General features: G+C 56.2%; 5 protein-coding genes and 1 long non-coding RNA gene across 10 annotated transcripts; 3 read left to right on the forward strand and 3 right to left on the reverse strand.

Moving 5' to 3' along the window:
- Positions 1-1,215: 1,215 nt before the first annotated feature.
- On the forward strand, positions 1,216-9,190 carry LOC144930638 (uncharacterized). The gene is made up of 3 exons (XR_013635894.1): positions 1,216-1,534; positions 8,302-8,471; positions 9,113-9,190. It is a non-coding gene; the product is annotated as an uncharacterized LOC144930638 (long non-coding RNA).
- Positions 9,191-19,128: 9,938 nt separating this feature from the next.
- On the forward strand, positions 19,129-44,755 carry PLEKHG3 (pleckstrin homology and RhoGEF domain containing G3). Its single transcript, XM_073346700.2, has 19 exons — positions 19,129-19,222; positions 22,500-22,864; positions 23,529-23,629; positions 25,034-25,103; positions 26,219-26,265; positions 26,832-26,982; positions 27,406-27,537; positions 27,950-28,132; positions 28,678-28,770; positions 29,618-29,704; positions 30,805-30,838; positions 31,238-31,342; positions 36,288-36,377; positions 36,821-36,859; positions 37,560-37,570; positions 39,052-39,357; positions 39,933-40,013; positions 41,326-42,652; positions 43,459-44,755. Exons 1-19 carry the CDS (start codon positions 19,159-19,161, stop codon positions 44,253-44,255), a joined length of 4,083 nt encoding a protein of 1,360 aa, XP_073202801.2. The 5' UTR covers positions 19,129-19,158; the 3' UTR covers positions 44,256-44,755.
- A 5,861-nt stretch (positions 44,756-50,616) lies between these two features.
- Positions 50,617-184,366, reverse strand: SPTB (spectrin beta, erythrocytic). 3 transcript variants are annotated; one of them, XM_073346701.2, is made up of 36 exons: positions 184,111-184,366; positions 135,765-135,962; positions 130,092-130,243; positions 128,569-128,742; positions 127,137-127,228; positions 126,509-126,589; positions 125,989-126,104; positions 124,947-125,059; positions 120,464-120,651; positions 119,467-119,584; positions 118,025-118,183; positions 115,710-116,012; positions 114,946-115,096; positions 113,036-113,906; positions 112,354-112,491; positions 106,403-107,159; positions 104,582-104,784; positions 104,310-104,400; positions 95,976-96,122; positions 94,796-95,059; positions 92,557-92,772; positions 91,862-91,951; positions 90,480-90,758; positions 86,584-86,714; positions 83,606-83,810; positions 82,654-83,028; positions 80,811-81,055; positions 80,052-80,190; positions 79,421-79,505; positions 78,514-78,710; positions 77,913-78,022; positions 75,300-75,378; positions 59,604-59,866; positions 57,092-57,265; positions 55,902-55,944; positions 50,617-54,059 (listed from the first exon to the last, which is right to left on the reverse strand). In XM_073346701.2, exons 2-36 carry the CDS (start codon positions 135,910-135,912, stop codon positions 53,892-53,894), a joined length of 7,065 nt encoding a protein of 2,354 aa, XP_073202802.2. In that variant the 5' UTR covers positions 135,913-135,962; positions 184,111-184,366; the 3' UTR covers positions 50,617-53,891. The 3 variants fall into 3 exon arrangements, 2 of the variants coding, with proteins under 2 accessions (XP_073202802.2, XP_073202803.2); XM_073346702.2 differs by lacking the exons at positions 130,092-130,243; positions 135,765-135,962; positions 184,111-184,366 and adding an exon at positions 129,200-130,053; XR_012159281.2 differs by lacking the exons at positions 50,617-54,059; positions 55,902-55,944; positions 57,092-57,265; ... (2 more) ...; positions 77,913-78,022; positions 80,052-80,190 and having other exon boundaries at positions 78,619-78,710; positions 184,111-184,353.
- Positions 184,367-194,250: 9,884 nt separating this feature from the next.
- On the forward strand, positions 194,251-204,082 carry CHURC1 (churchill domain containing 1). The gene is made up of 4 exons (XM_073346708.1): positions 194,251-194,329; positions 197,467-197,602; positions 200,187-200,257; positions 203,898-204,082. Exons 1-4 carry the CDS (start codon positions 194,255-194,257, stop codon positions 203,988-203,990), a joined length of 375 nt encoding a protein of 124 aa, XP_073202809.1. The 5' UTR covers positions 194,251-194,254; the 3' UTR covers positions 203,991-204,082.
- A 4,141-nt stretch (positions 204,083-208,223) lies between these two features.
- Positions 208,224-210,684, reverse strand: GPX2 (glutathione peroxidase 2). The gene is made up of 2 exons (XM_073346707.2): positions 210,244-210,684; positions 208,224-208,785 (listed from the first exon to the last, which is right to left on the reverse strand). The coding sequence occupies exons 1-2, from the start codon at positions 210,559-210,561 to the stop codon at positions 208,435-208,437; spliced, it is 669 nt and encodes a 222-aa protein (XP_073202808.1). The 5' UTR covers positions 210,562-210,684; the 3' UTR covers positions 208,224-208,434.
- Positions 210,685-216,368: 5,684 nt separating this feature from the next.
- RAB15 (RAB15, member RAS oncogene family) lies at positions 216,369-246,113 on the reverse strand. 3 transcript variants are annotated; one of them, XM_073346703.2, is made up of 7 exons: positions 245,927-246,113; positions 230,686-230,746; positions 229,264-229,324; positions 228,102-228,179; positions 225,696-225,785; positions 225,371-225,436; positions 216,369-219,702 (listed from the first exon to the last, which is right to left on the reverse strand). In XM_073346703.2, exons 1-7 carry the CDS (start codon positions 246,048-246,050, stop codon positions 219,544-219,546), a joined length of 639 nt encoding a protein of 212 aa, XP_073202804.1. In that variant the 5' UTR covers positions 246,051-246,113; the 3' UTR covers positions 216,369-219,543. The 3 variants fall into 3 exon arrangements, with proteins under 3 accessions (XP_073202804.1, XP_073202805.1, XP_073202806.1); XM_073346704.2 differs by lacking the exon at positions 245,927-246,113 and adding an exon at positions 232,861-233,360; XM_073346705.1 differs by lacking the exon at positions 216,369-219,702 and adding an exon at positions 224,947-225,033.
- Between the last annotated feature and the right edge of the window lie 17,963 nt (positions 246,114-264,076).

A 264,076-nucleotide genomic window follows, 5' to 3' on the forward strand; every position in this document is an offset into this window, starting at 1 on the left:
CAGATGCATGGTGGAGAATCCACCACAACCCTTGGTAAATTGTTCCAATGGTTAATTATTCTCATTATTAAAAATGTATGCCTTATTTCCAGTCCAAATTTGTCTAGTTTCAGCTTCTATTCACTGGATCATGTTATGCCTTTCTCTGCTAGATTGAAAAGCCCATTATTAAATATTTGTTCCCCATGTAGCTATTTATCAACTATAATCAAGTCTCCTCTTAAATTTATCTTTGTTAAGCTAAATAGACTGAGTTTTTTGAGTCTATGGCAGGTTGTCTAACCCTTTCATAATTCTCGTGGTCCTTCTCCGAGCTGCCTCCAATTTAACAACACCCTTCCTGAATTGTGTACATGAAAACTGGACACAGGATTCCTCCAGTGGTCACCCCAGTGCCAAATAAAATAACCTCTCTACTCCTACCTGAGATTCCCGTGTACACATTCCAGGATCGGATCAACTCTTTTGGCCGCAGCATCGCACTGAGAGCTCACACTCAGCTGATTATGCACCACGACCCACAAAACTTTTTCACTTCTTAGATTCGTAGTTGTCAAGGCCAGAAGGGGCCCTTCTGATCAGCTCCAGCCTGTGCTATGCTGGGCTCAGGCTAGGCTCTCTCCCAGCCATGCCTGTAGCCAGCCCATATCTTGTAGGTCAGCCAGGACGGGCAGATCTTTTAGAAAAGAGACTGGTTGTGGATGTAGACTCCAGGTGATGGCAAATCCCCCATGCATAGGGAATCTGCCATGGGGGTGGGTGATCTATCTCGCTGTTAAAAATACGCATTTCCAGTTTGATTTCTTCTAAGATGGGTCTCCAGTCTCTGGTGCAAGAGCCTTCTCCACTGCAACCCCTGCCTCCTCATTGGTGTACCTCTCCTCCTCACCTGGGGCACAGACTAGAGGCCCTGATGGTTGTGGTGGTGAGGTGCACGGGGAGATATTCCAGGACAAGCTGGGACAGCGGCTGTGACTCTTGCCCCTCCTGCTATTCTGTTCCACCCTGCTGCATTGGCCAGGCTCTTCCTGGGCTCCCCCCGCCCTTGGCTAGGAACCAACCCTACCCTAGCCCAAGCAGAGGGTGAGAGGCAGCTGGTCTAGTGGGCAGGGACTCAGGATACCTGGGTTCTAGTTACTGTCCTGCTTGGTAACTGTGGCAGATCCCCTCCCCCTTGCCTCAGTTTCCCCGCCTTCCCTGCGTGGATTGTGGCAGGCCAGGGAGGGTCTCCCTCTGGCACAGCGGTACTCTGTTCCCTACTTCCCAGGCCAAAGGGCCCCAGCAGCCCGGCGGAGGAGCGAGTTCCAGGCCTGGCTTTCCGCGGGCGCGGTGGCGCAGCTGCGCGTTAACCACAAGCCTCCGGCGGGCGGGCAGCCGCTCCGGGCTGGGGTGGGGCCGAGGCTGCTCCCCGCCTCCGCCGCCGTCCCTGCCTCCTGCCTGCGAGAGTCCGCGCCGCACTTCCTGCGCTGCTGGGGCTGGCCGCGGCGGGGCGTGGGGACCTCCGAGCGCGGCGCCGGGTTGTAACGGGGTCCTGGTGAGTGGCGGGGCCGGGGCCGGGGCCGCTCCGGAGCGCGGCGGGGGGGATCGGGGCCGCCGGGGCTGTGGGGTCTCAGCTGTGCCCAGCCGGGCTCCGCGCCCTTGGGGAGGTGCCATGGGGCAGGGGCAGGTGGACGCGGTGCGGCGGGACCCCGGCCTCCCGCCTGCTGCCTTTCGAGCCAGGGACTCGAGAGCAGCCGGGCGCCGCCGCTCCCGGGGCCTCCGTGCAGGTGCTGGGGAGCGACAGGGCGGCCACTCCGCTGCCCAGGGCATGTGGGATGCTGCCTGCCCGCTTTCCCCGCCTGCGGGTATAAGAGGCTTTCTCCGCCCACGCAGGATCGGCCTGTGCGCTTATGTATCGCCTTGTGCTCTGCCCGGGTGGCACAGCCGGCTTCCCTCCTGCGCCCGCCGGGGAGCCGGCTGGGGGCCCTTCTCTCGGGCCGGCTGCGCCCGCCGGGGAGCCGGCTGGGGGCCCTTCTCTCGGGCCGGCTGCGCCCGCCGGGGAGCCGGCTGGGGGCCCTTCTCTCGGGCCGGCTGCGCCCGCCGGGGAGCCGGCTGGGGGCCCTTCTCTCGGGCCGGCTGCGCCCGCCGGGGAGCCGGCTGGGGGCCCTTCTCTCGGGCCGGCTGCGCCCGCCGGGGAGCGGGCCCCATCTACAAGCCTCTCTCCTTGCCCCCACTCAGATCTCTGAAATGCTGCAGCCAGCGGTTAGCTCCCCGCTCCCGGTGGGGGTGACCGGGCAATCGGGGACTTTTGTCTTGGGGGAGAAGTCCAGGATCCTCCCAGGAAGGGCTGTGGGTGCTGTGTCCTAGCCCTGTCCCATGGATAATGCAGAGGGTGGGGTTGGGCTGCAGCTCTGGGGACTTCAGGGTTGCAGCGCAGGGGGCTAGGCATGGACAGCGGCCTCCCTGTGGGCATAGGGGTGCAGGGCGTGGGGGGACCGGGGCTGTTGACTGTTCCCGGGTGGATGGGGGGATTTGCAGTGCCTCCATCCCCTGCTGCTCAGGAATGCGATGGTGCCAGGAGAGCAGAGCCTCCCTCCCCCACCCCTTTGTGGCAGGCAGGGGGATTCTGGGAAACCCAGAGGGTGAACTTCAGAAACAGACCAAGCCCAGAAACGTGCCTCCGTCCAGCCCCCTGGCTCACCTGGCGCTGGTCCGGTTCCAGGCTGTGTGTGGCCGGGGGGCTGGCAGCTCCGGCCGGCTACCGAGCTGCTCAGCAGTGAGATCAGAGGTGCTGGCGCTCTGGGCCCTGTCGCTGCCTGGGGGTTCTGGAAGCGTGGAAGGAGGTGGGCTAGGGATGATCCTGGGGACCCCAGGGAGAGAGATGCTCCCCACTTACCTTGCAGGAGGCCTGTGAGAGCCCAAGTCCTGAGGAATAGCCAGCCAGCTCTCTTGGTCTGATGGGGAACCACTGAGATCCCCGCTGTACCCGTGACTGGAGGTCTGCTTCCCTGCCATCCCGCCATGGCTCCACGCCCAGCCTTAGGGCCAGGCCCTTGCTTTGAGGTGGACCCAGGGCAGCCTGGATGCATGGCGCGCTGCTGAGATGGCAGCGGTGTGATTGGCATGCACTGTCGCGGTTGGCTGTGGGTTCTGGGCCCCGCTGGATTGGAGTGGCCAGGGCTTGGCTCTCAGTGCTATGAATCCAGGAGAGGGTGCAGGGCTTGTCCCCGCTGCACCACTCCTGGCACAGGCTGGCTCTGGCCATGGAGTCCTGGTAGGAGCCCACCTGGCAGCACCTGTGTTTGGACTGTGTCTGTAAGGCCAGGAAATCGGGGGTGGGGGGTCTTCTCCTCCGATCAGTTCCAGGTGCGTATTCCGCTTGCCTCCTGACCTCTGACTGAACTAACTGCCCTGACTTTGCCCTGTTGGCCCCACAGAGCGGCTGGGGCTGTGGGAGTGGCGGTCGGACAGGACGGCCCATCCCGGTCTGGCCTGCGGTGATACCTGTCGGCAGAGCTTGGGCGCAGAGCGGTCACCGCAGCTGGTATTTCCAGAAGGGCTCACTGTGCACTGATGGGCCAGATCTGAAGATAGGCTCAAATCTGGCTCAGTCTGGCACAGCCTGTGTTGGTGGGGCTGATGGGCGAGGGGCCAGCAGGACTCTCCAAGCCCTGGTGCATGAGCAGGGCTGGTGGCTAGGAAAAGCTCCGTTGTTTTTCTTGTGAACGGAACCCATTGGACCCGGGGTTGCTGGGAGACGCTAGCCCAGAGCCCCCTCCTGGAGCGGAGCAGAGCTGGCTGGGCGTAGCAGTGGTGTAGACAGGCCCCCTCCCCGGCCCTCCTGGCTCAGGTCTGCCCTTGGCGCAGGGCCCTCTGGCATCTCGGAGCAGTGGAGGATGGAGCGCCTTCCCTTATATGGTTTCCAGCCCTTGCATTTTCTTCCACCGGCGCTGGGTTTGTGGCTGTAATTGCCGGACCCACGCGGGCTCCAGCTTTCATGCCGCTCGCTCACTCGTAGGCCGGCAGGGCTGGAAACCCAGGCGCAGGGGAGTTGCCACTGCAGCTGTGGGGATGGCTCCCCCTTCGGTCCAAGACCCCCTGCTCCCTGGCTGGGCTCCGGGAGACAGCTGCTTTCCCAAGTGCCGGCTTCCCCTCCCCCACGGCAGGCCAGCCATGGGAAAGCACCTGGGGCGGGCAGCGCCTTGCTCAGAGTTTCCTGTGCAGAATGTCTGATGGGCTGGTGAGAGAGGCTCCTTCCTGCAGGCCAGAGAACTGAGGGCTGGGCCTGCTCCCGCTTGGCTCTGCTCCCTGCCTGTCCTGGGCCCCCTTCCCCTCCCAATGTCCCAGCCCGGCTACTCCCAGGTGTTTGTGCCTGCAACCTGGGAATGGATCCCAGGGCAGATCCCACCACTGCTAGCCGACAGGCAGCTGCTGTCCCCGCCAGCACGCCCTCCCCTGGGCAGGTTGCTGTGCTGGAGAAGCACCACTCCTGGTGAAGGCCAGATTGGGCTCTGGCTCTGAAGCCCGTGGGGCTGACAGGGGCTAGGGCTCCCTGGCCCCGTGGTGCTTGGGCACATCGTCTCATTCCCCAGCTGCGGGCCTCTCCTCTGCCTCCGGCCGAGCAGTGACAAATCAGCCCCTGGCCACCTCCGCAGCTGGGAGACGTGCACGCAGGCCCCCAGCTGCCGGAGCCAGCCCCTCGCAGAGACTGCAGGCTCCCCATGAGCTCATCCCGCTGCATGAAAATACCAGCTGTTCCCTCTATGAGAGCAGCCCCCCCACCGCAGCGCCAATCACTGGGAGTTAACTCACTGCAGTCCCCCTACACACTCCCCCTCGGGTCATGCTGAGCCCCAGAGCTGTGGGCTCCCCCCGGCCACCTTGCCCGGCCTTAGCACCCCTCCCCCTTTAGCTGAGCCGGCTTGCTGCCGTGTGCTGAATGGGGCACGCGTGGGCTAGGCTGGCTCAGAGCTGTAGCGTTGATGGGATTCTTTCCAAGTCCAGGACGTCCCTGTGTTCAGGGTGCTTGTGTCTGGGTTGTTCAGGGGTTCTGGTGCCGCCAGCAGCAGCCCCTCCCTGGCCAGCGCCTGGTAGGGTTTATTTATTGGAGAAATGCATTGGAGCCTGCAGGGCTCTGAGCTGGGTCCTATTCCTGGCCCTTCTGCTGGCCTGTGGGGTGACCTTGGCCAGCCATTTCCCCTCCCACCCTCTGTCTGTCTAGCTGTTCAGGGCAGGGACTGTCACCGTGTGTCTCTGCAGCACTCGGCACAACGGGGTCCTGATCTCAGCTGGGGCAGGGCCTGTCTCTTCCTGCGGGCCTGGGTAGCACCTGGCACAGCAGGGTCCTGATCTCAGCTGGGGTCAGAGAATTTCTCACTGCAGTGCCTGGCACAACAGGGCCCTGATCTCAGCTGAGGTTTCTAAGCATTCACACATGTAACTACTACTAATTATGACTGTAAGATTATTGGCTGAAATTTCGCAGGGCCATGGGGAGTCGGGTGCCCGGCTCAATGGGTGATGAAAAGGAGCTGGATCTGGGTGCTTGACTCCCTGACGCTCCTGTGCCCAGCTTGGCTGTGGCTCCCCCAAGGTGGCAGAAGGCAGGGGCCAGGTGCTGTGAAGGGACTAGTGTTGCTGAGCTGATGCCAGGGTGCTGCGTGCTGGGGCTTGGAGCCCGGTATTGTGAGAGGGGCAAGTGCTGCCTTTAACTGGGCTGAGCTCAAAGGGCAGGGAGTTTTGGTGTGTGGCTGTATAATATCAGAGCACGTCCCTTTAAGTCCTTTAGCCGGTGCCAGGTTTCTCCGGTAATGTTTTCCCACGGCGAGCACGGGAAGTGGGAGAGGCAGGGCTGAGGGTTGTGTCTTTGGTGCTGCCAGGCGGAGGGCTGCAGACCCAGGGCTGGCTTCCCTCTTGCACCGCTGGCTCTTGCAGCCTTGCTGTGCCAGGCCTGGCACCATGGCTTTGCTTCCCTGTTGCTTGTTCTCGGCTTCCCACTCCAGCCACGTGCCCAGCGCCAGGGCGAGTGCCGGCAGCTGTGCTCCGCCTCCTGTATCTCAGCCTGGTCTCTGAGGCTACCCCATGTTCTGAGGGTCTGGGCTGCCAGGGCAGGAGCTGGGGGGGAACGCACATCCCGGGGTTATTGTGAGCCCTGCACCGGTCCCGGCTGTGATCGGAAAGCCGAGGTGAGCGGCAGGGTGCTGTCTGGGACGGCTGGGCTCCAGAGGGGCCACAGGGAGCTGGGCGGCACATCCCTCCCCCCTGACTCCAGCCCTAGGATGGGCTCAGGCTGCCCAATTCCAACAGGGCTCTCCTGCCCCTGCAGAGGGACCCAGCAGCGATGGGCCCTCAGGGCTGTTCCCAGGGTGGCTGTGGGTCTTGCAGCGGAGAGCTGGCAGAGTCTCCTTGCTACCTTGGGGTTCCCCTGGCCCTGCAGCATCTGACCACCTCACAGTGGCTTGGCCCTCTGTGGTGAGGGAGGGGCTAGCCTCAGCTTGCAGAGCCAAGGCACCAGGCAGGTGAAGGAACTTGCCCCAAGTTGGTAGCAGAGCTGGGAATTGAACTCAGGCATTCTGCATGCCAGTCTCCCTGCTTGATAGACCCCCTGGGCTGGTGGGGTGGCTTCTGCCCTCTGCCCCACGGTGACAGCCTCAAGGAGACACGTGGGCGTTCAGCTGTGTTCACTGAACACTGGCTGCATCTGCCCACTGCTGGGTTCTACAACACAGAGCCTGCTAGTGGGCTCCCAAAGTATTTAAAGGGGTACTGCCCAATTCCTCTTCACTCCCAGCAGTCTGGGAGCATAACATAGTGAAATCTCATTCCATGGGCGAGTTAGTGCTCAAAAGGTGAGGGAGGGGTCAACTGATTCTTAAAAATCTACAGAACCGTGGTTTCAATGGTGTCACCATCTGTGACATGGGGTGGGGGCTTGCTTCTCCCCCGGCTCCCAGCTCCAGGTTCTCTGGTTGGTGGAAATGTTGATGACCCAGTGTTGTCAGAAATGAGTCGAGCTGGGGATCGTTCGAAAGCCCTTTCTCCCATGGACATATGGTACCAAACCTGACAAACCTAGGACAATGATGTAGATCTACAGTCGAGAGAATGGTTAATGATCAATGTAGATTTTAGTTATACTTGAACTCAGGGGTGTCTTGATGGTACATAAAAAAGACATTGATCTTTGGTCATTCTAGGGGAGTTGGCCTTGACATAAACTCGTAGGACTGGAAGGGACCTAAAGAGGTCATCTAGTCCAGTCCCCTGCACTCAAAGCAGGACTAAGTATAGACACGTAGGACTGCAAACGTTTATTCCCCAAAGTCCTCATCAGTGTTATCTCCTTCCAGCACGCTGCTAGTAGACACTTTGTCACGCTGATCCTTGTCCGTGACGCACTCGCACGGCTCCATACAGGGCAGGCTGCTGGCCAAACATCTGCCGGGCAGTGTGCATCTGGTCTTTGCATCCGAGTATTTGGTTGGCTGAAGGATTGATTTGGCAGCACACGAAAGTGGTGTGATCAATCCATCCATGCCGGATAGGGGAGGGTAGTTTTGAATGTGCTTGGCCATCCTGGAGTCATTCCACTGCTTGATCATTTGCCCTCTTGATAAACAAATACATTGTTGGTGGTGATTTTTCTCTGCTTCTTGATAAACATCCATCTGCAAGCTCCATAACGTTGGTCTTCAAATGATAATCTTGGCATACAAACCGCTCCCGTGCACTTATGGTCTCATCGGTCTTTCTCAGCCATTCTGAACACCTCCAGAGCGAGGAGAGAGTCTTCGGAGGCTGAATCAAATGCCTTCCAGGAAGATAATTTGCTCTTTCCAGGCAGCCTTCCAGGAGCGTCACATCCTGAAAGGGCGTGGAAACCTGGCAGTGGGTGGTATTAATGGTCCGATTGATAAGGGCGCATCTCTGAGAGATATCCAGCGATTCTGTTCCCCAGCAACAGGCACAAAACCGGCATCTTGCAGATATTTTGAGTAACGTCTCTCTGAGAGCACTGGAACATCTGTGTCCTGTGTAAAATCGGGAGTTTAGTAGGGCCTTGCTCCATTGCAGGGATGGCAGGCAAGGTATTTGAGTGTCAGCTGCCTCATGAGACCTACGGAAAAACTCCTCTGAGTAGTGCAAGGCAGCAACTTTATTGCACCATGCAATGGCAAAATTCTTCCAGCAGTTCTTTGGATGCTGAAGCATTTTCCCTGCAAGGTGTGCAGTTAACTCCTCCTTCGTGCTGGTACCACACAGTAGCTTCTGCATTGTGACGCTGGAGATGTTTGTGGAGTCAGTGATTTTTTTATTGGACAGGTGCGCTGCTCTTCTGTCTGGTAATATTTCTAATGGATTCCTCTGCGTATGTGTCGAACATGAGGTGGACTTTGTCATAGATCCAGTATCTTCCTGGTAGCCTCCTAATGAAGTGTACCTTTGCCATGCCATCTGCGATTGCTACCCTGGAAGTCCTCCGCTGCCACAAGGTACAAGATGTGTGTTAGTTTGCTTTTTGCCTGGCACGTATGCATTGTTCTGTCACATTCAAACATTGATCCTGGTACCATGGAGAACTTGTACTTTCCAAAGTCTCATGTAGGATCAGCATCATGCTGAGATCCGGACATGACCAGGAGACGAACAAACAGCAACCTCTCTGCGGTTAGCTCTTTAATAGTTCCTGCCACCTTCACTCTGACTTTTTTCTTTGCATTCAAACGCACCTTTAGGCTTCTTGATTGGAGCCTGTAGATTGACACAGCCTTGGATAATTCTTTGGGTTTTGAAAGCTTCAAAACCCAAAGTATCCGCTCTGGCATCTGTAGCTACCTCATTGCTGAAGACTGCTTTCGTTGTGATATTAATGTACTTCAGTCCATCAGACTCAAATGGGTTGCCAGTGCATGTAAGTTCCTCCTGTAGCTTTAAAATTGCCCCTTTGTGGCATCTAATAATCTAGCTGGCGCTTGGTTACTTGTGGGGAAGCTATCCCAGCAGTTCTTACTGTTTTGTTCCAAATTCGATGGAGTTCTAGGGTTGTCAGGAAAAACCGGGAAAGATCATTTGGCTGCTGTGTTATGCCCACCAACCCCCTAGTGACTTCCATTGCTCTGTTTTCATATTCTAGGGCTTCGTCTGAACCAAGGGCCCAGAGGGGATCTGCTGACCTTTTGACAGCCCAATTTCCCTTGCTGGAATTCCTCTGCTATGTCATAGTCAGGCTTTTCTATACCTCTTGTTTCAGCAAGGAACTACGCAATCTCATCGCAGAATAGTTGGTTACACCTAAAGCAAAAATGTGTTTTGCAAAGTCTTCCAGTGCTTTGAGGTGCAAATTGCAATGAGCAGTCCTGACAGGTTGAATAAAGCGCAGCGAAGACTCAACCATCTTCATGTGTCTCCACGCCATCCTGAAAGTTGGCTTTGTCACTGATTGCTTGATCCGTTCTGTGCTATTGCAGCTTTCCATTGCGTGCAACAGGTCATTGAGAGCTGGATGTGGGGAACTGGTCTTGCAAGTCCTGTCCCCTTTGGGGAGTGACTTCAAACACATCAGATTGCTTTCCAGAGAAGATATCTAGGTAGCATTTTTGAAGGGCAGCGAGTGTTTACGTGCATGCAAGAATTTGGTTCACAGTAACTGTCACTGCGCCGAGTCCCCGAGAGCTCAACAAAGGAGCCGACTGCACGTGTCACTGTGACTGATATGTGCGATTTGCCAGGACATAGAATCCACTGTCAATGAAGATTGTTGGGGGCATTATTAGCTGTTGGACAGGCCTGTAAAGGCCCATGTCTAGTGTGTCACCACATTTTGATTCAGTTCCGCAGATCTATTTGCTCACGCATTCCAGCAGCACAGAAAACCTGCACTTCTTATAAGTAAGGTGCCACGGAGCATTGTGTTTAACCAGGTCCCTCCATGGTGGTATTCTCCATGAGTTCATCAACTAGTCAGTGTTCTTCGTCTCCCCGTTGGTAACTAAAGGTGATCAAGCCCAAAGTAAAACCAAGGATTTTGTAATACATTACCTTGGGATTGTAATTAATTCACAGTCTGGAACTGTGGGCATACCATTTGTGGATGGAGTCCAGTAATTTCTGTCTGGAAGCTGATCTCTTAACCAGCACCTCATTACAACTCTTTTGGCATAATAAACCAAACTGGATAATCAATATCACTGCTTTGCCATCGTTGGCAAAAAAGAAGCCATTCAACTTAAAGCCCCCCGTCCACTTGTAGTTCTCTGTAATGTTAAAAAAATTAACCGGGTCTCCTGTTCTATGCATTAACTGATCACGCAGGACTGTCGGTCGAGGGCCCCCATTTACCTTCGCAAGGGCTGCGGGTTTGACAGGCCAGTGCTAAAGTATAATTTAAAAACACCTTGATTTTTAAACCTTTTCTGGAATACAGAGCTGCCTCATTGTTCTAGGCTTGTCAGGTTTGGTATCATCGGGCTTGGGGGAGAAAGGGATTTTGAATGATCCCAAACGCGACTCATTTCCAATGACATTGTATCAACAAAATTTCCACCAACCAGACGACCTGGAGCTGCAGGAGGGTGCAGTGAGTCTCTCTCTCTCTCTCTCTCACACACACACAGCCATGCCACAGAGGGTGACACCATTGAAATTATGGTTCTGTAGGGTTTTTTTAAAAATTAATCAGGTGATGCCTCCCTTACCTTTCTATCGTGAACTTGCCCGTGGAATTACGCATGCCCCTGACTAAGGGGCATTCCCCTGGGTGTGGTGGGAGGAAGCAGAGATCTGTGGCTGTATTGTCCAGCACCTGTCCTTGGTTCTGTCTGAGGCCTGGGTTGGGGAGAGCTGTCTTGGAGCGGAGCAGGGGAGGCTCTAGGGGGTGTATCCCCTGGCTCTCTGGGTTGGAAGGGGAGGCCAGTCTGAGCGACTGTTTCGGGGGCTGTGAAGCAGCAGAGAGGGGGGAGTGTTGACCTGGGAATGTGGCAGGGGAGTTTCACTGGGGATGGGAGACCTGAGAGCATGTCACCTGAGCCGGGAGGGGGAGGTAACAACTCTGCCTGGGAAACTGGACAAAAGCTACAGGAGAGAGCCTGCTGGGGGGGTTTTGGTTTCAGTTTGGTGCTGGGTGAAGGAACCCAGGGAACCCCAGTTCTGGGGTCTAAGCTCCCTGCCCCCGCAGAAGGATTTGCCTGAGGGGTCCTGGTTGTACCCCCAAGCTCTGTTTTAGACTGTGTTCCTATTGTCCAATAAACCTTCCGTTTTACTGGCTGGCTGAGAGTTGCAGTGAATCCCAGGAAGAGGGGTGCAGGCCCCGGACTCCCCCACACTCCGTGACAGCGGCTCTTTCCAGGCCGGGCTGCATTTCAAAGTGGCGCCTCCTGGGTTTAAAGTTGGGTCTAATCTGGTGGTTGAGGAGGTTGCAGGGAGAAAATCTGCCACGTGCTTCCTGGGGGAGCGTTGGCGGGGGTTAGAGTAAGAGGATAAAGGCTCTCACTGCCCCGCTGACAGGGAGGGACGCTCAGGGATGGGCAGCAGGGAGAGTGCCAGTGGGGCTGTACATAGCCGGGGAGGCACGGCTCCTCCAGCGAGTGGCGACGTTCCCCCCCGGCAGGACCATAATCTCAGGCCATTGTGCTGAGCAGATTAGTGCATCTTGGAAGGACAGCAGGGCTGGGGTGGACCTAGCACTTGGTGGGTGGCATTTAGAGGCAAGCCGCAAAGACTACTGAAGCACAAATCCCCTCCAATGGGAACGGCCCCAGCCCCCCAGGTGTCAGTAATGGTAATCCATCGTGCTTTTCAGCCATTGATCTCAAAACCCTTCACAGAGCAGGTCAGTATCTTTATCCCCATTTTACAGATGTTGGAAACTGAAGGGGGCAGGGACTTGCCCGAGGTTACCCAGCAGGCTGGTGGCGGAGTCAGGAATAGAACCCAAGTCTCCCGAGGTCCAGTCCAGGGCTCTAGCCACTGAGCTGCAGAGAGATGCTTTGAATTCCAGTCCCAGCTCCAGTTTGCCTGTCCCCTTCCCTCTGCCACTTCCGCTCTGCAAACCCTGGGGCTGTTGCCTGAGATTCAGCAGGCAGCGTTAGATGCAGGGCTCTGATTTAAGGCTGGGGGGGACAGGTGCATGGCAAAGGCTGTGGCTTTGTTTGGAGAGATCGACAGTGTCTATTAAGTGCAGGAGGGATCAGGGTCTGAAGCTGGGTTCCGACGTGCTACCTCTCCGAGGAGCGTATCCTGGGACTCCCACCCGGGCCGGGGGTTCAGCCCCGTTCAGGGGCAGAGTCAAGCTGGGAGTGGAGCCGGGGCAGGGCTGGTTTGGGCTCTGCCCCGGGGGAAGTGGAATTAGCCGGAGGCTGCTGGCACAAGCGTGGAGGCTCACACGGTTGGTCGGCAAAGGGTGAGTGGCAGCAGCAGCGTCCACAAAGATTGGTTCCTGAGTCGGCCCCTGCCCTGTGTTTATGGTCTCTCGCTCCAGCCCTGCCGATGGGCAGCGTGCCCTCGCTAGAGCCTCTCGGGAAGCCTCCGGCTGAGGTGCTTTGCCAGGCCCTGCCCTGCTGGGGGGAGCGATGGTGAGAGCGCTGGTGGTGCCGCAGTACCCCATGCCCCCTCCCCGCTCAGAGCAGTGTGACGTCCTGTGCCTTGCACGTGCCAACTCCCCCAGCCCTGCTGCCTCTGCTGGGGCAGGGCAACCGGACCATGGAGGCGAAGGTCCCTTCTGCCCCTGCCTTGGCTGGGAAGAGTGGTACAACCCCGGGCTGCTGCCAGCATGCCTAGCTCCTAATAGAGAGGGACCCTCGTGGCTGTGGCCTGCGGCAGTTTCTCCTCCAATGGCCAGCAGCAAGATCTTGCTGGACCACCAAACGCCAGCTGGCACCCCTGGGCGTCCCCCAACAGGCGGAGACTCTGGCAGATAGATCGTGCTCCACGTGGGCTGGCACGGGGAGAGGAATCTGGGTGCTTGAGGGCCACTGGCTTCAGCTGCTGCTCGAGAGGAGAAACCTCTGTCTGTGACGCCCAAGGGAGAGACTAGAATAGCCTGATGGCCAGCAGCGGACAGGGGTAGTCCAGAGTTCAATAGGGATTTGACTAACTGATCGAGGAAGGGATATTGGACCTCCCGCTTCGGGGCTTTAGCTGATCGCCGGCTGTGAGACCAGACTGAGCGCTGTGTGGGGAGCAGGTTATTCTGCAGTAGCCACTCCACGGATCCTACGCCTCCTACCTGCTGCTGCCGGGATGCTGGGCTGAATGGACCACGGCCCAGTCTGACAATTCCCCTGTTCCCAGCTGTCTCCGCCACCCAAAGACCCTTTAAAAGGACCTGATTTTTTTTGAGAGGTGGGTGCTCAGCAGTCTGAGAATCGGGCCCCCCTGAAATCCCTGGCCTGCGCTCCCTGCCCTGCCAATCAGTGAGCAATGCAGAGAATGTGAGACGCCAGCAGAATGTACTTCTGAATAACACTTTTATCAGCCTCTTCTCCAGGAGGCGAGTGCTCTTTAGCTTCAAAGCCTCTTCCTAGCCACTCACATGCTGACTGTGTTAACCGCTTCCCTGCCAAATGGCACTGGGCATGCTGCTTGGATGGGTGACCTCCCACTGTTCTGCTGGCATTGTCCATAGGGGCCATTCTTCCTGCTGGACCAGTGGCTTAGCATGATGGGAGGCAGTGGGGTGGAATGGATGGGTGGGAAGCCAGAACCTGGCTCTGCCAGTGACCTTGGGCAAGTCCATTGGTCTCCCCGTGCCTCGGTTTCCCCCTTCCACCCTTTGTCTATTTAGCTCTTCACCCAGCTCTGGACTGAGGTGGGTACATGCTGTGATGTCTGGAGGTGCTATGCTGCAGGTGAGATGTAAATAAGGTCATTAAAGATCCCACATCACTTCTCACAAGCACAGGGCGTAGGCTTCAGTGTCCTAAATAATTACGTTCCACCAGCCTGAGTTCTGAGCCCATGGTGGTGGGTTCACACAGTTTGTCTTTTCTCTTTATAAGCAGCACCTACTTGCTATGGCTGGAGGCGCTAAATAATTTTCCAAGCCATTCCCGTTGGAGCATCCTCTGCTCCTTTACTGTAGTGTTGCTCTGTGTTAAGCAGCTACCACGTTCCAGCCCAGAAGTGGTCACATATCAGTGACAGAGACAGTGCTCCCCACGTGCGGCATGTCTGTCAGGTGGCTCCATTTGCAAAGCACTCTGGGCTGGTACAGCTGTGCGTCTGGGGGTGTTTTCATGTTGTGGGCTGCATCTCCGAGGGTACGTCTTCGCCGCAGAGGTAGCGGGAGGCCGCCTAGCTGGAGTGAGAGCAGCCTCACTGCGCAGTAACAGGGGGCTTGCTGTGTCCACACTGACACTCGTGTGGGGCGCTAGGCCCCCTGGGGTTGTATCTGGGGCTCTCTGTGCTGCAGAAAGCTGAGCCGCTCTATGCATTCTTTCCCAGTGAATTGTCCTTTCCGGGCACGTGGGGAGGAATTGTGGGATAGCTTGGGAGGACTAGCCTGGCTTGCAGTGTGGTCATGTTAGCAGCGGATGCGCTGTGTGCTCGAGTGTTCCCTCGTCCCTGGGAGGGGCCAGCTGGTGTGGGGTAACCGCACCAGGCGCTGGAGGGAAGGGGGTTAGCGTGTGGATGGGACTCGAGCTAGGGGCAGTGCTCTTGTGAACTCTGCAGGGACGACAAGCCCCAAGACAGATCTTCTCAGAAACTGCTTCCTTCCCCCAGCGGCTCCTTTGCTTGGCCACGTGAATGAGAAGCGATATTAGGGTGGCACTGAGGTTCGCAGATACACCCGGGATCCCTGCGATGTGCCATTTCGGGGCTGTGCTGCACTTCCAGGGACATGGATTGATGTTTCCTGGTTTCCTTCCCACACCCTCCAATTCTGTAATCCCTCTGGCCCGCGCCACGGTTCGGCTCTCCTCCCGCGTCCGTGCCACGGCTCTGATTTGGGGCCTCGCCGCCAGAGGCAAGTCTGACTGAGTTCTGGCCTTGGGGCAGAGAGGTGATGCGCTGGCATGGGCTGTTGGAGGTCAGTCCACCCAAGCCCCAGGCTGAAGGTTCCGGGGCAGGGCAGCATGCCCATGGCGTGCTCAGGAGTGCCCGGAGGAATCCAGCACTGTGGGAATGGCAGTACCAGCCATCATTCCACCCCGGCACTGTGCGTTCCTAGCTAAGGTGGATGCTCACCCGCTCCCGGCTGTCCTGCCTGGGGCTGGGTGCGGCTCCCCGCCCCTCGTGGCTGTCATTTGCATGGAAGCTGTCATTTGCATGGGAGGCTGTCATTTGCATGGAGGGGGGGGGCTCGGTTGTGTGCTGGGGGCTTCCTGCTGCCATCCAGGGAATGCTTGGAGCCTCAGCATGCTACGGGATGTGCGGGCCAGGCCGTGTCACAGCTGGTCCCTCGCAGGAATCCCTGTGATGGTGCAGTAAGCTTGGCAAAGAAAGCTTGCGCCCTTTCCAGAAGTGGCTGCATCTCAGTGCTGGGGTGAGGATCCCTGTATGGTTGCTGGGGCAGATTTTCCTGTTCTTTTCATGCTATACAAAAGGACCGGAGGTTGACTGCGAACATCTAGCTGGCCCTCCCAACCAGTGGGGGGAATCCCCTCCCCACAGCCCCTCATATGTGGGGCATGCCATGGCGTGGAAGAGCATGGCATGGGTGCACATTGGCAATCCCTGGCTGGCACCCATGTTGCACTAGTTTGTGCCCGGGGCTGGGAAGAGAATCAGTTGGCCTGTGACCAGCTCCTCCCTACCACATACGTCCCTCACCCATCTCGCTGCCTCTGGGCTGCCTGGGATCTGTGGGCACTGGCAGGGCTCCCACGGAAGCTCAATTCTTGGACCAAAGTGAGGGAATGAAATTGAAGCCCAGGAGAGCTCTCACCCAAGCAGAGCTGGGAAAGGGGCCTGAACTTCCCAGGAGCCTGGGGGTGGAGGGTGGGTTTGCAGATGAGCCTGTCCCTTCTGGAGTGGACACTGCTGTTGAAAGGTCTGGGGTGGGCAGGAGGTGCAGCGTGTGGCTCTGAGACGAGAGCTGTGTGGTTTCCATGCTACTCTCCTCAAGGGTTTCTGTAGTGCCCATCGCCACAGCAACCGAGTGCTTCCTGGGGAAACTGAGTCTATGTTGGCAGGTCCCTGCAGGGGCGTGGTCCTCTTCTCCTTTCCTTGGCTATGGGGGCCCTGCTGGACGGAGCTGGGTCCTGACCCACAGCTGCCTTTGCAGAGGACTGAGGCTGTGAACTAGCTGTGGAGGTGTGGGGCAGCTGTTAGATGCCGGAGGGTGGCTGGCTGCTTGCTGTGCTCCAGGAGGTGGGTTATCGAATCCAGAGATACTCTTTCTCTCTCCCCCGCCTTGAACCCCCACTTCCCTGCTTTTTTAGGCAGCTTCCTGACTCCCCAGCTGAGATCAGGGCCCTGTCACTGCGTGGACACCACCTCTGCTCCCAAGAGTTCCCAGTCTGGCTAGGCCAAGGGTGAGAGGGGAAACTGAGGCACAGAGAGGGGAGGGGACTTGTCCAAGGTCACCCAGCAGAATGTCAGGAACAGAACCCAGGTGTCCTGGTGCAGTGACCTAACTGCTGGGCCAGGCTGCCGCCTCTGACCATGCCGAGCACTCGTGCCATGGGCCTTTGCTGCTGTATTTTGCGCCAGGGTCATTGTGGGGCAGCTGCTACTCCTTCAGGCTCTCTGGCGCAGACGGGGTTAAACAGGTTGTTTCCAGTCAGGATCCCTGATGCTGGGAAATCCCCTCCCCTGCCTGGCAAAGCGGCTTAGGTGTCTCTGCTGGGCATTGATTAGTGCCAGGCAGATGCTCTCTGCAGCCGCTGGCCAGCTGGCTCCCTTGGCCAAGGGCCCAGCCGGACTAGGGGCTGCTCCCACTGGAGCCAGGGCCACAACCATGGGCAGGTTCCCACAGTGGCCCCTCTGTGACCACTTGCCCTTAGGGAGCGGGAAGAGCGTTCCCCAGCCGGTCTGACCGGTTCCTTTGCCCCAGGGATCTCCCTCCCCACTGGAGAGCTCTGCATGCTCCAGTGCCCCCGGGGCCCATGCCCCACATCCAGGCTCTGATCTCTCACACATGCCATCCCCTGCCAGGCTCCAGGGGCTCTGCTTATCGCAGGCGCTTGCTGTCCTGCCTGACTGGCATCTGGAGCTCCCTGGCTATGTTCATATTGAGCCCCGCCATGCACATGGAGAGACGAGTCTAGTTAATGGTCTCCAGGTCCCTAAGAGGGGAGATGATTTCTGCTAACCAGGGGCTCTTCCCTCTACCAGCCTGGGGCTGGGAGCTGAAGTGACAAATCCAGGGGGGAGATAAGGGGCCCATGTTTAACAGGGAGGGAAATTAACCATCGGAACAGCGGACCCAAGCACAGGAGAGTTGCGGGCACTTGGCGCCTGTAAATCCAGTCTGGATTGCCTCTCTACAGCTCTGCTCCAGCTCAGCCCTGAGCTCTGTGCTGGCCACAGGGATTGCTAGGGAATGCTGGCTGGTTGTACGGCAGGGCAGGCTGGATGGTCAGAGGTGGCCTGCTGATTTACAAAGGCCCAGATTCTCCCCTCTGCCTTAGAGCTGCTGAAAAATGTAGCCGGTTGTTTTACTGCCGGTTTGAGAGGATTTCCCCTCCCCCAGTATCCCCAGCCTCGGCCATTCAGACATCAGGAGCCTGGCTTGAAAATCAGGAGATCTTTAGAAAGGGGGGGGGGGGTGTTCCTCTTTCTCCTGAGTGGAGCCTTTCGTGTCACGGTTTCAAAGAGAAAGCCAAGGTTCTCGCAGCCTCCCCTGACTCCGGGAGCTGGGGATTGAAGGAAGGCACCACGGAGGTGCCACCACATAGCGCCAGGCTTGGGATACAATCATGGGAGCTGGCAGACTCCCAAATTTTGCTGTTCCACAGGGTGGCTATTTGTGCCAATAAACTGTGGCCGTGACATCCCCTTTCCTGGAGAGGGGGTCCCCTTGGTGCTGGGAAGGGCTTCTGTTTTCCGTGGGAAAGCTTTGCCAAATGTCGCCTCTGCCTCTGTCCCTGGCAGTGCGCCAGGCATCTGGGGCACATGGGGAGCCCCCCAGCTGTGTTCTGCTGTGGGTGGCCCTGTTCTAGCTGTGCCTGCCCCCAGCTCCAAAGGGTCACCAGGGCTCTGGCCTGGCATAGCTCACCTTGAAGAGTTGTCTCTGTGCAGCAGCTCCGAGTCCGTGGTCTGTTTGAGGGTGGCGGGGGTCGCATGCCGGGGACCCCTGCTGCAGCGGGCACTCACTGGGAGCAGGCCGCTGCCTGCGGCGGGCGTGCTGTGCGCTGGGTCCTCGGGGGGGGGTGTGGGCTGCAGGCCACCTTGCTTTGCAGAGGGGGAGCAGAGGCCGGGACCCCCTGGCTGGGCGAGCAGCCTGGCTGGTGCGTGTGGTGGCCCCGAGGGTCGAGGGTCTGGGCTGCGCCTGGTACAACACAGGGGAGCAGGCCCCAGCTCGGCCGGTTCTGCAGGTGTGGCTGTAATACCGTTCTGTGAGCTCGGTTCTTGCAAACCTTGGCCCAAGAGCGCGGCAGCAGGGCTGTGACCCCCTCTCCCCACCCCCCAGGGAAATTAACGTGCTCCCTGTGAGCTGCTCGGACCCTGAGATGGGTCAGAAACAGGCCCCCAACACCCCCCCACCCCTTTCCCTCTATCTTGCAAGGTCAGCGCAGCCCTTCCCGCTCCTGGAGGGTCAATGGGGGTCTGGTGCCGCTCTCCCTGAGGCAGGCCCTCCTGGTCCCCTGGTGCCTTTCCCATGTGCTGTGCCCAGAATGCAGCCAGGTCTGGAATCGCTCCCCACCCCTCTGGGTCCCCTGGCGGCTGCTCTCCGCCCCAGAGCTGGTTACATTTCAGGGCTGTCGGGGGGGAGGAGCTGTAGGGACATGCTTGCTGGGTCCCTTCGTGGCCTGAGCGCAGGTGGGCAAGGCTGGTGGGCTCTGGCTCAGGCCCGGCTCTCGCTGTGCATGGCTGGCGGCCTAGCGGGTGAGTTCCCCGTGGGCGTGGCGCTGACATGCCGCTCCTATGGAGGGGGCGGTGCCCAGAGCGGCTCCAGGTGAGGTCTGACGACAGCAGCCTCCGCGCCCTGCCCCACTCTCTCTCGGGTCGCTCCCCAGGAAGGCAGTGCGAGCTCCCCCCAGCCAGTCCCCTGGCCCATCCCTGCGTGCTGAGACGGGCATGTTCATCTGGGAGGAGAAGATCAGCCTGCCCTTGCTCCCTGTCCTCATCTCCAAGCTCTGGGGTAAGGGGGGGAGGCCGAGGCCACAACTTGGGGCTGAGTCCTGGGGGCGCGGCCCTGGCGGGGGGTTGGGGAGGTGTGGGGGAGGAGGAGATAGCAGGCACAGCGGTGGGGTGTCGCTGGCTGCTAAAGGGAGCCTGAGTGTTGCAGGCCTGCAGCCACACGCCTGCCCTGCCCAGCAGTGGGGGGGGGGGGCGGGGAGGGAAGGGAGGGTGTGATCCTGGTTACACATGCTGCAAAGAATGCAGAGCCCTGCTGGGTGGGGGGAGGGAATGGCTAATTGCTGGGGGGTGGGGGCTGAGCAGAGTCCCGCACCCTGGGCCTGAGAGCAGCAGGTCCCCTTCAGCCAGGCTGCAATTTTAGATCGACCCCATGGGGCTCCCTGACCTTCAGGACTTGGTGCTGGACCCCTGTGACAGTGCTGCAGGCCTGGTGCTTTGGTGATGGGCCGGGAGGCGTTTCCGGTGCTGAGCCCCAGTTCTCAGCCGCGTCTAAGCCTTTGGGCTGGTGTGTCTCAGCCTGCCGGCGGCGCTGTCTTCTTCTGGGGCAGCTGGGTAACTTCCCGTCCAGCTGGCTGCGAGGGGATGAGTCAGACGCACGCACACCTGGCGGTCGCCATCTCTGTGTGTCGGTGAGATGGCCTGTGGGGCTGCGTGTGATTGTGTGTGAGACTCTGCGTGCGCGTGACTGTGTGTGTGGGAGAGACTGCCGCGGCGTGTGCCTGTGAGGGGCTGTGGGAGAGACGGTATCTGTGAGCATGCCGGTGGGGCTGTGAGGGCGCCCGTGGGCTGTGTGGGACTCTGCATGTGTCTCTGGGAGGGAAAGGCCTTTTTGCAGAGTCAGAAATTGCTGGCATTCTTTGCTGCTGTGCACATGGGAAATGGCTTGTTGTTTTCAGGCCGGCAGCGCTGTTGGGATCTCTTGGCCTGGCCTATGCAGCCCAAACTGAGAAATCTGGCCCAGTGAGGATGGACCTGCCCACCCGTGCAGCTGCCCTCTGCGAAAGGGCCCCTGCTTGCTCCCCGGGCGCTTCCTAGGAGGAGGGGTGGGATGTTGGCATGGTTGTCACTCTGTGGCTGGGCGCAGAAGTCGGCTGGCCATGTGGTTAAGTCCTGGGACTTGGAAGGTCTGCGTCCTGCTCTGGCCCTGACCCCGTTCATGACCTTGGTGTCATTTAGACCAGAGGTTTTACACTGATCTGGGGACCCAAGTTTTCTGGGCACCTGAGGAGTGGTACTGGGGACCCCACTTTCGAGGGGCATTGGGTACCCACTGCTCCAGCTGGGAGTCGCGAGGCGCGACAGGGCGGGGCTCTGCATTTCCGACAGTCCAGCCCCAGCTGTGCCCAGATGTCACTAGAACTGCTCAGTGTGAATCTCTGTGCCACATTCCCCATGTGGAAAATGGGGATCACTCCCCCGTGAGCCTATCTGCCTCCCCTGGCAGCCCGGCAGAGCCAGCCCGGCTGAGAGGGATGGTGGATTCCGGTCCTGCTAGTGCACTGTCGGCAGAATTCCCACCCTGTGCACGCCTCTCTGCAGCCGGTGAGGTGCACGGGGGTTGCTCAGGCTGCAGAGGGGTCACTGAGGGCAGATCTGACCTGCAGACCCTTCCTTGGAGGTATTTAAACTACTTGGGCCAGAGGACGTTTTGGTTGCAATTTTCCATGCCCTGAAGCCAGGCAGTGCTGCCCCCTGTGGTCGCAAGCCGGGAGCTGAGCCTTGCTTGGCCAGCCCCATGGCGGGTACTTTTCCAGCTGGAGCTGCCTTCCCCATTGAGAGAGCATTGAGTCCGATGGCCCCGCCATGTGGCATTCAAGCACTGCCTGTCCATGGCAGTGAGATCTCCTATCTCCCCGTGTCCCACAACAGTAAGGAATAAACCGGCCAGGCCAGGAGCTGGGAGCCATGGTGCCAGGACTGTGGTGTCAGCCCTCTCCTCTAGGGCCTGGCCAGTCTCTCAGGCAGGAAGGGGGCAGTGGATGGTAGCAGCGTCCAGGTGTCCTCATAGACTGCTGCTTTCTAACCTAGCAGGCTCCCTGCCCCTCTCCTGCCGCGCTGCCATGTGCAATGAAAGCGTTCACAAAGTGAGTGTCAAGCTTCTGTCACTGCCATCTCCGTCAGTGAACTGAACAGGGCAGGGCACAGCTCAGAGAGACTCAGGCCCGTCGCTTACACCCGGGGCTACTTCCACCCCGCCCAACATGGGCTCAGACGTTCAGGAGACTCAGGCAGTGTCGCTGGCTGGGTTGGTCACACCTGGGATAGCTCCCCTCCCCCACAGCGATGGGCTCAGACTCTGTGTTGGGCACCCTGGGGCACGTTTTGGAGGTTTTCTTGACAACCAGAGTAACTGGAGACTGCTTTGATTCTCTTTCAGTGAAAGCAGGGACCCCTGGGAGTGCTGGCGAGGCCGGTCGCACCCCTCCTGGCCAGGGGAACGCAGAGCCAGGGGCTCACCCAGGCTATGGTAGGGAGGGAGTGGCCTGGTCCCAGCCTTTGGGGAGGCAGGGGCCCTGTCCATGTCTGCCAGCTGGCATGCGTGTGTAGAACAAAGGGCCTGTGTCCCCAGGCAAATGCATCTGGGCAGTTCCAGCCTCTGGGGTGGGGGCAAAACCCTGCCCCTGCTGACCCAGCCCTTCCCCTTCTGTGAGGGGTAGGGGCCTCGTTCCATGCTAGCCACTGGCCGCCTGGAGGGATTGGGTGCCCGGGACCCTGCCTGTGGGGCTCCTGGAGATGGTTACCTGCCCCGGAGTTCAGTTGCCATGGTGGCCCCGGGCCAGCACTGAGCTGTCTGATGCACACGATGCATAGCCTGGCACTGTGAGCCCTGCCCCCATCCCCTCTGTGCCCCGTCCTGGCTGCAGTGCTGCAGCCTGGCAGTGGGGGCCATGAGCGTGACCCACGGGCCGTGTCCAGTGGTCACTAGAGCCGGCCCAGGGCCTGTGGTATTGGGCTGCCTGGCAGCTGTGTCTGACAGCCCAGCTGTGGGGAGCATTGGTCAGACGCTGGGCCTCGAGCAGTGCCCTGAGGTGGCCTGGCCCTGGGCTGCTCTGGCACCGTCCGGCCGTGGGGGGCTGGGACCAGGTGGGCATGGGGTCGAAGCATGGCTCTGAGCGCTTGCTCCTGTCCCGGCCATCTGGGTCCAGCCACTCCCCAGCCAAGCTCCCCCCAGCCACTCCTCAGGCTGAGTCTGCAGGTGTGGCGATGGCATGGGGTCGGGAGCAGGAAGGGCTGTGGGGCCCTGCCCTCTCTAACTACGCTGCCTCTCCCCCCACCAGAATCCCCCCGGCTGCCAGCAGTGCCCTGCCCCGGCAGCAATGACAGGATGCCCGTCTGTGCTGCGGCGGGCGGGCACCCCCCGGAGCGCCCAGTGAGCCGGATGCCCATGGAGGGGCAGGACGAGGCCCCCGGCCATGTGCCAGCCCAGGAGGGGGACGCCCTGCGGGTCAACCAGCTGCACAACAGCAACAACAATGCCTCGCCGGGAGGCTGGCTGGGCCGCAAGGGCTCCCGCTCCCTCTCGCCCTTCGGCCCCCGGGCCCCTGCTGGCGCCAAACGCAAGCTGAGCTACCTGGAGCGCGTCGTGCTGGAGCTCGTGGAGTCGGAGCGCACGTACGTGGAGGACCTGCGCAGCATTGTGATGGTGAGCCAGCCCCCGCCCCCCGACCCCAGCTGGGCAAGAGACACAGGCTGGCCCGCTCTGTGCCTCGCTTCACAGCAGCACCCCCTGCTGCCCCTGTGCGGCGCCGCATGGCTCCCCCCCGACCCCATCGTCCCTGGAGCTAGGGGCGCCTGGGGTCTCTGGCTCCGCTGTGCTGTCAGCCCCACTGGTACCAGCACCTGGGAGGGGCACAGTGCCGTGCCAGGCTGGCTGGGTCCATGCCCCTAAATGCCCCGTGGGGTAGGGTTCAGGGGGCATCTTTCATCCCCATATTGCTGGTCTGGCTTCTCCAGGGAGGGGTCTGCTAGTGGGGTGGGCTCCCAGCATGCACCGGGGCTGGGGGTGAGGGAAATGGGCAGGGGGTGCTGGCAGGGTCGATGGGCTCTGTGGGGATAAAGCTGCCCGCAGGGAAGCTTGTCCCATTGGCTCTGCCCTGGCAGGCTCCAGGGCGGGCTGGGTTGGTGTGGGGAATGGCGCTGCCTGGGGCAGCAGGACGGGGAGGGGGGACCCGAGCCCTGCTCCCACCACCGACTGGAGCCCGCTTGGCCTGGGGGAAGCTCCCCTGGATGGCTCTGACGGGAGGGGAGGGCTGGGGGGCCTCTCTGCTTGCTGGCCCGCGCCGTGGCTCACTGCGGGCGCCTGGCAGGACTACCTGGGGAAGATCATCGACACCGAGGAGCTGCTGCTGCGGCCGGAGCAGGTCAGCGCGCTCTTTGGGAACATCGAGGATCTCTACGAACTCAACAGGTGAGCCAGGCCCAGAACCGCCCACTCCGACCCGACCCCAGTAATCCTGGCCCCCTCCGTCCCTGCCCCCCACCTGCTCCGTCCTGACCCCAGCCCCTCCATCCCGGCCCTGCCCTCCAGCCCAGCCCCCTTCATTCCTGCCCCTGCCTGCTGTGGCCTGAGCCCCTCTGACCTGCTCCAGCCTACTTCCCCTGACCCCCGCCTGCTCCGCCCCTGCCGACTCCATTACCACCCCCACCTCTTCCAGCCCCACCCTACCCCCTCCACTCCCCCTCTCCAAAGGGGATGAGGAGTAAATGCCCCAGGACAGCCTTCCCCTTAGAATTGGAGAAGTCGGGGTTAGTGCTCGGCAGAAAGGAACTGTGGCACCTAGGGAGCCTCCCGGGCTCCGTGCCCCGGCTTCTGCCAGTGCCCCTCAAGCCCCTGTTCTCACAGCCCTGGGCTCTTCCCCCCCCCCCCCCCCAAGCTCTGCCAGTGCCCCTCAATCCCAACCCGCAGCCCCTGTTCTCACAGCCCTGGGCTCTTCCCGCCCCCCCCCAAGCTCTGCCAGTGCCCCTCAATCCCAACCCACAGCCCCTGTTCTCACAGCCCTGGGCTCTTCTCCCTCCCACCCCCCAGCTCTGCCAGTGCCCCTCAATCCCAACCCGCAGCCCCTGTTCTCACAGCCCTGGGCTCTTCTCCCTCCCACCCCCCAGCTCTGCCAGTGCCCCTCAATTGCAACCCACAGCCCTGGGCTCTTCCCCACCCCCCCACCCCCCAGCTCTGCCAGTGCCCCTCAATCCCCCCCCTGCAGATTTCTGACTTGTGAGCCAGGGACCTCGTTGCCAGTCTCCAGAGGTGAGAGGCGCTCCCCGGCCCTAGGACAGCAGTGTCAGAGGGAGCCGCCCTAGGAGGGCAGAGGAGCGGCTCCGGTCTGTATCCCTCCCCATCTCCCTTGGCTTGACACTGAGGCTGTCCCAGCCGAGAGCCCTTGGGCGGGGTGTGGGGGGGTCCTGTCCATTGAGCTCTTTGCGCTCTCTGGTCGGGGCCTGCGTGGTACGACTGTCACACCGGCAGTGTGGCTGAGAGCCAGACAGGCCAGGGCCCCGGGGAGAGGGGGCAGCCAGTGCGTGCGTCTCCTCTCATAACACCTGCTTTGTTTTCAAACCCTGCTGGCACTGGAAGGGGCCCTGCCCTGCAGGTGGGTACCATGCCGGGCGCACTGCATGCTCCGCTGCCTGCCCTCTGCTTGGGGGTTTGTGTGCTGGGAGCGGTGGGGGGCATGCCTTGTATGCATGCAGCACATGCCTGGCCCGTGGGTCCCCCGGAGAACACGTGTGCTTGGCAGGCCCGGCCCGTGGGTCACCCGGAGCATGCGTGCTCTTGGCGGGCCCTGCATGACTGACAGTCTCTCTCTCTGCCCAGCGAGCTGCTGCAGGACCTGGACAGCTGTAACAGCGACCCTGTGGCCGTGGCCAGGTGCTTCGTGGACAGGGTAAGGGGGGCTCTGGAGGTGGCACTCAGTGGTGAGCGGCTGGCGAGATGGCCCATGGCATAGCCCTGCGCCAGGCGAACTGGTGTACTCAGGGCTAGCACCCTAGCATGCGAGCGTCTCCCAGCTCACACGCCTGGTCCAGCACGTGGCCCTGATGGATTTCATGGGATGGCCCCTGCTTGGCCAGGGTGGGGATGGGGGAGCTCACGGTGCCAGCCGGGGGAGGGGGAGGAGGACTGGCTGGGGCACTCTGGGGACGCTTGCAGCACTGAGGCACTTTTGCGGGCTGCTGATGCCCGGGCAGGTGGAGTAGTGGGAGGGCAGTGCCCAGTGCAAGCACTTGCTGGCAGCTGTGGCCGGGCACAGGGAGGAGTGCAGCTGGGGTCGCCAACTGTCTAATCGTACAAACCCAAACACCCTTGCCCCTCTCCCTGCCCCACCCCTTCTCTGAGGCCCTGCCCCCACCCCTCCATCCCCCCTCCCTCCATCACTCACTGTCCCCTACCCTCGCTGATTTTCACCAGGCTGGAACAGGAGGTTGGGGTGGGGGGGGGGGTGAGGGGTGCGGCCTCCGGGAGGGTGTTTGGATGCAGGAGGGGGCTCAGGGCTGGAGCAGGAGGTTGGGGTGCGGGAATGGGTGCAGGCTCCAGCCGACACTTACCTCGGGCAGCTCCCAGGAATCGACTGGCATGTCCCTCCGGCTCCTAGGCTCAAGGGCAGCCAGACGGCTCTGTGTGCTGCCCTTGCTTGCAGGCACCGCCCTGGCAGCTCCCATTGGCTGTGCTTCCCAGCCAATGGGAGCTGCGGAGTCAGCACTTGGGGCAGGGGCAGCTCGTGGAGCCCCTGTGCCAAGGGGCTTCTGGGAGCCGTGTGGAGCCAGGACAGGTAGGGAGCCTGCCTTAGCCCCCCTGCGCCGCCGACCGGACTTTGGCCTATTAAAATCTCCCAGATTGATTTCAGAAGCAACTGGGACATCAATTCCGATTACGCCGGGAGGGTTGGCAACCCTAGGTGCGACTCCTGGGGCTAGCGTGTGGGCAGAGTGCTGTGGGAGGGGGGCTCACCCTGTAGACCTCACTCACGGTCTCTCTCTCCCCCCCCCCGCCCCCTTGCAGAGCCAGGATTTCGATATCTACACCCAGTACTGCAACAACTACCCCAAGTGAGTGTGCCTGGGGCGGGCACCCAGCCGCTAGCTGGGGCTGTGCCCGGGGCGGGGGATCCCTGCCTGTGGGGAGGTTGCAACCCACGCTGGGGTGGCCTGGCTCTGGCAGCAGATAATGGGATCTTGCCAGTTTTTTGAGGGGGACAAGGTGGAAGTTGAGATGGAGGCATGTGGATGGGGCATCTCCCATCACCGTGGTGTCTGGGTGCTGTGCCAGGCCCCTGCCACGTGTGGGTGGGCATCTCCCATCACCGTGGTGTCTGGGTGCTGTGCCAGGCCCCTGCCACGTGTGGGTGGGCATCTCCCATCACCGTGGTGTCTGGGTGCTGTGCCAGGCCCCTGCCACGTGTGGGTGGGCATCTCCTATCACCGTGGTGTCTGGGTGCTGTGCCAGGCCCCTGCCACGTGTGGATGGGGCATCTCCCATCACCATGGTGTCTGGGTGCTGTGCCAGGCCCCTGCCACGTTTGGGTGGGCATCTCCCATCACCGTGGTGTCTGGGTGCTGTGCCAGGCCGCTCCCCCACATGAGTCTCCCCTCACCGCAGTGTCTGGTCCCTGCAGCTCGGTGGCGGCTCTGACCGAGTGCATGAGGAACAATCACCAGGCTAAGTTCTTCCGCGAGCGCCAGGAACAGATTGGCCACATGCTGCCCCTGGGCTCCTACCTGCTCAAGCCAGTCCAGAGGATCCTCAAATACCACCTGCTGCTCCAGGTAAACGGGGGGTGCCTTCCACCCCCCACTGCACGGGCATTATGGTGCCCCCCCCCCACTGCACGGGCATTGTGGCTGCACCCCACCTGTCACACGGCACCCCTGTTCTACTGTGCACATCACAGAGATCACCGCCTCTGCACCTCCTCCCTCACCCGCTGCAGGGCGCCCCCTGTCCCCCTCCATCCCCATCGCTGCAGCATCACAGGCCCGTCCCCTCTCCAGGGGCACTGCAATCCCCTTCCTTCCTTCCTTCCACCCCACACTGCATCCCCTCCAGCCACAGTGCCTAAAGGTGCCCTGTGAGCAGCCCCACGGCTGTGTCCCCCAGCTCAGCCCTGCCCATGCCCTGGGGAGGGCGAAGGGAGCGGGGCCTCTGGTGGGAGTGGGGCAGCAACCCCTCATGCTGGGTGGTGTCCCCAGGAGATCGCGAAGCACTTTGACCTGGAGGAGGCCGGCTACGAGGTGGTGGAGGAGGCCATCGACACCATGACTTGCGTGGCCTGGTACATCAACGACATGAAGCGCAGACACGAGCATGCCGTGCGGCTGCAGGTGAGCGCCGGTGTGGGTGTGTCCCCCGGCCGCGTGAAGGCAGTGCCTAGCACCGCGATCCGGGGAACGGCTCCCTCGTACTGGCTGAGAGCCTCGCGTGCTTCCCAAATGTCCCCGTGGGAGGTGGTAGCCAGCCCCTCCCAGTCGCTGCCTCTGACCCGGCCACGTCTGGGGACCCTTCGCTCTGGGCCCGGGGTGGGGACGTCTTGGTGCACCCAGGTGATCCTGGCCCCATGTCCCTGCCCTCACAGAAATGGCCTCCCGGTGCCCTGGAGCTGGGATGTGGCCTGGCTGGGTGCTGTGGTGCCAGGATTGGGGGCAGCGGGGCTGAGACACCCCCTCGCAGATCTGTGGGGTGTGTGGCTGGTTTAACAGAAGCACCACCTGAGGCCGCCTCCCCCAACCTCCCCAGGAGATCCAGTCCCTGCTGCTGCACTGGAAGGGGCCGGATCTGACGACCTTCGGGGAGCTGGTGCTGGAGGGCACCTTCCGGGTGAGCCGGATGCGCAACGAGCGCACCTTCTTCCTCTTCGACCGCACCCTGCTCATCACCAAGAGACGGGGCGACCACTTCGTCTGCAAGAGCCACATCCCGGTAAGCCCCCCGCACCGTGGCTCCGTGGTTCCCCCCAACCCCCGTGGCTCCGTGGTGCCCTACCCTGTCGGCAGCCGGTCCAGCGAGTTGGATGGCGTGGCCTCCTGCCCGTTCCCTGTACCACCCCTCTGTCCTGGGGCTGGGAGCCTCAGGGGGCTGCTGCTGTGGGGACGGGAGCCTCTGGGGGGATCCCGCTAGTGGTGCCGGCAGCATGGGGAGGAGAGCCCTGAGGGGTGGGCAGGGGCGGCCTGGGGTGGGGAACCCCCAGGGGAAAGGGGAGCTGCTGGCAGCACGGGGAGGGGGAGTCCCGGGAGGGGGCTGGCGGTTGGGGGGCTGGCACAGGGAGGGGAGGGGGAGTCCCGGGGGGGGAACTGGCGGCAGCGGTCCTAGCACGGGGAGGGGACGAGGAGCCCCAGGGGGGCAGGATGGTGGCAGTGGTGTTGGCACGGGGAGGAGAGGGGGAGCCCCAGGGGTACTGGTGTGGCCCAAGCCCAGCCCCTGGGAGCGGAGTCATGCCTGGGTTGCTGATGCCGCTCTCTCCCCAGTGCTCCTCCTTGATGCTGATCGAGAGCACCAGGGACTCGCTGTGCTTCAGCGTCACCCACTACAAGCACAGCAAGCAGCAGTACAGCATCCAGGTGGGCGCCCTGCGGGGCACGGAGGGGCCGGCCGGGAGCCGGCGGGAGGCGGGCTGGGCGCCCTGCAGGGCACGGAGGGGCCGGCTGGGAGCCGGCGGGAGGCGGGCTGGGCGCCCGGAGGGGCTGGCTGGGAGCCGGCGGGAGGCGGGCTGGGCGCCCTGCAGGGCACGGAGGGGCCGGCTGGGAGCCGGCGGGAGGCGGGCTGGGCGCCCTGCAGGGCACGGAGGGGCCAGCTGGGAGCCGGCGGGAGGCGGGCTGGGCGCCCGGAGGGGCCGGCTGGGAGCCGGCGGGAGGCGGGCTGGGCGCCCGGAGGGGCCGGCTGGGAGCCGGCGGGAGGCGGGCTGGGCGCCCTGCAGGGCACGGAGGGGCCAGCTGGGAGCCGGCGGGAGGCGGGCTGGGCGCCCGGAGGGGCCGGCTGGGAGCCGGCGGGAGGCGGGCTGGGCGCCCTGCAGGGCACGGAGGGGCCGGCTGGGAGCCGGCGGGAGGCGGGCTGGGCGCCCGGAGGGGCTGGCTGGGAGCCGGCGGGAGGCGGGCTGGGCGCCCTGCAGGGCACGGAGGGGCCAGCTGGGAGCCGGCGGGAGGCGGGCTGGGCGCCCGGAGGGGCCGGCTGGGAGCCGGCGGGAGGCGGGCTGGGCGCCCTGCAGGGCACGGAGGGGCCGGCTGGGAGCCGGCGGGAGGCGGGCTGGGCGCCCTGCAGGGCACGGAGGGGCCGGCTGGGAGCCGGCGGGAGGCGGGCTGGGCGCCCTGCGGGGCACGGAGGGGCCGGCCAGTGGTGGTGCAGGGGCTGGGTTCTCCAGGTGTGACCTGTGGTGCCCGGCTCCATGTCATCACGTGTCCTTTGCCTCAGGCCAAGAGCGTGGAGGAGAAGCGGGTCTGGACCCACCACATCAAGAGGCTCATCCTGGAGAACCACCACGCCATCATCCCCCAGAAGGTGAAGAGCCCTGGTGCCACCCACCAGCTGCCCCTGGCCCAAGCCCCCATGGTCAGAGCCCCCACCCCACCCATTGAGTCGAGTGCTTAGGCCTGGGGCGCATGCAGACAGGGCCTGAAGCCAAGCCACGGCAGCTGGCTTCTGAGGCCGAGGGCATGTGGTCTGGGCTTCGGGTCAGCCCGACTGTGCCAGAGCACAGGGATCAGCAGCTACCCGGTGTGGGAAGGAGGGGTGGGGAACGCAGCCCCTCGACATGCTGGCAGCCGTACGTCACAGATCCACAGGTCCGGCACTCTCGCCCAGCTCTGGAACAGTCCCTGGGAGGAGCCCTTCTGCTCATCAGCCCCCAGAGGGTTGCTCACTGGGGTGAGCCCCTGGCTTCACCGCCTCTTGGGGCCAAACCTCGGAGCCTTCAGCACCCCGCTTCACGTCATGAGCTCCCTGCAGCGAGTCCATCTGGATTGGATACCTGGGGAAGACTTGTACCTCCCAAGGGAGCGATGCACCCCCAACTTAATCAGGAGGGACTGTCAACCAGCGCTGTAACAGCAGGAGGGTTTATGAGATGTCTGGAACACAGCCTAGAAAGTCCTCAGTTAGCATAGAGAAGGGAAAGTTACAGCAGAGTCTATCTGGGTCAGTCCAGAGCCCTCTGACCCCTCCTCGGTCCCAGTACCCCAGCTTCTCCTTCCAGCAGCCCCCACTTAACAAGCTCAGTCCTTTGTCCGTGTTCCCAGGCAAACGTTGTCCCCTGGCCCTCCTCCCTAGCCCTTTGTTCCTCAGCTGGTCACACCCGGCTGGCTTCCTGCGGAGAGTGGGCCCTCCATGGTCGGTAGGTGCCGAATGTCCAGGCAATTGGAGTGGCCATTGTCTTCTGGGACTCTCCATGGGAATGGGGGGCCCAGGCCCCGGACAGCCAGGTGTCAGTCTCACCTGGAGCTCTGCACAGAGCGAACAACCTCCCCAGCCACCACCTAGTTAATCATCCAGCACATAGGGGAAACCAAGGCACACACAGTACACCTACAAAGCATTATGAAGAATTTCCACCGCTGCGCTGCCCTCCCTGTTCGCTAACCAACTGATCTCTGCACCCCTAGGCTAAGGAAGCCATCCTGGAAATGGACTCCTCCCGTAAGTGCTCCCTCCGGCTCTCTGTCTGTCTGCAGGGCAGGGGGTGGGGTGTCTGTCTCTGTTCCTCTCTCTGGGGCGCGTCCCGTGGCTGTGTGCATCTCTCCTGGACTGCTGGGCCAGGCCGGTGCCCCATTGATGACCCTGGCAGGGGCGCTGCAGGGATCAAACTGGGGGCTTTTGGGTCTAACAGCACCAGTCCCTATGCCTCAGCTGTGGGACCTGGCTCTGTGAGTGCACAGGCTGTGGCAGGCTCGCGTGCCAGGCCCGGGCTAAGCTCCTGGGGCCCATCTCGCCCTGCGCTCACTCTGGCATGCTGCAGGGGCAGGACTGGTTCCCCACCTCCCTGCGCACTCTGGCACACAGCAGACATGCTCACCCGCACTCCTCTGCCCCTTTCAGACCCCGCTCGCTACAGATACAGCCCGGAGCGGCTGAAGAAAGCGAAGTCGTGCCAGCCCCTGGACGAGGTGCCCCCGCAGGCACGGCAGGGGCGCCGACAGTCGGGTAAGAAGGGAGGGTGTGTCGAGGGAGGGTGCAGCCAGACGGGGCCTTGAGTCAGTGATGGTGAAGGGACACCGGATTGGCATGGCACATGGCGCCCCCTGGCACTGGCGAGAGTGATGGCCTGCAAGCCGGGCTGTCTGATGGGACGTACGTCTGGGCTGTGCTCGCACAGTGAGTGGGCAGGTGGCTGACTCGCTCCCTGTTGCTCTGTGGGGGTGAGGGCGGGACTGGATCGTCCGGGTGCAGGGCGAGCGCCAGACAGTTTGGGACTGAGTCCTCTCCAGCTGGCTCAGGCCGGTGCCCCCATGGGGGCACCAGAGATGTGGGGGTCTTTGTGTCCCAGCCTGCAGCCGGCTCCTGCCCGTCCTTCCCCCTGGGGTCGTTTTCGGGCGAGCTGTCAGCGCTGGCTGTGATGGTGGCTGTTGCGTGGCCTTGCCTGGCGGTAGCTGGTCCCTGAGCATCCAGCCCCGGTATCCATCCAGGATCTGCCCCGTATCCACCCGTCCTTCTCCGGGTCAGATCACGGAGTTGACTGTCCTACTCCGGCCTCAGCATCCTCCTAGCACACAGGCTGCAGGGCCGGTCGGGAAACGCGCTCAGATTGGTCAGCTGTCCCTGCTGGTGTGGCTGAACTCCCGGCCACCTTGGCTGCTGTCGGGCCCAGGGCAGCCCTGCCTCCTCTGCTAGGCAGGGCAGAGCAGGCCAGGCTGCCCTTCGGTAGCTTCCTGTGTCTCGGAGGGGCCTGCAGCTCAGCCCTGGACACTTGCCGCTCTCCTGGGGGCAGTGGCCTTCTAGCAGGGCAGGAGAGAGACCTGGGCTGTGAGCGCTGCTGGGCCTATGCCTAGATCTCCTCCCCTTCCTTGTTCCCCACGTGTGGTGGAGGCGCGGGCATGGCTGTCTAGCTCAGGCCAGACAGAAGTGATGCTGGGGGAGGGGAAGCAACCCCCAGGTACGCTCTCTTCCCCACCTGTCCTGTGAGCCCATGTTCAGGGTGACAGGGGTGTATGTCTTTCAGGCCCCTGGCTGAGCTGCAGGGACCAGGGTCACCTTTCCCCATCTGCCTCCAGCCAAGGGTATGTGTCCCTGCATAAGAGAGTAGCTGTCCCCTCTACCGCCATTGGCTGGCTTGAATGGAACCCAGGAGTCCTGAACCCCATCATTCCATGGCTGTCAGCCTGTAGCTGTGAACCCCCCCAGCAAAGCGTCTGTCCTCCCCACCATCTGTGCTGCTCTGGGATTCACACCCATGGGGCTAGGATCACCAGGACCCTTCTCTTCAGGGACCCCTGCCCAGCAGCAGGTGTGACTGGTTCCCCCAGGGTGCCACCTGGAACTGGGGTACTACTGAGCCCACCTGACCCACCAGCCTGGGTGCCCTTTACACTGTGCTGCTGTAACAAGCTACAGAGCCCTCCAGCCTGCACTCTCACCAGCACCCAGGTGCAGTTACATGTAGATGCTGTGATCAGCCCTGCATGGGAAGGCTCCAGCCAAGGAACTTCCCAGCTACTCAGGCACGAACCCTGCTCTGGAGTGTAAACCTAAAATTATACCGTCTTACACTGCATAGGGAACTGTACAGCGTAAGCTCATGAAATTCGCCCCTTCCCTCAATGGGGAGAGGAATATATGACAGCTTTCTGCCCCGAATTATGATTGCCACGCAGTGATTTTAGACAAAGCAAAAACAAGTTTATTAACTAGAAAAGACAGATTTTAAATGATTATAAGGGATAGCAAACAGATCAAAGCAGATTACCTAGCAAATAAACAAAACACACAAACAAACTAAGCTTAATATACTAAAAAGATTGGATATGAATAGCAGATTCTTACCCTAAGAGATGATACAATCAGGCTGCAGATTCTTAAGGCACAAGTTACACTTGCTGACAGTGTGGAATCCGAAGGTCTTTCATACACAGGCTAAAAATCCCTTTAGCCTGAGTCCAGCATTTCTCCCAGTTCAGTCTTTGTTCCTCAGGTGTTTCCAGGAGTTCTCTTGGGTGGGGAGTCAGTGAAGAACCACGATGATGTCACTCCCCTGCCTTAAATAGCTTTTGCATAGGGCGGGAGCCCTTTGTTTCAAAGCTTGGTTCCCACACCAGTCTGTGGAAAAATACTGACATCCCAAGATGGAATCCAGCACCAGGTGACCTGGTTACATGTCCCTGTAGTGTCACAGTAGCCAAAACTCGGAGGCTGTCCGTAGCGTCCTCAGGAAGGCGCCCAGGTAGGAGACCAGCTTCTCCTAAGGCCTGTTGTTTTCCCTAATGGTCCTTCCCCACCCAGCTTTTCAGAATGAAAGTATCTTTGTCTAGTGGGCGTTCCCCAGTTGTAAACTCAGCGCCCAGGGCCCCAGTCACAGTCCCAGTAAATGAGGAAGTGGCACAGATCCACAGGTCCAGTGCTCTGGAACGGTCCCTGGGAGGAGCCCTTCAGTGCGTCAGTCCTCTTAAGGTCTCTCACACTCCCTGGGATGAGCCCCTTGGCTTCACCGCCATCTGGGGCTGAATCTCAGAGCCTTCAGCACCCCGACTTAGCACTGCAAGCACCCTGCAGCAAGTCCACCTGGATTGGACCCTGGAGGGAGACTTGCCCCTCCAAAGTGACTCTCAGCCAGCACTGTGAAAGCAGAAGGGTTTATTAGATCTCTGGTACACAGGCAAGGACTTTCTACACTAGCAAAGAGAATGGAAAGTTACAGCAGAGTCCATCTCGGTCTGTTCAGATCCCAGAGCTCTCTCTGACCCCTTCTTAGTCCCCTTCCAGCCGAGAAGCTTCTCTCTCCAGCAGCTCCACACTTAACCTCTCTGGCTCCTCCTCTGTCCTTTGTCCTTGTTCCCATGAAAACATTGTCCCCTGGCCCTCCTCCTTAGCCCTTTGTTCTCCAGCTGGTCACACCTGGCTGGCTTTCTGCAGAGGGTGGGCCTTCCACAGTCACTAGGTGCCAAAATCCGGCCAATTGTTTCTGGGACTCTCCGTGGCATGGCCCCCAGGCCCAGACAGCCAGGTGTCAGTCACACCTGGATCTCTGCAAAGAGTAACAATCTCCCCCCCCGCCCCACGTAGTCAGTCATGTAGCACATAGGGGAAACTGAGAGAGACACTCTATTCATATGATGAAAAAATGCTCACTTTGTCACAGGAACACACAATGAGGGACCACCTGGGAAAACGCTGTTTTGAAGTGTTTTGCCCAGCATTACCCAGGAACTCTGGACAATTCTCTAGGGCAACATTCAGCTGCCCAAGCCAGGAGACCTCTTGTCTCTTCCTGCCATCCCCTGCCTCATTCACCTCACCCCTTCCAGCTTCTGGAACCAATGAGGCAGGGTCCTACAGCCTCCTGCACTGCACCCTTCCCTAGAGCAGGGCCCATCCGGTGCGCTGATGAGGCAAGAAAAGCATAGTATTCTTTGACTGTTGTAATGCATACTTGCACAAGAGACAGGGTTAAGGTGATACAGGCAGCCTTAGATCTGGCATTTCCTAATGTGAGTGTTTGACAATGCAACTTCAATGTTCCTTTAACATAGCTCTTTGCATGTAATTCCTTAGTCTGCACAAAAGCAAACTGAAAAAACCAGCAGCTCCATCCTGCAGCATCATCAAATTGACCCCCAGTGGTCGTCAGCAGGGTTGGAACCTTTAGATTCACCCACAGAACTCTGCTGCTTGAGCTCACAGAGTAACTTGCAGCAGTAGAAGGTTGTCATCCTCTGTGTGAACCAGCATGAAGGAGAGACCCTTTGCCAGTGGGTTTCACAGCTGTTCGCTGGCAGCAGAGGGTGAGATTCAGGACTTCTGGGTTCTGTTCCTGGTGCTGGAGGGCAGATTGCCCGGCTCCCTGAGCGGTGTCCTCTCTTTGCCCCCTCCGTGGTGGCCTTCATTCCCAGTGATGGAAATTCCCCACTGCGGCGGAGCTAGCCTGGTGGACCCCAGACAAACTGAAGCTTGGCCCCACGCACATCCCCTTTACATGCAATCAGACTGCTGCCCGCCTGCCCGGCCAGGAAGGCAAAGTTCAAGGCCCAGAGCCTTGGGCAAACAACGGCGGGTCCAACGGCAAACCATCCCCCGCTTCCACCCGCCAGCCAATCGGATTGGCTGGCCAAAGGCTGGCGTGGCGCCCTGTCTGTCGTGGGCCAGCAGAGCTCAGAGCTCCCTCATGTCTCCTGTTCTGGGATCGAACCTGGAACCAGCCACCCTCTGATTGCTGCTTCTGTGCAGTCCTGGGCCCAGCTAGGCCCCATAAAGGCACCACCTCCCTGTGGCTGCCAGGAGAGCAGGCAGGGTCCCGCCCCCGTGGGGTTGCTGGCTCTGGAGCGGTTCCCCCCTTCCCTGCAGAGCCGGAGGGTGAGAAATGGCCCTATTCTGCTTGTCCCCGCACCAGAGCTGCCTGGCCAGGTCTCTCTCCCCTGCTGTGCTGTGGCCGAGTCGCTGCCAAACACCCGGGGGGTGGGGTGGGGGGTCGCTGCTGGGCTGGCTCCCAGGCCCTGCCCCTCTCACTGGGTTATCGCAGATCCAGCCGGCTGTGCACAGCCCCAGCCAGGGCCAGGTTGCTGAAGCCTTGGGGCGCTGGGACTGTGGCCTTGGGTGGGCAGGGCAAGCCCCCATCCGTAGGGCTGCTTTGGGGCTAGCTGTGGGGCAGGAATAGTACGTGGCCAGCTATAGAGCATCCTGGAGGGACACGCTCAGTGCCCTGCATCCAGCGCCACGCCAGATACCCAGGTACATAGATACACAGGCTAGCGCAGCCGTAAGTAGGACAGCCGTGTCTCGGGGGGCGGTGGGCAGTGCCAGGCGGCGGGGTGCAGAGTACACAGGTGGCAGGACTAGTGCAGCCATAGGTAGGAGAGCCGTGTCTTGGGGGGGGGTGCAGGATATACAGCCGCTTGGAGAGCTGCATTAGCTCTAACGGCTGCGTCTGTCCTGTCCTCAGAGCCCTTCCACCTCCGACGCCGCAGGGAGAAGCTCCCGGATGGACTGCATGGCAGCGTGGGGTTGGGGCGTGCAGGCCGCAGGAAGTCCGGTGCGAGCTCCGCTCTACAGCCTGGGGCACGGGGCCGGAGCGCGGGCCAGGGGATGGGGGCTGTGGTGCTCTGGGCTTGGTGATTCCTGGCACGTGGTACTCTTGGGACCAATCACAGAGGCGCGGCGAGGGGGCCCGGCGAAGGCATCTCTCCAGCCCCCTGTGGCGGGTGTGAGGGGCCGTCGGGTGGCAGATGGGTGCCCTGGGGCCCCGCTTTCCAGGAGCGGGAGGCGGTGGCAGAGGAGCCGCGGCGTTGGAGAGGCGCGTTCCCGGTGCGCTGGGATTGGGTGGTGCCCGTGCCCCGCAGGGTGCGGGGCTGGGCAGAAAGCAGACGCCTCCCAGCTGCGACCCTGGGGGGTCCAGGCCTGCCCCACAGCTGTCGGTCGCATGGCCGGGGGGCAGGGTACAACTGGCAGGCCTCTCACTTGCTGTTTTCCCCACAGAGCCTGCCAAGCAGATTGTCAAGCAGCTGGGTGAGAAAGGTGAGCGAGTCCCTGGGATGCCCCCCCACCCCGTGCCCGCTTTGGGCTGGGCAGAGCTCAGAGCCCTCGTTGCTTGGCCAGCTGGCTGGGGCCCAGCAAGCCTGAGCAGACAAACTGCCCCATCTGCCTTTATGTGGTAATTATAATGGAGCCCCTGGCCCCCCTCCCCCCAGCCTCTTGTGGCACTGCCAAGCCATTCCTGTGGCACCAGCTAGCTCACCCTGTGCGGTGCCCGGAGGGGACAGGACTCAATGCTCTCACCCCAGCCTGCTGGCCTCCCCCTGGCTGCGGGGGGGTGGGGGTGGGGAATCCCCACCGCTCCCGGGCATTGAGGGGCCTGCAGGTGCCACACTCTCTGCCCTTGGAGGCTGAGTCTCTACTGGCACAAAGGGCCCAGCGCATTTGGGCAGCCCCAGTCCGGCCCCCCCCAGGCAGCTGCTCTAACCTGCCCTGCTGACATGTCAGCTCCCAACACCACAAGCCGGGTGTTCGGCAGCCCGCCCAGCCTCCCACCCTCAGCCCCCTGCAGCTCGTGGGCCTCAAGCCCGTGTCTGCGGGGATGGGGAGTTCTGCCAGGGAGGGGCGGCGTCGGGGTGATGCGCCATTCACCTGCTCTCCTCCCGTTGCTGTGGCCCTGGTGCACGGTGACCCCTTTGCTAATCGCCTGTCTTCTCTCTTCCATGCGCTGGGAATGCGGCAGCAGGACTGAAGGTAAGATCATAGAGCCCCAAGGTGAGACAGGACCGCAAGGGTCATCTAGTCTCGCCCCTGCCAAGAAGCAGGATTTGTTGTGTCTAAGCCACCCAAGACAGATGGCTCCAGCCTCCTTTTGAAAACCTCCAGTGAAGGAGCTTCCTCGGCCGCCCTAGGCAGGTCTGTTCCATTGTCCTCCTGTTCTTACCGTTAGGAAGCTTTTCCTGAGATTTAATCTAATCTGCTGCGTTGTAGTTTGAACCCATTTCCTCTTGTCCTGCCTCCGTGGCAAGAGAGAACAACTTTTCTCCATCTTGTTTATGGCAGCGTTTCAAGTATTTGAAGACCGTTATCACGTCCCCTCTTAATCTCCTCTTTTCCGAACTACCCATACCCAGTCCCTTCAGCCTTTGCTCTTCTGACTTGCATTCCATCCCTTTGGTCCTCTTTGTCGCTCGCTTCTGGGTCCTTTTCAGTTCTCTACATCCTTTCTATACATTGGTGACCATAATTGGACACACTACTCCAGCTGAGGCCTAACCAGCGCCGAGGAGACCAGTACTGTCACCTCCGGAGACTTGCATGCTCTGCCTCTGTTAATGCAACCTACACTTGCATTTGCTTTTTTTGCAACAGCATCGCAGTGCTGGCTCATGCTGTGGTTGTGATCCACCACCACTCCCAGATCCTTCTCAGCAGTGCTGCTGCCAGGACAGTTTCCCCCCATTCTGTATCGGTGCATTTGGTTTTTCTTCCCTAAGTGCAGCACCTCACACTTGTCTATGTTGAATTTCATTGTGTTGGCTGTAGCCCAGTTCTCCAATTTATCAAGATCCCTCTGAATTTTAGCTCTGTATTCCGAAGTGTTGGTAACCCCCCCCGTCCAGCTTTGTGTCATCTGCAGACGTGGTCAGTGTGCTCTCTGTCCCTACATCCAGGTCAAAAACTACACCGGACCCGGACTAGAGCCCCGTGGAACCCCACTGGAGACCTCCCTCCAATCTGACATCATTCCGTTCAGAGTCACTCTTTGTCTGCCGTTGTTTAACCAATTTGTATTCACTTCACGGTAGTTCTGCCGAGCCCACATTTCTCCAGCTTTCCTAGTAGAATGTCATGTCAACTGTGTCAAAGATCTGGACGCCGCCCTAGCCTGGGGGCAGTGGGAGGGCGTGGAGGGGCTGAAGGTGCCAGCTGGGTAGCAGTGGGCGTTGGGTGTCTTGCCGCGAGGTTCCTGTGCAGGCCGGGTCTCCTTGAACGCTGTATGTACATCGCACGCATGCAGCCCCTCTTTGCCGGTCGCACGCCCATTCACACCCATGCGCTTGTGCCCCAGCACGCACGGCCTAGTGGCCCCCAGCTTTTTGCAGACGCATGGAGTTGGGACAGGGGCTGGTGGGGGGACACCCCACGATTGGCCCTGTCGGGGCCTGGCCAGCAGCTCTGGCGCCCAGGAATGAGGTGGCCCTAAAGGGAGCCCTTGTTTGTCCCCTGAACAGCACGCCGACAGCGCCGGGGCCCTCCTGGAGGCTGGGGCGCCCTTGCAGCCAACTGAGGGCAAGGGGGGTGCGGAGGAGGAGGAGGAGGAAGCAGCCATGGGGAAGGAGGAAGAGCAGGCCCTGGGGCAGGGCTCACTGGAGGAGCTGGCTGTGAGTGACAGCAGCGAGAAGGAAGCCGGGCCGGAGGAGGAGGAGGAGGGCCCAGTGGGCGAGGAGCAGGTAGCGGACTTTGCGAGCTTCCTGCTGGCGGCACTGCACGGCTGGCACTGTCGGGCCAACGCTTTGCTTTTCTCCCGGGGCCACACGGTGAGGTGTCTCTCCAACCCCCTCTTGCATGCTGGCCTGGCGCATGGCTCGGGGCTGCCTGCCCCCCGCTCTCCTCTATCTCCACCTGCCGCCCTGCTTGGGGCAGGCTGATCAGCACCCCCGGCTGGATTGGAGTTTGAGCCCGTCTCTGCTATTAACCCTTCACTGACCTGATGGAGTGGCTGCTGTGACTCCCAGCATGCTTTGCACCCACCCCATCTAACCCCACTCATGGCTGGGTCCCGAAGAGGCTGGCTGGCTGGAGTCTCTCCTGGGGGGAAGCCGGTCCAGTTCCCGTGGAGCATGAAGGTGACGTGCAGACGATCTGAACAGGGCCAGGTCTCCGCTGGGAGCTCTGACATCGGAACCCGTCTGGGGCTGGCCGGCAGATGTCACTCCACAGCTCTGGTGCCGGAGCCAAGACCTCTAGGCTGGAGGCTGCTGGCGCTTGACCGGGTCGGAACTGGGCTGCTCTGGGGCTCTGAGGTTCTCGTCCCTCGGTGCAGGCACGGTGCCACCAGGGCTGTCTGAGTCGCGGCCCAGCAGTGTAATGTATCCCCTTTGCTGTGTTTCAGGGCAAGGGGACCAAGGGCAGCCAGGAGCCAGGGAACCCTGAGAACTGCCACAGTGCAGAGACGGCCTCGGCCATCCTGGAGGTGAGTGAGAGATGGCCCCATGGGGATGAATGGGCCACACCTCCCATTATCCTTCACCAAGACCGGGGGGTTGGGCATTCAGACCCGAGGTCAGCGGGACCCCATTGGGCTGAGGGCTGCCCAGAACACCCCATCGGCACAGCTAATGGGGGGGTGGGCTGTTAGGCCGGGCACTGCACAGACACAGTCCTAGCCCCAAAGGGAGACGGGCACCTCCCTGCTCTCCTCTCTGTGCTGCTGAGGTCTCCCAGCAGGGCAGTGATGGAGCCAGGATAGACCGCAGGTGTCCTGAGTCTCGGCTCACTGAGTGCCCTACCCACGCTGCCTTCATACCGGCAACCTCCTGACGGATGAGCATTTGCGCTTCACTATAGCACCTTCCACCTGTGAATTTCACAGCCCTCTGCAAGGGCCTGTTCACCCAGCGCCACCCTGCCAGGTAGTTAAGACTCTTGTAAATTGGGAAACTGAGGCACAATGAGGTGGGATGATGCAGCGAGAGAGAAGCAGCACCAGGACCCAGTCATCTTCTTGTCCTCTACTCTTACCACTGCTCACAGTGGCTCCCTAAACCTGGGGCTAGAACCCAGGAGTCCTGACTCCCAGCTCTGTGTTTTAACCATCAGACCTTATTCCCCTCCCAGAGCCAGGGATAGAACCCAGGAGTCCTGGCTCCCAGCCCCCTGCTCTAACCGCCAGAGATGGAACCCGACTCCTAGTGCATCTCTTGCCACGAGCCAACATCCTTTTCACTGGCTGATGGGTGGGAGTTGCCAAATCTGTCTCCAGCCAGCCTGCCCCTGCACCTCTGAAGGAAAAGACCCCTTTTTGGCTTCCTTCAATGGGGCATTGAAGGAAATCAAAAATGGTAACTTGATAACCAGTGAAAAGCAATTAACCCCCTTTTCACCCAATGGGAGATCAGCCTGTGGAACTCCATGCCACAGGAAGGTTGGGGGAGGCCCAGGAGCTGAGCAAGATGAGAAAAAAACATGGGAGACTTCTATTGCGAGCAATATGCAGCGTGAGACAGCAGCGACTGCTCTGAACATTGAGGCATGAGATCTATGTGAGGGCCAATTATCCCCAGCTGCTGCTGCAGGGCTCCTACATGTGGCACGGGCCGGGGTCAGAGCTGGGGCACCGGACCGGCAACTCCCCTGTGCCTCAGGATCCGCAGGAATCCCGGGCTGCTTCCCGCCCTGGAGGAGAGGAGCCAGTACCCCAGGGACAATGTGTCAGGCACTGGGTCAGGGTGGGCGGGCTGCTGTTTGGGGAAGTACACGCCTTCACTCTCCATGCTGCCCCGCAGGCTGCCCCGGAGCTCAGTGAGCTGAACAAGGAAGAGCGCCCAGAGGAGCCCCCCGAGGTCACGTGCACCCCCAAGCCAGCCCTGCTGGCCCAGCAGAGGGAGATGGAGCAGGAGCGGAGCCTGGCTATGGCGGAGAACACAGAGGACCTCAAACCCCTCAGCAGCGAGGAGGAAGAGGAGGAGGAGGAAGAGGAGACCAGGGCGAGGAGCATTCTGCCCCCATCCGTGCTGGACCACGCCAGCCTCATTGCCGAGATGTTCACCAGCAGCTTCTCTCGGCGCAGCAGCCTGGCGCTGGAGGAGGGCCGGCCCGGGGGCTTCCTGACGCCCCGGCTGGTCAGCCGGAGCAGCAGCGTGCTGAGCCTGGAGGGCAGCGAGAAGGGGCAGGGCCGCAGCACCGCCGCCAACTCCCAGGGCCGCGTCTCGCCGCCGGGCTCCACCCGCAGCGGGGCCGCTTCGCCCGGCCCCGCGGAGCCCGAGCGCACCCCCTGCCACAGGAAGGAGTCCATGCTCTCCCAGCGCGACCGGCTGCTGCTGGACAAGATCAAGAGCTACTACGAGTGCGCGGAGCACCGTGACGCCGGCTTCAGCATCCGGCGCCGGGAGAGCCTCTCCTACATCCCCAAGGGGCTGGTGAGGAACTCGGTCTGCCGCCTCAACAGCCTCCCGCCGCCGGAGCAGCACGCCGACGCCAGGCGGGGAGCGGGCGGCATGGGGAGCGGCGGTCGGACAGCCGCCTGGGTGCTGGCGGGCGTCCCCACCGCTGGGCCCAGGGCCGAGCCCAGCGCCCCCGTCGCCGAGGAGGACTTCCGCCCGCCCGCCGAGATGATCAAGGTGTGGGAGGGCATGGAGCAGCTGAGCGCCGGCCAGCCCTGCCTGGAGGGAGGCAGCGGGGAGGGCACAGCTGGCGGTGCCACCGCGTGGCCCCTGGGCAGGAGCCAGGAGAACGGCTTGGACCTGCATGAGCCACTGCTCATCCCGGAGGACGACGAGCTGAGCGCCATCGCAGAGGAGTCGGCCGGGCCCTCGCCCGAGAGCCGGTCCCCCACGGAGCGGGCGGGGCCCACCAGGCTGGCCGGCCAGCTGCAGAGGCTGGCGCAGGAACTGGGCCACCCCGCCAAGCCGCCCCCCCGGGTCCCACCACTCTCGGAGGCCGAGCTGAGCGAGTACCTGAAGAACAAGGTGTACCAGCTGGCACGCCAGTACAGCCTGCGCATCAGGAACCGCCAGCCAGCCGGGCACAGGCGGTTTGCCAAGCTGGAGGAGCTGAGGAGCTGCGCAGCACCCCCGCCATGTGACGGGCACCAGGAGGTGAAGAGAAACACAGGTGGGTGCTCCCCAAACCAAGGGGCTGGGCAGGAGGGCTGGCACGGGGCAGGGAAGGCTCCCTGGGCGGTGGGGCCAGACAGGAGGGCTGGCACGGGGCAGGGAAGGCTCCCTGCCCCGTGGGGCTGGGCGGGAGGGCTGGCATGGGGCAGGGAAGGCGGGCTGGCACGGGGCAGGGAAGGCTCCCTGGGCCGTGGGGCTGGGCGGGAGGGCTGGCACGGGGCAGGGAAGGCTCCCTGGGCCGTGGGGCTGGGCGGGAGGGCTGGCATGGGGCAGGGAAGGCGGGCTGGCACGGGGCAGGGAAGGCTCCCTGGCCTGTGGGGCTGGGCGGGAGGGCTGGCATGGGGCAGGGAAGGCGGGCTGGCACGGGGCAGGGAAGGCTCCCTGGACCGTGGGGCTGGGCGGGAGGGCTGGCATGAGGCAGGGAAGGCAGGCTGGCACGGGGCAGGGAAGGCTCCCTGGGCCGTGGGGCTGGGCGGGAGGGCTGGCACGGGGCAGGGAAGGCTCCCTGGGCCGTGGGGCTGGGCGGGAGGGCTGGCACGGGGCAGGGAAGGCTCCCTGGGCCGTGGGGCGGGGTAGGAGGGCTGGCACGGGGCAGAGAAGGCTCCCTGGGCCGTGGGGCGGGGTAGGAGGGCTGGCACGGGGCAGGGAAGGCTCCCTGGGCCGTGGGGCGGGGTAGGAGGGCTGGCACGGGGCAGGGAAGGCTCCCTGAGCCGTGGGGCTGGGCGGGAGGGCTGGCACGGGGCAGGGAAGGCAGGTGCCCCCGGCTCTGGCCCCCTGCTCACCAGCGTGTGTGATTTCCCCCAGGCCCGCGGAAGCCGGCGCTGTCTCTTGCGGCCTTCGAGCAGGTGGTGCTGCCGGAGTACAGCCCCCGCACGCCGCTCTCAGCCGCCGCCTCCTCGCAGGACAAGTCGCCCAAGCACTTCTCCTTCAGCTCCTCCTGCCCCACCTCGCCCGGCACTGGCGCCTTGCCCGGCCCCTCGTCCTGCAGCCCGCTCAGCCCCATCGTGGCGGAGACGTTCCCCTGGCCCGACGTGCGGGAGCTGCGCTCCAGGTACTCCATCGGCACGGTCTTCCCCAGCCCGCGCCGGGCCCCCCCAGTCAACAGGAGCCGGTCGGCACCAGAGAAGATGGTGGCAGAGCTGCCGGGAGGTGTCCCAGGGCAGGAGGGCTGGCGCGGGCTGGAGCAGAGCCCCGGGAGGGGCTGGCGCACCGAGGAGAGCCCAGACGCCTGCGCCCGGCAACGCCAGAGGAACCAGAGCGCTGGCTCGCTGCACATCACCGCAGAGGCCATGTTGGGCGACCAGCGGATCATCGTCCTGGAGAAGGTGCCGTGCGGCGGGGAGCCGCCCGCCCCCGAGGAGCCGCCCGATGCCGCCAGCTACGTGCAGATCCGCTCGCCCACCTCGCGGGAGAGGATCTCGCTCAAGGCCGTGGTGGAGCGCTGCAAGGCCTACCAGGAGTCGGACGAGTACCGGCGGCGGGAGGAGGGCCCGGCCCCCGAGCCCAGCCGAGCCGCGGGCTGGGAGCAGGCAGCCACCGGCCAGCATGGCCGCGTGAGGAACCTGCGGGAGAAGTTCCAGACCCTGAACTCTGCCAACTGAACCGGCTCCGCTTGCGGGGGAGCTCGCGGATGCCTGGCCTGCCCGGCTAATGAAGGGGAGGCCGGACTCATGTACATAGCAAGCGCCTTCCTCTCCTCCCCCCGGCAATCCACCCGTCCCGATGGGACTAAACCCCCAGCACCGGCTGGGCCATGGCCAGAGACCCGCTCTCCTTGGGGGCTCTGTGCTGGAGCGTGCACCTGCAGATCCGGGCTGGCAGGAGCAGCGGGCTCCACAGGTCTGCCCGGTGCACACTCCAGCACAGAGGCCTGCCCGACCCTGCCCGCTGTGGGGCTGATCCGTGGCAGCCCTGCAATGCCCTGCAGGCATGAGGGCCGGTGCTGCCGGCCAGTCCTGGAGGAGGAGGGCGAATTGCTCGCTGCCGTGCTGTGTGGAAGGGAGCGTGGTGTCCCCGGGTGCCCCACGCAGGGCGGCTGTATACAGTAGGGTCCTGTTGGCTGGACACACACTTCAGTGCAATAATCACACCTCTCGCCACCTGCCTGCCTCGTCATGTCTCCTGCAGCCTCTGCGCCGCTCTTCGGGTCCTGTCTCGCTGTGTGTGCAGCACCTGGCGTGCGGGGCCCCTGCGCTCGGCCACAGTACAGTCACTGCCCCCATGCGCCATGAGACCTGTCGGGCCACCCAGGCTGTGATCAGTGGGCATGCGGTAGGGTGGGTTCAGTGCCACCTCGGGGTGCTGCCAGACATCACTCCAGAGCCACTCCTGTTTGCTGGGGGCCAGCGGGAGGGAGGGGCAGCTGAGCCCTGTCCTGCGTATGGCAGCAGCTGGCGTAACCCAGGCTAACAGCGGCCTGCCCCGTTCTGCCCTCTCGTGGCTGCCTGGCATGGAGAGGTTGGGCTCCCTTAGCCTGGGCCCTGAGTATACGCAGCCCCCCGTGGGCGTCCCACTCCACACGGAGCACTGAGCCATCTCCAGCAGCGTGGCACCTGCCGGGATTTCGAAGGCGGAGTAGCGGCAGGGACCTCGGCCTGGCCTGTGCCAGCGTGCCAGGTTGCTGGGCTGTCCCCTCCCCCTCCAGCACAGCATGGGGCCTTACGATCCAGGCCCCGAGCTCCTCTCTGGGCAGGTGAATGCCCGGCAGCATCCAGGGCCAGGATGGAAGGGCCTCTCCGGCCCCAGGGAGGCCATGCCAGCGGGTCGGGGGGCCCTCTGGCTGCCCGGAGCCTGGGGTGGGTCTTGCTAGTGGTGCCACTGCCCCAATCCCCGACCTGCCACTGTGGGATGGGGGTTGGCAAAGAACCCGCACCGTGAGCAGCGCGGTTGGGCCCGAGCCTGGGACGGGTGATGGAAGTGGTTCTGTGTTCTTTGGAGGGGGGACACTAGGCACCAGGCCCCGCAGCCCTGTGGTTTGAAGGGTTAATGCATGGAGGGGAGAAGGCAGAAGCAGCTGTAGAGGATGGGGGGGGGCAGAGCCAGCTGGGCTGAGGGCTCCCCACCCAGGGCAGGTGGCTCCCCAGGAGCCCAGAACCTCCCACAGGCTCCAGCACCTCCCCTGGCTCCCACGGCCCCGATTCCCCAGGCCCTTTTCGGAGGGGAACCCCTCCTGGGCTGCCCCCTCCCAGCCTGAGTGTCAGGGCCCCCATCCATCTGTCTGTCCAGCCAGGCAAGGGGCGGTGTCCTGGGGCTGATTCGCCCTCCTCTCCCCCACGCTCCCTGCTGCTCAGCACTGTGTGTTGCACCCCGAGGGCTGGGGGCACAGCAGCCCTGGCACGGGGGCGAGGGGGGGAGGTGTGCTCTCCATGGGGTGATGCCCTGGGAGGCACTCACTCAGGCTCTGAGGTTGGCACAGGCTGTGCAAGGCAGCTCTGGCTTCTTCCCCTGCCAGCGCTCCCCACTGGGAGCTGGGGTGGGAGCCCAGGGCTGGGACACCCAGGCAGCGGGGGGCGCTGGGAGCTCCCCTCCTCTAGGGGGCGTCACTCTTGGATAGGGCCTGGGAAGGGTGCGGGGCCAGGGCTTGTCCTGGGAGACCTGATTCTGCACCCCTGGGGAGGGGCCAGTGCCCCTTTGCTCTGTGGGTGCCCAGCGAGGTTCCCGCCCTGAGAGGGACACCGTACCCCCTCCAGCTCCCATGGCAGGGATGCCGAGCACCCCCCACATGCCCTTAGCCTGATGGCTGGTTGTAGTTGTGCCCCCCTCCACTGGGTGCTTCCTGCGGTGCTCTTGCCCGGGCAGCTCATGTGCTGAGCCCAGCTATGGCAAGGGGGCGTGCCATCCCCCTCTCAGGCTGCTTTGCTAGGCCGCGTCTCCAGCAGAGCCAGGCCCAAGCTGGGTTTGGGGAGTTCAGCTCAGCGGGCTGCAGCACAACGGGGGCTCCTGCCTCCTCCCCACAGTGTGACACGGGCCCCCTCCACAGCCCTGCCATCGCCCACCGAGTGCCCGGTGCTGCACTCTCCTCTGGGGGGTGGAAGTGGGGGTAAAGGGGGCAGGGCGGTGCACAGGGCAGTGTGGGGGGAAGGGGGGGCTGGGTATGGGGTAGGGCGGTGTGGCGTACATAGTGGTCCCCTGGCCACAGCAATGCAGCATTGTCCTCTGTGCATTATTCCTGGGGGTGTGCCCCCCGCAGCCCCCTGCTTGCCAGTGGCTGACCCAAACATGCCAGGGGCCCAGTAAGGAATATCTGCGGCCCACCCTGCAGCTCCAGGTTCTGTGGGCGGTGGGGCACCCGGAGCTGGGATCACACCTCGCTGCCCATTCCCACCCTGCCATGGGTACTGGATGAGCATAAACCAGCCTGGGCCGAAGGCTGGGCGCTGCCTGCCTGGACTCTACCCAACAAGGGCCTGCCACTGCCTGTGAGCCAGGGCAGGGCCAGCCCCTGAGCTGGGCTAAAGCAGCGAGTCCCATGTGATCTTTGGGTGACTCCCCACTTTGCCCCAACTACACTGCCTGCCGGGGGACCCAGCAATGGAAAATTCAGTGATTCAAAACCACCTACTCCTCTCCCTCAAATATATCGCTGACCACCCGCCCCACACCTCCCTGGTACATCGTTGACCACCCACTGATATATCAGTGTACAAACACCCCAGCCCCAAATCTATCACTGTGAAAATGCCCCCAATCGATCATTGTGCAGCTGCCACATGCCCCCAGATACAGGACTGTATGAATGCCCCACTCCCCCATATCACACTGCAAATGCACCCCTAAAACTTCACTGTACAAATGCCACATGCCCCCCAATATCTAACTGTACAAGCCCCCAACCCCCTCTATGTTACTGTGCAAACAACCTTGTCCTGATCTATCACTGTGCAAATGCACCCCCAAAACTTCATTGTACAAATGCCCCCACCCTCAATATATCACTGTGAAACCATCCCAATATATCACTGTATACATGCCTCGCATCCCCTCACTGTATCACTGTGCAAATGTCTCATTCCCTGATACCTCACTGCAAATGCCCCAGCCTCGATATAGCACTGTGCAAATATCCCAATATATCATTATGCAAATGCCACTCCCCAATATTATACAAACACCCCCAATAGATCACTGCAAATACCCACTGCATGCCCCCACTATCACTGTACAAATGCCCCATATCCCTGATATGGCACTGTCTTAACACCCCAGACCCCCGATATATCACCTTGCAAACACTCTCCAATGTATCACAGTACAACTGCAACATGCCACCCCCCACCGCTATCTCACTGTGCAAACACCGCAGACCCCAGGAGATCCCTGTACAAATGCAACATTCCCCACCCCCCCCACCCCCAGTATAGCACTGTAGCAATGCCCCTCCCGATAGATCACTGTGCAAAGACTGCAAGCTCCCCCGATAGCTTGCACCACAAATGCCACACCCTCCTGATATAGCAGTGTGAAAACGCCCCCTGTCTCCCCACCCCCGATACATCATTGTACGAACATCCATGGCCCCCGGGATATATCACTGTGCAAATGCCACACAGCTCCTCCAATAGATCACTGGACAAATATCCCATGTCCCTGATAACCGTGAAAACGCAACCCCCCCCACCCCATATATCATTATACAAACACCCCCCAAGAGATCACTGGACAAAGGCCACACTCCTGCTGGTGAGTGTATGCTGAGCCCTGGAGGACAGGAGTCTGTTACAGCAGCTCCATGCACAGCCCTGGCGCTTTACTGGAAACCCCTGGTTCTGTCTCCAGGGTGGCAGCAGCCGGCACCCCCATGACGGCTGCCGGCCCAGTTCTGTCCATGGCAGGGAAGTTATTGCTCATCTTGGCCTTTGTGTTTCAGCCCTTCTGCCTGGAACTGTCACCAACCATCACGCACATGCCTGGCTAGCTAAAGGCCGTCTATGGCGCCCATCACCATTGTATCTGGGTGCCTCGCCGTCTTTAATGAGCATCTCACCTCTGCGGGGCTGCGATCCCCATGGTACAGGTGGGGAGCTGGGACACGGAGACGTCCGGCTTGGTTTCATGGAACTTGCACTGGGGTGTTTAGCTGGCATCAGCCCTGCGGGGTCTGCATGGGCATGGGCACAAGTCGCCGGGGCGCTGGCGAAATTACCCCCCTGTGAGCATGTCTGCACCACAAACCAATGTGTGGTGGCCCCCCAACATGGCCAGGGAGATGGGGACTCAAGTCCCTGCCTTGTTACAACCTCCCTGTGGAACCGCAGGGCATGGCCATGCTGCAGCTGGAGAGGGGATTGGGGCACAGGTGTGCCTCCCTGTGCCAGCTTTCATCTCACTCGTGGGGTGATGGGGTGGCCCTGGGGACCCTGGCTAGGTATGTGCCGCCAGCCCTTTGCCGCTATTTGAGCACAATGGGGTGGAGCAGATGAAGCTGGCGTTACAGAGCTAGGTCCAAGTGAGCCGCCGTAAGCGTATCCGGGCAGTAATCACACCTGCCTGTGTAGTGCAGAAACACCCCACATCACCTGCCCAGGCCACGCCGGCCGGCAGCCTGCGCCAGAGCAGGGAACAGGGCCCAGGTCTTCCAGTACCTCAGCCAGTGCCCTGACCACTGCTCTGCCCTTGCCATGCTGCAGCATCCCCTCACCCCAAAGGAGGTGCCAAGTGCCGAGCGTAGAGGCCTGGGTGTTAGGGGTGCGGAGCCTGGCAGGGAAGGCAGGCGGGCTGCTTCCAGCCGCTTTCTAACAGGGCCTTAGGGAGCTGCTCCAGGTGAAGCTCTTCGGGCACCTACAGATGCAGAGCTGCACCTAGGGGCTTTTCAAATCCCCACTCGCCACCTCTCATAACTGTAGGCACCTAAAACCCTTCATAAAATCGGACCAAGAGCTGAAATCCCCATGGCTTTCCCAGAGACTTGGGCTCCCAAGTCACTTACCTGCTTTGGGAAACATTCCCCTTGGGCCTCTCAAAAGTCCCCTCCTCTGTGCGCTGCTTTCCCCGCCCCGGTTGTTGCTCAGCCCACGCTCCCTTGCCAGCCATCGCACGGGAGGTTGTTATTGCAGATGCTCTTCCGCAGCAGCAGGGCTCCCTGCGGCTTCGGCCGGGATCCCCGCTGCTCGGTACGGAAATGGCCTTCCACGGACCCCTGGGAATGTAGGGCGGCTTGGGCCCTCTAGTCCTGCCCCTGTGCTGAGGCAGAATCCCAGCCCAGCCCTGATGGGCGTCTGTCCACCCGGTTTTTAAAACCTCCACAACCTGCCTGGGTAACCTGTCCAGGGCCTAATATGAAACCTGTCTCTTCTGTGCTGCAAATTAACCTCATTCCTTCCCATGGCGGCATGTGAACCCCTGGCTGGGGGAGGCTAGCCCCCTGTCCTGCCCCCTTCTGCCTGAGGCCCCACCCCTACTGGGCTCCCACCACCCCCCGCTCTCGCCCACCAGGGCCAGAGGAACCCTGAGCCCCACCCCATGGCCAGAGGAGCCCTGGCTGGCCTGGCCAAGCCGCCCCGTGCACTGGCCCGCCTACCTGAGCCACCCCGAGCCCTGACCACCCGGAGGAGCTCTGAGCCCCGCCGCGGCCCAGCCCGGGGAGCATTAACGGAGGTTTACGCCTCCATTACGTGCCGCCCATGTTCCTCCTCTTACCCTCGGTGGCCATGGAGACCAGTTGATCCCTGTCCCCTTTGTACCCACCTTTGACATCTCTGAAGCCTGTTCTCAGGTCCCCCCGCAACCTTCTCTTCTCTAGACTAAACACAGCCAGTCCTCAAAGCCTTCCCTCACAGGCCAGGGTTGCTAAACCTCAGACCATCTTTGTCGCTCTCCTCTAGATTCTCAGACTTTGTGCACGTCTCTCCACGCATGCTGCCCCAGGCAGGGCACAGGCCTCCAGCCAAGGCGGCCCCAGTGCTCTCGCTGACCCTTGCGTGAAACCTGCTGGGTAAAATCGAAACAAGATGCCTCAGCCAGAGCGGGGTTTGGCTTATTTATTTCTTAGAAAAACCATTATTAAAATGCTTCTGCAGCACTGTGTGGAGGTTTAGCTCTTGCTATGCAGTGGAAGTACGTGACAGCGGGTCGAACGCGGTGCCTAGCCAGCGGGAATCAACGAACCAACTCGAGCAACGCGACCCCCTGCCCCTCGGCGAGCTGCTCTGGCTGTGCGCCCGTCTCCTGCACTCATTGGGGCTCCAGCCCCCCCATGCATGTCTGCCCTGAGCCCGTGCCCCACATCTGCGCGGGAGCGCTGTGCGTGCTGGGAGAGCAGCCCTGTGGAGCAGAGATCCCACCAAGATGAATTCAGCCAGAAGGAGGAGAGGGCAGTCATGGTCCAGCTGTCAAATGGCCCCATGCTAGGTAAAACAGATGATTTCTGGGCAAATCCAGTGCTCCTGGGGGGAATCGGGGGGGGGCACTCTGATGAGAAACAAAAGGTGTTTGAACCCAGCAACACACGGAAAGGGCTGGAGCCAAGACCTGCTGCATGGAGCCCTTCCAAAGGAGGGAGTGGTGGAGGAAACCACTCAGCCAAGGACAGAAAGCTGCATGGAAACACGGGCCAGGAGAAAATGCATGTGAAACACAGCACACCCCATGGCACTGACTGACCGCAGTGCCTGCCTGTGCCCAGGGCGACTTCCAACGCGGGGACCAGGCCCCACTCTGGGTCAGTCCCAGTGTCTGTAAATATAGCTACACCTCCCCCAGATACACACCTGCAGTTGGTCTAACTCCACATCCTGCAGGGTGGCTCGCCAAGGCTCTTTGGTTCTTGTGGGTGCCACTGAAAACACCCCGTTCCCTGCCCCTGCTGCCTCTGCCAGTGACTTGAACTTGGGTGTTTCTTGGCTTAGAAATGGGGCAGCCGAGAGGGACAGCCCCAAAGACGAAAAGACAGGCTTTTGCAGCCTCAAGCTGCAGGGGGCCCCAGCTCAGTACCAGAGCTGCCAGCACTCCCGTACAGATCTCAGCACAGCCTCCAGCCCCACTGCAGGGCAGGATCAAACCCCAGGGGACCGGACGCAGCCTCATTCCGGGGGTGCCAGGGCTGATAAACACGGGGCTGACGTTGGCGTGAAGTGGGGGATCCTTTCCTGTTCTGCACCCAGGACGTACCGCACGTGCTGCCAGCCAGCCAGCGCCCCCTGCTCCAGTGCCATGTCCCGGTGCTTTGCTGAGCCAGGCTGGGGGGTCCGGAGGAGCTGATGGGAACCGTCCAGCGCTAGTGGGGTGGAGCTGGGCTCCGGCAGGCCTTGCCCAGCGGGCTGTGGTGGAGGCATGAGGCCAGGCCCCAGGGTGGCTGGCTGCAGGGTGTGCCCTCCTCGAGAGCTGTGTACAACAGGGCCGGTGTGAGAGGCTGGCGGTGCTACGGCCCGCTACAAGGCGTGAACCTTGCCTTGGGCACAGCCTCCTGCCAGGGCCATTTCCCAGCTGCTCTGGTGCAACGTTGCCTCCTGCAGCGCCGCCCTGCCCAGTGCTGACAGCACGAGAGCCCTGGGTCAGCCTGCTGGACTCCCACAGCGTCTCGTGCCATCTGTGCGGAGGGCCCAGGGGGGATTAGACACTGCCCTCCCCCCCAGTGCCGGGGCTCTGTGCTTGTCGTGACTGGGAAGGCTGCTCACACTGGCTGGGCTGAGTTGCCAGCCACTGACCCCCACACCAAGCTCTGCTCTGGGGGGAGCCTTCTCGGCCCATGCCACGGACCCCCTAGCTCAGCCGGCCCCTGCTGGGGGCAGGGATCAGGGGTTGGGGGCTGGGAGCGCCTCTTTGGGGGCACGTGGGGGCATCGGCCCTGGAGTTTTCGGGGCACGGTGCCTCAGCACATGGGGTTTGTTTTCCATTATTGCAGGTAAGGCACTTTCAGGACAGGACCCCCGCACCGCACGCACTGGCATGTCCCCCAGAGCCGGTCCTGGCAGTGCATTTGTTGGTGTGTTTCCCTGCCCTCCGCCAGCAGCGCCACCAGCCTGGGTTTAGGAAGCAGAGAGCCTCCCCTGGCCCGACCTCGCTAGGGATGAGGCCTGCAGTGAATTCAGCAGGCGGCAACAGGGCAAGAGTTGGCCGCATCCTGGCACTGCGTGGGAGGCAGGCATCACAGCCCTGTGTCTCTGGGACCCAGGGGAGAAAGCGCCTACTCTCTCGCCCAGCCTCCTCCCCTCCAGGGATGTGCCAGTGGGCATTCAGCCCCATGGCACCGCTTGGCTGGCTGGAACGCAGGGCCCCCCGCTGCCACACCCTGCAGGGTGTTCCCCAGCCCCCGGGCAGCAGCAAGGACACCGAGGGGAGGGCTGGGGGCTTTGGAGACGTTGGCTTTTAGGGGGCCCGACCCAGCCCACAGGGGAGAGCACAGGAACCACAAGGTCAGGGACAGAAACGGGACCCAGGCCAAGAACGGCCCGAGCCCAGGCAAAGCCTGAGCCAGTACAACAGAGTCTACACGTGGGAATTGTGAGCTCACACATGCATGCACACACGTGGTCACATGAAATGCAGAAGTGTACACATATAAACAGACTCAGATGTGCAGACACACACTCACACACACGCTCAGCTGCAGAATTATAACGATTCTCTTCCTCCCTAATTTAGGGCAAACGTTTGTTCTCGGCTGCGCATGGCTTGCCTGACAACGGGCTCTCTGTGGGGTGTGGCTTGGGAAGGGGGGGGGGGCCGCCGCACGCACACCAGCCCACCTCACGCCCCCTGCTGGAAGGACCGGCAGAGCTGCCCAGGCGCGTGTGACCGTCACCCCCTAGTGGCTGCAGGCAGCCCTGCCACAGCCGCGGTGCCCAGAGATGCGCCTATGTCTTGGGCCGTCATGGCACCTTGTCAGAGAGGCAGGTCGGGAAGCTCGCTGCCTCCATCCTGGCCTGGGCAGCGCGTCCCCAGCACTGCGTGGTCTGGCTCAGACGGTGCCTCCTCCGCCAGACGCCCGTGTGGCTCGCCCCGGCCGTGGGCGATGCAACGCGTGTCCCACAGGACAGGGCCCCGCGCCGGCACGCCCAGCACTGGCCTTCAGCAGACGCCACTCCTCCGCCCTCACGGGGCTGGCTCGGTGCTGCGTGGGAGCAGAGCGGGGCGTGGGGCTGTGCCCCGGCCCTGGAGGCGGGGCTGTGGTGTGAGCACCCGCGGCTGCTGCCGGAGGTGCGTGGGGGTGGGGGTGGTGGCGGGGCCCAGCACGCCCGCGGACGCTCCCCCATGCGCAGTTCTTAGGCAGCTGAGTGGGCTGCCCTCAGCCACCTCTCAGGTTATTTCTTTTTGGGAAAGAAGCTAAATCTTTTCTCTTTGTCTTTCTTGGCCAGGATGACGTCTGGGGCGGTGCTGGAGGGCAGAGGCAGGCTCAGCGCCTTGGCTTTCATGCTTTGGGCTTCTATTATTGCTGTGCTGAGGCCCTGCAGCCATGTGTGCATCTCCTCCTGTCGGACAGAGACCAAGAGAGAGCGCCCCTCAGTCACCGCCCAGGGACAGCGGCTTCTGAGCCTCCAACCCCCCTAGCGCTCGCCCCAAAGAGCCCCACGCCTTACGGGGTCAGGAGTCACCCCTGTGTCTAACCCAGCTTGCCCTCTCACCCCTCCTCCAGGCGGGGGCCAATGCCACCATTGGGCACTGGGCATTATTACCTCAGTCAGCTCAGTGTCTTTCAAAGGTTCATTGGAATCCAAGCACTGGTAAACAGTACGGCTGGAGTGTTCTGAGATGCCCAAGGGAGTTGGGCACCCAACGGCCATTGCATTTCAAAGGGATTTGGGCCACTCATTCCCATGGGCTGTTTTGGACCTCCCAGCCTCTAAGGCCCAGCTTCTCAAAGTATTTAGACACCTAAATCAATGGGAATTGGGCATCTAAAGACCTAGGAGGATCTCACTCAGGGCTCTCTGTGTCCCAAACTCCAGTACTGCCCAATGGGGCAGGGAGCGAAGGAGAACGTCGTATTCTCCTGCAACTGCAGCCCCGTTGGGGTGGGGCAATTAGGGAGGCAGAAGACAGCTACCATTAGGGGGCCAGAATCCCAGGGCTAGTCACCCATATGGCAAGAAGCCCAGCAAAGTGGAAAGATGGGCTGCTGGGCTGATCCGATGCCCCGAGACAGATGCAGGGGAGCAATCAGACCTATTCAGAAATCGGAATGTCTGTCCCGGGGCAGAGTCCAATGTGGGGAGGTACCAGGAAAGCTGGATCAGCCCAGCTCGATGGAACGGAAAGTTCAGACATGTTTGAACAGTTCCATTCGCAAGACAGTTCCATGTTAGTCTGTGTCTGGCTGAGTTGATGCAGTGCATCATGGGAGTTGTCGTTCAGGTGTCTCATACTGACGTTTCCCCCTATGGGCTGGGCTCCCAAGCCAGATTATTGCATCTGAAGAAGTGGGTTTTTACCCACAAAAGCTTATGCCCAAATCAATCTGTTAGTCTTTACGGTGCCACCGGACTCCTTGTTGTTTTTGTGGATACAGACTAACATGGCGACCCCCTGATACAAGACCGATTATATATTCCATGATTCACTGTGGTCTGCTGTCTCACTGAGCTGCCACGGTACATTATGGGAAGTGTAGTTTGGCCTGGGAGCGTGTCCCATAGGGGAGAATGAGGGTGTGAGACAGCTGAATTACAGCTCCTACAACGCACCAAGGCAGCTCAGCCAGATGCAGATGAAAGACCCATTTTGGCAGAATTAACACACTCCTCACGAAAAACGGTGAGTCTGTGGCGTCTCCACAGCCCCCAGAGGAATGATGGCGAGACATGCAGGAGGCAGAGGGAGAAAGCAAGCAGCTTCCTCTGCCGCTGGCTCCGCAGCTGTACAGGCAGGAGCTGGGGGAACTAGACACGGCTGGGTTCCAAGTGAAAGTCAGAGGCAGCTCGCATGGAGCAAGCCAGTGCCTCTGCAGAGCCACGCAGCTAGGTCTGGAAATGAGATGGTGATGCAGGGGCCTTTGGTCCCCATGCCACTCACAACCTGACTGACCCTAGCTCTCTGGAGAGACCCATCCTCAGCCCAGCTGTGGGCATGGCAGACTTCTCTCCCAGCATGCTTTGCCCCAGCCTAGGCCTACATCATAGCTACCCTGTAGGACTATATCTCCAGAACACTCTCTCTACTAGTGGCTTCCCCTTTCTTTGTGCCACCCCCAGGCCAGGTAGCTCTCGTGACAGCCTCTGTTCCCATCTATGCAGCCAGGCCTGGACCCCTGCTCACTGAGACGTTCCAGCCTCCCACGTCCTCTCCAGCCCCGAATGGCCCACACAGGCACCTACCTCGTCTTTGCCATGGAAGAGCCACTCACTGCCATTGCCGAGCCTGGAAAGTAGAGGGGAGATTCCTGGTCATTCAGATGCCCCCTTAAATACACCTTGATTAACTGATTTAAAGCCAGCATCTAGTTGCCTCTCCCTTCTCGGGGCTCCAGAGGCTGTGCCCCAGGGCTCCTGAACCCGCAGCAGCAGCTCCCCACCCTTCCCAGATCTCCCAGCCCACAGCAGTCCCTGTGCCAGGCCGTCCCTCATCAGGCGGACCCAGCACGTACTTTTGGAAGTAGTTGCCGAGGGGGTGCTCGACCTCAGCTCCACCCTGGGCCCCGCCCCCACTCCACCCCTTCCCTCAAGCCCCCACCACCACCTTGCCTCTTCCCACCCCATTCTGCCCCCTGCCCTGAGCCTGCCCCACCCTTGCTCCTCCCCCTCCCTCCCACCGTCTCCTGCACACCGCTGAACAGCTGATCATTGGTGGGCTAGAGGCACTGCTGGGAGGGGAGGAGCTGATCAGCGGTGCTCCAGCCCCGGAACACCCACGAAGTTGGCGCCTATGTTTGGAAGTCAGTGTTAATTTTAAGGGGCTTATTTCTGAAGTGGCCAAGACGTGGCTGGAGCCCAAGGGGAACTCCCTGCCAGCTGGTCACTGGCTGAACACCAGGACAAAAAGCCACACTTGCTGGCTGCAGAGCGGGGGTGGACAATGGGGGGGCAGTGGGCACAGAGAAGGCAGGACCATGATCCTGATGGCAGCAAAGGAACAGGCATGAAGGGGTTAAGGTGGTGGAGGGGACTGGGTTTAGGGCTTGGCCAAGCAATCATCATGATCTCAATGTCCTCCGCCCGACACTGCTTGGCTGCTCCCGCCTGCAGGGGTTGGCCTGGAATGCCCCCCATTCTGTGCTGAAACAGCACCTCCCTCCGGGCTCCCTGCCAGATGCACTGGGCACTCTGCTTCATCAAGGTGCTCCCTGCGAACCCCATGACCCCCATGGGATGGCTTAGGTGCTAGCCAATCTTGCCCTTCACGGTTGGCATGGGTCCCCTTCCCCCACTGAGTGTGCCATGGGTTATTGCGCCCCAGGTCCCAGCCATGGGAGGTTTATGTGCTGTGATGTACCCGGCGCTGACTTGCGGGGGGCTCCCTGGGCAGGCTGGCTGCAGGGTCTGGCCTCGGGGCTCTGTCTGCACCTCACCTCAGCTTGAAGACGTGCTTCTTCTTCTTGTAGCCAGTGGCTACGTGGCAGAGGGCGTTCCTCAGCCGGAAGGGCTCCTCCCCGTGGTAAGGCAGTCCCAAGGCTAAGCTCTTGGCATCCTTGTAGAAGGCCAGCTCGCTGCTCTGGAGCACGCAGTACAGCGTGTTCCAGGACCTGTGTGACGGGCGTGAGGACACATGTTACTCCAACTCCACAGCCCAAATGCACCTCACGCACCATCAGAGCCTGGAACCTGAAAGCCCCGGCCCCTGCTACCTGCTGGCTGAGGAGACTTTCCTAGCACCCAGAGGTGACTCGATTGTGGGCTGTCAGGACTTATGTGGGAGGAGATTTCGGAGCACGGGGGGCTGGTGAATCTCAATGAGTTCCAATGACTGGAAGCTGACGCCTGACAAATCCAGACTAGAGGGAAGGCCCAGTTTTTTCACAGGGAGGGGAAACTATCAGCTGACCCAGCCAGGGGCAGGTTCTCCATCACTTGAAGTCTGTAAATCCAGCCTGGCTTCTCGTGGTAAAAGCTCCACTCTGGCTCAGCCAGGAATGACAGGGTTAATACATTGTGTGGGGCTCTCTGGTCTGGTCCCTTCCATGTGCCAGGGGTCTTGAGCAGTTGGGCTGAAATGGTTTCTTCATAGATTTCCCATAGAAGAGACCATTGTAGTCATTGCGCCTGACCTCCTATATAACACAGGCCAGAGAACGCCCCAAAAATAATTCCTAGAGCAGAGTTTGTAGAACAAACATCCCGTGATGGTGAATCCATGACCCTGGGTAAATTGTTCCAATGGTTAATTACTCTCACTGCTAAAACTGTACATCATATTTCCCATCTGACTTTGTCTAGCTTCAACTTCTGGCCATTGGATCCTGTTAGGCATTTTTCTGGTAGATTGAAGAACCCATTATTAAATGTTTGTTCCCCACTTATAGTCTGTGATCAAGTCACTCCGTAACCTTCTCTTTGGTCAGCTACATAGATTGAGCTCCTTGAGGTTAGCTCTGTAAGGCAGGTTTTCTAACCCTTTAATCATTCTCCAGGCTCTTCTCCGACTCTCTCCAATGTGGCTATGCCATGGGGGAGCACTGGCTCAGGGCAGTCTAAGGAACTGCACTCGCGCCCAGCAGGGCTGTGTCTGACATCGTCATCCAACATGCAGAATCGGCTAAGGACTCTTGTGCCAGTCAGAGGGGCTGTGGTTCATGGTGTGGCACCAGGCATCGGGCTGCGGTGGTAATTCTGTACTGAAGTGTAAGGTCTGCGGCCTTTTTCTTTAGTAAGCAGCAGCAGCCATGAGCTAAGAAGCAGAAAGTCACATCATCCCCTTTCATCTAAATTGTGTAAGATCAGGCTGTTAAGAAGGTTCCTGTCCTAATAGCACCCACCATCACCAGCTAAAGAAAGGGACCTTCAGATCTTTAAAGAAAACTTTGTTCAACAGTGTTCTGTCCAGCAAGAAACCACTTATCAGCAGTTGTAGTTGTGAGATCTATAAGTCTATTGTTTTGCCTTCATGGTCCCCCCTTCTCTATTGTTTACCTGTTGGGTCTCTGTCTGGTTTTTTGATTGTTTTTGTCTGTTGCATAACTAATTTTGCAAGATTTAAATCAACTAAGATGGTTGGGTCTGATTGGGCTAGGATCAGTGGAAAATACCGGTTTGTAGGACTTTCGTTTAAAATGATTGGGTAAGGTACAGCTAAGCAGGACTCAAGTTTCACTCACTGTATAAACTGGGGTCCAAAGGGAAGTTCTTTGAAACCTAACTCTAGGACACAGTCCAGGATCAGAGCTTCCAGACCCAACACCCTGCCAACCATAAGCATGCAGAAGCTGGAGTTTCTGGACGACCTGACCCTGACTGGCCAGCAGGAAAAGTTCGTCTGCCTTATTGGGAGTGGTGAGCATTGTATGCTTAGGGTGTGCATTCCATTTTGGTGGTTGGTAATAAATAAAGGATTAACGATATTACTGCGTAAGGCTCTTCCACTCTTTCCACAGAAGAGTACGCCCTGAGCCATAGGAACTGGGTACGGGGTGGTGCCTTTCGCCTGGAGCCCTAAGAACTGGGTACAGGTTGGGTGCCTAACTCAACTGGGTTACGCCTTGAGCCCATGGAAGGGTAAAGGTGGGTGCCGTAGAGTGCGCGGGTAACAGATTTATGGAGTCGTGGGAGGTCGAAGAGTGGCTCAGGGGCCGGGTCGGCTCCTGGGCAGCGTGGCATGCAGTGGCCTTCTAGGAGGGTGGAGGGGAGCCTTCACCCATGGGTCCCACCCACAGAATCTGTATTTCCCGGCAGGCAGCCTCCTGCTGCTCCAAGAGGCCCTGTGCTGGGGTTGCCCCCCAGCCCAGTGTGCCTGCAACCTCTCCCCACCTGGTCTTGCTGGGGAGCTGCCAATGCCTCTATGGGCCGGGCACAGCTGACCCCCGCCGAGCCAGAGCCATTCCCTATAGGATACATCCTACAAGCCGAGTGCCCGCCTTTCCCTTGTACCTGTTTGACGCCTTCTTGTTAGGAGCCTCCAGGTCGTGTTTGCGGCCCAGGTAGCCCTCCATGTGGAGGCTGTGCGAGCGGTCCAGCTGTGCGGGCAGTGTGGTGGTCTCGTCGAGCTCACTCACAGGCGTCTGGAGGACTTTGAACAGTGGGTCCATGGTGGAGGGCTCCTCGTTGTCCGCTTTTGTCTTCATCTCGGGCTGCTTGGCCGCAGTTGGCTCCACCGGGGCCTGGGCTGGGTCTGCTTTCTCCTCGTCCACCTGCTGTGATCACGGACACAGCGTGTTACCCGAGAGCGGGGTGGGTCATGAATGCTGCTGGCCACGCTGCCCCTTGTCCGCTCAAGGAGAACTGACACCCGCTAGCAGAGCGGGGAGATGTTTGTGGGGAGGAATCTTTTATCCGACACAAGCCGCAGAGTTGGCCACACAGAAATGTTTCACGGACTCCTGTCAGTGTCGTTGGCTTGGGGCAAAACCAACCGTCAGCCGAATTCCGGAAAATCGGAACGGCTTCATGTTGACCGTTGGAAAGGCAATGGCTTGACTTCTTTCCTGTTCAGAAAGGACCTTGCCTTTCCGACGTCCCTGTCCTTTTATTTTAAAAGTTGTCACAGTCGTCACGGTGACAGGTTTATGTGACCCCACCCTTTTTTTCCCCCTTTTCCAATTTGACAAAAATTTTGAAAAATGTCAGGTCAGCCCCAAACAAACGTTTTCTTCTATTTTTCAGACTTGTCCGTGAACCGAAAAATCCACTATTCACCCAGCTATCGTGCATGGGGGGAGCACAGGCCAGGGGTGAGAGCAGGATGCGTCTGCTCCTTTATTTCTATCCCGGCCACCGTCTTACTGTGGGAGCTTGGTCAGCTCTGCCCTGTGTGTGCGCTCATGCCCACCTAGGTGACTCTGTGCTCCAAGTCCCATTTTGGGCGTAGGAGCCGAAACCCTGCTGACTTTCAGTGAGGCGTTGGCTCCTAAGTGCACAGGTCCCCTTTGGAAAAGGAGAGGCTCACTTTTAACAACGTGCCTCTGTTTCCCTCAGGAGTCGAATGGGGATCTCGCCCCAGAGGAGCTGGGGGTTGGCAGTTGCAAGTGTGACTGAAGGGAGGGGTGCAAGGCCTGTGGAAATGCGTGGCTGGGAGGTGCTAGATATACATGTAAGCGTGATGTGTTCGGCTGACTTAGTGCTTGGAAACATGCAAAGTATATGCAGACTCTGCAACACCAAGCCGAGATCTGTCTACTTCTCTTCTCTTTCAGGCACCACCTGGCTTAGTCCCACACTAATGCTGTTGCAGACTCAGTGTCGACTCCCTCCTCTGATTGGCCAGTGCAGCCTCTCGTACCCACTCGTTACAGTTGCACAGATTCCTAGAGTCCAAGGCCAGAACGGCCCATTGTGATCAGCTCCTCGGACCTCCTGGATAACCCAGGCCAGAGACCTGCCCCCAAATCATTCCCAGAGCAGAGCCTTAGAAAACCATCCAATCGTGATTTAAACATTGCCAGACACTACCGCGACCCTGGGTAAATTGTTCCAATGGGTAATTACTCTCACTGCTCGACATTTACACTGTATTTCCCAGCTGAATTTCTCTAGCTTCAACTTCCAGCTACTGGATCGTGTTATGCCTTTGTTTGCTAGATTGAAGAGCTCACTATTAACTACTTGTTCCTAAGTGGATACTTAGGATTGTGATCAAATCACCCCTTAACCTTCTCTTTGTGAAGCTAGACAGTTTGAGTTCCTTGAGTCAAAGGCAGGTTTTCTAATCCTTTAATACAGTGGTCCCCAAACTTTTGAGGGTCATGCTCCCCGCCATCTGTGCCCCCCTGCCTCCCTGGGGCCAGGGTGAGGAGCGGGGCCATGGCTCGGGGGGGGGGGGATGGACACGGATGGGGTAAGGAGGCCAAGGCTGGTGGGTGGGAATGGGGCTGGAAGTGGGGCTGTGGCCAGGGCCTGAGCCTGGGGGCTGGAGCAGAGCTGCAGCTGGACTGCGGTGTGGCCCAGCAGCCAGGCCCACAACCAGGAGCAGCTCACTCCCGGCCTCGGCCCTGGGCCAGGAATTGAGCTGTGGCCAGTGGCTAAGGCTGGGGGTTGGCGCGAGTCCAGGAACAGAGCCGCACTGAGGATAGGGCCAGTACGGGGCCCAGAAGCAGGGGATGAGGCAGGGGGTGGAACCAAAGTAGAGCTGGGGCTGGGAAGCACTCACTCCCTGCCCCCTATGGGTGCTGGCCCGGGCCCCACTGTGCCCCCCCCACCAATGTTCCTCCACACACACCCCAAGAGGGCACACCCCACAGTTTGGGGACCTCTGCTTTAATCTGAGAAGGATCAGCTCTTCTCTGACCCCTCCAATGTATCAACATCCTTCTTGAATTGTGGGCACCAGAACTGGAGACAGGAGTCCAGCTGCGGTCACACCAGAGCCATATACAGAGGTACAGTAACCAATCTGCTCCTAATTGAGTTTCCCCTGTTTGTGCATCCCAGGATTGCATTAGCCCTTTCGGCCGCAGCGTCGCACTGGGAGCTCACGGTCAGCTGATTACCGACCACCACCCCTAGATCTGTTTCAGTCACTGCTCCCCAGGATAGAGTCCCCCATCCCGGAGGTGTGGCCGACACACTTTGTTCTTAGGAATATATCTTTACATTTGGCTGTACAGACAAACCAGCACTTTGTCTCATACGGTCCCCTCCTGGTTGGGAGGAGCTCTCTGTAACTAGCCGCAAAGCTGCCCCCTTAGCCTCTGTGATAAATGAAGGGTAGTAGGGGGAGCTTCCTTTTATGGACACCCAGGCAGGCCTGTAGCTGTTTCCATCTTGTCACACTGACTCAACAGCTATTCTAGGCTTCAGAGTGACACTCGGCCAGAGTGGGTGGGGGAATATCTTGTATGGGACCAACTCCTCTCAGTGAGAGAGACCAGCTTTGGAGCTTACACAGAGCTCTTCAGAAGAGGAAGTTGGTCCCATAAAAGATATCACCTCACCCACCTTGTCTCTCTCATATCCTGGGACCAGCAACACAGCAAACCCCGACCGACAGACAGTCCTGGACTCTTACTATAGAGATAAGCTAAAAAGCCAGACTCGGAATGCAATGCTTTGATGGACCCACACCAACCTTTTTTTTAATAAACTTGGTTTTGCAGGAAATGTCACAATGTGTTGGCTTTCATGCCGATCCAGAACGAGAACCATTTTTGAAAGGCTGGAATTCCCATAGGAGGGAAATTCCAAGTTTGGCCACGCTCTCAGAGTAGCCAGATTAGGGGCTCGGCACCTAGTGGCATGTCGCTGGTTGAGAAGCCATCGCAGCATGATCAAGGGCCCTCAGCTCTGACTGCCAGGCCCCGACCGCTCCATCGCTATGGGACAATGACTGCTACACAGAAGCCTGGCAGAGGGAAGGGGCTGGACAGGACTTTCCCAGCTGGAGCACGTGGGTGAAAAGGGACAGAGGCTGTATTTAAGAGAATGGGCTCAGTGGGCTTCACTGAGCATGGGGAGGGGGGTATGGCCGCTGCCATATGCCAGGAGACTGAGCTGGAGAGAGAGAGCAGGCAGGACACGCCGACCACACACCTCAGACTCACAGACAGGCTGAGCTCCAGTCCGTTTGTTAGTTTGCAAAGCTCTGTAGCTCTAGTGCTTTGTTCAGAGTCAAGTGGCCGGTTTATCAACCCCTTGGCTCAGCCCGTGTCCCTGGCTGGCCTGCCATGCCGGCCCTGCAGAGCTCCCACAGCCAGCTGGGCACCGGGACGTGAACCTAAACAACTGAGGAGCTGGTTCTGGGGCCCAGCTGGCCAGGCTGTGTTGCCCTGTGTGCCCAGGAAGGGTAGCAGACATGGGGCCACCCCTGGGAGTGGGCCCAAGAGACCCAGAGCTAGGACAGTGACCCGGCTATGCCCAGAGGGCTGGGATGCGCCAGCTCGTCGGGACCCCCGTTGGCATGACCGTGGCAAAGAGGCGTCGTGCTTTCATATTCAGCTGCAGCTAACTCCCTTACAACCCTTCCCAAGTCCACATGCTTCCTGCCCTCTGCGGGCAACAAGCCCCAATGTCAGCGTACAGCCCCAGGGACCCATGTAATCTCAGTGGGAATAAGCCCCAGCTCTTTGGTTCCCGGTGCCTACCCCTAGAGCTAGACAAGGACTTCCTCTGCTGCTGGCAATGAACAGCCGATATCTGTTCACCTCCCCCACTCCTCACGCAGAAATGGCTGTGAACGGGATCACCGATGCAGCGCTGAACAAGAGATTGTGGAGGTGTGAACTCTGCCATTCATCTCAGGGAGGGGTTAACTTGCATGCCCAGTGATGGTCTTTTAAGGGCTTGTCCACAGGGGGCATTGTACCAGTGTGACTGTAGGGATTTCAGTTCACACCTTGTCTCCTGGAATGGACACGTAGCCCGGTACAAGGGGGCTTATGGCTTCATAGAGTTCAGAGCAGGAAGGGATCATTAGGCCTTCCTATCTGACGTCCTGTGTAGCCCAGGCCATGGATTTCCACCCAGTGAGCCCTAGAACGTTGTTACATTTCAGGATCTAACCTATTGTGAGCTGCAGGCAGAGACCAGGAGGACTGAGATGCCACCAATGCCCGAGGCCCCTGCAATGGCAGGGAATGGATTAGGCGATCCAGGCCCAGCTGATCCCAGAGGTGACCTGTGCCCCATGCTGCGGAGGAGGGAGAACCCCCCCACCCCAAGGTCCCCGCTGGTCTGACCCGGTGAAAATTCCTTCCCAGCCCCCATCTGGTCCCCAAGCACACGGGAAGAGCCCAGGCAGCTAAGAAAGGACTCTCTGATCCCCCCCATGGCTGGGGTCTCATCTCCAGCTGTGGCCAATCCCGGGTGCTTCAGGCCAGTTGTGCATCATGGAAAAACTACTTCCTGTCCTGATCCCTGGGACCTTTAGAAGCAGATTAAGCTAAACTGTAAAGATGCACTTTGATTACAGCCCAGCCTGTCCCCTGGGGCATTACAGTGATTACACCGGTAAAACATTAACGCCTAGCCACACCCTCCTCGTCACCACTGTAACTTCCCCACGACTAGCAGGGTGGGGGAGAATTGGTGTGTGGGCCCGTGGGTGTGGTGCTGTATCACACAGCGACACAATTTGCCATGCGGGAAGGCTCATTTTGGGGCCATGCGTGGGTGGCAGTCAGGAGCTGCCTGCAGTTATTTCCCCCCCGAACCAAAAAAGAGCCCAGCTGAGCCTGTTCACAGCTCACAAGGGGGAGCCAGGCCCCAGGAGGCCAGAGGGGCTCAGTGCGGGATGATGGACTGCACTGTAGGGTGAGCAGTGTCCCGCTCTGGGTATGTGTGGGCGGAGCTTGGACTAGCATCTCCGCCCCCTTTCTGCCTCCCCTCTGGCCCCATGTGCTCTCTCTCTCTAAGCAGCCTCCTCTGACAGTCTGGGGGTGGTGAGATGTTTTTCTTTCCATTTGCGAATTAATGCACTGAGCTGATCAGGCTCTAGGGCTATTAGCCATGGGGGTTTCTTAACAGGTTCAGGCCACGTTCACCAGCACGCCCAAAGCCCCATTAGAGACTTAAAGGAAGCGTCTGGATTATGCAAGCACCGGACACCTCCCACGCCATGGCTCCTTCACCCGGGAAGAGGGCGGTGAGCCCTGTGCACTGTATTGTGGGTATAGCCCCAGGACATCACAGCTGTTTATTGCTGTAAGGGGTCGCCGTTGCAATCGATCCGGGGCCTCGCTAAGGAGACGTGTGCGTTGAACATGCAGGGAACCTTGAATGAGCTTCCTTTGAGGTGCAAGAAGACTGGGCCTCACAGAGACATCTCCAGAGCACCTGCTCTCTGTTGCAGGGCCTGGACGAAGGGGGTGGGCGGGGTGAAAAGGTGGGTGTTAAAGACCCAGAAAACAGGCCTTGGAGAGACTGGGTTAAGCTGCCGGAGACAGTTTGGTCCGTGGGTCTGAAAGGAGGGGTTGTGTATGTGACCCTTGCAGGAAGCAGATGCTGAGAGAGAGAGAGACAGCAGCTTTTTGGGCACAGGGCTGGTGTGTCTGGCTGGAGATTTTGACACAGGCATGTGCTGGACGTTCCCACTCCTGTCCAGGGAAGCAGGACTCTCTGTATATTACTGTAAATAAGCAGCTGACTCCCTGACTCTGGGCTGCCCATTCCTCAGCCAAATGCTGCCGCCCCACCCTCCCCTCCACACACACCAGGCCCCCAGTTTCAGCTCTTTGTGCTGAAGGGCTGGCCTATGGAGCAACATGCTCACCCCATTGCTGTGCATGGCACTTTGCAATTAGCTGTGACTGGCAAAGCGCACTCAGCTGGAGGGGACCATTTTCAAACAGGCCCAAGTGACTTAGGAGCCCAAGTCCCATTGTCAAAAGTGCCGCAGGAAGGTCGGGTCAGCTTGTCAAGGGGGTTTAGGTGCCTAGCACCACAGCTGGGATGTTTTGGAAGTGCCGACATGGGTTTGGTGCCTAATTCTCATTGAAAGTCCATGGAGCCGGGTGCCTGACTCACTTAGACACTGTTGTGAATCCACTAGGCACCCATCTGGAGTGTAGGCACCTAAATCCCTTTGTAAATATGCCCTTGGTGCCAGCGGCCTGAGTTTGGAAATAGGAATAAAGCCCGTGCTGCTGAACAGCTGCCCCAAAGGTGCTGCCTGCCCGGGATTTCCCTGGGTAGGGCCCTGGCCCCAGACAAACTGCTCTGCCCCTCACAGGAACAGGATTTGCTACATGGGATCAAGTCCTGCCTCCTGCCCCTGACAACAGCCTATACTTGACTCTTTAAAGAAATGAGAACCCTTCCCAGAATGCACCTTGGCCAATGCACCATGGCGGTGATGCAGTCCTTCCGGATCCTGGCCCGTGACACACACTCCCCCTGCAAAGCATGCGGACACTGGGGTGGGTCCTCGGCTGGCATCACTGCCAGTGCGGCTTATGGCCCCTAGAAATAGCCAGCTCTGTCACAGCTGGAGTCCTGGGCTCCCCTGCGGTGCTCGGGCTGGGCGTGTATTGCGGTTAAAGGAGCCCGCTTTTCATTTCACGGCATAGTCCTCATTTACGGGCAGGGGACCGGACCAGGGGAATGGGCCAGGAGCCAGCCTGCCCTCTCTAGTGTGTCGTGTGGGTGAGGAGGGCTGGGGGAATGCTGCCTTGAGTCCGTTGCTGCCCGGGGGCTGCTATCGCACTGGAACTGCTGCCCAGTGGGGCTCAGGTGGGTGCCAGGGAGCAGCAGGGCTCTCCGCATAGCTGGGAGTCTCGGGGAGAAGGTACGGAGCTGTGAGGTAGGTGGGGGAATGCTCAGCAGCCGCAAAACGCTTGCTGGAAAGCATGTCCGGTGCCCTGGGCTTTGCCACATTGGGATGCGCCTCCTGCTCAGAGGGGATACGTGGAAACCTGCTGCCCGTCACACAGCTTGACGTCTGACCAGGGACGCGGCCGGAGGCGGCCTGGGGGTCCGGACCGGTTGGGGAACCCTCCACATGGGGCTGAACCCAGCCACGGTGGTACCCACCAGATGTTGCTGCCAACTGATGACTCCTTGGCAGTCAGTGAGAAAGGATGGGGGGAGGGAGGTCTCAGTTCTGCTCCAGCTGAACGGGGTCTCAGGGGCTGCTGTCCAGCAGAGTGAGCTGTGTCCCCCTTGTGCCGGGCTGGAGGTCACAGCAAAGTGTTTGGTCTGCCGGGGTGGGGCGGCGATCTGGCACCTTTCCCCAGCACTGAATGAACTTAAAACCCAGTGGCCATCAGGGCGGGGATGGCAGATCTCTGTTTTGACAAGCTGAGCCCACGTGCCTAAGTCACTTTGAAAAACAGGCTTTAGGGGCTTTGAAAAATCATCCCCCCCAGCTCTCAGGAGGGTTAACTCTTGACAGAGGCGAGATAAACAGGGCCAACCTGGTGCTAGAGACTGCTCAGCCCGGAGGGACCTCTGCCCCAGGAAGCAAGTCAGCTGTGATTGATTTTTATTTATGCAAATAGAGGACAAAGGGTTCCCCCGGGGCGCTAGGCACCATCTGCAAGCGACACTAGGAACAGCCACACAGCTAGGGGCAGGTAGCGTGGGGGGGACTCGCCCCCTGGGCCGCCTGCAATGGGCCTGGCTCTCTAGCGCGTGCATCTTTCCGGGCCGACGTGAGCTTTCCCCAAGGTGGCTGCTCTGTACGATGACGCCACTGGACTGTATCCGATCAGGGAGGGGGCAGAGTCACCTCCACCGGCCACGGCACTGGGCTGGTGGGAAAAATGTTCCTTGGTATTTTCCGAAGGGCCCAGGCTGGAATTTAGGGCTCCGAGCTGCTGGCTGATTAGATTGTAGCTTGTATGAGAAGAAACAAAGTCCACCATGGCGATTAGGGTGAGAACCGATCAGCTGCATCGAACGGAGCAAGCTTTCCAGCAGGGCGGGACCTGCCTAGCTGAGCTCTAATGCACGGCGCTTAGCAAGGCAGGCCCTGGTTTGGCCACGTGTTGTCCCTGTCCCGGCGAGCTGTCTGGGGCCAAAGTCCACCCTGGCGTAAAAAGGGGAACTCTGCCTCCCCCGGTACTGCTGCTGCCCATTGCACTCGCTGGGGCGGGACAGCAATGGGGCGACCCACCATCGCAGAACACCGCTGGCCTGGCAGGGAAAGGGCCAGCTCCCTGTGGAACAGGCACAAGAGGTGCTCAGGAGGACCCCACATTCCCAGCCAGCCAGGGCACTTGGGGGGGCCATGCCCCCAGGGCCTAGCAGAGCTGGGGATGGAGGACAGCCCGCTGCCTAGGCCCTGCCCCAGCTGCAGCTCAGAGAATGCGCCCAGGCTGGGGTTGGGGTAAAGGGGGAAGAAGTTGTACCGACAGGCCCGAGGGATAGGGTGGGGAGGGGGTTTACACCCACAGGGTGTTGGGGTGTGCGTGTTGCAGGCTGCAGATCCCACAGCGTAGTCCAGGCCACAGGGGTTCCCAGACCGGGCATGTGAACAGGTGTCGAGGGGGTGTTGTCACCCTGACATAAGGCTAAATGGGGGGGGGACACTTTGGGGAGTCTGTCTGCACAGCTCCAACATGGTGAGGTGGTTACTGTGAAACAACTGCTGTGTCGCGGGCTCCACCACCTGAGCGGGGAAACTGAGGCAGGGAACTTCAGTTCTGGGTCTGGGTTATTGCTTTAGGCTAGAGCTGGGCATTTCTTGCATTGCTAAGTGATGGGTGACGGTGGCTTAGAAACCTGTGGGCAGCGTGTGGGTATACGTGTGTTAGTCACACCCAGCGCATGCCCTTGGAGCGTTAACCTGGTATCCCAGAGGGCCCACGCGGCTGCAGTGCTGGGCGAGGTGTGTTCAAGTGATGAGGAAGCTGAGGGTCAGCCTGGGGCACTGGGTAGCTGGACCATGAAGATGCACCTCTCAGGAGCAGGTACCAGAGAGCGTATCTGTGCCCCGAGCGTGGAGCTAGGACCACAACTCAGCTGCTGGAGGCTTCTGTACGTGGGACCCAAGAGTTGGATCCCTTCCATCCCAAGACGGGGCCCTCAGCTAGTTCTGTGATGGGGGCCTGCGGTTCCCAGTATGGTGTGGCTGGGAGCGCCTGGGCTGGGCGGCCTTGGGTCACATGGGCTTGCCAAGGAGCTTGTGTCATTTCTGCTTAGACCAGCCCCCGCGGCGTGTCTGGGACCCTGCCTGTGCACGCCGTGTGGGGCTCTGGCCTAGAGCTGCTTTCAGCGTGGGCTCTTTCGGGGTGCAGGAGCTGGGCTGAGCCGAGGTGTTTCTGCTGGAGTCAGTGGGAGGAGGCTGGTGGCAGGACATTCGCAGTGCGTTTGCGGGGTGGGGTGTCAGCTTTGGCTCTGGAACTCATGAGCCCTAGAGGGGACCCTGCTTTGGAAGGCACCTCCTGGGGACAGGCAACGTGATGGGGCTCCGACGTGGGTGACGGGGAGCCATCTAGTGTGGGCTGAGAGCAGGTCTTTGCAGGGACACCCTTCTGGCTCCTAGCTATGGCTGGTGTGCTGATGGCTGGGCCTGCAGCACAAGGGGGCAGCTCCAGGCGGGGATCAGGGCTCCATCGCCCCAGGGCTGGTCTGTGACCTGCCGGCTTGTTCTCCAGACTCTCAGCTCTCACAGAAGGAAGAAAAGGCCCCTAGCTCTCAGTGCAGTGAGGAACATTTCCAAAACAGAACCCAATGTGACCGATGCAGCGAGGCTGCCTGAGTCTGCAGAGAGCCTGAGCCCGTGACTCCCGGAGGGAGCTGCCCTGGGCATGACTGACACAGTATTAGCTCAAAGGACCCATGCTGCTCAAGGGATACCTTGCTCCAGGGTTGGGTGGTAGAAGCAACTTTCCTCCGGGTGGGTGTAGCATTCCTCGGGGGGGAGGGTACCCTGCTCCAGGGTGGGCCTCAAAGGCCAGAGGGTCACTGCACCTGCCCCAGAGGGGCTCGAGTGGGTGGGAAGTACGGGTATGCTGCCTAGGGAACAAGGGCCCAGCCTGGAGACAATGTCACTGGCTACATGGGGCCCGGCCTCTTGGATACGCTGCAGCCAGGGGCTGTTCAGGGAGCGTCCTTCATACAAACCGTGGCCCGGCCGGCTTTGCAGCCTTCGCTCACCCCGGGCCAGGGGGCCAGCACAGGGCGAGGGGAAGGAGGAGGCAGAGCAGGCCCCGCGCATGGCACGGGGCGATGGGAGAAGCTATGGCAGATGGAGAGGCTCTAGCAACCCCTGCAGCCAGTGCTAGCTCAGCAGGGCCCAGAGCGTGACAGCAGCAAGCACACGGGAGCCTTTAATTCCCAGGAGAGCGAGTGTGCCCGGGACCCTGAAGCAGACGGGGGAGCAGGGGCAACGTCTCAGGGCAGGGCAGCTGTCGGGAGCCAGGCAAGGTGTGCGGGGGGGAAGATTTTAGCAGGGCCGGAGCGGAGGCACGCAGGGAACTGGGGGTGAAGTGGTGCAGAGAGCCACACCTGGTCTGCTGGAAATGGAGGCAGAGGAAGAGACCAGCACACTGCAGCCAGCAGAATAGGGAGCCGGAGCTGGGTTGGAGTCTACTCCAACCACTCAAAGAAACGCCCTCTGCAAGCGGATTAGCTGGGGGGGACAGGGGAGTCCCCGAGGTGCAGCAAGCTAGCCCCCGGGAAGGGGGTTAGCTAAGGCCAGCGCTGGAGAGAAGATGTCCAAGGAGGAGAAGGCAGGCAGGCAAGGAGAGCTAAGAACTGGGCTGGGCGCAAGAGGAGGAAGAAGATGCAGTGAAAGGAAGAGCAGGCTGATAGGCAGGAGCAGCGTGAGGTGGTGCTGGAGGCGGCACCAAGGCCAAGCAGCACAAAGAGCCTTTGGCAGCTGATCCAAAGGTTGCCGAGCCTCTGATGAGCCGTCCGTGTCTCCCACTCACGCTGGGCGTGCACCGGAGAGCGCCAGTTCGGGGGTCTCCACGGGGCCTGCCTCGGACGGGGCACCGTTCTTCCAAAGAAAACAATGGCAAGAGGTTAGAATTCCTGCAGGGGGACGAGCCGGAGTCTAAGCCCACCGCGTCGGGTGTCGGGAGAAAAATTACCCCGTGTTCCTCTCCTCTGCTTCGCAGCTGCTGCTCTGGAGTTGAGAGGCTCCCTGCATTTCGCCTGGCTGCGTCTCTGGAACCCGCCGGTCCAATGGTTTGTTGTGCTAGGAGAGCTGGTAGGAACACCCAGCCGAATGCCGCCGGGCGGGGGAGGTCACTAACGGGCGTCGGGGGAAGTGACCTAATGTGCAGTGAGGTCCTGTCACCCCTGTGAGCCTCAGCTCCGGAGTCACAGCTCCAGGCACCAGGAGTCACAGCTCTAGCAGGGCTGGGCAGCCTGGAAACCTGAGCCCTGGAGGTGCTGGGAAAAGTGAGCTGGTGTGTCACGGATTCTCCTCGAGCTCTGCCTGGAGAGAGGAGGGCAACAGAGTATCTCATCTCCACCAGCGCGGGACCCTGTGGCGCTGGGGGTGTCGCAGAATCCGAGAATCTCAGGGTTGGAAGGGACCACGGGAGGTCGTCTAGTCCAACCCCCTGCTCAAAGCAGGACCAACCCCAACTAAATCATCCCAGCCAGGGCTTTGTCAAGCTGGGCCTTAAAAACCATGAAGGATGGAGATTCCACCACCTCCCTAGGGAACCCATTCCAGAGCTTCCCCACCCTCCTAGTGAAATAGTGTTTCCTAATATCCAACCTAAACCTCCCCCACTGCAACTTGAGACCATTGCTTCTTGTTCTGTCACCTGGTACCACTGAGAACAGTCTAGATCCATCCTCTTTGGAACCCCCTTTCAGGTAGTTGAAAGCAGCTATCAAATCGCCCCCCCCCCCTCACTCTTCTCTTCTGCAGACTAAATAACCCCATTTCCCTCAGCCTCTCCTCGTAAGTCATGTGCCCCAGCCCCTAATAATTTTCATTGCCCTCCGCTGGACTCTCTCCAGTCTGTCTATGGGTCAGATCCTCCGCTGGTGTAGCTGGTCAGAGCGTCTCGCGACACCAGGGGAGCTACAGAGATTTGGCACCACGGGCTGCCCCATGCCTGAGCAGCTAAGGCACAGCCAATGGCCAGCGCACAAGGAGGGGGCAGGACCTGACCAGAATGCACCTCCAGGAGACCTGAAAGCCCCAACTGCCCAGTCCGGGATCTATCGAGGTAGCTCTCAGGCCTCCTGGCGGTGGGTGGGTTTAGCTGCTCACCCTCCATGCGAGGCAGGGAACGCTATCCCCAATGACAGCTGGGCGCTGAGGCCCAGGGGTGGTTGATTTGCCCAAGGTCACCCTTCAAGCCAGTAGCAGAGCCAGGACTTGGAGCCAGTTCTCCTGAGCCCCCGGCCAGTTCCCTGTTTCCTCAGGCCATCCTTCCTGGCCTGCCTCCCCCGCATGCACCTGAGACTCTGCGGTGGGGCTGCCAGGTAAGCCAATCTCCTGTCCACACTGGGAGGAGGTCTGGCCTGAATCAGTGCCGAAGCCTCCTGTGAAGGTGACAGCGCAGACCCATACATTGAGGAGGCCACAGCCCAGCTGCCTGGAGCAGGATTCCCAGGCCGTGAGCAGGAGCAGGGACCCTTCTCTTGGGTGCTGGTGGGGAACCTAAAACGCCTCTGCTGAGAGCAATCTTCCATGCGGGGCTAAGGCGGGTGTCTGCCATTTGGAGGGAGGCATAGTTGCTAGAACAGGCCTTCTCCGGAGTGCCCCAGATCCCCGGCACAGGGGGAAGAACCGGAGCGGAGCAGCTACGGGCAAGTGCTTCTCACAGCTACAGAGCCCCGGCTTCCCAAGCAGGCTCTCGTGGGAGGGCCCAGCTAGCGTGCGTGCGGGTGAATGGCTCCCCCGGGAGGAGGGGGGCAGGTGCAATGAGGGAAGCCAGGGGCACTTGCTATGAGGTGGGTCCTGCTGCAACCCAGTTGCAAACGGGCGTAGAGCAGATAGGAGGTCAGACTAGAGGAGCACAGTTAGTCTCTGCACGCCACAGGGAACCGACGGCCACATGAGGCTCCCCGCTCCCTTCACTGTTCCAGCCCCAGTTGTGTCCACGTCCTCCTTATGTTTCACGCACCCCCAGAACGAGCCCGGGTTGCCTAGCTCCTCCCGCTGCCCCGTGGGCACTGGCCTGTGAGCCATGCAGCTTGGAAAGGGGGTGGCTGGTTTCCAGACTGCCCAGAGCACTGAAACACAGGCCAGGTCCAGATGGGGAAGAGCTGGCCTGGCAAACCCCCTAGCGGAGACCCAGTTCACACTGGCAACAAAAGGTTTCGTGCCGGTTCCCTGAGCAAAGGGCGCTGCAGGGGCAGCATTATGCCTATGTTACTGTGCAGGTGCCGGGGCTTCAGCCAGGAGAGAAACGCCACCAACCCATCACCCCTTGTCACGGACATTTCAACAGCCAGGTCCAGCCAGCGATCCGCTCGGGGGGGTGAAAAATCCACCCCCCTGCGCGAGGTCATTACACCATCCGCCTCGCTCCTGCCACTCAGTGAACTCCAGCAACGGGAGAGCCCCTCCTGTCGCCGGAGCCAGCGTCCGCACGGACGCGCGTTTCTAGCGAAGGAAGGGCCTAAGACAGCAAACCCGCTTCTAGGGAATAGCCAGTGGCTTTTTAATGAGCTGCCCGCGATCCCGCAGTGAGCCAGGAGTGGAACCCAGCAGACCTGAGTTGTAGGCCCCTCCGCTAGCCGTTATTCCCTGTGTTCCTGTAGCTTTAACCTCTTCGCTTGTCCTGGCCAGTTTCAATGTGAATAGACACTGAGCTGAGCATGGGGGCCGGCCTTCTCCCTCCCTGGGGTTCCCCCGGCGTATGGCCAGAGAGCAAGCAGCGCCCACCCAGCCTGCATTCGCCAGGTGACGCAAGGCAGCGAGCCCAGTTTTGTCGGCCTGACGGGGTGGAACAGTGCAGGCTGTACAAATGACCCTTCCCTACCAGCAGCTGTCACTGCGCCCCCTTTCCCGGCTCTACAGACCTGCCTTTCTTCCCCCTGGTGCTCCTGGAACCGTTGGAGTTTGGCAGACACGGCATTTTCCACGGGGGCGCTGTTTCACCGCACGTGCCGGCAGCGTGGGGAGCAAGGGGTCTCCCAGTGCACCCTTCCAGACCAGCTTACGCATATGGCCCTTTCCGGGGAGGAAACACCGGGTGCTTAGAGGGCGGAGAAAGGCAGGACAAGAACCCATGGCTGGAGCAGAAGCCAGATGCATTCCACAAGGCCCTGATGTTTATTCTGTAGGGACAAGCTACCCTGGGAAGGGGGGATTGAAGACATCAAGAGATGGAGAATCCAGACTGAGGCCTTTCTGAAAGATCTGCTTTGGCCAAACACAAGTGACTGGGCTCAACACAGGGGTAACGGAGCAGAACTCTCTGGCCTGGGCTACACAGGGGGTCAGGCAAGACGATCCAATGGTCCTGCCTGCCCTTAACATCTCTGGAGCTAAGCTCTGTCTACATTGCAGAAAAACACCCATGGTAACGAGTCTCAGAGCCTGGGTCTGCTGACTCGGGCTCACACTACTGGGCTAAAAATAGCACTTTGCATGGCCTGGAGCCCTCTCCAGTGAGGGGTCAGGTCTCAGAGCCAAGCCCGAGCCCAAACCTCTAGGCTGATATTTTTAGCCCCACAGCACAAGCCCAGCAAGCCTGAGTCAGCTGACCGGGGTTCCGAGACTTTCAGCCGCGAGTCTTTCTTTGCAGCACACATGTACCCTCAACCTCCGCTCGTGGAGGGCAATGGTGGGCAAGCGAACCTTTCCCCCAACCAAATGAGGGACAGATGTATCAGATGGGACAGATCCACCTCGAGACGAGTGAACCTGGCAAACTACATCCTTTGCTCGTTGGGGAAATTCTTGCTGGGTTAAAAAAAGAGCATTTTCTGGGGGTGGAAAAATACAATGTGTGAACGTGTGTATATTTTTGTGGCAAACAGTAAATTATTTATAATGTGAACATTTATTAAGCTAATTAAAGAAACAATGGATGAATGCGTGGTACAAAAACCTTTCCACCTGCTTCACTGATAGCAGAGGAAAGAACTAGGGGGACGAACAAACACAAAGCAAATAAGAAAACAGGAGGCTTTTGTCAGAGGGAAACATTGGCACATTGTTAACAGGCTTTGGCAGAGAGGCAACAATTTGCAAAGAGCTTTATAAAAAATCCCGGGGAATTATGCAGCTGGGGGGTGGGTCCAGGAAGGAGAAAACTAAAATTGGTAACTGACCAGTGATGAGTCTTCTGTAGCAGGTTCAGAGAGGTCCTGTGAAATTACCCCTGTTTTCTTCTCTTTTTCTTCCTGAGACCTATGGCAAATAACACTCCCTTTAAAAAGAGGGAACTTTAGTATTTTCTTTCACGTAAGAGGCCCATAATTTGCTGTTGTAAATGGTTTGCCCAGAATCACCAATGTTATTCTGAATCCGATGCTTTTGTGACTGGGAGTTTCTCAAGCTAAGGGAGTCGCAAATGGCTGTTCCGGATCTGGCCTCTTCAGCTCTCTCCTAGGGCATGTAGATTTACAAACAATGGAACCAAGAAGCACAGCCAGTGTGGCCAAGCGTCTGCTGCAGGCATTGTGCTGGTTCTACAATGCAAAGCGGCCGCTAAATTCTGTATCCCCAAAACACCCCACCCCTGCAGCCTCAAGAGTTTCCCACTCAGCTTACAAATGCTAGATGAGTCACTTCACCCACAAGGCCCGGCTTGACAAAGCCCTGGCTGGGATGATTTAGTGCGTGTTGGTCCTGCTTTGAGCAGGGAGTTGGACTAGATGACCTCCTGAGGTCTCTTCCAACCCTAATCTTCTAGGATTCTAGGAAATGCAGCTGCCTCTGGGGTGGAACATGGCAACTGTTTAATGGAGGACATCAAAACTCAAGAACAGTTTAAGTAGTTAAAAAAAAAGAAAGAAAGAAAGGAATCTCTTCTGCCATTGACGCTGTTCAGAGACCTGAGCCAGCTGGCTAGAATTACCCAGGCTGGGTTTTAGCAAGGGCATTGGGGCTGCAAACCGCCAGTGCTGCCCCCTTCCATGCCCCTGACCCTGGGCACCACTCCCTGCCCCCTGGCACCAGCCCTCCCTTCTGTCCCACCCCGGCACCACCCCTCTTCCACACCCTCCTGCCCCCTGACCGTGCCCCCTGGCACAGCCCCCTTCCATACCCCTGACCCCCGGCACTGTCCCCCTTCCACGCCCCTGGCACCATCCCCCCCCCAGCACCCCTACCTCCCATACCCCTGACCCCCGGCACTGTCCTCCCCCTGCTGCCAGCACCGCCCCCCTTCCACACCCCTGACCACTCCCCCTGGCTCCCAGTGCCACCCCCTGAAGCTGACCCCCCTTCTGTCCTCACCTCCTGGAGCCACCCCCTCTCCCAACCCCCAGACTCCTGACACTGCCCCCCTGCTCCCCTTTCCTCCCTCTGGACCCTGGTGCCGACCCTCGGGTGACCTGATAGCAAGTGTGAAAAATCAGGACGGGGGGATAATAAGCACCTATATAAGACAAAGCCTCAAATATCGGGACTGTCCCTATAAAATTGGAACATCTGGTCACCCTGGCTGATCCCCCCCTTCCACACTCCAAAGCCCAGCTCTCACCATCCAAACCCCCAGTGCTGATCCTTCTACCCCAAATTCCAACACTGGCCCCCCTTCAACCCTCCAAAGACCAACACTGGTGCCCCTTTCTCTGCCCAAACCCCACACTGACCCTCTTTCTCCCCCCATCCCCAAGGAACCGACCAACAAACCCCGCTGGCGCAGATCAAGCTAACCCCAAGGCAATGGAGAATATCCCCCCCATCCAAGTCCCACATTTCCCCGCAAGCTGAGTTCTGACCCCAAGAAGGGAGAAGAGCCAGCAACCCCATGGAGTCCGCTGGGGACTTCGCTATTGCCATCGATTTGACACAGGAGATGCCCAGATACCAGGGTGAGGGGAGGCCAGGCAGACTCCTGAGACAGACGGGGCTGGCATCCAGAGAGGAGCCTGAGGGAGACCGGCGCCTGACTCCAGCCTGACTTCTGAAATGGGCCCAGAAGAAGGTGCTGCTGCGGGGCCGGACCCTGCGGGATGCCACCTCCTCCGGCCCCGATCCAGCGAAAGCTCCAAAGCAAGTGCGGGGCGTTAACGGATGGACAGACCCATTGAAGTCAAGGGCAAAATTCCCGTTGACCTGAGCCACTTGGAACAACTTTACCCGGCAGCTGGACTTGGCAGCTTGGGGAAAACACAAGATATGGCCTGAAAGAACAGAGCAGGGCCCCACAGCTTGGTAAGGGCCAGCACCAAATGCTCCAAGGGCACCAGGCCTAGCTGCAGGTTTGCAATCAGTGATCTGCCGGTGGGGCAGCAGGGCTGCACTTCCAGAGCTGGTGACCGATTGACGGTCTCATCTCCCTGGGCTCTAAGTCACTCTCAGCCTGACTGGCACCTGCATCCTGAAACGCAATGTCCCTGGCAATCCAGCTCAGCCTGGAAACACCCCTTTGGGCTGCACTCCCCAGCATCAGCCTTCGGAAAGGGACTTTTCCATTTAACTAGCACTGGCCGCGAGCTGCAAATGCTCCCAAGTCAGGTGCTACGAAGTGAACCCGTCCCGAGCGTTTCAACCCTGGCTTTGATTCCATGGCTAGAACCCACAAGGCATGGGCACGAGCACGCTGGGATCCCCTGCTGGCAGCTGACTACTAACTCACTAGCCCATCCTCCTTAGTCTGTGGTATCTCCAGGACCTGGTGAGACTCCCGCTGCCTCGTTGGGTGCAGAATCACCCCCCAAAAGGCCCGAAGGGAAGGTCGCAGGTGCAGTGAAACGCGTGAGCTTGTCACTTACTCCAGTGCTTCCAAAGCCCCTGGGTCAAAGTCGTACTGGGGGTCGATGGTCCAGGTTGCCGTGCGCTGCGTGGACTCCGCTTGGAGCTTCCGCTTCCCTAGCAACTCCAGCTGGAAAAGGATTCAGTGGGGAGGATTATTTAAAGGCTGCAGATTTGCAAACGGCAGAAGGTCCAAGGGCTTGGCAGGGAGCTGTGGGCGAAGGGCGGGAATGCCGGGAAGGGAGAGCAGGGGGCTAGGGGGAGGCCGGATGCAGTGCTACCACCAGTGACAGTGCAGTACAAAAGGGTGTCTGGGGGAGATCCCCCGCTGTGAGACCCACCAGGCAGGGGGACGGTCTCTGGAGGGAAGTGGGGAAGCCCTGTTCTTTGGATCATTGATAACTGGAGTGGCTAAAGCACCCGGGAATGTGCCCAGCTATGCACCAGCCTGGCAAGGGATCCACCCTGCCTTCCCAGTGCAGCTTCTGCCCGTGGGGGCGGCTCTCTGCCCCCCTCTAGTCGCAGCTCACAGGAGCCTGCTCCTGGCATCCTAGCTGCTGAGGTTCCCCGGTTCGATCCCCGTTGCTGATGCCCGCCCACCTAGGCCTGGGGTATGCTCACCGTGGTCAGCCTCTGCAGGGCGGCGAAGCGCTCCTCCCACGTGGCGGTGGATTTCTCAAAGGCGTTGTGCCTTTTCAGCAGCTTCTCGACGCTGTCCACGGTCTGTCCATAGTCGCCGCTGGCCAGGTACGGCTCCTTGGCGATCAGCCAGGCCTCGGCCACCGAGGCGTCCCTGGAGAACTGGCACACTTCCAGCACTGCCGCGGAGAGAGCAGAGCGGCGCGTTACATGCCCGCGGCAGGCGGGGGTGGGGGAGCAGGGCCAGTCTCCGCGCTGGAGCTGGCTGGCTCCCCCAAGGAGGAGGACGCTAGTGTCCTGCTCGTTAATACCCTGGAGCACACAGCGCTCTGCAGAGATCAGGGCATGAGCATCACCCCCCTCGGGGACTGGGGAAAAGGGAGACCCAGAGTGGTTCAGGCCAACTCTCCTGCACCCCAGCGGGGAGTTTTCAGGAGCTGGGAGCCCAGGGTTTTGGGACATCCCTCCCCCAACAAGTGCAACTGCCCCCTCAGCAGAGGCAGGTGGGTCCCTGCAAACCTCCCCCTAAGCAGGCTGAGGCTCCTACGCCAGGCCCCAATGCTGACCGCTGAGGCCGACGTAGGCTCCCTGCACCCAGTCCCGGTGCACGCTAGGGGGATGGGGTCCCGTGTTGCGCTGGGGAAAGCACAGCATGCCACACCCATCTCAGCGGGGCAGTATGTTTCCTCCCACCCCCTTCCCCTGGGAGCCGCCTGTCCATGGTTTGTTGCTGCAGACCACAGGCCGGATTTTCCAGAGCTCCCATTTCACAGAGCTCAGTGTCCTGGGGCCAAGCGGGTGCTAACCTTGGAGGTCTGGGTGAAGTCCCAGCAACTTCCTGGTGCCCATCGACCCTCCCCCACCACCGACATGCCCATGTGCCACTCACACAGGCGGAGCCAGTCCCAGCGCCTGTCCCACGTCTCCATCATCTCACGCCTCTTCTCCGTCAGCTGCAGCAGCTTCTCCTTGATCTGGAAGGGGAGAGAGGAGAGAAATAACCACGGCGTTTTCCACTCCCGGCTCCGGCGGGTGTCTCTGTAACTGGCTCTACAGGTCTGCCTCGCGCTGCTCCGGAGGGCCCTCAGGCGGGAAACCTCCATCGGATGTTGCTTTACACGGCGCACCCAGGACACGCTGGGCACTTTGCAGGCTCTGAACGAGGAATGACACCTCCGGCCGTGGGGTCGGAAGTGGGGGGAGGGGCTCAGTCTTGACAGAAAGAAAAAAAAAATTCATTTTGAATGTCAATTTTCCGCGGAAAAGGTTGCGGTTTTAATGAAAAAAAAAAAACCCACCCGGAAAACCAGAATATTTCAATTCAGCAATGCTGCCGTGGTGCCTCCTGGGAGTTGTAGTTTGGGTGCGCCGCGCTCCCCCTGTGCTCACCAGCCAGACTACCTCTCCCGTGAGGGATCCCAGTGGGGGGCGTGGCCGCAGGGCACCCTGCAAGATGGAGTTAGGCTGGGCTGCCCCGCCCATGGAGGCCAAACGAGAGCGTGAGGCCCCGTGCGCCTCACCTCGGCACCGGCTTGGTGTCTGCGCTGCAGGAGCCTCTTCCCCAGGTCGACGCAGCTGGCGAAGCTCTTCTGCCTGGTTTCAATCTCGGACTTGATCCCCTGGTGGTATTTCAGCAGCAGCTCCACGGACGAGACATCTCTGCATAGGGTGACCATGCGTCCCGTTTGGGCCGGGACAGTCCCTTTTTTAAGCCCTCTCCCGGCCGTCCCGACTTTTTGGGCAAAAGTGGCCAGTTGGCAACAGCAAACGGGACAAATGACCATTTTTGCCCCCCCCCAAAGGTGGGGGGCGGAGGAACACGTGAGGGGGGCGAGGGATGATACCAGCCCCACTCAGGGTGGGAAGGCAGGGCTCGGTCAGAGGGCAGGCAGGGCTCGGGTGAGCAGCGACGCCAGCCCTGCGTGGGGGGGGAGTGGCGGGAGGGGCCGGGCTCAGGCGAGTGACATGGGCCAGCCCTGTGTGGGGAGATGGGTTCGAGAGAGCGGTTTGGGCCAGCCCCACGCATGGAGGGGGGGGAAGGGCTCAGGCTAGCCCCACATGGTGTCCCTTTTGGAAATATGATCCCGCAAGAAGGGGAGACTTGCGAAGTACAAGGCTGCTTCTCAGTCTCTGATGAGTGTCAGGTGAGCATTTAAAAGCTGGGAATAGAGACGCCACCGTGGCATGTCGGACCCTGTGTGGGGCTTATTCAGGGTCCACGTGTGGGGAGGGGGTGAGTCAGGGCGGGCCAGAGCCATTCCCTCTCAATGGCGATTTACCTGGGCTTCTCCTGAGTTTCGATCTGCCGGGTGATGCTCTCCATCCAAGACAGGAGGTCCCTGACCATACTGAAGAAGCGGAATTTCTCGGCTGTGTCCACCAGCTGTGCCCGCCGCCCGCTGCAGGCATCCAGCAGGGACTTCCAGGCCCTCACCACCTCCTGCTCGTGCCTCTGGATTGCGTCAGCTTTTTCCCCCGCATAGGCTGTCTGCAGCCGCGCTGCTACCTCCCGGAACTGCTGGACCTGCCGGAGAGAGCATGGGGAAATGTGGCCAAGGGGGGGAAAGCCGAGCAGCGGGTTCCATGACTCCTGGGCCCCACTCTACCACCCGCCTCTAGTTCTAGACCGGGGAGTCCCATCACAATTCCCGTCTGTCAGACAGGGCTGATCCCAACCACTGGTTGACACAGAGACAAGGAAGTGGTAAATAACAACAAGGATGGGTCACTTGGTAAGCTGGGCACATGCAAACAACATGTATTTTAATATGGCCAAATGCAAGGTTCTATATCTAGGAACAAGGAATGCAGCCCCCAACTACAGCATGGGGGGCTGAACCGGGAAAGTGGGGCCTCTGAAAGTGACTTGGGGATCACACTGGACAAGCAACTCAACATGAGCTGCCAGGGTGATGCCGTACCTGGGAGGATTAACGTGAGAATATTGAGTAGGACCAGGCAGGTGGTATTGTGTCTGTGTATGGCACCGGTCCTGGAAACTGAGCCCACTCTGGTCCAAGGATGTTGAAAAACAGGGAAGGGCTCAGAAAAGAGCTACGGGGCGATGTGAGGTCTGGGAACCGGCCGTGCAGCACGAGACTGAAGGGGCTCAATCTGGTTAGTTTATTCAGGAGAAGGCTGAGAGCTGACTCGATCCTGCTCTATCAGGCCAGGCAGGAGATTTTTGCTAGCAGGGGGCTCTGTAATCTAGTCCAGCCGTTCTCAGATTTCATTGCACCGCGACCCCTCCTTCTGACAACAAAAATTACTACACAACCCCAAGAGAGGGGACCAAAGCCTGAGCCTGCCCAAGCCTGGCTACCCCTGGCGGGGGTGGGGGAGGCAAACCCAAAGCCCAAGGGCTTGAACCCCGTGTGGGAGGACCTGTAACCTGAGACCCATGGCCCAGGGCTGAAGCTGAAGACTGAGCCCCGCCACCAAGGGCTGAAGCCCTCGGGCTTCGCTTCAGCCCCGGGCCCCAGCAAATCTAACTCCAGCCCTGGTGACCTCATTAAACCAGGGTCGCGACCCACTTGAGGTCCCGGCCCGCAGTTTGAGAACCGCTGATCTGACACTGTCAAAGCAAGAGCCGTGGCTGGGAGCTGACATCAGCAACATTCCAGTTTGAAATGAGAGGCAGGTGTTTAGCAGGGAACAGATCGCCCGGGGCATGGCGGGTTCTCCAACCCTGGTACGGCATCTATAAATCCAGGCTGGATCCCACCCGGAGTTCTGGGCTGGTGGCAGGCATCCCTGGGGGAGGTTCTCTGGCTGGTTTACAGGAGCTCAGAGTGGCCTCGTCTGGCCCTGTAATCCATGCATCACCTACGAGCCATGTTCCGCGGCTGGTGGCCTACGTGTGCAAAAGCAGAGCATGGCCTAGCGAAACCCAAGCAGGGGCAGACACGGCACCCCATTTCCCCCAGCTAGCCACACCACAGGGAAAACACTTCCCAGCGAGACATGGTGCTCCTGTGATGGGACGACCGGGAGCAAGGAGCAGCTGGCAATAAGGCAGCCCAGGGGCATCGCCGGCAGGTGCTCTATTGCGGCAGAGATGAGTCTGATCCCAGACCCCCGGTGCTCTAGGAGCCCCGAGGTCCTGCAGTGGGGGAGCCGTACCTGCCCCTCCAGCAGGTGGATGTCGCGCTCGAAGGCCGTGTGCATTCGGTGGAAGGACTCAGCAGTGTGGGCATCCTGACCCAGCTCCACAGGCAGCTCCCGCTGCTTCTCCTGGATGAGCCCCAGGATCTCGGTGCCATCGTAGAAGTACTTGCGCAGCTCGTAGGAGGTGGCCAGCAGCTGCACGCGCGTGTCAATGAGCTCCAGCAGGTCTGCCCAGCTCTCGTTCAGCCCGTCCTTCCACTCAGCCATGGTGGCGGCCTCCGAGTGGCCGGCGTCAATCAGCTGCTCGATGACCAGGTTCACGTTGTCCACGCGCTCCTGCCCCACGCTGCCCGTCTCCCGCGCAAAGTCCCGGAACTTCTCCCGCAGCAGCTGGCAGAGAAACAATCCTCACCAGAGGCACTCTCCTCCCAGTGGCGGATTAGCCACTGGGCGAACGGGGCCGTGCCCAGGGGCTCCGGCCAACTGGGGGCCCGGAAGAATGGGCACCCCCGCACTCCGATCCACTCCCCCCACCCGGCGCCCCTGCAGGGGAGTGGGGGAAGCCCCCGCGCCCTGACCCCATTTCCCCGGTAGGAGCACTGGGATGTGGGTGGTGGGGCCCCTTCTTGCTCTGGCCCAGTGCCCCACAGAATGGTAATCCACCTCTGCCTCCTCCGTACCGCCCACCTCACTGTGGGCATGCTCCTCTGTACAGCCCGCCCACCCCTATCCTGGGTGCGCTGCTCTGTACACACACCCCCTTGCCCTGGGAGCGTTCCTCTTCCCTCTGCCCCCAGGGCTAGGCTGCCCTACAGCTCTGTTTCCAGAAAGATCCCCTCGCCCCGCCAGGCTACAGAAAGCTCCAGCCTCACGATGCACTGCTGCTGTGGAAACATCAGGCAGGCGTCCCAGGCCAGGGCAGCCGTGCCCTCAGCCCTGCCAGTCCTTGGCCGGCACTCTAACTCACAGTGACATGGTCGTAATCCTGCCCCAACTCCTGGGAGGAGGCGGCCATGTCGCGCTCTGCGATCCACTGCTCCAGGTCGTCCACCTCCCGCTTCAGCTGGAACAGGTGGTACATGTTCTCCAGCTTGTGCCGGCGCTCCTCTGCCAGGTCCTTCAGCCCCGCATACTGCTTATCCACCCGCCCCTGCAGCCTGATGATCTGCTCCCTGGGAGGTACAGACAGTAGGCGGGTCAGCGACCATGATGGCTGGGAGCCCCGTGGTTCGGAAGACGCTGGCATTCCCCGTCGGAATCCAAATTTCCCGCAACACAAAATGTTAAAATAAAAAGTGCTTGGGGGAAAGTGAGCTGTCCCAATTTCAACCTTTAGAAACAACGTCTCTTATACAGTAACTTACAATACAATCTCAAACTAACCGAGCACTCGGGATGGCCCGTTCTGATAGGATCAAACCGGAATGTTCCCATTCTTTTTCAAAAGGAAATGTCATCGAAATAGACACATTCACAGAGAAAGTTTCAGCATTGTCCACACCAGTGGCTCTCAACCTTTCCAGACTATTATACCCCTTTCAGGAGTCTGATTTCTCTTGTTTACCCCCAAGTTTCACCTCACTTAAAAGCTACTTGCTTGCAAAACCAGACATAAAAATACAAAAGTGTCACAGCACATTATTACTGACAAATTGCTGACTTTCTCATTACTGCCATACGGTCATAAAATAAATCGATTGGAATATACATATTGCACTTACATGTCAGTGTATAGCATACAGAGCAGTATAAACACATTATTGTCTGTATGCAATGTTAGTTTGCACTGACTTCGCTAGGGCTTTTTATGTAGCTAGCTATAACACTAGGCAAATATTTAGATGAGTTGATGTACTCCCTGGAAGGCCTCTGCGTACCCCCAGGGGTACACGCACCCCTGGTTGAGAACCACTGGTGCACACGACAGAGACTTCCCTGCTGCCCAGGATGACATCAGCTAAACTGACTGAAGCCCCTGTCTCCCAGCTTAGCTGTACCGACACTGGAGGTTTTGCTGGCTAGGGGCTGAGACTTTTTCCACTCTTAGCTGACATAGCTATGCTGGCAAATCTTCCTAGTGTAAACTAAGCCTCAGTTTCAACAAAATAGCAGGGCAGGGTCTGTCTTTTCCTTCTATGTCTGCCCAGCGCCTGGGCCCTGGCAGGGGTCCTCGGTGATACGATAATACAAATTAATAATAATTTCCCGAGGAAAAACCATGTCTGTTGGAGAATTTGTAAGCAGCTGCATTCAGGACAGTCAGAGCCAGTGTGGCCCAGGGGGCACGGCACTGGGTTGGGAGTCAGGAGACCTGGGTTCATAGATCCCACCTTCCAAAGGACCATGTGATCATCTCCTCTGACCTCCCATATAACACAGGCCAGAGACCGGCCTTGAATTAATTCCTGACTGAACCAGAGCAGAGCTCGTAGAACAGTATCCCATCTTGATTTAAACATTGGGAGTGATGGAGAATCCACCGCCAGCTTTGTTCCAGTGGTTATTACTCTCACTGCTAAAACGGACACCTTATTTCCAGGCTGAATTTGTCCAGCTTCAACTTCCAGCCACTGGATCATGGTAGGCCTTTCTCTGCTAGATTGAAGAGCCCATTGTTAAATATTTGTTCCCCACATCTGTACATATAGACTGGGATCAGGTCACCCCTTAAATGACCTTCCCTTTGTTAAGCTTAATAGATTGAGCTCCTTGAGGGTTAAATTCCTAGATCAACCACTGACCTGCTGGGTGACTCTGGGCAAGTCCATTCCCCTCTCAGTGACTCTATTTCCCCTCCCACCCCGGTCTGTTTAGAATGTGAGATCTTTGGGGCAGGGCCTGTCTCTCGCTGTGTGTTTGTGCTGCGCCCGGCCCCCATGGGGCCCTGATGTCACCTGGGGCCTCTACATGCTACTGTAATGCCAACAATAAGTCTGGCATTCCCAGCAAACAGCATCATTAAAGGGAAACTTGCTAGAACATTTATTAACCCCCAACGTGCCAGCCAAACCTCTGTTTCAGAGCTACATGACATGCTAGTTACCCTGCATCCTGTCTAGAAGCTGAAGGCCCACGGATCCCAAGGAGAGTTGCTGGTCACTCTGCATAGGAAGGTTCCCTTTATAAACAGGTCCTATGAGGTGAGTCAATGTGGGATGTGTCAATGTTTTAATGAACGGCTCATCAGCTGTCACAGATTGTTACAGAACCCAGCAGGCAGTTCACAACCACGGTTTATACCCATAGTTTATAAGACCTTCTGACATGGCCTATAGTCACCTGCCACACATCCTGCTCACGGCCCGAGTATCTATTAACCCTTTACAAATGGAACCTTAATATGACGTGGGACGGATTTGCTCTTAGCCCAAGTGGTAGAGGCCAGGAGCCAAAGGCCCTGGATTGGGCATCTCTGAGTGGAACAGGAGACCTGCCATCTGGCTGTCTCTCTGTTCATCTGTGCAGCCGGACAGTCCCGTATAGACACTGAGGGAACGTGTAATTCCAAGCTCCGGTAGATTTACTCTCACTAGCTTTGATCAAGCTAGCCCGCTAAATATAGCAATATGGCGGTGGTAGCACGGGTGGCAGGAGGGGCTAGCTGCCCCTAGTGCTATCCCGTCCAAGACCCAAGGTGCTTACACGGGCGACTCGCCCATCCCACTGCTGTGCTGCTCTCTGGAGGGTGCTAGCTCGAACAGGGGTAGTGTATGCATGTCTGCCCCGGCTGGTAGTTACCCATCTAGCTGCAATGTAGACATACTCCGAACCTACACAGCAGAGCCAACAGGGCTGGTGCTAGTCCCTGCACATTTATGGGCCCAAGGAGCTGGAATTGAAGCAGCTACCAAGAGCTGGCAGGCAGGCCGCTCCCCACCCCAGTGTCCCTAGATGGTTGGTCGATGCTCCGGTAGTAAGGGGTTCCCGTGCCTGGCTCATACGTACCCCTCCGGATGGCCCACAGAGAGCAGCGTCTGCGCCCTGCCAGCCAGCTGCTTGATGCTTTTGCCATAGTCGTCCATGGTGCGCTGCTGGCGAAGATGTCTCTTCAGCATAACAATGCTGCTCTCTTCATCCTGCAACCAGACATGGTTAGCACCGGGGCGGGCTGCCAGAGCCCACGCACACCTGGGCAAACATTCCCGTTCTGATGCTCCACTGCCCTCCACTGGCCAGACATCGGGGCAGAACGTGGGCGACAAAGCCGGGAACTGGGCCCTCGCTTGTTCAAAGGGGCGCCTGCCATTCTGGCCTCTATGCAAACTAGTGCCAAGCGCAGGATTCCTGCCATGCTGCCTTGTCCCAGCCATTTCCAATCAGGGGGTTTGCAAGCTCCCTTTGGGGTGCTCTTGCTAAGAGTGTGTGTGTCTTGCTGCACTCAGGAAGCCACATGCAGTACATGGCCATAGCAACCAGTGCTGCCAAACTGCACAATAGTTATGGATTTTTCTTAAATCCCCAGCTCCTGGAGTCACATGATTACCCGGCTTTCAGGAGAACATTTCCTAGCACCCGTGGTTATGGAGAAAAGCTGGAAATCGTGAGCCCAGTGTGACCCTCACAGCTTAGAAACCAGAAGGCAACTAAAATAATAACAACAACGCCCACTTTCATTATCACTAGATCTCAAAGTGCTGTACAAGGAAGGTTGGCATCATTATTTCCATTGCAGAGAGGGGAAACTGAGGCACAGAAAGGAGACGTCACCCTGCAGCAGAGCAAGGAATAGAAAGAACCTAGATCTTCTGAGTCCCCACCCAGCACGCGGGCCACTAAGACACCCTGCTTCCCTCGGCCAACATTTAGTATTTATTTTAAATCTCATGATATCGGGGGGCCTGGCTCATGATTGGGGTTGGCTGACACTGAACCATTCTTATTGTTCTGACAAAGCCCGTGAAAAAAGGTGCGTATTGTGGAGCACCATCTACTGGCACCTGATTTACTAAGTATCTAGTTACGCATCTACAGACTTCTGTGTATTACAACGCGCCCCTGGAACAGCCATCTGGTCTCAGGTGGGCCACACCCAGGCTGGGCGTTTTTCAATTGCAGTGACACGCAAACCACCCCACAATGATCAGCAAGGACAAAATCAGCCTGCTGTATGTAATGACAGGGCCTGGCTCTGAGGGAAATGGCCTAGATCTCCAAGCGGAGATCCTCACCCCTGCTCTGGCCTCTTTCCACCAGGTGAAAGGACGGAAGCAGTGCAAATGGACTCTTAAAGCTCTGGCTCAGGGAGTGTTCTCTCGGTGGGCAGGATAGAATCTGGGACCTCTGAAGCTTAGTGTATGAGCCTCTACTGCCTGAGCTAAAAGCCACGTGGCTCTTAGCTAAGGCTGTAGCAGACTCACAGATCTCTAGCTAGATTAGATGCCACTAGACAGGGACAGAGCGCCATGCCCAGCAGGCCTGGGTTACACAGGCTGTCCTCTGAAGAACTCCCTCACAGGCCCTGGTATAGGGGGCATGCCAGGGGTGTGGCTGGGGCACACAGCGATGTGAGGGAAGCCCAGGGAGACTGCTGTAACTTAAACAGGGCCCTAGGGCTAAGTTACACCCTAGCCTCTGTGGCCCAGAAGATCAGGAGGTCAGAAATGTGACTTAAAGTCACCTTTGTGCAGCCTGCTCCTGAACCGAGTGTTCTTTGCTGATGGTTAGATTCAGAGATGTGAGAAGGGGGATTCCCCCCCCCATCTTGCAAACCGATTTGTGTGTAAAAATTTGTTTTAAAACTGAGGCCGATGTTTAGGGGAAGGTCGTGGTATTTGGTGCTTTTCCTCAAGCCTGAGCTCCTGGAGTCACGTGATTATGGGAGACTCTCGGCTTTCATTTAAAATCACTGGACTTTTTTAAGCCAAACTTGGGCATTTGGAACGCGCGGAACTGGCAGTACATAGCCAGATGTGTCCATTGCTGAGGAGCGGAAAGCTATGTACACAAGGCAGGAGCACACCCATCTCAGATGCACATTCACATGCATGCAGAAAGAGGCCTCGGAGTGCCCTGACTAGGGAAGGCATGAAGCCATGAGCACAGCAGAGCCATGTGGAATTTTACTCCTGGGGGACTTCTGCACTACCGTGCACGTGCAGGATTGTTTTTCCCCCCGCAGAAAATACATTCTGGCTGAGAAGTGCTGCAGTTCCCCCTTTCACCCACCAGAGGCTGCTGTGGCGCCTGAACAGCAAGTAGTAATGAATGCAGCGGGCTGCTCTGGCACACAGCGGCCTCTGGTGGGCAAAAGATGGAACTGCAGCACTTCTTGGGCAGACTATATTTTCTGGGGGGAAAGAAATTGCGGGCAGTGGTGCAGAATCCCCCCAGGAGCGGCACTGGGGAGCAAACGTGGCTCAGCAGCACAGCGCCCGGGGCCACACGGAGCCTCTGCAACCAAGCACAGCAGGAGCCTCCAGAGTCACAGCACACCCAATCCCAGACCGGAGCAGCCTCCCGGTGCCAGCATGGTGTCGACATTTGTAGGAGGAGGCCTGGGGACGGTGCTGGGCCGTTCAATGGACACCACGTGCAAACACAACTGACGACACAGCCCAGGGGGTTTGAGCCATAAATGGATCTGGCGGCTACAGCGTCTTCTGTGCTGCAGAGCATCCACCGTTGGTCTGGGCCCGGCTCGTCCCGCCACTGGGGCATGCACTGGGTGGTATTGCAGAGAGGGGGGCCACAGAGTTCCAGAGAGTTCAAGGCCAGAAGGGACCGTCTCGTCTGACCTCGTGCACCGCCTAGGGCACTATAGTTCATCCAGACACCCCTGGATTGAGCCCGACGTCAGTTAAACTGCAGCTTTTCAGCCCTAAACAGACTAAACTACTGTTGCAGGCACTAATCCCCTTGCCCCAGGAGAGGCTGAGGTGCCAGGCAGTTCACTCCCATGCCTGCCCCACTGCAGGTCCCTGCCACTGTGACCTGAGGAAAATTCCTTCCCATCCCCAAGTCTGAGGATCAGTTTGACCTAGAGCAAGACATGCCAGCCAGGCAGCGAGAAAGAGGATTCACTGGAATACCTGAGAGCACCGTCTACCCCATGCAGAGCCACTGTCCCACAAGGGCTCTTGGGGATGGTCTGCACTGCAGCTGGGAGGTGTTATTGCAGCATGGGAGCTAGAGGAAACAGGGGTGATGGAATGGGGGGGTCAGGAGGACGTCCCTCCCCCCTTCACTGGCTGTAAGGGTGAGCGATGGAGGGGAAAGGGGGAGGAAAGGAGGTGGAGAGGAGTGAGCAGGAGGCAAGGTCATGGGGGGGGAAGAGGCAGCGTGGGGGCAGGAATTCAGGGGAAGGGGCAGCGCGGGGGTGGGGGCCTCAGGGGAAAGGACAGCGTGGGGGTTGGGGCTCGGGAAGAAGGGGTAGCAGGGAGCGGGTCCTCAGGGAAAACACACAGGGGGACGGGGCCTCAGTTTGGACACCACTGACCCCCGCACTTTTAGGGACCTTCTGCTGCTCCTGAGAGGAAAGCTCCTGTAGGGAATCAATAATGGTGACGCTGCGGCAGCCTGGCCTAGCCCCACCTGCCCAGGCCCTGCGTACCCACGCAAGCAGGTGCCGTGTTCTGCTTTCTCTTCAGCTCATGTAAATCTTTCGCCTTTTCCTGAAGGCTCACTGCTCCCAAGACAGCAGCTAGCTTGCGTCTACATGTGCTCCACGCACCCCACTCCTGACTGCAGTGCAGACGTACCCGGAGAAACACCTGGGGCCAAACTTAGCGCTGGGCAGAGCTGGGCGACCCCCGATGTGCTGGCCATCGCCCAGACCCCAGTTCACTGACCGCAGCGGGACCTGCTCTCTGCGTGTTTTATTGCTAAGCGCCAGCTGTTCTCACCTGTGGCTTCTCATCAGCCACCACATAGAGCTCTTGCTCGCTGATCCAGGCCTCCGCCTCGCCGGCGTCCAGGTAGTACTGCTGGGCCTCGTTCGCTTGCTGCAGCCGCTGCCACCTCCTCCCCGTCTCCTCCTGCAAAGCGCTCCACGACTCCTTCAGCAGCCACCGCTGCTCCTCCACGGCGCTGCAGTCCCCCTCGGCTGCTGCCACCATGTGCTCAGCCCTGCACAGGACGTCCTCCACCCGCGGGGCATGGCCCGCGATCTCCTTCTGCAGTGTCTAGTGGGGGAGAGCCCGCGTCACCCCCCAGAAACACGCCCGCTGCCCCGCGGGCATCGCGAAGGCCCATCGGAGGGGACGGCAGGAGTTCTGCCTTCACATGGGCATGCTAGCTGCTTCCCAGCTAACCACCCCGATGCAGGGGCAGAAGTGGCTTTTTCCTGTTCGGCTGGTGCGCGGGCAATGAACGTGTCCGGCTAGTGCCCAGGCACTGGGAAAATATTGGTTTAAGTCTCGTCATTTTTTCCTGCATTTGTACAGCACCTAGCGCAATGGGGGCCTGGTCCTAGGCTCAATGATAATACAGCTAATCAATAATAATATCAAAATACCCACAGAGACAGAGGCCCCAGAGAGTCACCACAACTAAGGGGTGGGAGGGGCTGATACCAGCCTGTGTGTGTGAAGGGGTACATGCCAAGGAGCGGGAGGATGGTGCTGAAGCGTATGGCTAATGACGGGGTCACACTCGGCAGGGAAGGGATGAGCCAGGTGGCCTCTAGCTCCGACCGCGGCCATGGTCTGTAGCAATGGGACAGTCACCGTAACCATCTGACTTCAGCGTCATTGACAAGCTCCGGGCCTGCGCCCCGGCACGCGGGAGGAAAGAGATGTAGGTGCCCTCTGGCTCTCCCGTGCTGGTGACCCTTCTGGGCAGGAAGGGGGCAGAGCCAAGGGAAGAAACGCCTCCCACCCCTAGGTGCCCACATCGCTCTGTGATGTAACAACCCCACAGGGTGGCACAGGGCCAGAGGGATGCACCAGCACGCCACATCACGCAGCTGCTCTGTGATCACTTTGTGGCCCCCCACAGTCCCAGCATGGCTGCGATCCTCCCATGCTGCCTAGGGGGTCTGGGCGCCCAGCTGCCATTCGTTTTAATGGAAAATGAGTGTCCAAATCTCCTAGGGCTGAAAGCCTCAGTTTATGCAGCTCATCAAGGTACGTGTTACCAGACTCCTAGGGGATGTATCTGGGGCCAGCTTCTAGCCACGTCCTGTACCTGCAGCACCCTGAATGCCTCTGAAAAGGCCCATTTAACCTTTTGCTGCCCGGCTTTGATCTTGGTGCTGGGATGAACAGCCAGTGACAGACAGACTCACCTGATTCTTCTTCATCAGAAGCTGCACAGTCTGGAGGTTGGTGCCGTGGTCAGTGGATTTGGCCAGGGGCAGCCTCTCCTGCACCCAGAGCTGCAAGAGGGAAGCAGAGGAGAATGGAGAGGCTGCGGCCGAGGGGCAGGGAGGACGGCAGGAGGCCACGGCATGGCATGTGGCGCAGTGGGCTGGCGATCTGACAGAGTGGCAACCTGCCCACTCAAGCCCTCTGCCCAGCCAGTCAGACTCCACTCAAGCTTCAGCGCCAGCCGCTTGCACCCTGGCCCCCAGACTCTGCCCTGCCAGGGCTCACTCTAGCAATGAGTCCTGGGCATCTCGACCCACTGAACCCCCTGTCAGAGCGGTGACCCAGTTCCCAGGAGCTGGTCTGGGACCTTCCTTCACACTACTCACTACTGAGCAGCAACCAAAGGAGACAGAATGGAAGCTCTGCATGGCAGGGACTGTCCCTTTGTTCTGTCTCTGTACAGCACCTAGCACATCAGAGGCCTGGTCCATGGACACAGCGCCTAGGAGTTATAGTAAGATACTTAATAAATTATGTACAAGGCCTTGCTGTGTCACCCAGGGCATGGAGCAGATGCTCGCAAGGGGCTGGGAGGCTTGTGCGAAAGGCCCATTGGGAAGGCAAGGAGCACCAGGAGCCGTAGATGGTGCATGTGGGCTTTCAGGGAGCTCACTGTTTCATCTGCCAGATCCCGGTTGAGCTGGTACTTGGCTCTGGACGACTCCAGCTCCTTCCTCCTCTTCCCCAAGGGCTCCAGGAGATCGAGGAACCTTCTCTCAATGCTCTGCGGCTTGCTGTCGGCCTCGTGCACGTCCCCTGTGGGTGGAGGGGCCTGTGACAGCAGCTCTTCCATCTCTCTCTTCCGTGTGCTCACTTGCTCATCGAGTCTCTGAAAACAAAGGGTTGATGTTCGCCACTGCCAGCTAGGCGATGGCACACAGCCACGGCCGCAGAAACAGCCACTGGCTAATCAACAGATGTTTGGATAAAGCACGTTGATGCTGCTCAAAGAATGCCAGACCCCCAAACCTCTCCTCCTTTCCCCTCCCCTCCCCAGAGCCTTCCTTTCCCTACTTATGTACGTCTTTTCCTATTTCATTACTGTGACCCCCACCCCAACGTGTTACATCTCTGCAGTATTGACTGGGTTTGTATTGTCCGGTCTTGCAGCTTTGACAAGGTGTGAAATTGCATAATTCTGTTGGAGATCCCATGAAGCATGCGGTATTCGGAAACTACGCAAGCTGTAAATCAGTCACCTCTTCGTACTTCTCAGTTTGTTTCCTCATAAAAATCAAATAATCACCAAACAACCTGTTTTTTGGGTTTTTTTGTTTGTTTGTTTTTTACAGAAAGTTGGGTTTTTGACTAAACTAAATTTTTTGCAAAAAGTGTTTGCTTTCTACAGAAAACATTGATTTTTCAATGAAAAAACAGAATGCCTTGAAAACTGAAATATATCCATTCAGAGAGCCAGCTGCAGTGCCTTATGGGAACTGTAGTTTATTTTCTTCATGCCCATTTTCCTCTATGGACCAGGCTGTCTGGCCAGACCACATCTCCCATGATGCACCACTGCCAGGGATTTCCATGATGTAACCGTCTCATGCTCTATGAGGGGACACCATGATGCACCATGGGAGATGTAGTCCAACACGGAGCCTGGCTTATAGAGGATATCGGAGCACGAGGCGCCTAGACTCAGCTCCCATGAGACACCGAAGCTGCGGTTCCCAATTGAAGATTTCAGACTTTGATTTTTCATCAAAAAATTGAACTTTACTGTGGGAAAGCTTTTGACAAAGACTTTTTATTTCCTTTTCAAAGAATTTTCTGTGGAAAAAAGCCACTTTTCCAGCCAGTTCTCCCAGAGATGCTCTTCATGGCTATCATTTTCCACTGAATGCATCCGATGAAGTGAGCTGTAGCTCACAAAAACTTATGCTCAAATAAATTTGTTAGTCTCTAAGGTGCCACAAGTACTCCTTTTCTTTTTGCGAATACAGACTAACACGGCTGCTACTCTGAAACCTGTCTTCATGGTTCCTAATTCCAAACATGACCCAGGCTAACCCAGTGCAACTACCCATCCCCTGTTAGTGGCTGGACCATGGATAGGTTTATGAGTCTATTTGTCCCTCTGAGGTGACGGATCTGGCCTGACAGTGCCAGCTCCTGCTTTTAGATCCATAGGTTCAATCCCAGAGAAGACCTTGCCCTGGAGGCAGCATGATACACACATGCTGAATATTTCTACAGGGTTAGATTGAATTAAAAACAAAATAGAAAAGAGTTTTAAAATGACCAGTCCCTGCGGGATTCATCCCCTTGGAGGAAGGCTGTTCGGATTACCCAGGAGGGAGGGATTGCAAGGGACCCAGGGGACTGAACTAGAGCCCTCTCAACTAAAGTATGAGCGGCTGCAGCTTGAGCTAGAGACCCGAGCCTCTGTAACAGTGACTGCCAGCTCATATGCTCTGTGGATTGGCACAGATGAGGCTAGTAACAGTCTCTGGTGAATCTGAGCTGCTGGAATCGGTGAAGCTCAGGACAGGCTGCCCCAGCCAGTGGCAGTGTCCAAGCTAGCCTAATGCCATGTGGCTGTCTGTCCCCTGCTAACGGTTAGACATCTATGGAGGTTACAAATGCTTCTTTCCCTGAGAGGATGAGCGTCTCCTCTGCCAGCTGAGAAGAGCGTGGGTAGAGCAAGCTGCTGCCGGAGAATCCCTTTCCCCCGCTTCGTCTCTGCAGCCCCAGCCCCTGCAAACCACAGGGGCAAGAGACAGGAAGGGATGACTGCAGACTGATCCGTCCCCTAGTACTGCCAGTCTCCAATGCGCCCAACTCCCCAGCAGGACATCACTCCACCCCCAGCCCCACAGTGCCAGTACTCATGGGAGTTCACCATCTACCATCAGCTTCTTCAGCAGCCTGTTGGTGCTTGTCAGGTCGGTGCCCTGCTCGTCTGACTGCAGCTGCGTCTCCATCTCGCCTATCCACTTGTCCAGGTCAGAAAAGCTTTGCGCGTACAGATCTGAGCGGTTTGCATCGAAGAGGTGCTGAGCCTTCTCCTCTGTCATCGACTGGAGCTTGTCCCAGAGCTGGTGCAGCTCTGTCAGCCGCTGCGAGACCACCGCACCGAACTGGGGCTTCTCCCGGCTCAGCTGCCGCCCCTCCTGGAGAGAGGTCAGGGGAAAAGAGAATCATAGCAATGTGGGGTTGGAAGGGACTTGCAGCAGTTCTCTAGTCCAGCCTGGGCGCTGAGGTGGAACCAGGCAAACCTAGACCATCCCTGACAGGCGTCCATCCAACCTTTTCTTAAAAATCTGCGGTGACGGAGATTCCACACCCTCCCCAGGGAACCTGTTCCAAGTTTTTCCTAATATCCAACCCCATCTCCCTTGCTGCAAGCTAAGCTAATTCCGTCTTGTCCTGCCCTCAGTGGACAGGGAGAACAATCGATCACGGCCCTGCTTGTAACATCATTGTACATATTTGATGACTGTTATCCGGTCCCCCCTCAGCCTCCTCCTCTCTAGACTAAGCCAGCCGGGGCCTTAACGCCTTCCCTCACGGGCCAGGCTTGTTAAACCTCTGGTCCTTTTTTGTTGCTCTCCTCACAACCCTCTCCACTTTGTCCACATCTTGCCTAAAGTGCGGTGCCCCCAACGGGACACAGTGTCCAGCTGAGACCCCACTAGTGTCCGGCAATCACCTCCACTGTCATATCACTCATGTTAAGGGGGGGGCTTTGGATTGTACCACAGTGGCTGGGGAAAGGGGGGGTAGTAATGAAATCCTGTGAACCCAAGGACCCAGCAGAAGGGCAGTGTAGGACCCACTCCTTTCTTCCTGCCCCACCGCTACCTTAGTCCTGCCGCCCGCTACAGCCTCACCCAGTCCTGAGACAGCTCTTTAGCACGTGCTTCAAGCAAAGCATCTGCTGAAAGCCCCATTGACGCGGATGGGAGTGGGGGCCTACCTCAGCCCATGAGCTGCCCGGCCTGCGCTAGCCTCCGGGTACGCGCTGAGCGCCAGGTGCCTGAGGCGCGGCAAGGCCTGGGAAGATGCTCCCCGCGGGAGGTCACCTACCTCATCCACCTTCTCCAGCCAGCCTTGGTGAGAGGCCAGCTCGGCCATGAAGGCCTGGTGCTTCAGCCACTTGCTGTGCAGGTTCCGGGCTTCGTCATAAGACGCGTCCTGAGCCGTCAGTATCTTCTCGTCGATCCAGAGGGTGAGCTGCAAAGGCAGGGAAGGGAGCACACGTCACAGCGCCAGCCCCACCACTGCGCTTCTCCGAGGAGCCTCTGGGATTCAGGCACCTCTGGAAATCCCAGCCTGAAATCTCTGTCTGCCCCCTCCTCCACATCAGCAGAACGGTGAGTGATGCTGGCACAAGAGCGTAAGCCTGAGGAATGGGGACACGGATGCACTAAAACTTAGGCAGCCCCACACCCTCCCAAGGAGCCTGCCTTGCTGCTCTTACTACGCTGCAGTGGCCAGAGGCTCAGCCCTTAGAGCACAGGACAGAGCGTCTGCAACATGACCACAGCCTGCCCCAGCCTTGCTTCTAAGTCACGCTAACAGCCACAAACCCACCCTTAGCCTCCGTCAGCTCCCTCCTCAAACCCCTTCTCCACCACCTGCTGCTGGGCGCTATCACCCCGCCGAGTGTCCTGTCCTGTCGCAAGAGCAGCTAGCCCCAAGTGAGACACGTTCACACACCGATGAGGCTAATCCTAACCCTCAGTGCCAAAAAAAAAAAAAAAGATTCTGTCCTCAAACCAACATCCTCTAGATTCTGTGTTGAAAAGCAAGTCAATAAAAGGGAAGATTGAGGAGTCTAATTTTGCTTGAAGCTTGCCTCGAATTAGTAACAGTGAATGGCAGACCTTTTAAGTTGATGGAAGATGAACTCCTTAACTCCCTCCTTCAAGGTTTCGGCAATAAAAACTGCCAATAAATGATGAAAATATCTGAGACAAAGTCACTGCCCTTCCAGAGTATGATATGAACATAAGCAGGAAGTCAAGGGCAAGCTGATTTCTTTGAAAGTTCATTGTGCTACTGTCAAGGCTGATTCCACACTCTTGCACTTTGAGTGCAGAAGGTGGGGGCCCGCAAGAATTTAAAAAATGGATACTGGCCACTCCAGGCTTGTATTAAACTCCCAAGGTTACAGCTTCTCTCTGACCTTGGATGGGTAGATCCTGCCACCACCAACGTGCAAAAACCCCTTCTGGAACCCAGGAAGGCGCACTTGGGAATTCCTCCCTGTGGGGTACCCTCAAGCCCTTTCACCCCCATTCCGGGGAAGAGCTGAGAAAGAAAACAAAGGAAATCAGCTGTTGCCACCAGCTAATTAAACAACATCTGCACAAACCTCTTAGGACACAAAAACACAGTCCTGTTCTTAAAAAAGGTAAATTTTATTAAAAACAAAAAGAAAGAAAATACACCTGGAATTTAGGCTTTTTGCTAGGTTTTAAACAAATAATTACAAGGATTAAGCATCAAGATAGCTTAAAGTTACACGCAAAACAAAAGCACTTGCGGTTAGCACAGAGGAGTCCACAAGCCATAAAGAAATAAAAGAGATAAACCTAATCACATCTTCCTCGACATTTCCTGATCTACTTACAGATCTGGGGTTTCCAATGAGTAGTGTCTAGGCATGAGCTGGTGATTTTCATACCTGGCACAAGCTTTTACTGCATAGCTCCAGCCCTGTCCCTGCTCTCCAGGAGAACAACACAGACAGACAAAGGGGAAGATTTTCCCCAATTTTAAAACGTACTAGCCTTCCCATTGGCTCTTTTGGCCAGGTGCCCTCTCACTTCCTTTTACCTATGTATAGGAGTGAGACTTTTAACCCTTTACAGGTAAAGCAAGTAGAGAACAGCTACTAAAAGGGATTTTATAGCTAACTGGCTGGCTGGGTGTCCATAAAAGGGAGCTCTCCCCCCACCTTCATTTATCACAGCTACTCATCTTGCCAAGTCTGCATTAGGAGTTAGTATACAGCAGACTGCCGACAGAAAATGATCCTCCACACACTTGCTATGAAGCAGATCAATTAGCAGCACACTTCTGAACACCTGAAGGTGACCATATTCGAAGGCAGAAGCTGGTCTGGGATGGCTCTGTAGCATTAGGGGGAGGGACAGCTCAGTGGTTTGAGCATTGGCCTGCTAAATCCAGGGTTGTGAGTTCAATCCTTGAGGGGGCCATTTAGGGATGCGGGGCAAAAATTGGGGCTTGGTCCTGCTTTGAGCAGGGGGTTGGACTAGATGACCTCCTGAGGTCCCTTCCAACCCTGATATTCTATGATTACCACTGATAACGCAGCTAATGGGGCCAAATTTGTCAAGGGTATAATTGAAGAAGAGGAAAAAAGATGAACCTGATGATGAGAGTGAAAAAGAGGGGGACAATAATGAGGACTTTTGTGGAAAAGAGATGCCAGGAGATGCTAGACAACAAGGCCAGCTTCAGATGACTGAAAAGACAGAATTCAACATGGCAGGTGCCGGTGGAGTTGCTCTACAAGGAGTTAACTATTCTGCTCATACCTTGCAACTTGCTGGTGAGGATGCTATGAAAGAACAGCTCTGTGAACCATATAGTTGGAAAAGCACATTTGGTTTGCAAGACTTAGGAACCCAAAAATTATGGTGATTAAGAAAAAGCTTAATTTAAATAAGCCAATCCTGGATTGTCCAACTAGATGGCATTCCATGTGCAAAATGCCTGAAAGACTCTTAGAACTCATGGAGTTTTGCAAGCATATGGTGGCCACTTCTTCAAACCAAGCCCTTGATATGAGTGATGAGAAATGGAAGGCAGTTAAAAAATACTATGGCTGCACTAATGCCTGCTAAATTAACCACAAAAAAGGCACTTCAGCCAGCACAACTTGCTCTGGGAGATTTCTACAGAGCCGGGCTAAAATGCCAACTCGACACAAAGGTGTCTTCTTCACCTTTTACTGAAACACTATTGGCCTCTATGAAGAACTGTGAGAAAATGGTGTCGGACAATGACGCATTTCGATGCTGCATTTACCTGGACCTCAGGTACAAACTGCTTCTCTCAGAGGAGGATAAGGACAGAGCTAAAATTCATCTAACTAAATGTGGGCTAATTGGGAGGTACTAGTCTGTCCAAAATGAGGAACTGACTGATTTTCAGTCAGCCGTGTCTGGACATCAGAAGACGACCTTCAGCTCCTCCTCAAAGCACGAAAGAAGTCCAAGAAGCAAATTTTTGAGGGAAAAAGGCAAAAAACATATTAATCCCTTCCTGGACTCTTTCATTGATGAGCTCTGTCTCACTACAGATAGTCTTCACTACTGGGACCAACAGAAAACGAGACCTGAACTGTATCAATTGGCTAACATCGTGATTGCTGTTCCTGCTACGCAAGTCAGCATAGAAAGGGCATTTTCGGGGCTGAAATTCATTTTGTCACCCAGCAGTCAGACCTGACTGACAGAGTTCTGGAGGATGTTGTGCTAGTGTGTGCAAATAACTTGTTTAAAAAATAAATACTGTTTCTGTACTGAAAGAAATATTGATCATTGAATTCTTTTGCTAGGAGTTAGAATGCAAGCAGAAGTGTGACATTGATCTGCTGGAAATGTATCTGAACTGACTCAAACAGGTTCAAAGTGGTTGAACTGGTTACAGAACCATCATGCTAAGTTAGTGTCTGAACTGGAACCGAACTGGAGACTTAGGAAACACAGATGAATCTGAACTGGAACTGAACCAAAACTTTGAATGGTTCAACTCCCTGGCTGAGACCACTGTCCATTGTTCTGACCAGCTGGTCTCACTGTCTGGCTATAGACAGCTGTTGTCGCTTGTCTCACACTTAGATTGTAAACCTCTTGGGACAGGGGCTGTCTTTTTGTTCTGGGTCCCAGAACACAACTGGGTCCTGGTCCGTGACAAGGGCTATGAATACAAAGAAAAATAAAACATGTAGTGACATCATATTGTAGATTATGTGGGGGTAGTTCAACAGGGTTTAGACCACTGTTTGCCACAGGGTGAGGTGTTGCCCATTGAGGGGCGGGAAGACTAGATGAGGGGTGTGAACAGAGTTCTTTATTGTTCTCCAGAGTCTCAGCTTTCCTTAAGTCAGTTTCTAGCAATTATGGTTGTGAAGAAAACCTTGAAAATGTGATCCAAGTGTGACCGATGCAATGACATCTGCCTGCGTTTGTAGAGAGCCTGAGCCCATCGCTCTGGGCGGGGAGAGCTGCCCCAAGTGTGACCAATGCAGCAACGCTGCCTGAGACTGAAGTGAGCCAGAGACAGGGTCATAGACACAAGCTACGTCTTGTCAGGAATAATTCTAAAGCCCTAAGATCCACATGTAAACTGCTCACAAGGAAATGGACAACTTCCTCTTCCTTACCAGATCTGCCTTTCTTGTGGCTAATAAGAATAAAAGGGGCAAAAGAGACTGAAATGTGAAGATTAGAGTTAGAATTCCCACCTCCAGGGATTTGTTTGGAAACAATGGAAATGGCAGTAAATTCCCATGGTTCAAATGAAATCTTTGTGAAGCCTGCTCAAATGAAGGGAGAGTCCATCCCTGCTCATCCATGGTGCAAACCTTCCCCAATGAGCAACCAAAGCAATGTTCTGAACAGAGCTGTGCAGGGGACGGACATTGTGTTTCACCAAGGTGATGTTGGCATTTGGCTTTGTTCTGATTAGGAACCAAACCTGTCAATTTCAAAATTCTCAGCCAACCCCCCCACACCAAAAACCCCATTTCCAGCAATTCAAACATTTTGTTTTGATTTTGCCTTCATTTTACATGAGAATATATGAGATAGAACATAAGCTGGGGTCTGGATGAGCTGTCTTCTGCCACCTATTAACGAACTGGAGGAAGAAACCTCCAGGAGCAGGCTGCATTTGCATAGACACACCTCCTTTGCCAAGTTGAGCAACACACAGACCGAATTTGCTAACATGATACTTTTTGGCTGTTTTAGGTTAAAGTTCACTTAAGTCCTGGATGAAGGGTAATTAAATGTTGTTATCCTTATTAGATTACTAAAAGGCAGCAGAACTGTACTTAACATGCCCCAATGGAGGCAGTCACCATCACTCTCAAAGCATGGGGTAGAGAAGTAAATCCTGGTGAAAGACCAAGGACAGGGACAAATGTTGCTACTTGGCGGGGTAGGCTCCATGTAAAGAGTCCTAGATGTCATTTGGCTTCTCCCTCCAATAATTAAAGACAGAGCTGATCAGACTCAATATTCTCTCTGCTCAGTAATCAATAGAGCTGAAATCAATGATAAGCTGGTCGGGGTTGGGGGGGATGAGCCTTAGACCTAGAGAGGAGAAAATGCTCTCATGGAAGTCAACACAGAGGAGAGGGTTGGGCAGTGGGATTCCCCACTACCCAGCGAAGTCACCAAGAACTGGGTTAGGTGGTGGAGACTAAGCACATGGCGTTGCAGCTTATGGCAGCGCGGTAAGAGAGGCAACAGCAGGAACAAAGCCTGTGATAGCTAGGCTAGGCGGCCGTGGCACTGTAGGACCAGACCAGACCAAGGACGCAGCACAGCAGAGACAGTGGCAGCAAAGCCGCTGGTGGAAGCATCACTCGCCAAACCACCCCCAGGGCTGTGGTAATCCCCCCGCCCGCAGCGCAGCCCTACACTCTGGGACTCCACTGACCTCTGACAACAGGCCATGAGTGGGGTGGAGCGGAGGGCAAGGGGGAGTGGTATGTTAAAGCAATGTTCCTCTGCTGGACTTTCACACCACAAGGTGGGAAACTGAGGCAAAAGGCTATTGTCCAAGATACTGCGAGGCAGTGGTGTACACCCTTTTCCAGTCACGCCCTCCCCTTACCTGTAACAGAAGCTGTCTGTGCCCCCCAACCCCCATTACTGCAACTCCACAGTGGAGCTTGGGCTGAAGGTGGAGTTGGGGGCAGAACTGGGGAAGGGGGAGGAGCCGGGGCTAGAGGCGGAGCTGATCTGCGGATGGAGAGGGAATAAGGGCAGAGGTAAGGTGACCAGGTGTCCAGTATTCGACTGGAACACCCGGTCGAAAAGGGATCCTGGAGGCTCCCATCAGCACTACTGACCGGACCGTTGACTGTCCGGTTGGCGGCACCGTGCAGCAGGGCTGCCAGGCTCTCTGCTAGCCTCCACACTGCACGGCTCCTGGGAAGCAGCTGGCATGTCCCTCCTCCAGCTCCTACGTGGAGGGGCAGCCAGGAGCCTCCGCACACTGCCCCTGCCCCAAGCGCTGCCCCCGCAGCTCGTAGTACTAGGATTTTATGGTTGTATTTTATATAATTCAGAATGAAGGATAAAGAATAATAATGTAGCATGTATTAAATGTATTGATGTGTGATATGATTTGATGATATTCTGCCAGCCACCCTTTCTGAACGCAGAAAGGAATGATTACAGCATGATGGTGCAAAACTCATTGGTCCCAAGGAAGGAAAATCACAATATAAACAGGGGGCTTTGCCATGAAATTTTGGGTTTGTCCTGCCAAGACTTCCCTGGAGTATCGTGTCGTGACCGACAGAACCTGGCTCCTCTCTACCCGCGATCAACCTAACTGGCCACTAGGTTGCTCCAGACTGGTAACTAAAACATCGACTGGCGGGACAGTGTGCGTGTGTGTGTGTGTGATTGAATGCATATGCTAATTGTTGTATCTCCAATAAACGCGGCATATTGCCTTTTCCCCTAGAAAAAAGATCCTGTATGCTTCTTATAAGCATAACAAGCTCCTGTTGGCCAGGAAGCATGGCCAATGGGAGCTGCGTGGTCGGCGCCTGCAGACGGGGCAGCCCGCCGAGTCACCAGGCCGTGCTTCCGCGTAGGAGCTGGAGAGGAGACATGCCGCTGCTTACGGGAGTTGCTTGAGGTAAGCGCACCCGGAGCCTGCACCCCTGACCCCCTCCTCGGCCCCAACCCCCTGCCTCAGCCCCAGCCCAGATCCCGCTCCCGCCCTCCGAACCCCTCTATTCCAGCCCGGAGCACCCTCCTGCACCCCAAACCCCTCATCTCCAGCCCCACCCCAGAGCCCGCACCCCCAGCTGGAGCCCTAACTCTCCCCTATGCACCCCAACCCTCTGCCCCAGCCCTGAGCCCCCTCCCACCCTCCAAACCCCTCAGTCCCAGCCCGGAGCACCCTCCTACACCCCAAACTTCTCATCCCCAGCCCCACCCCAGAGTCTGCACCCTCAGCTGGAGCCCTCAGCCCCCGACTCCAACCCCCTGCCCCAGCCTGGAATCCCCTCCCACACCCTGAACCCCTCATTTCTGGCCCCACCCCAGAACCCACACCTTCACCCCAGAGCCCGTACCTCCTCCCACACTCTAACCCCTGTCTCAGCCTGGAGCCCCCTCCCATACTCCAAACCCCTCAGCTCCACCCCCCGAGCCCAGAGCCCCCTCCTACATCCCAAATCCCTCATCCCTGGCCCCACATCAGAACCTGCACCCCCAACCGGAGCCCTCACCCCCACACATCTCCAAACCGGAGCCCCCTCCCAAAACCTGAACCCCTTGTTTCTGGCCCCACCCCAGAACCCACACCCTCAGCCCAGAACCCGTACCTCCTCCCACAGCCCAACCCCCTGCCTCAGCCCAGAGCCCCTTCCCAGGCCTGGAGGTGGAGCAGGACTGGAGGCTAAATGGAGTTGCAGGAGGAGCAAGGCAAGGGTGGAGCTGGTCGCTCCCTCCCCACCAGCCACTTGGGGGCTGGCCAGCCCTGCAGCGGGCCCCCACCCCAACGTTCCTCTGTGCCCCCCTAGTTTGAGGACCACTGCTGTGGAGTGAATGTTTTTCTTTTCGATGTGGTGTTTTCCCAAAGTAATGCTGTGTTTCCTCTCCCTTAAAAAAAAATATTCGGTGGTTATACGAACTCAGTGCTTGTGAGTGGGGAAGGTTTGCTTCTTAGAGGTGCCTGGAGGGTGGTGATTAGTTTTCCCAGATTCCTGGGCAGGGGCTCGAAATGGCTTGGTTTGGTAAAGTTAAGAGGAACCCCTAGATATTGGCCCCAGACGTTATCGCTGCCGATCCCTCCTGGCAGAAGGGTGACAGGAATATAAAAGATAAGGCACAGCAACAAAAAATCAAAACAGGACATCATGGAAAGTAGGCGAAATGTTTCGTTGTGACAATGACTCAGTAGGACATTTCGGAACTCTGCCCCGCCCCGGTTTTTCTCCAAAAGGAAATTCTGGCAAAAGCAATGTGATGTCACGAAGCGTTTTGACTCGGGCTGAAACAGTGGGAAGAGGTTCCCTCGAGGTTTTCCCGCCCAGCTCTATTTCTGACTGTCACGCCCAGGGGAAGCAGGGAGTGTCATGGACCGGGAGAACATCTCTCCTGGCCAGCAGTAAGGGCTTGCCCAGCAACCTACCTCCTGGCAGTTTTGCAAGAAGCTCTGCAGGTCGTGATTGTCCTTCAGCAGAACCAGCACTTCCTTTGATTTAGCCACATTCGTCCTGGCCCTGGAAAGGAGAGAGGGACAAGGAGGCTGATCATTGCTGCAGCAGCTTATCTCGTTTGACACCCACTATCAGACCGCTACCACCGGGGAGACAGCTATCTGCCAGCGGTGGGATTGGACAGCTTAGCTAGCGGCTAGCGTTCCCGGGGGCCCCCTTGCTGATAGGATGCGGTTCAGTTTACCTCTCTTGTATGAGCTGGGCCTTTTCATTAATTTTGTCAGCGTAAATATTCCTGTCCGCTACCAGCTTCTCACCACGTTCCACTGGCTCCGTTATTTTCTCCTTGTTGGCCTCCATGGTGGCCAGGAAATCCTCGTATTTCCGCAGGGTAGCTTCCGATGCTTCCAAGGTGTTCGGGGGCTCCATGTGAGCCAGGGTGTACTCCTGGAGTGGAGGGTGGGTCGGGGGCGGGGGGGAGATGTGATTTAGCAGGGTCTGTAGCACCCACCCTTCCCCCCTCCCCACGCAGCTCCAGCCACGCCTGGGACATGCTGTGTTCCAGGAAGGCCGCTGCATTGACAAGACTAAGACTAGCATGCCTAGAATGCAGGGTGCTGGGCCTAGCCATCTCCAGCCATTCCTTGCTCTAGCATCTGGGTAGGGTGTCCGTGGTGCTCTTGATCCACGTGTAACTCTCCAGGGCACGGCACAGGGCTTTTTGCACTGGCCTGTTGTATGCAAATGGACCAGTAGCATGGGAGCATCTGCCACTGAGCTTTCCTGCCAGGCAAAAGCGGGCTGGGGAAGGCCAAAATCATCCCTGGTGGTGCAGCCTATGGAGTTACCCCAAGGATGGATTCACTGTGTGCCCGAATCACAGCACAGTGCTTACCAGTGTGCTGGGATCTCTGCAGGGGAGGTGATCAGAACGGGCCATGAAATCAAGGGGTCTCTACTATTGTATCAGTGCAGAAGGGTATTGCCTTGGGACACAGGTGATGCAGCATTCTACCTCGGGTCTTTGTGCCCCAGCGCCATTGTGCCTTGGCACCTCCCAGCCTTTACCGCATTTATCCTCAACCCCCCTCTGTGCCCTAGGGCAGTTATCCCTCTTGTACAGATGGGAATGGGGCACAGAGCAGCTAAGGCCCAGATTGTTAAAGGTACTGAGATGCTGCTGCACTGAATTTAGACTCCTAAGTGCCTAATTCCCTTTTGAAGATGAGACAGGCTCCTAAATCAGCTGGGCACAATACCTTTAAAGGTCTAAGTCTAAGGGAGGTACCCCAGGCTGCATGGGGAATCTGGGAGAGAACAAAGAATTGAAACCAGGTCTCCCGATCCCCAGACCTGTGTCCTAACCACTGGACCATTCCACCTCACCAGGGCTTACTTGTCTCAGAATCCCCGATTAGCCAAACCAAGTCATCGGGCTCCTCCGTGCAGGGTGTGACTGAACGGGCTGGGCTATGTAGATCTGACGGGCCCTCTGAACTCTGCCAACCAGCTGATGCAGAGAACATTGCTCTCTTGGGGCTCTGTGTAACACAGACAGACCCCGGTCGCTGGGATCAAACCTGGGACCTCTGAAGCTTAGTGCATGAGCCTCTACTGCCTGAGCTAAAAGCCACGTGGCTTTTAGGTAAGGCTGTAGCAGACTCACCAATCTCTGGGTGGGCTCGGTGCCGCTAGAGGGGGACAGAGCACAACGCCCAGCAGGCCTGGGTTACATCAGCAGAGGGGAAGTGATGTTTGATCTTCACAGATCAAGTCTATTAAATATGATGAAACAATTATAAACACCACCTCACTTGGTAGCCTAGTGCAAGGAAGCCCGAGTGGCAATTCAGAAGCAGCAGGGCCTAGTGGCTAGGGACTCGGGAGATTTGGCTTCCACTCCCGGCTCCACCGTCTACCCTTGGGCAAGTCCCATCCTCCTTCTGTGCCTCATTTTCCTCTTCTGTCTATTCAGTGAGCCCTGCAAGGCAGCGGGCTCCCAGTGCACTGAGACAGTGATGCACATCATCATCATCATAACAGACAGATGCAGCCACTTCCCTACCTGATTGCTCAGGATGGCTTCGGCTTGCTTGGCATCCTTGAGGAACTCCTGGAAGCCCAGGCACTGGGCAAGGAACTTCCCCCGGCTGTCCCACATCTTGCACAGGGCGCTCCAGCCCATCTCCATGCCCTGCAGCCGTTGCTGCAGCTGCAGATACTCTGGGTCTGTTTGCCCATGTGTCACCCTTTTGCCCATCTCCTTGATGCTATGGTAGTCACCCTCGTGCCGGTTGATGTCCTCCTTGACGGCGGCGTGCTCCTGCCGGGACTGCTCCGCCTCGGCCAGGGAGCTGGGCACCTCTTCCGAAGCCACGGCCTGCTGCGCCTTGAACAGCCAGACCTGGAAGTCATCCAGGTCTTGCAGGAACTTCTGCAGCTTGCTGGCCTCCCCGAGCGAGGCCTCCTGACTCTGCAGCGTCCTCTGCAGCTCCTGCCAGAGGCCACTGATGGCGGTCAACCGGCTGTAGATGTCGGAGGCCAGGTCAGGGAGCTCCTCGGCCAGCCGCTGGGCCTCCTCCTGCAGCACCCCCAGCCGGGTCTGGATGGCGGCCAAGTCGCGTTCAATGCCGTACAGCTTCCTCTGGATGGCGATCATGCCTGCTAGGTCTCTGCTCATGTCCTGGGTGGATTTGATCACTTTGGTTTTGTCCAAGATCCATTTGCGGGTCTCCTCGCAGTCCACGCAGTAATTGTGCAGGCTCAGCGCCAGGTCCACCGCTTTCCGCCGCTGCCCCACCTTCTCCTGGAAGACGTGCCACCTGCAGAGAACACAGCAGAAGCCCCTGGTTCACGAGTGAGCCCCGCCCTCTGTGAGAGCGCCAAGGAGCAAAGACAGGGAGAGAAGGGATTCAGACGCTCTCTGACTGGAGCAGGCAGTGTCTGCAAACCCAGACTCTGTAGGAACTCGATTCATACTGGGTGTGCGTTGGCAGTCTTGGCAGGGATGGCACCAGCCCCAGAGACTCCCCAACCCTACTCTGCTGGGCCAGGGCTGTCCCCAAAGTGGGGCAGTGCTGGCTGGGAAGAAAGCATGGCCAGGGATTGCAGGGGTACCCACCCACAGGCTGCTATGAAGCCAGGCCACCCACGCTCCTGATTTGAAAGGGCAACGCCAGACCCTGACAGAGAGTCTGGCAGCCCCTCACCCCATCCCAGCTGGCCATGCCTCCAAGGCCTTCCTGCCCTTCCTCTCAGCCTGTGAGGATCCTGAGCTGGGGGAGTTGAGGGAGAAGACAGGGCTGAAATGGAGAACCCTGAAAAGGGCTGATTTGCAGAGTGGGAGAGTTCAGCCCTGTGTGAAATCACTTCAGTCCCTTCTCAGGTTGGGCTCTCAAAAACAGAGGCATCAAAATCCGGATGGTTGGTTGTCTGCTAATGGCCAGGAAAATGGAGGCGGGGCTCGCTGAGATACACTGTCCTGCCCCAAATCAACTCTGGGTTATTACACATGCCATCCTTCATCTGCATCAGTCACCGGGCTCGGCCCCATGCAAAGCACACGAGATGAAGGTGGCCACTCACACGTTCCTGGAAGGCTAGATGTTTTAGTACCTACGGGAACGGAGTGAGCCACCCCTGCTGGCGTGATGGTGCACGCGAGGTCACACTGCACAGGGAGGCCATTTTTAAGAGCCAGAGGGGGCAGAATGGCACTCCCCCATCCAATACCAGACAAAGCCGCATCCAGTCTTGTCCCGGTTCCGAAAGGGGAACAAACCTTTCAAAAAGAGGCCTGTTCGGCTTAATACTGGACGAGTTGCCTCTCTAATCGAAATGTGCCAGCACTGGGCGGGTCCTGGTGAGCCAAGTCCCCCTGGAGGACGAGGCATTTGCACTGCAGCAGCTCTGCCGTTGCTCAGACCTGGTTCTGACCTCAGTGAGTTGTGCGGATCAGAGTTTGTGAGCACACAGGAAAATGCCACAAAGTCTGAGCTCATGCAGCTGTTGTATACGCTGGCGCTGAGTGACACAGAAAGGTATTCTGTACTTAATCTAGTGGAGGAAGGTAGAAAAACCAGTGGCTGGTAGTTAAAGCAAGACAGATTCTAATTAGAAATAAGGCACCGATGTTCACCAGGGAGGGTGGTTACTCATGGGAACAAACTCCCAAGGGAAGGGGTGGATTCTCCATCGCTGATGTCTTCATATCCGACCGGAGGCCTTTTAAGAAGACATGTTAGCCAGACACCAGTGACTGGAGTCAATACAGGGGCAACGGGATGAAATTCTCCGGCCTATGCTGTGCAGGAGGTCAGAGCCGGCGATCAAATGGTCACTTCTGGCTCTGAACTCTATGTGCCCATTCCCTGTTTGACCGGGCGGCGTGCTGGGAATCGCGGCCCTTGGGCTGTAAGAGTTCTCCAAGCATAGGTCAGGCTGGGGACAGCTTTCAGAAGTGACTGGGTCCCACTGGCTTCAGCGAGATTGAAGCTCCTAAGTCACTTCTGCAAATGGGGGTTTGAAAATGTTCCCTGACCCCTCTCTTGCCTGGGGCTGGCTTTGTCAGGAACTGGAAACATTTGGATTCTCAAGAAGGGAGATTATTATTTAAAATCAGAAACTCTGTTGGTGTCACATGAGAGCAGCCTCTGAGCGGTGTCTCTCTCTGGTGCTGGGCACTGAGAGCATCATATAAATATAAAGTTTACACATGAGAATGGTCACACTGGATCAGACCAATGGTCCATCTAGCCCAGAACTCTGTCTTCCAACAGTGGCCAATGTCAAATGCTTTAGAGGGAATGAACAGAACAGGTAATGATCAAGTGATCGATCCCCTGTTGCTCTTCCCAGCTTCTGGCAAACAGAGGCTAGGGACACCATCCCTGCCCATCCTGGCTAATAGCCATTGATGGACCTATCCTCTATGAACTTATCTAGTTCTTTTTTGAACCCTGTTATAGTCTTGGCCTTCACAACATCCTCTGGCAAGGAGTTCCACAGGTTGACTGTGCATTGTGTGAAGAAATACTTTTTGTTTGTTTTAAACCTGCTGCCTATTAATTTCATTTGGTGACCCCTAATTCTTGTGTTATGAGAAGGAGTAATTAACTCTTCCTTATTTACTTTTCCCACACCAGTCTCCTCCCTTAGTCGTCTCTTTTCCAAGTTGAAAAATCACAATCTTCTTAATCTCTCCTCATATGGAAGCCGTTCCATACCCCTAATAATTTTTCTTAAATTATTTCAATTTCAATTTTTTCAAAAATAATTGCCCTTTTCTGAACCTTTTCCAATTCCAGTATATCTTTTTTCAGATGGGGTGACCACATCTGCACACAGTGTGATGTTACACCCCATATTCTTCATAGAAATATTGTGATGATATTAATATGGCATAACTAAGATATGTTTTATGCAAAATGAGTCATGGGAGGTATAATTGAAAAGGTTATGATTTTCTGAATGTGTTTATCCAATTTGTATGCATGTATCATTTCTATATCCAAAGTTAGGAATACTGTCTATGTAACCATTACAACTGTGTGGGTATGTGGTTGAGAAACGTGCACCAGACAGTAAGCAATCAGCCTTAATGGGCCATTAGGAAAAGACAATGAGTCTTCAAAGATGTGGATCCCCCAGCTTCCCAGGAGTTCCTTCCTCTGGAACTTGCAAATAAACCTTGTCTCATGGGTGCCCTGACACTGCAAGGTCATGTGATAATGTCACCTGGTACACCTGGACACTGCTGGTACTTTTCCTCTGGAAACAAAGGCTTCCTGCCTATTTAAGGCTGGGAAGGAAGGCATTCAGGATTCTCCTCCACTGCCTGCTCAGGAAGGAAGACTGCTAAAAACATCTTGTCATAAATATAAAGGGAAGGGTAAACACCTTCAAATCCCTCCTGGCCAGGGGAAAAACCCTTTCACCTGTAAAGGGTTAAGAAGCTAAGATAACCTCGCTGGCACCTGACCAAAATGACCAATGAGGAGACAAGATACTTTCAAAGCTTGGGGGGGGACAAAGGGTCTCTCTGTCTGTGTGATGTTTTTGCCGGGAACAGAGCAGGAATGCAGGTCAGAACTCCTGTAAAGAGTTAGTAAGCAATCTAGTTAGATATGCATTAGATTCTGTTTTGTTTAAATGGCTGATAAATAAGTTGTGCTGAATGGAATGTATATTCCTGTTTTTGTGTCTTTTGTAACTTAAGGGTTTTGCCTAGAGGGATTCTCTATGTTTTGAATCTGATTACCCTGTAAGGTATTTACCATCCTGATTTTACAGAGGTGATTCTTTTACTTTTTCTTTAATTAAAATTCTTCTTTTAAGAACCTGATTGCTTTTCATTGTTCTTAAGATCCAAGGGTTTGGGTCTGCGTTCACCTATGCAAATTGGTGAGGATTTTTATCAAGCCTTCCCCAGGAAAGGGGGTGCAGTGTTTGAGGGGATATTTTGGGGGGGGAGATGTTTCCAAGTGGGCACTTCCCCTGTTCTTTGTGTAACACTTTGTTGGTGGCAGCTTTTAACCTAAGCTGGTAAAAATAAGCTTAGGGGGTCTTTCATGCAGGTCCCCACATCTGTACCCTAGAGTTCAGAGCAAGGAAGGAACCTTGACACACCTGAAGGGAAAGGCAGGGGTGAGTCCAGGCTGAGAACAGGGATCTAGCCCGTAAAGAGACATAACTGGAACTCTGAGCTGCAGAAACTCTACCAACCTGCCTAAACAACATTTAGGGTGAGAAATTACTATGTGTAACCTGTTTCTTTAGTGTATTAAGCTTACTTGCTCAGTAATCTGCTTTGTTCTGTTTGCTATCCCTTAAAATCACTTAAAATTTACATTTTGTAGTTAATAATAAACTTATTTCTTATTTATAACATAACTCAGTTTGTGCAATTCATATGGAGGGGGAGAAGAAGCTGTGCATATCTCTTTCCACATTGAGGCAAAGGGCAGATTTTTCTATACAGCACAAGCCAATATTATTTTGGGTTTACTCCCCAGAGGGGGTGTGCACATGAGTGCTGGGTAAATCCCCGAGCCGATTCCTCCCACACAGAGCTGATCTCAGTGTCTCTGTGTCCATTGGCAGCTGCGTGTGTCCCTACCTGTGTGTGTGTGCTGGAGAAGGCTTAAGGGCCTGGCACAGCTAGGACAGGGTGAGGAAACCCAGGCTGGTGGAATGGGCGGAACCAGTGGGACCCCAGCACATCAGGTGTCATCACAGATTGGGGGGGTCCAACCCGTCACACACAGTATTCAAGATGTGGGCCCACCATGGATTTATATGGGGTTATATAGCAAGTGATCCATCCACTGGTGTCCAGTCCCACTGACTGGCAGTCAGAGGCTACGGACACTCAGAGCATAAGGTAGCATCCCTGACCACTTTGGCTAATAGCCATTGATGGACCTATCCTCCACGAACTTCTCTCATTCTTTTTTTAACCCTGTTATACTTTTGGCCTTCACAACATCCCCTGGCAAGAGGTTCCACAGGTTGATCGTGTGTTGTGTGAAGAAGTACTTCCTTTTGTTTGTTTTAAACCTGCTGCCTGTTAATTTCATTGGGTGACCTCTAGTTCTTGTGTTACGTGAAGGGGTAAATAACACTTCCTTATTCACTTTCCCCAAACCAGTCATGATTTTATAGACCTCCCTTAGTTGTCTCTTTAACAAAAGTCCCCGTCTTTTTAATCTCTCCTCCTCTGGAAACTGTTCCATACCCCTCATCATTCCCTTCCCCCCTTCTCTGTACCTTTTCCGATTCTAATATATCTTCTTTGGTCCTGGGGATCCTAGCAAAGAGTTAATGCAGCCAGCATCCGGATGGGACGCCCACTGTGGTTTTAGCATGAGCACACACTGAATATGCAGCTCCTGGGGACAGGATCACTGTGAAGCATCCAGACGTCCGTGTCCCAGACAGGCAGGCCCGGGACACAGCTAGTGTGGGTCTCCACGCTGGCAGTACCGCTCTCTGGGCAGCAGAGGGGTGGGGCAATACCTGGCGTTCAGACGCTCCTGGCACTGCCTGATGCGGCCGCTGCGCGGGTGCCCGCTCTCGACGAGGCTGGTGGCTGCGCGGTTGATGCCGTCAATCTGGGAGGCTGGTGTGCTCATCTCCCGATCCAGGATGTCAAACCTGCAATCACACAGGCAGCAATCTGCAGGGCAGCGCCGGGACTGCCCAACTCCGCAGCAGCTGTGCCTAAGGTCCCCTCCCTGGCTGAGCGGGGCACAGGCCCAGGGCACAAGGCATTCTCCGCTGCCTTCCCTCTGGTGCCACACGCACCCTGGGCAAAGTGCCCAGAGCCCTGCACCAGCACCGGCAGATGGAGCAGCAGTGCTAACGCTGACGATGACATGCAAGGTTCGTGAGCAGAGCTGGGGTGGGCTAGGAATGGGGCTGGGGCCGTAGAACATAAAGCAAGGCTCCGTGCCCGCTGCTGAGCACAGAAAGAAGGGAGCCAAGGGGGCTAGGAGCCACACACCCCCTTCCAAACCCTGGGCACTGCCGGAAGGGGCAAAGCATGACGCGCTGGAATAAAGAGAGGCTGCCCCTGAAGGGACCATCTGTGCTTCACAACCAGGTCCTACATGTATCTAGCTAGGTCAGGGTCAGGATTAGGGTCGGGGGGCAGAGGGAGGGGGTCCTTGGCTGTCCCCGATGGTGGTAGCCCAGGTACCTGTGCTGCACTACGTCCAAGTCCTCTAGCGTGTCTGGGATCTCCATCTGCTCCAGCCACTTCTCCTTCTCACTCATCCAGAGCTCGCAGGCGTCCGTCTCGCTGAAGATCGTGTAGAGGTCCAGGGCATCCTGCAGCTTCTGCCTGCGCAGCTCAGCTAGGGACACCACCTCGGCGTAGAGGGCCTGGATGGCCTGCAGCCGGTTTTGGAACTCCGGTGCGCCCCGCAGCTCGGCCGGGAAGCTCTGGGCCTGCTGGCTCAGGCTGTCCATCACTCTCTTGTTGTCCGCCACCTCGTCCAGGAGGTCTCGGTGCTTTCTGACCAGGGCTTGCGTGGAGGACTCATCGTGGCCCACCTCGTCGCTGGACACCAGGCGATGGGCATCCTGCAGCCAGGCCTTCAGGTCGTCCGCGTCCACCTGGAACTGGAAGAAGCTCTCGGCATCCTGCAGGTTCTTCTTGCGGAACGAGGCCAGCTCCTGGAGCTGCGCCCACAGCGCCTTCACCTCCTCCGTCCTGCCTTGGATCCTGGAGGAGCCGAAGTGCTTCTGGGCCACCATGTCTCCCCCATCCTGGATGGTCTGACGCAGGCGGGTGCCTAGGCCCTGCAGCTCGTCCTCAAAGGCCTTGTGTTTCCGCTGCAGGATGAGGAGGCTGGTCAGGTCTTTCCCGTAATCCAAGGAGGAATAGATTTGCTCCTTCTCTTTGATCCAGCTCTCCGCCTCGTCCAGCTCCCAGAAGAACTTCCACAGGCGCTTGGACTGCTCCAGGCGAGCCTTCCTCTCGGCGGCCATCGCCAGCAGCTCCTGGTGGCACAGCTGCAGGTGGCTGACGCGGTTCCGGATCACCTGGGGGTCGCACGGCCGATAGCCTGCGCGGGGGAGGGGACAGAATTGCAGGCAGCTTTAAAGAATGAAAATCCATCACCGAGGAGGCCTCTTCTCTAGATCTCAACAGCCATCCCGTCCCTCCTGCCGCCCGGGCGGGGCAGAGCTCTCTCGAGGTAAGGCACAGACAGCCGCTTCTCCCTACCAATTGTCATCCCCATGTCACAGCGGGGGCCAGAGAGACTAAGGCTGTGACTACACAGCAGCGGGGAGGGGCCATTCCCAGCGCTGGGAGAGGTACTTGTGGTGACCCGTGCCTGCCCTACCCATAGCGGGGGGCCAGGGTGGTGGAGTGGTGGCAGCCGGCTTCAGCAGTGTTACTGACCATGCTCAGTCTGTGTGAGCATGCTCAGTACAAGCCAAGCAGCAAATCTGGGGGGGAGACCCTGCCTGCCTCCCCCACCCCGCATCCGCTCCAAGCCACACTGCTGTTTTTAGGTGCTAGCTTGAGCAAAATTGGCGCGATGACGGCCACCCCCCCCGGCAGGGCCAGCGCGCCCTGACGGTCACCCCCCCCAGCCCGCCCACAGGGCTAGCGCACCCTGATGGCTGGCCTCCTGCAGGGCTAGGGTGCCGATAGCCTCCACCTGCAGGGCCAGTGCACTGACGGAGTTGGGAATCCCACCTCCCAGCTACAGTGTAGACACACCCTAAGTGCCGTGCTGACATCATGCAGCCCGCGGCAAAGCCAGGTGCTGAACCCAGTCTCCCTAGTTCCAGGCCCTCTCCCATTCGCCGTGCTCCCTCTGGCCAAGCGAGTTTTCGATGCACTGGCCTGCCCTGGGGAAGTAAGAACACAGCCGGCTTTCGGCCCTGGGACCTGCACCTCCTCACCAGAGACAAAAGCCGAGGCACCCAGGGAAAGGCAGAACAAGCCGAGGGCTGGCATGGGGCAGGATTGAGGAGAAGTGAGAGTGTGATGACAGGCCCGCAGAGGGGTCCCTTTGATGGGCTCTCTCCCAGCCTCGCCCTCCGCAGCCGGTCCCACAGGCATGAGATGCGTCGCTCACCGCTTCCACCTACCGTCGCCGTTGGCAAACGCAAGGGCCGCTGCGCTCACGGCGTGCACCTTCTCCGCCTGGAGAGCCATGTCAGCTTCCAGCAGCTTGTGCTTCTGCAGCAGGTCCTCCGCTTCCAGTAGGTGCTTGCCGAACTCGGGCGACAAGAGCCGCGCCTACGCAGAGCAAGGCGAGAGGGCAGGGCTAATCATTTACCCTGGTTTTGATGACACGAAAGAGAAGCTACGTTTCCTTTCCCCGGCCCTCGCCTGCAGCATGCTGTGCCCATGCCACGGGGCCTGCTTGGCTGTTGTGGTTCCCAGACCCCTGCTCTAGAGACTTGGGTTCTGCTCCCTGTTCTTTCACTGACTTGCTGTGTGCCCTTGGGCACTGAACCCCCGGATGCTTCAGTTTCCCCCAAGGGGGCGATAATAGTCCTGCCCCTAGCTCATAAGGTGCTGGGGATGAGGAGTTTGGGGTGCGGGAGGGGGCTCAGAGCTAGGGCAGAGGGTTAGAGTGTGAGGAGATGAGGGCTCTGGCTGGGGGTGCGGGCTCTGGGGTGGGGCCGGGAATCAGCAGTTTGGGGTGCACGCTGCCCCGGAGCTGCAGTGGGAAGAGAGGACTCCCCCGCAGCCCTCTCTAGCCGCAGCAGCTTGGGGCCGGGTGAGAGGCATCTCTCCCTGGCAGCAGCAGCTCCGTCGCGCAGCTTACAAGGAACTTAGGCCACCGGCCGCCATGGGTAGCAGGCTCCACTCCCACCCTTGGCGTTGCTCAGCCCCCCGGCCTCACCTTCATCTCGTCCATCCATTTGATGCCGTGCAGCATGTCCTGGAAGAGCTGCTGCAGCGTCAGGTTCATCTCGAGCCGCTGGCGCCGGGCGTGGAGCAGCTCCAGCAGGTAGTCCCACAGCCGCAGGATGTTGTCCTTCCGGGCCTTGATGCGCTTGATGTCGTGGTAGTTCTCCGCCTCCAGCTCCCGGGCCACCTCCTCGATGGCCTGCACCCGCTCCTTGTAGGCTGCCGTGTCCGTCTCAATGGCCTCGTGCTTCTTCTTGGCAGCCTCCACCGCTGGCAGGTCGCAGCCGAAATTATCCTGTCCAGAAACAGCCCTGGTCAGACACAGCCCCCCCTTGCAGCCGTGCCACAGAGAGCGGGGCGTGGGCTTCCCAACGCCATTAATGGGAACGGAGTCTCCAAACCCCACTGGTCGGGAGTCCAGCTGCCTGCACCTCTATCCAGCAGGAGCGTGGACAGGCCCCAAACGTGCCTCCAGGCCCCATCCTTGCCCTTACGTATCCGTGTGCAGCGCAGAGAGCAAGGGGCCCGTGCTCCAAGGGGGAGTGGGGTCTGGGTGGGACCCACGGGGGAGGATGTGTTACCTGCACAGCTGGGCAGACAACGGACTTCTCCTTTTGCCAGCAATTCTGAAAACTCGGCCAGGCGTGGGGGAGGGAATTGTTTTAGGCTGCTCCGAAAATTATGTTTTTTCTCAACGCTTCGTTTCGATTTGGACTATTTTTAAACATGGTTTTATTGTTTTTAAATATACATTTAAGAAAATATGAAGACCAAAGGTCATTTAGAATCAGAAAATCAAAAAGTTTCAATTCTTCCAGATTTTTTTTTAAATGTGTCGAGAATGTGGCGTTTCCACCCGCCAAATCTGCATTTTTCTCCCAAAAAAATGTACAAAATAATTGTACAAAATACAAATTTGTACAATTTTTGTACAAAAATACAAAATAATTGTACAAAATAATTGCCTGGCTCCAGATCCAGGTCCCTCCCCGGGCTGGATCCACCGAGGAGATGAGCTGTTCCAGCCCAGTTACAGACCTTTAGTTCCCACAGTAGCTGCGCTTGCGGTTCGTTTCGGAGGACCCTGGGTCAGTCCCGGCTGGGACATGCGCAGCAGCAGCTGGAGCCAGCCCTTAGTGGAGCCGGGCACTGCTCGCAGGACAAAGGGTGGAGGCAGGGTCGTGAGGAGAAGTGGGGTAAAGCGACGCTCTGCTTGGAAGAGCAGCTCTGCACAGACGGCCTCCGGAGCTCTGTGCTCACTGCTACGCAGTCGCTGCAGGTCACAGCACACCCCCTCCCCACCTTCCCCCGCAGGGTGCTGCGAATCAGCAAAACCCCACCGCCTTCAGAGTACGGCAGCCGCAGGTCTGGCCCACTGTGTAGGGCTGCCAACTGTCTAATGGCACAAACCCAAACACCCTTGCCCTGCCCCTGCCCTGCCCCTTCCTCAGGGCCCCACCCATGCCACGCCCCTTCTCTGAGGCCCCACTCCTGCTCACTCCAGCCCCCCCATCCCTCCCTTGCTCACTCTTCCCCACCCTCACTCTCTTTCACCAGGCTGAGGCAGGGGGTTGAGGTGCGGGAGGGGGGTGCGGGCTCTGGGCTGGGGCCAAGGGATTTGGAGTGTAGGAGTTGGCTCCGGGTTGAGCCTGGGGCAGGGGGTTGGGGTGCAGGACGGGGTGCAGGCTCTGGGAGGGAGTTTGGGTGCAGGAGGGGGTGAGGGATCAGGGTCTGGGAGGGAGTTTGGTGTGGGAGGGGGCTACAGGCTGAGTTTGGAGTGCAGGAGGGGGTGCAGGGTCAGGCTCTGGCAGGGATTTTGGGTGAGGGGTGCAGGCTCTGGCTGGGGCAGGGGGTTGGGGTGTGGGAGGAGGTGAGGGGGGCGGCACTTACCTTGGGCGGTTCCTGAAAACGACTGGCACATCCCTCTGGCAGCGGCTCCTAGTGGCAGGACCAGGGAGTCTCTGTGCGCCACCCCTGCCCGCAGGCACCACCCCCCGCAGCTCCCATTGGCAGCAATTCCCAGTCAGTGGAAGCTGTGGAGTTGGTGCTTGGGGCGGGGGCAGTGCGCAGAGACCCCCTCCCCCTCAGGCCGCAGGGTTGGTGCTGGCTGCTTCCGGGAGTGCCACGGGGCCAGGGAGGGCAGGGAGCCTGCCTTCGTCCCACTGTGCTGCCGGACTGTTAGTGCCCAAAATCTCCCAGTCTGGCTGCAGTAGCCTCTGGGAGACAGGGCCTGATTCTGGGAGACTCCCGGTGAAACTGGGAGGGTTGGCATGCTGTGTCTCCCCACCCACAGCCCGCGCCCCATACCTGGGCCAGCAGGCGCTGGTTTTCGCTCAGCCACGTCTCCCGCATGGCCGCCTTGCGGTCGAAGCGCCTGGCCAGCTGTTCCAGCTTCTCCTGCCGAATAAGCTCGTTCCTCAGGGCCAGCTCCCGCTCGTGCTCCGCCTTCTCCAGCCATTCCCAGGCCTGCCCAGAGGCATCACAGGAAAGAGTGAGGTGCCACCGGGCATGCGAAACCAGCTGGCAGGCCCAGAAAGGGCTAATAACGGTCCCTACAGACAGCCCATTGCAGCACCAGCCAGAAAGCGTTCTGCTCCCCTGCTGGCTGTCTCCCCCAATGGCCTTTGGCCCCACGGGCCTCTTGCTGCTTCAGCAAAGTGCCGGCCGGCCCCGGGGGGTGAGATCTCCCCTCCCTTGTAGCCGCACTGAAATCTATACTGTATCTCTGTATTTACATGGGAAACGATCGCTGAGCCCTAAGGAAATCCAGGGAAGCACACGCGTAATGTTAAGCGCCTGTTTAAGTCCCCCTGGCTTCAATGTGAGCTTGCAGCGTGCGTCCTGAGCAGGGGGCTAAGTGCTCTGCTGCATGCAATGCCAACTGGCCCTTCCCCTTGGGTGTATGGCGACAACCGGGGGCAATGGGCGAGCTGCAAAACGGGCATCCAAAGCGGAGTATAGCCAAAGAGTGTGGTCAGCAAGTGAGGACAACGTGGGGGGGAGGCCCCCCACCCATTCTGGACTGCATCTCAGGACCTGTCTACGCTGCAATCAGAACTCACGTGTAGCTTGGATCTAGCTAGCTTGGGTGCAGACAGCAGGGAAGCAGCATGGGCTGTGTGTCCCCACCCAGGCCAACCTATACTGCCACTCCTCTGCTGCTATTTGCTAGATCAAAGCTGGCTGGGTACATAGGTGCCAACTTCTCCTGGCACCGGTGGGTGCTTGACCCTCCTGGCTCCGGCCCTGCCCCAGCTCCATCCTGCCCCACCCCCATTCCTACTCCTTCCCCAAAGTCCCTGCCCCAACTCCGCCCCCTCCCTGCCCCTATTTGACTCCTTCCCCAAATCCCCACCCCTGTCCCGCCTCCTCCCCTGAGTGCGCTGCGTTCCTGCTTCTCCCCCTCCCTCCCACAGCTTGTTACACTGCGAAACAGCTGTTTTGCGGTGGCAAGTGGTGGGAGGAGAAGCAGGGACGTGGCGCTTAGGGGAGAGGCGGAGGCAGAGGTGAGGTGAGCTGGGGTGGTGGGGCGGGCCCGGGAGCTTGGCTGCCGGTGAGTGCAGAGCACCCACCAATTTTTCCCCATGGGTGCTCCAGCTCTGGAGCAGCCACGGAGTCGGCGCCTATGGCTGGAGAACGTCACCACGAGGTGCAGTCACTCCTCTGATTGCAGTGCAGCCGTCCCTGAAGTGACCACGAACCCCCACCCTAAACCCCCGATGCTGGTGGGAAGCAGGAGTGCCAGGTACCCGGTTGATGTCGGACACGAGTCTCCCTTCATGAGGGGTGTACGCTTTCTGATTGTTAGCTCGCATCCGGGACTGGATGGTGAAGAGCAGAACCTCGAGATTCCCCTTCTCCTGGAACCTGCGTGGTGAAAGGGAGAGATTATAGACAACGGGCGGACCGAGCCAGTCCCTTTCATGCCATCACTGAGGGACAGCATGTTCCAAATTCATGCCCCTGGCAGCTCAGTCCCCACAGCGCTTATGGCATCTGGTGTCAGTAACAGGCGGGCTGATCAGGGCTCAGGGCCAGGCAAGCCAGAAGGCAGACCATCTGGGTGATTATGGGGTGAACTTACATGTGTTTCCACAGGAGATAGATAATGTACCACTGTGTGAGGCATTGGTAGGGCCTCCTCTGGAATAGTGTGACCAGTTCTGGTCACCCAGACTCAAGAAAGATGAATGCAAACTGGATCAGGTGCAGAGAAGAGGTGGTAACACCTGGAGTGGAGACTCAAGCCCAGCCAGCCCCACAGCACAGGAGCTGCAGGAGCCATCACTGTGGGGTGAGTGCGGGCAAGACCCAAACCCTGACACCCCTGGAGGGCAGGATGTGACCAAAACCACCCCACAGCCTCCACCCCCAGACTATTTTACTGGGTCATGACAGGCCATAAACAGTTACAAACAGATCCTGAGCCCATAAAGGTTGAGAACCACTGCTTTGGACTTCGTTTCAGTAAAGAATCATTATTAAGAGAGGCAGCATGGTCTAGTGGGCAGAGCACTGGCATGGGAGTCAAGTAGAGCTGGGTTTGATTCCCAGCTCTGCCACCAACCTGTGCTGCAACCTTGTGGGGGTCATGGTCACTCAGTGCCTCAGTTTCCCCACCTAGACCATGCAGATAAGGCTACCTCCTTTGTACAGCTCATTGAGCGGGATGGATGAAGAACACTTTAAAGACAGCAGTGACGGCAAGTACAGCAGAGCTGGCTGCGTAACCCAGGAGCTGCTTACTTGGGGGGCTTTTCCACGGTGCGGTAGGTGCTGAAACACTGCAGCTGCTGCTGCACCCCCATCAGGGAGTTGGCAAACTTGCGGCTGTTGAGAACGGTGATGGTTTGCTCGATCCAGGTTAGTAAGTCAGAGGCCAGCCCTCCGTACCTCTCAATCATCCTCTCCGTCTCCATCAAGTGGTCCATCACCTTCGAAAAGCAGAGGAGAACAATGAACACTGGCAGCGTCTGTGCTCCTGCATGAAGGGACCCTCTCTGGGTGCATGTGCCCAGGGAGGGTACACAGGGGAGCCACCGGGCCATACTGCTACCGCTGGCCCCCCAACATCCCAGGCCAGAGCCCTGACCACCAGGCCGGGCTGGGCTAGGGCTGGGCCTCCCACATCCCAGGCCAGAGCCCTGACCACTAGGCTGTGCTGGGCCAGGGCTGGGCCCCCCACATCGCAGGCCAGAGCCCTGACCACCAGGCTGTGCTGGGCCAGGGCTGGGCCCCCCACATCGCAGGCCAGAGCCCTGACCACCAGGCTGTGCTGGGCCAGGGCTGGGCCCCCCACATCGCAGGCCAGAGCCCTGACCACCAGGCTGTGCTGGGCCAGGGCTGGGCCCCCCACATCGCAGGCCAGAGCCCTGACCACCAGGCTGTGCTGGGCCAGGGCTGGGCCCCCCACATCGCAGGCCAGAGCCCTGACCACCAGGGCCTGCTGGGCTGGGCTGGGGCTGTCTCTCTCTCTCTCTCTTTCTCGCTCCCTTTCGTTTTCTCGTGGCCCTTGCCGAAGGGGCTAGCTGTTGTGCTGCTGTAGAATATAAACAAATGCCGAAACTGGGATCTTTTTCACAAAAGGGAATTGGTGTTTCCTGGCCAGGCCCCATCCTAACCCCTTGGCTTCCAAAGCCGGGAGAAGAGACTGAGTTAGGGCCCTGGGGGCTTCGAGACAAGGGGGATGGAAAGTGCTGTTGGCGGGTGTGACGTTATTGACATGAACTGTGACCGAAGAGATCATTGTTGCAACCAAGGTCATATAGTGGCACCAAATCTTGTACAAAGGAGGTCCCCTAAGGTGTCTATGACAAGGTTATGATGTGCTGGTTATGATTATGCATGTATCATTTTTGTATTTAAAGTTATAAGTATTGGCTCTATGCTGTCTGTATTTCAAACTTGTGCTATGTTTCTGAGTGACATCCCAGACAAGTTGGCATCAGCACTGCCTAGCCAACTTGATGGCCCACTAAGGACCATCAGCGGTACAATCGACCCATTGAGAGAAGTCATAAACACCTTGTGACTCAGCAAGGCATGCAGGGACATGCCTATGCACAGAACGCTAAGGTTTTTCCATGCCATGTGCTGGGTGGCTTGTATTTGGAACAAAGGAAGCACAAGCCATGTGGCAAAAGGACTATAAAAGGCAGCTGCAGCTCCTCCATCTTGTCGTCAATCCTGCTTCTTACCTCTGGAGGAACTTTGCTATACTGAAGCTCTGCAGGAAGGACTGAATGACCCATCCCAGCTGTGGATGTTCTCCAGGGACTTGATTTGAACCTGCAGTTTATTCTATCACTGCTACAAGCCTGAACCAAGAACTCTGCCATTACTGTATGGAATTGATTCCATTTCACCAATTCTAGCTCTCATCTGTATTTCTCTTTTTATGAATAAACCTTTAGATTTTAGATTCTAAAGGATTGGCAACAGCGTGATTTGTGGGTAAGATCCGACTTGTATATTGACCTGGGTCTGGGACTTGGTCCTTTGGGATCGGGAGAGCCATTTTTCTTTTTCTGCGGTATTGGTTTTCATAACTATTCATCCCCATAAGGAGTGGTGCTGGCGGTGATACAAGGGAACTGGGGTATCTGAGGGAATTGCTTGTATCACTTTGGTTAGCCAGTGGGGTAAAACCGAAGTCCTCTCTGTTTGGCTGGTTTGGTGTGCCTTAGTAATAAAGGACACCCAGCTTTGGGCTGTGACTGCCCTGCTCTAAGCAATTTGTCCTGAACTGCTACTCTCAGTTGTGTCCTGCCAAAGGCAGCATCATTACAGCGGGGGGGTGGGGCCGGGCCTTAAAGAGGAACATGCTGTTCCACAGATTCATAGGCCTTAAAGGTCAGTAGGGCCCATTCAGGGCATCCAGTCTGAACTTCTGCAGACGATGCCCGGGAGCATCTCCCAGTGATCCTTGGGCTAGCCAAGAACTCAGGGTTGAGCCAGAGAGGGGCTTTCAGAGATACAATCCAGCCTGGATTTACAGACACCAAGTGATGGAGAACCCAGTACCCCGTCCCATCCCATTCCATCCCATCCCTGGGTCTGATTTTCCATTGCTTAACTCCCCTCCCTGTTAAGAATTTGCACTTTCTTTCTAGCCCGGATTTATCTAGATTCCACACCCTGCTATGGGCTCGCCTTCTGCCTTTCTGCCTCCTGCTAGCACGAGGAGCCTCTGCTGGCTTATCCAAGAGGAGATTAAGAGGCAGCTGGTTCATGCCCTATAAGTACCGATTTGTACAACCCTTAGAAGACGCAAGAGCTCGTGTGTACCACACTTTGGCATACACTGCTTTGTATCAACGTCTTGGGCTAGACCTTCAGCTGGCGTGCACCCACTTACTCCAAAGGAGCTAATTCACTCCAGCTGGGGACCTGGCCCTTTGAATTAAGGACATGTCTCTGATCTAAATTGGAGCAGGCCTGGGAGATCCCTGTGGAGGAGGTGCTGTGATACAGCTCTCCAGAGCTATGTTTTGGTAGGGTCTGCTTGGTTTCCATTGCTTGTGCATATTTTATATGTTTTCTGTGAACTTACATAATGGCTTTCAGCTCAGTGAAGCCTGAAAAGAAGAAATGGAAGGTCATGGCACAAGAGAAGGCTCAAACCAAATGTAAAATTGCGGAACTGTTAACTATGGTTTGTAAGTAACCTGTCCTTTAAATCAGCTTCTCTATCCAATGACTGGAAGACAGCTAATGTAATGCCAATATTTAAAAAGGGCTCTAGAGGTGATTCCGGCAATTACAGACTAACGTCAGTACCAGGCAAATTAGTTGAAACAATAGGAAAGAATAAAATTGACAGACACATAGAAGAACATAAATTGTTGGGCAAAAGTCAACATGGTTTCTGTAAAGGGAGATCATGTCTTACTAATCTATTAGAGTTCTTGGAAGGGGTCAACAAACATGTGGACAAGGGTGATCCAGTGGACATAGTGACCTTAGATTTCCAGAAAGCCTTTGACAAGGTCCCTCACCAAAGACTCTTACGAAAATTAAGTTGTCTTGGGATAAGAGGGAAGATCCTTTCATGGACTGAGAACTGGTTAAAAGACAGGGAACAAAAGGTAGGAATAAATGGTAAATTTTCAGAATGGAGAGGGGTAACTAGTGGTGTTCCCCAAGGGTCAGTCCTAGGACCAATCCAATTCAACTTATTCATAAATGATCTGGAGAAAGGGGTAAACAGTGAGGGGGCAAAGTCTGCAGGCGATACTAAACTGCTCAAGATAGTTAAGACCAAAGCAGACTGTGAAGAACTTCAAAAAGATCTCACCAAACTAAGTGATTGGGCAACAAAATGGCAAATGAAATTTAATGTGGATAAATGTAAAGTAATGCACATGGGAAAAAATAACCCCAACTATACATACAATATGATGGGGGCTAATTTAGCTACAACAAATCAGGAAAGAGATCTTGGAGTCATCGTGGGTAGTTCTCTGAAGACGTCCACGCAGTGTGCAGTGGCAGTCAATAAAGCGAACAGGACGTTAGGAATCATTAAGAAAGGGATAGAGAATAAGACGGAGAATATCTTATTGCCCCCTTATATAAATCCATGGTACGCCCACATCTTGAATACTGCGTACAGATGTGGTCTCCTCATCTCAAAAAAGATACACTGGCATTAGAAAAGGTTCAGAGAAGGGCAACTAAAATGATTAGGGGTTTGGATCAGGTCCCGTATGAGGAGAGATTAAAGAGGCTAGGACTTTTCAGCTTGGAAAAGAGGAGACTAAGGGGGGTTATGATAGAGGTATATAAAATCATGAGTGGTGTGGAGAAAGTGAATAAGGAAAAGTTATTTACTTGTTCCCATTATATAAGAACTAGGGGCCACCAAATGAAATTAATGGGCAGCAGGCTTAACACAAGAAAAGGAAGTTCTTCATACAGTGCACAGTCAGCCTGTGGAACTCCTTGCCTGAGGAGGTTGTGAAGGCCAGGACTATAACAGGGTTTAAAAGAGAACTGGATAAATTCATGGAGGTTAAGTCCATTAATGGCTATTAGCCAGGATGGGTAAGGAATGGTGTCTCTAGCCTCCGATTGTCAGAGGGTGGAGATGGATGGCAGGAGAAAGATCACTTGATCATTACCTCTGGGGCACCTGGCATTGGCCACTGTCGGCAAACAGGATACTGGGCTGGATGGACCTTTGGTCTGACCCAGTATGGCCGTTCTTATGTAAGGGCTCCGAGCTCACCTTGCCAACCCGTTTCCCTTCCACCGCCAGAACCTTCATCTTGGAGAAGTAGTGGTAAAACGCCACCACATAGGTGATGATGGATTTCTCATCGGGGTTCTCCGTGAAGACATCTGCACAGCAGAGAAGGCGAGAAAGCAGTGAAGGACTTTGGGACAAAAGTGCTGGCTTGAAATTGTGAGCAGTAGCCTTGTGATGCACCGATACCGAGCCCTAACACTAAACCGTCATCCCCAGTCGTGTGTGCCTGAGCATCCCGCTGGGATGGAGTCACCCACACGCGATGGCAGATGCAAAGTGAGTTAAAACAACCCTGAGAACATTCCATGGCACAGCATCTGAAAGCGGCCCATTTTCAAAAGCAAAACCTCTCTCGAAAACACCGCTGCAAGATCTCCTTTCCCTGAAACCCAGGGTTGTGGTAAACGTGAAATTCCTGCCATTGTTCTGATAAAAGATTTCACCAAAAGTGATCCTTTCTGGGAAGCCCATTGACTTCGTCTTGGGTTTACACTTGTTCTAAAAAGGCCAAGCGGGAAACTTACAGCGCACCGGCAGGCTGCAGCTTTTAAAAGAAGCACTCATGCGCCCTGTGCAGAACATTCATACAAAGATTACAAACTAACAATGGCACCCAGCTCTTGTCTACCACGTGTCCTCTGTAGAGCCCAAAGCGCCTTCCAAAGGCAGGCAGAGCATCAGCCCCATTTTTTTACAAATGGAGAAACCGAGGCACAGCGGGGCCATGACTTGCCCCAGGTCACCCACCAGTCCCAGGAATAGAACCCAACGACCCAGTCCAGTGTTCTACCCACTAGGCCACACTTCCTCCCTAGCATCACAGGAACTTGCAGATGGGGGACGGTGCACTTGACACATAACTAAGGCATTGTTTCATTTTTAAGGTGGCCTTTAATATTTGGCGCTAAGCTGTGCCATGCAGCTCCGACCCTGTGCGAGGGCAGGGTGAGACAGAGTCGAGTGCATTGCAGTAACCTCGGGGGGCGGGAGGGGGTGTACATGGGAGCCAGGGGGCCCTTACCTTCCGGGTCGAGGAGCTGGGTGATGCCCAGCTGCCGCTCTGCCACGCTGAAGGCATGCTCCAAGTTGTGCCGGGCGTTCGAATGCTCCAGGTTCTTAAAGTCGATCAAGTCGGACCTGATAGTGCAGAGGAACTTTAAGGTCTGCACTAGGTGAGCGGAATGAAACGACGTGTGGCAAGGCACTTTCAAAGCTGACAGCCTGGCAGCTCTCTGGGTTCTTCTCCAGCCCCCAGCAGTGCAGTATCTGGGCGCCTCACAGTCCCTAACACATCTCCTCGGCAGCAGGGCAGGGCTATTATCCCCACGGGGCAGAAGGGAAACTGAGGCACGGGGCCTAAGTGACTTGCTCGAGGTCACCCAGCAAATGTGGGGCAAAGCAGGGAACTGAATCCAGGTCTCTCAAGTCCCAGTGCAGTGCACAAACCACTGGGCCATCCTAGCCCCGGAGCCCACCCTAATGACGGGAAAAGGGGTTGGTGAGAGGAGAGCAGCTAGCTAGGGTGGTGATGGGGCTCTTACCTGTGCTTGTGGATCAGGGCATTGAAGGCCAGGCCGTCCTTCCAGCTGGAGGTGAAGTTGGTCACATTAACGTGGGGATAGCTGCATGACAAAGAGGAAACACTCACCCTCCAGCCCAAGCACTGAGCTGGGTGTGGCTACTAAAAGGCAGGTCTAGATGGGTGTTTGGCCTTCCCCCCTGTGCTGTATGGACGCAGGCTGTGGGAAGCAGGGCCAGAGTGCTGTCTCAGATACGTGCATGGAAATGCAGAAGAACCTACCAAAAGCAAAGGGGAGCCAGGAGCCTGAATCCCAGAGGGGGCCACGTGGGAGATCCCAGCCTTACCATGTTTTTCAGCACTAGACCCAGATACCATGTACTTCTTACGCTGCCAGGAACTTCTTGCAAGGCCAGACGCGCCTAGCAAGCCAGAGGGCCACTAGACCATTCGAGAGATGTATACCCCGCCTGCTGGTGCCAATGGGATTCGTGTGCCCATTAGATTATAGGAACTCCAGATGCTGCTCTGATTCAGCAGCCTGGACTGGAAAATGCTGGATCCCGTAAGCCAGACTCGTGTGGCCGGTCTGCTTCTGTTGATGCTGGGATGGGGACGTTTGTTAGCTCCTAGCATTAGCTGGCTCGTACCCCGCGGTCTTCATCTGACACCAGAGCAGCAGCGCTTCCTTGGCAGAGCGCGTCTCGCGGCCTTCCGGAGTCTGCACGATGATGTCTTCGATCTGAGAGAAGAACAAAAAGCATTCCAGAATGAACCCGAGCCTACCGTCGGGATACGGCACAGGGGCTTCCCCCAAGGCAGGAGCTGTCTAGCCGTCTTAGGTTCATATGTGCCCAGCTACTCGGGAGGTCCTGGGATTTGAAATCGCCAGGAAAGGCTGGCAGAGGCAGAAGACTTTTGTGTCCTGAGCACCCCAGGGCTGGGAAGCCAGCTCTCCCTTCTGCCCAGCACCCCTTACAGGCAGGACTTTCTGTCTGCCTCCCGCCCACACTCCCTGCTCCTCAAGGGCTCTACCAGGGCTCTGCCCCGGGAGCAGCTCAGCAAGCAGACGGCGACTCAGCCTGGCCCCCTGCGCCAGCCCCACACCAGGTGCAGTGTACACCCCTGCTGTGCCGGCCCGGGGGCAGCCCTGGGCAGCAATTTCCTAACAAAACAATTGGAATTTTTTGTCAAAAAAATGCTGATCCAGCAAAACTGAACCATCTTGCAGGGACGGGCTGGAGGGAGGCGACGAATTTCTCAACTCAAAAACACATTTAAGAAAAGAAAAACAAATTGGGAAACAGCTTGGGTCCCATTTCGACATTTGAGAGGTTTCGGATTTGTGGCTCGAAAGGACGTTTTGTTTGGAAACTCAGAGCTAGTGACAGTGCACAAAACCTTTCTGTTTCACTGAAAACGGTCCAGATGGAACAAAACGTGTTGACGGTTTTGGTTCAGGGCCGTTTTTTGGCTTTTCGGTTTGTGAAAATTGTCAAAATTTGGACTCTTTGCCCCGATTTGGGATGGGAAAAATTCCTGAAATCTCAAAAGGTTTCACAGGATGGGAGACGAGGTTCCCTCCCAGCAGCGGCACCGGAACAGGGAAGGCCTGTCTCCCCCCTCCCCCCCACGCACTTTTTACCAGCCAAAAGGGCGAGCGGGGGAGGGGGGGGCACGATGAGTGAGTAGGAGGCAGGGCCTTGTGGGAAGGGGCAGAGCAAGGGCGGGGCCTCAGGGGGAAGGGGCGGGGCCTCAGGGGGACAGGGCAACACGAGGGTGGGGCCATGTTTCAGGTGCCAGTGGCCCCCCCACTTTTAGGAAGCTTCCACAGCTCCTGCCTCCCAGCTGCCCTCCCTCCCACTCGTGTCCATCTACAAGGGACGGGCATGGGGAGGCAGTTCTGCGAAGGCCGCTTCCCTCTCTGAAACGGGGAGCTGGCACAAGGGAGTAAACGGGTGCCTAGCGCCCCTCATTCTGTGCCCCCGGCTCCCTGCACACAGCACAGCCTGGCCGCCAAAAGCTATAGCCGGGGATGTGCCCATGGCCCTGCTCTCCAGCTGGGCTCAGAGCCAGGCCTACCTGGAAGCGGAGGATGATGGTCCAGATGAGGCCCAGCACCAGTCGGTGGTTGCCGTCCACAATGTCGTGGGAGCCCATGTTCTCCAGGTGCACGTGCTTCTCCTTGAGGAACTGCAGCGCCTTGTCCACGTTCTCCAGGCAGTGGATGCGCATCCGCCCCTTGGTGGGCTTGGGCTGGGGGACGACAGATGATGAGCCAGTCACCCAGGGCGCACGCAGCCACCAGGCCTGGTGCAACAGTGCCCCCCAGTCGGCTGGAGCGGGCAGACGCCAGTGTGATACAGAGCCTAGAAACTAACCTGGGTGGGCAGAGGAAACAGGCTGGCGCAGCCCTCCCTGCTCCGTTCCCGTCAGAACTCACCCTTCCCAGGTGGCTTAGAGAATGTATTGCACCCACGCATCACTGCTGGCCTCGGTCACCCCCTTCCCTGCAGCCTGGAGCCCTCCCCTGCCGTCCTTGTATGCACCTCAGACTTTGAACAAAGGGATTCAGCCCAGATCTATAGGGGCTTCTGCCTATGGACAGTGGGCCTGATCCTGGGCTGAGGAGATGCGGCCAGCCACACTGCTGGTGCAAAGCAACACCCGCCCCAGTCCTGAGGGAGGATCCTGGATGGGGCAGAGCACTCACCTCAACCCCCCCGCCAGCTCAGATGGTGACGTATGGGAGGGGCCTGCGCCTGGACTCCTCTGCCCTCTGGCTATTCCCACCAGGGACAAATACTGGCGGCCGGAGTTGGCTCAAGCAGCCTTTGGGGCCAACCCAGCATGGAGCCACATGTGGGGCCGTGCAAGAGGCCATTCCGCCACCTTCCTCCGTAGCTGCAGCAGGGACTCTGGCCCAGAGAGTTTAAAGCAGCAAGCCCGGCGCTGGAAGCTGCAGCGGGGCCAGGGCTGGGCACACACAGCCCAGGAGAGAATGTTTTCCAGGGCACGTTCACACGCACTGACCACCTGCACTCCTGCTCGTCACTCCTTGGCCGCTCTGCTCAGGCTGCTCGCAAGGGGCCAGCTTGAGGGTGGCTTTTGTGGGGCAGGCATTTGTCCATGGATCCCGGGCGGAGAATCCTCCCCACCCATCTCTCAGAGGCCATGGAACGCTCCTCCACTGACAGATGGAGCCGCTGGTCATTTCCACCCAGGCCTAGATTCCCACAGACAGGGACTCCCATGATGCACTGCCTCCCCACCCCAAAACGGGAGACGAAGGTGCATCCTCGGGATGAAGTCCCACCGCGGAGCCTGGAACATAGGAGAGAAGGGGAGTGTGGGGCACCTGGACTACAACTCCCACATGGCACTGCGGCGGTGTTTCCAAATCCAAATATTTCTGCTTGTGGTTTTCCACCGAGATGTCGAAGTTCTCTGCAGCAAAGCAAAGCATTTCCAGACCGGCTCTGCTGCGCCCTCTGAGACAGCCACCTTTCAACACTGCCTCTTTCGACAACAGAGGAAAGGCTCGGCACAGTAGGTGTGACCTGTGTCACAAGGCCCAGCAGAGGGGAAGAAGGAACGGAACTCACCAGGGGCTCTCCCGAAAGCACTTCCAAGAGCTTGATCAGCATCCGCCCGTCTCGGAGGTCCATGTACAGATCGGAAATGCGGCAGGTCATGCGAGCGAGGTGTGAGTTCACCCACTTGGTGAAGGTTTTCTTCTGCACGGCTTCCCGCTCATCTGCAATGGGAGAAAGGCCCACCGCCCCACTGCAGAGTCCCGCACCAGCACCCCAGAACAGGGAGCAGAGAAACAACTGCCCCGAGCCCCGCGGACCTGGGCCCTGGGTCAGGCATGCATTCCCATTCAGGAGAGCACATAGGCATGCGCTTAGCTTGAAGAACATGCTCAAAACCTATGCATGAAGCTTGTGCTTCAATGCTTCCCTGAACTGAGGCCATGATACACCACACTTCATAGATTCCTACATTCCAAGGCCAGAAGGGACCATTGTGATAATCTCATCGGACCTCCTGGATAACACAGGCCAGAGACCTGCCCCCAAATAATCCCTAGAGCAGAGCTTTTAACAAAACATCCAGTCTTGATTTAAACATTGCCAGTAACGGAGAATCCACCACAACCCTGGATAAATTGTTCCAGTAAATTACCCTCACTGTTAAACATTTACCTTATTTCCAGACTGAATTTGTCTCGTTTCAACTTCCAGCCACTGAATCATGTTAGGCCTTTGTTTGGTAAATTGAAGAGCCCATTACCACATTTCTGTTCCTCGTTTAGTTACTTACAGGCAGCGATCAAGTAACCGCTTAACCTTAGCAAGGAAATTTTTGATTTTTCTGTAGAAATTCAAATACCAAAAAATGCTGGCTAAAAACCAAAACATTCCAATTTTGTAAATGCAGCATGCTGCTTCCCAGGAGCAGTTGTTCAGGTACTCTATCGTCCAGGCTACCTGCTCAGACTACATCTCCCAAGATGCACGCTGGTCCCCCCTCATGGAGAAGGAAAGTGATGCATCATGGGAGTCCCTGGCCATGGTGCATTATGGGAGATGTAGTCCAGCTGGGAGCCCAGCCCACAGAAGAGAATGGGGACATGAGGCACCCGAACTACAAATCCTACAAGGCACCGTTGCAACATTTCTGCATTAAAATATCTCAGGTTTTCAGCATTCAGTTTTTTGATGAAAAATGAACACTCTCCTTAGAAAGTAGAACTTTTTGCAAAAAAAACCACTTTAGTCCAAAACACAACTTTCCATGAAAAAAGCAAAAAGAAAAGGAGGACTTGTGGCACCTTAGCGACTAACAAATTTATTTGAGCATAAGCTTTCGTGAGCTACAGCTCACTTCATCGGATGCATTTAGTGGAAAATACAGTGGGGAGATTTATATACACAGAGAACATGAACAAATGGGTGTTACCATACACACTGTAACAAGAGTGATCAGGTAAGGTGAGCTATTACCAGCAGGAGAGCGGGGGGCGGGGGGGAACCTTTTGTAGTGATAATCAAGGTGGGCCATTTCCAGCAGTTGACAAGAACGTCTGGGGAACAGTGGGGGGTGGGGGGGAAATAAACATGGGGAAATAGTTTTATTTTGTGTAATGACCCATCTACTCCCAGTCTCTATTCAAGCCTAAATTAATTGTATCCAGTTTGCAAATTAATTCCAATTCAGCAGTCTCTCCTTGGAGTCTGTTTTTGAAGTTTTTTTGTTGAAGAATTGCCACTTTTAGGTTTGTAATCAAGTGACCAAAGAGATTGAAGTGTTCTCCGACTGGTTTTTGAATGTTATAATTCTTGACGTCTGATTTGTGTCCATTTATTCTTTTACGTAGAGACTGCCCAGTTGACCAATGTACCTGGCAGAGGGGCATTGCTGGCACATGATGGAAAAATTCCCATCTGCTCCAGTGTTTGTAGAGTGCCTAATGCAATGGGACTGCAGTGCTGCCTGTGGCAATTCAAGTTACTATTAGTAATATTAAACACGGTTAAGAATTCCCCCCCCCCCTCGGTGGGCCCAGCACCTGGTGCAGCGCAGGGCTGCTTCCTGCACTGGATATGGTTTCTCTGACGCTCTATCGAGGCTGCAGCTTAGCCAGCCAGAACCTCATGGCAAGCGTGTACCTGTGTCTCTACCCCCCTTCCTCTCCATGCATCCCGCTGTATTTGCACTGCGCCCAGCTCTGGGGTGTGCCAGGGAGCGCTTTCTGGCTACGGTGGGGAAGTGCATTTTGCCTTTGCAGCTGGCCGCGCTCTTTCCACCTTCAACAGTCTCATTGCTCCTTAGCGACAGCGATGGGCCGCAGCACAAAGCCAGGAGGGGGGAGTGAGTAATAACAGCACAGAGAGGCCGCTTTCTTTTCCCTTCCATTACTATTTTGATTAGCGCAGGGCTCGAGGTGGCCTCGGGGACCAAGCCTCCACTCCACTGGCTGCTGCACGAACAGACTGAAAGACACGCGGGCAGCTGGCCTTGCTGGCGGGCTCACTCCATCCTTTCCTGCTAAGAAAATGCTGTTGGGGGAGGGGTTTTCCCCTCCTCCAGTTGGCCCCACACATTAAAACGAAAGTGCCAGCAGGGCCCAGGGCCGCGGTGACCAACGCCACACGCACAGAGGGCATCTCTGCGGCGGGAAACAGAGTTACACGGAGTTTCCGGGGAAAACGCTACACGCTACACGCAGATGCTGTGCCAGGGTGGCTGGTTCCTTCATGGGCCAGGGGGCCTAGGGGCACCCAGCCCTGTGCAGTTAGCCCTGTGCAGTTAGCCCTGCCCCACCCCTCCTGCCTTGGGGTGGCACTTACAAGGAGCTCCTGTGGGAGCCAGTACTGGTCCAGCTGGGAGTGCTGGGCCGGACAGCGGCAGCTGGGCTGAGCTAACAGCTGCAGGCAGTAAAGAAACGGTGGGACCTGGACTGCAACTGGGAGCTCCTGACTCAAGAAAAGAGACACTGAGCTGGGGTTGGGCCCTGGAGGGCCAGTGTGTGTGAGGCCTAACTAGAACACTCCCCTCCTGGGGTGCAGTTTCATTATCATGCATGTGATGTGGCGTTCTCCCCTAAGCAAATGGGGAAACTGAGGCAGGGCACTGCAAAGCCGGAATGGGGTGCGTGGGAGGGGGGCGCCCTGTTACAGGCTGCTTCTCCTGAGCCACAGTGGCAGACGGGAGCCTGGTATATAGGAAGAACAAAATTAAACTATTTTATATATTTTATATATTATTTTATATAATAATTCATCAGTTTAAAGAATTTCCACCATGAATGGGTGTGAAGGCAGGGGGTGGGGGGTAGGAGGGTAGTGGGAGCCCTGAGCTGGGAAAAGCGTCATGGAAGTGGTTCTCTTCAGCCACCATCAAGACTTCAGGGTGTCAGGCTCCCTCCAGGCTGGGCCAGGAAACCAGCGCACTGGTCATTTCCCACATGTGAATTGCAGTTGGATGCAGGCGGCTCCTGACGCACCTTGTCTAATTGCTCTGCAGAGGGAGACGTGTCGTGTTGGATACTCCCCTCCACAGGCTTTGCGCTGCTTGCGTGGGCCTGGCAGGGGGCTGCTGCGTGGTGACGAGGTGGCAGACAGGCACTCCGCCACACCAATTCTCCACATGCGCAGAGCCCCCTACAGGCATCCTGCCAGTGGCGTAGCTTAGAGCACCCCCTTAGCTGCTCTAAACTCTGGGGCCGGGCAGCGCAGGAGCAGAGCGCTATGGCTGACTGCCTGATGACTCTCCGCCCTCCTCTGAGCCCTGGAAGAGTGGACAATTCCCTGCACAGAAAGGAGGCCTTAGATTTGGGATGCAGTTTGTCGTCAAGGCTCTGCATCTCTCCCTGAGACAGCAACAGCAGGGTGCAAAGGGATTCCAGGAGACACAGATGCCTGACCCGGGCTCCTAGTAGCTGAGGGAGGGGAGAAATGCTTTTCTGAGACTCTGTTTATAAATGTACAGTGAACACCATTCTTGGCTCTGTTGCTGGCCTGCTGGGTAACCTTGGGCAAGTCCCTTGCCTGCTTTGTGCCTCAGTTTCACCATTTGAGAAAGAGAGATAATGATCCCAACCTCCTTTGTCAGGTGCTTTGAGATCTACTGATGAGACGTGCTAGATAAAGGCTAGGTTCATTATTAACGAGGCCCCCTGCAAGTCTCTGCATTGTTCGCCCAGTGGAGGTGCCCTGGACAGCTCAGCCAAGGCGCCCAGGGAAAGCCGAAGGTCACAACAAAGGGCAGACAGCATTTTTCCATTGCGGCTGGTTTTCAACAGACGCCTGGGAACTTTGACTGAACGGTTTCCGAAAAGCGTCAGCTCCCTGCCGAAAATGGCCAGGGTTTGTCCAGAAAACAGAAGCACCAAAATCAAAATGATTTGGGCCCAGAATTTGGGGGTTTCTGATGAAAGGTTGAAATTTTCAGTGGAGAGGGAAAAAAGGAACAAAAACTTTGTCGTTTCTCACCAGCTTTACCCCCGACTCCCATTCCCTGCCAGGTCTGCCGGGCAGGCACCAGGCAGGGAGGGGTTCAATGGCTGGAGGGCAAAGGCAGCTAGGAGGAAGAAGTAAAGAGTGGCTGAGGGGTGGGGGAAATATTGGGAAATATTGGGAGGGGGACCTAGCTGTGTCCACAGGGGAGAGGAGGGGAGGGCTGGGCCGAGTCTTCATCTGGAAGATATAAAGGCCCAGAAAGGACAGAAGAACCTTGTAGGGTTTTGGCTTGTCTGGTGGTCAGCCCCAGTCCCGACTGGCCAGCCCTGATCTGGGATCTTCTCCGAACAGTTCTGTGTCTATCTGGCCATGTGTCTGAGTTCACAGGTGCTGACTTGTATTTTTGCCGGTGAGTTCTCCACCCCTGCTCCACCCTGAGGCCCCGCCCTCTCAATCCTGTCTCCTGAAGCCCCGCCCTCGCTCCGCATCTGTCCACCCCACTCCGCCCCCTTCCCTCCAAGAGCCTCCCGCCACCTGCCAAACAGCTGATTGGTGGGGCTGCTGAACAGCTGTGGCTGGTGGGTGCCGAGCACCCACTTTTTTTTTTGCAGCACCCACAGAGTTGGTGCCTATGTCTGTGTTACTCCTCAGCCCCAGAGACCCAGGCAGATTCTTTGAGCCTTACAGACAGCTACATGCCACCCCAGTAAGTTTCCAGCACCCTTAGGGCAGAGTTTAGTTCAAACAGCCAGTGACTGACCATCCAACCCCAGGGGTGGCATGTGCTCCACTTATTGAAGAGCTCCTAGACCAGGGCTGGCCTTACCATGAGGCGAGCTGAGGCAGCCACCTCAGGTGCCAGACTGTTGGGGGGTGCCACTAGGACCCAGAGTTTCAAAGTTTTGGCCCAAGCTAGGGGGCATGGGGGCGTCATTGGAGCTCTCCGCCTCAGGTGCCAAAATGTTGTGGGCCGGCCCTGTCCCAGGCCCCCAGAGTTCTTCTACCCAAGGGAAACCCTGACTGTCCCCTGTGCTGGGCTCAGGGGATCTGTTCTACTGCACCCCGCCCAGACCCCGTCCGCTGCGTTATTGGGGACCCGACTCAGCAAAGCATCCTCTCGCCAGCAAATCACGTGCTTAGTTTTTCAGTCAATGGGACTACTCAAAGTTAAGCCCGTGCATAAGTGTTTTCCTGAATCAGGGCCTCCGAAGGTTCAGCAAAGAAGAGGCCCAGAAGGGCTCCATCCAAGAGGTGCTGCGCCCCCGAGGGGAGACGGTGCTACCCAGCGCCCTGAGGAGTTAAGCGTGGTACCTGCCAGAGCTTTGATGCGGGATCTCTCGAAGAGCCTTGCAGAGCTGTTATCATTGTCCAGCTCATCGTCCGAGGCTTCCCAGCGCGCGTTGATCCGGCTGTACTGCTGCTGAATCTCCAAGTGATCATAGTCAGGGGTGGAGGTCATGTTCTGGGCCTGCCACAGCTGCTCTGGCTTCGGTTACGGGGAAAGGGCCCCTGCAGGAAAGCACATGGGAGCGTCAGCATCTCCCTGGGACACTGGGGGGAAACTGACGAGCCGCCTCCCACACACCGGGCTCATTCAGGGGAGACGCGCCGTGATGGCCCCGGCACCAGTTTCTGCCCCAAGCTCTGGCACTTCATGAAATATTGCAGCAGCCCCAGCAGTAGGACAGCCCGGCCGAGCTGAAGGCACTCGAGCCACCGTGCCCAGAAGGTGGAGACGTAAGTCACAAGAAGCCCCATCTGCTTGCGCCTACAGCTCTGCGGAGACTCACGCTGGGTCTTGCATAACGAGTCCTGCCAATAACCTGTCACTGAACTGAGTGAAAGTGACACAGCAGTGCCTGTCCAACTGGAGAAATGAGTGTTAGGAATATTATCTGGACACTAAGACCTTGATTCAGAAAAGCGCTTGAAAACATACTCGGGGTTGCCGATCCTCACTGTATATTTAGGCCACACCTTCAGGAATCCTGTGATAAGGCAAGAATTTCACCTTTAACTTTTTTTAAAGTATATTTCTAGCTCTCCTGGTTGCAGAGAAAAGCTGTAAAACATGACCTAAAGAATTACTTTTGGTTAAAATCTCCAGATTTTGTAAACCCGTCTCACACTATTCTAGGCCTGATTCGTGATTTTTGAAAGCTTCAGGTTGGCAACCCAGTTGCTTCACTTCAGATAAGTGCTTAAATTCCACTAATTTTAATAAGACAAGCATAGGTTTGATTTTAAGCCTGTGCTTAAATGCTCTCTTGAATCCAGGCCTACATCACCCTAGCAATACAGCTAAAGGAGTAGTGGTAAACACTGTGCCACCTTCGAAACACCACTGGCATTTGTACATCACTGTGTTATCCCAGCTGACCAGAAAGCCTGGCCTCAGGGAAATTCCAATATTGTTTTGTCCTGAATCAGGAGGAAAAGTTGACATATCAAAACAATGGAAAGTTCCAAAAAACGTTTGGTGTGAAATGTTTCGTGTCTGCACTTCGGATCAGCATATTTTGGCTTGGTTCTGTGAGAATCAGCGCCCACTGAGCTGCCACAGTGCCTCATGGGAGATGTAGTCCAGCCAGGCCCATAGAGGAGAGTGAAGGCATGAGGCACCGAACTACAGCTCCCATGAGGCCACACAGGAGGTCAGGCAGACATAGATTAATGTCGAATTGACCCAAACTGAAACATTTTCTTTAGGTTTCCTTTTTCCCCAGTGGGAAAAAAAAATAAAAAATTTTAGGTAAAATTTGAAAAGATTCCCCCCCAAATTGGTAAAAATCCATAAAAATTTGGTAAAACTCCATACATTTTTTACGGAAAGTGCATTTCCCATGGAAAAAACATTTTGTGGAACATTCCCGACCAGGTTGGCGGCTCCCTCAGAAAGTCCCTGTGAAACAGAAAGAGAGTTACGGGAAACAGCTTTCATTTTTTACAGAAGCCAAGACAGTGCTGGTGTGACTGTCCCAGTCCTGCGCCCTCCCTGAAGCCTGGCTAGATACCTGCAGAATGGGCAGTTGTCCTACACCAAAAAGTCACTCGATCACTTGTTACCTTCCCTAACAAGCCTGCCCTGGCCAAAGGCGTTTTGTTTGCAAAGACAAGGACTAATCTCTTTCTCTTGTAGGAAACCCAAAGGGGGAAGAGGCCAGGGAGAGGGGTCATCCCATAGCGAGCAACTGGCAGGGTGTCCCACCCCCAGGAGATCCAGGGATGCCCTTTGCTTTCCATGGAAGTGCAGCCTCCATGTCCACTGTTTAACAGCGTGCAGCAACGCTTCAAAGGAAGGGAGTAAAGACCAATCCCAGGTACAGTGGCTGCACCTAAAAACGAACCATCAAGCGCAAGGCCACCTCCCTGCCGGTGTCCGATGGTCACGCATGGGGCAGGACTGCCAGGTGGCAACGCACACTTTGACTCTCCAAAACACACTGCGGTGCCAGTGGAACAGAAGCAGAAATCGCACCATTTGGGTGGAGATTTTGAACGTGTCAAACTGGCTGCCACGTCTGGCCAGGCTAGATTTTGATTAACACTGGAAGACGGCCCAGTTCTCGCTGCCGACAAAACCCCAAGCCAGGAGCTGCAAAAACAAGCAGCCTAACTTTAGAGAGCAAGGGCTACTGTATCCACAGCCCCAAACTGGGCCCGGCAGCCCAGCGAGAGCTCTGGACAAGGATGCAGGAGGCCTGGATTCGAGTCCCCTATCTCTGCCACTGCCTTTCTGGGTGAGCCTGTGCAAGTCATTTCTCTACCTCCCCCTGCCTCAGTTTCCCCATCTACCCAGAGGAGATAATGATACTTGGTAAAGTGCTTTGAGAGCAAGTGAAGACAAGAGCTAGGTGAGAGTTGACGCAGGGTCTCCCATGTCCCTGAAGAGTTTCCCAACCACTGGGCTAGGTGGGGGTGGGATGAGATGCCACGCTGCCCCTGAGAAACCTTCCCCGTCCAAATGTGATCGCAACTGCTCTGTTCCTATGCAAAGGTCTCATTTCAACAAATCAGCTTTTTGCAATGGAAAAAACACTTTGTTGAAAAAATCCTTCCTGGCTCCGCTCCCTGCCCGCCGTGTACGGGGACGCGCAAGGGCACAGAATGGGAGAGCTGCTACCCAAGGAGCAGTCTCTCTCCAGGGCACCCCGCCCAAGGAAAGCGCCTGGCATGTGTCTATCATGGCCCCTTCGGGCAGACAGTGGACAGACTGACGGAGTTGGTTGGTCAAGCTCTGTCCATTAAAGACGGTGGAGTTGTGCCAGCAGAGAGCTCAGCCGGAGGGGTTTGAATGGGGAGTGCCTGCGAAGAGTCTATGTTTAATCTGCTAAGGAGGATTTGGTGTCTCATGCAGCTTGGAAAGAGCTCGTCTGGCGCTGGCTCATTGGGAGCGTGGCCAAGCCTCCGGGGGCACATCTGAGCTGCCGTCTCTGGTGTTACGGGAAAAGATGAATATATCAGCCTCCCAGACAGGAAGCCGCCAGGGACCACGGTTCCCACTATGTATGGATCCACTACCCCAGACCTCAGGGTCCCCTGGGTGCAATGCCCATTTCATAGCTGCTACCAGGCTCTGCCCTGCCTGTTTGCCCAGAGTCCCCTGTGTTGTTCTCTGGGGTTAGGCACGTCCGTGCTGCTGTTTTGTTTCCCCTCCAATGAGGAGATCCTGCCTGAGCTGTCCCAGCTCTGCGCTCCCACCCCTGGCCAGAGCAGCCTGAGTGCTGTGGCAGGGGACACAGGTGGCTTGCTGAAGGATGTACACATGGAAAGGAGGCAGGGCTGATGGGGGATGCCCAGATGCTCGGGTTTCAGTACAGGCTGGGGCTGGCTTTTGATGGGCAACAGATGGCTCGGAACAGATGGCTTAGTGCCTTTGGGGCGCCTGTGGCCCCAACCTGCTGCCAGTTCCCTGGATGGCCAACCCCAGCAGAACGCTCTGGGGCAGTCCCCGCCAGGTTCCCCTGCTCACAGCACCCAGCTCAGGGCAGCCCATGCTCCTGTGCTAACTGGACGGCTCCCGGGACTGCGGGGGGAGAGGGCAGTTTCCACTGTTCAGACATGGGTCAGAAGAGGCCAAAGCTTGTTCGCGTCTAGCTGAATGGATTTTCCCCCTCCTGCCAGCTGCCATGGTGCCCACAGGCCTGGGGCAGCATCCGAGTCCCCATACACCTAGGAACCCCTTCAAATGCCCCTTCCCACCCACCCCTGCTTCTGCCTCTTCCCCTCACTCATCTTGCGCTGATTTAAGTTGTGGCATTTCCACTGCCAGCGATGCGCGGCAGGGAACACGTTGCGTGACTGCAAAGTGCCGCCGGACTTTACTGCACTGTATAAAAATACTTACTCCCAGTCAGTGGGCCCCTGGGGGACAGGTGCCACATCCAACTGAACCCCAGCCAGGGTTGATAACGGGCCTGACAAAGAACAACCACAACAGCTAGTCCATCACTGATGGCAGTGTTACACCATGAAATCAGACCCTGCGCCAGGACGGGCCCGTTCAGCCTCGTCATCATGAGGAAAACGAAGCAGGGTCCTTTCCTTGTCACTAACCCCAGGGAAGTCCTAGTGTAGACACAGGCAGCTGGGAGTCTTCCCATGAGTTAGCAGAGGGAGGTAAGACCCTGGGCTCTCCCATAGGCCCCCTGGGCTTGCTGTGGTGTGGGAAAGCTCAGATACCCCTCGCCTTTCGCTGGGTCTGCCCCTGGTGTCGATTACCTTGTGTTGGCGAACGTACCGTCGTTATTCCTAGGCAAGGGCGAGGCGAGAAGAGGTTTGCCGGTACAGCTGTATGGGGGGGTTCTACCGGCAAACCCACCCGGGCACAGCTTACCCTGGGAAAAGGGGTAGCGCGCCGGAGTAGTTCCTACCAGTTCCCTGAGCCAAATAAGTGCACCCGCAAAAGCACTTTTCTGTCAGTGTAACTGTCTGCATCAGGGCTTTAGCCCTGCACGGAATCCCCCAGGACCGACACTGCTATGCCAGCGTGACAGAGACTCCGGCACATGTCCTGTCCCGGCAGTTCCTTGCCCAATGGTTTTCACCATAAATCGAGGCTAACGGAGGGTTCACTGAGCTGAGGAAGAGCCGGGCTGAAACGGAGCGGAAGGATCTAGCGGGGGGACGAGAGTTGGCTAAGCAGGTCTGGATTTAAGGGGCTTTCTGAGGTTCAGCCTATCACTAGTTACGAGGCAAACCGCCGTGGCCTATAGATCTGTTTTCTATGCGGGACCATTCCCTGGCCCCACCCACCTGCCCCATGTGCAGCCATTGATAGCAACGGGGCTTGAGTGGCTGCTTTAGAATAGACATTTAGCTGGTGTAAAACACACTATGCACAATACTATTAATTATTAGCATTACAATAGCACCTAGGGGCCCCAAGGCAGATCAGGGCCCTGTTGTAGCAGGTGCTGCCCAGACACACAGGGAGAGACAGGCCCTGCCCCAGCTGAGATCCAGGCCCCCTTGTGCTGAGCGCTGCCCAGACACACAGGGAGAGACAGCCCTGCTTCAGCTGAGATCAGGGCCCCATGGGGCCAGGCGCTGCCCAGACACACAGCAAGGGAGAGGCCCTGCCCCAGGTGAGATTACATAGACACACAGTGAGAGACAGGCCCTGCCCCAGCTGAGATCAGGGCCCCGTGGTGCCAGGCGCTGCCCAGACACAACAAGAGACAGGTCCTGCCCCAGCTGAGATCAGGGCCCCGTGGTGCAGGGCGCTGCCCAGACACACAGGGAGAGACAGGCCCTGCCCCAGCTGAGATCAGGGCACCGTGGTGCAGGGCGCTGCACAGACACACAGGGAGAGACAGGCCCTGCCCCAGCTGAGATCAGAGCCCCGTGGTGCCAGGCACTGCCCAGACACACAGCAAGGGAGAGGCCCTGCCCCAGGTGAGATTACATAGACACACAGGGAGAGACAGGCCCTGCCCCAGCTGAGATCAGGGCCCCATGGGGCCAGGCGCTGCCCAGACACACAGCAAGAGACAGTCTCTGCTCTGAAGAGTTTGCAGTCTAAATACACAGGGAAAGGAAACGTCTAAGTCACAGAGCAGATCGGTGGCACAGCCAGGAACCATACCTAGGTCCCCAGATTCCCAGCCCAGGGGCCTGCCGATGAGAACACTGACTCACTCACTGCACTGTGGGACGTTCCATTTCCTTAACCCCATGCAGCTGGGCTCCCCCATGGGCCCAGACCTGCACTGCTGTAAGCATGGCCGGATCCCAATAGACATGCAGCAAAGTTTTAATGGACGCTTCCCTGTGATGGGGTTTCTTTTGGGAAGGAAGCACACCCGCCTGGCTCACTGGGCAAATCCCTCCTTCCTGGGAGCAGCAGCCTTACCTCCTTTCCAGGAGGTGTTTGCCTCTCCCATGCTGGCCTGGCTGCCGGCTGCGACGCGAGGGAATGCAGAGACAGCACACAGCTGACCCCGGAGCGCGGCCTGGTGCCACGATCTCGCTCCCGTTCCATGTGAGGCATAGGGGAAGGGAAGGATGAGCGGGCCCTCTTATGCAGAACGCCTGTGGGGCGTGCTTCGTGAAAGCCACCTGCTCTAGCTCCCTGATCTGCATTCCCGATACCTTCCCCCCGCCCGCTCGGAAGGGCCCTAAGAGCTTGTCTGCACTTCAGTTTGTTGTGGGTCAACCTGAGGTGTTTTGTGTTAAAGTGCTCTGCGCCCACAAACAAAATATCTCCTTGCCGCTCCCCTGCCCAGATGATGGTCTGAAACCAGAGCAACCATGGGAATTATATACATGCATCTGAAGAAGTGGGTATTCACCCACGAAAGTTTATGCTCCAATACGTCTGTTAGTCTGTAAGGTGCCACAGGACTCTTTGTCGCTTTCATGGGAATTATAGAGGCTGATCCTGAGTCTCCATAATTCCATGACCTTCTGGTAGGAACATATCCCACAATGCACAGCACAAACAGTCCCCGAATGCATACAGACCAGCCGCTGAGCAATGCATCATGGGATGTCTGCTTAGTGCTCATTCTGAAAGAGGGGAGGCAGCATGAAACTTGATGGCGGGAGAGCAATGCAGCATATACAAACTGATTGTTGTGGATCACTTAACGTGGGGGGGAAGGGGGGAGGGGAGACCTTGCACCAAGTTAGAAGCGCAGACTTGCCTGCTTTGCCAGTTAACGTACTGAAGGGCAGCTAGGAGGGAGAAGGGCCGATTGCAGATAGCACTGGCTGCGGAAGAGCCTTCTCGGTGCAATCGAAGACTCAGGTCGGGAACCCAAGCTCTCCTCCGGTTCCCTTTTGGAAGCTGGCAGGCTGTTGAAAGCTGAAGTGGAGAGCGAAAGAACCATTTGCGGGTGTCGTGCTGGAGGTGGCCTGGCACAGAGCTCCCAAGGCGTGGCCTGACAACATTATCATCCGGCGCACTGAGCAGCGCAAGTGGCGGTATCACCCGGAGCAGCTGGAGCCAACCCGCCGCTATTCTGAGCGCACGAAGCAAGCTCCCCAGGAGGCCTCCTTCTCGGCCTGGAATTAGGAAGAGTGCTTCCCAGCGTGCCTGGTGTAGAAATTCCCCTCTAAAAGTAGCATGGCTCCAAATAGCTTGGCATGGGCGATATCAGCCCCAGCTGTCCTGGGCAGGGGGAGGTGCCGCATGCCCATGCGGGTCATTTGAAAGATTTAGGTCTGAACGGTTACTATCTATAACTGTCTGGAAGCAACCGTCAATTCAGAACGGGTCGGGTGTCTCTAGCAGCGCCAGTGATCATGGGCCCAGCGAGCCCCACCCGGGAGATTTAGGAAGATTAAAGTTATTCTTGCTAGAAAGAAAAGACATTCCAGGGGGAGAGAATCTCACCATCTGGGGAAACAGCTGATGTCAAAGAATGTTTAGACTCCCAGCAGACAGAGGAACTGCAGGGGAAAGGGAGTCTGGCATTTTAATTTCCACTCAGCAAAGCCCTGTTTTCCAGCTTTGGCCACCAAGTATTTCCTAGTGGGGAGGGCAGAGGGGGAGCAATACTTCATAGATCTTACGGGCAGAAAGGACCAGTGTGATCATATAGTTTGGCCTCCCCCATAGCACAGAACCATCCCACACCTCTTCTCCGCTACAAGTCCCAGGCCCGGGTGAGACCACGTCTGCAATACTGAGTCCAGTTCTGGTCCCCCACAGTTGAGGCAGATGAATTCCGACAGGACGCGGTGCAGAGAAGAAGCTAGTAGGGTGATCAGGGGAATGGAGGGCCGACGTTATGGATGGAGACTGGAAGAACTGGACTTGTTTCACCTGGCAAGTGCAGGGGGAGAGGATCTGATTGCTGGGGGACACCAGGGAGGGTGAAGAGCTATTAAAGATAACAGACAAAGTTGGAACAAGTAGAAATGGTGATAGACTGTCCAGCAGTGATCTGGGGCTGGGAATGAGAAAAGGTTTCCATCCATCAGAGGAGGGAGGTCCAAGAACAGACTCCCAAGAGGAGCAGTGGGGGCAAAGACCCTGAAGATGGGGCTGGAGTGGCTTATTTATAGGATTTTAGGGCAGGGTGACCTGCAACAGCTGAGATGGGACTCAATGACCCAGGAGGGCGCCTATGTCTGGTCGCACGAACACTCCTGCCAATCAGCGGTGACTGGGTGTAGCAGTTACTTAGCCTTGGCTGGAGAACAAAACACAGGGACAGCCGCTGCTCTTTGTCTCCCCATCAGACCTGCCAGAGCTCTGAGCCACCCGAGGAATTAGACACAGACAGGCCCTGCCACTTGCTGTGCCATGCACCCCTGGCACAGATATGCTAGCGTACAAGGCCAACAGCCACGCAGGACAAGGCACCGGAGGAGCACAGCTCAGAGCTGATCCACACCGAGCACCAAGCCTTAGCTGGCAATGTGAAACGTCAGTGCCAACCAATCCAGCTTCTCCTGTGGTTCAGGTCCTCAGCCGGCACAAATCGGCAAGAGGCACCCCATGGAGCAACACTAATTCACACCAACTGGGACCATTGTCTCCAATGCAGCTGCACTGATTTATACCAGCTGGGGACCTGGCCCCACTGGCTCCAACAGACCTATGGCCAATTGGCACCAGCTGGAGATCTGCCTAATTAACTCCAATGGAGCGAGGGCCGACAGGCTGCAGCTGGAGATCTGGTCCCCCGGCTCCAATGGAGCTTTCATTGACCGACACCAGCTGGGGATGTGTCCCTGCACTCAGGTCCCTTCTGCCAGTCTCTGGAGTGCTGTCTGAGGGATGTTACAGAACCCCAGGCCCTTTTCTAACGGAGTCAGGGATGGCCCCGGTCTCACTGGCCATGCCATGCATAGGCTATTGCTTTAAGGACAGCGATGCCCGTGTCTTTGGCACAGGTTGGGGGGGCACTGGCAGGCAGTCCAGCACCCCATTCAGTAACCAGGGCAGTATCACCGGCTTCCTCTGGGAGCTGGGGCCGTATTATACCAATGGAACTGCCATCTGGGGAGCCCTAAAACTACGAAGACGTCTGGCTGGGCCTTGCTGAGACTTCTTGGAGGCCTTCGACTTGGCTCCACAGGACATTTTAATTAAAAAACTAGAACAATATAAAGTGACCATGGCCCACATTAAATGTACTAAACCTGGCTGAGAGGTCTTAACATGTCACTGTAAATGGGCAAGCATCATCGAATGGGGGTGTCTCTAATGGAGACCAGCTGAGATCAGTTCCTTGCCCTTTGCTGTTTAGTAGTTTTATCAGTGACCTGGAAGTGAACCTGATCACTGACGAAGTTTGCAGATGAGGCAAAGATACGGGGAGGGGTAAATAATGAAGAGGACAGGTCACTGATACAGAGAGATCGGGAGCACTTGGTAAACTGAGCTCAGGCAAACAATGTATGTTTCAATGCGGCTAAATGCAAATGTGTGCACCTAGGAACAAAGAATATACATCATTCTTACAGGCTGGGGCACTCTACCCTGGGAAGCCGGGACTGAAAAAGACTTGTGGGTTGTGGGGGGATAATCAGCTGATCATGAGCTCCTAGTGTTACTCTGTGGCCAAAACAGCTAATGCGATCCTGGGATGTATAAACAGGGGAATCTCGAGTAGGAGCAGAGAGGTTATTGTACCTCTGTATTTGACACGGGTGTGACCGTTCCTGGAATCCTGTGTTCAGTTCTGGTGCCTACAATTCAAGAAGGATGTTGATAAATTGGAGAGGGGTCAGAGAAGAGCCACGAGAATGATTAAAGGGGTAGAAAACATGCCTTGTAGTGAGAGACATAAAGTGCTCTAGAGCAGGTTAAAGGGGTGACTTGATCCCAGTCTATATGTACCTACATGGGGAACCAGTATTTAATAATAGGCTCTTCAGTCTAGCAGAGAAAGGTCTAACAGGATCCCATGGCTGGACGTTACAGCTAGACACATTCAGCCTGGAAGGAAGGGGAACATTTTTGACAGTGAGAGTAACGAGCCATTGGAACCATTTACCAAGGGTTGTGGTAGATTCTCCATCACTGACCATTTTTAAAATCAAGACTGGCTTTGTTTTCTACAAGCTCCGCTGCAGGAAGGATTTGGGGGCTGGTCTCTGGCCTGTGTTCGGAGGCCAGACTAGATAATCACTGTTGTCCCTTTTTGGCCTTGAAATTGAAGAATCCCAACTCCCGCCCCCCTGCTCTAGACGCCGGAGAGCTCTACTGCTGATGGCCAGAAACAGGTTTTAAGAAGGAGAAAAAACAAGTGAAAGCCAACCCCAGTTCCAAACAATCCAGCTGAAAACCTCCATAGTCCTTTATCTGGGACTGGCAGAGCTGTACGGCGCCCCTGGGTTATCTCCCAGCCCGTTCCACCCACACCTATGGGAATGCCCTAATCAGAAATACCACGGCTGGCACTTGGCTCAGTACCACTTTGGAGCTTAGAAGCAGCAGCACTGGCTTAGGCTGCAGCCCTGCAGGCTGCTCGGTGCAAGCAGAGTCCAGGTGGGTGGGAGTGGAGCCTGGAGGGGGGGACACACTGTGTGAGTGTGATTCACGTCACATTAAAGTTAATTTCTACAGCATGGATTCACCAAGGACAAGTCATGCCTGACTAATCTAATTGCCTTCTATGACGAGATAACTGGCTCTGTGGATGAAGGGAAAGCAGTGGACGTGTTGTTCCTTGACTTTAGCAAAGCTTTTGACACGGTCTCCCACAGTATTCTTGCCAGCAAGTTAAAGAAGTATGGGCTGGATGGATGCACTACAAGGTGGGTAGAAAGTTGGCTAGATTGTCGGGCTCAACGGGTAGTGATCAATGGCTCCATGTCTAGTTGGCAGCCGGTATCAAGTGGAGTGCCCCAGGGGTCGGTCCTGGGGCCGGTTTTGTTCAATATCTTCATAAATGATCTGGAGGACGGTGTGGATTGCACCCTCAGCAAGTTTGCGGATGACACTAAACTGGGAGGAGTGGTAGATACGGTGGCAGGTAGGGATAGGATACAGAGGGACCTAGACAAATTGGAGGATTGGGCCAAAAGAAATCTGATGAGGTTCAACAAGGACAAGTGCAGAGTCCTGCACTTAGGACGGAAGAATCCCATGCACCGCTACAGACTAGGGACCGAATGGGTAGGCAGCAGTTCTGCAGAAAAGGACCTAGGGGTGACAGTGGACGAGAAGTTGGATATGAGTCAACAGTGTGCCCTTGTTGCCAAGAAGGCCAATGGCATTTTGGGATGTATAAGTAGAGGCATTGCCAGCAGATCGAGGGACGTGATCGTTCCCCTCTATTCGACATTGGTGAGGCCTCATCTGGAGTACTGTGTCCAGTTTTGGGCCCCACACTACAAGAAGGATGTGGAAAAATTGGAAAGAGTCCAGCGGAGGGCAACAAAAATGATTAGGGGACTGGAACACATGACTTATGAGGAGAGGCTGAGGGAACTGGGGATGTTTAGTCTGTGAAAGAGAAGAATGAGGGGGATTTGATAGCTGCTTTCAACTACCTGAAAGGGGGTTCCAAAGAGGATGGCTCTAGACTGTTCTCAGTGGTAGCAGATGACAGAACAAGGAGTAATGGTCTCAAGTTGTAGTGGGGGAAATTTAGGTTGGATATTAGGAAAAACTTTTTCAGTAGGAGGGTGGTGAAACACTGGAATGCGTTACCTAGGGAGGTGGTGGAATCTCCTTCCCTAGAAGTTTTTAAGGTCAGGCTTGACAAAGCCCTGGCTGGGATGATTTAATTGGGGATCGGTCCTGCTTTGAGGAGGGGGTTGGACTAGATGACCTCCTGAGGTCCCTTCCAACCCTGATATTCTATGATTCTATGACAGCAAAAATTCCCATCAGTTGAAAGCTGCTCAATCGTTTCACTGGTGGGATAACTTGACTGCCTTGCTGGGAGCTACATGGTAGACCCTGCTGCCTCGTACACGTAAGACCCCACATGGCAGCCCACTACCTACGTCTGTTTGCCATTCCAGACACCTCTTCTTCATCGATTTATGCAGCCCACTGCACAAGCCTCAAGGTACTTTGCAGCATTACAAAGTGTATGAATATTACAGGCAAAGACCCTCCCCTCCCAGCGCAAATGCAGTCTGACTTCTGCCAGATCTAGTACTCAAAAGTCAGGGACCGGCAAGAGTTAAAGGTGCTTCTTCTGAACATATCGCTTATCCGAGACATTACTGCTTCGAATGGTAGCTACACTCCACCCTGAACACTTAACAACAAACACAGGAATAGAAAATCATTATAATCCCCAGCTCTTACACAGCGCTTTCCATCAGCACATCTCCAAGCGCTTTATCCCCATTTTTACACATAGGAAACTGAGGCACAAAGAGGCAAAGCCTAAGGTCACTCAACAGCTGAGCTGGGAATAGAATCCAGATGCCCTGAGGCCCAAACCAGTGCTCTTTCCACTAGGATACACTCCCTCCCATACATAGGAGCATAGGAATTACCAGCCTGGATCAGACCCTAGCCCCATCCAGTCCCTTGTCCATATTTCTGACAGTGGCTAGTGCCAAATGCTTCAGAAGAAAGTGTAAGACCATGGCAGTAGCAGCTGTGGGATAATCTGCCCCCAGCAATAGGTTTCATCCTGGTCCCTAATAGTAAGAGGGATAACTTCATGTGGCTGTGAGTTCCGCAGGCTAATCACACTGTTTGGAAAAGTATTTCCTTTTACCAATTTTGCATTTTCCATCTTTTAATGTCATTGAATGCCCCCTTGTCCTTGTGTTAGGAGACAGAGAAAAGAAGTTCTCATCTCCCACCCATTCAGTGTTTTATATCCTTTCATCATGTCTCCTCTTACCTGTCTCTTCTCTAAAATAGCAATCCCAACCTTTTCAAACTCTCTTCCTCGGAGCGTTTTTCCAGGCCCTTGGTCAATCCCATCATCACTGTTCCCTCTAAGCTGTGCGCATGTGCGCACACACACAGATCCCAAACACCGATCCCAAACACAAACACAGATCTGAAACACAGATCCCAAACAGAAAAGGAGTACTTGTGGCACCTTAGAGACTAACCAATTTATTTGAGCATAAGCTTTCGTGAGCTACAGCTCACTTCATCGGATGCATACCGTGGAAACTGCAGCAGACTTTATATACACAGAGAATATGAAACAATACCTCCTCCCACCCCACTGTCCTGCTGGTAATAGCTTATCTAAAGTGATCATCAGGTGGGCCATTACCCCTGGAACCCCGACCTGGGATATTCTATCTACTACCCAAGATCCATAAACCTGGAAATCCTGGGCGCCCCATCATCTCAGGCATTGGCACCCTGACAGCAGGATTGTCTGGCTATGTAGACTCCCTCCTCAGGCCCTACGCTACCAGCATTCCCAGCTACCTTCGAGACACCACTGACTTCCTGAGGAAACTTCAATCCATCGGTGATCTTCCTGATAACACCATCCTGGCCACTATGGATGTAGAAGCCCTCTACACCAACATTCCACACAAAGATGGACTACAAGCCGTCAAGAACACTATCGAAAACCTGGATTTGTGCTGGAAATGGCCCACCTGATGATCACTTTAGATAAGCTATTACCAGCAGGACAGTGGGGTGGGAGGAGGTATTGTTTCATATTCTCTGTGTATATATAAAGCCTGCTGCAGTTTCCACGATATGCATCTGAGGAAGTGAGCTGTAGCTCACGAAAGCTTATGCTCTAATAAATTGGTTAGTCTCTAAGGTGCCACAAGTACTCCTTTTCTTTTTGCGAATACAGACTAACACAGCTGTTACTCTGAAACGGCTAACCTGGTGGCTGAACTTTGTGACTTTGTCCTTACCCATAACTATTTCACATTTGGGGACAATGTATACCTTCAGATCAGCGGCACTGCTATGGGTACCCGCATGGCCCCACAGTATGCCAACATTTTTATGGCTGATTTAGAACAACGCTTCCTCAGCTCTCGTCCCCTAAAGCCCCTACTCTACTTGCGCTATATTGATGACATCTTCATCATCTGGACCCATGGAAAAGAAGCCCTTGAGGAATTCCACCATGATTTCAACAATTTCCATCCCACCACCAACCTCAGCCTGGTCCAGTCCACACAAGAGATCCACTTCCTGGACACTACAGTGCTAATAAACAATGGTCACATAAACACCACCCTATACTGGAAACCTACTGACCGCTATTCCTACCTGCATGCCTCCAGCTTTCACCCTGACCACACCACACGATCCATCGTCTACAGCCAAGCTCTGCGATACAACTGCATTTGCTCCAACCCCTCAGACAGAGACAAACACCTACAAGATCTCTGTCAAGCTTTCTTACAACTACAATACCCACCTGCAGAAGTAAAGAAACAGATTGATAGAGCCAGAAGAGTTCCCAGAAGTTACCTACTACAGGACAGGCCTAACAAAGAAAATAACAGAACGCCACTAGCCGTCACCTTCAGCCCCCAACTAAAACCCCTCCAACGCATTATTAAGGATCTACAATCTATCCTAAAGGATGACCCAGCACTCTCACAAATCTTGGGAGACAGGCCAGTCCTTGCCTACAGACAGCCCCGCAACCTGAAGCAAATACTCACCAACAACCACATACCACACAACAGAACCACTAACCCAGGAACTTATCCTTGCAACAAAGCCCGTTGCCAACTGTGTCCACATATCTATTCAGGGGACACCATCACAGGGCCTAATAACATCAGCCACACTGTCAGAGGCTCGTTCACCTGCACATCCACCAATGTGATATATGCCATCATTTGCCAGCAATGCCCCTCTGCCATGTACATTGGTCAAACTGGACAGTCTCTACGTAAAAGAATAAATGGACACAAATCAGATGTCAAGAATTATAACATTCATAAACCAGTCGGAGAACACTTCAATCTCTCTGGTCACGCAATCACAGACATGAAGGTCGCTATCTTAAAACAAAAAAACTTCAAATCCAGACTCCAGCGAGAAACTGCTGAATTGGAATTCATTTGCAAATTGGATACTATTAATTTAGGCTTAAATAGAGACTGGGAGTGGCTAAGTCATTATGCAAGGTAGCCTTTGTCCTCTTGTTTTTTCCTACCCCCCCCCCCCCCGATGTTCTGGTTTAACTTGGATTTAAACCTGGAGAGTGGTCAGTTTGGATGAGCTATTACCAGCAGGAGAGTGAGTTTGTGTGTGTATGTGGGTGGGGGGGATGTGAGAAAACCTGGATTTGTGCAGGAAATAGCCCAACTTGATTGTCATGCACATTGTGTAAAGAGTTGTCACTTTGGATGGGCTATCACCAGCAGGAGAGTGAATTTGTGTGGGGGGGTGGAGGGTGAGAAAACCTGGATTTGTGCTGGAAATGGCCCACCTGATGATCACTTTAGATAAGCTATTACCAGCAGGACAGTGGGGTGGGAGGAGGTATTGTTTCATATTCTCTGTGTATATATAAAGTCTGCTGCAGTTTCCACAGTATGCATCCGATGAAGTGAGCTGTAGCTCACGAAAGCTTATGCTCAAATAAATTGGTTAGTCTCTAAGGTGCCACAAGTACTCCTTTTCTTTTTGCGAATACAGACTAACACGGCTGTTACTCTGAAACAGATCCCAAACACTGATCCCAAACAGAGATCCCAAACACAAACACAGATCTGAAACACAGATCCCAAACACCGATCCTAAACACAGATCCCAAACACAAACACAGATCCCAAACACAGATCCGAAACACAGATCCGAAACACCGCGCGCACAAAAATTTGCACAGAAGCACAGTTTGTACAGAAAATATTTTTTGCGCACACGGCCTGTCAGAAATTTGCACAGAATAAATTTTTTGCACACATGGCCTGTCAAAAATTAGAGGGAACATTGCCCATCACCCTGCTCTGATCTCAAGGCACGGACGTGCAGTGAAGCTGAATTTATGTTGCCGAAGTTGAATTTCTTGACTTCTGAGTACTTGATTTTGCCACCTTGTCACGGAGTCCCTGGGCGATGCTCTGGAACTGCTCCCCATGAAGCCAGTCAGGACTCTGGGGAAGTCTCCTTTCTGCGAGCAGCCTGTATTCAGGACACAAAACTCACACAGCTTCCACCTTCCTGGGTCTGACCTTGGAGCATTCAGCATCCTGTGCCCCTCCGTGCGCTTCCCACAGCGAGTCCGCCCAGGCAGGCTCCTGGAGAAGCCAGAGGGTCCTGCACCCCAACTTCGCAGTCAGACGGGACTCTCAGCCAGCCAGTAAAACAGAGGTTTATTAGACGACAGGAACATAGTCTAAAACAGAGTTTCTAGGTGCAGAGAACAGGACCCCTCAGCTGGGTCCATTTTGGGGGGCAATGAGCCAGACAACCACGTCTGCCCTTCACTCCATGTCTCCAACCAGCCCAAACTGAAACTCCTTCCAGCCTCTCCTCCCCTGGGCTTTGTTCCTTTCCCGGGCCAGGAGGTCACCTGATTCCTTTGTTCTCCAACCCTTTAGCTCTCACCTTGCAGGGGGGAAGGGCCAGGCCATCAGTTGCCAGGAAACAGGGTGTCGGCCATTCTCTGTGTCCAGACCCCTGCACACACCTGCCCTCTAGGGCTCTGCAACGATCATATACCCTTACCCCACCACCTAGATACTTAAGAACTGCATAGGGGAAACTGAGGGGCCCCCCACACTATTCAGAGGAAACATTAAGAACAGTCCCACTTTGTCACACACCTTAATTTTATATTTAATTTCCCTAACATTTTAAAGAGACATAGTTCACATGACATGTAGTCTCTACTGAGCATGTACAAGCAGTGATTTTTAAGAGGCTCAAAGCTGACCAAGTTTGGGGTGCATTTTCACGAAGACGGCATATGTCTGACACCAGGGTTTCCCCCTTGCCAAATTTCAAGCCCCTTCTCCAAAGCATGGGGGTGCTAGGGCTTCTCAACAAAAGGGTTGTAAGAAATTAAGTAAAACAATGTATTTCCCCCTAATCTCATTCTTGGAAACAACTGAACTGCTTTAGCTGAAACTTCCCCCAAAACATCAGATCCCTGACCGTCATAGCCACACCGGCAAAAGTCCTGGTGTAGAACACTCATGCCATTATTTCATTAGGGGAACTGCTATAAACTGGCAAATGCACTTTTTGCTGGTATAAATTGCATCTCTACGATACCCTTTACGGGCATAGACCAGACCTTCTTTACACAGCTATAATCTTAAAAGCTCTCGAACTGAACCTTCCATCCAGGGCTCAGATCCACAGATGCCTACTTTTATGCTGAGCACTGAAGTCCTTAACACTTTTAAAATTCAGGCTAGAAATAAAGAGCAAATTTTTAGCATCGCCGCTAATTAACTATTGGCCCAGCAGATCTAGGCATGTGGTGGAGTCCGTCAGACTGGATTCTCTTTCTAAAAGCTCTGCTCTGGCTCGGCCCTGGTGAGGGGCTCTGTTCTGGAGGAGGTTCCCTTAGAGTGTCATTATCGTCCCTTGTGGCCTTGAAATGCAGGACTCACCAAATGGGCTAGTGCCGCTCTTTGTTTTCTTTGCTGGCCAGCTGGCCTTTGGCTTCTTTTTGGCTTCATGCTTGGTCTCGCCTGGCGATGTGCGTGCAGTCTGCAGTCAGAGCAACACATTCAGACATGATGTGGTGGACCCTCAAGTGCTCCCTAGAGCTCGAATTAGACCTGCTTTGGCTGCCTTCAGAGGTCTGTGGATAATCGGACCTTGCAGCCATGCCAATGGCCGAATAGTAGATCGCGTAGATGGCAAAATGAAAGAAAAGTCGCGGCCTAATTGAGCTCCAGGCTCTTGTTGAAAAGGTCCCTGAACCAAGGTGTCTCGGGTGTTCTTATAAGATGGCCACATTGCGGGACTGGAGTGGACTGGAGCTCTCCAGGCTGCGGCACCAAGGCCTGTGCAAAATCACTTCGCGTGGACGAGCCGCAGAGCCTGCCCCAGCGCCCCTGGATATCGCAATGGCCTGCAGAGCAGGGAGCAGGTTGAGGCACCTCTTCTCATCCGTGACCTACAGGGGAAAGTAAAATCGGGGTGGGGGGGGGGTTAATTGAGCCAGTTCTGCCGCAATTTGAGCAACACGGTGCCGTTGTGAAGGTAATCCTCAGAGCACGGGTGGATGGTGCAGTGAGGCAGCAACATGTGCCTGAGGCTGCAGGCAGCCTGGGACGCCACCCCCTGGGGTCTTGCTGCCATCATTAGGCTCCAGAGTGGGTGCTATTAACTTTTTCGGTGCCGACTGTTTTCGGAGCAGCGTCCCGCATTGTCGATGGGGAGATGTCGGGGAGCTAGTTGCTGTGAAGTTGTTGCTGGGGTAAGCAGCGAGGGACTCTGGCCCTCCCGCCCCCAACAAAGTCCCCTCCATCTCGCTTCAGCGGGGGTGAGGGCAAGAAGACATGCACCCTTCCCCAGGCCTGGAAAGCCCAGTGTAGTGTGCGCCTCTCCCTCTGAACTATGGGGGAGGAATGGGGGAGACAGCTACGACAGAGACCCTTTCCCTGCCTGTCCCATTGAAAGGCAGCCACCTCTGGGGCAGAACATGGCAGCTGTTTAATACGATACCATCCATTTAAACCCCACACATCTGTCTGAGAATGTTTCCCCGGCTGCTGTTCCAGGTGGCAGCAAATGTTCCTAAAATGTGTGAGAGATCAGCAGGAAGCAGGTAGGGCATGGGTAGCTGGTTTGCTCTGCCCATCTGGCAGCGCTCTGTGGTGTTGGTTTCCCCTCTGGTTTGTGTAGGTCTTTCATGTGGCAATGGGGGAGGGAAAATCACTTTTTTAAAGACCCAGGAAAAATGTGATTGGAACCCCGGGCCCAGCTCCTGACTCCAGCTCAGACTCTGTAACTGACTATATTTGACCTTCAGAGTGGCCCTTAGCAGCTCCCAGCGAGATGCCGTGGCCATCTGGAAGGCAACTAGGGATCCAGGTGAAACTGCCAGGGAAAGGGAGGCTGGCAGCAGGTATTTACCAGTGCTGGGACTGGGCCAGGACCGTTGGGTTCACACGCTTACTCTTTAGGAGAGGGCCACAGGATTTTGAACGACAAGTGCAGAGGGCCTCGCTGTCCATCTGACCCAAAAGACAGCAGCCCCAACCCCACCCTGGGGCATTGGATTTCCCCTGGATTCCTCCCTCTAAATACCGGTTAGGGCTGGCCCCGCTGAAGGGCGTGCATTTGGATCGGAGTTGGTCTGGTGCAGCGTGCTTGTTGTCAGGCCACATGCTGTTCTCTCTTGGCAGCTATCAGCTGTTAGTGCATGTCCGCTATCTGCTGTCGTTGCAAACACCCCCTGCTAGCCTAGCACGCGTGACGCTTTCCGTTCTTGTCGTGTCCACGAACGCTGCTGGCCTTGCAGCCAGGGCTGGCTCCAGGCACCAGCTTTCCAAGCAGGTGCTTGGGGCGGCATTCAGAACGGGGCAGCCGTCCGTGTCCCGTGGCGGCAATTCAGCAGCAGCACCAGCGGTATTGCGGCAGTGGCAATGCGGGGGCGACTGCTTGGGGGGGCAAAATTGGTAGACCCGCCCCTGCTGCCAGCAGGTGCCTTGTAGCATCTTTGCGTGCGGTCATGCTGTGCACGCCAGGTACACGGGGGTGTGTACGCACCTGACCGCTGTGGGAGTGTGTCCACACCCCAGGCATTTAGCCTAGCCATGCTAGTAGCTAACCTAGCGCAGCGGGACCCGGTGTTGTAGGGTATGTGCCTTCACACTGTCCACTCCCCACCCGTATTGCCGCCCGGGCGCTGCCCATCCCTGTGCCCACCTGCTGTCACAGCAGGCACCCACGGAAGCTCAGTGCCATCACCGGGCACTTTGTGACTACTCGCTCTCCACGGGCATTCAGTGCGCATGCAGAGACTCCTCTTTCTCGCTGCCTGGCTGGTGGGTCTTGCTCCAAATGGTCAGGGTCACGCTGATCACCAAATCAGCTGGGACCTATGGTGGGTGTTTCTCCTTCCTCTGCAGCATGGGAAGCGGTTCGCCTGCGGGGATTGGCTGGCCCACTCTCATCTAATGAGTTCCCCGTCATTGCCTGGGCAGCACCTCGGTCTCTCCTGGTCTCTGCAGGTGGCTCGCAACAGGCTAGACACCTGAGGGCTGAAATGCTTCAAGGCGTTGGGTAGCTGGGTGATGTGGGTGGCCTGTACCAGATCGGAGTGGAAGGATCTGATGGTCCCTTCTGGCCTTAAACTGCAGAAACTCCTTGGGCTGGTAGCAAGAGAAATGTGATATTGGACCAAACTTCTGCAGCTCTGTGATGGGGCCGATCGTCAGTGGGTGGAGATTGTCCTAGTTCCAGCTGATGATCTGCCCCTGGGGGAACAGGTGACCCACGGCTCCCTGTGTGCTAGGCTGCCCCCTCTGAGCCACAGATACTCTGAATCTATTACAGCTTCTCCAGAGGGGAAGTGAGTCTGTCACTCCAGCTGTCCTGCCTTGTGCCTTGTGGGGTGGGTTCTATTCCCAACTCTGTGAGCCTAGACAAATTGCTTCCCTTCTGTGCCTCAGTTTCTCTCGCTCTCTGTTGCGACTGTAAGCTCTTTGGGGTGGGGACTGTCCCTTGTTGCGGGCATAGCACTCAGCCTAACAGTTGCCTGATATCAGTTGGCTAAGCGCTACTATAATACAAATTAGAAACAACGACCGAGGGGCTTATCTGTTCTCCTTTGGCAAGGCTAGAGTTTAGACGAGCCCTGTCGCAGAACAGGCCTCTGGAGAAGAATAATAGTGTTGAATGTCGTTACTGCAGGGGATCAAATCGAGTTGACAGCATTCATTTAAATAGTGGCTACTCTCAAACCTTTTAAGTCCTTTTCCATCGCAGTTCTTGAGCCATCACATCTGACAGAGAAGGGCTATGGGCAAGGACCTTTGTGTAGTGACGGATTCTCTCGGTTCCTGCACTAATAAAGCAACCAGGCCCTGACTCCCTATGGGATGGTTCAGAAGAGGGCAGCATTAGCTCCAGGGGTTGGCGGGGTGGGCCTCCACCTTTGCCCCACCCTGTCACTTGCAAGCCAAGCAAAACATGAGGAGACTTTCCCCGGCCCTCCTGAGCTTGTCAGTTGCTCTGGTGGTACAAGGAGCAGAGCACAATCCAGGGAGTGGGGAGTGAACTTGTGGCTTCTTGATCCACACACTAAACCACGCAGCTCCGGTAGGCAAGACTGTAGCCGCCCCATCAGTTGCTAGCCGTGGCCCAGCCACGACTAGTGGGGACAGCTTGCTGCCTGGAGGGGCTTACCTGGGGCAGCCCATTTCGCCCTGATTAGCTCTTCCCCGTGCATCCCGACAAGCCTGCATTCCGAAGCCATGAGCGTGCACACGTCTCTGGGGGAGTGTGGGGCTCTCAGCAATGCATGCAGTTACTGGGGGTTCTCCCGTGGCCTGGACTCCGACCGCATGGGCCGAGATCATCTAGAGGAGTGACGCTTTTCCTGTCAAACCCATGGAAACCGTGGGCTGATTTCATAGCCATGTTTCCACAGGGAAAGCCATGACAAGGGGACACGTCTCCCCAGTGATTTAGACTATCATAGAATCATAGAAGATTAGGGTTTGAAGAGACCTCAGGAAGTCATCGAATCCAATCCCCTGCTCAAAGCAGGACCAATCCCCAATTAAATCATCCCAGCCAGGGCTTTGTCAAGCCTGACCTTAAAAACCTCTAAGGATGGAGATTCCACCACCTCCCTAGGTAACGCATTCCAGTGCTTCACAACCCTCCTAGTGAAATAGTGTTTCCTAATATCCAACCTAGACCTCCCCCACTGCCACTTGAGACCATCGCTCCTTGTTCTGTCATCTGCCACCACTGAGAACTGCCGAGCTCCATCCTCTTTGGAACCCCCCTTCAGGTAGTTGAAAGCAGCTATCAAATCTCCCCTCACTCTTCTCTTCTGCAGACTAAATAATCCCAGTTCCCTCAGCCTCTCCTCGTAAGTCATGTGCCCCAGCCCCCTGATCACTTTCGTTGCCCACTGCTGGACTCTCTCCAATTTGTCCCCATCCCTTCTGTAGTGGGGGGCCCAAAACTGGACCCAATACTCCAGATGTGGCCTCACCAGTGCCGAATAGAGGGGAATAATCACTTCCCTTGATCTGCTGGCAATGCTCCTACTAATGCAGCCCAATACATAGGTGCCGACTCCGTGGGTGCACCGGGGCTGGAGCACGCACAGGGGAAAAATGGTGGGTGCTGAGCACCCACTGGCAGCCCACATTAGCTCCCCTCCCGCCCACCAGCAGGCCCCCCGGATCAGCACCTCCCCCTCCCTCCTCACACCTCCCGCCCGCCGCAATCAGCTCTTTCGCTGCACCTCCTCCTCCCACCCTGAGCACACCGCATTCCTGCTCCTCCACCTTCCCACCCAGCCGCTGCCAAACAGCTGTTTGGTGGAGTTAGCAAACTCTGGGAGTGGGGGGAGGAGCGGGAATGTGGTGCACTCAGGGGAGGAGGTGGGGAAGAGGCGGGGTCGGGGTGGGGATTTGGGGAAGGTGTTGGAATAGGGGCAGGAAGGGGGCGGAATTGGGGCGGGAACTTTGGGGAAGGGGTTGGAATGGGGGCGGGGAAGCGGGGAAGAGGTGGGGAAGGGGCGGAGTGGGGGCGAGGCTGGAGGCAGAGTGCAGGGGGTCAAGCACTCACGGAGAAGAGCGGAAGTTGGTACCTATGGCCCAATATGCCGTTAGCCTTCTTGCAACAAGGGCCCACTGCTGACTCATATCCAGCTTCTCATCCACTGCTATCCCCAGGTCCTTTTCTGCAGAACTGCTGCTTAGCCAGTCAGTCCCCAGCCTGTAGCGGTGAATGGGATTCTTCCGTCCTAAGTGCAGGACTCTGTACTTGTCTTTGTTGAACTTCATCAGATTTCTTTTGGCCCAATCCTTTAATTTGTCTAGGGCCCTCTGTATCCTATCCCTACCCTCCAGCCTATCTACCTCTTCCCCCCAGCTTAGTGTCATCTGCAAACTTGCTGAGGGTGCAATTTATCCCATCATCTAGATCATTAATAAAGATGTTGAACAAAACAAGCCCCAGGACCGACCCCTGGAGCACCCCACTTGATTCCGGCTGCCAACTAGACATTGAGCCATTGATCACTACCTGTTGAGCCTGACAATCTAGCCACCTTATCGTCCATTCATCCAGCCCATACTTCTTTAACTTTGATAGACAGTATCAAAAGCTTTGCTAAAATCAAGGAATAACACGTCCACTGCTTTCCCATCATCCACAGAGCCAGTTATCTCATCATAGAAGGCAATCAGGTTGGTCAGACATGATTTGCCCTTAGTGAATCCACGTTGACTGTTCCTGATCACCTTCCTCTCCTCCAAGTGCTTCAAAATGGTTTCCTTGCGGACCTGCTCCATGATTTTTCCAGGGACTGAGGTGAGGCTGAGCGATCTGTAGTTCCCTGGGTTCTCCTTCTTCCCTTTTTTAAAGAATAGGCCTCCCCACTCCCTGTAGGGTCCGTTGCTTGCACAGATGCCAAACCTAGGCTCTGAAGGGGTGAGAGAATGGGCCTCCTGGCTGCTTGTCAGCCTCTGTTGCGTTGGCTGGGGGGGGGGGAAAGCCTGCAGCAGCTCCGCTTTCTCCTGCTGCCCTTTCACCCTCTCTTGGATTTCTTTAGAGTGGGTAATTCAGTGATAAAAAGAACAGGAGGACTTGTGGCACCTTAGAGACTAACAAATTTATTTGAGCATAAGCTTTCGTGAGCTACAGCTCACTTCATCGGATGCATTCAGTGGAAAATACAGTGGAGAGATTTATATACACAGAGAGCATGAAACAATGGGTGTTACCATACACACTAACGAGAGTGATCAGGTAAGGTGAGCTATTACTAGCAGGAGAGTGGAGGGGGGGGAGGGGGAAGGGGAGAGAGGACCTTTTGTAGTGATAATCAAGGTGGGCCATTTCCAGCAGTTGACAAGAACATGTGAGGAACAGTTGGGGGGGGGGAATAAAAATGGGGAAATAGTTTTACTTCATGTAATGACCCATCCACTCCCAGTCTCTATTCAAGCCTAAGTTAATTGTATCCAGTTTGCAAATTAATTCCAATTCAGCAGTCTCTCCTTGGAGTCTGTTTTTGAAGCTTTTTTGTTGAAGAATTGCCACTTTTAGGTTTGTAATCAAGTGACCAAAGAGATTGAAGTGTTCTCCGACTGGTTTTTGAATGTTATAATTCTTGACGTCTGATTTGTGTCCATTTATTCTTTTACGTAGAGACTGTCCAGTTTGGCCAATGTACATGGCAGAGGGGCATTGCTGGCACATGATGGCATATATCACATTGCAGGTGAACGAGCCTCTGATAGTGTGGCTGATGTGATTAGGCCCTATGACGGTGTCCCCTGAATAGATATGTGGACACAGTTGGCGACGGGCTTTGTTGCAAGGATAGGTTCCTGGGTTAGTGGTTCTGTTGTGTGATGTGTGGTTGCTGGTGAGTATTTGCTTCAGGATGGGGGGCTGTCTATAAGCAAGGACTGGCCTGTCTCCCAATATCTGTGAGAGTGATGAGTCGTCCTTCAGGATAGGTTGTAGATCCTTGATGATGCACTGGAGAGGTTTTAGTTGGGGGCTGAAGGTGGTGGCTAGTGGCGTTCTGTTATTTTCCTTGTTGGGCCTGGGCTGTAGTAGGTAACTTCTGGGTACTCTTCTGGCTCTGTCCATCTGTGATGACTTTTACTTCATTCTTCGGCAAAGAGCGGCATCAGCTAGCAGGGGGTTAATAGAGGACTTGTACTGGTTACAGCCAACTCCAGCATCGTGCAAACCTAGGAGTGGTGTGCCACCTGAATTTGCCATGGGAAAATCAGAGAATTTATCTATAATATTTATCTGGCCCCCATCATGACAGTAGCCCAGGCCCACTTAAGTGCTAATATGTTTAACCTCACGCATCCCAGTGAAGGGGTATGATCCACATTTTACAGATGAGGATAAGAGAGGCCAAGTGACTTGCCCAAGGTCACACAGAAAGTCTGTAGCAGAGCAGGGATTTGAACAGAGGTCACCAGCTAGCACCCTAACCACACGGCCATCCTTTCTTTCCTCCTGCATTGCTGATGAAGGGGACAACTGAGGAGCAAGTCCAATGGTGCAACCCCCCGCCCTGCCTGGGTTTTGTTCAGAGGCCCGTGGGAGCCCTGCAGCTCAAGAGGCAGAGGAAGCAGGACCCGTCCTCGGGAAAGCTACTGGAGTGGGGAACAAGGTGGGGGCATTTTGCAGTGACTCAACAAAGTTCTGCGTTTTCTGTGTGCGTTGGTTCAGAGCCCCCTTCTGCAGGTCTGGGAAAGCAAAGCGCTCGCAGCGTTCGAAACAGAAACAGCTGGGAAATTGGCGTGGCACCTCGCGGGACAGCCCAAGATTTCAAACACTGGCTTCAGCCTCAGATCGAGACAAAAAGGCAAATTCTTGGAATTTTTGCCAGATGAAATATTCTGAAATATTCATTACGGCCTTATCAAAGCGTGTTGTTTTCCCCTGAGACTTTTAGATTACATCCTGTTACACTGTGGTTTCTACTATACCAGTCTAACCATTTTGATGTTATAAGACAATACAATGATCATGTATCGTTATTTGTATCAATATCGCACCTCGGAACCACAATCATGGCCGCACTGTGCTCGGCACTACAAAGACCCAGGACAAGGAGATGGTCTCTGACCACAGAGCTTCCCAACTTATTTAATATAACAGAAGAGGTGAAATGCTAAAGCTGGAACACGAGGTTTTGATGATCTCCTGTGAGGGCGCCGATGAAATCGATATGTTCTCACAAAGCATGGCAGTTTTGTCTAAGCAGCGTTTTCTGTCGGAAGATTTCCCACCAGCTCTCATTTTCACTGGATATGCGATAAGACTGGCCCTCGGAGCAAGGGACTTTGTCCAACAGTGAAGCCCATGGCGTGCTGCTTTTGGAAACATCTCACCAGGCTTTCCGAGTATTTGTACCTACTGCTTCCCACGGATGTTCAGAGTGTTTCTGCCTTGCGTCACAACAGAGTCACTGTTCTATAATGTGACACCAGCCTGAGCGACCAGCCATAATGAGTCCGAGAGACTCATTGGCTTTACGAGCTCCGTCTGCCGTCCCTGCAGCGCAGGCTGGGTAGGAACTGCAGCCAGCCCGCAGCCACCTCGCTCACAGGCCTCAGCAGTGCAAGGCAGGTTCTGCATTCTCACTCCCACAGGCTCACCATTCCCTGTGGGCCTACACAGTGCCAGGTGTCGGAACGGGAGGGAGGGGCAGGGGGCCATGGCTATGCCCTCCCACTTTTTCCCAGCCGTAAGGGGGCGAGCAACCGGGATGAGGGGCAGGAGAGGAGCGAGCAGGGGGTGGGGCTTTGGGAGGAAGAAGAGGCAGTGTGAGGACAGGGCCTTGGGGAGAAGGGGCAGCACGGGGAGGCAGGGCCACGGTTCAGATGCTGGTGTCCACCCCTTTCAGGGAACTTCCGCCGCTCCTGTTCAGCGCCAGATGGATAAAATCCCACTGATCCACAAGATGCGGTGACTCGCTGACTCCGAGAGGCGGATTTGTTCTGAACTCTAAGCATGGACCGTTTAGTCCAACCTGAGGCAGACCCACGGAACTCAGCGACTTTGAGCATCCAGCGCTGCTTGAGTTCTCATTATGCGAGATTTTAAACCCGACCTTGCCAACCAGCTGCCATGTAAACAGCTAATTTGCGGCAGCACCTCCACCTCTTCCCTCCAGCGAAAGAGAAGGGCCCCAGGAAGTGCCAGACCCTCACCGCAGACAGACGCTGCCTTGGGGGCCAGTCACCCCAGAACGGCAGCACGCAAGACAGGCAGCTTCCATGACTGGTTTTCCAAGCATACCGCTACTCGCAGAAAAGCTGCTGCCGAAATGAACCCCGTCCGGGGCTGCCACTGACTGAGAGCCCACCGTGCCCCATGTCACAGCTGGGCAAAGGAGGCGTCTCAGAAGGGCAGACCCGGCATTGAAACAATCTCCCGCGTGCCCCGTCTGCCTGATAATGATAAACAAGTTCGGGGCACTAGTTACAGCGTGGCTGCCCGCCACAACATGGTTGAAGTTTATAAGCTTTAAGGCCAGAAGGGACCATTCTGATCATCCTGTCCCACCTCCTGAATAGCCCTGTCCAGGCGTCCTCACCCAGTGATCCCTGCACTGAGGCCAGAACAGCGGGCACAGCAGAGCTGTTAAGGAAGCTGCCAGATCATGGAGAATCTGCTCCATCCTGGGGTCAGCTGTTCCGATGGCTAATTCCCCTGCCTGTTAACATACGAGCCTTACCTCCAGCTGGAATTTGTCTAGCTGCCAACCATTGGCTCTCGTGCGGCCTTGGTCTGCTTGAACCTTCTGCTGTCAGACATCTCCCCTCTTTACCTTCTCGTGGATTCTTTGGCTGTGACTACACTAAGTCTTTGCTCCTGGGGGAGTTTTGCACCACTGTGCATGAGCAGAATTCCTGTCCCCCGCAGATTTCTTTGCTTCCCTTTAGAAAAATGACTTTCTGACAAGAAAGCAAAGGGATGCTGTAAGAGCGGCCATGCACCCCTCCCTAGCAGCGCAGGTGCATTGTTTCAGGCACCTGGAGCAGTCGGCAGAAAGGTAAATCACCGCAGGGCTGGGGACATCCCAGCCAGTGGCTTTTACCCGTGCCAGGATTAGCTGCTAGTCTCAGCTGAGCTGGAGGCAGGAGAGGACAGGGCTTCCTCTTCCTCTGCAAGGAGTGGCTGGGGCTATGTCAGACCCACCCCCAGAAACTTCCCCAGGGTGCAGGAAGCTCAGCAGTCTCCCCTCCTTCCAGCCCCTATCACTCCTCAACCGCAGGGGGAGGGGTCACTCTGTACAAGTAGCTGCTCCCCCATCCGCCAAAGCCCCGTTCATCCAGACCTCCCACACCCGGACCCCTCCGCCAAACCTCACTCTCTACACCCAGACCCAGACCTCCCAGCCCTCCACACCCAAACCCCACCCCACTGAACCTCAACCCCTGCATCTGGAGCCCCCATTGCAATCAGACCCCCTGCCTCCAGACCCCCACCTCTGCACCCAGAGCACCCCCACTGAGCTCCCTGCACTCAACCCCCCACCCTGACAAGCCCCACCCCCTGCACCACCCTGAGCCCCCACATCCAGACCCCCACCCCACTCCCCCCCAACTAGCTGCACCCAGACCCCACACCCCACTTCCCCAGCACCCCGACCCCGCTGATGAGACCCCCCCCACTGAGCCCCAACCACCTTCACCTGAAAGCCCCTGTAGAGTGTCCCATTGCCCCTGCACCTGGAACCCCCCCCAACGAGCCCCCGTGCGCCCAGATCCCCCCACACCCCACTGAGCTGCCTGCACCCAGAGTGTCCCACACGGAACCCTCTCACCCCACACTGAGGCCCTTCACACTTGGATCCTGCCTGGCTGAGCCAGTCTGCCTGACAGCTGGTGCACCTGGCGCAGAGGGGCAGGGCCCCAGAGTATTTCTAGGGCAGGTCCAGCTCTTGTGCTGTGTCAGGGACGGGTTCAGCCTCACCACTGAGTCCATGTCTCAGGGGAGGGGAGGGGCTGCAGGGTGATCTCCCACCTTCATGCAGCCGGTGGCCTGTGCTCCCACTGCCTTGCTGGAGCCTCCGCATCTAGTTATTAACAAATAAAACGTGCAGATTTTTGAAGAATTTTAAAATATTGTGCGCAGAATTTTTAATTTTTTGGTGCAGAATTCCCTCAGGAGTAACACTACCGCAGCCATGCCTCTGGAGCACCAGAGAGTAGACACTTCCTATGCTGCCATCATTGTAGTTAATCCACCTCTGAGAGACAGATCGATGGGCGGGGCCTTGGCGGGAAGTGATGCACCGGGCCTTGGGGGGAAGAGGCTGAGCAGGGATGGGGCCTCAGGTGGAGTGGCAAGGGGGGCCTCAGGGGAAGAAGCTGAGCAGTGGCTGGGCCTCAAGTGGAGCGGTGGGCGGGCCTCAGGAGGGAAGAAGCGAAGTGGGAGCAGGGGCGAGGCCTTGGGGTGAAGCACGGGCAGAGCGGGGAATGGGATGAGGCCACGGTCCGGGGGCTGGGCCCACAAAAGATTCATCGGGCCCTGAAGGTGCAGAGCACCCACTATTTTTTCAGTGGGTGCTTGAGGCCCAGAGCACCCACAGAGTCGGTGCCAGTGGCTCCTGAAAGCCAGTAGCAGTCGGAGTAAGCAACACAGCATCTACACTGATGCTGCATTGACCTAATCACTAAATCGGCGTAGAGGGGCACTGACGTCAGTGGGAGCCAAATTTAAGTGAAGACACTTCCACAGCTAGGTCGAAACAAGGCAGGTTACGTCGACCTAACCCTGTAGTGTAGCCCTGGCCTAAGTTACACGCTTGACTACGCAGGGATTTAGCCAGGTTAGATGGTACCTAATGACTTCCAAGTGCAATGGGAGTTGGGTGCCCAGCTCCCTGTGTCTATGGATGAGGTGTTCAAAACTACTCATGTGACTTGGGGGTACAGGCACCGACTCCCTGGGTGCTCTGGGGCTGGAGCACCCATGGAAAAAAGATAGTGGGTGCTCAGCATCCACCAGCCACCTGCTGATCAGCTCCTCGTCCGGCCCAGCCAACCAGCTGTTTGGGGGTGGGCGGGAGGCACTGGGGGAGGGGGCAGAGCGGGGGCGGGAAGAGGTGGAGCGAGGGCGGAGTGTGCTCAGGAGAGCGGGGCGGAGCAGGGGTGGGAAGTGGCAGGGTCTATCCTACAGACTTATCGCTACAGCGCAGGGGTGTGGAAAATCCACACAGTTCTACTGACTGAACTCCGGGTGTGGACCACGCTGTGTCGACGAGAGAGCTTCCTCCATCGACACAGCTACCGCTGCTCGGGGAGGTGGATTAGCTACACTGAGGGGAGACGCTGTCCCGTCAGCATAGGTAGCATCTTCACTAAGTGTCACTGCGCCATAGCTGCACCAATGCAGCTGCATCCCTGTAGGGGTCGACAAGCCCTGAGAGGCCCCAGGATGATGCTGTCACATGTCTCTGGCCCCTGTCCTCACGCAGCACTTCACAAATTGTCTATTCTGTATGTCGGTATCACTCCACCCAGCACCGCCATGCAGCCCCCTCTGGGAGGGGACCCAGCAACGGCTGAATAGTGCATAGCAGGAGGGAGGAGAGAAAGGGTCTGGCGTCCAGGGAGATCACAGGAGACACGACGTAACTCGGCCCTTTCCCTAAGGACGAGTGCCATGGGATCTGCAATGACCACGAGTGGCCAGCAGCTCCGCTCTCTCTCTCCCAGCAAGCTGGCACTGCCTGCAGCACAGCGCCCAAGAAGGGCAGCCTCGGAGCAAACACCACGTCCTGTGGCACCGGGGCCTTTCCCTGAAGGGCTCCCGTCCAAGCACGGAGCTCCGCTGGTGGGATGTCCCACAATCACAGCTCCAGATGGCACGCCAGCCCCGGCTCATCCCCTGCCTGCACTGCCCCCTAGCCTGCCAGGGCCAAGCGAACCTATTGCAAGGTGGGAACACACAGCTCTCCCCCAGTCTAAAGAGGCCGTAAGGATTTCTCACAGCAAATCCCCAGGCCACGCTCTATTCCATACAGAGCAGCAACATCCACGAGCCCCGGGAGCGAGGCTGGTGGTTTCCTATTGTCTGTGCTAATCTCAGCACGTGGCAGAGAGCAGAGCCCGGCACGCAGGGAACCTCCCCAGATGCTCTGTGGGTCTGAGCCTGTCTCTGGGAATGCCCCTGGCTGCTGCTGCATGCGGAAATGTGGGGATGGCAGGCGGAGCTGGCCCCAGCCATCCCTGGCCAAAGCCCAGGCCTGCAGGCTTGGCGAGAGAAACAGCTAGCAGATGTCAGTGGGCAGCAGGATGCAGCCGGCTATGAAATGGGAAGCTATGATGGCCGGGCAAACCTATCTCACCTAACATGCTGTGAACAGGGTGGCCCTTGAACGGGGTTCAAGCTGATGTTGTGTCACAGATGGTGTGTGTGACCTAGGGCAAGTCACCTAGCCTCGTTGTGCCTCAGTTTCCCTCTGTAATGTGGGGATAATAGCGCTGCCCTGCTGCACAGGAGGGTGTGAGGGTAAAAGCCTTAGAGATTGTCAGGTGCCCAGATGCTATGGAGATGGGGCAGATGAATGCCTGAGAACGGTTGTGGGGTTGGAAGTTGGCCTCAGATGGGTGAGACAGGCAGAGAACAGGTTAAAGGAGAGCAGAGAGCAGTTGGAATTGCTCATTTCTGAGCATAAATTTGATCCAGTCGGTATTACTGAAACCCAGTGGGATGATTCCCATGACTGGGAAAGATAGTCAGGGGTTCTAACCTATTTAGGAAGGATCAAATGGGCAAAAGAGGAGGAGGAGTGGCCTCATAGGTGCTGACTCCGTGGGTGCACCGGGGCTGGAGCACGCACAGGGGAAAAATGGTGGGTGCTGAACACCCACTGGCAGCCTGCATTAGCTCCCCTCCCGCCCACCAGCAGGCCCCACAGATCAGCACCTCCCCCTCCCTCCTCACACCTCGCGCCCGCCGCAATTAGCTCTTTCGCTGCATGCAGGAGGATGGGGAAAAGGGGGGAGGATCGAGGATGCGGCACGCTCGGGGGAGGATGCGGAACTGAGCAGGAAGAGGTGGGGTGGAGCAGGGGTGGGAAGAGGCGGGGCGGGGATGGAGCAGGGGTGGGAAGAGGTGGGGCAGAGGTAGAACAGGGGTGGGAAGAGGCGGGTGGGGATGGGGCTTTGGGGGAAGGGATGGAGTCGGGGCAGGGCAGGGGTGGAACAGGGATAAGAAGAGGCGGGGTGGGGCCTTAGGGGAAGGGTTGTCATGGGGGCAGGGCGTGGGGGCAGGGCCGAGGATCGAGCACCCCTAGCCACTTTGGAAAGTTGGCGCCTGTGAGTGGCACTCTATGTCGAAAATGACATTCCCTCTTTCCGAGTCACTGATGACTCAGAACAAAGTGATCTGGAATGCTTATGGATCAATGTCCTAACAGATAAAGCACAAGATGGGGTATTAGCTCCTGTCTGCTACACTCCACCAAATCGCACTATGGAACTGCATGACTGGCTCCTTACATACCTATGTACAATGTGCACGGGAAAAAAAAGGGTGATGGGGGGGGCTTCCAATCGGAGTGCCATAGGCTGGAGAGCTCTTGCTGCAGTGCTAAAATGTCCTTGGAATTTAAAACCTTTATAGGATGACAATCTCCCAACTCAAAAAGTGTTGCACCGAACGCGGGTAATTACATATTAGACCTTGTTTTGACAGATAAAGAGGAGCTATTCACAGAACTAAAAATTAATGGCGGTTTAGGTACAAGTGATCATGATTAGACCACATCTGTGATGTGCAAACAGAATAAGGTCCAGACCAGTTCTATATTATATACAGTTGGCGCTTTAAAAGGGCCAATTTGACAAAGCTGAAAACAGTTACAGCCAAATCAGCTGGGAGGAAGAATTTAATTAGAAAAATGTGACTGATAATTGGGAACTGTTTAAGAATACTTTACTATATACCCCAAAAACCACAATTGAGGAAGATGACCATACTGGTTAAAAAAAACAACCTGGTTTATAAAAATAGTATATAACAAATGGAAGAAAGCGCAAAGAGGGGAAGTTGATGGCAGTGAATATAAATCAGAAGTTAGGAATTCTAGAAAATTGATAAGGGAAGCAAAGGGACAAGCTGAACCAGCCTCTGTACCAGATGACTACATGGTAGCTAATGTAATGCCAATTTTTTAAAAAAAGCTGCAGAGGTGGTCCTGGCAAATTACAAGCTGGTAAGTGTAACTTCAGTACCAGGCAAACTGGTTGAAACTATAGTAAAGAGGAGAATTATCAGACACACAGATGAACATTATATGTTGGGGAAAAGTCAACACAGCTTTTGTAAAGGGAAATCATGCATCACCAATCTACTGGATACAATTTTGCAAACTGGATACAATTAACTTTGGCTTGAATAGAGACTGGGAGTGGATGGGTCATTACACAAAGTAAAACTATTTCCCCATGTTTATTCCCCCCCTCCACTCACCACTTTTCCTCAGACATTCTTGTCAACTGCTGGAAATGGCCCACCTTGATTATCACTACAAAAGGTTCCCCCCCTCCCACCCACCCCCGCTCTCCTGCTGGTATTAGCTCACCTTAAGTGATCACTCTCTTGTTACCGTGTGTATGGTAACACCCATTGTTTCATGTTCTCTATGTATATAAATCTCCCCACTGTATTTTCCACAATATGCATCCGATGAAGTGAGCTGTAGCTCACGAAAGCTTATGCTCAAATAAATTTGTTAGTCTCTAAGGTGCCACAAGTCCTCCTTTTCTTTTCACCAATCTACTAGAATTCTGTGAGGGAGTCAAGAAAACTGTGGACAAAGGCGATCAAGTGGATATAGTGTACTTGGACTTTCAGAAAGCCTTCGACAAGGTCCTACGCCTAACATTCTTAAGCAAACCAAGCAGTCATGGAATAGGAGGGAGGGTCCTCTCATGGGTCAGTAACTGGTTAAAAGACAGGAAACAAAGAGGAAGAATAAATGGTCAGTTTTCACACAAGAGAGAGATAAATAGTGGGGTCCCCCAACACTCTGTACTGGGACCTGTGCTGTTCAACATATTCATCAGTGATCTGGAAAAAAGGGTAAACAGCGAGGTGGCAAAATTTGTAGACAATACAAAACTACTCAAGATAGTTAAGCCCAAAGCAGACTGCGAACAGTTACAAAGGGATCTTACAAAACTGACTGACTGAGCAACAAAATGGCAGCTGAAATTCAGTGTTGATAAGTGCAAAGTAATGCACATTTGAAAACATAATCCCAACTATGCATACCAAATGATGGGGTCTAAATTAACTGTTACCACTCAAGAAAGATTTTGGAGTCACTGTGGATAGTTCTCTGAAAACATCCACTCAATGTGCAGTGGCAGTCAAAAATCCTAACAGAATGTTAGGAACCATTAAGAAAGGGGTAGATAATAGGACAGAAAATATCATAATGCCACTATGTAAATCCCTTGAATACTGCTTTTCATTCTGGTCACCTCAGTTAAAAAAAAGATATATTAGGACTGGAAAGAAAAGGGTGACAATAATGACTGGGGTATGGAACAGCTTCTATATTAGGAGAGATAAAGAAGAGGGGACTGTTCCACTTGGAAAAGAGACGGCTAAGGGGAGATATTATAGAGGTCTATAAAATCATGACTGGTATGGAGAAAGTGAATAAGGAAGTCTTACCCTTTCATATAACACAAGAACTAGGGGTCATCCAATGAAATTAATAGGCAGCAGGTTTAAACAAACGAAAGGAAGTATTTCTTCACCCAACACACAGTCAACCTGTGAAACTTGTTGCCAGGGGATGTCATGAAGGCCAAAACTACAACTGGGTTCAAAAAAGAATGAGATCAGTTCATGGAGGATAGATCCGTCAATGGCTATTGGCCAAGATGGTCAGGGACACAACCCCAGGCTCTGGGTGTCCTTAAACTTCTGACTGCCAGAGGCTGGGACTGGATGACAGGGAACAAAGCACTGGATAAATTGCCCTGTTTTGTTCATTTCTTATGAAGCATCTGGCACTGGCCACTGTCAGAAAACAGGATACGGGGCTAGATGGACCAGTGGTTTGACCCAGTAGGGCCGTTCTTACGTTATGTTTAGAAATTTATGACCATCAGAGTTAAGGACAATAAAAAGGAATTTTTTAAGGTAATAGGAACAAAAATAATCCTAACAATGGTATTGATCCATTACTAGATGGAAATAGTAGAATCATAAATTATAATGCAGAAAAGGCAGAAGTGTTCAATAAATATCTGTATTTGGGGAAAAACCATCATATGATGATGATGACATTTTTTCCATTCCACGAGTACGTTAAACAGTGGCTATGAAAGCTAGACATCTTGAAATCAGCAGGTCCAGATAACTTGCACCCAAGAGTTGTTGGCTGAGGAGCTGTAAGTGTTGATTTTCAATAAGTTTTGTAATGCTGGGGAGGTTCTAGAAGTCTGGAAGAAAGCTAATGTTCTGCTGATGCTTAAAAAGGGTAAATAGCACGATCCAGGTAATTATAGGTCTTCCAGCCAGACATCAATTCTGGGGAAGATAACGGAGCGGCTGATATGGGCCTTGATTAATAGAGAATTAAAGGAAAGTAATGTAATAATGCCAGTGAGCATGGATGTATGGAAGACAGAACCTGCCAAACTAACGTGATGTCTTTTTTCGATGAGATTACAAGTTTGGTTGATAAAGGTAACAGTACTGAGGTAATACACTTAGACTTCGGTAACTTAGACTTGGTACCACGTAACATTTTGATGAAAAAACTAAAATGATAAAAATTAACATGAGACAAGGTGGGTGAGGTAATATTATCTGTTATAGGATCAACTTCTTTTGGTGAGAGAAAAGCTTGTGAGCCATACAGAGCTCTTCTTCAGGTTTAGGGGTCATGGTGGATAATCAGCTGAACATGAACTCCTGCGATGCTGTGGCCAAAAGGGCTAATGTGATCTTGGATGCATAAACAGGGGAATCTTGAGTAGGAGTAGAGAACCTCTGTATTTGACTCTGGTGCGACCACTGCTGGAATCCTTTGTCCAGTTCTGGTGTCTGCAATTCCAGAAGGATGTTGATAAATTGGAGAGGGTTCAGAGAAGAGCCATGAGAATGATTAATGGATTAGAGAGAAAACCTGCCTTACAGCAATAGACGCAAGGAGCTCCATCTATTAGCTTAACAAAGAGAAAGTTAAGGGCTGACATGGTCACAGGCTATAAGTACCCACACGGAGAAGAAATATTTGATAATCTAGCAGGGAAAGGTCTAACATGATCCAGTGTCTGGAAGCTGAAGTTAAACAAATTCAGACTGGAAATAAGGTGTACATTTTTAACAGTGAAGGTGAACAGTGAACCTTTGGAACAATTGACCAAGTGTCGTGGTGGATTCTCTATCGATGACCATATTTAAATCACGACTGAATGTTTTTCTAAAAGCTCTGCTCTAGGGATTATTTGGGGGCAGTTCTCTGGCCTGTGTTAGACAGGAGGTCAGACTAGATGATCACACTGGGCTCTTCTGACCTTGGAATCTACGAAATTGCAAAACAAACCAGCTAGCAAAAACGTGAGAATTTGTGTCAGTGTTTCCTATCCTGGCCATGCCATTGTACGCTGGGTGTCTTGAAGAGTGAGATCCCACGGGTGTGTTGGCACAATGCCCAGCACAGTGAGGCTCTGATGCCAATCAGGACTGTGGGTATAACTAATAGAAACACCCAGGGGACGTAGGTGTCCCCGCCCCATTGAAAGCCAATGGACCTGCACGGTGGCCAATGGGGAGTGTCTGCAATTAGCCCCCAGCCCAGTCCCACTGTTACAAGATACACTCAGCCTGGTTTTGTCTGTGCTCAGCCTTCGGCTGGGGAACCATAAGTGTCTCTTGGCTCCACAGCTGCTGGGGGGTCTTATTTTGGGAGCTGGCAGCCTCAGCCAGTGCCCTGTCCTCGACACAAGCCTGAGCCAGCGGAGACGCTCTGACAGGGAGGAGAAACGAAGAGTAACTTAGCCCCAGCAAAGTCATGTTCCCCACAGCCACAGCTCTGCCTACCTCCCCCAGAACCACGTTCGGAGCAGCTGGAGGCCCAAGTGACGCAGAGATGCGACAGTGCTGGGGCCTGGGAGTGGGGCAAGGACAGGCTCTGGGAAGCCAATGACAGCTTTTGGCTGCCACTGTCTCCACTCCCTCCGCCCCGCGGAGGCCGGAGACGGTCCAGGGCAGGAGCTGCCGCCCGCTGCTCTCCACAACGCAAGCCTGGGGGCCCACAGGGCCAGCACTTTGCCCAATGCCCTGGCCTGCCCAGCGCGGTCAACTGGCTGGGCTCCAGCTTTCCGGACTCAAGGAAGTTACAGGAAAGGAAACACACACACACACCACCCCCCGCCCCGCCGCATTGCAGACCCTTCCATGGGCTTGTTCTGGGTCTGATCCACACTGAGTCAGCCAGGCCTTGAACTGAGGGGGGCGGAAATCGGGGAATGCAGAGTTGAGGCAGGAAACAATGAGAGGTCATGTAGCAGGCAGGCCCCACGGGAAACCAGCTCCTACTGGGAATGGATGAGACACACACACACACAAGTGTGTCAGGTTTCAGAGTAACATCGGATGAAGTGAGCTGCAGCTCACGAAAGCTTATGCTCAAATAAATTGGTTAGTCTCTAAGGTGCCACAAGTCCTCCTTTTATTTTTACACAAGTGTGTCTCTCTCACACACTCACACACACACACACGAGTGTCTCTCTCATATACACACGCACCCAAATATCTCTCTCTCACACACACACACGAGTGTCTCTCTCATATACACACACACCCAAATGTCTCTCTCTCTCACACACACACACGAGTGTCTCTCTCATATACACACACACCCAAATGTCTCTCTCTCTCACACACACACACGAGTGTCTCTCTCATATACACACACCCCCAAATGTCTCTCTCTCACACACACACACACGAGTGTCTCTCTCATATACACACACACCCAAATGTCTCTCTCTCTCACACACACACACGAGTGTCTCTCTCATATACACACACACCCAAATGTCTCTCTCACACACACACACACGAGTGTCTCTCTCATATACACACACACCCAAATGTCTCTCTCTCTCACACACACACACGAGTGTCTCTCTCATATACACACACACAAGCCTCACACACGAGTGTCTCTCACACACACATACATGAGTCACACACGAGTGTCACACACACACGAGTCTCTGACATACACATGAGAGAATCTCTCTCTCACACACACACACACACATGAGAGAGTCTCACACACATGTAACCAGGATCTTGCCAGAACATGGGGTGTGGGAGGGTGTTGGGGGATGTGCAGGGTAAGGATGGGCACACACATGTGCTAGCTACTGCTGGGTTCTGGCTCTCACGGGGTATTGCCCCCCCCACTCCCTGCTACAGGCTGCCCTGGGTGTGAGCATTCGGGGCTGGGTCTGTGGGCCGGGGGCGCTGCCGAGCGGGGCCGGGTCAGGCGCTCAGGCCGGCAGCCCTGCCTACGCGCGTGGCTCACGCTGGCTGCTGCAGGAGCAGGGTCAAAAGGTGGGCAGCTTCTCACAGCTCTTCCCACGCCTCCCTCCCCGCAGGCTGGCACACACTGTCCAGGGGAGGGGGGGGACGGTGTCAACAGAGGCTGTGCTCTCCAGAGCAGGGCACACTGGGTGGGACAGACCCTGCTGGTAAAGGGCTCGAGATCCCAGCCGCTGCTCTCCCCATAATGACCGGGCTGGATTTCACCTGCTCCCCGTCTCCACGGGGGGCACTCCCTGCAGCACGCCCAGCTCCCAACTTGCAGTGCCAGAGAAGGGGTACCCCTTGGCAATAGTGTAACCGGGAGAGTCACGCTCACACCCATGGCTGGGTCAGAGACGTGGGACTTATTCCGGGCACTCCTGGCTGCACTCCCCCCCCGTGCCGCATTGGGAACGACGGTCCCCATGGCACAGCCCATCCCAAGGACAGAAAATGCTTGTTAATCTGTCCGCTGCCCCTGCCCAGTGACGCTAGCCCCCAGGGCTGGCAGTGGTGAGGGAGCACCAGGCATGGCGATCCTCACCGCCGGCACGTGGACACATGCATCCCGTCGGCACGGGCCCAACGGGGCGCTGCGCTTCCACGCGGCAGCCTCAAGGTCGGCCCGAGGGCCGGCAGGAACAAGCGATAAGCGTGAGTGTGAGCTGACGGGCAGTGCCACTCCTTCTCCAGCTGCCACCTGGGTGGGGGCAGCGAATCACCACGCCAGGAGAGGCGAGTGGTGAAGAGCCACCCCACGTTTAGTGCTGCTGGAAGTTGCACGGTCCTCAGCAGAGAAGAGCCCTGTTGTAACAGGCAGAGCCTGTATCCGTGTCCTCAGGCTCAGCACCCTGCCTACGGATAAGGGGAGCAAGGGGCTGCTGCATCGTTCAACAACTGGGACGCGTCTCCACCGATGTAAGTAGCATCAGCGGCTCCCCCGAGAGGGCAGACGTGGCCGTCCTGCACGCACTGACTCTGTCCTAGCGCTCTAGGAATGAACCAGGCTTCCGGGTGTCCTGCTCTCCCTGTGCCCAAGGGGACTCGATCCACCTGCCAGTCCATCCCCACAATCCTCAAGCCTCTGCCCAGACAGCAGCCCAGCCCAGAAGCACAGGACAGCAGAGTCCGTGGGATCTAGCTTTCTTCTTTGGGAGGGTGCTGTGGGGACGCAAATAAAGAAACAAACCTTTTCCAGACTTCCCAGAAGCCAACGCCCAAAGGTGTCCTGGCCGTCTAGCCAACACTGGGCACATCCTGAGAGCAGGGACCAGCTGCAGTGAGCCTCCCATGTCAATTAATCCACAGGACGTAAGCACACACTGACATGCCACAGGCTAAAAATGGATCTCAGCGACATAAACCAGAGTATAATCTCTGCTCCCTTCGGAGAAGTGTCCCCATGCCACAGCCCTCCTCTGCCTTGCCAAGCCTCGCCGGTCAGGGCTCAGCATGCAGGCTCCCCCCAAAATACAATCCTCTTTAAAAACATCTGATTTTCTCCCCCAAACAATCCACGAGGTTGTCTTCCTTTGCCTTCCAGATTTCAGAGCCTCAAGGGGCCAGCTTTTCAAATTTTTCTCTGCAACCACATGGTCTAGAGCAGGGGTGGGCAAACTTTTTGACCCGAGAGTGACATCTGGGTATGGAAATTGTATGGCGGGCCATGAATGCTCACGAAATGGGGAGTTGGGGTGTGGGAGGGGGTGAAGGCTCCGGCTGGAGGTGCAGGCTCTGGGGTAGGGCCAGAAATGAGGAGTTCAAGATGTGGGAGGAGGCTCTGGGCTGGAGCAGGTGGTTGGGATGCGGGCTCTGGGTGGGGTTGGGGATGAGGGGGTGGGGGTGCAGGAGGGTGGGAGGGGGATCAGGGCTGGGGCAGGGGGTTGGGGCGCAGGAGTGGGCCAGGGGTACAGGCTCCAGGTGGCGCTTACCTCAAGCAGCTCCCGGAAGCAGCGACATGTCCCCCCTCCAGCTCCTATACAGAGGCGCGGCCAGGCAGCTCTGTGCGCTGCCCCGTCTGCAGGTGCAGCCTCTGAAGCTCCCATTGGCTACAGTTCCCAGCCAATGGGAGCTGCAGAGGCAGCGCTTGGGGTGGGGCAGCATGCGGAGCCCCCTGGCTGCCCCTATGTGTAGGAGCTGGAGGGGGGACATCCAACTGCTTCCGGGAGCCACACAGAGCGAAGCAAGCCCCTGAGCCCACTCCCCAGCTGGAGCACCAGAGCGGGGAAAGCCCTGGACCCTGCTCCACAATGGGAGCTCGAGGGTCGGATTAAAATGTCTGAAGGGCCGGACATGGCCCCCGGGCCGTAGTTTACCCACCCCTGGTCTAGAAACTTACCGTTTTCAAAGGATGAAAGATTCTTACCTGACTCCAGCAGCTGGTGCTTTATGACAGTGCCAGATATTGTGAGAGGCATGGAAAAAAACCTATGTGAGCTGGCAGCACTGCAGCCCACTCTTAAACTTGCCTTTTCCAAGGCAGTGGTTCAGGCACTAGCCCAGGACTTGAGACCTCATTTCAAGTCCCTACTCTGCCACAAACTTCCTGTGTAACCTTGGTCAGGTCACTTAGCCTCTCTGTGCCTCAGTTTCCCATCTGTATTACCCTTATTATTAGTGTAATTGGTGTATTACCATAGCACTTAGGAGCCCAGGCCTGTGCCAGGTGCTGGACAAACAAGATGGGCCCTGCTCCCAGGCGCTTACAATCTATGTGAAATCCGGTCAAAGGGTCTACTCACTGCAAGTGCGCATCCCCATAGCCAGAGGTGGCACAGCAGGGTATCCCTGGATGGTCCCCCTGCCCACAGTCACTCCATCACTGCAGTGGTCTCTCTTCCTGCCACTTGGCCCTCCGGTCTGGTCATGCTTTAGTCCACAACTTCCGGGGTAACAGAGAGTCCAACCCAGCTATAGTCCTGGGGTCTTGCAGAAGGTCTTCCCTCCATCTCTGGGCTCTGTGGTCCTCACAACCCTTATCTCAGGGGCTTCATCCCACCTTCCTTGGTGGCTGGGAGGGGAATGCAGGCCCTTCCTCTACTCTGGGCTGGCAACTAAGGTCTGCTCCCTCAGACTCCTTGCTGACCCTCTGGACCCCCTCCCACTCTGCTGCAAACTTCCTGGCTTTATCCCCACCCAGCTCCTCCCCAGCTGGGCTCCACCCTCAGTGAAGCCTGGACTTAACAGGCCTCTCAGGCCCCCATTAACCCCTTCAGGGCCTGTGTGGGTACACCTCCCCTCCCCAGGTGTTGTGAGGTGTAACCAAGAGGGAGGTTTCCACGGTATGCATCTGATGAAGTGAGCTGTAGCTCACGAAAGCTCATGCTCAAATAAATTGGTTAGTCTCTAAGGTGCCACAAGTCCTCCTTTTCTTCAAGAGGGAGTTGTTTGTAACGTTTTAATGATGCTGATGCTTGCCTCAGTTTCCTCCTACGCCTTGCATGGCTACCCAGGGTGGGGGGAAAAGGATTAGAACTGCTCTCAGGGCAGAACAAGAGACAGAGGCGGGTGGTGTCGCCTCCCTGTCTGGCCCGTTAAAGAAGACAAATCAAGACCCTGACAAAGAGACACCCCAAGGCCTGAGCAATTCACTGAAATCCTGGGCAGGTGGGATGTGAGAACGGAGCTGGAGAACAAGGGGGAAAGGAGTCAGGTGATGGGGAAAGGGGCTGCTCCTGGGGACTCAGGGTCTCTCCTGTGTGAACAAAGGGACAAGAGAGGGAGCCAGAGATGGAGTCCTGGCTTGCCAGGGTACTGGTTTGGGGAAAGGGCTAATGGCTATGACTCAAGGATTGCCTTGTTATGCAAAGGCTGCCGGTGTCACTGTAAATACATACTCAGGGGAGCATTGCACCTGAAGGGACACAGTACACGCCTCCTGCAGAGAGCTGGTGAGGTTGGATTCGGGAGCCCCTGAGAGAGTCAGGGATTGCTGGTGCTGATGGCCCAGTGTTGGAGGGGTGGAGGCCATGGGCCTGCCCCTGCGGAGCTGCGTGGGACCTGGTACACTAAAGGGTCACTCCCAGGGGATGGGTGACTGGCTGGAGCATAGACCAGATCCTGTGACTCCGTGACACAAGGCTAAATCTGTTAACACAGACATTCCAGCAATGGGGGCCACATAAACACCTATGCTAGATAGACCTGCCTGCTAGATAGGAACATAGTAAGATAGTAACAGGCTAAAACAACAAGAACCAGAAATCATGCTGGTGCCTGAGACCATGCCAAAGAAATACTTTAAACGTTGGGGAACTGCACAAAGCTTCAGAGCACCAGAGCGACTGGAGAATCTGGCCTATTTTCAACACAGAAGTGAAGCGCGGAGGGTGGGAAATCAAGGCAGGGTCTGAGAGATGGTGTCAGGGGATGGAGGGGCAGAGTATGACATGTGACTGCTGTTTCCGTTTGGAGCATTGCCAGCTCATTGGGTATGTGTCTTAATGCGGCGCATGAGGTGTAAGGGCAGGAATTCTCCATGGTAATCGACACTTGGGGGCTGGCTGAACAGCAAGATATCCAGCCTAGTAACCAGAGAGCCGGCACTTATGGGCAGATCAGACTCACTGCAACCAACGGAACAAACCCTTGCTCAGAAAAAGTCACAGAGCTTTCATGTCTAGACATAAGTTGAGACACCTGCTTCTGAGAACAACAACGGAAAGAGCGCCCCTCCATTAGGTATCGCAGGAGTCTGTGCCCACCCAGTCACTGAGCCACTTGGGTGACTTCCATCAAGCTAATCTCAGATGATTATATAGGAAAACCAAATTTCCTGGTCACCCAATTTACTAAAGGGCGATCAAAAACATGGTCAACACTGAGCTCATGCTGTGTTTGATCACTGTGAATTTTCAGACCACCCCACAGGGTGCTGCATGGAAACATACACTGTCACTCCTGTGTCCCCTCCATCTCTCACAGTGCTGGGTCTGGGGGAGGGGGGGTCTCCTTTTAATTAACGGGTGTCAATTGCTGAGGTGAGAGGCTGCCCCGTGAAAACAACATTATAGGAATCAAGAAGCTAATCCCCCATCATTCGCTCAGGGCCACCCCAGGATCAGGGAGTGTCTGGAAATCCTTTTGAAGATTATCATGCTGGAGAGTGCTACGCGTTATTATTTAGATTTGCTGAAGGGGGAGATAAACCATCTGTAGCAAGGGAAAAGGCAGGTCGGTTTGGACAAAACTCTGCATGTTCACTTTAGCATCTAACTTCTAAAGCCTCTAAGAATTTGAGGGTCAATGCATCTTAGGGTGACCAGACAGCAAGTGTGAAAAATTGGGACAGGAGGTGGGGCACAATAGGTGCCTATATAAGAAAATGACACAAAAATCGGGACTGTCCCTATAAAATCGGGACATCTGGTCACCCTAATGCATCTGATGCCATCTTTCTACTTTCTGCAGCTTCGCTGACTTCTTTCAGAACCAGAGAAGCTCTGGGGAAGTTAGGCCCGGAGGAGAGGGGAAGTTTGCACAGAAACAATCTCCATGCTGTAGCAGGACCCAATTTCCAGAATCTCTGTTTCATTTCAAAACAAAGTCAGTCTTTAGCCGTTATGGTTTTGAAAACAAATATCTCCGAAAGGTGTCGGGGGGCAACCAGCCCCGAGTCCGCAGAGAGCCTGGGACCATTGCTCGCAGAGGTGTGAACTGCCCCGTTCTTCGGGGTGAGGGGATGTCATCACTGTCAACCAGAGCACGGCGCCTGTCAGAAAGGAAGGGAAGGGGCTGCAGCTCTGCCCGGCTCACTCCGTACCACGGCTCCTGGGTGCCAAACGTGCATGGCCTTCAGGACGTGCCAGCACTGGGGTTTTTTTTTGCCAATCAGGGAGCCCGGGCAGGGCTCATCCCAGTTCCAGAGAGAGGGAGCCCAGCAGCAACACAACCCTGTCCTGACTCATGTGAGTGGGGCCCCTTTTGTGGGCAGAGCTCAGAAGAGCCCTACCACCACCTTCCTCTCCCGCCTCTGACTGGGGCTAGGGACCGGCTTGCTGCTTGGTTGGACATCTGGGGTCAGAGAATTAACTTTGTTCCTCTCACAGCAGCCCCCAGAGGCTCCAGTCAGGATTGGAAGGAAGCTCAGGTATCCGGCCTTGTAATTAAAGAGCCAGCAGGCAGATCTGACTCCCGGCCACAGCTGGGCCACCCAGAAATAGACAGGCCCTACACCCGAAGAGCTGACGTCACACTGCAAGGTGGGACTGTGAGGTGTACAACACCGTGGGACAAGCTGAGACAAGAGGGCCAGTAATAGAAATACTGGGTCACCTCTCAGCTAAGGCTATGGCGACGCTCATGGCGGCGTGCAGAGCCCACGCTGCAGGGAAAGGGTCCGGCAAGGGTAGGCAGTGGGGAAAGGCTCCAGCAGTGGGGAGCTGACGGAGCCTTTGTTTGCTCCCTCCCAGCCAGTGCCGGAGCCTTTCACTGCGGTGGGGAAACACCCTGGCAGTGGAGAGGCACTGGGCCACCATGCTGCTAAAAGTATGAGTCTAGCTGGGGGCAGCACTGCTTTGGCATGTAGAGAGCCAAAGTGTAGACGTAGCCTTCGTGTGCAAATTGGAGGCTTCCTAGTGTTTTGCTTTCAGTAATCAGAGATATTAACGAGGCAGCAACAGGCCACCTGCCGAGGCTGTGGGCGGGGTGCTTCTTCGAAAGGTTTAGTGGCAGGGTCAATGCAGATGGGACCCCTGGGAGGCCCAGAAGCTGGAATAGGGTAAACAATAATCCTAGCTCTCTCTTACACAGCACTTGCTGTCAGGGGATCTCATCCTAGCATTCTGCCTCTTTTACAGATGGAGAAACTGAGGCAAGGGGAGATTAAGTGACTTGCTCAAGGCCACCCCACAGGGCAGTGACAGAACTGGGACTAGAACCCAGGTCTCCTGAACCCCAACCCCATGCTATATCCACTAGGCAACCCTGCCTGCCTTAGGCAAGGGTACTAGCTGAGAGGGGCTCGGCATTATGGACAGGCTATGGCCGTCCAGGCTTTCAGATCATGGCAAAGAGCGTAACCAAAGAGCCAAGCCAGAACAGGAGTAGAGTGATGCCAGGCCAGCCTGGGACACTTGCTGAAGGAGCAGAGGGAGAACAGCTCGTGACAGCACAGCACACACAGCCATTGCCACCACCGCTGAGGCGCTAGGCCACCCGGCACTCTTTCTCTCTCACCGTGTGCGGGCAGCGCCTCGGTGCCCCAGCCGCAGCCCAGGCCCCCATTGGACAAGGCGCTGCAGACGCAGAACAAAAGGGGGCCTTTGCCTCAAAAAGCTCATTGTCTCCATAGGTGACCTGGTCCCCATCATCACAGTGTCTGAGCAGCTCCCAATCTCTGTGTGCTTCTCTTCACACACCTCCATGAGGGGGAACAGAGGGACAAAGAGACAAGCTGACATCACACAGGGAGTTTGCAGAGGGGCAGGAAGCAAAATCCAGGTGGTCCCATGTCCAAGCTGAGTGCCCCTAGCTACGGGGCCACCCAGCCTCTCTCACAAAGCCTACAAAACCGCTGCACACGGAGCGGACCCCCCCATGCCAGCTCTGCCCAGACATTCTGAAGCCTTAACTCAGGGAGGACACAATGTCAGATATTTTCTTTTCAAGCTCTGAACCTTGGCAGCCCTCTCAGGCACAGACAATGCGCAGGGCAGGCCCTAAAAAGCACAGGGGACTCCATTGGCACATTTTGACAATGTCCAGAAGAGTGAAAGAGCAGACCACTCACTTGGATCATACACTTAGCAATGAAAATGCATCAAGAGGACAACCCCCATCAAACTCAGTGTCAGGACAGCTGTCCGAAGCCAAGACATGGCATCAAGCCTTCCACCTGAGGGTTTGCATGTCGTATTTCTATACATTAACCACAGAAAAGAAGCCAATGTTGGGGCTGGGATCAGAGGTGCTCAGGGACTGAGATGTGATCACTTTGTGAAATGGGGGCCGAGTTAGCATTGCTTCAGGAAACAGAACTTTTGAATTCCTAATTCTGTGGCCTGTCGATGCTCCGTCATGATACCCGGCTTCACTCAATGAACAGACTGGGGGGCAGAGAGGGGTGCTCTCTGGCTCACACCTGCACATGCAGGAAGGTGCAACCCGAGGTGCTACTACATTTAAAATGACCAAAGAAATGACAGGGGGCAGCCAGCCAGCCCCTCCTGGCTCTTGTCAGTTTCAGGCCCCACAGTGGCAGCAGACACAGCTTGCGAGACAAAACCCCAGGGGTGTGAATGGAATGGGGAAGAGAACTCTGGCTGGTGGGAGGACTAAATGGTACAGGAAGGATGGGCCAAGGCTAGCTGGACTAGTGGGGAAGCCAGGCTCAGCTGGGTGAAGGCAGCTTTCTCTGCCCAGGGCTCTGACCAGGCACTGCACACGCAACCCAGGCAGTTTCACTCACTTTCAAAGTGCAAGAAACTGGCCTGAGAGCACCAGACACCAGCACTGCCATCACGGGGTCCACCAAACGGCCCCTGCCACACCACAGCCCTGGGGGAAGTGCCACTTCTAAGGCCAGGAGGACGCTTCCCCTCGGTCGCTGGCCTTCCCCAGGGAAAGGCGGAAGTTCCCATCACTTGAGACTCATGAAAGATGGGAGCAAGCACCGGGATACACTCCAAAAGGAACTGTCCTGTGCTGGCAGGGAGCTGCATGCTGACTCCTGCTAGAGGTGCCAGCAGTGGGGGCTGGCTTGGGCTCTAGGCACCTGAACCCAGACCCACTCATCAGACAATGGCAGTGGCTCCTTAACAACACAGACTAGATTCAAGCCAGAGACCCCCAGAGGAAACGCTCCATCACCCACTCCCCCATCCAATTTATCCAGCTTGTCCTTATGCTGCAACTACCGACATGGGATCTGGACCGGCTGGCTGTTCACAATACAAAGTAACATCATCAAACAATGGACAAACTAGAGCACAAATGATAAACTGCAGCGCGAGCAACGCAAAACACAAAGTGCCGTCGCCCTGGCATCCAGACGCCTGCCTCCAGCCACTTTTCCTCTCCTTGTTTATTTGTTTGCACTATGGTAGGGCCCAGGAGCCCTGGTCATGGACTTGGGCCCCAATGCTGTAGGTTTTGAACAAACACAGGACAAACTGGGTAGTCCCTGCCTCAAAGGACTTGCAATCTAAATAATAAATCCCTTGGGGACAAGGAATTTAGGGCATGCTCAGGCAGGAGCACACACAGACCCGAACTTTGCTCTTTCTGTACCAGATCTTTCCAGAGACGCTGACACTTGGGGATCTCCTGGGAGAGAATCCCTGACCCCAGGACACAGAGAAACACCGTGGATTGGCTTTTTAGCGCCCCAGTAGAGCAAGGAGAAAGGGACCCTCATCCAGCTCCCCCCAGGAGTCCCTCCGGCGGCGCTGGGGGGACCAGCCAGGAGGGGCATGGAGAGACTGAAACAACCCCCCACCCGCACACCTTCCAGAGGCTTGCCAGGAAACTGTCTCCAAGTCCACGCTATAAATAGGCTTCTCCAGGGCGCATCACTCCACGCAGCGCCCCGGCTCCATGCGGCACAGCAGCCCCGCCAGCACAGAGGGCTGGGTCGGTGTCCAGAGAGGGGTGTGTGTGTTGGGGAGGGGTCTCTCCCAGTTCTGTCCCTTCTCTCTGCGCCCCTGCAACCTCCTCCCTTGCACCATCCCCCCACCCTGCGTGCGCCCCGGATCCGGACCCCTTCCCCTCCCTGCGCTCCGGATCCGGACACTTTCTCCCTCCGTGCGCCCCGGATCCGGACCCCTTCCCCTCCCTGCGCTCCGGATCCGGACACTTTCTCCCTCCGTGCGCCCCGGATCCGGATCCCTTCCCCTCCGTGCGCCCCGGGTCCGGACCCCTTCCCCTCCGTGCGCCCCGGATCCAGACACTTTCTCCCTCCGTGCGCCCCGGATCCGGACTCCTTCCCCCCCGTGCGGCCCGGATCCGGACCCCTTCCCCTCCGTGCGCCCCGGGTCCGGACCCCTTCCCCCCCGTGCGCCCCGGATCCGGACCCCTTCCCCTCCGTGCGCCCCAGGTCCATCCCCGCGCAACTCACGGCCGGCGCGGACTCACCTGTCCAGGGCAGGGGCAGCGGCAGCAGCGCGGAGTGCCGGGCAGCGGCGAGGCGGAGGCGCGGCGGGGCTGGGGCAGCGCTGGGAGCGCCGAGCGGAGCCGCCCAGCCCAGCGATATAAATAACATTATCTGGGCGAGCAGGGACATTCCTGCAAGGACAGCGCTGCTGCCCGGCCCAGATAGTCCCGCTGCCTCCAGGGGAGGGCGGGGGAGGAGGCGCCCGCCCCGCAATGCAGCACAGCGGGCCCCCAGGCCAGCGCCAGCAGCGGGCACGGGGCGATGCCCAGCAGCGGCGCCGGAGCCAGCAGGCCCGCACCAGGGCTCGGCCACACCCAGCGCGGTGCGGCGGGGCTGGCCCTGCGTGGGGTGGGGGTGGGGGGAGACGATGCTGGTGCCGCCGCTGCTTGCAGGCTGGGTGGAATCAGGGCCCGCCTCTGCGCTCTGCCCTGGCAGCACCCTGCTGGGCATCCCAGCCACCCAGGTGGGCCAGAGCCAGGAGTCAGGTCCTGCACCAGCCTGGCTGAGGGGGCAAGAGCTGGGGAAGGGGGCAGGGGGATCCCACCTAGGGAACCTCACCCCCAGCTTGGCGGGCACAGGGGAGCTGGCATGGCCAAGTGGCACCTGGCAGTTGTGCCACCTCTGGGTACTAGGAGTGAGGGGGTTTAATCATCCTCTGCTTGGCCACTTTTACATCCAGGCCTTCCGCAGGTGAGTCTGCATGCCAGCTTCCCTGGCTCTGACCGGAGGCTGTGTGGGGGGGAGATTGGCCACCAGGAGGATGCATCCATTTGCCCAAGACTTTTTCCAAAACCTACCTCTTTGAGTCTAAAATGACCCTGTGTCTCTTTAAATCCAGGCTGACCCTGACCCAGGCATTCCCACATTGGCTGTAGCTGCAAGAAGAGAACTGGGTCCTGTGCCTCCAGCCCTGCCTGCCTATGGAAGGGCTGAACTAACCCAATACAACACAGGCTGGAAGTGAGAGCTTGAGTCCAAGCACTTGAAAAGCTTCCCAAGGGCCAGACATCTGGGACAGCTGCAAATCTGAAAACATTTGGGGACAGGGTCCATGGATAACTAGGGCCAGGATTTTCAAAAGGCACCAAGATCCAGATGCTCAGAAAAGCCCAGCAAGTCACGTGCTGAGCCCTTCTGATCACCTTTCCCCCCAGTAGTGGATGCTGAGCCCTTGGAAATCTGGCCCTGAGCTGGATGAAAAATTTGGCCCTATATGCCTGTGCAGTGTCTAGCACCCAGGGGCCAGAGCTTGGATAAGGCCTGGGGGTGCTGTATGAATAACTGTCGATTCCACTTTGCTCACCCGCTGTTAAAGGGCTGGGCCATTCGCTGCCAGCTTAGGCATGCAAGGGTGCAATACAAAGTAACATCATCAAACAATGGACAAACTAGAGCACAAATGATAAACTGCAGCGCGAGTGATGCAAAACACTGAGCCTGGGGACAGTTCAGATAATGGCCTATCTCAGCTAAACCATAGCAGGGCCAAGCAAGCGGAGTGTGGAGGGATTCCCCCGACACCCAACTGCAAATGCTCAGTATGGGAGGGTCCACTTTAGCGTCGGGTATCTCTAATAACAGTGACTCCGCAACCACCCTCCGCAGCTGGTTTGTTGATAAAGCCTTGGTAGATTGTCCCAGCTCCCTTCATGGCTCTTCCCCTTAGAGACCTGGGACCGGATCCTCAGCTGGCATAAACCGGTGTCGCTCTGCTGGCTCTTCGCAGCAGCATTCACTTCATTTGCTGCTCCTTTGATTAACACCCACTCTAGGGGCCCACGGGTCTTGAACCCAGGGCCTGGGCAGCCCTCACCCTCCAGCACCACCCAGCGCAATTGAAAGTGAGAGACTAGCATAACTCTGCCTCCTCCCAGAGGCCCCACCCACTAGGGGATGATGACTGGCCCCTCTGATTGGCCCAACTGTCCTATTTCAGCCAGAAGGAGGCACCGGAAGTTGACTGAACAACTGGGCGACTTTCTGACCTGCACCTGACCTGTGCCTTGATCCCTGGTTCCTGAGTCCGGCTCTGACACCTGGCCTGGTTCCTGATTCTGGCTCTGACCACTAGGCTAGACAGCCCATGTCCCAGTTCTGACACCAGTGGAGCATCTCGTCGATGAAGATTTTTTCTAATGTAACCCTGGCGGTCACTAATATCACACCTGAATTGTCCCTGTGATTACAATAACCCATTACTGCCAGGATAACTGTCCCCTGCCCTCCTGAACCCATCCTGTTACCTACCTCTAGAGAGTGGTCATCACATCCCTCCCTCTGAGCCACTGTCCCTTTCTCAGTGACAGTCGTCCAGGAGGAAAAACCAGGCCAGAATGTAACTATCCACGTTATTTCAACCGCTGGGTCAAACTGCCCCTAAGAAACAAGCACTGTGACTAACTACATAGACAGGAGTTTAAAAACCCAGTGTTTTAATTTGCTTGATTTGATTTTGCTTAATTAACATCTGGCAGCAGCTGTGTATTATTGGCACCAACAGCAGCCAGGCAGCGCCTCTGGCTCTGGTGCTGCCATTGCTCCGGGGGGGGACAGTGCAACCGAGTAAAATGCAAATGGCATGTGGGGGAAAGGTCATTAAAATGAAGCAAGTTCTCCGGAGGAAACCTTCACAGTGAGGGAAACTGTCAGGTCACTGAAGCAGAGGGAACCAACATCCTGCGATGCTCAGAGACAGGAAGGCAACTCGTACTCGGGAGGGAAAGGCCTGTCCCATAACACATGGAGACCAAAGCCTCTGGACAGCACCGCCCTGCTTGCAGTTAGCCTGGCAATGGTTTCCATGCCAAGCAACAACAGAAGGGGATGGAACGCTTGCAGCTGAGCATGTGTTGACGTAGCTCATTAACAGCACCCAGGCACCCCGTGAGGGGGCCAGCGCTCCTTAGCAGAGCAGGGCAAACAAACGATTCTTCTGTTTGCTGGCAATTCCAAAACCTGGCGGGTGGGGGAAATGTTTTGGGTCAAACCAAAACCAATTTTTTTTTAAAATGTGCAGCCAATGTAGCTGGTACCACTCAAAAGAGAGATCTCGGAGTTGGTGTGGATAGTTCTCTGAAAACATCCACTCCATGTGCAGCGGCAGGAGTCAAAAAAGCGAACACTGTTAGGAACCGTTAGGAAAGGGATAAATCAGGGATGGGCAATAATTTTCGCAGGGGGGCCACTCCACGAATTTTGGTAAGTTGTCACGGGCCGCGCATTTCTACTGTATTAATGGAGGGGGTGCAGGGTCTGGGAGGGAGTTTGGTGCAGGAGGGGGCTCGGACTGGGGCAGGGGATTGGGGTTCAGGAGGGGGTGCAGAAGGGGGTTCTGACCTAGGGGAGAGGTTTGGGGTGCAGGAGAGGGTTCAGGGTCTGGGAGGGAGTTTGGGTGTAGGAGGACGTTCTGACCTGGGGCAGGGGGTTGGGGTACAGGAGGGGGTGCGAGGTGCAGGCGCTGGCTGGGAGGTGCTTACCACAGATGGCTCCCGGCCAGCGGTGCAGCAGGGCTCAGGCAGGCTGCTTGCATGCCGTGGCCCTATGCTGTTCCCAGAAGTGGCTGCGGCCGGCTGCTGCTGTCATGTCCCTGTGAGCTCCTTGGGGGGAAGGGGACAGTGGGTCTCCATACGCTGCCCATGCCCGCAAGCACTACCCCTGCATTTCTGGCCAATGGGAGCTGTGAGGACAGTGCTGGGGGCAAGGGCAATGTGCGGAGCTGCCTCCCCCTGCCAGGAGCACGCAGAGACGTGCCAGCAGCAACCAGCTGCTTCCGGTATCGGTGTGGGGCCATGGCAGCCAGGCAGCCTGCCTGAATGCCCCACTGCACCGTGGGACTTTTAGTGGCCCGGACTCAGAGATCACGAGGGGGCAGAGGAGGCCGGACAGAAATGTTAGTCATGGCGGGCTGGACAGAAATGTTAGGCGGACCAGATCCGACCCACAGGATGTATTTTGCCCGCCCCTGGGATAGATAATAAAATATCATAATGCAGCTATATAAATCTGTGATACGCCCACACCTTGAAAATGGGTCCCATCTCAAAAAAAAATATATTGGAATTGGAAAAGGTACAAATGATTAGGGGTATGGAACACAGCTTCCATATGAGGAAAGATTAATAAGGCTGGGACTGTTCAACTTGAAAAAGAGACAGCTAAGTGGGGGATATCATAGAGGTCTATAAAGTCATAACTGGTGTGCAGAAAATAAATAAGGAAATGTTATTTACCCCTTCACATAACACAAGATCCATGGGTCACCCAATGAAATGAATAGGCAGCAGGTTTAAAACAAACAAAAGGAAGTATTTCTTCACACAACGCACAGTCAACCTGTGGAACTCATTGCCAGGGGATGTTGTGAAGGCCAAAACTATAGCAGGGTTCAAAAAAGAACTAGATTAGTTCATGGGGGATAGGTCCATCAATGGCTATTAGCCAAGAAAGATGATCAGGGATGCAACACATGCTGTTCACCTCTGACTGCCGGAAGCTGGGCATGAGCGACAGGGGATGGATCACTTGATGGTTACCTGTTCTGTTCATTCCCTCTGGGGCATCTGGCACTGGCCCCTATCGGAAGCCAGGATACTGGGCTAGATGGATCATTGGTTTGATCTAGTATGGCCATTCTTATGCTCCTATGTTCTTATGCAGCTAACTGAAAATTGTTTTGAGTCAAACAAAACATTTCATTTCAATTTTGGTCATTTTTACATGTTTTTGATGGTTTTAAAATACAATTAAAGGAGGTTTTGAAACTTCAGACTCAGAATGTTTCATTTTGAAAATGTCAAAACAAAAGTTCCAATTTTTTCAGCCTTTTCTTGTTCAGGATTTTTTTCGACTGAAACAAATGGGCGAAGCTGATGTGAATTCCCAGAACGTGTCAGTGTCGCGCAGTCTGCATGTTTTGTTGGAAAAAAAGTTTTGGATGAAAAATTTTGCCCGGCACTGCTAGCCATTAGGGCAGCCAGCTCTCTTCAAACCAGAGTCCTCAATGGAATAGCTCCCCTGAGGAAGCGTTAGGGAACACGGGAGGGCTGAAATGTAATTAGGAGGAGCCCTCTCATTCTCTCATCTCTGAGCATCAAATTGTCGCCTCTATGTTTCTAAAAACACACTGTCAGAGACAGTAATGACAGGGTAGGGATCCCACTGACTTCACCATGGTCTTCCTAGAAACCCTATCAAAGGGCATCCTGACTGACCATGCACTGGTCATCACATCTTGCTACAGCCAGGAGCTGGTACTAGTGTGTGGAGAGGTCAAGTACACATGAACTCTGTCCCACAAGCTTAACTCTGCCCTCTGAGGCTGGCAAAAGTGATTTAGCCATAATTGGGGGTTCTGTTTTGGAGGGGTTTATTCATTTCATTTGGGGAAGGTCAGCAGGTTCTGAGTTCTGTGTAGATGTCCAAATATATGGGGAGGTTTTTTTGGGGGGGGGCAGCTTTCTCTTTGATTCTGTAACAAGAAAATATTTATCAGGTCCGTCCCAAAATTCTTGCCTAAACAGGATGTATTTCAATTTGTATTCCATATATAAAAATAACCAACATGTTAGTTGAAGCTTTGTATCCTTGTTATCGAACGCCTGGTTTAGCATTCATTGCCTTCGTTCCCTAGTGTGTTTTCACAGTATTGTTTCAAACAGCCCTACGTTAATGTGCACTAGGGAACCTTTAGTGCACACCATCAGGATCTACACACAGAAACTAATGCACAGCACCTTGTGCTTTAAAAATCACACCCCTGTAGTCCGCATTACTGCTCCATGGAGACAAGTCCGTGGAGACAAATCCTACACACCAGGGAGCAGGACATTATCTATGGAAACAAAGTGCAGTGGGGAAGGCGTGAAATTGAGTAGCCATTTGGTGTTTTTCTGACATTGGCTAAACACCAATTCCATTTTTTTGGTGTCTGGGCTGTCTTATCTGTGTTTCTTGGTCAAAATCACAAGCCCTAGCTATAATAGCAGACATGAGGAATGACAAAGTAAATGTGCCATCTGATGAGTCGTTTATTCTCTCATTGCTCTGCGTGCCCTTCACGGCGTAAGAGACAGCTGTACGGACTGGTGCAGAGATTAATTATGGTCAGTTGCCCCAGCCCACACTGCAACCTGAGAGGTGCATGTGCAGCCAAAGGGATCACGAACCCCTCATTTCTGTGCAGAGTTACATGGATTGTGCAAACAGAGGAGCACAATGCTTTCTTCTTGCCATAGGGATTTGAAGCATATATCATAGTGCATTACAGGGCAGATTTTGATCAGATCTCTGGACCGAGTTCCTCTGGGCCATGTCCACTGGCTCCTCACATGGCTTTGAGGGGCACTGGGTGCTGCCAGGGGTTCTCTGCTCAGTTTCCTCCTCTGGCTCCCTCATGATTAACCTCATTTGAGGCCTGGGTCTAGTGCAGGGGTGGGCAATAATTTTCATAGGAGAGCCACTCCATGAATTTTGGTAAGTCGTCATGGGCCACACATTTCTACTATATTAATGGAGGGGGAGCGGGAGGGAGCTCCAGGCTGGTTCAAAGTGTTGGGGTACAGGAGAGGATGAGGAGTGTGGGCTCTGGGAGGGAGTTTGATGCAGGAGGGAGCTCCGGTCTGGGGCAGGGGATTGGGGTGCAGGAGGGGGCTCTGACCTACAGCAGAGGCTTGGGATGCAGGAGGGGGTGCGAGGTGCAGGCTCTGGCTGGGAGGCGCTTACCACCAGTGGCTCCAGGTTGATGGCGCAGCAGGGCTCAGGCAGGCTGCTTGCACGCCGTGGCCCCACGCCACTCCCAGAAGTGGCTGCGGCTGGCTGCTGCTGTCACGTCTCTGCACGCCCCTTGAGGAAAGGGGGGCAGTGGGTCTCTGTGCGCTGCCCGCACCTGCAAGCACTGCCTCTGCAGCTCCCATTGGCTGGTTTTCTGGCCAATGGGAGCTGTGACGATGGTGCTGGGGGTGGGCAGGGGAACGCAGGGGAACGCAGAGATGTGCCAAGAGCAGCTGGCCACTTCTGCAAGCACGTGGGGCCACAGTAGGCAGGCACTACCTGGACTTTTAGCAGCTTGGACTTGGAGATTGCGACGGGGCAAAGGAGGCCAGACAGAAATTTTAGTCATGGTGGGCCAGACAGAAATGTTAGGCGGGCTGGATTTGGCCTGGGGGCCGGATTTTGCGCACCCCGGTCTAGTGGTTTCCTGCCCTTTAGCTGAGAGGCCAGGCCTTTAGTCTTGAGTGGGCTGAGCCCTGTCTTTCCCAGTCCTAAGAGAAAAGAACAAGGAGTACTTGTGGCACCTTAGAGACTAACAATTTTATATGAGCATAAGCTTTCGTGGGCTAAAACCCACTTCATCGGATGCATGCAGTGGAAAATACAGTAGGAAGATATGTATACACAGAGAACATGAAACAATGGGTGTTGCCGTACCCACTGTAACGAGAGGGATCAGGTAAGGTGAGCTATTATCAGCAGGAGAAAAAAAAACAGTAAACCTTTTGTAGCGATAATCAGGATGGCTCATTTCCAACAGTTGACAAGAAGGGGTGAGTAACAGTAGGGGGAAAAATAAGCATGGGGAAATAGTTTTACTTTGTGTAATGACCCATCCACTCCCAGTCTTTATTCAAGCCTAATTTAATGGTGTCTGGTTTGCAAATTAATTCCAATTCAGCAGTTTCTCGTTGGAGTCTGTTTTTGAAGTTTTTTTGTTCTAATATTGCGACTTTTAGGTCTGTAATTGAGTGACCAGGGAGATTGAAGTGTTCTCCGACTGGTTTTTGAATGTTATAATTCTTGATGTCTGGTTTGTTTCCATTTATTCTTCTACATAGATGTAGAAGCCCTCTACACCAACATTCCACACAAAGATGGAGTACAAGCCGTCAGGAACAGTATCCTCGATAATGTCATGGCAAACCTGGTGGCTGAACTTTGTGACTTTGTCCTCACCCATAACTATTTCACATTTGGGGACAATGTATACCTTCAAATCAGCGGCACTGCTATGGGTACCCGCGTGGCCCCACAGTATGCCAACATTTTTATGGCTGACTTAGAACAATGCTTCCTCAGCTCTCGTCCCCTAATGCCCCTACTCTACTTGTGCTACATTGATGACATCTTCATCATCTGGACCCATGGAAAAGAAGCCCTTGAGGAATTCCACCACGATTTCAACAATTTCCATCCCACCATTAACCTCAGCATGGACCAGTACACACAAGAAATCCACATCCTGGACACTATGGTGCTAATAAGTGATGGTCACATAAACACCACCCTATACCGGAAACCTACTGACTGCTATACTTACTTACATGCCTCCAGCTTTCATCCAGACCACACCACATGATCCATTGCCTACAGCCAAGCTCTAAGATACAACCGCATTTGCTCCAACCCCTCAGACAGAGATAAACCCCTACAAGATCTCTATCAAGTGTTCTTACAAATATAATACCCACCTGCTGAAGTGAAGAAACAGATTGACAGAGCCAGAAGAGTACCCAGAAGTCACCTAATACAGGACAGGCCCAACAAAGAAAGTAACAGAAAGCCACTAGCCGTCACCTTCAACCCCCAGCTAAAACCTCTCCAGCGCATCATCAAGGATCTACAACCTATCCTGAAGGACGATCCCTCACTCTCACAGATATTGGGAGACAGGCCAGTCCTTGCTTACAAACAGCCCTGCAACCTGAAGCAAATACTCACCAGCAACCACACACCACACAGCAAAAACACTAACCCAGGAACCTATCCTTGCAACAAAGCCCATTACCAACTCTGTCCACATATCTATTCAGGGGACACCGTCATAGGACCTAATCACATCAGCCACACTATCAGAGGCTCGTTCACCTGCACATCTACCAATGAGATATATGCCATCATGTGCCAGCAATGCCCCTCTGCCATGTACATTGGCCAAACTGGACAGTCTCTACGTAAAAGAATAAATGGACACAAATCAGACATCAAGGATGATAACATTCAAAAACCAGTTGGAGAACACTTCAATCTCCCTGGTCACTCGATTACAGACCTAAAAGTCGCAATACTACAACAAAAAAAACTTCAAAAACAGACTCCAATGAGAAACTGCTGAATTGGAATTAATTTGCAATATGGATACAATTAATTTAGGGTTGAATAAAGACTGGGAGTGGATGGGTCATTACACAAAGTAAAACTATTTCCCCATGTTTATTTTCCCCCCTACTGTTACTCAACCCTTCTTACCAACTGTTGGAAATGAGCCATCCTGATTATCACTACAAAAGGGTTTTTGGTTTTTTTCCCTCTGCTGACAATAGCTCACCTTAACTGATCACTCTTGTTATAGTGGGTATGGGAACACCCATTGTTTCATGTTCTCTGTGTATTTATATCTTCCTACTGTATTTTCCACTGAATGCATCGATGAAGTGAGCTGTAGCTCACGAAAGCTTATGCTCAAATAACTTTGTTAGTCTCTAAGGTGCCACAAGTCCTCCTTTTCTTTTTGCTGATACAGACTAACATGGCTACCACTCTGAAACCTTTCCCAGTCCTCTGACTCTAGGGGAGTGGGCTTGCCACGCCTTTGCTGCTGAGACTTCTACCGGAAGAGGAGCTGGGGCGGCTGTTAAAAAAACAAAAACAGGGATCGGGGCAGGGAAGGGGTTATGGGTCACTGGTGCTGGCGGGGCAGAGTCCCTCCTGCGGCAGCTCTCCGCACATGTTAAACACGCACAGAGACACACACCTGAAAGCCCTGCTTCAGCCTACCTACCCCACCCACCTGCCTGAAGCCACTCTCCCCTTGCCCCACCCTGGCCTGGCCCCACAGGCCACATCCCACTGCCCACAGGCCACGCCCCCTTCCCAACAGACCCCGCACCCTGACCCTGCAGGCCACGCCCCACTGCCATAGGCCACGCCCCCTCATCCATAGGCAACGCCCCACTCCTCCAGACCCCACCCTGCTCTCCTCAGACCCCGCCCTCGGCCCTGACTGACCCCGTAGAGCCCAGCTCCGACCCTTCGGGCCACGCCCACACCTCAGGCCACGCCCACCCAGCCCCACGGCTCCTCCCCGGCCCCGCCCCTAAACCCTCCCAGGGCTGGCAGCTCTCGCGAGACGCGATGCTCCCGGAAGCCGGAAGTGGCGGCGGCGGCGTCATGTGCGGGGGCTGCGTGGAGACCGAGTACCCGTCCCGGGTGAGCGGGGCCGGGGCTTGTCTCCCCCCTCGCCCCGGTTCCCTGAGCGGGGGCTGGGAGCCCGGACTCCTGGGTTCTCTCCCCAGCTCTGGTCCGGGGGTGGGGTCTGGTGGGCTGGAGCTGGGCTGGGAGCCCGGACTCCTGGGTTCTCTCCCCAGCTCTGGTCCGGGGGTGGGGTCTGGTGGGCTGGAGCTGGGCTGGGAGCCCGGACTCCTGGGTTCTCTCCCCAGCTCTGGTCCGGGGGTGGGGTCTGGTGGGCTGGAGCTGGGCTGGGAGCCCGGACTCCTGGGTTCTCTCCCCAGCTCTGGTCCGGGGGTGGGGTCTGGTGGGCTGGAGCTGGGCTGGGAGCCCGGACTCCTGGGTTCTCTCCCCAGCTCTGGTCCGGGGGTGGGGTCTGGTGGGCTGGAGCTGGGCTGGGAGCCCGGACTCCTGGGTTCTCTCCCCAGCTCTGGTCCGGGGGTGGGGTCTGGTGGGCTGGAGCTGGGCTGGGAGCCCGGACTCCTGGGTTCTCTCCCCAGCTCTGGGCGCGGGCTGGGGTCTGGTGGGCTGGAGCTGGGCTGGGAGCCCGGACTCCTGGGTTCTCTCCCCAGCTCTGGTCCGGGGGTGGGGTCTGGTGGGCTGGAGCTGGGCTGGGAGGCCGGACTCCTGGGTTCTGTTTCTGACTTGATACCTAGGGTGAATCATGCCCATCTCCCTCTGTAAAGTGCGCTCCTCTTCCCCCCCCCCCCCCCCCGCACCTCCTGACCTTCTGCCACAGCAGTGTCTATCCTCAGGCCAGGGTGGGCTAGAGGCTGCCCTGGGTACCTTTGGCACCCAGGGGTGCTTCTGGAAAAATTTGTATTGTGGGGATGCTGAGAGCCATTGAACCGAATTGTAAGCCCTGTATGTGATGGAAACCACTTCAAGCCAGGGGGTGCGGCAGCAGCCCCCGCACCCCTAGTTCCAGCACCTCTGGATGCATCCTGTGCGCAGCCCAGGGGGTAGTCCTGCTCCCTGCTGGGTTTTAAGAGTGCATAGCATGGGGCAAAGGCAACGTGAAGCTGCCTAAGAGATAGGAAATAATACTGCAGACAATGCAGTGCTGTTACATAAACCAGCCATGCCCCTGCCTCTGAGATAGTGTTACCTTGAAAAAGATAGAGCAGAAAGAACAGGGTACTGAGATGGTAACAAAAACAATGGGGGCATAGAAAGACTGCTCTGTGAGAAGAGACTGAAAAGATGGGACAGTTTATTGTGTTCCCTTTTATTTAACTCCTCTCTAGAGATATCCAAAAATATTAATGATGAGAAGGCAAGTCAGGCTCTTCTTTGTAGTAACACAAGAACAAAGGTTTCAGAGTAGCAGCCGTGTTAGTCTGTATTCGCAAAAAGAAAAGGAGGACTTGTGGCACCTTAGAGACTAACAAATTTATTTGAGCATAAGCTTTCGTGAGCTACAGCTCACTTCATCAGATGCATAAGCTCACGAAAGCTTATGCTCAAATAAATTTGTTAGTCTCTAAGGTGCCACAAGTCCTCCTTTTCTTTTTACAAGAACAAAAGAACAACCAATGGAGTTGAAATACAATACATTTAAAATTATAAAAGGAAATAATTATGCTTTATCGAAACCTGTGGAACTCATTGCCACAAAGTGTTGCTGAGACCAAGAGCTTAGAGGAATTCAAAGAACTAGGCACATAGATAAGGAGCTCATACACAGTAACAGTAGAACCTCAGCGTTCTGGACTGACCAGTCAACCGTGCATGTCATTCGGAGCCAGAAGTATGCAATCAGGCAGCAGCAGAGACCAAGAGAAAGCAGTACTGTGTTCAATGTAAACGACTAAAAATATAAAGGGAAAGCAGCATTTTTCTTCTGCATAGGAAGGATTCAAAATTGTATTAAGTCCGTGATCACTTGTCAACTTTTGAAAAAACAGTCGTAATGTTTTGTTCAGGGTTATGAACATTTCAGAGTTACGAACAGCCTCCCTTCCTGAGGTGTTTGTAACTCTGAGGTTCTCCTGTACACTGACTGACTTTTTTTAAAGGGCATAACAACAGTAAGACTAACTAGTTCCTATGTTGCATAGTGCTTTCCAGCCATAGATCTCAAAGCAGGTCAGTATCATTACCCCAATTTTACAGTTGGGGAAACTGAGGCACAGAGATTGACATGACCTGCCCATGAGGGATATAAGCCCTCATGTTTCAAGGCATAAGTCGGTCACTAACTGACTGGGTTATCATGAAACTCCACTCAGGGGAAGGTTATTCCCGAATTGGCTACTGCTGGCTTCCTTGCAGTTGTCTCTGAACTGTGTGTTACTGGACTAGATTCCCCGCTGACTCTGGGATGACATTTCATATGTTTTTGTTTACCTCTGTGTTCTTACCTCTCCTCACTCCCCTCAGTTATTCCAGGCTCATTGAATCTACCAATCTAGTACTGGGCACAGACTCTAAAGCAGTTCCCATCAGAGCGAGATCCCTGTGACAGTCAGGGAAGGGAAGCAGAATCAGCCAGCAGTATTTGCTTGCCAGGAACGTTTGTGTATATGTGATTTGTTGGACATGGTGGCTCCAAGACCCCCTGGTGTGATGACAGGTTTCAGAGTAGCATCCGTGTTCGTCTGTGTCCACAAAAAGAACACCATAGAGATGGCTCCATGTTACGGGGGCATTCTGAAGTACCGATGGCTTTCTTGCTCAGTTGATGCCTTCCTGCTCTTGGCTCTGAACACTCTCTCCTGCAGGGATCACTGCAACACCTTTTTTCCCCCAAAAAACACTTTTTTTAGGTACATTAAAAAAAAAGTAAACCATTCACTTTTACACAAGCTGGCTGGTCCCAGGTCATTGCCTCCAGAGTACCAAATTTTGCTAAGACTGCAGTATTGTCACCCTTCCCTTTGTTCCTGCTCAGAGGCCTGCAGGGAAACTCTGTTGTGTCAATTTGCCCCCCAAACTCCCGCATACTTGTAAGTCTACTTTCTGGAGCAGGGGGCACGCCCTACAGTTTGGGGACCACTTCCCTAACCCTTGCGTGTGCTGTCAATAAATACAATGTTGGGACAAATTGAAGCGGGAGGGGTGGGTGTTTGGCAATAACATAGAAATGGAGGTGGATAATTTTCCTCTCAATTTTGTAGGGGAACACCTGCCTGGAGAACGGCTCTTTCCTGCTCAACTACGTGGGGTGTGTGGAGTGCAACAAGAGGGACTTTGTGCTGATTGCAAACAGAGCAACGGAGGAGGAGGATGGAGAAGAAATCATCACTTATGACCGTAAGGAGGTCCCCTTGTTTGTCTCATCAATTAAGTGTGCGCACAGCCACAGGCTTTAGGAACCTGAGCTGCAAAGGGGTGAGGTGTCATGTTTTTTTATTATTATGCCTATTGTGGGGAGAGAGAGAGTTTAGCACTTGATTTGAAAAAGTTACCAGACCTCTCTTGGCCAGAGGGTAGTAGGAGAGCTGTCTGGGGCTCCCTAAAGAAATCTAAGTCAGTGACCCAGGTCCCCACCTGCGGGGAAGGAGAAAGTTGCTGAAATTTCTATTTTGCTGCTATCCTGTGACCTTCCTCGTGGGCTCCACTTTCACTTAAGTCCCTGGCTGGAAAGTGTCTAAGGCCTTGTCAAAAGTTGTACGGCTTAAATTATCCCAGTGGGGTTCCTATACCAGTTGCTGGGGGTTAAAGACAAATTCAAAATTACCAATAACGCCCACATTTCTAACCATGACCAACAGAGGAGCCATTGGAATAAACTTCCAAGGGGTGGCTGCTCCCTCTTAAAGGCTTCAGATCCAGGCTGGAGGCCTTTCTGGAAGATCTGCTTTAGCCAAACGCAATTTACTGGGCTCAGTCCAGAGAGAACTGAGTGAAATTCTCTGTCCTGGGCTATGCAGGCGGTCTGATGAGATGATCTAATGGTCCCACCTGGCCTTAAGCTAGGAATCTATGAATAAGGGCAAAACCCTCTAGTGTGGATGCAGATATACAGGTACAAAGGTGTTTATACCAGTGTACAGTGTCTCTACAGGAAGGGGAAGGATCTATTCTGGTGTAACTGTCAACATGAGGGGTTGTATCAGTATAACTATGTTGGTTAAAAAAAAAAAATCACATCCCCTAGCCAGCATAGTTACAGCAGCACAAAACCTGTGTGATCTGGCTACAGCCAGGTCAGCATGTGCTTAACTGTTCTCAGAATCCAGGCCTGAGGCTGGAGCTCCCCTCCCCACTCCAGAGCTGGAGGAGTCTCTGCTACTGTACGCTCCCCCATCACCCCCCAACCTCCCTGCTGCACTGCTGCTGAGACTCCAGAATCTCTCCCCTGCCTCCGTTTGTGTGTCATCCTCACCTGTGATTAGCTCCAGTGTCTGCCTCTGCTGCTGCCCACTGCTCCCAAGAAGCCTCTACTTACTCTACTTACTCTACTTACTCTAATCACATCATTGATGTGATTCTGGGCAGCTTCACTGATACTCACAGGGTTGTGAACAGCTGCTGTGAAACTGACCAGAGTCTTGTGAATGTCAGTCTACTGCCAACTGAGGGGCAAACTCAGGGAAGCAGCTCTGTATCTGTTCACATTTTGCATCCATGCCAGGTTAATGTTTTGTTTTTAGAGCCTAAATTCTCCAGCAATTGATAGCTTAGCTCTCCCTAATCACCAAAGTAAACCTCCTGCTTGCCTCGTGTGTGTCGATTTTTTTTTTAAGCCAGGTAAAATGTGAGGAAAGAGAACTGAAGGGATGTGAAGAGAGAGAATGGGGTTGTTTTTGGTTGTCAGTATCACTGTGTCTCTGTAAAAAATGCAGGAAAGGGTTCTCAGTTTGGCATTTATTAGTGTATGTTACATTTACACTGTTTGGAGTGAATGGACAATTCCATCTGCATTGGTGCTCGTGGAAGGCCCTATATTGACCTCCCTCTGGATTCTAAAATCCAGTGGCAATCCTGACTTCTCTCTCATCCCCTGCCTGGACCCCGACCACCAGGGAACCATCTGCAGGACTAAGAGAGTAATTTGCCCTCGCCCATTCAGTGCCTTGGCCTCCCTGCTGAGACTGAAGTGCAAATGGGTTTTGCAAGGTGGGAGCTTAGCTTATGCCCCTCAACTCATTTCACAGAGGCCTACAAATAGCCACAAGCTGGAAGCAATTTCTGCAGGATTTGAATGGCCAAGTTAATGACTTTAGAGTTTCTCCAGCTAATTGCAGTATCAGAGCCATAGTTGCGCTCAAGCTTGCATAGATTAAATAAATGTGCTTTGTAGGATGGCACAGGAGATGAGTTGGGAATGGTTAAAGGTGGCATGTTTCCATTAGTCCCCTGAGTTTATACAGTGCATTTCCCCAGTGATTACAGGTTTTGGTGTAGGTGACCCAATGAGCGTGCTGCTTTGGGGAATATCAAGGAGTGAAAGGTCTCGTTTTCTGTTCAGCATCCAGGCTCCGGTGGTTAGAAAAATTGACTACTTTTGAACTATTTGCCCTGCTCCCAGCTAAAAATGGGCCTGGCCCGTACAGTGAAGGTGAAACCTTATGTAGTAAAACAATTTCTCCAGGCATTTGTGGGGCTACAAAATACAAGTTTTTTATTGCTTTGGTAAATTCACAAATGTATTAGAAAACTGGGGTGGATCTAGCCGGGGGGATCCAAAGATATTTGGCTTTGCCTCTAAGATGACCGCTGCCCTCTTGGACCAGGAGGGCTTTTTGTCACTGACCCAGGATAGCAGGTCCTTGATCTCAGATCAGTGCAATTTTCAGTCAAAAGAAATAAGACTTTCCCTGCCCCCAGGTTGTGGTAAGTGAGGTCTCCCTCCAAGCAGGCGATCCTTGTGAATCTCTGGTTTTCGTTCCAGATGTGTGTAAGAATTGTCATCACATGATAGCCAGGCACGAATATACATTCAGCGTGGTGGACGATTACCAGGTATGTTGTCTTGCACGCTGTCATGGAGTCCCAGGATCAGTGCTACGCCCCCAGCTTTGGAACCAGCCCTTCAGCGTGCTGGACCCCCAAGGGGGTCTCACTCTTTCTTCAGGGTGGGCCAGTTGGCTTCACCGCCACCTTTGCAGCTTCAGCCCTCCTGCTTCACCCCCTGAGCTCTGCCCAGTGAGTCAAGCTGAGCCAGAGCCCTGGGAGAGACTTGTCCCCTCTTCAGGGACCATGCACCTCAGCAGTATTTGCGGTGACACTCAGTGTTGTCCAAACAGCCGGGTTCAGTTGTCAGCTGTTACACAGCACAGGAGGGCCGTAGGTGAGCACAGAGAAACGAAGGGTAAAGCATGGCCCAAGTCCATCCTGTTCAACCCAGAGCCCAGCCAAGCTGTGGTGAACCCCTTTCAGGCTCTGTCTCAGTCTGACCTCCGTGGTCTGTTCCCAGGTGAGAGCCCCAACCCCTTCCCACAGCCAACTCCTAACCCCACCTCCCGCCTTCCTGATCTTTTGTTCTCCAGCTGGAGGGTTTGCTCAGCCTCCCTGCTGAGAGGTGGGAGAATCCATCCTCCTCTGGGGCGCAGGTTACTAAGTGTCCGTGTCCCATTGTCCTCTTGGATTCTTCACTGATATGGAGTGAGCCTCAGCCAGACCTTTTTAACAACCCATTCAGGCTCAGACAGCTAAATGCCATTCATGCTTCTGTCTCTTAACCTGCCCTGAGAGCAAACAGTCCTGTTTCCCTACTGCATTGCCATGCAAGATATAGGGGAAACCGAGGCACACACAGGGGGCATAAAAAGTCACCGAAAATTCCCACTTCATCACACACGCATGTACACAGATCAAAAATACGCACACCTTTATTCCCTCAAACGAACGCCCCGAGATCTGGAAAGCCCTGGGAGTGATGTCACAGAAGCACAAGGAACCCCAGGATCGCAGCGGCCGGAGCAGACAGTTCCGCTTTGTGGGTTTCCATCTGGAGGTGCTCTTGGTTTGTAGGGTTCTGCAGGCTACTGTTGCTATGGTACATGTGAGCTTGTGCCCTGTGCAGCCCACGTGCTGCTTCAGCTAGGAAGCTAGGGGAGGGATTCAAGTCACTGCCCAACCTGCTGTGCTTTTGTAGGGCCAGCTTCACTGTAGAATGTGGCTTGACTTTCCAGCTGTGGATTCCAAGCTGCCACAGCTGCATTTCCACCCGCTGGGCATGGTGCCCAAGTTAGGTGATGGGTGCATGCCGCTGATTAGCATCTCTCCAGCTCCCGACACTTTGGGCTAATCTGGCACCGTCGGATCAGGCAAGGGGACATCCATGCAATGCGAGGGTTGAGATTCTGTATGCTCAACTGGAGCCTGGCTCCCTTGCATGGATGTAGCATTTAGCACAGTGATTCTCAAACCTTTGCATTGGTGACCCCTTTCACACAGCAAGCCTCTGAGTGCGACCCCCCCTTATACATTACAAACACATTTTTTGTAATTAACACTATTATTAATGCTGGAGGAGAAACGGAGTTTAGGGGTGGAGGCTGACAGCTCGTAAACCCCCCCCCCAATGTAATAACCTCACGGCCCCCTGACGGATCCGGACCCCCAGTTTGAGAACCCATGATTTAGCATGAGTGCCTACAGCCCTAGCTTTCAGTTGGCATTTTGAAAAGCACCTCAACTTAGGAATACACATTTCATTGCAAGTCAGTGGGATTAGGGAGGGGGTTTGCAGTTTTCAAAAGCACTTAAATGACATTGACTTTTAATAGGACTTGGGGTCCTAACTCCCTTAGGCTCCATAGAGAATTCCAGCCTGAGTGCTTTAGGACCCGATGCCATGGGGTGTAGGGCTGAGTACTTTCCACCCCGCATGAAGCGCTGCAGAACTGAGGGTGCGCAGGACCCAGATGAATCGGTGTTTGAAAGCAGACACACAGCAAGGCCATGGGACAATTGCTGGAAGAACCACCGCTGTTAATTTCTTCTGCACGGGAAGGTCCGCAGGGGTCTGCAGCCCCGGTCCAGCCTAGGAGGCAGAGCCAGACCCCCGAGCCTCTGGCAGGATGGGTGTGGCCTGACCCCTGTCCTCGCTAGTTGTGTTCTCCCTCTACCTCGGCAGCGGGTTTTATTAGACCTGCCTGCAGAGCAGTAGGTGAGATGACAAGGCCGGTGGAAGCAGATGGGGAGGAGGTGGTAGTGGAAGAAGGGGCTTTGCGGGCAGACCCTGGCTCGCACCTGGACAGTCAGCAGGGCTTCGGAGCAACAAGGGGAGCCATATTGCAGAGTTTCGCGATGGATTGGCATGGAAGACAGGCGTTGGGCACAGTCCACCAACCGGGGCTGCGGGACCATTCCGAGACGCTCTGAGATGCAGGCATGCGTTAGCCGCCCCTTCAGGCTGCCCGCTCAGGGGGCAGAGCAGGGGAAGGCTGATGGGGCCGCTCTGGGTCTGAGGTTCCTGAACCGATGCCTCCGCAAGCTGAAGTTCAGCGCATTTCTGTTCCAAACCTGCGGTTGCTGGAGTGTGCTCCCATTGTGGGTGCCATTTGCCCTTTGTAACCTCCAGAGGGAGCTAGCGGGCTTGGAGGGGCGTGGTTTCAGTGGCCACTCCCTGGAGGCTGCTGCTAGCTGCAGCCCTTGCACTGCCAGGCCCTGATGCAATGCTGTGGGGTACTTGGAGGCCTCTCTAAAGCTGATCCCTGCTCTGCTTTCTGAGAGGCTGGGCTGCTGGTCCATCTTAGGAGCTTTCGTCTGATATCGGCCCTGGTCAGCGCTGGGCAGTCCCAATGTCTGTGTGTGGGAGCCCTGGGGAGAAACCAGAGGGCCCTGAAGGGTCTGGTCGCCAGTAAGGTCTTTCAGAGCTTGCGCTCACTCAGGGCCAGGAGCCCAGTCCGTCTCTCTGGCTCTTGTGCACAGCAAAGCTGAGTGATAGTGGGGAGGCAGGTTTCCTACTGCCACAGCTATGCTCTCTGCAGGCCAGTCTGGGCACAGGACTTTCCTTGATCTCTCAGGCCAGCCTGCATGAGTCCCTTTCCGGCATGACTCTAGGTTGGGCGCCCTGCTGTGCCGCATTGGAAGAGACTGAACCATGTGGCAGTGTTGTCACCATGTGGCAGTGTTGGCATCTGCGCCCCCTTGTGGCCTACTGTGGCATTGCTCATCTGGGCTCAGTTTCCCTCCAGGTCTTCACTGGTCAGCAGCCATCTCCAGCATGGTCTGGTGCCATGGCTGCTCAGCCCTCCATCAAAGCTCTTCCCCTGCAGAGGTAGCCAAGTTACAAAACAAATACAAGGAACTCAGAAAGGAGGGTCAGCTGGGGCTGGACCCCCATTCTACTCAGGGTCCCTTTTCTCGTTAACACTTGCCTGGGCTCCCAGCTTCAGACCCAGCCCCCCTTCCCTCAGGGAGGCCCTGACCTGCACCCGGTGAGAGCTGGAGATCTGCTTTCCCCGCCCCCAGAGCTGGGCTCTCCCCCTTTTAGCTCCTCCCTCCAGGCCTGAATCTTGGCCAGGGTGTAGGTGCATACCCCATCTCACGCCCACCCCCGGGACAACGGAGTGTCGCAGCCTAGATTCCCAGCCCTGCATATGGAAGCGAGCGCCCCCTTGCCCCCGCGTGAGCGCCCTCTGTCTTGTTGCAGGAGTACACCATGCTGTGCCTGCTGTGTGGCAGGGCCGAGGACTCCATCAGCATCCTGCCCGATGACCCTCGCCAGGCGGCCCCCTTGTTCTGAAGCTGCCGCCATGGGTTTGCGTCCAGCCTCGCCAGGCTGTTGGCAAAGCGATGGCGGGTTACAGTCATTAAACACGTGCCCTCTGTTGTGAACGTGAGTCGCCCCACGGTCCAGCACACCGCTCCTCCCCAGGCATCAGAGAGGCTCAGGACCCCGGCCCCCGCCTGGAGGAATGAGCGGGGAGGGAGGTGTAAGCCAGGCTGCCTGGAGAACTGGTACTGTGGTGGGGAGCATGCTGAGGGGGAGGGAGTGGGACGGTCCTTGGCACAAACCAAGGTAACAGCTGCTGTCCTGTCCACGGTGCCTGGTCTGGGATCCCGCCCCCACCCCCTGGAAGGTAATTTTACAGCCGGTGCGCAGGGGCACTGCGTGGATCTATAGTTTGTAATGAAATTAGAGCTGGCTGATATAGTAGCAGAGCCCCCCGAGGTGCACCCTAGCGTGCCCCCCAAAGGAGTCTGGAGGCTGGTACACCTGCTCTCCACCCAGCTGTCCCTGTCTCAGCTGTTCCGCAGTCACTCGGATTCCTCCCCCACGCCGTGGTCCAGGACCATGCAAACCGGGCCCAGGTTAGAGCCGTATCAGGAAACTTGCTGTGGCCAGGCTGCTTGAGCTAACAAGCAAGACTTGTTGCCTAGGACCTGTAGTCTCCCTCTGAATGGAAGGGGAAAGTGGCTCCAGATCTCCTGGCCAGCCTTTGCTGAGGGGCATCCCATGCTGCTGGCCCTCCTCCCGGGGGTGACCGGCTGCAGTGTGGTGTTCCCCTTCAGGAGAAGAGCACAGCAAACAAGTTGTTCGTGTGCACAGGTGGGCAATAAACTGGGAGTGCTCTGGGGCAGCAGTGGTGTCTTCCTAGCTGTCTGTCCCGCGTCTAGCACGGTGGGGCCCCGATCATGGCTGGTGCTGCTCCAGGCTCACGGAACGCCCAGCCCTTGGGGAGTGGGGATTTCTCCAGGCTCATCCCAGCAGAGACCTGCTCTCCTTTATAACCCGCTCCTCTGCTCTCGTGGGGCCCTCTGGTGAGTCAGCCCTTCTGCTGCCTATTATCCCGCTCACCGGTGGGGCAAAGAGCGGGGCCTGTCGATTGCAATGTTTGCTGGCTGTAGCCTTGCCAACCCGGAGTGCTATGGAAACATCTGCTGGGAGACCAGCAGCCTGGTGCAGAATCCGGATCGCTTCCCACGAAGCCCCAGAGGTTTGCTCCCAGGCCAGGTTCCGGGCTAGACTGAGTGGAATTCCTGGGAGGGTTTGCACGGGGCAGTCGTTCATGACAGGATGGCGCAGGGCTTGCTGGGCTGTTTCCTGTGCCCCCTGGCAGAGGAAAAGGGGCTGTGCTGAGGGAAGTGCCCATACCTGTTCCAGCCTGGGGGGCAGTGAAGTGGGTGATGTGTCACCAAAGGAAGCCACGTGGATTAGACCCAGCTGGCTCCCTGCCGCTGTGGTGACAGCCATGCCGCACCCCTGCAGAGGAAGTGAAGGCACGGCAGTGCAGAGTCGCCTCTGGCCCCGCACCCTGAGGGGCAGCCAAGGCTGGGCGTTTCTGTGCTGCCCAACGGGAGGGCCCTGCATGCGCTCTGCCAGTGCAACTGGGTGCTTTTGCTTGGCTTTAATACGGAGCGCCTTGCTGGGGCCTTTCCTCCAGGCTCTGTACGGAGGAGTCTCAAGAAGCATCACTCACTCACACACACACACCCCTTACAGCTGGGACAGCTGAGGTGACAAGCAGGAAAGTGACTTGTCAAAGGTCACCCAGGAGCAGTGCCGGGGATCGCCTGGAGAGGGGTCAGAAGAGAGACCAAGGAGGCTCTGAGGGCTGCAGCCCTGCCTGACTGCGAGTGACTGAAGGAGCCTGGGTGGCCTAGTTTCTCCAGGTGGCTACCTGGGGAGGAGATTTCTGCTGGAGGCCTCTGTCGCCTACCAGACACCGTCAGCGCAAGATCCAGGGGCCGGGAGCTGATGCCAGACATTCAGACTAGAAAAAAGGGCAGAATTTTAAGAGGAAGGGGAATTGACTATTGGAGCGACTAGTTCTCCAGCCCTTGGCATCTGTAAAGCCAGCCTGCGTTGCATGTCGGAGCAATGGACTCTGGCTGGGCTGGGCTGGGCTGGCTGCAGGGAGCTTGGGTCTCTATTACACAGGGGGACAGATTGGGGGAGGTGAGGTCTGACCTTTAATATGACTGACCCCAGGTCTGCTGCAGCCTGGTGCTCTCACCACTAGACCGTGCTGCCCAGGAGCACTGTGATGGGAGGCAAGTTGTTAAAACCCCTGACCCCATTGGGAAAATCTCAGTTGCTGATCTGGGGAGCTGCCCAGGAACCCCGATTTCTGCCAGCAGGAAGAGCAGCCCCCTCTGCCTGCAGGACAGAGCCTCTTCCCATGGGAGCAGGTGGGCTCAGCAGCTACAAGCCTGCCTTCCCCTCAGCTAGTGCCCCCTGACAGGGGGAAGGCAGACTTGTAGCTGCTGAGCCCACCGGCACAATTCACTCCCCCGCTGCAAGCTCCTTTCCTGAAACAGAGGCTGGGCCCTGGCCAGACTTGCCCCTGGGGGTGTCACTATTATGATAGCACCCAGAGGCCCCTGTTGTGCTAGGTGCTGCACGTACACAGTGGGAGGTGCTGTTTTCCCCAAAGGGCTCACGCTGAAGGCAAAGGGGGGGGAAAACTGAGGCACTGAGCAGGGCTGTCACTCTGCAGCAGAGCTGGGGGTAGAACCCAGGTCTCCTGAATGCTATCCCAGTTCCCTAGCCACTAGACCATGCCACAGCTCCCAGCGAGATGCTCTCATGACTCCCATCCTAGGCATGGAGCCACCTTGGCTGCTGTGGCTGGAGGCAGGGCAGGGGGTGTGTGTGTGGCAGCAGGGACACAAGTTGAGTTGCCTTAGCTGGTGCCAGGAGCCACCCAGGCCCCTGATTTGGGCAGGGAATCTGCGCCTCAGGCTCTCTGTGGCGTTGCTGTGTGGTCACATCTGGGGCAGCTCCCTCCCAGCAATGGGCTCAGGCTCTCTGCAGCCTCAGGCAGCATCAGTCCCACTCGGGGCGTGTTTTTTGAGCCTCTGCACACACAGCAGGGCTGGGGCTGTAATTCTGCATTGACCTGGGGAGTGGAGCAAGAAACGAATCCCTGGGCTGGGGCGGGTGAAGGGGGCCCGGCAATAGGCTCATTCGGACACGGGCAGTTCCCCCCATCCCTGAGAAGGCCAAATGGGCCCCGTGGGTGACAGGGCAGCTCCAGGACTGATGCCCCCCTGTGAGGGCTTGTGGCCTGGAAAGCAGCTGCTCCTGATGCTCCTGGAAGGCAGGTCCTCAGCTGTCGAGACTGGCAGAGGAATGAAGAGCCCATGGGAGGAGGTAACTTCCTGGTCCCTTCCAGTGGGGGTGAGGGGAGAAGGCAGACAGACTTCCCCCCACAGAGGTCATTGCTGCAGTGCTTTCCATGGAGGCCAGGAAACAGTAGGAGGCAGCAGGGCAGCCCCCTCCCCCCCCACTTCCCAAGCCACTTGTCAGGGGGCTTCCTGGATTGGGGCACAGCGACCCCGCCCAGCCTGATGCTTTGCAGAGGGGCTGGGTTTGCTGTCGGGGACCCCCCACCATCCCCTGCAGCTGGGGCTGTTCCCAGAGCAGCACACAGGAGTTGGGTTTGCCATGGGACACGGCCCCCAGGGCATGGCAGAGGGGCGGGCTGCTCCCGGGGCATGGCAAAGGGGCCGGTTGCTACGGGGCATGGCCCCCATTGCAGAGGGGTGGGTTGCACAGCACCCTGCGGTCTTTGCCGTCTCTGGGCCCCTGCTCACAAAGAGCTGTGAACCTGCTTTGCCACGAGGGGCACGTGCCCTCTCAGCCATTTTAATGGGCGAGGCCCTTTTAGGCAGGAGGAATATTGACACTCACTCCCTGCTAGCCTCGATGATGGGCAGCCCTGTGCCCAGCTCACTGCCCTGGGCACCCACCACTCTGTGCCGGGCTCCCTCCAATACAGCCCCCATGGGCACTCAGTCCCCCCCCACACACACACATCCGCTACCTCCACAGCAGCGAGGGCTCAGGTCCCTCAGCCATCACGGTGGAGGCTGGGACAAGACCCAGGGCCGAAGTGCCCTTGCTGTCTCCGCGTGTCACCCGGGAAGGCTGGGCCTCCCTGCTCGGGCCAGGGGGAGGCAGTTGACACTGTTGTTCTTGTGCCAGGCTTTGCAACAGGGAGCAGGGGTAGAAAATACACAGAGACCCAGCTCCCTTCAGGCTTGTTTATTGGACGGTGCCCAGTGCCGCGGGCCGAGCGTTCGGTGCCTTTACCCCCTTCGGGCCCCCTCCCCATGTGGTTTAGAAGGGGGCCGTCACCCGGTAAAGCGCTGACGCCGGCTGCAGCGGGCTGAGACTTAGGGAGTGGCCACCGCGCCCCTCCAGCAGGGGGCGCTGCCACTGGACTCCCATTACTGCCCCCCTATTTGGCTAGCTTGAGGAGGCGCTGGATGTCGGGCTCGATGGCAATGGTCTGGAACTTGGGGCTGTAGCGTTTGAAGGGCTCCCCCTCGGGCCCCACCAGGAACTTCTCGAAGTTCCAGGAGAGGTCGTCGCGGCGCAGCGGGCTCCACACGACGAACTTGGGGTCGCCCATGAAGGCGGAGGGCTCGTCGGCCGGGGTGGGCAGGTGGGCCTTCAGGTAGGCGAAGACGGGGTGCACGTCCTGCCCGTTCACCTGGCATTTCTGGAAGAGGGTGAAGTTGGGCTCGAAGCCGGCCCCAGGGCGCACATACTTCAGGCTGTTGAGGATCTCCTCGTTGGTGCAGTTCTCCTGCCGGGGAGAGGACAGGGCGTGTCAGGCCGACGGAGTCAAGGGATGGACTGGAGCCCAGCCCTGTCCCGCCGTCTCCTTAGTGACTCATGGATGGTCCCAGCCCACACGGCGCTGGCCCGGCCTGTTCTGCCACTCAGTCATTATTTGCCTTCCGACAAGCACACTGTGAGGAATGCAGGGTGTGACCAAGATCCCCGCCCTGCTGCCCGTTGTGTCCCGAGCTGCATAGACCCCAGCTGAGATCGGGGTGGGGGCATTGTCCTGGCACTGCTTAGACCCTGGCAGAGATCACTCCCCCCCCCCCCATTGTGCCAGGTGCTGCACAGACCCAGAGCAAGAGATAGTCCCTGCCCCAGGGAGCCCACAGTCTGAATAGACAAGACAGGCAAAGGGGAAATTGAGGCACGGGGCAGGGAAGTGACTTGCCGAAGGTCACCCAGTAAAGCTGTGGAAGGGCTGGGAAGAGAACCCAGGTGTCCTGTGTCCCTGTTCATTGACCTCCCCACTGGCCCACCACGTGGGAGCAGGGGAAACATCCTGACCAGCAGCTGGATTGTATGGTCCCAGCAGCAAAGAAGGTTCTCCAGGCAAGAACCCTGCCCTGGCCCCTGGAAGGGACCCAGCCACTCTGCTCTGTCTCTAGCTCCTCTCATGCTGGTCTGGTTGGGGCAGCCTGGGCCCTGCCCACCAGGCTGCAGCCAGGTGAGATATTCGCACGCTGGGGCCCATCTCCGCCACCTCTAGGGTGGAGCTGCTCCAATGCCCCCCTCTGGGCAGTGCTCTGACTGCCACTAAGAGGTCGTCAAGGAGGCTTTACGTGGGCAGGAGGGCACCTTGCCAGGACAGCAGGAGGCCGGCTGGTAGCAGGGAGCCCAGCTTCAGGCAGGAGCATGCAAAACGCATGCTCCATTCAGCACGGACCCACCTGGGCCATTGGGTTTTACAGGTGCAGCTGAGGCCAGCATCAGCTAGTTAAATCATACCCGCCTGTGCCATGCAGGAGGGCACTGGCAGCAAAATCAAAGGGCGGGGTGCCCCTGCCCCACACCCTGGTGCAAGGCAGAGTGTCACTGGTGTAAGGGACAGGGCATTGGGCAGCCGATCCCTTGGGTCACTGCCTGGTTCTGAAACTGATCTCTGGGCTGGACTGGGGGCACTGTTCCCATGTCGCCGTGCTGCTGCGTGGCCATCCTGGAGAGGCTGTGCCCCCCCCCCCCCACGCAATTCCTACCCCAGCGGCCACATGCTCAGGTGAGACAGGAGGATCTGGGGCCACACACGTCTCTTGTTCCCAGCCCCTGGCTGGCGGGAGCTCTCCAAACACTGAGCCAGCACCCGCTGCATTCTCAGCATGCTGGAGTGGGATGATCCTGCAGGGCCTGCAACCTCCAGGGCTCTTTGGTGAGGCAGAGGACATGGGGGGCGGGGGGTGTTGTGTGTGCAGGTGCCACATACCTGGTAGCCAAACTGGTTGCAAGGGAAGCCCAGCACGACCAGCCGCTGCGGGTACCGGGCCTGCAGCTGGTTCAGCTGGGTGTAGTCCCGCACCGTCGTGCCTCAGAGGGATGCCACGTTCTCAATCAAAACCACCCGGCCCCGGAAGTTGTTGAAATCCACTTTCTCCCCGTGGATGTTGGTGGCGCTGAGGTCGTAGAAGGACTTGGCGATGTGAGCCATGGCTGCAGCTGCACAGTGAGCCTTGCCCGCTGGCAGGTGCTGGCTTAAGGCTCGCCCCACGCACCACGTGATCAGCCGCTCCAAAGGTCTCTCCATTCCTGGCACGCTTCAAAGGAAATCAGAGCGCTCACCTGTTAGTGAGCCAGCTCTTTCCAGCCGCAGAACAAAGCAGCAGGTCAGGCCTGCACAGGTCTTGTTGCAAAGCCGGCTAGCGCAGGAAGGAAATTCAGGGCAACCTGATACTCCTGCTAGCTCTCAGTAATTCAAGTCAGTCAGCTCCTCTAGCAAAGACATTGCCCTGGGGACATGCAACTGAGAGGGAAGAATCAGACAGTGACTGGTAGTATGTGCCTTCCACTGGCCCCTAGACATCCTCAGATCAGGACCCTGTTGTGCCAGGCGCCTCAGATACACAGCGAGAGACAGGCCCTGCCCCAGCTGAGATCAGGGCCCCATTGAGCTGGGCACTGCACAGATGCACAGCGAGAGACAGGCCCATGTCAGCAGCCCCTGCCACAAGTGTTCAAAAATCAGGAATTTGTTTAAAACTTCATGAGATTTAAAACATAACAAGACAACATTTTGGTTTCCTTTCCTTTTTCCTTCTTCTATCTGGGTTCTATCTTGGAAAATTTGCTGACCAAGGTTTTCCATCAGACGAAGCAAATCTGACAAAATGAAAACATTCTGCGGTAACGCCGAGTTCAGTGCCATTGTGTTTAGAACAGAATTGACAGAGCATTTTGATTTTCTCAGAATGGAACCTTTCACTTTTTCATTTTGAAATGACTTTGCTTCAAAATTTGGTGTATTGTGATTTTTCATTTCATTTTATAGTATAACAAAATCATTAAACCCTCTTGTAATGTAAAGATATATAAACAAACTTTTTAAAATGCTTTTAAAAGTCGTCAGAATCGGGGCTGGGCCTCAGGTTCCCTGTCTGGCCCCGCTGCTGCCTTAGGAGGCGAAGGTTCGGCTGCTCTGCACAACACCGCTGGGGAATCCAGGAATCTCCCCCACCGCTGGCACCAGGTCAAATTTCCCCCTTCCCAGGGCTTGGCTTTGCTGGTAACGCCCAATTGAGGGCACAAAGCTAAGCTCTGCTGCCCGTGGCGTTTTCTCTACAGACCTGCCCAGCGCTAACAGTCATGGGAAAGAGAAACAGCACCTTGAGTTGGATTTGCACTTTCCTGCTCTCAGGCCAGACCAGGCCAGGGTGGGAGGGGGTGACCTGCAAAGGCCTCGGGAAGGTTCTAGTCCTGACTGTGCCACTGACCTACTGGGTGACCTTGACTAAGTCACTTAATCCACCCGGTGCCTCTCTCATGAAATGGGGCTGCTCCTTCCCCACCTCCCAGGGGGCGCAGGGGTAACTCTGTGACTGAGGGTGACGCACTCAGATACTCTGTGGACGGGGGCCTGGCAAGGCAGTGGATAGATGGGGCTTGTGCCGGGCTTGCATCTGGATGAGGTATTCAGAAGGCCTTAAATAACAGACAGGGGCTGCTGCATGGGCTGCACACTGGAAACTCAGCTGGTGTCTTTGCAATGAGCTGCCGAAAGTCCAGCAGGTGAGAAGGGGGCGGGGGAGGGCCCTCCACTCAGACAGGGGAGAAGGGTTGGCTTGAAATTTCACCCGTGCCGATTTGATTCCAATGGACACAGGGAAGAAAGGAAGTGTGCGTGCAAATGCATGCTTTGCCTTGAGATATGCGCACTCTTGCTGGGTGAGGCAGAGACCCGAGGAGCCCACTGGGGAAACCAGACTGTATGTTCTTGGTCTGTAGCAGTGAGCAAATCAAATGAGCATGTGTAATGCTTTGCATCTGTCGCTCTCAAAGCAAGACAGTATCATTACCCCCATGGGGAAACTAAGGCACGAGGCAGGGCCTTACCCAGAAGGCCAGTGACAGAGCTGGGGCTTGAACCCAGGGCTCCTGAGGCCCAGTCCAGTGTTCTAGCTGCTCACTACGCTGCCTCCTAGCGGTAAATTGAAGCTCAATCCTCTCAGGGGTGGGGGGTGGCCCCATCCTTGTCAGAGCCCCACTGGTGTGTGTGTGTATCCATCCGCCCAGGCTGGCTGGGCGCGGCGCCCACAGCAGGTTCTGAGGCTGGCGGGCAGGCGGGCGTCTCAGAGGGCAGGGAGCAGCCCCTGGCAGACCCAGCCCCGGCCCTTGGCGGCTCTCCGAGGCACCTGAGCAGGCTCCTTCCCACAGTGGATCCCTTCGCCACAGGCAGCACCCGTAAGTAATAGCTGGGTAGGGAATTGGTGGGGGCAGGGCAAGGCAGGGCCCTGCAACTCGAGACACCTCAGTCCTGCCACCTCCGTGCCTCCATTTCCCCTCCCACCCACCGTCTACGGAGGCTGTAAGCTCTGAGGGGCAGGGCCCGTCTCTCACTGGGTGTCTGTGCTCGGCCCCAGGCCCAGTGTCCACATGCTCCTGGAACAGTAGTGGGGGTATTGATGGTAAATGGGGCAGGATGTAATTGTTTATAACAGGCCCCCTGCCCTCCCTCCCCCACCGCCGCCTAGCTTCTTCTGGACTCCTCCCGCCGTGCAGCACAGTCGCGGAGAGCCTGACCATCCCAGTGGGGGGCCCTGAGTGGTGCTATTACTGGGCACACGGCCCATCTACTGTGGGCTTCCCACAGCCCCCTTGCTGCCCCTGGCCCAGCAGTGTGCAGATGCCACAGTGAGGGGCACAGCCTCATGGCAGAAGGCAGAGGTTAGATTAGACTAGACAGCATGGGAGCTGGGCATGGCCCCCTGGCACGCTCCTCTCCATGCCCCTCTCCTCAGCCCCTTATCAAGTCTCCACACATCTGACCTCTTCTAGCTTCAGGGCTCAGATGTGGGGGAGAAAAAGCTGAGGGCCCTTCCCAGAGCCACCCACCCACTGAGCCAGCTCACATTAGCCAATGCCGCTGATCAAAACGTGAGCAGGTTTTCTCGGGGCTCTCCCTGTGGGGCTGGAACAGGGCCACACTCAGCTGACTGGGGAGGGCATATAACCCTTCAGCCAGGTGGTGTCGGCAGCAACAGGACAGGGTCAGTATCTAGGGCTTCCTCTTCACAATACAAAACAGAACCGGCTCCAACCCCACCCCCTGATCTGGGAAAACTTACCAGGGGCCTTTGCCTCAGTTTCCCACCTCCTGGTGTGAAAGTCCAAACAAACGTCCCTTTAACAGGCTGTTCCCTTCTAACTCTGCGGCATCCCGTGCACCCCGAGCAACACCCCCCACCCTGCTACCGCCCCCTCTGCAACGGGCTCACTGCCGCTGCAATCTCTGCCACGGGCAGCTCTGCCACTGTTGGTACTTGCTACTCACTGCTACTTCCACAATGCCGTGTTTCTGAGACCCCCCAGCTCTTCATGATTTCAGCTCTCGCTGGCTAGCGAGGAATCTCTCTGCGGGGCTGCCCTTTCGTCGCCTTTCACTACAACGTCACCCCCTCACCATGACTCAGCCAGAGCCCCTGCACTTACTCATCAGAGATCTCAGCTCTACCCATCACTGCACAGAACCAAGGACTCTCACTTGAGTCCAATCAGCTCGGTCTTTAAGCACTGGAAAGGGGAGGGTCAAATTGCAGCTCAGCCTACGTCTACACGACAGTGGAACTCCTGGGGCTGGTTTGTGCCAGTTGACTCAGGCTCAGGGCATACAGTGTAGCATTGGGGTGGGTCCCAGGCTCTGGGACCTCACGAAGCAGCAAGATCTCTGGCCATCAGCTCTACACTTCAATTAAACAGCCCCTTAGGCTGAACCAGCTGTCACAGGCCAGCCCCAGGTATTTGCCAGCCCTGTAGTTGTACCCTGAAGCTCAAACCAGAAGACAAACACCCAAGTAGAAACCCAACAGCCCATACACTCATCTTCAGTGGCACTTGGCATCCCTACTGCTGGCTTTGCATGAGAGGTTCAGCTTAGGGTGACCTCCCAGGCAATGCTAGGCACAGTTCTGCTGTCCTTTCCTCATACACAAATCAACCACATTTTGTTACCCCTGGGCTCAGTAAAGTGATTTATAACCCCAAACCAGCCAACACCAATCATTTCCTAACGCAGCTCTGCCCCTGACTGCCGAGGCAGAGTGGGAGTGTCTATGCAAATCCCCCTGGGGTTGCTGGATGTCAGGGGAGAGCTCAGCCACACCCTGAGCAGCTAACCAGTGAATGGGAGAGACATTCACAATCCTCACAGTGCTGGAAGGGTGAAGCTCACCCCCCACGGGAGATAGATGGGGGCCAGCTCACACCTCTCCAAGCTGCAGGGCTGAGCAGAGGATGGAGGTTTTTCTTGCGGCTACCTCAGCTGGAGCCGGACTGTAAACGAACAAGCTCAGATGCTGGCACCGCAGCCAGCAGCTTGAGCGAAAGTCTGGGCCAGCGCATGGCCGGGGACTGGCTGGGCCTGAGGCTGGCCCAGCTCCCTCCGTCGCCCCAGTGCTGTCCTGCCAGGCTTGCCTCCTGCCTCAGCTTCTGCTGCCATGGGCAACAACACCCCGGGGGGAGGTTCGTGTGGTTCGCCCCCCCAACACACACACACACACACTGCCAGGAGTGGGCTCTGCTCCTGCTGCCAAGGCAGAGGGTCCAGCAAAGGGTTTTTTTTCCTCTAAGAGCCAGACTAGACTAGGCCCGGGGTGCTGGTGGGAGCTGCAGCTCACAGCCAGCCGGGGAAGGACAGCTGGGTGAGCCAAGGTGCTAGCAGGCCACCCCTGTGGCTGCCCAGGGCTCCGCCCGTGTGCCAGGCAGGTGTACAAGGAGCTCAGCTCATTTCCCGCAAGTGGACGTCAGCACATGTGCTCTCAGCGGGGCCAGTGCCCGGAGCTCTGTCCTGCTGTCACCTCCGGGGCCGGGGAACCACAAACCCTGCTGCAGCAGCTGGTGCCTACGCCCGGCTCCCAGGAGCTCTCACTTACACGCCGTAGGAGACCCAGGGTCAAGGCTTGCTTGGGAGCCAAAATTCCAGCTCCGCCCTGAGTTTCAGCACAAACAATTGCCCCTGTGTGCTCAGCCCATCTGACACCCCACCCTCAGGGAAAGGGAACACCCTTGGGTGCTTGTCCTGGCCCCCCCCAAGGGAATGCCCCCTAGGTGCTCAGCTCCTCCCGCCCCAGGCGGAAGCAGCTGGAATTACTGACAGTGGGATCCGATTGCCGGCCCACCGGGTCCTCGTGCAGCTGCCTGGAACCAGAGCCGCCCCTGGGGCAGGGGAGAAACCAGAGCCCACGCTGACAAGGGTTTGACATCCGACTTTATCTTCTGGCTGCTGCTAGTGCCCATGGACAGCTGCCCCAGGCCACTGCGGACACAGAACAGTGCGTTACCGTCTGTAGCATCCAAGCCTGGGGTCAGTCCTGGCTTTGCCCAGGCGGGGTGGGGCGGGGCGGGGCGGGAGGGGGGGAAAGACTCTTAGCCTGCACTTGCAGAACATCTCACAAGACGGGGTGGCTCCAGGCCAGACTCCCGCCTGCGTTACCGACCCTCTGTGCCACCCTGCTGGGCAGAGCTGGCCAGTGCGGACAGACAGCTCACAGCTACTGCAGAACCACGGCAGCTCTGTCCCCACCCCCGTCCATCTGCCAGCTGGCCACGGGCTGGCAAGGAACAGCTCAACGCACCGCCTCGCAGGGATATGCCTTACAGGGCAGCTGCAGTGCCCCAGGGCACCCCGGGGCCAGGAGAGACGTGCATATCAGGGCCTGCACTGTCCACCCAGCCCCAGAGAGCAGCTGGCGCCAGCAAGAGGCAGCAGCAGCATCTGGCCATCTGGGTGCCCACCTGGGCCAGGCCCTAAAACTCACTCCAGTCCCATTCCTCCTCTCAGGGCTCCGCCTCCAGGTGGCAAGACCCCAGAGAGAAGCGGCAGGAATGAGGCAGCTCCCTCCCCACTTTGAAATCACCTTTATTTTGTAAACGTTTGTGTCTAAAATAATGAACTCCAGGAATAGGTCACAGGAGGCCCCCCAGGCGGGCAGAGGGCGCCGCGGGCGGAAGGGGGACACATACAGCCGAGGACTCACGGGGGCAGCTTTGTGTTTTCAAACAGGACCTCAGGACGGGATGCACAGACAGTCGCTGCTGGAGACAAAGATCCATGGCTAACAGGACATGGGGCAGGCAGGACGCCTGGCTCAGGGGGCCTTGCAGTATCCATGCACCGGAGGAAGCCTGGAAGAGTTGGATCGAGGAGCTGGGAGCATTTCTCTAGGAATCTGACCGCCCATAGCGCAATCTTACTGCCACCCGGCATCAGGGTAACTCACGGTGCTCTGCACCGAGCCAGCTCATCAACACAGCAGCTGCAGAGAGGTTTAGACCATCGCCTCTCGGTCCAGCACCAGCAACAGGACCTACCCAGGCAATGCCTAAGAGAAGCAGGCCCGCCGCCCCCCAGAGCCAAGGCTTCCTGCGTGGGGCAGTCAGTGCTGCTTTCGCGGATACATGGAGCCCCCCAGAAGCCATGCAGCTAGGGGAGAGCGAGCCGGAGCCTAAAGACCTCTGGCAGCAGCAGCTCCCAGCTCGGTTCAGAGCGCAGCCTTGAGGCTGAGTGCGGAAATACACGGGTGGATTCCTAGATCCCTGCTGGATGGGGCGACCCCAGCAGGAAGGAAGGATCTGACGGGCGCCCTCTCCCCCTCCCCCAGCAGCATGCTCTGCCCCCCTCCACTGCCCGTTGGCAGGGGCACGGAGTGAGCCTTCGCCTGCAGCATTCTCCCCTTTGCAGCGCTCTGCGAGCCCCTGCTCCCCCCTTGTTTCAGATGAGGGCTCCGGGGCGCCTCGCCAGCAGCGAGCGGCCCAGGGAGGGGCAGCGAGCGGCCCAGGGAGGGGCAGGAGAGCTGAGCCGATCGCATCCCAGCCCTCTGGCTTCAGCACCTGCTTTCCTGCAGGGCTCCTGAACCTGCACTGCTGCCCCACGTCCCCACTGGGTTTTACGGAGAGCGCCCCCTTGTGGTGGGACAATAGGGTGGACTGCAGCAGGCAGCGCTCTCCCGGGCCTGCCCTGCCCAGGGCCTCAGATGACCAGGGATGGTGGGGGAGGGCCATAGCCAAGGCCTCTGATTAGCCCAGCAGCCCTCCTCGAGCAGGGCATGTGGAAGACACTCAATCCTGCCCATACATCTGACACCACCTTTGGTGTAGTGGATAACTGCCAGCACGGGCACAGAAAGGGTTAATACTTGCAAAGTGAGACCCCCACCCCCATCCCTCCTGAGGCTCCCACAATCCCCTGCTTCTCGGACACCAGAAGGGGGAAGGGGTGGAAAATAAAGAGCATTTTGTGGGGGCGGGGGCACAAACCCATTTCCCGGCTGGTTAAGTGGTGTCTGCCGGCTCTGAAGAGCCTCCAAAGAAATGGACAGAGGGGCAGAGCGCAAAGCAAGCAGGGTCTGTCTGCCAGCCGGGCACTGGCTGGCAAGGAGCAGCGCCAGCAGGGATATGCCTTACAGCTCAGCTCCCAGTGGCATGGACAGGACAGCCCCCGTTTCACTGCCCTGCGTGTAAATGCAGGCCACCCTGCGGAAGCTCCTGGACGCAGGCTGGGAACTGGACTCAGAACCATGCAGTGCAGAGGCTCAGTCTGGCACGGACCAGAGATGCTCTCTCACCCCCTGGCTGGGCCAGGCCCAGTCCCACAGGGAAGATGGCAGATCGGACTCAAGAATCTGGGAACATGCCAAGTGCACCAGGCCTTGGGCCGGCCAGGCAAGAGCCAGGAACAGGATGGGCTGACCCAGCACTGGCTCTAGATCTCTGCCACGTTCTGGATGGCCGGCAGGGCGGGCAATAAACAGGTGGCAGACAGCTCCTCCGGGATCCAGCCAACTGGACACGTGGCCTGAGTGACTCGTGACGTGACTATCCTCGGCCAGTCCAGAGCGGAGGAAGGCCTCGGTGTACGTCCTCCCAAGGGGTTCACCTCTACCCGGGCCTGTGGGGGACACGGCCAAACAAACCTTCAGAGATCATTAGCCCCCTGGCCAGGCTAACGATCCCAGGGTCTGGCATCTTTATGCCTCCCAGCCCAGACAAGCCGAGACAAGCCAAGGGACACCTTCCACTAGCTGCCAGAGCTCTCGGGAGTCTCTGGGCAGTACAGCAGTGACCCCATTAGGGCCCAGGATGGCCTCAGAGCCCACACTGGCACTGAGCAGCTGGGGACAGGCCCGCGGGGTTACATGCCATGCCTCCTCTCTCCCGCTCACTCACCGGCCTCGGGGAGCCCAGCAGCTGGCCACAAGGCCCCTATACCCAGCATGGGCACCTAGAGGAGTGGCCCCATTCGCAGGGGCACTGGCCAGCCGCAGCTCCCGCCGAGAGCCGGAAGGGATCAGCCTCTTGGGAAGGCCAGCCACTTCCCTGGGGCTCCCGGATTCCTGTCTGGGCACCAGACGGCAGGAAGCCGAGCAGGTGCGGAGAGTTTGGCGGAGGTTATTGCTCCCAGGCAGCCCCAGAGCCACCCAGCGCACGGACAGGCGTCTGCGGCAGCGCTGCTCCCAGGCGGGAGCCTTCAGGCTGGCGACACTGGGGACACTGGCAGAAGGAGGCAGAGTGTTTGCGACAGCCAGAGCTGCATGTCCACAAAGCCCCTCTATGAAGCCACAGCCGTGGATGCCCCACCTGAAGAAGGGCACGTTGGCAGTGGAAGGGCAGGAGAGGTGATTCCCAGAGTCTCTCTGCCCACGTTACGTGTGGGGCCAGGCCTGGCACTGGCTGCCCAGCAGTCCCGGCCACTTCACTCTGCAGCAAAATGGAGTTCTTGCGAGCACAAGGAAGTGATCCCTGGATAGTGCAGCCAGAGTCGAAGCCCAGCCGGCGCCTGTGGGTGCCTCCTAGGAAGGCCGCACGCGAGGCTGATCCTGCTCCAGTTGAGGGTGGGGAGGACACCACAAATGCACCGGGACATCTGGCACACACAGCACGTCGGAAGGAACCTACAGAGCACAGCAGACCCGGGGGACAGCAAAGGAGACACACCAGGGAGCCCGAGGAGAGTCCAGCAGCGCAGGGAGCGGAGCAGGCCGGTGGCAGCGTAGGGAGACCCGGGCAGCAGAGGGGCCCTTCAGCACCAGCAGGCTTTGGGAGAGTTCTCCACCCCCTCGGGTTTGCACTCCTCCTCCTCCAGCTCAGCCAAGTTCAGTTCGTCTGCTGCATACGAGCGCAGCCCGTCCAGCTCCTTTCTGTGAGCCTGCAGGACCAGCTCCGTCAGCCGGGTGAAGGACTGCGGGAGAGAGCCCAGCATTAGGCGCTCTGGCCAGGCTGGCAGCACCCCCTCACCCTGCCCTCCTCCAGCCCATGCTACTGTAAGGTGCCAGACAATAAGGCTGGCACCTGGGGGATTCGGATGCTGGTCTCCCCATCTTCCCTCCAGGACCTCCAGCTGGCTCTTGGTGCTATTGTGATGCAAACAATGGAGAGTTCCTGACATTCACCATTGTGTTCTCATTTCATCCCACTCTTCCACATCCCCCTTCCTGCTCCTCCACCCATCCTGGCTCTGACCAGAGAATGCGGGCAGAACTTACTCCACGCTATCTACAGGGCGAATAGTAAGACGGCTCAGATGACTGGAAAACAAGGCAATACCCTGACTTATCAATGGATTCCAACCCTGGTTGGTGAACGTGGGAACGAGGCAGCTGATAGCCTGGCCAAAGCTGAAAGTTCAGGAACTCAGGTTGGACTGAGAGTTGAAGACATTGACACCCTATCAAGGGAAATGTTGGCTGAAATTAATGGTCAAAAGATGACAGATCCGCTGACTAATATCAGAGCATCTCGGAAAATCGCATCCTCGACCATGAGATTGTGGACAGGAATGAAAATCGATAGAGATGGGACCACGATATATCCACTCTGCAAGAAGTGTTGGGAGCAGACTTTAATACCTGCCCACGCTTTGGAATGTAGCATAAACTCTGGCGAGTCAAGTGTAACAGTATAATACAAGGCAAGCCAAAAAAGACTTTGAAGAAGAATTAGCAAAAGATAAAAACAATTTACTGTTAATTTTTGTAAGTACATCAGGAGCAGGAAGCCTGCTAAACAGTCAGTGTGGCCACTGGATGATGGAGGTGCTAAAGGAACACTCAAGGAAGACAAGGTGATTGCAGAGAAGTTAAATGAATTCTTTGCATCGGTCTTCATGGCTCAGGATGTGAGGGAGATTCCCATCCCTGAGCCATTCTTTTTAGGTGACAAATCTGAGAAACTGTCCCAGATTGAGGTGTTATTAGAGGAAGTTTTGGAACAAAATGATAAACTAAACAGTAGTGAGTCACCAGGACCAGATGGTATTCACCCAAGAGCTCTGAAGAAACTCAGACATGAAATTGCAGAACGACTAAGTGTGGTATGTAACCTACCACTTAAATCAGCCTCTGTGCCAGATGACTGGAAGGTAATTAATGTAACAGCAATTTTTAAAAAGGCCTACAGAGGCAATCCCAGCAGTTATAGACTGGTAAGGCTAACCTCAGTACCGGGCAAATTGGTTGAAACTATAATAAAGAACAGAATTATCAGACACAGAGATTAACACGATTTGTTGGGGAAGAGTCAACATGGCTTTTGTAAGGAAAATCATGCCTCACCAATCTATTAGGGTTCTTTGAGGGAGGCAACAAGCAGGTGGATAAGGGGGATCCAGTGGATATAGTGTACTTGGACTTTCAGAAAGCCTTTGACAAGGTTCCTCACCAAAGGCTCTTAAGCAAAGTAAGCTGTCAGGGGATAAGAGGGAGCGTCCTCTCATGGATCAGTAACTGGTTAAAAGATAGGAAGTAAAGGGTACGATACTGCAGAAAAACTTGAGTGTCTCTGGATTAAGTTTAGAAGTGTGAGCAACAGGAGTGATGTAGTGGTGGGAGTCTGCTATAGACCACCGGACCAGGGGGATGAGGTGGATGAGGCTTTCTTCCGGCAGCTCGCGGAAGCTACTAGATCGCATGCCCTGGTTCTCATGGGTGACTTTAATTTTCCTGATATCTGCTGGGAGAGCAATACAGCGGTGCATAGACAATCCAGGAAGTTTTTGGAAAGCGTAGGGGACAATTTCCTGGTGCAAGTGCTAGAGGAGCCAACTGGGGGGGAGCTTTTCTTGACCTGCTGCTCACAAACCAGGAAGAATTAGTAGGGGAAGCAAAAGTGGATGGGAATCTGGGAGGCAGTGACCATGAGTTGGTTGAGTTCAGGATCCTGACACAGGGAAGAAAGGTAAGCAGCAGGATACGGACCCTGGACTTCAGGAAAGCAGACTTCGACTCCCTCAGGGAACGGATGGGTAGAATCCCCTGGGGGACTAACATGAAGGGGAAAGGAGTCCAGGAGAGCTGGCTGTATTTCAAGGAATCCCTGTTGAGGTTACAGGGACAAACCATCCCGATATGTCGAAAGAATAGTAAATATGGCAGGCGACCAGCTTGGCTTAACAGTGAAATCCTAGCGGATCTTAAGCATAAAAAAGAAGCTTACAAGAAGTGGAAGGTTGGACATATGATCAGGGAAGAGTATAAAAATATTGCTCGGGCATGTAGGAATGAAATTAGGAGGGCCAAATCGCACCTGGAGCTGCAGCTAGCGAGAGATGTTAAGAGTAACAAGAAGGGTTTCTTCAGGTATGTTGGCAACAAGAAGAAAGCCAAGGAAAGTGTGGGCCCCTTAATGAATGAGGGAGGCAACCTAGTGACAGAGGATGTGGAAAAAGCTAATGTACTCAATGCTTTTTTTTGCCTCTGTCTTCACGAACAAGGTCAGCTCCCAGACTGCTGTGCTGGGCATCACAACATGGGGAATAGATGGCCAGCCCTCTGTGGAGAAAGAGGTGGTTAGGGACTATTTAGAAAAACTGGACGTGCACAAGTCCATGGGGCTGGACGAGTTGCATCCGAGAGTGCTAAAGGAACTGGCGGCTGTGATTGCAGAGCCATTGGCCATTATCTTTGAAAACTCGTGGCGAACGGGGGAAGCCCCGGATGACTGGAAAAAGGCTAATGTAGTGCCCATCTTTAAAAAAGGGAAGAAGGAGGATCCTGGGAACTACAGGCCAGTAAGCCTCACTTCAGTCCCCGGAAAAATCATGGAGCAGGTCCTCAAAGAATCAATCCTGAAGCACTTACATGAGAGGAAAGTGATCAGGAACAGTCAGCATGGATTCACCAAGGGAAGGTCATGCCTGACTAATCTAATCGCCTTCTATGATGAGATTACTGGTTCTGTGGATGAAGGGAAAGCAGTGGATGTATTGTTTCTTGACTTTAGCAAAGCTTTTGACACGGTCTCCCACAGTATTCTTGTCAGCAAGTTAAGGAAGTATGGGCTGGATGAATGCACTATAAGGTGGGTAGAAAGCTGGCTAGATTGTCAGGCTCAATGGGTAGTGATCAATGGCTCCATGTCTAGTTGGCAGCCGGTGTCAAGTGGAGTGCCCCAGGGGTCGGTCCTGGGGCCGGTTTTGTTCAATATCTTCATAAATGATCTGGAGGATGGTGTGGATTGCACTCTCAGCAAATTTGCGGATGATACTAACCTGGGAGGAGTGGTAGATACGGTGGCAGGTAGGGATAGGATACAGAGGGACCTAGACAAATTGGAGGATTGGGCCAAAAGAAATCTGATGAGGTTCAATAAGGATAAGTGCAGGGTCCTGCACTTAGGACGGAGGAACCCAATGCACAGCTACAGACTAGGGACCGAATGGCTAGGCAGCAGTTCTGCAGAAAAGGACCTAGAGGTGACAGTGGACGAGAAGCTGGATATGAGCCAGCAGTGTGCCCTTGTTGCCAAGAAGGCCAATGGCATTTTGGGATGTATAAGTAGGGGCATAGCGAGCAGATCGAGGGATGTGATCGTCCCCCTCTATTCGACATTGGTGAGGCCTCATCTGGAGTACTGTGTCCAGTTTTGGGCCCCACACTACAAGAAGGATGTGGATAAATTGGAGAGAGTCCAGCGAAGGGCAACAAAAATGATTAGGGGTCTGGAACACATGAGTTATGAGGAGAGGCTGAGGGAACTGGGATTGTTTAGTCTGCAGAAGAGAAGAATGAGGGGGGATTTGACAGCTGCTTTCAACTACCTGAGAGGTAGTTCCAGAGAGGATGGTTCTAGACTATTCTCAGTGGTGGAAGAGGACAGGACAAGGAGTAATGGTTTCAAGTTGCAGTGGGGGAGGTTTAGGTTGGATATTAGGAAAAACTTTTTCACTAGGAGGGTGGTGAAACACTGGAATGCATTGCCTAGGGAGGTGGTGGAATCTCCTTCCTTAGAAGTTTTTAAGGTCAGGCTTGACAAAGCCCTGGCTGGGATGATTTAATTGGGTATGGGTCCTGCTTTTGAGCAGGGGGTTGGACTAGATGTCCTCCTGAGGTCCCTTCCAATCCTGATATTCTATGATTCTATGATTCTATGAATAAATGGTCATTTTCAGAATGGAGAGAGGTAAATAGTGGGGTCCCCCAAGGATCTGTACTGGGACCTGTGCTGTTCAACATATTCACGAATGATCGAGTAAAGGGAGTAAACAGGGAGATGGCAAGGTTTGCAGATGATACAAAAATACTCAAGACAGTTAAGTTCAAAGCCGATTATGAAGAGTTACAAAGGGATCTCACAAAACTGGGTGACTGGGCAACAAAATTGCAGATGAAATTTGATAAATGCAAAGTAATGCACATTGGAAAGCAGAATGCCAACTATACATATAAAATGATGGGATGTAAATTAGCTGTTACCACTCAAGAAAGACCTTGGAGTCATTGTCTAAAAATAATCCGCTCAATGTGCAGCAGCAGTCAAAAGAGCTAACAATGGTAGGAACCATTAGGAAAGGGATAGATGATAAGACAGACAATATCATAATGTCAGTATATACATCCATGGTACGCCCACACCTGCAATACTGTGTGCAGTTCTGGTCACCCCATCTCAAAAAACATATATTAGAAATGGAAAAGGTGCAGAGAAAGGCAACAAAAATGATTAGGGGTATGGAGCAGCTTCTGTGTGAGGAGAGATTAATAAGACTGGGACTTTTCAGCTTAGAAAAGAGACGACTAAGGGGGGGAAGATGACAGAGGTCTATAAAATCACAAGTGGGATGGAGAAAGTGAATAGGGACGTGTTATTTACCCCTTCACATAACACAAGAAGAACCAGAGGCACCCAATGAAATGAAGAGACAGCAGGTTTAAAACAAACAAAAGGAAGCATTTCTTCACACAACGTACAGTCAACCTGTGGAACTCGTTGCCCAGGGATGTTGTCAAGACCAAAAGTATAACTGGGTTCAAAACGGAACGAGATAAGTTCATGGAAGTTATCTCCATCAATAGCTATTAGCCAAGATGGTCAGGGATGCAACCCCATGCTCTGGGTGTCCCTAAACCTCTGACTGCCAGAAGCTGGGACTGGATGACTGGGGATGGATCACTCGATAATTGCCCTGTTCTGTTCATTCCCGCTGGGGCACCTGGCACAAGCCACTGTTGGAAGACAGGAGACTGGGTGAGACGGACCACTGGTCTGACACAGGATGGCCGTTCTGATGTTCTTACTGTAAGGAAAGTGAAGCTATTTAGGGTTGGACACCTTGGATCATTCTGTTACCAAGGACCTTGTATACGTTGCCAAATTCATTCCAGATTCCTGGCCTGAGACAACGATCGTGGGACAAGACAATAACAACTCTGGGAGAACAGCTGGTTTCTGACCCGGGCCAAAGAAGAACTCCTGGGAGACTGGTGGGGCCAGCTGAGGGATCAGCTCAAAATCCAGTCTGGAGAGAGCAGGGGAAGCCACCCGCTCTGGGCTCTTTTCCAAGCTCTGCCCGTCTGATGGCAAGGAAAGAAGCCCCCCCGCCCTCCCATCTCAGAACACTGCTGGGCTCTCACCTCCTTAATGTTGAAGTTGGTGCAGGCACTTGTTTCGTAGAAGTCCATGCCGTACTCCTTAGCCAGCTGGAAGGCAAGAGAGTCTCTTAGACAGTCACCGAGCAGGGCACCGATTGCCAACCTCAGTGAAGACAAGTCCACCCTCCCCCTCCAGACATGCATGCTCGCTTCTGAGTGCTGGGAGCACGCAAGCAGCTGGAGGCCGACCGGGGGTAGGGTGGGGCCGGGAAGACAGAGTCTGTGGGCTGTGGCCCCCACAAAGAGCAAGGGCAAGGGCACCCATTGAGGGGAGCAGGACATGCTCTGCACTGTGAGGCCCGCTCACCTGCAGGCCTTGTTCCCTGCCCACTTGTCTCTTCTGCTCCTCGTCCGCTTTGTTCCCAATGAGGATCTTCTGGACCCCGTCCGGTGCATACTGGGGGGGAAGGGAAAAATTGTTAGCCCAACACAGCATGCACTGGGGCACTGCCCAGCCCTCCCATAGCTCCAGCACAGGGCCCCGGGGCTCCCAGCATGCACTGGGGCACTGCCCAGCCCTCCCATAGCTCCAGCACAGGGCCCCGGGGCTCCCAGCATGCACTGGGGCACTGCCCAGCCCTCCCATAGCTCCACCACAGGGCCCCGGGACTCCCAGCATGCACTGGGGCACTGCCCAGCCCTCCCATAGCTCCACCACAGGGCCCCGGGGCTCCCAGCATGCACTGGGGCACTGCCCGGCCCTCCCATAGCTCCACCACAGGGCCCCGGGGCTCCCAGCATGCACTGGGGCACTGCCCGGCCCTCCCATAGCTCCACCACAGGGCCCCGGGGCTCCCAGCATGCACTGGGGCACTGCCCGGCCCTCCCATAGCTCCACCACAGGGCCCCGGGGCTCCCAGCATGCACTGGGGCACTGCCCGGCCCTCCCATAGCTCCACCACAGGGCCCCGGGGCTCCCAGCATGCACTGGGGCACTGCCCGGCCCTCCCATAGCTCCACCACAGGGCCCCGGGGCTCCCAGCATGCACTGGGGCACTGCCCGGCCCTCCCATAGCTCCACCACAGGGCCCCGGGGCTCCCAGCATGCACTGGGGCACTGCCCGGCCCTCCCATAGCTCCACCACAGGGCCCCGGGGCTCCCAGCATGCACTGGGGCACTGCCCGGCCCTCCCATAGCTCCACCACAGGGCCCCGGGGCTCCCAGCATGCACTGGGGCACTGCCCGGCCCTCCCATAGCTCCACCACAGGGCCCCGGGGCTCCCAGCATGCACTGGGGCACTGCCCGGCCCTCCCATAGCTCCACCACAGGGCCCCGGGGCTCCCAGCATGCACTGGGGCACTGCCCGGCCCTCCCATAGCTCCACCACAGGGCCCCGGGGCTCCCAGCATGCACTGGGGCACTGCCTGGCCCCCTCCTGAAGCTCCACAGATACACAGGGAATGACCCCAGGGCTCCCAGCATCCACTGGGGCACTGCCTAGCGCCCTCCACCCCCACCGCCCAGCACCACCACACCACAGAGAATGACCCCAGGGCTCCCAGCCATACCCTGCCACCCCCCACCCCACTGCAGGGATCAATCCCGGGGCTCCCAGCATGCACTAGTGCACTGCCCAGTGCCGCCGCCTCCCTCCAGCTCTGCCGCACCGCAGGGAGCGACCCCAGGCTCCCAGCAGCGACAGGCCAAGATGTCCAGGAGCGACAAGTGACCCAGGGGCCCAGCTAAGACCCCTTGAAGGGGCCAGACCCAGAGGGCAGCGCTCAGCACCATCCGACAGCTGAGCCCTTCTAAGGGGTCTCCACTGGGCACCCAGGATCACCCGTTGCTCACGATGGCCTTGGCCACAGTGGCTCAACCCCCAGTAGCATTTGCTGGGAGCAATGCCCACATGGCAGGGCACAGGCCAGGCAGCAGGCCTGCTCCGAGTCCCCAGGCCCTGGCCTGCTGCAGGGAGGGCATTTCAAGGGGTCAGGTCTTCAATCAATGGCCCCGGCTGCTGCAGGGGGATCCAGCCCCCATGGGGGCCCGTTCTGGATGCACTGTGGCTGAGTTACTGCCCCGGGGCTATTGGCACAGGTGCCCTGCACCCTATCCCCAGGGGGAGTGCCTGAGCCGTTCCCACTGGGTGACGAGGTAGCTAATTCAAACCAGCCGGTCTACAAACCCATTGCCACAGGCCCCACAGTTTCCATAGGGCTGATCTGTACCCTGCATCGACACCCCCTCTCAACTCTCCTGCCACATGTGCCCTGATGCTCGCTGCTCTCACAAGCCTGCCTTGCACGTTGGCTGCAACCCACATGCCATCGCCAATCTGCACTGCCTGCCGCCACTGCAGATCCACTGCACACACTGGCAGAGTCCCCTGCTGCTCATCCCCTGCACTGCAGGCCATCGCCAACCCACTCCACGCACTGGCAGAGCCCCATGACCCCTGCTGTCCCCCGGCCCTGCCCGCTGCAGACTTGTTCACTGCCCCAGAGGGTCCCTTCCAGCAGAGCCTACTTGGCAGCCAGACTCCAGTTGTTAGTTTCCCAGAGCAAACAGTCTCTTCGCTCCAAGCTTATTCTGAGCTCCATCACTGCCCCGCTGGGGGCCTTGCTGCGTCTCGCTGCTCAGGGCTCAGCCCAAACACAGGCCGCCCGCTCAGCCCGTCCAGACCAGGACACTGCCTCAGGGACCCCCTCCCTACATGCACTCAGGAGCCAGAGGCCACCAGGCAAGACAAGTGGCTCTGAGCCGACTCCCACCTCATCCACGTCGCTGGCCCATTTCATGATGTGTTGGTAGGAGCGCTCGCTGCTGATGTCATAGACCAAGAATATCCCCTGCAACAAGATCCAGCACACAGGGGATGGGGTGGGGGAGCAGAGGATAGTCTTACCCACAGTGCACTGGGGCAGAGAAGAGGCCACCCTCCCTCATAACATGTGCTCCTGTGCACCTGCCCTCCGGGAGGCACCAGGACATGGGTGGGGACCTCTGGTCCCCAGCCCTCCGAGAGGCACCAGGGCGTGGGCAGGGACCCCCGTTCCCCGGGAGGCAGTGGGGTGTAGGCAAGGACTCCTGGTGGCCTCCTAGGACAGGCCACAATTAGCCTTAAGGGAACCCAGCATGGCCTAGTCGGTAGGGCCTGAGACTCTGGACACCTGGGTTCCATCCCCAGCTCTGCCAGCACCCTGCTGGGTGACCCTGGGTGGATCCCTTCCCCGTCCCTGCGTCTCAGTGTCTCCTCCCATCCTTTGTCTATTGAGTTCTTTGGGGCAGGGTTGGCTCGGAGGGTGGGGAGGATCCTGCCCTAGCCCCATCAGCCTAGCCCTGATTCAGAAACCTTGAAGGGCAGAGATTCTCACAAGCCTGCTCCCGGTGGCACCCTGAGAACCCCATATACACAGTGCCATTTGCCCACCCGACTCCCTCAGTCTCTGGCAGAGCAGATCTTGCCCTCGGCTCCTTGGGCAGCGAAAGCTGGGGGCCCAAACACTGGCCTGGAATGGTGCCAGAGGGTCATCAGGAATCTGCCGGGTCGCGTGACCCACTGAGCAGCAGGTCTTACGGGTCCCACTGACTGCCCCCCACCGGAGCCCCCTGCCCCTTATCCTTACCATGCCGCTCAGAGCAGCATGTCTGGCAGCCGCGCCGCGCGGCCGGAGCCAGACATGCTACGGCACTGCCCTGCAGAAGCACGCAGCTCTGCTGCCCAGAGCACTGCCCGCGCGGCGGTGTACCTGCAGGGGAGGGGGAACAGCAGGGGAGGGGCTGGAGGCTAGCCTCCCCAGCCAGGAGCTCAAGGGCCAGGCAAGACGGTCCGGCGGGCCAGATGTGGCCCCTAGTTTGCCCACGTCTGGCCTAGAGAGAGACGTGTGCCGCCCACCCCCGGTATCGCCGTCACAGCCAGGGCGGTGGCATTACCTGGGCTCGTCTGTAGTACTGCTTCGTTATCGTCTGGTACCGCTCCTGGCCCGCTGTGTCCCTGCAGCAGAGCAGAGGTCGGGTCAGTTGCGGGCATTCCCTGGGCGCCATGACCCCTGATGGGGACACAGCGCCTCCTACTGCCGCAGGGTGGGAGCAAGAGCCACAGAACAGACAGTGCCACGGGGAGGGGAGGGGGGAGAGCAGCTGCAAACCCAAGGTGGGCACAAGCCGTGGGGCAGGTGACTCATGGGGCATCAGTGGGGGCTGGTCATTGGTCCAAATGGAGCCAAGCCCCACGTCGGTGCTGCAGCTGCGAATTCCAGGGGAGGGGCAGCAGTGCCAAGTACCTTCCGAGGGTCTCGGATGGGCACACACAGCAGGGCTCATCCCAGACGCCCCAAACACACACACTCTCCACCTTCGATGGGAGAGGATCTGAGTGCTCTGTCCAGGTGCCATTAGCTGCTGTGTCACCTGGCTATTCGGCGGGTGGGTGGGCAGTGCCAGGATGGACACGGGACAGCTGTGGCCACTGACACCTCTGCCAGGGAGCGCTGCAGCCAGCAGCTCCCATCTCTGGCTCTGTCCTTCCCCAGACCCTCTCTGTGAACTGGCAGGGTCTGTCGGCAGGAAGGCGGGCAGGCCTGCGACCCAGCGCTCTACAGAGACAGCACGAGAGTGCCCTGGGACCGATCTGCTGCCCTCCGGCTGGCTGGTGCACTGGGACCTGCAGCTCAGAGCCAGGCCCTTTAAGGAAGCTGCATGGGCTCTGCAGGCTGAGGCCAATGGCCCACTCAGTTTTGTAGCCTGCTTCCAGCACTGGCCAGCAGCGGGAGGGTTGCGACCCATGGACAAGCATGCAGCAGCTGGTTTGTGGTGGTGGAGTTTTCCTAGCCCCAGCTGCAGTGGTCCGTCTGCGGCCTCCGCTGCCCAAATGAGAGATTTCTGTCTACGGGGCACCTTTGGTCCCAGAGCAGTTCACACACTACATATACAACATCCATCACCACTGCAATGCTGCCACCTCTGCAGAGGGACATGGCAGCTGAAGAACTGAGCACAGCATCACTACAGGACAGCCGAGGGTGGGAAGCGAACTGGAATGCTGCAACTGATGGAGACTGGGCAGCGAGATTCAGGGAGACACACCCGTAATGGAATTGGGCCAGGAAACGCAGACCAATGTGCCTGCTCTTGCAGAGATTGCCAGGGTATCTTTAACAACCCCAGGGGCACTGGGGGAGAAGAGCACCCCCTTCTGACTGCCACCCCTCCCTGCAGCAGCCACTTGTTCTGTAGAGGTCTTGAAACAAAGTAGTGGCCCAGCTGGACCTCAGCTGGTGAGCTTCAGCAGGGTCCCAGCCCTGGATCACCGCACCCTTGCCCAACACCCCTCCGGCCCTCGGCTTCAGCACTCACCAGATCTGTATTCGCACTTTGATACCATCCACTTCTATGGTTTTCATCTTGAAGTCGACCCCTGGGGCGAGAGGCGAGAAGAGAGGCGTTATGGGGAGCGGCGCTGCCATGCTGCTAGCAAGCGCACTGCAGGAGCCGCGGCACGGGGCCTGCCTGACACGGGGAGGTGTCCCAGCCAATTGGCAGCCACGCCCTCTTGGCACGCGCGTGTGGCACGGAAAGCAGAGACGTCCATTGGCCCACGCGTCCCATGTCACCCGGGCTGTGCTAGACTAGTGACTGCGTTGGGATGCTCTACCCAGCATCTCCCCCCCACCCACCCCCACCGAGGGCTAGAAAGGTGCCTTGGTATAACTGGAGTCAGTGGGAGCCACGCCTGCTGGACACAGCCCAGTGTCTCCTCTCCAGCTCACGGCCAGTCTGGGACACCGGGGCGAGGGCCAGGGCATGGACAGGAGAGCAGACCGGACTCTGCTCAGCTCCATCAGCGCATTCCCCTTGGGGGCAGCATGTGCAGTGGTTAGAGGAGGGCAGGGGGATGAAGGTCTTGTGATGCCCTGGACTTCAGCTCACTTCCTGCCCAGCCTCCTCCCCACTTCCCAAGGGTCCTCGTGCCCCTGAGCCATACAATCCCACAATCCCCACTGGCATCTGTGCACCCCGCATCACCAGGACTCCAACCCCAAGCTCCCGCAGCCCCCCAGGATCTGTTGGATTTCAGCCAGGAGTTTGCAAACCACCCCCCATTATTGGGCGTTAGAGGAGGATTCTGGGATGTGGGTGGGACAGGCTCCAGTTCCCTGCATGCAGTCTGGGTAAGCCAGGGCCCCGGCCCCAGCCTGGCTGCTCCTCACACTAGGCAACAGCATCATCTTCAACTGTCCTGCGGGGAGCAGGCCGGCGTTCTGGAGACGCTGGCACAGGCAGGCTTAGAGCGCTGCTTCACAGGGCTCCCCTGTCGCACGGGACAGTACTCTGGGCTTTGTGTTTGCAGCTCTCCATAAACGGGCTTCAGGAATTCAGTGATGGAGGGGAGCATCGCCTACTCAACTCGGCCAGCCCCCTGCTCTCTGAAGTTAGCATTAAGCTTCCAAGCATGGCTAGTTGATGAGGCACCGTCCCTGACACGCATGTCTCCTCAGCACTTCCTAGCCCACTTATTCAGAGAGGGAGAGAGGCTCAGGTCGGTCTCTTTCATAGAATCACAGAATATCAGGGTTGGGAGAGACCTCAGGAGGTCATCTAGTCCAACCCCCTGCTCAAAGCAGGACCAATCCCCAACTAAATCATCCCAGCCAGGGCTTTGTCAAGCCTGGCCTTAAAAACCTCTAAGGATGGAGATCCCACCACCTCCCTAGGTCACCCATTCCAGTGCTTCCCCACCCTCCTAGTGAAATAGTGTTTCCTAATATCCAACCTAGACCTCCCCCACTGCAACTTGAGACCATTGCTCCTTGTTCTGTCATCTGCCACCACTGAGAACAGCCAAGCTCCATCCTCTTTGGAACCCCCTTCAGATAGTTGAAAGCTGCTATCAAATCCCCCCTCACTCTTCTCTTCTGCAGACTGAATCATAGAATAACAGAGTTGGAAGGGATCTCTGGAGGCCATCTAGTCCAACCCCCTGCCCAGAGCAGGACCAATCCCAACTAAATTATCCCAGCCAGGGCATTGTCAAACCTGACCTTAAAAACTTCTAAGGAAGGAGATTCCACCTCCTAGGTAACGCATTCCAGTGTTTCACCACCCTCCTAGTGAAAAAGTTTTTCCTAATATCCAACCTAAATCTCCCCCACTGCAACTTGATAACCCCAGTTCCCTCAGCCTCTCCTCCTAAGTCATGTGCCCCAGCCCCCTAATCATTTTCGTTGCCCTCCACTGGACTCTCTCCAATCTGTCCACACCCCTTCTGTAGTGGGGGGGCCAAAACTGGACACAGTACTCCAGGTGTGGACTCACCAGTGCCGAGTAGAGGAGAATAATCACTTCCCTCAATCTGCTGGCAATGCTCCTACTAATGCAGCCCAATATGCCGTTGGCCTGCTTTACGGTGGTTGTACAGAGCCTAGCACAATGGGGGTCCAACAATAACAACCACCTCTGACTTTTTGCTGAAAGCATCATGTCTACATTTGTTGCACGAAGGGGGCCACGCCCAGCTCGGAAATGAGCTACCTGCTACCAGCAGCAGCTCTCCACAAAGCTGCTTCAAGAGAGGGGATTGTGGAGAATCGCCACTGTGCTCCAGGTGAAGTCTTTCGGGAACCCCCTTGCCAGATCAGCTAAGGTCTTCCAGAAAACCCCTCTATCTCAGCTCCAGATCTGACCTGCCGATTACAAAGCAGACAGGACCTTTGGGATTTTAAAGTGGACGCGACGTTAGGCTTATAACAAACCCTGCTGTGGGTTTTGCAGCAGATAGCATGGCTCCACAACCCATTAAAACCAGAATACTTCAAAAGATATTAAGGTTGCCGAGTCAAGCTCTCAAGAGGCAGGAATTGCCTCGACCTCCTCAACGTGTCCCCTTCCCCATAAGCAGCATTGTGACACACACAATCACACACTAGTTTCTGTCAGAGTTTGAACCCAGAACTTTCGCCTTCACAGCACAAGAGGCCAACATCTGTGCTAAAAGAGTAGCAGGTTTCACAGACCTGTGCTAACTGGTGGCTACACAGACTTATCGGGGGGGGGGGGGGAAAGGGATAGCTCAGTGGTTTGAGCATTGGCCTGCTAAACCCAGGGTTGTGAGTTCAATCCTTGAGGGGGCCATTTAGGCATGGGGCAAAAATTGGGGCTTGGTCCTGCTTTGAGCAGGGGGTTGGTCTAGATGACCTCCTGAGGTCCCTTCCAACCCTGATATTCTATGATTCTATGATCTCTGTGGGCCAGCCACCAGCACATCACGCAACACCCACTTTGCCAGTGGGCTACACACAGCAGTGGCATATTGGGAATCCGAATTCCTTTCCTCTGGGCCGGCAGTGGGGCCTAGCAATCAGAGCCGTGGTTCCTAACAGCACAGCCAAGCACATAGGTTCGGCAGGTGCTTTCTGAGAGGCAGTGCAGCTAAGACTCTGGTCCTATTTCCAGTTCTGCCAGAAGTGACCTTATGCAAATGTAAGTCACCTGAAAGACATGGGAAGATACTTGCCTGCCTCGGAGAGTCAGGATATGAAGCCTACTAATAAGGGCTGTGAAATGCACAGCAGCATGAGCAACAGGCAGCAGAAGAGGGGCTCAGACTTGTGACGTCCCGACTCGAGTCCAGTGCAGCTTCTCTAGACTCGAGAGTATGTTGATGCAGGAGGCAGGCTGGCTGGCCGGCCCAGGCAGCTCATACAGGTTTGGGAGCATGTGCCATGCAACTGGAGTCGGCAGAGTGTTAAGAGCAAGCACAAGTTCTCCTGTGTCTGGGCAAGTGGCTGTTCCCATGGCTCAGCACTGGGGCCAGATCTGAACAGATTGTCACAGAGAAGGTGAAGAGCCCTTCTGATCCCAGGACTCGAAAAGATTTCGGGTCCCGGCTCCAAACCAGGGAAGTGCTAAAACCAGGAACAGTTGGGAAAGAATTTGGACACCGGCCACACTCACTGTTCCGTCCTAGCTTTGCTCTCAGGTAAGGCCGCACCCTTTGTGCTGAGACTTTCCAGTAAAATCCAGCCTGCAGCAGACACCAAGCCTCGGCCCGAACGGGAACAGTTTTGCAAAGCGTTAAGCAACTGTCTTTATGGAAAGTGCTGGGCATCACTGCCAGGGCCCATGTCAATGTCCATGTGTGTTATGTTCACAGCACACACAGAGAAGTTAGATTTTCTTGCTGGAACGTAACATGACTGTGTTCCTTAGAATCCCGAACGATAACGCACAGAGCTGCCCACAACGCAGGCTGCTCCCTAGGGCAGAGCGGCCCATTTGCCTCACCCTGGACTAGCTTAGCCTCTTCCAGGCTGAGGCTGACACCCCCTCCCCCCGCCCCAGCCAGTAAACAGAACCAGGAAACACCCCAACTCTTAAAGTGATAGCTTGCACCTCTAACCCAGTCCTCAATACACCACTGTTTGGAGACATAAAATAAACTGAACAAGAGGTTATTCGTTCTATTGGAAACTCAGTGTTTTTAGTTCCCTCCAGGATTGTTTCCCTCCACACACACCTTAAATGTAACCACATTTACAAATGCACATTTCCTTTGCTTTTTGCTACAAGATGCCATAGCTGCCGAGCCCAGCTACCTCTCCCACAAATCAGAGCTCAACATCCCAAGAGCTCCTCAGGAAGCCAAAAATAGCCGCAGCCACTGTTTCCGATCACAATAGCTTCGTCATGTCTCATCCATCACCCTCCAAAGATGTGCAGATGATGGACCTGCAATAGCCAGCCTGCGTTATGTGCTGGTAGATCAGGGAACCCATGCTCTGCGCAGTCACCTGGAGCAGTATGCAGGGTGCCTCCCATGCCCAGCACCAGGACACCGGCCTGCCAGATTGGCTGATTGCTTTCCAGAGAGCAAGGCCAGAAGGGCCCATTCTGACTATCGAGTCTGACTTCCTGCCCGAGATGCCCACCCAGGGATCCCTGGACTCCTGGCTGAGCCAGAGCCCCAAGATCAATGCAGCAAAGCAGCCTCTGAGTGGGATGCTGCCAGTTGCTTAGGCCCAACATTCAGCAGCTTAAAGGGATTTTTACAGACCCTAGTAGAATGATTCCTCTGCTTTGTTTGAGTTCAGTGAAGGTGCAAATCCAACCCGAGGCCTCATCGACACACAAATCGTACCCAGTTGAATTAGTTCAATCAGAGTTAACCCAGGTATGGACACTTAAAATCGGCTCACATCGATCTAGCTTCATTTGGAATTTACCCAGGGCAGCTAGAATATCGGCCAGCCTTAGAGTTGGGCAGGAAACCTGTGGTCCACCCACTTCGGTGCCCTACGAATCTGCCCCACACGGCTGCATGTGGACGGAGGCTTGTGCGAGCGACATCCCGCTCACTGCAGCCCAACAGAGGCGCATCCCCTCCTGAGCCCAGTGCCAGTTCCTGCCCATCCCAGAGACGGGGCTGCGCCTGGCCACACCTCCCCTAGGGCAGGCAGGCCAGACCCAGCTGTGCTGTGCCGTGTAGCTAGAGACTGCAGCAGTGGGGTGTCTTTTGCAGCTTGGGTTTCAAGTAAGCCCCTTCAATTCATGCTCGCTGCTGCGGCAGGACTGGGCCCGCCCAGACAGAGGCCTGGGGTCCTTCCAAAGCTAGTTTTTGTGCATTTCTAAGCCTGGCAGGAAGTTAAGAGACCTCCGTCATTCCCAGGAGATTACGGGTACACACGGCAGCTGTATGAGCAGAGATCCATATCCACGATACAATATTTGACAATGTCTTAACGTTCAGTGTCGTGTTGGATTCTCCGTCGCCGACTGTCTTTAAAGCAAGACTGGATGGTTTTCTCACAGCTCTGCACTAGGAATGATTTGGGGGCAGGTCTCTGGCCTGGGTCACGCAGGAGGTCAGACGAGATCATCACACTGGTCCCTTCTGGCCTTGGACTCGAGGAATCTCTTATGAGCTGCCTGCCTGGCAGAACCGGCAGCTCCGCTTCTCAGGCCAGCAGGACTTGCTGCCACCAGGGCAAAGCCCATCTGTGCAGGAGACAGAGCGTCCTCTGGGGCCGGTCCCAGCCTGGGGATCAAACTCCCTTAGGAACTAAGCTCTGTCCTAACCTTCCCCACCCTTGCTCCAAGGGCCAGGCACGCTTCTAGGAACAATCTCTTCTAATGTTTTGGAAAACCAGACCAAAACAAGCCACTCCCTGCACTCTCTTCTGGTGGGGAGGAGAGGAGAGAACCACGACAGAAGTTAGTCACATTGCTGAGGCCTTACAACGGGAAGGCACTCAGATAGGACGGTGAGGAGCACAGCATAAGAGCTAATCTAGAACAGACAGCAAGGGAGTGCTAGATGTCTCCATGAGAACAAGCTCATACCAGGAGCAACAGCACAGGCCTCAGTGATCAGCGTGAGCCTGGGCCTAGATAGCTCATTTCTCCTCTGTACATTTCAGGACGTGTTCCTGGGGAAGGAAGGGGCGATTCCTGCCATTCACCAGTGGGACACCCATCCCATAGCGCATTGCTGTCTCCAGCCCTGCCATTCCAGGGGCCTGACCATTCACAAGGCCTCACTTCTCAAGCCAGCGTGCTTGTTTAGCAGGACCCGTCACCCTAGTGGTTCCATGTAGTACGACTGACTCCTTCCGACCATGCTCACAGAGATGTTGCCACCAGACCCCCAGCCATCTGTCTTCAGCTGGAGGCCTTTCCCAGCTGACTAGCTACACCACCCACCTTGCCAGGTCTCATCCTTCGACCCCGGAGGGGCTAACCAGCACAGCCCAAGGCGGCGGTGCTACGGGGCACAATCCACATCAGTGGCACTATCTAGGGACTCAGGAGGTGCTCTGGGGGGCAGTTACGCCAGAGCAACAGTCCCAGGAGAGAACTTTCAGCCAGCTGGTGCCAGGGGCTGCTCCACGCTTCTGAAGCACTGCCCGGCCACACGCCAGCAAGGGCTTGACAGGAGTCCCAGAGCCCTCTGCAAAGCAGTGGGGATTAACGCCACTGCAGACCATTTTACAGCTGGGTCTGATCCCTTGTATTGCGACGCTGCCCAGGAGACGGCCCTTGGTGTGCCAGGTGCTGTACAGCTGCAGAACAATGGGGCTGCCCTGCAGAGCCGGCAGGCGAAGCCAGAGGGAGGTGGAGCAAGTGCCCAGGCAGGTTGCCGGCCCAGCCAGCCTTCCCCTGGGTCTGACCAGTGGCCTCATCTTCCTCTCCTGGCAGCATCCATGCCAGTCTAGTGCTCTGCCCCTGCCTGCTGCGGGCCCAGAGGTCGCAGGGTCCTTTCAGTCCTGCGCACGGCCTCGTATCCTCCCCGCGATCTCCCGGGAAGATGGCACACCCTGGCAGAGGTGCAGCCGCTCGTGCTCCACCTGGGGGCGGGCCAAGGCTGGGCGATCCAAGGGGCAGCATTACAGCCCTGTCGGAGTGAGGGGCACAAGCTGCTTTTGGGGGGGCAAAAGTCACTGTGGCAAACCGCAGCTACCCGCATGCCAGTCACACGGATTCCTTTAGTACCAGCACTGCCCAGGCACACGGCTGAGGCACTCAGCAAGGAGCCCGTGACCCCGTCACGAAGTGGGCGCCCAGTGAGAGGAGGGTTACCGTTACAGACAGACCCCGCCCGACTGCAGGGATCCTTTGAACCGCAGCGGCCTGCAGGCCACATGCAAGCCGTGGACAAACCTCCTAGGAAGGGGCTGTGAGGGTCGGACGCTCGAGCTGGGCACGCTGGCCCCATGGCACCTGTTGGGAGGGGCTTTGCGACCCCCCAGGCTGAGCCAGCAGTGCAGAGACTGTGCCTGTAATGGGGGCACGTCTGTGTATGGACAGCACCCCCCCACAGGGGGCCACAAGAGCCTGCCTCACAAACCCACATGCCCCCCTAACCTCCGCTCCCCCAAACCCATCCTCTCCTTCATTTCTCAAGGCCCCAGTCACTTCCCACAAGTCATCTAAGCCTTCCCCCCTATATCTGCCCCTCCAAGGTGCCCATACCTCTCTGTCCCTGTAATGCCTCCCTGATATCCCTTCTCCTACATCCTATTCACACCACTACCTCCTGCCCCCTCAAATCCCTCTTGGTCCCAGGTGCCCTCCCCTACATACATATCAACCTCCTGCACTTCCTCCCTTCCCACCATCCCCAAATGCCCCCACTTACACCCCCCCACCCTCCAGCCCCTCCCACCGCTATACGCACACCGATACCCCTGCTCTCCTCACCACCCCATATACCAGTCTCCCCTACACTCCCCTGCTTGTGGTTTCCCATAAAGCCCCATCACCCGAATTCAGATGACTCAGCCAGACTCTTCCTTCCTGAGGAACGCCAAGTTTCCAGACAGGGGAGAGGTCTGGTCCTTTAGAGCTGGGGTTTCCTGGCACAGAGAAAGCTCCGTCAAACAGATCGGTGTCCGAAAGCCCAGGGGTGTTAAGCCAGTATCATGGTTGGAGGCCTGTGCCCCTGATTCTGAAGGCCTGGGGGTCCTTTCATGCGATACATCAGCGACACAAGCCACACGGAGCTCACTGCATCTCTCTCACGGGCTGAGTCAAACCCTGCTGGTCACTTCGCCTCACCCCCACTCCTTCCAGGGAGTGCAGATAGTCAAGGTTCTCCAAGGAGCCATCCCCTCTGGGGGGAGGCCACCACAGGGGGTACACACCACGGGGGGGGGGACGGGGGGGGGGACGGGACACTCACAATTATTCACAGCAGCAGAACGATGGTGATCGGAATCCTGGGATCTGTCCCTAGCACTGTGCGGGGAGCGTGTTTAGTGGGTAGAGGTAGGATAACCAACGCACCTCTATCGGAGTGGCAATGTGACGGAGGGGATAAGACTTGGGTCTACCATAATATGGACTTGGATCCCTACCATTCTGGATCTCTCGCAGCCTATCTAAGGTAAAAACAGCCAAAACTGAAGTCAGTGATAAATCCCAGAGATGTATTAATGAGAGCAAGCCAAGGCCCACAAAAGTCCACAATAACCGGACTTATTAGACTCTATTCTCTTCAAAAATAGCCAGTTAAACCTACGTGGAGACTCATGCACTATCTCGAAAAACTGTCGGACAAGCTGTGTTTAGACTAGAGGAACCTAAGGGAGCATTAGACCAATGTCAACAGCAAGCAAAGCAACTTTAGTGACCTGTAATTCAAAAATGGGAGGTGTGAATGCTTAAAATGCTGGCCATAAAACCCCCGACGCTCACATTTTCCCTCTGTCTTCAGGATAAATCTGGCAAGTCAAACTTACAGGTGCTGGAGAGACAGCATGGTCCAATGAATTGAGCACTGGGCTAGGACTCAGGACACCTGGGCTCCATTTCCAGTTCTGCTACCGACCTGCTAAGTGACCATAGCACCCTTTGTCTCGACCAGTTAGACTGCAAGCTCTTTGGGGCAGGGACTGTGATGTTTTATATATTTGTGTAGCACCCAGCACAATGGGGCCACTAGACGGTACCGAGGCCCGTAGGCAGTACTGCAATATAAATAATCGATACAGACCAAAAGTGCTGTAAGGCTTGCTCCAGCACGCAAGGGTTAGGTGATCCCAGAATTAAAGATGCCCGTGCAACTGCAAAGAGAACCCCGCTCAGCCCGTGAATGGGGCAGCTAAGGGAAGGCGGAATCTTTGGAGCGTTTAGCTGTCAGACTCAAGACTCTATTGTGCCCCTGCAAAAGGAGTTTTTTCAAGAGCTTAATAACTTGGCCAAAAATAGACCAATTTTCACCAGGATGGCAAAAGGCTCCGCAACATCCGGGCAAGCCCCCTGCCAAATCACAAGTCCCTGCCCGAAAGCAAAGAGGCGCTAGCGCTTCTCAATGAAATGATTTTTTAAAAACATGGGCAAAACAATAGGTTTTTCCTAGCCTCATTCTCGGAAATGGCTGAATGATTTTTGCTGAAACTTTCCAAAGAGATTCAGCCTGAGGCAGACACCCAGTGTGGGAAGTTTCAGCACAAACAGTTAAAGGTTGGCAAAGTTGTAAGCAATTGAAAAAAGGGTCTTATAATGGAAAGTGTCAGGCAACCTTAACTATGGGTGGAGCTGATAGATGATTATTGTAACACTCACTGCCTGATTTACAGAGCTCCTAAGATAGTTTGTGAAGCTTTCAAAACCTCTCCTTGAGCCATCCATACTCAACCCCCCAGCCACCTCCCTTTGCTCTGGGAAGCAGAAAGTTGACACCCTGCCTGGTGGATCTGGATTAGGGTATCTGTGCCCCTGACAGAGTGATAGCGTATCAATGCCAGCAAATGCTCAGCATCAGCTATGGAGCGAGAAATTAGAGGAGTGTGGAAAACAAGCCATATGACAGTAGAAACCGGAAGCGTGGGAGGAGAGAAGGGTGGTTCTATTCATTATTAGGGGTATTGCAGTAGTGCCTGGAGCATCTAAATGCAGATCAGGTTCCCACTGTGCTGGGCACTGCACAGAGTGCAGAAACAGTCCCTGCCCCAAAGAGCTCACAGTCTAAACAGACACCAGGTGGAAAGGGAAACTGAGGCATGGAGATGGGAAGGTCTTTGCTCCAGGTCACCCAACAGAGCCATGGCAAAGCTGGAAATATATAGTCAGGAGTTCTGTTCCTGGTTCTAGCTGCCCTATGCTTTAATCCAACTGGTAGGAGAACTTCTACAGCCAGCATGTGCAGGGGGGATAGGTCTGAATTGCTGCAGAGGTGCCGCATCCATCCCCTTGCTTCACAGACGCTGGGGTGGGGGTGGGGAGAACAGAATTGCCTGCTCCTAACATACTCCTAACACTTGCAGCTCTGAATTAAGACAATGACTATAATTCAACCTCATGCTTCAGGGCTTCCGCCAGTCATCTGCACAGGTCAGGAAGAAATTCCTCCTCCGCCTTCTTCCCTTCCTCCCCAATGCACAATTGGCCAGATGTATTCTGGGGTTCCCCCCAACACCTTCCTCTGGAGCATCAAGAATTGACCACAGCCAGAGACAGCACACTGAATACGGCAGTCTGGTGCTCTGACATGGACCAGAGAATCCTCTTTCTTAACTGGCTGGTTCTTGCTCACATGCTCTGAGGTATGCTGATCACCAGATCTGGGGTCAGGCAGGAATGTTCCCCCTTGGGAGGGGGGGTCTCCTTCCTCTGCAGCATTGGGCACAAGTTGTCTGCTGCAATCAGCTGGGCGTGGCTCCCCCATCCATTCCCTGCCATTGCAGGAGACTTGGGCGATGGTGGCCTCTCGGTCCCTCCTGGTCTCTGCCTGGGGCTCAAACAGGCTAGCCTCCCGAGGACTGAAATGCCTCAGTCTAACAAGTCTTGGGGCTCAACACTGGGATGAAATGCTACACAGGAGGTCAGTCTAGAGATGATTAACTCCCTTCTCGCCTTACACTCGGGAACTAGCGGCCGGCCGTACTGCAGGGGGCAGGCCATTCCACCTGGGAAGAAGAAACTGCTGCAGGGAAGAAAGTAACTGGCACAATCCAATGCAGCTTTGCATTTCTATGCGTTCAACCAGTCAGTTTCCTGGAACTCTGAACATTTCCAGCTGTCCTGCCCTGAGTGGGCACGGGGGGGGGGGGGGGCAGAGCTGCCACTCCTGGCAGCTTGATTCACCGGAGGCATCTGACCTCCTGTACATGGCCAGTGTACTGCTCTTGGGCACAGCACATCAGGTTCCCTTTGCTTCTCTGGAAGCTTGCAGGAGGAGAGCACCCACTGCAGAGGAACCAAGGGCTTTGGATGGAGTGAGCAGAATTTTGTAGAGCTGTGTTTCTAGTCATGTTCAATTAGTCTGGTCAACTGATCACAGCTCCTGCCTATTTCTCTCCTAGTGTATATTCATGGATTGGGGAGCCAGCCACCAGGAAGGGAAAGCTTCCCTTGCACCTTTTGTCAGGGAAGGCTCACAACCCTGGGTACAGGAGAGCGTGCTGGTACCAGTACCCTGGACGACCGTACTGAATGCCAGGTTGCAAGTGACACTATCCAAGGAAAAGAGCAGAAAGCAAATAATACCACCTAGTTCTTGTACAGCAAGCAGGTCAGTATTATTATCCCCATTGTACGGATGGGAAAACTGAGGCACGGAGCAGGGAAGTGACTTGCCCGTGGTCATCCAGCAGGTCAGTGGCAAGCTGCTCTCCTGAGTCCCAGTCCACTAGGTGGCACTGCCCAGCGGTGCAGTGCTGGAGGAGCTCCGTGAGCCAGAAGGTAAGTAAGAAAGAGCGGTCAGATCAGACCAATCAGAGCTAGCAGAATCTGAGCCTTTCCCCTCTGCAGGAAGCCAATTTATTAAGCCAGAAGCTTGCAGCGCACATCAAAGGCGTTACCCTGGCTTGTGGGAAGGGGCTGGCCCAGGCCTAGAGCACGCCCCTAACCCTCTCCTCATCCCTGCAGAGGCTCAGGAAAGGAGGCAGCAGAAAGCAGGCTCAGGGACACGCCCCAGGGAACGGAGGGGTTTCTCAAGCCACTGCCCAGCACTTTCTGCCCACTCCTGACCAGATCCAGAAAACGTCCGTCCCGTCACTGGGCAAGGGGCGCTGCAGCCCAGTGGGGGATCCTAACCTCATGCTGCAGTCCACTGGAACCGGCTCAGCGCCCGCCTGCACCCACTCTCGAGCCCCAGCAGCCCGTGGCCACGGCCCCTTCCCAGCAGCCTGTGGCCCTGAAGCATGGGGGTTGCTGTTCCCTACATGAAATGATCCCATCTAACGTAGCCATGGAAGTTTTTACGGGGCACGCTCGCGGCCAGCCCTTTGGGGCCCTGCTATGCTCTTGGTCTCAGTGGCAGCAGGTACCACAGGGCAATCATTTCCGCTCTAGCTCAGCTGTTCTCCTTGGGGCCTTTCCAAGCCGTCCCAGTCTCTTTACACAGGAACCGTTCCAAGGCCCGGAGCCTTTTCCTGGGGGAGGGAAGGTGTTGGGAGGGGAACCAGCAGCCATGCCCTGGGATCCCCAAAGATTCAGTTGCTAAGGAGCTCTTTTCTTTTCTGATGGCCCAGCTGATTGAATGGAGCAGAGCACTCAGTCCCTGCCACATCTGTTGCCCTTGGGGCAGGATTCACAGAAGGAGAGTGAAGGATCCCCCAGCACAAAACAGGGCAGCGCAGAACAAGGACCTTCCAGTTAACTGCTGAGTTAAGAGCTCACTGATGGGAGGACGAGACACTAAAGGCCGAAAACAGCCCCTCCGTGGCATGTCCCTGGGAGCAAGCTCCCTGGCAAAAGATGGCAGCCTGCATGGTGGATTTATAGAATAATGGACTTTAAATAGCACCTTCCACCCAGTCCACACACGCACCGGTCACTGACATGCAGCCAGGTCTCAGGCAGAGCACAGCGACTGCTCCACAACCGCACAGCCACACTACGCCCCGGTTTGGGAAGGGGAGAAACCCAATTTGGAATCCGGCCCCGGCACCCAGCCTGATCACCCTAGCACCACACGCCAGAGGGCCTCTCCTGAGCATGGCGCGGCCAGGGCCTCTGTTTTACTCTTCTCCAGAGCCCCTCACGCCGGAGGCGAAGGCAGGTTTGGAAGTGATTAAGAGGGACTAGCTAGAACAGCACATCCAGGAGCTCCAGCAGCAGGGCTTGCAGCCCCCAGCCCCCTTAGGAGCCACCGGACCGGGGTACGCAGGATTCCTCCCCCACCCCCTGACATTAGGCCAAGGGCCTGCAAGATTTTTGCCCCACCCCCCATGCCCAGGAGGAGCCCAGAGCAATGATCGCATCAACCACACTGGGAAGCTTTCTGGCAGATGCAAGGGGCCCCTTTGTGGGTAGAGAGCACCCAGAAAACCTTGCTGAGGTTCCCCCGGTGCCCCCCAGGGGCTACTCACAGTGGGCAATGGGTGACAGGGCCCCCAGCAGCAGCCCCTCACCCAAGAGCTGGGAGAGCTTCTATGGAAAGGATCAGGGTTCCCAACCCAGCCTCACCGATTTCCCCCTCCACCCCATGACTCTCAACCTGGCCCCATCGATTCCCTCCTCCGCGGTTCCCAGCCTGGCCCCACACATTTCTCCCCCACTCCCCTCCCCCGGCCGGGGCCCATTGATTCCCCTCCCCCGCAGCTTCTCTCATCCCGGGCCCATCGATCCCCCTCCCCCGCCTGCACTCGGGGCAGCGCGGAGATGAACAAAGAGCCGGAACCGAGCGCTCAGCCACAGCCGCCCCCACGGGTCCCTCGGCCAGGCGCCCTCGCAGGGACCCAACGCGCTGCCGCGACGCAGCACAACGGGCAGGCTCCCAGTGCGCCCCTCCCTCCAGACCTGGTCCCCCACGCCCAGCCCCCCACCAGCACCAGTGCGCCCCTCCCTCCAGACCTGGTCCCCCACCCCCATGCCCAGCCCCTCACCAGCACCAGTGCACCCCTCCCTCCAGACCTGGTCCCCCACCCCCACGCCCAGCCCCCCACCAGCACCAGTGCGCCCCTCCCTCCAGACCTGGTCCCCCACCCCCACGCCCAGCCCCCCACCAGCACCAGTGCGCCCCTCCCTCCAGACCTGGTCCCCCACCCCCACACCCAGCCCCCCACCAGCACCAGTGCGCCCCTCCGTCCAGACCTGGTCCCCTACCCCCACGCCCAGCCCCCTGGCATCAGTGCACCCCTCCCTCCAGACCTGGTCCCCCACCCCCACGCCCAGCCCCCCACCAGCACCAGTGTGCCCCTCCCTCCAGACCTGGTCCCCCACCCCCACGCCCAGCCCCCCACCAGCACCAGTGTGCCCCTCCCTCCAGACCTGGTCCCCCACCCCCACGCCCAGCCCCCCACCAGCACCAGTGTGCCCCTCCCTCCAGACCTGGTCCCCCACCCCCAGCCCCCCACCAGCACCAGTGCGCCCCTCCCTCCAGACCTGGTCCCCCACCCCCACACCCAGCCCCCCACCAGCACCAGTGCGCCCCTCCGTCCAGACCTGGTCCCCTACCCCCACGCCCAGCCCCCTGGCATCAGTGCACCCCTCCCTCCAGACCTGGTCCCCTACCCCCACCCCAGCCCCCCACCAGCACCAGTGCACCCCTCCGTCCAGACCTGGTCCCCCACCCCCACGCCCAGCCCCTCGGCACCAGTGCATCCCTCCCCCCAAGACCTGGTCCCCTGCCCTCATACCCAGCCCTCCCAGCATCAGTGCGCCCGCTCCCTCCAGACCTGGTCCCCTACCCCCACGCCCAGCCCCCCGGCATCAGTGCACCCCTCCCCCCAGACCTGGTCCCCTGCCCTCATACCCAGCCCTCCCCTGGCACCAGTGTACACCCCCCCCCAGACCTGGTCCCCTACCCCCATGCCCAGCCCCCCCGATCAGTGCACCCCTACCCCCAACGCCCAACGCCCACAGCCCCATACCCAGCCCCCCCGGCACCAGTACACCCCTCGGACATGGTCCCCTACCCCCATGCCCAGCCGCCCCCGGCACCAGTGCACCCCCCAGACCTGGTCCCCTACCCCCATGCCCAGCCCCCCCGATCAGTGTGCCCCCTGCCCCCAACGCCCACAGCCCCATGCCCAGCCCCCCCGGCACCAGTGCACCTGCCCAGCGCCCCGGAATCAGCGTGCCGGCGCCGGGGAAGATGCGCCAGGAGCCAAGCGCCCGGCCGCGGAAGCCCCCCGAGGCCCGGCGCGGCCCGTACCGATGGTGGAGATGTGCGAGGGGTGGAACTCGTTGTCGGTGAAGCGGCAGAGCAGGCAGGTCTTGCCCACGCCCGAGTCCCCGAGCAGCAGCAGCCGGAACAGCACGTCGTACTGCTTGGCCATGGCGGGGAGCCGGGGCGGGCTGCGGGCTCAGCCCCGCGCCGCGCCTGCCGCTGCCATCGCCGCCCGCCCGCCGCGTCCGGCCGGGCTGCAGCCGCCGGGACCGCGCCGCCGCAGAGCCAGGGCCGGCCCCTTCCCCGCCAGGGGACCGCGACCCGGCCTGCCGGAGCGGGCAGGGGGGATTGACTCAGAAACACCTGCCTGAGCCCATCGCTGGGGTGCGGGAAACTGCCCCCCGTGTGACCCCTGCAACCACGCTGCCCGAGTCCGCAGAGAGCCTGAGCCCATCGCTGGGGTGCGGGAAACTGCCCCCCACAGTGTGACCCCCGCAACCACGCTGCCTGAGTCTGCAGAGAGCCTGAGCCCATCGCTGGGGTCCGGGAAACTGGCCCCCCGTGTTACCCCCGCAACCACGCTGCCTGAGTTGGCAGAGAGCCTGAGCCCATCACTGGGGTGCGGAAAACTGCCCCCCGCAGTGTGACCCCCACAACCACGCTGCCCGAGTCTGCAGAGAGCCTGAGCCCATCGCTGGGGTGCGGGAAACTGCCCCCTACAGTGTGACCCCCGCAACCACGCTGCCTGAGTCTGCAGAAAGCCTGAGCCCATCGCTGGGGTGCAGGAAACTGGCCCCTACAATGTGACCCCCGCAACCACGCTGCCCGAGTCTGCAGAGAGCCTGAGCCCATCCCTGGGGTGCGGGAAAGTGCCCCCCGCAGTGTGACCCCCGCCACCACGCTGCCCGAGTCTGCAGAGAGCCTGAGCCCATCGCTGGGGTGTGGGAAACTGCCCCCCACAGCGTGACCCCCGCAACCACACTGCCTGAGTCTGCAGAGAGCCTGAGCCCATCGCTGGGGTGCGGGAAACTGCCCCCCGCAGTGTGACCCCCGCAACCATGCTGCCTGAGTCTGCAGAGAGCCTGAGCCCATCGCTGGGGTGCGGTAAACTGGCCCCCCCTGCGACCCCTGCAACAACGCTGCCCGAGTCTGCAGAGAGCCTGAGCCCATCGCTGGGGTGCGGGAAACTGGCCCCCCGTGTGACCCCCGCAACCACGCTGCCCGAGTCTGCAGAGAGCCTGAGCCCATCGCTGGGGTGCGGGAAACTGGCCCCCCGTGTGACCCCCGCAACCACGCTGCCCGAGTCTGCAGAGAGCGTGAGCCCATCGCTGGGGTGCGGAAAACTGCCCCCCGCAGTGTGACCCCCGCAACCACGCTGCCCGAGTCTGCAGAGAGCCTGAGCCCATCGCTGGGGTGCGGGAAACTGCCCCCCGCAGTGTGACCCCCGCAACCATGCTGCCTGAGTCTGCAGAGAGCCTGAGCCCATCGCTGGGGTGCGGTAAACTGGCCCCCCCTGCGACCCCTGCAACAACGCTGCCCGAGTCTGCAGAGAGCCTGAGCCCATCGCTGGGGTGCGGGAAACTGGCCCCCCGTGTTACCCCCGCAACCACGCTGCCTGAGTCGGCAGAGAGCCTGAGCCCATCGCTGTGGTGCGGGAAACTGCTCCCCGCAGTGTGACCCCCGCAACCACGCTGCCCGAGTCTGCAGAGAGCCTGAGCCCATCGCTGGGGTGCGGGAAACTGCCCCCCGCAGTGTGACCCCCGCAAACACGCTGCCTGAGTCTGCAGAGAGCCTGAGCCCATCGCTGGGGTGCGGGAAACTGCCCCCCACAGTGTGACCCCCGCAACCACGCTGCCTGAGTCTGCAGAGAGCCTGAGCCCATCGCTGGGGTGCGGGAAACTGGCCCCCCGTGTGACCCCCGCAACCACACTGCCTGAGTCTGCAGAGAGCCTGAGCCCACCGCTGGGGTGCGGGAAACTGCCCCCCGCAGTGTGACCCCCGCTATCACGCTGCCTGAGTCTGCAGAGAGCCTGAGCCCGTCGCTGGGGTGCGGGAAACTGCCCCCCGCAGTGTGACCCCCGCAACCACACTGCCTGAATCTGCAGAGAGCCTGAGCCCATCACTGGGGTGCGCGAAACTGCCCCCCGCAGTGTGACCCCTGCAACCACGCTGCCTGAGTCTGCAGAGAGCCTGAGCCCATCGCTGTGGTGCGGGAAAGTGCCCCCTACAGTGTGACCCCCGCAACCACGCTGCCCGAGTCTGCAGGGAGCCTGAGCCCATCGCTGGGGTGCGGGAAAGTGCCCCCCGCAGTGTGACCCCCGCAACCACGCTGCCTGAGTCTGCAGAGAGCCTGAGCCCATCGCTGGGGTGCGCGAAACTGCCCCCCGCAGTGTGACCCCTGCAACCACGCTGCCTGAGTCTGCAGAGAGCCTGAGCCCATCGCTGTGGTGCGGGAAAGTGCCCCCTACAGTGTGACCCCCGCAACCACACTGCCTGAGTCTGCAGAGAGCCTGAGCCCATCGCTGGGGTGCGGAAAACTGCCCCCCGCAGTGTGACCCCCGCAACCACGGTGCCTGAGTCTGCAGAGAGCCTGAGCCCATCGCTGGGGTGCGGGAAACTGCCCCCCGCAGTGTGATCCCTGCAACCACGCTGCCTGAGTCTGCAGAGAGCCTGAGCCCATCGCTGGGGTGCGGGAAACTGGCCCCCCCTGTGACCCCTGCAACCACGCTGCCCGAGTCTGCAGAGAGCCTGAGCCCATCGCTGGGGTGCGGGAAACTGGCCACCCGTGTGACCCCCGCAACCACGCTGCCTGAGTCTGCAGAGAGCCTGAGCCCATCGCTGGGGTGCGGGAAACTGGCCCCCCGTGTGACCCCCGCAACCACGCTGCCCGAGTCTGCAGAGAGCGTGAGCCCATCGCTGGGGTGCGGAAAACTGCCCCCCGCAGTGTGACCCCCGCAACCACGCTGCCCGAGTCTGCAGAGAGCCTGAGCCCATCGCTGGGGTGCGGGAAACTGCCCCCCACAGTGTTACCCCCGCAACCACACTGCCTGAGTCTGCAGAGAGCCTGAGCCCATCGCTGGGGTGCGGGAAACTGCCCCCCACAGTGTGACCCCCGCAACCACGCTGCCTGAGTCTGCAGAGAGCCTGAGCCCATCGCTGGGGTGCGGGAAACTGGCCCCCCGTGTGACTCCCGCAACCACGCTGCCTGAGTCTGCAGAGAGCCTGAGCCCATTGCTGGGGTGCGGAAAACTGCCCCCCACAGTGTGACCCCCGCAACCACGCTGCCTGAGTCTGCAGAGAGCCTGAGCCCATCGCTGGGGTGCGGGAAACTGCCCCCTACAGTGTGACCCCCGCAAGCACGCTGCCTGAGTCTGCAGAGAGCCTGAGCCCATCGCTGGGGTGCGGGAAACTGCCCCCCGCAGTGTGACCCCCGCAACCACGCTGCCTGAGTCTGCAGAGAGCCTGAGCCCATCGCTGGGGTGCGGGAAACTGGCCCCCCGTGTGACCCCCGCAACCACGCTGCCTGAGTCTGCAGAGAGCCTGAGCCCATTGCTGGCGTGCGGAAAACTGCCCCCCACAGTGTGACCCCCGCAACCACGCTGCCTGAGTCTGCAGAGAGCCTGAGCCCATCGCTGGGGTGCGGGAAACTGCCCCCCACAGTGTGACCCCCGCAACCACGCTGCCTGAGTCTGCAGAGAGCCTGAGCCCATCGCTGGGGTGCGGGAAACTGGCCCCCCGTGTGACCCCCGCAACCACGCTGCCTGAATCGGCAGAGAGCCTGAGCCCATCGCTGGGGTGCGGGAAACTGCCCCCCACAGTGTGACCCCCGCAACCACGCTGCCTGAGTCTGCAGAGAGCCTGAGCCCATCGCTGGGGTGCGGAAAACTGCCCCCCGCAGTGTGACCCCCGCAACCACGCTGCCTGAGTCTGCAGAGAGCCGGAGCCCATCGCTGGGGTGCGGAAAACTGCCCCCCGCAGTGTGACCCCCGCAACCACGCTGCCTGAGTCTGCAGAGAGCCTGAGCCCATCGCTGGGGTGCGGGAAACTGGCCCCTACAATGTGACCCCCGCAACCACGCTGCCTGCGTCTGCAGAGAGCCTGAGCCCATCGCTGGGGTGCGGGGAGCTGCCGTTGGTGTGACCGAGCCAGCCACACTGCCTGAGTCTGCAGAGAGCCCATCCCAGAGGCCATCGTTGAGGGGGGAAAGGGGAGGTGCCCCTATTAGCTCTGGAACCCACTGCCACCACCCCAGGAGAGGACGTGTGACACAGTCCGGCTGCCGTCAGCGGAGCGTGACTGTGCTGGGGTCAGCTGGTTCCCCAGCACAGAGCCCCATGCTCAGATGGGCGGAGCCAAGCCCTCCCCTTCCAGGACAGGCCGTCTCCTACAGGCAGCCAGGGAAGCAGTGACACAGGGAGGTGGGCAGGCCGCACCAGATGGCTTTTGTGAGAGTGGCCCCTGCCATTACCACCCCAAGCAGAGGTGGGGTTGGGTGGGGCCACAGTGTGAGGGCAGAGCCGTGTTGGAGTATGCCTGCAGCCCTGGGCTGTGGTAATCCTGCCCTGCCGGCAGCTCCATCTCCCAGCCCCAGAGTGAGGGACAAGTTGGCCAAGTCACGCTGTGGGTACGGTCCTGCAGCTGCAGATCTAAGCTCTGCACAGAGGAAGGGTGTGGAGGAAAGTCTGTAGGACATCCCTGTATGTCTTTGGTGCCTGGCTTTGTGGGAGCTGCGAGGCAAGGTGCACCCTGGTGGGTATGGGACCATGCTGGCCTGAAGGAGAAAGCTTGGTGGAGTGAGCTTTCAAATACCTCCGTGCCCTGGAGAATCAGGTGCGAAGGCAGAGAGCAGGGCTCAGCCCTTTGCCCTGCTTCTGTTCCACGTTCTAACACTGCGTTGGTTGCCATAGGGTCTGAGCGCAGGGCAGCTAAGCTGTGTGAGTGCAGTGTGAGCAGCTCTGGGATTCGTGGGGGGAATGAGGCTACAGAATGACATTTACTAGCCATGGGTCTCTGGTGAGACCAGATTAACCCAAAGAGTCCTGGCATAGAGGGAGCACCCAGCTAAGGGAAATATGGACCTTCTGGGTGACCTCAGGTAAGTGTCTTCCCCTCTCATCCCTTGTCTGTTTAGACTATGAGCTGTTCAAGGCAGGGCCTGTCTCTTGCTGTGTGTCTGGGCAGCACCTGGCACAACGGGTTTCTCAGTGCTACACAACACACCTGTATCCTAGTTTCATTTCTCTGCCTTCAGCCACAGGAATAGGACTGGCAATTCAGAGTAATTCCCTTCACGCTCAGACTGCTTTGAGTATGGCCGGCTGCAATTCCTATTGCCTCAAACCACAGGTAATATTCATCCCATCCTCTTTATTGGCGTCATTCGCTGCTCTCCCCTCTCTTGCCAGAGACCCCTCAGCAAGCCAATACTTGTACTGGTGTGGTGAATTTCCCATCTCTGAGACACCAACTCTGCCAGTGGCTCTTAGTTCCACGGGCAGTGAAATTCCACCCCGCAGTTCTCCCTGAGAGAAACAACAGTATACCACGCACTGCAATAACAATGCTGCGGGTCTATGGCAGTAGCATAAAAACATAATGACATAAAAAGCCCTACATTGAAAGAACATTCAGGTTGCAAAGTGGAGCCCTTGAAAATTGGGAGATGCCCATGCAGCTGTAACTCTGCCCCTGTGCATTATGCTCCAGCCTCCTTCTGTGCCTGGGCAACTGCCTTGTATCCTCCTGATTCAGTGTGTGGCCCCTGCATTGTTTACTGCCCCATCCAAACACAGAACTATGCATTTCCTCCTGGGCGTTCCTGTGGTGCTCTCAGCGTTGTGTCTGAGAGCTTCTCAAACATTAATGAACTGTCTGGTTGAAGACATTATCCTCCTTATGCACACAGGAAACTGAGGCACACAGAGATTAAGGCCACCATTGCCAAGTGCCCACTAGTTTTGGGTGCCCAATCAGGGCCTGATCTTCCATAGTACTTAGCGTTATACAGCCATTTATATGTTCAAAATACAGCTCCCAGTCACTACAGTTACAGCTGTGAGTGCTCAGTGTCACAGATTTACAGACTGTTCTGTGTCCTCGCCTTTATATGGGCTTCTCCGGTTATGTTATGCCCAGTGCAATATTTGCACCTGCCACTAGAGGGGGATGGAGAGACAGACTTTATCAGTAGCTTTGATAGCTATTTGTTGACAGTGGAGGCATATAGAGACTCAGGGATCCTGGGATCCAATCCAGGGTCTGGAGAGGAGTGTCTAGTTGCTACAGACTCTTCTGCCCCACTTTCCTACCTGTCCCCTTCTGTTCCAATCTCCACACCCCAGCTCCTGCTACTGTCTCCCCACCCCCACACCTAGCCTCTCCGTGCTACAACTCCTTCCCCTCTTATATCCTCTCCTCACGCCCTGGCTGCAGCCCCCCTCTGCTCCTGCCTTTGTTCCCCCTCCCCTGTGGTCTGCAATTCTTCTCCCCTGTCTCCCACAGGAGCAGCAATTGTAGGGACAGTCCTGCAGACCTTGGTTGGGAGGCACTCTGCTGAGATTTTAGCTGCCCAACTCTAACAAGTCTCTACTGAGCATGTGCAAACTGAGATTTTTTAAAAAGTTGATAATTGTGTCAGCTTTAGGTGGATTTTTGCCAGAACAGCAAGGCCATCAGGGCCACCCCTCTGCCAAATTTCAAGCCTCTGCTGCAAAACATGAAAGTTCTAGCGCTTCTCAATGAAACAGTTATAAGAATTTTTTAACATGGGCAAAACAGGGGTATCATTTGCTATGGGGTATGGGGGGCAGTCGCTCCCGCAAGACCTTGGTTCCCTCCTTGACTCTTCATAGGTGTACATGCTCCACTTTCTGATGCCCCTGCTCCCAACTTTGCAGATGATAATATAATCACAGATAATGTTCTCTGTGCTGGCACAACTTTGCCTGCCCCAGAATTTTTCTGAAATGATGCTTGGAGGCAAAAGAATGTATTTCCCCCTCATGTTATTCTCTGAAGCAGCTGAAGCATTTTATCTGAAACAAAAAACAATAAAAGCCACTCCAAAATATACGAACAAAAAAGGTCAGTTGTGCATTGAACGATGCAGAGGGCCTGTGGGGAAAAAGAAATCTGTGATCACATAATTATAGCCCACCAGTCCCCAGGGGGGCACAAAGGAACGTTTGGGGGCATGCCTGGGGCCTGGGCCAGCCCCCGTGGGGTCTGAAGAGGGCGAGCCGGCCCCAAGCCCACCCCCAAGCCCACCCCCAGCTGTGGCCCCAGCCTCAGCCCTGTCTGCATCCCCCCCTCCCGTAGCCACAGCCCCAGCTCGGGGGTGGGGGGCGGCACAGACAGGGGTAAGGAGGGTGCAAGGTAAAAAGTTTGGAGACCACTGTTCTAGACTGTCTCATAATGCAGACAGCTGAATTCAGTTTGCATAAAGCAACCCCTATTATTCTAACATTTCCTAACTTTTGAGTGCTGGACTTTGCAACTTGAATATTCTTTTAACTAACTTAATTGTTCATAATTGCCTAGGTGGATTTAAAAACATTCTGTGATGGGTGATCCATAAACCTCCATCCCTTGCATTATTAAGGTTTGAATTCTGGGCTTCAAGCACAGGCCTCTACCACCTGAATTGAAGGATCATCTACAAATTCAATCCTTGAGAGGGCCATTTAGGGATCTGGGGCAAAAATTGGGGCTTGGTCCTGCTTTGAGCAGAGGGTTGGACTAGATGACCTCCTGAGGTCCCTTCCAACCCTGAGATTCTAAGATTCTATGAATAGGTGGCAGCAGATGTAGGCTGTTATCTGCAGAGCATCCACAAGAGGAAAACGCGTAACACATTGAAATGGTGAATAGCCTCATTTTCCAGACAATGTAGCCACGTGCTTAGATTTGGCAGCTTCTTTCTGACAGCATGGCTGAGGCTTGGGCCGGCCCACATCAGAGAGCAGACTTCTATTCCAACCCTGCGAAACTTCTCAGTGGGATAGCTAGCTTGGCTCAGTTACAAGGGTTGTGAAGGACACAGAACTCGGACAGCAGTCAGGAGACATGAGGCATAAACTCATAGTCTGCTGGTTCCCAACCTAGTGCACTTTCCCCTCAGCCAGGAAGGTGTATTACCCCAGTTCTCAAAGGGGGGACTGGAGCACAGACAGGTGTCCACTTGGAGCTACGTGGGGTCACACGTGGGAGGCAGACTCTGGAAAGGACCCAGGAATACGGACTTCCAACCAGACACGCTGCAGTAACCCCATGGTGAATTGCTGTGTCAGGCAGCTGCTGTGGGACACTGCTATTAGCCAGGGTAGGAGAAAGGTGGGCATTTTGGCTCATCCAACTCTAGGTTGGCAGGTCCTGTTTCTATTCTGTGGGCATGCAGCACGTGGCACAATGAGCCCCAACGCAGATCAGGTGCTGCTGTATTACATAGAATAAATAGTCACTCAGATTCACAGGAGCATAGGCCCTGCCAGCTGGATCAGACCCCAGGCCCATCCAGTCCAGGATCCCATCCCTGACAGTGGCCAGAACCAGGTGCTTTAGACAAAGGGGTAGGACCCCCAAAGTAGCAGCTGTGGGATAATCTGCTCCCCACACAGGTCTCATCCTGGTGTCTCACAGCGCTAGGCTCATGTCCTGAAGCAAGAGGGCTCATATCCATGCCAGCATCATCTATTCCAATGCTGGATAGTCTCGTTCTGCATAGAAACGTCCAGTCCCTTTTTGAATCTGGCTCAGCTCTTGGCCCTCATGTCTTGTGGCAAGGAGTTCCGCAGGCCGATCACCTGCTGGGTGAGAATGGATTTCCTTGTAGTGATTTTCCGTTTGCCACCTGTTTCTTCCATTGATCACCCCCTTGTCCTTGAGCCAGGAGACACCAATCATTTTGTTCCCTCCCCTGCTGGAGGCAGCTCTGACTGACTGCAACCAGGCAGTAGGAGGCACCATTGCCCTTGGAGCACAGTGCATGCTGCATGTTAGCTCAGGCCTGCCGCTGCCTATCGAACAGCACTGAGCAGGCTCCGTTCCTGCATGACGTGAGGGCACGGCCATGGAGATCTGCCATAGCAACTGATGGGAAGCGGAGAGAGCACACACAGAAATGCTGTGTGATCTCCCAGCGCCGGGGCTGTGCGCTAGGAAAAAGGGATCCCATTGACAAGCAGCCCCCTTCCACCGCCCCCACACACTCCATGCAGGCATTAGCACCTGTTACCTGCCAGACCATGTTGCCTTTGCCAACTGCATATAGATTTATTTCGCCAATGTTCACCCGCAAAAAGACACCTTTCTGTGTACAGACTGCAGGATTCTCCCTCGGGGCGTGCCTAGAGGAGGAAACTGACTGGTGACCCAGGCCTTGGCTAGGCTCTGCCTACTGGGAAGAGAGGCAGAGGCAAAGCAACACACTGGACAGACCCTTAAATTTTAAACTTTATAGAGGAAACCCCCAGAAATTTGGCAGGAAGAAAAATAGAACAGAAATAACCAAATAATAATAGATAAGAAATAATGGGAAGTAACATCAAGTGCTTGCTTAGGAAAATACTAAATTGTAAAATACCATCCCAGTAAAAAGAGATTTTCCACCCCCTGCTGCATCACCCCAAGAAGGGCTCAAGTCTCTGTCCCCTGGCTGTGAAGTCCAGTTTCACCCCTGCCGGCCCGTTTTCGCCTCCCTCTGGCTCGCCACGCTGCTTTGCTTCACTGCTGCGATGATTGCTGCTCTTTCAAGCAGCTCCCCGCAACAACGACAGCTTCTCCCCCGCAGGGCCACCCCCGTTCCACAGATGCCCGTGTTCCAGGGGTGACCCTCCCTTGTCACACACTCTGTGCCCTCACGGCCAGGCTCCTGGCACACGGCCCTTCGCGGTCCAGCTTCCTCAGCAAATCCCCTTTTCTCTCAGCACCATCTCTTCGTCTCTAGTCGCCTTCTCACAGCCCCTTCGGGTGGATTTCCAGCCCCTGCCCTCTCCGTGGGCATCTCTCTCCCCAGGTGGTTGTCTGCCAGCTGCAGCAGGGGCCAGGGCCAGGGTTACTACGTGACCCCATGAGGGAGAAAACAAGCACGGGTTGAAGGGGCAGCTGGGGCTGGGGCTTCCGCCCTCCTGTCCACAATAGGACCAGCCAGTGTCCACTCCCAGCCATTCATTGTGGGCAGGCTCTGCCCCCAGCCAGAGTGTGGACTGCTCTAGTGAGGGATGGGGGCAGACAGCCACGGCCTCCTGGGGCTCCGCAGGAGCTCAGCAAGGGTTGGGCAGTGCAGCTGTCACTCTTACTCAGGCGAGCAGTCCCACTGCTATGTGAGTACCTGCTCCCCGGCCTGATCTACCCCTTGGGCTGGAAACTCAGAGCACCAGCAGTCACTGGGGACATGTGCTCTGATTTGACCTGCTCCATCCTCCAGGACAGGCACTGACGTGGATCAGGGCTAGATGAGCTTTTACGTCAATGGCTGCTCAAGAACCCATCTCCTGGCACCAAGAGGGAAGTGGGTGATAGCATCAAGTCCCCGCCCGCCCCCTGGCCGCTCTCAGAATGGGAAAGGGTACTGAGCCGGGAGCCTGTAGGCCAGTCTCCGCGCTCTTACTGACTGGGTTAAGAACTGTGCATTTCACTCCTCTGACTGCTGAGCAAGGCCTTGTACCCCAGCACAGGAGTCGGCAGATCCTGTTAGAAGCCTATTACCCTAGATGTTCATTAGCACTAGAGGGGAACAAAACACACACTTTGCCAGTGAGTCACACAACAACTAGTTTCAGAGGAGCAGCCGTGTTAGTCTGTAGCCGCAAAAAGAACAGGAGGACTTGCGGCACCTTAGCGACTAACCAATTTATTTGAGCATGAGCTTTCGTGAGCTACAGCTCACGTCATCGGATGCAACTATTTGTTCGACTACAATAGAATGACAGAGCTCAGGCTTCCTGGGTTCTATTCTTAGCTCTGGGAGGGGATTGGGGTCTTTTGAGTTGGAGGAAGTCAGGACTCCTGGGTTTTCTGCCCAGTGCTCAAAGAGGAGTGGGCTCTATGGTTAGAGTTAGGACTTCCGGCTAGTGATTCCTTGTGTTTTACATATTGCTCATTTATCTGTGAAGATGGGTATGCATTTTATAGACAGCCTAGCCAAGCACACAGTCCTGGCAAATTCATTCTGAAAGGCAGTGCGTCTAAGTGAATGGAACTTGGGTCTGCCATGTAAAAGACTTGGGTTCTAAAAAAGCTGACATGTTCAGTCTTGAGAAAAGAAAACTGAGCGGGGGGGGGGGGACCTGATAACACTCTTCAGATATGTTAAGGGCTGTTATAAATAGGACAGTGATCAATTGTTCTCCAGGAGGATAGGACAAGAAGTAATTTGGTTTAATCTGCAGCAAGGGAGATTTAAGTTAGGTATTAGAAAAAACTTTCTATCTATAAGGATAGTTCAGCTCTGGAATAGGCTTTCAAGGGGGGTTGTGGAATGCTGTCATTGGAGGCTTTTAAGAACAGGTTGGACAGAAGCCAGCCAGGGATGGTCTAGCTTTCCTTGGTCCTGCCTCAGCCAGAGGGCTGGACTTGATGACCTCTTGATGTTCCTTCCAGTCCAGCACAGCAGGGCCCTGATCTCTTGCTGTGTGTCTGTGCAGTGCCCGGCACAACAGGTCTCTGATCTAAGCTGGAGTCTGAATAGCACCTGGCACAATGGGGATTGGGGGTCCTGATCCTGGTTGGGGGGTCTGCACCAGTGCCCAGCATGCAGGCTCTGAGCTATGGGGAAGGAGGCAACCCTGGGGGCCATGCTAGGGGTGTGACGTTTCTTGGGGTACTCAGGACTTTGAATCACCTTGTTACCCCTGTCACGGATCCACAGGTCTGGTGCTCTCATCTGGCTCTGGAACAGTCCCTGGGAGGAGCCCTTCAGTGCATCAGCCCCCGCAGGGTCATACTTGCTCGCTGGGGTGAGCCCCTACTTTTACCGCCTCCTGGGGCCGAACCTCGGAGCCTTCAGTATCCTGCTTCACGCCGTGAGCTCCCTGCAGTGAGTCCTCCTGGATTGGACACTTGGGGAAGACTTGTACCCCCCCCAAGGGAGTGATGCACCCCCAACTTAATGAGGGACTGTCAGCCAGCGCTGTAAAGCAGAAGGGTTTATGAGATGTCTGGAACACAGCCTAGAAAGTCCTCAGGTTAGCATAGAGAATGGAATGTTATAGCAAAGTCCATCTGGGCCAGTCCAAAGCTCAGGGCTCTCTCTCTGACCTGCCTTGAGTCCCGGTCCAGAAGAGTGTGTCCTGCTTCCAGTGACCCACACTTAACAATCCCCCAAGGGCCCCTCCTCCATCCTTGGTTCTAGTTCCCTGGCAAACCTGGCCCTTTGTTCTCCAGCTGGCCAAACCTGCTGGCTTCCTGCAGAGGGGGTCCCTTGTCCATGGTTGTTAGTTGCTAGGTACCAAATGGCCGAGCCATTGTCTGGGCCCAGGCCGCATCAAGCTAAGCGACAGTCACACCTGTATCTCTGGGCCTCTGCAAAGAGCAAACAGTCTTTTCTCCCCACCTAGTGAACCATGCAGCACATAGGGGAAACTGATACACAGTAGTCATATAAAATATTATGAAAAATCCCACTTTGTCAAACCCCCCCTCGCCTCCAGCATTAGGGAGACTTGCTTGTGCTTAACGGGGCATCGGCTCCCTGACCCCACCAGGCTGTGAGCCACCCACACACTCTCCTCTGGGCTCTGCCAGCCTTTACTCTGCCTTGTGGGTTAACAATGGGGCACCCCAGTCCCTGAGCCCCGTGAAACGTTCCCCTGTAGTGCCAAGCCTCATGTCCACTGACACTCACAGGAATAGCAGCACTGCTGTCCCCAAGGGAGCAGCATGCTCCCCATCTTGTCTGGTTCTGCTCAGGACCGGCTCCTTGGTAAATATCGCAGCCCTGAGATGTATTTATAGTAGGGCTGTCAAGAGATTAAAAAAATTAATCAAGATTAATTGCGCAATTAAAAAAAATTAATCGTGATTAATCGCACTGTTAAACAAAAATAGAATACCATTTATTTAAATATTTTGGGATGTTTTCTACATTTTCAGATATATTGATTTCAATTACAACACAGAATACAAAGTGTACAGTGCTCACTCTATATTTATTTTGATTACAAGTATTTGCACTGTAAAAAAACAAAAGAAATAGTATTTTTCAATTCACCTAATATAAGTACTGTAGTGCAATCTCTTTATCACGAAAGTTGAACTTACAAATGTAGAATTATGTACAAAAATCCTGCATTCAAAAATAAAACAATCTAAAATTTTAGAGCCAGCAAGTCCACTCAGTCCTACTTCTTGTTCATCCAGTCGCTCAGACAAACAAATTTGTTTACAATGGCAGGAGATAATGCTGCCCGCTTCTTGTTTACAATGTCACCTGAAAGTGAGAACAGGCATTCACATGGCACTGTTGTAGCCGGCGTCTCAAGATATTTACGTGCCAGATGCGCTAAAGATTCATATGTCCCTTCATGCTTCAACCACCATTCCACGTGACATTCCTCCATGCTGATGATGGGTTCTGCTCGATAACAATCCAAAGCAGTGTGCACTGACGCATGTTCACTTTCATTATCTGAGCCAGATGCCACCAAGAGAAGGTTGATTTTCTTTTTTGGTGGTTTGGGTTCTGCAGTTTCTGCATCAGAATGTTGCTCTTTTAAGACATCTGAAAGCGTGCTCCATGCTTCATCCCTCTCAGATTTTGGAAGACACTTCGGATTCTTAAGCCTTGGGTCGAGTGCTGTATCTATCTTTAGAAATCTCACATTGGTACCTTCTTTGCATTTTGTCAAATCTGCAAATCTTTTTCTTAAAATGAACAATGTGCTGGGCTATCACCCGAGACTGCTATAATATGAAATATATGGCAGAATGCGGGTAAAACAGCAGGGGACATACAATTCTCCCCCAAGGAATTCAGTCACAAATTTAATTAACACATTATTTTTTTATCGAGCGTCATCAGCGTGGAAGCATGTTCTTTGGAATGGTGGCTGAACCATGAAGGGGCATATGAATGTTTAGCATATCTGGCACGTAAATACCTTGCAGTGCTGGCTACAAAAGTGCCATGTGAACGTCTGTTCTCATAGAATAACAGCGTTGGAAAGGACCTCTAGAGGCCATCTAGTCCAACCCCCTGCCCAGAGCAGGACCAATCCCAAATAAATCATCCCAGCCAGGGCTTTGTCAAGCCTGACCTTAAAAACGTCTAAGGAAGGGGATTCCACCACCTCCCTAGGTAACGCATTCCAGTGTTTCACCACCCTCCTAGTGAAAAAGTTTTTCCTAATATCCAACCTAAATCTCCCCCACTGCAACTTGAGACCATTACTCCTTGTCCTGTCATCTGCTATCACTAAGAATAGTCTAGATCCATCCTCTTTGGATCCACCTTTCAGGTAGTTAAAAGCAGCTATCAAATCCGCCCTCATTCTTCTCTTCCGTAGACTAAACAAGCCCAGTTCCCTCAGCCTCTCCTCATAAGTCATGTGTTCCAGACCCCTAATCATTTTTGTTGCCCTTCGCTGGACTCTCTCCAATTTGTCTACATCCTTCTTGTAGTGTGGGGCCCAAAACTGGACACAGTACTCCAGATGAGGCCTCACCAGTGTCGAATAGAGGGGAACGATCACGTCCCTCGATCTGCTGGCAATGCCCCTACTTATACACCCCAAAATGCCATTGGCCTTCTTGGCAACAAGGGCACATTGTTGACTCATATCCAGCTTCTCGTCCACTGTCACCCCTAGGTCCTTCTCTGCAAAACTGCTGCCTAGCCATTCAGTCCCTAGTCTGTAGTGGTCCATTGGATTCTTCCATCCTAAGTGCAGGACTCTGTACTTGTCCTTGTTGAACCTCATCAGATTTCTTTTGGCCCAATCCTCCAATTTGTCTAGGTCCCTCTGTATCCTATCCCTACCTGCCACCGTATCTACCACTCCTCCCAGTTTAGTGTCATCTGCAAACTTGCTGAGGGTCCAATCCACACCATCCTCCAGATCATTAATGAAGATATTGAACAAAACCGGCCCCAGGACCGACCCTTGGGGCACTCCGCTAGATACCGGCTGCCAACTAGACATGGAGCCATTGATCACTACCCGTTGAGCCCGACAATCTAGCCAACTTTCTACCCACCTTGTAGTGCATCCATCCAGCCCATACTTCTTTAACTTGCTGACAAGAATACTGTGGGAGACTGTGTCAAAAGCTTTGCTAAAGTCGAGGAATAACATATCCACTGCTTTCCCTTCATCCACAGAACCAGTTATCTCATCATAGAAGGCAATTAGATTAGTCAGGCATGACTTTCCCTTGGTGAATCCATGCTGACTGTTCCTGATCACTTTCCTCTCATCTAAGTGCTTCAGAATTGATTCCTTGAGGACATGCTCCATGATTTTTCCGGGGACTGAGGTGAGGCTGATCGGCCTGTAGTTCCCAGGATCCTCCTTCTTCCCTTTTTTAAAGATTGGCACTACATTAGCCTTTTTCCAGTCTTCCGGGACTTCCCCAGATCACCATGAGTTTTCAAAGATAATGGCCAATGGCTCTGCAATCACATCCACCAATTCCTTTAGCACTCTCTGATGCAACGCATCCGGCCCCCTGGACTTGTGCACGTCCAGTTTTTCTAAATAGTCCCGAACCACTTCTTCCTTCACAGAGGGCTGGCCACCTTCTCCCCATGCTGTGCTGCCCAGTGCAGTAGTCTGGAAGCTGACCTTGTTTGTGAAGACAGAGGCAAAAAAAGCATTGAGTACATTAGCTTTTTCCATATCCTCTGTCACTAGGTTGCCTCCCTCATTCAGTAAGGGGCCCACACTTTCCTTGGCTTTCTTCTTATTGCCAACGTACCTGAAGAAACCCTTCTTGTTACTCTTAACATCCCTCGCTAGCTGCAAGTCCAGGTGTGATTTAGCCTTCCTGATTTTATTCCTACATGCCCGAGCAATATTTATATACTCATCCCTGGTCATTTGTCCAATCTTCCACTTCTTGTAAGCCTCTTTTTTGTGTTTAAGATCAGCAAGGATTTCACTGTTAAGCCAAGCTGGTTGCCTGCCATATTTACTATTCTTTCTACACATTGGGATGGTTTGTCCCTGTAACCTCAATAAGGATTCTTTAAAATACAGCCAGCTCTCCCGGATTTCTTTCCCCCTCATGTTATTCTCCCAGGGGATCTTGCCCATCAGTTCCCTGAGGGAGTCAAAGTCTGCTTTTCTGAAGTCCAGGGTCCGTATTCTGCTGCTTTCCTTTCTTCCTTGTGTCAGGATCCGGAACTCAACCATCTCGTGGTCACTGCCTCCCAGGTTCCCATCCACTTTTGCTTCCCCTACTAATTCTTCCCTGTTTGTGAGCAGCAGGTCAAGAAGAGCTCCGCCCCTAGTTGGTTCCTCCAGCACTTGCACCAGGAAATTGTTCCCTACAGTTACCAAAAACTTCCTGGACTGTCTGTGCACCGCTGTATTGCTCTCCCAGCAGATATCAGGATGATTGAAGTCGCCCATGAGAACCAGGGCATGCGATCTAGTAGCTTCTGCGAGTTGCCGGAAGAAAGCCTTGTCCACCTCATCCCCCTGGTCCTGTGGTCTATAGCAGACTCCCACCATGACATCACCCTTGTTGCTCACGCTTCTAAACTTAATCCAGAGACTCTCAGGTTTTTCTGCAGTTTCATACTTGAGCTCTGAGCAGTCATACTGCACCCTTACATACAGTGCAACTCCCCCACCTTTTCTGGCCTCCCTGTCCTTCCTGAACAGTTTATACCCATCCATGACAGTACTCCAGTCATGCGAGTTATCCCACCAAGTCTCTGTTATTCCAATCACATCATAATTCCCTGACTTTGCCAGGACCTCCAGTTCTCCCTGCTTGTTTCCCAGGCTTTGTGCATTTGTATATAGGCACTTTCAGGTGACATTGTAAATAAGAAGAGGGCAGCATTATCTCCTGTAAATGTAAACACACTTGTTTGTCTTAGCGATTGGCTGAACAAGAAGTAGGACTGGGTTGACTTGTAGGCTCTTAAATTGTTTTGTTCTTGCGTGCAGTTATGTAACAAAAAAAATCTACATTTGTAAGTTTCACTTTCACGACAAAGAGATCGCACTACAGAACTTGTATGAGGTGAATTGAAAAATACTATTTCTTTTGTTTATAATTTTTGCAGTGCAAATATTTGTAATAAAAATAATATACGCTTTGATTTTAATTACAACACAGAATACAATATATATGAAAATGTAGAAAAGCATGCAAAATATTTACTAAATTACAATTGGTATTCTATTGTTTAACAGTGCGATTAAAACTGCGATTAATCATGATTAATTTTGTTAATTGTGATTAATTATTTTGAGTTAATTGCGTGAGTTAACTGTGATTAATCAACAGCCTTAATTTATAGTGAAAACAAAGGGAAGTTTATTTATTTCGTGTGTGCATAGTCGTCTAGCCAAGCGATGGCATCGTCAGTGGCGGGATGCAGCTCGTCTGGGCCACTGCTGAACCGAGTCAGCAGGCATTCCTCGACAATGTGCGTCATCGGCTGCATGGTGTCACAGCTGCACAAAGGGCTGTCCCGAAGGCCCCAGCGACACTGGTTGGCTGCACAGAGATCTTGCCCAGTCCAGAACCTGTTCAACTGGCATCGGGGTATGTCAAAACCAGGCGGGCAAGTTTATTACCAAGATTCAAGAGATGCTGGGTAAGGATCATGGAAACAAAGGACCATGGAAACAGAAGGTTACATATAAACCAAATCCCTAACATGCTTTCTAGGGACTAAGGTTTATCTCACCCAAAGCCTTCAGCAGCATCTTCAGCCAAGGCTCGTTGTGATCCCGTTTACTTCCTTGCCTTCTACTTGTATCCCCGAAGTTCATTGTCTGACCTTCGAGACAGTATAACCCCTAGTGGGGAGGGATAGCTCAGTGGTTTGAGCCTTGGCCTGCTAAACCCAGGGTTGTGCGTTCAATCCTTGAGGGGGCTATTTAGGGATCTGGGGAAAAAACTGGGGATTGGTCCTGCTTTGAGCAGGGGGTTGGACTAGATGACCTCCTGAGGTCCCTTCCAACCCTGATATTCTAGGGCTTGTTCCTCCTCTGGGCTCATGCGAGTGTGCCTACAGTG

This window comes from Lepidochelys kempii, chromosome 6 (assembly GCF_965140285.1).
Source record: "Lepidochelys kempii isolate rLepKem1 chromosome 6, rLepKem1.hap1, whole genome shotgun sequence".
NCBI classification, from domain to species: domain Eukaryota; kingdom Metazoa; phylum Chordata; order Testudines; family Cheloniidae; genus Lepidochelys; species Lepidochelys kempii.

What these genes read in the sequence shown, in the direction of transcription:
- RAB15 (XM_073346703.2), bottom strand. Translation starts at nt 246,050, where the DNA reads ATGGCCAAGCAGTACGACGTGCTGTTCCGGCTGCTGCTGCTCGGGGAC. An exon ending in CTCGCACATCTCCACCATCG is followed by an intron (nt 230,747 to 245,926) that starts GTACGGGCCGCG and finishes CTCTCGCCCCAG; the next exon opens with GGGTCGACTTCAAGATGAAA. An exon ending in GGGCCAGCGACGTGGATGAG is followed by an intron (nt 225,786 to 228,101) that starts GTGGGAGTCGGC and finishes CTTCCCCCCCAG; the next exon opens with TATGCACCGGACGGGGTCCA.
- SPTB (XM_073346701.2), bottom strand. Translation starts at nt 135,912, where the DNA reads ATGACCTCCACCCCTGACTATGATCACTTGGAGATTCAGCAGCAGTAC. An exon ending in ACCGTGGAAAAGCCCCCCAA is followed by an intron (nt 119,585 to 120,463) that starts GTAAGCAGCTCC and finishes TTCACCACGCAG; the next exon opens with GTTCCAGGAGAAGGGGAATC. An exon ending in GAAACTCAGGAGAAGCCCAG is followed by an intron (nt 80,191 to 80,810) that starts GTAAATCGCCAT and finishes CACCCTATGCAG; the next exon opens with AGATGTCTCGTCCGTGGAGC.
- PLEKHG3 (XM_073346700.2), top strand. Translation starts at nt 19,159, where the DNA reads ATGTTCATCTGGGAGGAGAAGATCAGCCTGCCCTTGCTCCCTGTCCTC. An exon ending in CCTCATCTCCAAGCTCTGGG is followed by an intron (nt 19,223 to 22,499) that starts GTAAGGGGGGGA and finishes TCCCCCCACCAG; the next exon opens with AATCCCCCCGGCTGCCAGCA. An exon ending in TTTTCTCCCGGGGCCACACG is followed by an intron (nt 39,358 to 39,932) that starts GTGAGGTGTCTC and finishes GCTGTGTTTCAG; the next exon opens with GGCAAGGGGACCAAGGGCAG.
- CHURC1 (XM_073346708.1), top strand. Translation starts at nt 194,255, where the DNA reads ATGCTCCCGGAAGCCGGAAGTGGCGGCGGCGGCGTCATGTGCGGGGGC. An exon ending in AGACCGAGTACCCGTCCCGG is followed by an intron (nt 194,330 to 197,466) that starts GTGAGCGGGGCC and finishes TCAATTTTGTAG; the next exon opens with GGGAACACCTGCCTGGAGAA. An exon ending in AGAAATCATCACTTATGACC is followed by an intron (nt 197,603 to 200,186) that starts GTAAGGAGGTCC and finishes TTTTCGTTCCAG; the next exon opens with ATGTGTGTAAGAATTGTCAT.